The sequence below is a fragment of the Ornithorhynchus anatinus genome, chromosome 20 (genome assembly GCF_004115215.2).
Source record: "Ornithorhynchus anatinus isolate Pmale09 chromosome 20, mOrnAna1.pri.v4, whole genome shotgun sequence".
NCBI lineage: Eukaryota > Metazoa > Chordata > Mammalia > Monotremata > Ornithorhynchidae > Ornithorhynchus > Ornithorhynchus anatinus.
In genome coordinates this window covers 9,750,627-9,961,759 of record NC_041747.1, presented here as the reverse complement: position 1 = coordinate 9,961,759, position 211,133 = coordinate 9,750,627, and the positions used below count along the sequence as shown (strand labels likewise).

Here is a 211,133-nt window from a genome sequence, read left to right as displayed (position 1 = left end):
GGGCAGTGGTCCAAGAGCAGAGGGGACAGAGGCTGGAAAATGGCTGAGGGAGAGACAGATGCACATTCTGCACTTTCTCTGCCAGTAAAATTGGGGGGTGGGGGGGGGGTGAGGGGGAAAGGCATGCAGCTTGAGAGCTAATGGCCAGAGCTCCCTGTCCATGGGAAAGAGGTTGAGGGGCGGGAAAGCCAAAAGGGGAGGGAGAATGGGAAGGGAGAACCTGCCAGAAGCTGGCCAGGGGAGAAGGGCCGGAGGATTGAGGGAGCTTCTGGTGGGCAGGAAACGTTTCTGCCCACTGTTATAGTGAACTCTCCCACAAGCTCAGAACAGTGCTCTGCACACGATACCATGGATTGAGAGAGTACAGTTGGTGATTTTGGAAGGGGCTTTGGGGGGAAGCGAGGCTGTACAGAAGAGCAGATTGGTAAAAAGGGGGACGGCTGGTAGTCTGCTCTATTAAGGTTTTTGAAGAGTGGAGTTCCAGCAGGTATTTGAGAAAGTTGCTGGTAAGCTAGGCTTAGGAGGAACGAACCTGCATCCTTCAGGTCTCCGCCTCCCAGCAGCTCCCAAGTAACCTAGTGGAAAAAACACAACCCTGAAACCCTGGAGACTCGGGGTTTACTCCCAGATCTGCCATTTGGCTGCCGTATCAGTCAGCCGGTATCTGAGTACTTACTGTGGGCAAAGCACTGTATTAAGTACTTGGGAGAATACAATATAAGAGTTGGAAGATAAGTTCCCTGCTCACAATGACCTTGGGTAAGTCACTTAATTCTGTTGGGCCTATTTCCTTATTTGTGAAATGGGAACCGAACACCTGCTGTCCCTCTCCCTTAAACTGTGAGCTTCAAGCGGGACAGGGATTGTGCCCAAGCTGATCATATTGAATCTACCCCGGCACTTGCCACTTAGTAAATTCTTGTTAATAATAGTAGAGTTTAAGTGTGTGCCATGTGCCAGGCACTACATTAAGCACTGGGGAAGGTACAAGATCAAAAAACTCTCCACAGTTTGTCTTGAGGACTGCTCACAGGAAGAGTTTTTAGCTTGTCTTGGGTGCCCTTCTCGTGCCTGGCGACCCAACACCCCACAGGGTGAACGAGACAGCCAGTAATTGCAAGTAACAAAGATGTGCACTTCTAAGCAAAACTAAAGAATTGTTATCTTTAGTTCAAAGAACTCCAAACTGCAAGAGCATCAACTGGCAAGAAAGCACATGAACAAACAGGTAATAGCACCCAAAGCCATATATATACATATTGGGGGGGGGGGTATCACCCCTTCACCTATGAACTTATTTTCACTGTCCAGAGCATGTGTATATATACTATCAATTGGCTACTCTAAACCAAGCCCTTTTCTAAGCACTAGGGTAATGAGTCCCTTGGCCCAGATGGGACTCTCAGTAGGAGGCGTGTGTATATTTAACACTGCTCAATGCCACTCAAGTTACAATATCCATATTTGTCTCCCACAGTGTATTTTATTCTGTACTTCCCTAACACCTAGTACAGTGCACCACCCCAAGTAAGAGCTCAATAAACGTGCCACACCAACCACTAGAATGGAGAGAGGTGGAGGGAGGAAGCAGAATGCGGACAGGGCCCGTTGGCTCCTCTTTGTCACTCCTTACCCCCGTGGGGAAGTTAGTTCTGTCAAATGAAGACAAACTAAGGTTCATTTTAGACACAGACTTTTATTGCAGTTTCATTTGTGCTTAGGCTACTGAAGCAATCAAAAAGACTATCACAAAAAGAAGACTTGCAGGCATTCTTGGCCCTGCTGCCATTATGGAAGTGTCCAAGTCTTGCAAACCAGGAATAAATCTTTCGTTTCAAAGCCATACCCAACCCTGGCTATCCAAACAGGAGCTTTAAAAGATTGTTACCTCTCACCTTCAAATCACAAAACTTCGTGACCTACAATAGAAAACAGTGCAAAATGCTTTGGAAAGGGACTGTTTTATGAATGGGCTAAACCATTGGCTGGAGTCCAATGAACTCTTCAACCCATTCCCCTGACTCCAATCCTGAGAGTTTCAAGACAGAAGGCCCGTCTTGAATCCACCTTTCCTCTAAGGACTTGTCTTCCTCTATTCAATCTGGACTGCCACAGATCAAGCAGGCAGAAAGCGCGAGGAATTTTTTCTTGCATCTTAGTGGGAGCCACGAAAGCAGATGGAACTGCCCCAGGCCTGTCAAAGAGATGCAGTTAGAGGGGTTGGGAGGCTCAGAAGGTGTTAGTTGGTCAACCCACTTTTTTTGGTCAGTGGGTCGCCAGCCCCAGACGGCAGGTTCGGGGGACGGTAAGGGTGTCTGCCTGCTCACTACCCTTGGCCACCCTAATAAATAACCGGTGCCGGGATACTTGCCATCTTACCTTTTTCCATCGTACTTCTTTTTGGTGACCTCAGGCAGAGTTCCCAGGGCAGCTAGTTGTAGGCGCTGATGGAAGAGATGCTCCATCTGTCAGCTTTGGTGCCCGGGCCTCCTCTTGTCCCAGTGAGGTGGCCAAGCAGCAGGAAAGGTGCTCCCAAAGCTTCCTGCCTTGGCAGGCTGCCAGGGAACAACTGTAGACTGCAGGTGAATCAAGCACCAAAAAGCCAGCTAGGCCCCGGGTCAGCCTCAGGGCACACTGGTACCGGAATCTGGTGGCCTAGGTACACTAGATCAAGAGGCATTCTCTCCAATGGGTTTAAATGCATTTTTATTTTAGACAACCTACATGACATGGTTTTTTCTTTTTTTAAAACAATGCCTCCACTCCAAATAAATCAAGGTCAAAATAAATGAATAAAGCTCGAGATGACATCAGTCCGGTTTTGTCCAAGTCCTGGTTTTGTGTGGATGAAGAAAAGCAGCAGCCAGTGGATGACAGGTGACCGAGGGTAATCCGCCAGATTGGTTACTGAAAGGAAAGGGAGGCTCTTAAACATCGGGCAAGTAAACCGGACAGAGTCTCACAGTTCCGAATGGCAGCTGTACTCCCCGATTCAATCTGGGCGGCCACGCAAGGCAGGCAGAAAGTGCGAGGAAGTGTTCTTTCGCATCATTGTGCAAACCAGAAGAACAACGGAGAACTGTTCACGGTCTATCAGTAGATGCGGGCAACCCTAGCTACATATTCAGACAGTAGTTGGCATAGGGGTAATGCCATTTGAGTACCCACAGACCTTTTCCTTCTTGACACCGGGATTTCCCTGGGCACATCCGAACAATGTCGTAAGCCACAGAGTAGGATTTGGGATGCATGAAGCTAAGGAGATCAATTAAACAGGTTCTTGTAGTACAATGTCAGTGTTATATAACCGGGCCCTCCAAAACAGAGAGCAGTGGTGCTGTTCTCTCACTAAGATGACAATCTAGTGAGAAGGTGAGTGGTCAGTCCAGTAGGAAGCAGAAGTTTTAACCATTCGTCAACTTCCCTGGGTTTTTGTGCCTGCTGATGGCACTGAAATAAGTAGTCCCAAGTGACCTGCCCCCTCCCGCCATGGCTGCCACTCTGATATGCCACCAGAGGAGGAACAGAGCAAGCACTGAGATCAGGGAGGCAGGATGGTGGGGGCTCGGGGCCTCAGTCACCAGGCTGCCTGAAAGATTTGCACCTGAGTATGATCTCCGCCCCCTCCCAAGGATGGTCAGGAGTGCCACCACTTCAAATGCCCCAGGGGCACGCCCCACTTCATCCTGCCACCCTAAGACACCACATCCCCGAATACGGCCCATTCTCCGGCTCCTGGAGGAGTCTCTACAAGCAGAAAGATCTGATCCCTTTTCTCCTTTCAACCAGGGGGCACTGAGGGCAGGGCTGGGTTTGAGAGACAGCCTGCACACTTCATCTTTTCTACATCTCCTGGAACGCTATCACCTTCAAACACCCCCTCATTAAAGAGTGAAGAGGCACTGCATTCCTAGCAGGCCCAGTAAATGCAAATCTAAAAGCTGCTCACTTTTGGGTCTCAAAAGCTGGAGGACAGAAGTTCCTTAGCTCTACTTACACACTTCTCCATTTCTAAGCCATCTTTGAAGAAGATCATATAGGGGGTCACGCCGTCCTCACGGAAGTCCAGCAGGGCCACCATGCCATCGGGATTCATGTTCTCGCCTATAAAGAACTTGGAAACCCAACAGGTGTTACTGTGAAGTACCAAACTTTGCACCTAGGCTTCCAGTTCACCAGTCTGGGGAACAACCGAACGGTGAGAGCCTACCCAAAGGCAATTTGAACTTGTAACCTCAGCATTAAATGCCCTTAAATTCCAGGTGCCCTTTGCCCCCACCCCAATCAACATAAAACACTGGGTAACTGAAGAGCAAGTAACCCTCCTGTCTAAACTCTTTTACTGAATGCTTACGTTAAAATACTCACTTGATAGTTTTTGAAATTAGCAAGGATGTGTTTGATTTGTTCTGCGGCTCCTGTCATAAAAGGTTTTACTCTATCTGGCTTCTGTTCTTCAAGTCTGCCCTTGATTCTAAAACAAAAGACATTTTATTAGAAACATAAAGCCTCATCTCTAAATTCCATATTTTCATCTCAGTCAGAGAAAACAACATTTTTATCGTCACTGGCACCTGAGCGCTCTCTTTGTGCACAGCACTGTACAAAGGACTTCGGAGAGTACAACACCACATTCCGTGCCCACTTACAATCTTAAAATCACGGATTTTGTCACACCAGAAATCTAGCCATCAGTTACATGAAGCATAGCTAACTTTGCATCTCTAGAAAAGGCAATTTGCCAGCAAAAATCCTTTCCAGATTTTTTGGTTTTCAAAAGGGAAATGGGCAAGTATGACTTTTTTTTTATGGTGGTAAAACAGAGATGGTGACATTGCCATCAAACATTGAACATGCAAGTCATCTGGTCAAAAATGACCAAAACCCCCCTTCCACCCACCCAAAAAACTACCCCAACCCAAAAAACTCACATCACCACTCTTTCCAAAGCACAAGGGATGTCTCCCCACCTCTGGAATGGGAGATTGTGGGGGTAGGGACTGTGTCTGTTTATTGGAGTATTGTACTCTCCCAAGCACTTAGAACAGTGCTCCTACATAGTGAGTGCTCAAAAAACACAACTGAATGACTGGTCCTCAGAGCTGAGAAGCTCCTGGGTGGGAAAATGCCCCCTGCTCTACTCAGAAGGCTAAGTTACCTTCACTCTTACTCAGAACCAAAGACTCAGATCCAACAACTGGACCAAGTTTCTAGATTTCCTATATTAAGGTATATTAAGCCTTTACTATATGCCAGACACAGTACAAAGTGCTGGGGTAGATACAAACTAAATTTCGGGACGCAGTCCGTGTGGCATATGGGATTCAGAGTCTTAATCTCCATGAGAAGCAGCGTGGCTCAGCGGAAAGAGCCCGGGCTTGGGAATCGGAGGTCATGGGTTCGAATCCCAGCTCTGCCACTTGTCACCTGTGTGACTGTGGGCAAGTCACTTGACTTCTCTGTGACTCACCTCCCTCATCTGTCAAATGGGGATGAAGACTGTGAGCCTCACGTGGGACAACTTGATCACCCTGTATCTCCCCCAGCGCTTAGAATAGTGCTCTGCACATAGCGCTTAACAGATAACACTATTATTTTAGATGAGGCAGCTAAGGCAAGTGAAATGCTCTGTGTCAGACAGCAGGCCAGTGGCGGAGCCAGGATTAGAACCCAGGTCCTTCTGACTCCAGGCCCATGTTCTATCCACTCGGCCAAAGTGGGACGGTTCCCAATGAGTGCGGGTCACGACTTGGGTCGGGTAAGCGAGCCGCTCTCCGCCCCAACTTTGGAAACGGAGAGGTTTCGCCTCCCCCGACTGGTTCCTGGCACCACTCACGATTTCATGTAGTCTTTGATGTACTTTTTGTAGGATTCCTTGGTGAAGCTCGTCTCCTGCAGGTGATGGTTCATGACGATGTCCACGCCGGTGACGACGGTGGCATCGGTGCCCTCGCCCTCGGGGCCTTCGGCGGAGGCGTTGCCGCCGATGAGCGCGTCGTCGATGGTGCCTTCTGTCCTACTGACCATCTGCGGGCGAGGACGGACGGTGGACACCCAGCCCGGGCCGCTGGCCGTCCTCCCCCTCCCTTCTTTTTATTCATTCATTCAACAGTATTTATGGAGCGCTTACTATGTGCAGGGCACTGTACTACGCGCTTGGGATGGACAAATCGGTAACCGATAGGGACGGTCCCTGCCCTTTGACGGGCTGACAGTCTCATCGGGGAAGACAGGCAGACAAGAACAATGGCGATCAAGAGAATCCAGGGAATGAACAGCTCATTAAAACAATGGCACATAAATAGGATCACCTCATTAACAAAATGGGTGATGAAAATATATACAGTCGAGCGGACGAGTACAGTGCTGAGGGGAGCGGGGGGAAAGAGGGCTTAGCAGAGGTGAAGGGGGGGCAGAGCTCTGTCTGGGAAGGCCTCTTAGAGGAGGTGAGCTTTAGGTAGGGTTCTGTGGAGGGGAGAGGTCGAGGGGCAGGGTCGCTGTCGTCCCGCCGCCATGGCTCCCTCCCCACAGCGCTCTGCGCAGGGTGGGGAGGCTGCTCAACAGTCAGCACCAGGGGGAGGGAAGCGTGCCAAGGGGGCGGCCCGTCCCGGGCGGGTGGACGCTCACCTTCCCCTCCACCTCCAGGCACAGCCCGTTGGCGATCTCCCGGATCTTGTAGATGTCGGAGAACATCTCGTCGTCTGCTCGGGGCGGGGAAGGAAGGCCAAGAGCCGGGCCTCAGGCCTCATTTCCCGGCAGCCTCAGCGGCCTTGGCCTCTCTCTCCCGCCGGCGCCATTTCCCCCCCCCCACCCCCCCCGCCGGGCGCGTGGGGCCCCGCGCGCGCGCGCCCCCCCCCCATCCGGGTCCTCGCGGCCCCCGTCCGCGCGCCCCCCTCTCCCCCCCCCACCCCACCCCCGGCCGTAGCTCACGGCTGATGAGGTCCCGGTAGATGATCATGGCGGCGGCGTCTGCGGAGGTCGGTGCGGCCGGAGCGGCGCTCGGAGGGAGGGAGGGGGGGAAGGAGGGAGCGGGCGGAAAAGGCCGACGCAGCCGCTCCCCAACCTCATATAGAGGGCACGGCCCGCTGACGTCACCGCGCCGACGTCAGACACGCCCACGCCTGACGTGGCGCGCTCCCGCCGCCCCCTCATCCGGGCATTTCCTCCTGTCAGGACGGGCCGCCATTGAGGGCCCCCCCCCCCACTCAGACTCACAAGGGGCCCGTACTAAATAAGAATAATAATGTTGATATTTATTAAGCGCTTACTATGTCCAGAGCACTGTTCTAAGCGCTGGGGTACACACAGGGTAATTAGGTTATCCCCCCATGAGGCTCCCAGTCCTCATCCCCATCTGACAGATGAGGGAACTGAGGCCCAGTGAAGTGACTGGCCCCCAATCACCCAGCTGACAGGGGGCAGAGCGGGGATTCGAACCCGTGACCTCTGACTCCCTCTCTGAGCTTGGGGGCCCTCAGTCTCGCTCCCCATTTTCCAGATGAGGTGACTGAGGCACCGAGGAAGTTGAGGGACTTGTCCAAAGTCACAAGGCAGACAAGTGGTAGGGCCAGGATTCGAACCCAGGCCCGCCCTCTATCCGCTAGGCCGCTCTGCTTCTCTCCACTATTGCCAAGCACTGTTCTAAGCGCTGGGGTGGATGCCAACTTGTCCGGTTGGACACGGTCCCCGTCTCACATGGGGCTCACAGTCTAGGGAGGAGGATTTAATCTTTTTGGCCAGGGAAGTGAAGCTGCAACAGTAGCTGCTGTTCTTGGCTGGTCCTTGTGCAGTCCCCATTCCAACCTAGACCGCAGTTAGTTACTTTTAATAATGTTGGTATTTGTTAAGCGCTTACTATGTGCCGAGCCCTGTTCTAAGCGCTGGGGGAGATACAGGGTCATCAGGTTGTCCCACGTGAGGCTCACGGTTAATCCCCATTTTACAGATGAGGTCACTGAGGCCCAGAGAAGTAAAGTGCCTTGCCCACAGTCACACAGCTGGCTCTCGAAAACCTTGGAGACTCCTTCCAGAAGTCTAGGAGAGACCCTCCCCAGGCCCCTCGGGGATCTCCTGCTGACCCACAGCAGCGGTGGCCTTGCTAGCTTTTGTTTCCGAAAACTGTCCCCTTCCGAGGGTAGCCCGGCCTGCCGGAGCAATGAAAAGCCTGACAAGGCCATCCTTCCTCCTTGGGAGAGAACAGTTCAATAGTTAGTAGACACAATCCCTGCCCATAAGGAGTTTACAGATTAGAGGTTTCCATAGCTGTTCTCCTTCTAGGACAGAGTCTGTATCCGATCTGCTGATCTCCTATCTTAGCCAGCACTTAGTCCAGTGCTAGGCAGGTAATCAACAATCAGTAGCATTTACTGAGCGGTTACTGCCTGCAGAGCACTGTACCAAGCGCTTGGGAGAGTACAATGTACCAATATAACAGAGTTGAGAGACGTATTCCCTGCCCACATCAAACTTAGAGCCCAGAGGGGGAGACAGACTAATATACATAAATTATAGACATGTACATAAATGCTGTGAGGTTGATGGAGCGGTGACTAAATGGAGGGAGTGAGAAAAGAGGAAATGAGCACTTAAAGATTATGATTACTACTTTGTGGGTCTAATTCATCTCCCATTGTATTCCTCACCAGCTCTTAATATAGTGCTTTGCACCCAGAAGGCACTCAATAAATACCACAGAATGAAGGAAAAATGTAATCAACACTCACAAAACCAGAACAGAAGCCAGGCACCTCTTCACTTAATGTTACCCAGAAGTTTCCCCACTTACATCTTATCAAGGTATTTGATTTTATCATACTTGATTGTATCCCTTAATAATCCATAACATCTTAAATGAAAAAAGAAGACTGAGGCTTTGTTACCCCACTTCATTTTGAGATTGATCTAAAATGCTTACCCTTATCCCGAACTTCCTAAATCTCTTTATTTCTCCCTCTGCTTTATGCTCTAATTAACTCTTTTATCGTGTTATTTCCTCTGAAAAGTAGCTTGAGATTTAGCTGATTTGAAAGAGGCTATACTAAGTAAAATTGTGCTCTCTAATCAGAGAATTAATCGAATACTAAAGCCCCTGACGGAATTTGGCTGAAAGAAGTCCCCTTTATGAGATTACTCCTCCTAGTTCAATGCTGACAGATTGTCACAATAAATGGCCAGCTGCCTTGCAGAATAGAGCGGAGGAAATAGCTATCCCGCCATTTCTTAAGCGTTTAGTATCCAACTATCCTGCCCTTTCCTAAGCGTTTAGTAGAGTGTTCCGTACATAATAAGCATTCGATAAACACCACCGATTGATTGATAAGCAATTACAAATCAGGTTTGAGGAGGTTCTTTAAAAAGCCACAGACTGTGTTGGGGCCTTGGACCGTTACTAGTCAGAGCCCTGGAATGCAGCAGGCCTTGGCTTCATGCTTCAAGGGGCAGGAGAAGGCGTTAGAACAGTGCTTTGCACATAGTAAGCGCTTAGCAAATACCATCATTATCATTACGAAGGGGATTTGTGGGGAGTAGGGTTGGAAAGTCCCTTTCTGTCAGGGCACTGTTCCCCTACCTCTCAGCAAGTTCTTAGCCACTCGAAGCCAGGTTAGAGTAGTGGTCCTGACCCTCACTGGTCCCCAGTGCCCAACGCTGGCCCATTCTGGCCCACACTAGCCCGCGCCGGCTCATAATAGCTCATGCTGTTCCACACTAGCCCAGTCCGGCCCCCAGTAGCCCGAACCGGTCGGCACTGGCCCACAGTCGTCCAAGCTGTTGCTCACTGGGATTTGTGATACACAGTAAACGCTTAATACCATAATTATTATTTGTGGGGTTTCTTAAGCACTTAGTATATGCCAGGTACTGTCTAAGCACTGGGGAAGATACAAGCTAATGAGGTTGAACCTGGGTTCTAATCCTGGCTCTGCCACTTGCCTCCTGGGTCATGTTGGGCAAGTCGCTTCACTTCTCTGTGCTTCAGTTCCCTCATCTAAGCAGCGTGGCTCAGTGGAAAAGAGCACGGGCTTTGGAGTCAGAGGTCATGAGTTCGAATCCCAGCTCTGCCACTTGTCAGCTGTGTGACTGTGGGCAAGTCACTTAACTTCTCTGTGCCTCAGTTACCTCATCTGTAAAATGGGGATTAAGACTGTGAGCCCCACGTGGGACAACCTGATTCCCCTGTGTCTACCCCAGCGCTTAGAACAGTGCTTGGCACATAGTAAGCGCTTAACAAATACCAACATTATTAAAATGAGGAGTCGATCCTATTCCCTCCTATTTAGCTGGTGAGCCCCATGTGGAACAGGGACTGTGACCTACCTGATTATCTTGTATCTTCCCCAGTTCTTAGTACAGTGCTTGGCACAAAGTGAGTGCTTAATAAAATACCAGATTAAAATTACAATTATAATTTGACAACCCTGATCCAACTTCTATCTGCCCTGAGCTCTGCCTGGGGGCCTAGAACACTCTCTCCCCTTCCTTGATCGGAGGCACTGGGTCTCTCAATTTATGATAATTATTCATTTTTAATGGTATTTGTTAAGCGCTTACTCTGTGCCGGGCACTGTACTAAGTCTGGGGTAGATGACAGTTTATCAGGTGGGACACAGTCCCTTGTCCCACATGGGGCTCACGCCTTAATCTCCATTTGACAGATGAGGCAACTGAGGCCCTGAGAAGTGAACTGATCTAACCAAGATCACATAACAGACAAATGGAGGAGCCATGATTAAAACCCAAGTGCTTCTGACGTCCACATCCATGCTCTATCCACTAGATCACACTACTTCTCCATTCTTAGTGGGTGCTCACTGAACACTTACTGCTTGGGAGAATACAGAACAGACTTGGTAGACACATCCCCTGCCCACAGGGAGCTCCTAATCCAGCGCTTAGAACAGTGATTTGCACATAGCGCTTAACAAATGCCATCGTTATTAGAGGGAGTTTACATTCTAGAGGGATTCCGGATGGGATTCCAGTTCCTCCCTACCACGCTTGTTGAGGAATGCCTTTGCAGGAGTCCTCATGAGAGTGGGGAGATAATATCACACTCTGTGACCTCTCAGCATCCCCGGAAAGGCAGCTGTCATTATCCCCCTTTGGCTGATGAGGCAATTAAGTCCCAGAGAGGTCCACGGACTCACCCAACATTACACAGCCAGTTCAGAGATAAGCCTGAGCTGGGAGTTGCAAACACTATCCCCAGCACACAGGTTTTTTTTTTTCTCCCAGGAGTGTTTCCACTGAAATGACTCTTCATTCAAAAAAAGTAAAACACTTTTGGGAACTGAAACACACCATCCATCCAATCGTTTACCACTCAAACACTGCTCCTCTAAGACTGTGTAAGAAATGGATTGGAAACAAAATGGGAAGCACTATACACTGGATTGAAACCGAACACAAATCGGCAGAAATCGCAACAGTGACCTGGATGTAAAAATGTCCACTAGAAATTTGAATAATTAAAAAAAATGAGGTGTCAAACTGTAAATTGAAGGGACAGGTGTTTTTCTTTTTTGCACTGCATTTGCAGTGGGATTTAAACTCTGACATTTTTCTCTCAAATCACAAATTAAAGCACTTAGCAGCCGCTCCATTTAGAAGCCGGGCCCTGGGTGAACAAGAGGAAAACCCCCTGGGATTTACAAAGCAGGTTTTAAATTGGTCCCAATTAATCCTTGAAGTTTATCACTTTGTTATAAAATAGATGGGGAGAAAACAGAATACCCTTCTGAGCTTCTGCTGCTGTTGGTATGGTAACAGTTGCTTCTAAGGCTGCCTTAGCAGGGCAAGGGAATTTTAATGACCGAAAGAAAATTAATTATTTTCCCAACAGAGAGGACACATGAGGGCCTGGTCCTTTTCTAATTGCTTTTAGATGAAAGTTTGGGGGAAATCCTCAAAATTAAACATTTGGGGAGGGGCTCTAAATTCTTAGAAGTGATGACTTTGGGGTCAGATCAAAGCTTTGAGGGGTTTGGAGCATTTACAGCTGGGTGGGAGGGGGCTGGTAAGGAGGGAACAGGAAGAGGCAGCGAGAGGGGAAGGGGGAGAGCAAGGAAGAAACAAAAAAGGGGGAAGAGGGGGCGAGGAAAGATGGAGGTGAAAAGGGGAAAAAAAAGAGGGATGGAGGGAGTGTAGGGAAAGGGAGAGGAACCCCTTCTAGCCCCAAGTAGAGAGAGCCACTTCGGAGGGTTGGGGGGGCACAGCATTTTGGGCCAAGAGAGGGCTGGAGGAACCTCTCCACAACATTCAGGGCAGAGAGGGTTGACTACATCTTTAATTTATATTAATGTCTGCCTCCCCCTCTGGACTGTAAGCTCATTGTGGTCAGGGAATGTGTCTGTGATATTGTTCTATTGTACTCTCCCAAGCGCTTAGTACGGTGCTCTGCGCACAGTAAGTGTTCAATAATTGAGATTGACTGCCTAAGATACCTGCTTTGCCCCAAAGTCTCCCACCCTCAAGGGCGGGTGAGGCCTGAGACTGGGGGAGTTGGGGGGTGCCTTGTGAGAAGGGACCTGGGGCTTGCATCTCTTCCCCCTGCCCTTCCCCCGGCTTTAGATGCCCATTACTCTGGTCCCCACGTGCCTAGAGAGAAGAGGCACGGAGAAGCGGGAGCCAGCACTGGCACCGTGAGGCCTGCCCGCTACCAGCTCTCCCACTTGTCTGCTGTGTGACCTTGGGCAAGTCCCTCCACTTCTCTGGGCCTCAGTTTCCTCATCTGGAAAATGGATATTAAGACTTCAAGTCCCACGTGGGACAACCTGATTACCTTGTATCTACCCCTAAGCGCTTAGAATAGTGCTTGGCACATAGTAAGTGCTTAAATATCATAACTATTATTACTGGGGGGGGTCACCAAGAGAAGGGGGGGAGGAGGGCGGCCAGAGGAGCCTGGGAACTATGGAGTGGCTGGGGTGGGGGCTGCAGCCCACACAGGCCTTCGGGAGAGTGGGACCCGATGGAGCTCAGCACCCGGGTCAAGGGGGACGATCATCATGCCAAAAGAGAGCTGAGGCTACTGGTTGCTCGGCCCCTGGAATGATAATCATAATAATTGCAGTGTTTGTTAAGTGCCAGGTACTATACTAAGTGCAAGCTAATCAGGCCAGAGACTGTCCCTGTGCCTTGTCCCAAAATACAGAAAAAAAACTCCTCCTGAGGTACAAAATCTAATACAGAAGGAGCACGACTTAATGGATAGAGCACCGGCCTGGGAGGCAGAAGGACGTTGATTCTAATCCTGGCTCCACCACGTGCCTGCTGTGTGACCTTGGGCAAGCCACTTAACTTCTCTGGGCCTCAGTTACCTCATCTGTAAAATGAGGATTAAGAGTGTGAGCCCCATGAGGGACAGGAACTGTGTTCAACCTAATTAGCTTTTATCTACCCCAGTGCTCAGAACAGGGCTTGGCACAAAGGAAGTGCTTAATAAGTATTATAACCATCATCATATCCTTATTATGAATAGAAAAATCACCTTCTATATCAGGATGCTGAGCAGGAGCTGAGACAGAGGGTCTTCAAGCAGGGCAGGCAGGAGAAATGAGTTCAAGGCTCCAAGAAGCCCCACTTCAAAGCCTGTAGTTTGGCCATAGCCTGGGCCGGGCAGCAGAGCAAGTCACTTCCCTGGGCTTCGATTTCCTCATCTGTAAAATGGGGATTAATGGGGTTTAGGCTGTGAGCGGCAGGGGGCTGTGTCCGGTCTGCTGCTCTCGCAACTGCCCCAGAGCTTAGAACAGTGCTTTACACTTACTGAGCACTTAACAGAGGCCGCAGTTATTATTACTTTTATTTTCCCTCACAGGAGGTAGAGGGGATTAAGATTGTGAGCCTCACGTGGGGATGACCTGATTACCCTGTATCTACCCCAGCGCTTAGAACAGTGCTCGGCACGTAATAATAATGGCATTTGTTAAGCACTTATTATGTGCAAAACACTGTTCAAAGCACTGGGGCAAAGTAAGCGCTTAATAAATACCAACATTATTATTATTATTATTATAAAGCAGGAGCGGCCCCAGTGGTTCTGGGATGGAAATGCCACCACCTCGCGAACAGAAGGTGGCGCTGCTTGTGCATGGCTGAGGCTGGGGAAAGGTGGGTAAGAATAATAATAATAATAATAATATTACTTGTTAAGTACTTACTATGTACCAAGCACTGTTCTAAGCACTGGGGTAGATACAAGCTAATCAGATTGGACAAAGTCCCTGTCCCACATGGGGCTGCCTTTAAATCCCCATTTTACCGATGAGGTAACTGAGGCCCAGAGAAGTTAAATTTCTTGCCCAAGGTCACATAGCAGACTTGTGGCACATCCGGAATTCGAACCCAGTTCCTTCTGACTCCCAGGTCATGCTCTAACCACCAGGCCATGCTGCTTCCCTAATAACAACTGTGGTATTTAGCCCTTACTGTGTGCCGGGCAGTGTACTAAGCACTGGGGTGACCTTTGGACACACCCACCATCCCTTCAGAAAGATGAGTCGACAGTGCCAATTTAAATAATGATATTCAGAATCTATAACGTCTAATCCCAGGTCTGCTAAGGCTGGTTGGCCACGATAATACGAATAATCATACTAATGCTAGTTGAGGTATTTGCTAAGAACTTACTATGTACTGAGCACTGTACTAAGCCCTAGGGTAGACACAAGATAATCAGGTGGGACACAGCCATGAGCAAAGTTCTTCGCCATAAAGTGTAAAAGTCAGGACAGATCACTTCTCAAAATTCCTAAGAGCTGTTTAATGATGCTAGATATTTTCACCGTACGGCTTGGAAGTAGGTGGCCAAACCACCCTGAGCCCAGAATTATTAAAAATCTCATTTAAATGGCTGCAAAAAAACCTCTCCGTGCAAGCTCGGCACTAGTTTGGGACTCAGCTGGAACTCAATTAAGGTTTATTGACGTTCCAAACCTTAGCAGTAATTAGAAACCTAAAGGAGAGAATTGGACACTCTTTAGAAAAGACCCAAATATTCAGTTACTGCAGCATTTCTTGATGGGGTTGATATGCAAGTTAGGTATGTTAGAATTACAGCCACGAGGCATTCTGAGCAGAACCCTCAGAAACTGAAGACAGTATGCTACCATGTCACCTCAGAAGCAGAAGTTCTATGGCTGCAGTCCCAGTAGACAGAATTATGACTTTTCTCACTCCGGTTTAATGTCCAGGCTTTTGTAACAGTAAATGCTCACTAATATGCTCCAGAAACAACGTGGCCTAGGATAGACCACAGGCCTGGGAGTTAGAAGGACCTGGGTTCTAATTCCGGCTCCGCCACTCATCTGCTGAATGACCTTGGGGAAGTCACTTCCCTCGTCTGGGCCTCAGTTACCTCATCTGTAAAATGGGGATTAAGATCGCGAGTCCCACGTGGGACAGGGGCTGTGGTCAACCTCATTAGCCTGTATCTACCCCAGTGCTTAGTACAGTGTCTGCCATACTTAACGAACACTGCCCTTCCCTCCCACTCCCCCCATAAACACCATTAATTGATTGAAAGCAGAAATTCCCTTTTAGCAATCACATCTCCTCCAGGAAGCCTTCCTTGATTAGTCCTCATTCTTTCCCCACCTACTGCCATCCAGCACTCTGTCCCCTAACCTTAGAGAGGAGTTGAATACTCACACCCTCATAACACTTTAACACTGTCACTGCCCTCTACCTGTTCTTTATTTTACCATTTGCCTCCCCCCATAACCTGTAAGCTCCTTGAGGTCAGGGATCATGCCTCCTGACTTTACTGTACTCTCCCAAGTGCTTAGTACAGTGCTCTGCACACAGAAAGCACTCAGTCAATAACAATAATCGATTGCCTGATCGCTCTACACACAATAAGCGTTCGAAACATAGTATGGACTGAAGAGGGGGTAAAGAACCCTTCCTTTCTGAGTTATATCGGGGAGACGGGGGCTAAACTGGGTTTGCTCCTGGTTGAATCAATTAATTACAATATTGATTATGTGTGCACTCTGTGAAAAGCCCTGGGTGTGAACAAGGCCAGTCCTTGTGCAGTTCATACCTACATTACTCCAACACGGGTCCCTGCCTAGATTGGAAATCAGAGATCTTTCACACGTTCAAAATTCTGTCCACTTTACTGCCTGACCTGCTAGTTTATTCCCTCTGCTTGGTCCTGCAAGTGCTGCCTCTGTCCAGTTTGCTTGGGTGAGCTCGCCATGCTAATATTAGAACGAGATCAAGACCGAGGGTCTTGACTTCTGTTAATATTTGATTAAAACTGCACAGCTCGATAGATGTTAATTGAAAGTGCCCCGGGTGATGTCAAAGCCTCAGAGAGAAGCCCAAGTACTTGGCCTACAACAAGTGCTGAACAAATATCATCGCCATAAAGAAACCATCTGGAGAAATATACAAAAAAAAAAATTCCCTCCCTCAAACCATCCCTCCTTTTGTCTGAGATGTTGTTGGCCTGAGAGCTGATTTTAACGTAACTGTTGAACATCCATTATTCCTAACTACTTCTGCAGGCAAATCACGCTGAGCTTGCTGTGGTCAGTAGAACTAGACTCAGTGGTTCTGATCTAGTCAATGTATGTTTGCTAAATCTGGTGGATTTTCCCCTCAACTCCCTGGAGGAAGCGAGATGCAGGTTATATGACCTCCAGTGGTTCTTTCTAGGATTTTGGAAGTGGGTAAAATGCTAAATTATCTTTCCAGATGGTAGAAAACCAATATAAACTACGGGCGTAGGTTAGGAAGGATGAGAGAGAGAGGCAAAAGCCAAACTTTGTTGGCTACCGAAGTCCCCAGAATTCAAAATAGTGTTCTAGCCCTTAGCATATACACCGCCAAAGAATGCTGATAGATTTAATGTAGTGATATTCTGTCTCAATAAAACACAGTGAACATATTGGGGAGGGAGCCACGCGAAAAGAAAATGCAGAGTTGAGAGTGAAATGCGGGCATTTCAACACATCCCCAGGAAAACCAGTGACTTAATATTATCGGAACAGGCCTACTTACTTAATAAACACTGTCCTGAGGGGGTTTATAACAAGCATCATCAACAGAGTTGGTCTTTGCCCGGGATGAGCTGAAGACTTAAATTCATTGTACATCTATACGTAGCAGGGGAAAGGGAAAAAGGATAAAAGTTTCAGGAGCACAGAAATCCTAGCTCCAGAGCAGATGAAAGGAAGACAGTCATTCCCTTCCTGGCTGTGGTTGTGGCAGTGGCCAGAGTCCTGGAAATGAGTGACAATCAGGTGTGAGGGGATTGGAAGGACACTGTGTATTTCTAGACTCTAGATTCTCTTTTGGCAGGGGAAGTCTAAACATTCCTATACACAAGCTCCGTGGACAGTCTCCGATAAGGCCTCCTCCAGGCCTCCTCCGTTGGTCTTGTTTTCCCGGCAGGCAAATCACCCAAGGACAGAGGTCTTTCCCACACATTCCTAGAATAGTTGTATTTTTAAGGCTAAAGGTCCAGGCCGGGTCGCTAGAATGCTTCCATGGTAGCAATGCTAAAATGCCACCCTGGAAGTCGGGGACTGAATTAGCCGTTGAGACCTCAGATTTCCAGCTTCTTTGTCATCAGACATAGAGGAGCAGGGTGGCCTAGTGAAAAGCCCGGACTGGGGAGTCAGGAAACCCGAGTTCTGATCCTGGCCCCATCTCTTGTTCCATGGTATTTATAAAATGCTTACTATGTGCCAAGCACTGTTCTAAGCGCTGGGATAGATACAAGGTTATCAGGTTGTCCCACGTGGGGCTCACAGTCTTACTCCCTATTTTACAGATGAGGGAGCTGAGGCACGGAGAGGTTAAGTGACTTGCCCAGAGTCACACAGCTGACAAGTGGCCAAGGCAGAATTCGAACTCACAACCTGTGACTCCCAAGTCTGTGCTCTTTCCACTAAGCCACGCTGCTTCTCCTGATGACAGCAAAGGTGCAGGGAGACCAGGATGGATTAAGCGCCATGGCCTATTAGAAAGAGTCTGGACCTGGGAGTCAGAAGACCCGAGTTCTAATCCCGGCTCTCCCACCACTTGCCTGCTGGGTGATTTGGGGCAACTTCCTTACCTTGTCTGGGCCTCAGTTTCTCCTCTAGACTGTAAGCTCATTGTGGGTAGGGAACGTGTCTATTTATTGTTATATTGTACTCTCCCAAACGCTTAGTACAGTGCTCTGCACACAGTAAGTGCTCAATAAATACAACGGAATGATTCAACTGTAAAATGGAGATTCAATACCAGTTCTCCTTCCTACTTAGGACTGTGAGCCCCATGCGGGACCCGATTATCTTATATCTATGCAGTGCTTAGCACAGCGCTTGACACAAAGTAACCACTGAACAAATACCACAATTATTAGAAGAGGCACAGGGGTTGGAATAGCAGAACCTTGTCTTGCCAATATTTAATAAATACTGAGCCTGGGAGAAAGAGGGGCTGGGTTTTAAATCCCAACTCCACCACGTGCCAGCTGTGTGACCTTGGACGAAACACTTCACTTCTCTGGGCCTCGGTTACCTCTTCTGTAAAATGGGGATTAAGCCTGTGAGGCCCCTGTAGGACTGGGAATGTGTCCAACCCAATAATCCTCTATCTACCCCAGGTTTTAGTACAGTGCCTGGCATATAGTAAGCACTTAACAAATACCAAAGGGAAAAGACGACCGGATTCTAAATCCCAAGTCTGCTACTCGTCGGCTGTAAGACCTTGGGTAAGTCACTTTACTTCTCTGTGCCTTAGTTACCTCATCTGTAAAATGGGCATTAAGACTGTGAGCCCCACGTGGGGCCATCTGATCACCTTGTATCCCCCCCAGCGCTTAGAACAGAGCTTTGCACATAGTAAGCGCTTAACAAATGCCACCATTATTACTATTATTATTCTCTGGGCCTCAGTGACCTCTTCTGGAAAATGGGGATGGAGACTGTGAGCCCCACGTGGGACCACCTGATCACCTTGTATCCCCCTCAGCGCTTAGAACAGAGCTTTGCACATAGTAAGCGCTTAACAAATGCCACCATTATTACTATTATTATTCTCTAGGCCTCAGTGACCTCCTCTGGAAAATGGGGATGGAGACTGTGAGCCCCACCTGGGACTGCCTGATGACCTTGTATCTCCCCCAGCGCTTAGAACAGTGCTCGGCACCTAGTAAGCGCTTAACAAATGCCACCGTTATTATTATTATTCTCTGTGCCTCAGTGGCCTCCTCTGTAAAATGGGGATGGGGACTGTGAGCCCCACGTGGGACCACCCGATGTGCTTGGATCTCCCCCAGCGCTTAGAACAGTGCTCGGCACCTAGTAATCACTTAAGAAATGCCATCATTTTTCTCTGGGCCTCAGTGACCTCACCTGTGAAATGGGGATGGAGACTTGTGAGCCCCACGTGGGGCCACCCGATGTCCTTGGGTCTCCCCCAGCGCTTAGAACAGGGCTCGGCACCTAAGCAGGCGCTTCCCAGATTGGGCCATTATTATTATAATGCTAATTATTAATAAAAGGGGGGGGGGCAGCCCGTCGCCGCCCGTTGGGAAAGGGAAGGAGCAGACGCGGCGGCCGGTGCCCCCTGCAGTCCCGCCGGGAGTGGGGCGCATGCGCGGGGGGGGGGGGGGGGACGGGCACGAGCGCCCGCGCGCGCGAAAGGGGGGAGGGCACGAGCGCCCGCGCGCCCCGCCCCGGAGGGGGGAGGGAGGGGGTTGGCCCTGGGGCGGCGCGCATGCGCGCAGGGCCACGCGGCGGCGGCGGCGGCTGTTGTGGTTCGGCCTCCACTTTTCCCGTCCGTCCGTCCGTCCGCCCGCCCGCCTCCTCGCTCCCGCCGCCGGGATCCGCCGGCATCGGCCGCAGCGGGGCCGGGCCGGAGCCGGGGCTCCGTCTGTCGCTTGCCCCGCTGCAGCCGCCCGCCCGTCCTTCTGCAACCCGGTGAGTGCTCCCCCGACCCTCCTCTGCATCCTCCCCTGCACCCCCGGGACCCTCGTCTGCATCCTCCCTTGTACTCCCAGGACCTCCTGCACCCTCCGGACCCTCCTCTGCACCCTCCCCGCACCTCCGGGACCCTCCTCTGCACTCTCCCCCGCACCCCCAGGACCTCCTGCACCCTCCGGACCCTCTTCTGCACCCTTCCATCACCCCCAGGACCCTCCTCTGCATCCTCCCTTCACCCCCCAGAACCCTCTTCTGCAACCTCCCCGCACCCCCCCCCCGGACCGTCCTCTGCACTTTTCTCCGGACCCTCCGCACCTCCTGTACCCGGACCCTCCTCTGCACCCTCTGACCCTCTGAGAAGCAGCGCGGCTCAGTGGCAAGGGCCCGGGATGAGGGTCATGGGTTCTAATCCCGGCTCCGCCGCTTGTCACCTGGGTGACTTTGGGCAAGTCACTTCACTTCTCTGGGCCTCAGTGACCTCAACTGTAAAATGGGGATGAAGACTGCGAGCCCCACGTGGGACCACCTGATCACCTTGTGTCCCCCCCAACGCTTAGAACAGTGCTTTGCGCATAGGAAGCGCTTAACAAATGCCATCATCATCATCCTCCCCGCACCCCCAGGACCTCCTGGACCCCTCTCTCCTCCTCCAGGAAGCCTTCCCAGACTGAGCTTCCTTTCCCTCCATTGCCTCTCCTTCCCCCTGCACTGCCCCCTTCCCCTACCCGCACCACTTATCTATATTTCTAAAGATTACTGATTATTTTATTAATGTGTACATATCTATGATTTTATTTATCTATTTTGATGCTGTTGATGCCTGTTCACTGCTTTTGCTGCCTGTCTCCCCCTCCTTCTAGACTGTGAGCCCGTTGCTGGGCAGGGAAGGTCTCTATCTGTTGCCCAACTGAACTTTCCAAGCGCTTAGTCCAGTGCTCTGCGCACAGTAAGCGCTCAGTTAATGCAATTGAATAAATAGGAATAATGATGGCATTTGTTAAGCACTTACTATGTGCGAAGGAATGAATGCAGTGTTTAGCACATAGGAAGCACTTAACAAATACCATTTTTATTATTAGCAGAGTTGGTAGGCGTGTACCCTGCCCACCAGAAACTTACAGTCTAGAGGCCTGTAACCTAGAAAACTCCTCTCCTTCTCTCCTTCCCATTCTTTATCCTCTCCTCCTCATCACCCACCTTTTCTTACTCAATTCCCCACTTTTCCCTCCCAGTTCCCCAGAGCTGGGCATCCCACAGTGTCTGTAAAATGCCCGTCCAAAACGTGGTTTTTGTGGAAGCAATTTGAATTAAATACCCGGAAGGCCAGTTAGTTTAGAAGCTGTGCCTCATCATCGGGCAGAGAGCAAATGTCTCTCCTGCAACTCTTGCAGGGTCAAACTCTGTTGATTTTTGGTTTCTTTTCTGGGACTAAAAGGTGCAGGACAGGAGAATTGGAGAGGCTTGGGAAGCAAGGGTAAGGCTGCCCCAGAAGAGAAGTTGGAAGACAAAGATTAGGGCTGGAAAGGAGTGATGGCTGCAAAATACTGTAAATTTAAAATTGACAAAATAGACAATTTAATGGAATTTTAGTTGGCTGCCCCAAAAGAAGGCAGGAAAGGAAAAATGAGTCTAGGAGCTAAAAGGGGATGAAAATGAGAAAATAGGGCAAAACGAAATGGAGAAGCATTTTTTTCATTTCCATTTGTGCTGAAATGCTTACCAACAAAATCACCTCTTTGCCATCTGAGCCCTTAGACTGTGAACCCCATGTGGGTTTGGGGTTATATCCAAAGTGTATCTACCCCAGGGCTTAGTGCAGTGTTTGGCACAGGGTAAACGCTTCAATGTCACAGTTTTGGTTTTTTTTAAGCTAGGTGGTTGGCAGCTGCTTGGGAGCAGTGAGAAAGTGAGAACTTTTCACTACATGATAACTGGTTAGTTACTCATTTCTATTTCATATCTGTCTATGATATTCATTTATATCAGTCCTCGAGGCAAAGATGGTTTAAGTTTCCCCCTTTTAGACTGTAAACTTGTTACGGGCAGGGAACGGGCCTGCCAATTCTGTTGTATTGTACTCTCCCAAGTGCTTAATACAGAGTTCTGCACATAGTAAGTGCTCAGTAAATACCGTTGATCGATTCGTGCCAGTTTGTTTTGGACTTTGATTCACTGACAAGGAAATACTAGGACATTTTAGGGACAAATTCACAGGGTATATTGGACGGACACTCTAATCTAGGTCACCGAGAAGAGGAAAGTTTTGTTTTTTTAGAAAAGGTTGAGCCACAGTTGGGAGGTTCTGCCCTCCGGTGAGTTCATTAAATCAATAAAACAATTGAATCGGAATGACTTCGCTGCAGGGCGGTCCTCTGAAGCAGGGCAAGGCAATGGATTTCAGTAGAAATGAGTGGCTGATGTCGTCTAGAGGAAGAGGAGTGTGTGGCCCTGTATTTACATAGTGTGTGGAAAGAGGTAGCAGCTCCCGCAGCTTTGGACAGATTTCAGTATCTCAGCTTTGAGCTGTGGAGGTTTTAGAGGGATGGAATTAAAACATGGCAGATGGTAAAAGATTAAATGCCCGTTTGTGGCTTCACAGCAAGCAAGTCTAGTTTCTTTTAAAACAGGAAGCCCTAGAAAATAGGGAAAGTTCAAAGTGTTTCAGAGTTTCACCCATTACATTATCTTACCAATTCAGATCAGCGTTCCCCAGGCCGAAGACCCTAACTTTTTGATCCGAGGCCCTCTTTGTTGTAATGTTGTTAAAATTTCATAAGCTACAATCAGGAGGTGGCCCAGGGTGTTCAGTTTACAATGGCCTACTTTTTAAAACCCATTACGCAAGTGCCTAACTTCTGGCGTCACTGATTCCCTTTGGACACATAAGAAAAGTTTTAGGTTGCTTTACATTTCTTTTTGAATTGTGTTTATCTTGAGATTAGCTAAAAGGTAAGAATAGGCATTTCTGAACTGGTGAGAAACCAGTGGTGGCTTAATGCCAGCTGTATTGGGGTTGTAGTCCTGTTTTGGGCCATTTGGTAACAACATTCTGAGAGACACAGTGTCAGTCTTTCAGCAGTGTTGATTGAGCTCCTACTGTGTCCACCCATATCCTTTTCTTTTCCCTTCTTTATTTCTCCCACCCACCAAAATAAATATCTTGAAGGAAAGAGCGGAAACAGACCTGTCCTCCTCCAGGGCTTCTTTGGGAAACTGAGGCACAGAGAAGTTAAATGATTTGCCTGAGGTGTCAGCAGGCAAGTGGCAGAGCCAGAATTAGAACCCCGCTCCCCAGGCTCCCTGAACTCTGCTCTATCCACTAGGCCATGCTGCTTCCCTGAAATCAAGCCAGGAAGGACCTTCCAATTTAAGGTGAAGGCTACTGACATGATACAGGATAGATTTTTAAAGTTGCTTTTCATTGGTTAATCCTGGCTTTACATAAAACCGGGCATTTGAAGCAGAATTATTGTTGCCTATTTAGTGCTGTTGTGTGAATGAAAATTCAGATTTCTCAAGAATGTGGATGTCTGGATCTTTGAGATATTTTCAAACTGCTCCTAAAGGAGAGTGAATGCAAGTATTTGAAATGACAAAACTCATTGGACTAAATATGAATATTGTGGAAGTTTGGAAATTGGTATTTTATTGTTCACAGAGACAGTCTGTCAGAAGCGGATCTGATTCCATGAAGCTGGGAAAGGAGGAACAATAAGAATGTCGGCCCTCAGCTGGAAACCATTTGTTTATGGAGGCGTGGCTTCTATCACTGCAGAATGTGGTAAGTAGCCGTTGCTCATTTAATTCTCAAAAGAAGATGTTGGATGGCAAATCAAAAAAGTAGTTTGAGTGAAACATTAACTTGGGACCTTAAAAATGATGAGTTATTGGGAAGTTTTTTTTCCCCATTAATGTTGGAATTTGTTACAAAACCTGGTGCTGTTTTATCTGGAAATCTTTCTTCTTTTTGCACAGTGGTTTACACTGCCTGTTGCTCCATTCTCCAAGAAACACAAAGCATCTGTTGGTCATTTCTGTGAGGGGAGTTGGACAGGTGCCCTTGATATTTTATATTTGGAAAAACTTAGAGTTAAAAGTTTGCCTCCTTTTTCATGGTGAATGTGGCTGAGTGGCACAAGCATGTTTTGGAGAGGGACACTTTACTTTGACAATGTTATTTTGGCCACGTTTCTAGCCAGGCTAGTTGAGACAAAACAAACGTTAAGGAGGTGTATGGAAGTAGTCCAGCCTCTGCCCCATCCCCATCTGGAATGAGCCAGACTTTTCCCCACTGACCTTCTCTGATCCCCATCTTCCACTCTGCTTCTGACCAGCCGGTCTGGAGAGCTGACTTGGGGGGGGGGGCGGTCAAGTGATTAGTGGGCTATAGGCAAGGATTGGGAGAGGAAGGTGTCGAGGGAAGGATCATTAGTCTCTTGAGCAGTGGCTGCTATTATTGTTAATAATAATAGCTACAAGGGTGGGTGGGAGTAAACACTTATTCTGTGCTAAGCACTGGAATAAAAACAAGATAATAGGCTGCAAAAAGAATCCTGCCAGCCTGATTTGTTTATTTGTTTTACTGCCCCTTCTTATGCTTAGCAGTGTCCTACCCATGATCCACTTGAGGAAGTACAATGTTGGTTTTCATTCGAGTTAGCCTGCTATAACTTGAGTTCCTCTGAGCTCGAACTGTTCACTTTCAGACTCTAGTGGCTTTTCTTAAACTCCCAAGGGATGCAGTGCGCTCTACTAAGCACCCGGGAAAAGGCACAGACAGAGGTGATATGTTACTTACCCACTAGAAACTTCAACTCTAACCGGGGAGAAAGACATAAATAAAAATTATAGAATAATCAGAATAAAAATTTGCACACAACTTACATCCAGCACCGGAGTCCCCATAGCTCGGAATTTATTCCTTTGCCATAAGAAGTGCTTTCCCACCAGTCTGCAAGCTCCTTGTGGGCAGGGATCTTGTCTACCAAATCTACTGTATCCTGAGCGCTTAGTACAGTGCCCTGCACCTAGTAAGTGCTAATAAATAGCATTGATTGATAGGATTTGAAAGCAAAGCTTTAGTTATTAATAAACTTGGATGCTGGATGCTATTGTTTTTCTCCAAATTCTCACTGGGGTTTTAGTTTATTTTTAGGACACAGAAAAGTAACAGTTGAATATGGAATTAGGGTCTGTTCTTTCCTTGATGTGTGCCTTAAAATCCCAGTCATGATACTTCCCCGTGTTTTCCTTTTAAGGATAAAGTAGTAGCAGTAGCATTTATTGACCACCCTCTTGGAGCAGTGGACTGTACTAGGCACTTGGGAAGTGAATGCCTGTGATCCATTCTGCCCTTCTCCATTGGCTATAGGCGTAGCGCTTAGAAGGGAAAGCTCTGGAGAGCTAAAAAACCTCAGTGACTTTTCTTCTAAATCGGTGGAATTCACCAATGTTGGGTGCTTTGCTAGGCCTTCACCCTTCCCGTAGTCACACAGTGACCATTGAACCTTTTTCAGAAAAAGGACCTTTAGCCTGCTTCCATTCCCGCTGAAGCTGTTCAGATTTTCAATAGGTGAGGTCAAGGCTTCTCTCTTGGCTCATCTGATTGGTGTCAACAACTCAGTTTAGCACCATCCCCAGCTTCTTTGTTACCGTGTGGCAGTGCAGTTGTATGTATGTCTCCTACCTTTGTTCCTTAGGACTACACCACATAAAAGTGAAGGATTGGAACCTGTATTTGGATTTTTTTGTTTTGAGTATGGTCAGTTCTGTTTTTTCTGGATGGCGTGGGCTCTCTCTCTAAATCAGTTCAACTATTAATGTCGGTATTTTCAACCTCAAGGTACTTTTCCGATCGATTTGACCAAGACGCGTCTCCAGGTCCAGGGCCAGGTGAATGATGCAAACTTTAAAGAAATTCGGTATCGAGGAATGATGCACGCGTTAGTGAGGATATGCAGAGAAGAAGGGCTGAAAGCACTGTACTCTGGGTAAATTGCTGTTTGTCTTTTTTATTTAAAAGGGCGAAGGCATCGTATTTATTATATGTTGTTACATTTGCATGGTGTCATTTCTTTTACTCTATGCAGTTGGCCTTCATATTAACAGGTGATGCCATTAATGGTAAAGCTTATTTCTAGGTGCGAGCAGAGCCAGTCATTCCTGTCCCTGGGCCACTTACTTGGGCAAAACTCTTTTTTTAAATGATATTTGTTAAGCGTTTACTATGTGTCAGGCACTGATGCTCTAAAGATATCAGGGCGGTATGGTCTCCTTTGTGAGCTGCTGGATCCACAAAGCCTAAGAAATCCTAAGAGGTCCTTGACCATCATTCATTCAATCGTATTTATTAAGCTATCACTGTATACAAAGCACTCTCACAGGGGTGGTGAAAATTTTCAGTTTTTAAAGCATCCTCAGCCAGGCCTAAAGTCTTGAGGCCCCATTAGACTTGAATAGAAGGTTGTAAAGCCATCTCAATAGCTGGTGGTTCTCTGAGTAGCATTAGTGTGATAGATCTTCAGCGTATTAATAGAAGATGTTTTCTTGCTGAGTGGGAGATGAAAGGTAGATATTTACACATGTACACATTAATTATTAGTAATAATAGGAGGAGGAATTATGATACCAGTTAAGTACTTACTGTGTGGCAAGGAGAACACTAAGCGCTAAGTGCTGGGATAGAATTCCAGATAATCAAGTTGGACATAGTCCCTAGCCTACAATGGGTTCACAGTTTAAGTTGAACAGACTAGGATTTAATCCCCAGGAGTAAACTGAACCTCAGAGAAGTTAGATGGCTTGCCCAAGTGGCAGTGCTGAGAAGCAGTGTGGCTCAGTGCAAAGAGCCTGGGCTTTGGAGTTAGGGGTCATGGGTTCAAATGCCGGCTCTGCCACTTGTCAGCTGGGTGACTGTGGGCAAGTCACTTAACTTCTCGGTGGCTCAGTTACCTCATCTGTAAAATGGGGATTAAGACTGAGCCCCACGTGGGGCAACCTGATTCCCTTGTGTCTACCCAAGCGCTAAGAACAGTGCTGTGCACATAGTAAGCCCTTAACAAATACCAACATTATCATTATTATTATTATTAATTCCGGCTCTCCTACTTGTCTGCTATGTGACCTTGGGCAAGTCACTTCATTTCTCTATGCCTCAGTTACCTCATCTGTAAAATGGAGATTGACTGTGAGCTCCACATTGGACAACATGATTAGCATGTATCTACCCCAGTGCTTAGAACAGTGCTTGACACATAGTGCGCATTTAACAAATACCATCATCATTATTATTATTATTAGAGCCCAGGTCCTTAGACTCCCTGGACCATGCTTTTTCCACTAGGCCACGCTTCCCAATTCAAATTCTTTTATTAATGGTGCATATTAACTTTATTATTGGGCCATGCAACTAAGGCATGTTTTTTTAATCACATTTTAAATATTTTTTATTGGTTTCAGCCATTTTTTTCTCTCCGCAGTTTATAAATGCAGTTATATGATTCTTCTATGGGAAGTTTACGTTTCATTTGGCGGGCTTTCTCCCAGAACGATTTTCATTAAACCAATTAAGAACGCTACCCAGGGACCCACGGTAAATGGCAGAACAACTGGCCTGGCGGGCAGCAATCAGGCCTGGGTTATACTTCGTTGAGCAATAGCCTTGAGTAAAGAGTTAGTGAGACAGCGTTGAAAAACAGTGTGGCCTAATGGACAGAGCACTGGGAGTCAGAAGGACCTGGGTCCTAATTCCAGTTCCACCACTTGTCTGCTGTGTGCCCTTCTTGTTGTGGGCAGGGAATGTGTGTTCATTGCTACATTATACTTTCCCAAGCTCTTAGTACAGTGCTCTGCACACAGTAAGCGCTCTATAAATACGATTGACTGACCTTGGGCAAGTCACTTAACTTCTCTGTGCTTCAGTTATCTCTTCTGTAAAATGAACCCCATGTGGGACGGGACCCGCCTGATTAGCTTGTATCTACCCCAGCCCATAGTACAGTGCCTGACACATAGTAAATACTTATCAAATACCCAAAACAGGGCGGTTGATTCAAAAATTCAGAACCCTACTGATGGTGAAGACTGCCCTGTGTGCAATTAGAATACAAAGAACAGAGTGCTTTCTTCACAGATACACTTCCTACAGCCTTGGGTGGCCTAACTACATGTGTTACCGAGCTTTCCTGTGTAAATGCATTCTGTACCCTCAGGTTAAATTATTAGTGGAACCCTATCTACTGGGTTAGGTCAACCAGTGTAAAGTCTCAGATCTTTTTTTTTAATGGCATTTGCTGAGCGCTTACTATGTGCCAAGCATTGTTCTAAGCTCTGGGATAAGACACAAGTTAATTAAGCCAGATACAGATTGCAACCTTGTGGCCCACCCGGCATCCCTTTCCCAGGAAATCACCCTTGGAAATGGAGGAAAATAAATCTCCCATTCCCTCAATTCCCCCTTTGGGCCCGAGGCTTTCCTGGGGAAAGTTTGTGATCTGAGTCAGGTCCTTACTCTACTGCGCCCTGAGTTTTGTCGTGTCCTACTTTGCTTCTCACCAGGACCATGTATTCGGCACCCGCAGGGAGTAGAGAATCACATTAGGGGCTGGAGTAGTTTCAGGGAAGGCAAAAATCTCTGTCCCCGTCCTAGAGGAAGGAAAGCTGTCTCTTCTCCTTACGACCCTCTTCTCGAACCAGGCTGCGGGCAAGAATGACTGAAGTCTCCTGCCGCCTCCGCTTCCTGCCATAGCAGTTCTTTACGGCGAGGGCATCGGGGACTCACATGTTTGTGGAAGTCTCTTGATAAACTCATGGACGCCCATTCTCCCCTCCCCCCAACACAGGGGGCAGAGCCTAAATGTATACCATATAGCAGGAGAGCCCCCAAGTAGCCATAGGAGGATATTTGCCGTAATTTATTTTTCGTTCGTTTCCTGAACAGATTCTGAATAATTATTATTTTTTGTTGTTGTTGCCCCGTCCTCTGATTTCACAGAATTGCCCCTGCCATGTTGCGCCAGGCCTCGTACGGCACGATAAAAATAGGCACTTATCAGAGCCTAAAGAGACTGTTTGTTGAGCGGCCAGAAGGTGAGTGGAAGTCTTTTTCATTTCTTATTCCGAGTTCTAATTCTGGTTCCATCACTCCCTCTGGATGACTGTGGCTCACAGAGCTCGGCCTAGTGTTGTGCCAACGGAGGTAGTGCCTGGTCTCCAATGTCTTGACCTGACTAGTGAAGGATGTGGCAGAGGCCTCCGCCACTTGTCAGCTGTGTGGCTGTGGGCAAGTCACTTCACTTCTCTGGGCCTCAGTTACCTCATCTGTAAAATGGGGATGAAGACTGTGAGCCCCACGTGGGACAACCTGATTCCCCTGTGTCTACCCCAGCGCTTAGAACAGTGCTCTGCACATAGTAAGCGCTTAACAAATACCAACATTATTATTATTATTATTATTTGATGGTGTTTAAGCTCTTACTGTAATAATAATTATGGTATTTATTAAGTACTTATTGTATGCCAAGCACGGTTCTAAGCCCTGGGGTAGATACAAGGTAATCAGGTTGTCCCACTTGGGGCTCACAGTCTTAATCCCCATTTTACAGATGAGGTAAGTGAGGCACAAAGAAGTTAAATGGCTTGCCCAAGGTCACACCGCAGACAAATGGCGAAGCTGGGATTAGAATCCAGGTCCTCTGAATCCCAAGCCCGGGCTTTTGCCACTGAGCTACGCTGCTTCTCATAACTATTACTAGGTGCCAGGTGCTGTACTGAGCACTGAGGCCCAAGCGGATAAGGTTAAACACAGTCCATGTCCCACATAGGGCTCGCAGCCTTAATCCCATTTTTCAGATGAGATAACTGAGGCCTAGAGAATTGAAGTCACCTGTCCAAGGTACACAGCAGACAAGTAGTGGGGCTGGGATTAGAACCCAGGTCCTTCTGACTCCCAGGCCTGTGCTCTATCCACTGCATGTTGTGAATGTTAGATGCCCCATTTACAAGCCTTCATCATTGAAGGGTGTGCTGACTTCTTGGTGTTCAGGATAATGTCAACCAATCAGTGGTTTTTATTGAGCATTTCCTGGGTGCCAAACACTGGACTAAGTGCTTGGGAAAGTATAAAATAACAGACTTCTTAATGTGATCCCTCCCCACCATGAGTTTACAGTCCACAGGAGGAGATGGACATTAACATAGATTACAGTTAGGGGAAATAGAGTGGAAGAATATTTAAATATGCAAACAATTTTGAAACACTTTCTTCATCTGCTGTCTTTAAGAAGGATGTTGTGAAGACTGAGGGAGAGTGAAAGTTCCTTGGGTTCTAAATCCATTAACAATATGTTGATTTGTACTTTCCCAAGAGTTTAGCACATTGCTTCTCAAACAATAAGCGCTGGAGGGACTGTGAGCTAGTTGTGGGCAGGGAATCGGACAGTTTATTGTTGTACTCTTCCAAAGCTTAGTACAGTGCTTTGCATACAGCAAGCACTCAGTAAATACGTCTGAACGAATGAATGATGGATTGATAACATTCAGAATGTCAGAAAGACCAGGGAGGAGGAAGAGGAGGAGGAGGAGGATAACGAGTTTTTTTGTGGTTATTTATAGATGAAACTTTAATGATTAATGTAATATGTGGAATTCTCTCTGGGGTGATTTCATCATCCATCGCCAACCCGACAGACGTTTTGAAGGTAAGCAAGCAGTTGTGTCAAGTTTTATCTACGGGAAAAGCTTAATCTTGTACTTTACTAGCTGGAAAGTTCTAATAATTGACACAGTGGCTCCCCCTCAATACAGGGCCATCTTGGTCTGCTCCCTTGGGGAGAAGGAATTTAAAATGTCTGTGTCTCCCACAGGGGATCTGTAGCTTCCCTCAGGGAGACTGCTGGCATAAACCTGAGTATGTATCATCAATAAACTCTTTGAGCTCATGTTCCCTTTGTGAGCCCCCCCTTCTCCCTTTCTCAAGCATTAGATCTCTAAATGCAGTTTGAGTGGAGGTGTCAATCAGTGGTATTTATTGAGCACTTACTGTGTGCAGAGCACTATGCTAAGCACCTCGGGAGGGCACAGTACAGCAGAGTTGGTAGACTGGTTCCCTGCCCACAACGATCTTACAGTCTCGAGTTAATCCTCTCATCCGATCACCAGAGTCTTCTGAGTGTAAAGCAGCCAGAGTTGACTGAATCCCTCGTGTAATTGTGGAAAGCTCTGATGGGCAGCCTTTGCTTTTAAGTAGCTGGCATTTGACTTAACTGGTATCCCATTTCCCTCTGTTAATAGTACTGTCCTAGGCTTCTTCCATGAGCTCAGGGGGTGAGATCAGAATGCTAATTCTGTGTGTGCTCTCTGCAGGACTCAACAGATGTTGGTATAGTTCACCAGTCGAACAAAAATAGTGCTTCGCCAAGTGCTGAGGGTCTGGGAAAGTGGGGAGGAGACCGGAACAGTGTTTGCGGAGTTTGCAATCACTTGAGAGTAGGGAAGGCCCTTCGAATGGACCAAAACCAGCAAAACAGGGAGTCTAAGTGGGAGGGAATGGGGTTAGCATTACTATTTAATTGTTGTTTTTAGGTTTATTATTATTGTTGCTATATATTATGATAATAATAATCATGGTGTTTAGCATTTACTATGTGCCAAGCACTGTACTGAGCCCTGGGCTTGACACAATAACCAGATCAGGCAGAGTCCGTGTCCCACATGGTACTCACAGCCTAAGGAGGGAGAAGAGGTATTGAATCCCCATTTTACAGATGAGGAAAGTGAGGTACATATAAGTTAAGTGACTTAAGCAAGGTCACACAGCAGGCAAGTGGTGGACCTGGGATTAGAACCCAGGTCCTCCGACTCCCAGGCCCATGTCCTTTCCACTAGGTTGTGTTGTTTCCCTCCCTGCCTCCCAGATTGTAAGGTTCTTGTGAGCAAGGACTGTTTTCACTTTATCGGGGGATTTTTTTGTACATTTCCAAGCACCTAACCTATTGGTATTCACGGAGCAGGCACTCAGCAACTGTCAGTAATAAATAACACACAGTAAAATCCAGTTTAACAACTGATGAAGTCAAGCCCTGCCCCCCCGAATTAAGTTTTGTGCATTCTTTCACCATGGTTATAGCACGCCTTCACTATGTCAGTGTCACCTGTAACATTATGCTGCTGATGGAGTCAGCTGATCAAATGAGCACTTTTCTTCGGCCCCAACCCCCGGGTCAAAGGTGGATGAAAGCGTTAAAGTCATTTTTGTCTTTTAACTGGCCTTCAGATCAGAATGCAAGCCGAGCGGAACGTGACTCGGGGAGGGATGATCGGCAGCTTCTTGAGCATTTACCGGCAGGAGGGAACTAGAGGACTCTGGAAGGCAAGTTGGAAAATGGGGTCCCAGTGGTGCTCTTCTTGATAGCTCTCGGTCTTGGTTTGTTCCAGATTTTGTTCTTGCGTCTTAGCCCAAGTGAGAGAAGGGGCCGTGGTTAGACCTGGTTTCCCAGCCAGCGAAACTCCCTTTGTCTCCCTCTCCCCATTTTCTGTGTCCCTTGAAAAAGGTTCCACTTTCCCCTGAGGGGGGGCGGTCGGGGAGAGGGAGCAGGGCACGGAGGCCCCTCGTACGGCTGAGGGGAGGCTTGAGGCCGGAGAGGACAAGTTTGTTTCCCACGCTCCTCTCAGAATAATATTGACGGTGGAAAGTGGTGTCACCTAGTGGAAAGAGCATAGACCTGGGAGCTAGAGGACTCAAATTCTAATCCAGTTTCCATCACTTGTCCGCTGTGTGAACTTGGGCAAATCATTTAACTTCTCTGAGCCTCAGTTCCCTCATGTGCAAAATGGGGATTCAATACCTGTTCTCCCTGTGAGCTCCATGTGGGACCTGTTTATCTTGTATCTAACCCAGCACTTTGTACAGTGCTTGGCCCATAGTAAGTTCTTAAATACCACAGATCATTATTATATTATGTACTTAGGTGCTAATCACTGGGGTAAATAGAAAATAATCAGGTCGGACACCATCCGTGTTTTACGCGGGGCTCACAGTGTAAGGATGAAAAGGACGAGTATTGAATCCCCATTGAGAAAACTGAGGCAAAGAGAAATTAAGGGACTTGTGAAGGTCACCCAGCAGGGAAGTGGCAAAGTCAGGATTAGAACCAGGTCCCTGACCCTGAGGACCGTGCTCTTTCCACTAGGCCGCACTGCTTCCCAACCGAAGCTACAGAGTCACTGTGGAGACCTGGAGGCTGTTTGCTCCCCAGGAAGGAAATGGGAAAAACCAAAAAACCACCCTAAAACACTGTTCGTTTAATTATCCACCAGTAAATTCACATGGCCTTTTTGAGGAGTAATTCTAACATGATGTTATGAAATGTTATAACATAATATTATGAAATGTAGGGAACATAATGTTGTTGTTTTGTTTTTCCCCCCCTCAGGGAGTGTCCCTGACTGCTCAGAGGGCAGCAATTGTTGTCGGCGTGGAGCTGCCCGTCTACGACATCACCAAGAAACACCTCATCTTGTCTGGCCTCATGGGAGACACTGTTTATACTCACTTCCTGTAAGTCCACAAACACCTTCCTCTGCTACGAGTCTGTGTGACTGAGGATGAAATGGATGCCTTTTGGTGTTTTCTTACCGAGATTTTTAGGAAATTTAGTTTACCTCTCCAAGGATGTTTCTCTAGCTGAAAGATGAGGAAGCTGGCTCCTTCTCTTGCCCACTGGTCTGGCCCTACTTGGTCAAATGGGTACTTTTGGAGTCCTTTGTCCCCGGGTAGTCTAGACCACCAACCACCAGCTAAGCCAAGGACCAGCTTCTCGGAAGCCCCGGCCCCCTATTTGTCCAAACCACTCCAAGTTGGCAGTGCGGCCTCAAGAGGAAACAGAAGGTTGGCTTAGTTCACCAAGAAAAGGGTGGTGACTATCTTTTTAACCTTTGTTTTTAAGTTTACAGTGTAGCAGGAGAGATTTATGTTAAGCAGAAGAATGACTTTTTGACCTCAGTAGATAAACATTGCTGTGGGTTAGCAAGAGAAGTGGTAAATCCTTTTCCCTGAAATGTAGAGATTTAGCTGGTGCCTACATAGAGGCAGGGGGATGGGTTGGATGACCTTTGGAGGTCCCGTCTGATCGATTCCACTTTATTCCTGAGTTCTGTGACTGTCATTTTCAGCCAAGGTGGTAAAGCATTAATAGTACTTGTGGTATTGTTAAGTGTTTTCTATAAGCCAAGCACTGTACTAAGCGCTGGGGAGTTATAAGGTAATCAAGTACCACATGAGGCCCACAGTCTAAGGCGGGACCGATTACCCACTTCGTTCCTGCGACTCCTTTCCTCCTCCACCCCTTTCAGAAAAAGTTGAATCTAGTGGAGGAAAGACCTGTTCTGAGTTCAGAAACAATACCCTTTTGTTTTTCCTTCCAATTATAGCTCTAGCTTCACCTGTGGCTTAGCTGGAGCCATCGCTTCAAACCCCGTCGATGTGGTGAGGACCCGCCTGATGAATCAGAAAACCTTACGAGGCGGCACACGGTCAGGTTATCTGGGCACCCTGGATTGCCTGCTACAGGTGAGAATAATTTGGGAGCCTGTGGCCCGGGGCCAAGAATCGCCCCGTCGGACCCTTCAGAGGATCTCTGGCTACCCTCCGGCAAGTTGGAAATAATGGCATCCGACATTGTTCCACTGTTCCTGATGGCAGGGCTCCATCAGGGTGGTACCAGAAGAGCTTGCAGAACTTTTGTGTTGTCAGAGCTCCTCTCGATCGCACACCGTAGGAATCTAAGTTGGGGGGAACCAGGTGGGGCATCGCAGGGCATTGGATCCTGCCCCGACTTGCTGTGGGGCCTGGGATCAGTCAGTCAGTCAGCACTTACCGTGTGCAAGGCACTGTCCCAAGTTCTTGGGACAATACAGGAGAATAGAATAGGCAGACAGAATCCCTGCCCACAAGGAGTGAACCCAGAACAGAGTGGACTGATCCAGTTGCTGCCTGAAGTACCAACCTGCCCTGGCTCCATTCTCACTTCTGGGGACAGGGCAAATGGGCACCGTTGCCGCTGGGCTGTGAAGTCTCGGTAGTCCATAGAGAAACAGCTTGGGAACACGGGCACCAACACATCTGGGGAGGGGCTCAAACACTTCTGGGTGTGGCTGAACTTATTGGAAGAAGGTGGGGGGCCTTGGGGACATAGGGGGACCTCGATCGAGTCCTCGGAGATTTTGCCCAGGGGTGGAACCAACTGGGCTTAAGGAAGAACGTCTTATTCCTTTGAGAGAGTCATTCACAGGGACTTCTGTTTGCCTGGACAATGTCCCACAATGATGAGGTTTGCCCACCTAAAGCCAATCAATAATCCTGTCTTTTTTTCCTCCAACAGATGTGGAAGAATGAAGGGTTTTGGGCTTTATATAAAGGATTCTGGCCCAATTGGTTGAGGCTTGGCCCCTGGAATATTATCGTATCCTTTCTGGTCCGGTTGGGGCGTGGAATGGGAGGCTGGAATGTCCACAGCTCCCCTGGGAATGAGGGCTGTGGGGCCAGAGCATCAGTGTAATGGTGGCGCTCCCAGCGATAATGGCATAACCATGCTGGGCCTAAATTTATCCTGACTGGCTCTTTGGAAATTGAGAGCTTTAGAACCTCTGACATACGTAACGTCTAGGGAAGGAGGCGGAAGAATTTCATTCCACGTCCACAGCTGCCCATCTTTGACTCGGCCTGGAATGAGAATTGAGATTTGTGGGGAGGGCAGAGTCACTCTGTGGCCTTGGCAGAAGGTTCCTGCGGAGAGTCTGGGGTCTGTCCAGGTTATTCTAGGCAGGACTATTGCCCCGTGTGAAATCTGAATGTACGTGTGGGGCGGGCATCACATGCACTCAGGGAAGCAGCGTGACCTGGGGAAAGAAGAGCACAGGCCACGTTTTTTCTTTTAATGGTACTTGTGAAGCGCTTACTATATACCAGACACTATATTAAGTGTACCTGCTGGGCGGCCTTGGGCAAGTCACAAGTTTTCTGTGCCTGAATTTCCTCATGGATAATTAAATACCGTGTCTACTTTCCCCTTAGGCTGAAAGCCTCAAGCGGGACAGGGACCGTGTCTGACCTGATTCTCTTGGACCGATCCCAGTGCTTAGTACGGTGCTTGGCACAGAGCAAGTGCTTAACAGATACCACTCATCTAAGCCCACTGGCAAACACCTAAAGTGTGTTACTGATACGTACCCTTCAGCCCCATTGAGTGAGAATTCAAATTATGGAATTGTTGGCCTCAATTCATGATTTCAGTTCTTCGTGACATATGAGCAGCTGAAGAAATTGGATTCGTAATGGAAAACAGATTGCACGACTCCACCACGGTGAGGAAGCTGCTTTCAGAACTGGGGGTTTGAACATTTTAGCATCTTGAACTGCCCTGTCAGTGCTTGGCTCATTACCTATTCTGCGAGGCAGGCACGGGGTCCAGAACGCCACTGCAAGATTGCACAAATCCAGATCGTTAATTGTTTCGTTGGCTTTTTAAACCAAGCGTCACTTTGGAGGGTTTCTACTAATGTTTAGAAGGGCATCCTAAATGATACCTCACTTTAGCTTTTCAGAGCTCTTGAACCTATACTTGCATAAAAAGCATGCTTCAATTGCATCTGATAAGCCTGTACAGAAACATGGTGGAAGCCATCCCTGCGCTTAGTACATTAAGTGCTTAATGAATGCCACAGTGATTATTAATGCCACAGTGGCTATCCTGCAGAAATCTTTCTTAAATGGTCAGCATACCATAATCCAGTTCAACTGTTGACTGGATGGATGTGTTTTTTTTGTGTTTTTATACAAGTCATGTTGAGAAAGTTCTTGGAATTGTCCTTTTCAGACAGTTCAATCTGATATTAGGGACTCTCCTAAAGAGCGTCAGCTGTAAACACCATTCTTGAGACAGCGGTCCTGTTATCAACTGCCAGAAGGGGGAAAAGAAAGCTGTACTAGTAAGGTGAAATTAAATTTCGGTAATTGATTTTACGAAGGACTTCTGTTAACGTGAATGGCTGCACCCCATATCCGGGTTTGGTTCGGTCAGCAGCCTATCCTAGTGGAAGGGAACCCTGAAATAAATCAGGAGCCCCAAGATTTAATTTCCGGCTCTGTGACCAATGGCTGTGTGAAATCCTAACCTCCTCTGAGCAGGCGACCTCACTTAGTGACGCTGAGAGAATAAGTGAGGGAACACAAGGCACTCTGTCATCTACCTTAATGGAGACGAGCCGAGGCAAAGATCGTTGAAAAATGAGACAATCAAGAGAGAGAACTCGGGGGCAGGGGCTTATAATAGCTCAGTTGTTCTCCCCGGCTGTAGAATAGTTGGTTTGGCTATTGGAGAAATCTATCATGCTTCTGACGGGTTCCTGAATCCTGAACCTTGGAAATGGCTTAGGTTTCTGTAAGAGCAAAAGAAAGAGAAAATGAGAGTCCTGAGTAGCTTTAGCTGTCATTTGGAATCACGCCAGCTTAGGGACAGGAGAGGGGAAGGGAAAAAGGAGCTTTCTTTGTATGCAGAGTGTTCAAAAAGCACTTTGAACACTCTGGAGGGGAAAAAGGAACTTCTGGGGAGCCAAGGTGGTTACTACTTATTAACAATATTTCCTTGTAAAATTCATCCCAGAAATGACTAGCTTCACTTTCCACCCTCTCGGTTTTTACTGTAATTCATACTGTGTATTTATTAACGTGGGTTCAAGTATTTATTAACTCAGGGTCACAGCGGTGAGAGGGTTAGGTCGGGGGTCAAGGGAAGCTGATTTATTTCTCTGAATTAAGGATTTTGTCATATTTGAAAATGCCCTCTTCAAAAAACATGTATATTCTTTCCCAAGGTGTGAGGGTCCAGGAGGTTTGTTACAACCAATTTTTTAAATTAAAGTTATGGTGAAAGATGTTCTCACTGTCTAATTGGCAGAGGTTCAATTTCTCTGTAAAGTTGGGGTTGCCCCCTCACTCTCTAATCACTATGAGAAGGAATAGATGGCTCAGAGACCTAGAGAAGGCAACACCTGTGACCGTTTAACCCCAACTGACCCATCTCTGAGATCCGCATGTGCTTCTGGAAGCTTTTTCCCCAGAATACTGAGATTTTTCCTCTTGGAAGACTTTCTTTTCAGACCTATATACTAACCTGGAATTGCTTCAAAATAATACGGGGTTTTTGGGTTTTTTTTTCGGTCCAAACAAAAAGATGGAAAGAAAAAGTTTCAATTGTCTTTGGATCCCATTCTAGATGGCACCAATATTTGGATCCCATTCTAGATGGCACCAATAGAGGCTCGCTGAGTCTACCAGAAGCAAGGATATTCGGGTCAAACCCTCCCCTAGCTCTTTTCATAAACCTCACTTTGAAACATTCCACTGCTTCAGGTGCTTTGATACAGAACCTTTCACCCTTGGGTCTTTGTGGGGGTTTTTTGTTTGTTTTTTGAGAGGACTGTTTTCTTGGGTCACTGGTTTTATTTTTGGTAATGCACAAGACACTTTGCTTCCGAAGATATCTAGGTATGTTTCTGTAACTGCATAATATATGTTCATATCAAGAATGAGATGAGAATGTTCTAGGGGAGTTTGTTCTTCGAAGGCGAAGATGAAATGCGCTGGTTTTGAAGTCTCCGATGTAGGCATTAATCCATCTCCTTTCCTGATTTTTGTTGTTCTATCTGGTGCCGTACTATTTGTTCCCGAAAATAATTCCTAATGCATCCAAGCTGGATTTGGAATGGATATTTTTGACCAAGCAGAACGCATCTTTTCTCTCCTAAGGGCTTGAAAGTTAGTTGCCACGCTTCAATAGAACAAGTGAACATGCTGTACTAAATGCACTGTTTTGCCAAACTTCACCGTGTTTTGGAGAGAATGCTGCGGCAGAATTAGAGGGCCTTGTCCCTCTTCGAGATGTGGAGGTGGAAGAAGCGGTTGGGGGCGTGGGCGGGGTCAGTCATGGGGTGAGCACTGTGGGACGGGTTTTCCTTAAAGTGCACCATAGGGGACTTGGGTGCGTGAGCAAGCTGGGAAGGGGTCTGAGAACAAAGGCTGCCGGGGGCACAGAGGACCCCGACCTTTTGCTGGGCACAGTGGTGGTGTTGAGGGCACCAGGCGTTAGGTGCCCGGGGCGGAGAGAGGGGCAGCGGGGCTGGGAGCCGGTGTTCAGGCTGGGTCAGACCAGGCCGGGTAGGGCCCTGGGCTCAGACCATGCACCTCTAGAGGGTCAGTGGTGGCTGAGGGGACTCTGGTGTGGTGGCGGGACCTTTGGCGTTGTCCAGGGGATCTCGGGAGTGACCTCAGAGGACATAGTAATGCCTCGGTGCCCAAAAAGTACCCCCTGCCTGGGGAGGTCTTTTCCACCTCCGGGCAGCGACTTTTGACTACACTCCACCCGAGGCAGCGTGGAAACCTGTCGCCGCTGGTGTATTTATTTCTCTGGCTTTGGCTGCTGAGAAGTCTGTAAAAAAATTTTTAATGCTTCATCAGGTCCTTGCCTTTCTCAAGCCCCTAGTACAGTATTCTACACACAGTAATAGCTGAATAAATATCATTGATTGGAGCTTGCGGCAGGAGACTGCTCGCCTCTGGTTTACACACCAGCCAGCTGTTGCGTTGTTGATGGCTAGAAAAAGAATTCCAACCTTTACGAGAATGGGGTAAAAGAATTTTTTAAAGCTTTTAGCCTGAGATTTATATAATGGAAAGTATATTCTAAATGGACGCATATAGATTTGCATACCTCCCTGCTGTTGTATCTCTAGTCGTTCATGAGTTAAAATATGTGACCAATAAAACTTTTTGTTTTTGGCTCCTTAAACATTGTTGGGATATGTAGACGTGACTTTCGGTTGCATATTCTCTCATAAATAAATGGAAGCGTCGCAAAATACCACGCGGTGATCAGGTGTCTGTTTTTTCCCTAGAAAAATCTAGACGTCTAAAGCTGTCTCAAACAATGACCGTCTACTTTGAGCCTCCCATTGAAGCCAGTGGGGGGAATGAACAGGTCAGTGGGGGACTATTTTACCTTATTGAAAAGTTGTGAGAATCAGATGAGACGTGTTTGAATCAGTGGGGAAGCTGATTCAAATCCACTGTCCTCAGAAATTGACCTGAAGTCATCCTGGCAGCACCACCTTCCCCTCTTAATGTGGCTGTTATTGTTGTTGTTGTTGTATTTGTTAAGCACTTACTGCGTGTCCAGCCCTTTCCCAAGCAGTGAGGTAGATACACATTAATCAGGTTGGTCCCTGTCCCACATGGGACTCAGTCTAAGTAGAAGGGCAGCACTGAATTCTCATTTTACAGATGAAGAAACTGAGGCACATAAAAGTGACTTACCCGAGGTCGCACAGTAGGCAAGTGGCAAAGCCGGAATTAGAACTCAGGCCCTCTGACGCCCACTAGACCGGGCTGCTTATATCCCCTGCCCCTGCCTCTCCAGTACAGATAGCCCTGGCAGTGTTGTGGAGGGGAGGGGACTTTAACCCGAAACAGACGTCTTCTGTTATAGGGCTGTAACCTGGCTCCGAACAGGTGTTCAGCGCGGCGCTCCGGTGCTTAACACCAGAAAACGGCTCCCACGGGGCCCCACGGCTGCCTGACATGATTGGTCCGAAACCTGGGATGCTTATTTTTAAACCGACCTGTCAGATGATGCTGGGGGTGGTAAAAAGCTCACCGGGGTGAACCCAGGGTAGATTACAGTCGTCTATTCTTTCTCTCACCCGACAAGTAGCTAGTGAGGAGGTGAACAACCTGACATTTTAGAGAGGGCAGCGGGTCTGCGGTAGAATAAGGATTGGTTCTTTGAGAAGTTAAACCGTAAACTCCTTGAGAGAAGGGATACAAAAACTTTATTGTACTCTCCCCAAGCTCTTTAGTGCAGAGCTGGGAGCACAACGCTCAATAAATACCCATCATTTATTAAGATTATAAACTGCTTCGAAGGTAGAGAACATGTACCAACTCTGTTATATTGTATCTCCCAAGTGCTTTGCACACAGTAAGTACTCCTTAAATGCGACTGATTGATGTTTTATAAATACCATTGACTATCTGATCAGTTTCCTCACCTATAAAATGGGGAGTGAAAATCTGCTTTCCCTTCCACCTAGACTGCAAACCCTATGTGGGACAGGGACTCGGTCCCACCCGAGTCTTGAATCCATAGCACTTAATAAGCACATCGTTATTCTTATTGGCATTATTATGTGCCTAGAACGGGGCCCTATGTGCAGCAAGTGTTCAGGAAATGGCGCTGGGCATTTTCTTCACCCCGAATTAATGTTTTTATTACTGTCGCATTGGCTGCTTTAAACCGGATGACCGCATTCCATCTCAGTGGGGGCAGCTTTGGTAATAAACATTTTGACATGCTCATATGAAACGTTCCGGATGCTTGATGATGCAAGATGCCCTGTAAAATGTTAGTTTGTATCTAGCCAGTTTGTCTCGAAGGAAATTTTACAAGCATTTGACTGTAAAACATTCTGGGAGATTCTAAAGGACTAGGTGAAAATTGGAATTGTACATAAAATGGCTTGAAATGCTGTCTGATTTATTTGGGATTTCGGCACTGCCATCTGAATGGGAAAAATGCACTCCAATTTTCCGTGTCTCAGTCCAGTCACTGATCTATGACTGCTACTTTCCAGCATCCGCTAATGTTATTTGCAAGGCGTTTTTTATTGTAAATGGCTTTAGTCTCATTCTTATTCATTACCTATCTCCTGGTGAGATAGGCCAGTTTTATTAATTTGACCTAACTACGGAGATTTATACTGAAGCAATTGGAAGAGATGGATTCAATGCCACATCTCTTTAAAATGCTTGAACTTCGAGCTCTAAAACAAAGACAATTGCGAACTTTACAGATGCAAACTGGCACCCAGAGAAAGTTTTAGCAGTTTTCTCAGTCATGTAAAGGGTCGGTGATAGGAATGATTCCCTGAGTCACCAATTGTTGGCTCTCAATTGGAGTCTTTAAAAAACTCTGATTCTGGACTGTGCAGGTGGGGGTTCTTAACACGTAGTATGTGCCTATCAATCCATCTATCAGTGCTTTTCATAAATACCGCAATCATTATTATAAAGCTATTGTTTTCAGGGTTGAGTGGTTAAATAACTAGCCCTGGCTTTTCCCCCAGTTTCTGACCAATCCAAACGATTTACTCTGCGTGGCAAATCCTAATGTAAAATGCAGCTGCTAATGGATGATGAAAAGCAAGCAACCCTTTCTGTGAAAAATTAATTTGTGTAGAAAACGTACACACAGAGAGGCCAGTGCCCTTCTCACACATGCAAGCAAGGATGTTAAAAGGCTCAATTGATAGTGGGAGGTGGGATGGAACATGATGTTTTATCCTTTCTAAACAGGCAAGCAAATAAAGTTAAATGGATCTATTAAGGATTTGTGACAATGTAGTGGAGCTTTAGTTGCGGAGTAGGTGGTTACAACCTCACAGTTTAAGATGCACTGGGGCCATAGACTTACAGATCCCCTTTTTAGCGTTCGGTTGCTATGCTAATAAGGTGAGAGAGAACAGGAGAAATAAATGAAATAGAAAAGAGAAACGGGTCTCCGGTTCCCTGATGAAGCTCTAACCAAAGCAAGACACTGACGCAGTGCCTCCCCGTCCACTTCCATGGGTGATCTTGGTGATTTCGATGTTGGAAAAGTAACCAAAGGAGAGGTAGTGCCATTTTAACCTAGCTTTGCAGTCATAATAAATATTTTCATGGTTGGACTATTTCTTTTTATGTCACATATTGTAGAACCGCAGAATGTATGAGACATAACCAGGTTCACACGTAGGTATTTCTCATCGACACCTGACCCTGGCTAACTGCCTCCTTTATGTCTTTACTTTAACTTTATGCTCCTTTCATTTAGGGCTTCATTTAGGGCCTTGACCTCACCAGGCAGCAACAGTTTAGGGGCAGAGGGGTGAAAGAACACAGCACAGGCTAGGGCATGGGGAGATCCAGATTCTTATTCTGTCACTTGCCTGCTGTGTGCCCTTGAGAAAGTCACTTAACTTCTCTGGGCTTTGGTTTCCCTGTCTGTAAAATGGGGACACAATAGCCATTCATCCTTCCTCTTCCATTGTGAGCCTCTTGAGGAGCCTCAGTGCTTTGGATCTGATGATCTCGGATCCGGCCCAGCACTTAGTATAGTGTTTGGCACCCAGTAGGTGCTTAATATAGATCACTACTGTAACAGGAACCCAAGATCTCCGTCAGTCGGGCCTGTTGAGCAAATCCTGTACTACCACGACTGGAAGTCATAAGTTTAAGTTGCCTAACAAAAAGCCCAGTGTGGGCGTAGAAAACTTGTTACCACCTGAAGTGGTGGAGCAAATCGGTCAATCAGTGGATTGTATTTGAGAGCTTCCTGTGCGTGGAGCCCTGTAGTAAGCATCTGGGAGAGTACAGTATATCGATTAGACTGTAAACCCATCAGTGGGCAGAGATTGTCTCTCTCTGTTAACGAATTGTACATTCCAAGCGCTTAGTACAGTGCTCTGCACATAGTAAGTGCTCAATAAATACTATTGAATGAATATAACATATCGTCATTAGGTTAAAAGAGGGGTTGGCACTTGGCCCAAGCATCTCCATCAATGGTGTGTACTGAGCGCATACTATGTGCAGAGCACTGTACTAAGCGCTTGGGAGAGTACAGTCCAACAGAATGAGCGGACACGAGCCTGACATAGTGGACAGAGCCAGGGTTTGGGAGGTCATGGGTTCTAACCCCACCCTGCCACATGTCTGCTGTGGGACCTTGGGCAGGTCACTTAAGTTCTCTGGGCCTCAGTTATCTCATCTGTAAAATGGGGATTGAGACTGTGAACCCCAGGTGGGAGGGGGACTGTGTCCAACCTGACAGAGAAGCAGCGTGGCTCAGTGGCAAGAGCCCGGGCTTGGGAGTCAGAGGTCGTGGGTTCGAATCCCTGGCCTGCCACTGGTCAGCTGGGGGACTGGGCAAGTCACTTCACTGGGCCTCAGTGACCTCATCTGTCAAATGGGGATGAAGACTGGGGGACAACCGAATGACCCTGTATCTCCCCCAGCGCTTAGAACAAAGCTCTGCACATAGTAAGCGCTTCACCAATACCAACGTTAGTATGAGCATGTACCTTTGAACAGTGCTTGGCACCTAGTAAGCACTTAGGAGTGCCATAATTATCATTATTACTCATAATGAGTCCGCCTTTTCGCCCCTTGCTCTGCCACGGCCCTCTTCCCCCAGCCCCCCTCCCCCCGGTGTCCGCCTGCCCGGCCGCGTCGCTCAATAAAGTTATTGAAAACGAAAGGCGCGGCGCCTGGTCGGGGGCAGGCCGACTTCCGGTCGGGGCAGGCCGACTTCCGGTCCTGGGGGGGGCCGGCCAGCGGAAGCGGCCGCGCCCCTACCCCGTCGACATCCGGGGCCCCGGCCGGGGGAAGCGCTTCCGGGGTCATCCCGCGCCGGCCGGAAGTGCCGGAGGGGCGGCCATGGCGGAGCCGCCGGCGGAGGCGTCGGACGGGGCGACGCGGGAGAAGCCGTGGCTGTGGGAGCGGAGGCCCGGGGCGGCGGCGGCCGCGGCCCTCACCGACAGGCAGGCGGCCTCCGTGCTGGAGCTGAAGGCGGCCGCCGACAGCCTGCCCGTGCCCGCTGAGGTGAGGGGGGCGGGGACGCACCGCGGGGGGGAGGGGCGGCCTCCCCCGCCGTGACCCCGCCCCGACCCCGGGATCCCCCCCCCCCCCGCCCCCAACCCCGCCACGTCGGCAGGTCCCGGCCCCGCCCCCCGTGACCTTGGGCCTCCCGCTGCCGCCTCCGACAAGTGGGGACGCCTGATCAGAAGCAGGTTGGGATGTGCGAAGCGCTTACTCCGCGCAGAGCCCTGTTCTAAGCGCTGGGGGGAGAGACAGGGTCCTCGGGTGGGCCCACGTGAGGCTCCCCGTCTTCATCCCCATTTGACAGAGGAGGTCACTGAGGCCCAGAGAAGTGAATAATAATACCAATGTTGGTATTTGTTAAGCGCTTACTGTGTGCAGAGCACTGTCCTAAGCGCTGGGGGAGAGACAGGGTCCTCGGATGGACCCACAGTTCATCCCCCTTTTCCAGATGAGGGAACTGAGGCCCAGAGAAGTGAATAGTCATACTAATGGTGGTATTTGTTAAGCGCTTCCTATGTGCAGAGCACTGTTCTAAGCGCTGGGAGAGAGACAGGGTCCTGGGGTGGTCCCACGTGAGGCTCCCAGTCTTTGTCTCCATTTGACAGATGGGGTCACTGAGGCCCAGAGAAGCGAATAATAATAATGTTGGTGTTTGTTAAGCGCTTACTGTGTGCAGAGCCCTGTTCTAAGCGCCGGGGGAGACACAGGGTCCTCAGGTTGGCCCACGTGAGGCCCCCAGTCTTCATCCCCATTTGACAGAGGAGGTCACTGAGGCCCAGAGAAGCGAATAATAATACTAATGTTGGGATTTGTTAAGTGCTTACTGTGTGCAGAGCATTGCAGAGCAATGTTCTAAGCGCTGGGGGAGATACAGGGTCCTCAGGTGGTCCCACAGTTCATCCCCCTTTTACAGATGAGGGAACTGAGGCCCAGAGAAGTGAAGTAGTAATAGTAATGTTGGTATTTGTTAAGCGCTTCCTATGTGCAGAGCACTGTTCTAAGCACTGGGGGAGACACAGGGTCATCAGGTGGTCCCACGTGAGGCTCCCAGTCTTCATCCCCATGTGACAGAGGAGGTCACTGAGGCCCAGAGAAGTGAAGGGACTGGCTCACAGTCACACAGCTGACAGGTGGCAGAGCTGGGATTCGAACCCAAGCCCAGGCTCTTTCCACCGAGCCAGGCTGCTTCTCTGAAGGCCCACAGCCCCGCCTCACACCTCCTCCTCACCTCCGCACTCTGATGATGATGGCATTTCTTAAGCGCTTACTAGGTGCCAAGCCCTGTTCTGAGCACTGGGGAGAATGCAAGGTGATCAGGTGGCCACCTGTGGGGCTCCCAGGCTTCACCCCCATTTTAGAGTTGAGGTCACTGAGGCCCAGAGAAGTGAAGTGACTTGCCCAAAGTCACCCAGCTGACAAGCGACCGAGCCGGGATTTGAACCCATGACCTCGGACTCCCCAGCCTGGGCTCTTGCCACTGAGCCACGCTGCTTCTCACGTAGCAGCTCTGTCCCCCCACCCCCGGCGCTTATAACAGGGTCTGCCACGTAGTAAGCGCCCCATAGCTACCCCTGCTGCTGCTGGTGTTAAGTCCTCTCTTCTCTGGGCCTCAGTTCCCTCATCAGGAAAATGGGGATGAGGATTGTGATGACCTTTTTTCCACCCCAGCGCTTCGAACAGAGCCTGGAGTAAGTGTTTAACAAATACCATCATCATTATTATTATTAAAGTCCCTTCACTTCTCTGGGCTTCAGTTTCCTCAACTGGAAAATGGGAATGAGGATTGTGACGACCTCGTACCCACCCCAGCGCTTAGAACAGAGCCTGGCACATAGTAAGGGTTTTAACAAATACCGTTATTATTATGATTATTATGATTATTAAGTCCCTTCACTTCTCTGGGCCTCAGTTCCCTCATCTGGAAAATGGGGATGAGGACTGTGATTACCTTGTACCTACCCCAGCTACGGGGCCCGGCACGTAGTAAGCACCCCACTGCTACCACTGCTGTTGCTGGTATTAAGTCCCTTCTCTTCTCTGGGCCTCAGTTCCCTCACGTGGAAAATGGGCATGAGGTCTCTACTTACCTTGTATCCACCCCAGCGCTTTGAACAGCAAACTGGCACGTAGTAAGCGCTTAACAAATACCAACATTATTATTATTATTATCATTAAGTCCCTTCTCTTCTCTGGACCTCACTTCCCTCATCTGGAGCTGGGGGACGAGGGCTGGGAGCCCCACATGGGACAACCTGATTACCTTTGTCTACCCCAGCGCTTAGAACAGGGCTTGGCACATAACGCGTAACAAGAACCGCCGTCATTGTTATTATTAAGTCACTTCTCTGTGCCTCAGTTCCTTAATCAGTAAAATGGGGATTGAGACCCTGAGCCCCACTCGGGACAGGGACTGCGGCTGACTCAATTGGTTCGTCTCCATCCCGATGCTTAGTACGGGGCCTGGCACATAGTAAGCGCTTAACAAATGCCATTATTGTTATTATTCTCCAGCCGGTTGAGGCTGAGTGTCTCTGTTTCTCTCTGGCCTGGGATCTCTCTCTCTTTAAATAGTGTTAGAGCAGTGGCCTGGGAGTCAGACGACACGGGTTCCAAACCCTGTTCTGCCACATATCTGCTCTCTCTGATCTTAGGCAAGTCACTTCACATCTCTGTACCTCAATTACCTCATCTGTAAAATGGGGCTTAAGACTGTGAGCCCATGTGGAACAGAGACTGTGTCCATCCTGATCCTATTCTATCTACCCCAGTGCTTAGAACAGTGCTTGGAACATGGTAAGCACTTAACAGATGTCACAATTATCATTATGTCCTGATCCTATTCTGTCTACCCCAGTGCTTAGAACAGTGCTTGGAACATGGTAAGCACTTAACAGATGTCACAATTATCATTATGTGCTTGCTTCTTGTCAAGTGCAGCTCTGAGCTCTGGGGTAGAGACAAGTTAATCAGGTCAGGCAGAGCCCCCGTCCAACATGGGACTCACAGTCTGAGGGAGGGGGAACAGGAGTGTTGAATCCCCATTTTACAGTTGAGGAAATTGAGACACAGAAAAGTTAGGTGATAGGCCCAAGGACACACTGCAGGTAAGTGGTAAAGTCAGGATTGGAACTCAGGTCCGATGAGTCCCAGGCCCCTGTTCTTTCCACCGGGCCACACTTCTCCCTAGAGGGCTTGGACGACTAATGGAAGGTCTTTTCTGCCAGAAAACCTGGCGAATTAAATAATGCAGGAGTCAATTGCAGTTTCCTCTCAGGGTTCTGGAGGGCGAGGGAGAGAAAAGAGGAAAGCCTGAGCAATTTCAGTTAATCGGAAGGGTGAGCGGGCGGGCTGCTGCAGCCTATGAGCTCCTTGTCGGTAGTCTCCTTTCATTGTGTTAAAATCAAGTTTAAATTGTCTCTTATCACACAGCAATAAAAGATGATCCAGCCAGTAAACCATTAGATAACATTGTTTTCCCTTTTAGTGGTGCTGGGTAATAGCAAATTCATTTACTGCCCCTCATTTACCGGCTTGGTATGAACAGTGCCTTTCAGAGACCGTTTCCCCTGCTAAGTGTAAAGTACCGGAATACTGAGCACGTGCTAAGTGTAAAGTACTGGAATACCTTTTTTTTTTTCCACCCCAGATCCGAGGAAGGTGACTTTACCAATAAGATTCCTATCTGGTAAACTAGAAACATCATTTCTGGGTTGGGATCATTCTATTTTAGGGACTTGGGATTGAGGTCATTGGCTTCTTGACCTCAAATTTTACTCTGTTCATGTCGCCGGTGGCAGAGGAGTTTTAAAAACGCTCTCCTTCTCCTCCTCTGCTAAGGCAAGGTGTTCTGGGCTAAGCGGATGGCTTTTCTACCCACTGGCTTGAAGACTAAGAAAAGCAGGCAAACATTTGTTCTTCTTTGATTGCGTCCCGTGAGCTAGGGGTAAAAACATTGTGTCCTCACTTTCTTGTGTCCCACACCAACTCCGTGTCACCGCGACTTACGTTTATAGTAGCGTAAGCCCGGGTCTTGTTGCTACGGAACTGCCACTTTTACTGCTTCCAGCTTTTTTTCCTCGTGAGGTTGGGAGTGGGTATTCTCATTATTCTGCCCAGCTGGTTCTCTTGCCTTTTTCCCCCCTCCTGATTTGCCCAGTACAGAAAGCCACCCTGGAGCGAGGAGGTTGCAGAAGCTTGAGGAAATGTTAGGGAGACTGCGTATTACTGCCACTGCTAATAATAATGTCATTTGTTAAGTGCTTTCCTGGTGTCGAGCACTGGTCTAAGCGCCAGGGTAAATAAAAGAAAAGCAGGTCGGCCTCAGCCCATGTCCCGCACAGACATCGGGGAGAAGAGGAGGGAGTAGGAGGGAGAAGAGGTATTGAATCCTCATTTTACAGAGGAGGAAACCGAGGCCCAGAATAGGTAAACAGTTTGTCCATGGTCACACAGCAGAGAAGTGGCAGAAGCGTGAGTTAGAACCCAAGTTCCGTGACTCCCAGGCCCGGGCTCTTTCCACAAGGCCAGACTCCTTCTCTAGTGAGGTCAGCACTGACTCCTGTCCGTTTCCCATTTTAGCACTCTTATGACCTCTTAATATGATTATTAATGTTTTTTGGGGGCCCTACTTCCATAGTAATGGGTCACACCTGGTAAGACGCTTTGGAGTTGAATTTTGATTCCTGCTATCCCTTTAAAATCTGTGAGAAAAGTCTACACTTTAATCATGAGATTGCCATTTCTGTACAGAATCACTCTTCCCTTTCTCTTTGCTGAATTTCAGCCATAGCTATGGTTTAATGGGCTCTTTATTATTTTTTTCCCATGGCTTTCTTGGTGAATCTGCCTGATAAAGGTTTTTGTTTTTTATTTAAGCTACCTGTCAGCACTCTTGGGGAACAAGGAAATACTCCCCTGAAAACCTCGCAAAGCTTCCTGAAAACAAATTTTTAGATTTTTATTATACCGTACTTTCTCCTCTGGAATAGGGTTATTTATTTTTTTTCCTGAGTACACTTTGTATGCTCTGTTTTTGGTAACAGAATCAGAGGATGGATAACAGTGTCCATTACTGTCTTTGCCAAGTCCAGTTAATGCTGAAATTAATTTCTCCAGTTTAGGCATGTAAATTTGGGAAGATATTTCACTGACTCAGCCTGTGACCTGCCTATGCAAAATATGTGCCACGGTTCAAGGTTTATAGCAGCTCATTCATTCCCTTCCCCGTGACTAATGGTGGAACTTTTTTTTTTTTGGAGCCAATGAATACTTATACTCTTTGGTATGACTAAGTTAGTGGGGGAGTTTTCCATTTTTAGTAGAAAAGATGACATAAATACAAAGTACTTGAAGATGTTAGACTCGTCTGGTTATATAAATGATGGGCTTCTCATTCTTTCTTCCTTTCCAGCTTAGTGGTTTGCATTTCACTAGCATCTCCTCATCCTGATTGATCGGTCGGTCAATCTATCTGTGTCCAACCTGGTTCTATTGCATCAACCCAGCATTTAGTACAGTGTTTGGCATGTAGTAAACACTTAATGAATACTCATTTTTTAAGAATGAATGGTATTTATTGAGCACTTACTGTTTGCAGAACACCGTACGAAATGCTTGGGAGAGTACAGCATTACAGAGTCGGTAGGCACATTCCCTCCGCACAAGGAGCTTAAGGTGTAGAGGATGTTGTCTGAAGTCTGTTGAGGGTGTAAGTGTGTTCGCACATGCCTGTATCCCTGTTTGTGATGTCTCTGCATAAACATTTCTCTGTGTCTCTAAACCTGTGTGTGACACTCCATGTATGGGGGAAAGCCAGAGCCGTACACATATGTAACTGTGAGGCTGCATGGATAGTCGTTTGAAGCTGTAACTGAGTGTGTGTGTTGGAGGATTTGTGTGCATAACTATATTTAGAGGATGTGGGGAGCAGGACCGTATGAATGAGCATGCAGTTGAAGGATTTCAGGTGCCTAGTACAGTACTTCGCAAGTGCTTATTACAGTACTCTGAACACATTAAAGTGCTCAGTAAATATCATTGATGGGTTGATTGAGTGCCCATAAGTCTGTGTCAGAGGTGTAGGGATGAAGGTATATATGGAGTGTATAAGAAGGGTCCTTGTTGGGGGATAGAGAAAAAAGGGGGAATTAAGGGGCGGGTGTGTGGGTGAGACTGAGAGAGTGAGTTTGCAGGAGAAAAAGTCTGTGCACCGGGAGATGAGAGAAAAAGAAGAAAATCTGGTGCAAAGTCACAGTTGGGGTGTTTGGTTTTAATCATGAAGAAGCTTTTTTCTGTCCTGTAAAAATCAGATCATCCCAAAACATAATGACCAAAAAAAAGTTGGTGAAACTCCCATGTGGCTTCCCTGTTGCAGCTCCCTATTGAAGACCTGTGCAGTTTGACATCCCAGTCGCTTTCTGTTTCACTGACGTCGGTGGTGCCAGAGTCCACGGAGGACATCCTCCTGAAGGGGTTTACCTCCTTGGGCATGGAAGAAGAAAAAATAGAAACGGCACAGCAGGTACCACGGCCTGGAATCTCTTCTTGTTGTGTTCTGGGATGGATGGGTGGCTTCTCAAGTTGCAATTTGAATTGAATTGTACATTCCAAGCTCTTAGTACAGTGCTCTGCACCTAGTAAGCACTCAAATACAATTGAATGAATTTAGTGCTTTGCAACCATTCTGATGAAAGTCTTAAATACTCTCTGTGAACTCTTGGTTCTGAGCCTGGGGTAACTGTTCTTTCTAAATGTGTGAAAACTGCTTCTAAGCACGGAGTCCTAGTGTCCGGATTCTCTGTCCAAATTAATCACGACAGTATATGGGACCTAAACATATACCTCAATCAATCATTGGTATTTATTGAGTGTTTCCTGGGTGGAGGGCACTGTAATAAGCGCTTGGGAAAGTACAATTAAACAGAGTTGGTAGACTCATTCATTGCCCACAACGTCTTTACAGTCTAGAGGGTATTAAGACTAGTAAGGAATAATTTTAACTCTTCTTGGCTATCTTTCCAGGGATCATTTTAGCTCCACTTGGCTGTCATTCAAAAGCAATACCTTTTCCCTGGCCCTTTCTTTAATCCTATAATTATAATGATCCAGTGTAGTTTACTTACCTTCATCAGTCACTCTTGGGCTTTACATGATACTCTCCTGAACATAGCTTTAGATATAAGCCTTTGTTTTTGATTGACCATTAGGCGCTTTGGCCCTCATCATTTTTTTTCCCTCGGACAGGTTCTTGCTTTTTCTGATCTACTGACTAACCGTTTTGTTTCAGTTCTTCTCTTGGTTTGCCCAGCTGCAGACGCAGATGGATCAAGCTGAAGGAGTTAAGTACAGGTACGTGACCGTCTTCTCACTCGTTCTAAATTGTAGCCTATGAGACCTTTCCGTAAGGTAAGAGTTAATCTTGACTTGAAAATAACAAACTATATAGAATTTTTTTCATTAATGATTGTTGGGTTTTTCATCAGTTGAATCCCATATGTTTGCCAATTCTATTTTCACCATAAACCCTGAGAAATAAGATAGACTGACATTTTGGTTTACGTATTGAACAGCTGATGGTCACTGGTCTGATTGGAACCCAATAAATATGAATTTCCAGGGGGTTGGGAGAATTTCAAGAGAAACTGTTTTCATTCTGTTTTGATGAAGAGTGAATATTGAGCCATCTACTGTGTGCCGAGCTCTGTTGTAAGCAGTTGGGAGAGACAGTAGGCACGATCCCCACCCTCAAGGAGTTTATGCTCTTGTCCTGTTTTGTAAAGAATTCTCACAGCTCCTAGTGAAGTGTGGGTGCATAATAAATGGCTAAGCTTGGTTGGGCAAATGCACATTGGTCCTCTGCAGTGTGGAGGCTATTTTGTTAGGGCTTCAAAAATCAAATTTTTGTTTCTTTAAAGGCCCAAAAGCTGAAGTTATTAGGTTTAGACTTCCTAGGTAGATTGTATTTAAGTCCTGTGCTTTGAAGGCCCAAAAGCTAAAGTCTTTGGGTTTAGACTTCTTAGGTAGGTTGTATTTAAATCCCAGGCTCAGTTCTGTTTTCTACTAGGTGCTTTGCCCTAGTGTTTTAGACTAGAGTGTTTCAGACACTGTATGCCAAAGTCCCTGAGATTTTACAAATAAATGAACCTTAAGGAAAAGTCTCAGGGAAGGATAGAAGTTTTGCTACTTGTCGACGGTTGCAAGAAGATCATTTCCGGCCGTTCCCTGTGGGTTCTTTTCTCTAGACAGATGAGGGATTACTTGTCCGGATTTCAGGAGCAGTGTGACGCAATATTGAATGATGTGAACAGCGCTCTGCAGCATCTCGAGTCATTGCAGAAACAGTATCTCTTTGTGTCCATGAAGACGGGAACTTTGCACGAAGCCTGTGAGCAGCTCCTGAAAGAGCAGGTAATCGATCCGGACCTAGTTAGAGGCCAGAGGTTCAGTTGCCCACTGGCCTCATTCAAAGAGTAAATGAAATCTTTTAAATGAAATTGGCCAAGCCCCTTTAACTTCGGGACAGGTATCATGCAAAATGTCAGCCGACAGCTTTCCTTCGTACAGAGCTGGTGGGCTGAAATGCTTCCAGCGGGCCATTCTCTACTCTTTTTAGAGAGAAAGGAATGTGTTTAGTGTCCTTGATTGCCAGGAAGAATTGAGTTTAGGGTGATGACTTTGGTGAACTGAAATACTGGGAACACTTATCGGAAGGGCAATGCTTGTATCTCTCTAAGTTCCAGTCAAACAAGTATCTTAGAGATGAATTTTCCTTTTGTTAGAGAAATGTAGGATTTCTTGTGGGAAGACTAGAGGTAATTGGTTACATATCTTAGCCTACGATCCCAAGCTTTCTGTCTAGGATAAGTTGAGCTAACTCTAATAAATTCAGAGAGCACAAAGGGATTCAAATGTGGACATTCTGTATGTTCTTGTTAAATGGATGGACACTTAATGTGAATCGGGAGTGTCTGTAGGAAGTAACGTTTTTCTCAATTTTTTCCACAGTCAGAACTCGTTGACTTGGCTGAAAATATTCAACAGAAACTTTCATATTTTAATGAATTGGAAAGTATCAATACAGTACGTACTAAATACCTTAGTAAATTTCCCTCACTGTAAGCGCAATTGAATGATACTTTAATAAGCCATCTTCTTGACATTTCATAGCTGATGACTACTGTAAATCCCCTCTGTAACTACCAGAAAAGGGCAAGATTGGCGCCCCGTGAACAATAATGTAATTCCACTCCAAATGCAGTGTGTGTGTAACAGTTTCAGTTCTTCTGGGAGGGTCCGGTAAGAAAACCATGGCTGCTGCAGTTTTCATCTGTTTCTATGCATCCTCCCATGGGCGTGAGCCTTTTATTCTAGCAGTGTGGCCTGCTGAGCCCAAACGGGTACACGGCGTCAGAAAGACAGACGTTCCCCAATTCCCTGTTTGCCTCCTAGCCAAAATACAGACGAAAGCACACGCTATAGCAGAAGTGAGTTTTCTAGGTGGCCCAGTTTTTCGTGCAGTAAAAGGGAATGAAATCAGTCATCTCCACTCTGTTACGCTTACCCATTACTAGTCCTAGGTGAGCTATATTTTCAGTCCAGGTTTATGTTTTTATAGCTCATTCAAAGCAAGTAGCACAGTAGTAATTTTACCAATATGTTATTTAGCACTTTTTTCTATGTTATCATTCTCACGTAGCCCAGTGATGCATATCTGTTTCTCTTTAAAGAAACTGAATTCCCCTACATTGTCCGTGAACAGTGAAGGATTTATTCCCATGCTGGCTAAACTAGATGATTGTATCACATATATTTCATCTCATGTAAGTTTTTTTGTATGTATTTTAACAAAATTTTCCTTGGCATTATTTTGAAATTTCTTATTCTGTGAATATTTGTCATTTTATGTTATTGGAAAGAGAGAAAAATTAGTTTTTGTGGCCTAAAATCAGCACTGCATTTTTAAGAGCCTGTTTTTGGGTGAACTCAATAGCTGGGGAGAGGAGATAATAAAGTATATGGCTAATAAACTGAGCGTAAAGAGAAGTAGCCACACGGAATGTGTTCATTGGATACTCTGTTTTTTACATGTTACTGAAAATTTTCTTTGCTTAATTGTGTCTTCACTATCTCACCTCATTCTAAAAGCTTCTCCATTCTTTTCAGCCTAATTTTAAAGACTATCCCGTGTATTTACTGAAGTTTAAACAATGCCTGTCTAAAGCTATGCATCTTATGAAGACATACACTGTGAACACACTACAGAACCTCACAAGTCAGTTAATGAAAAGGGTGAGTAGTGACTTTTGCAGCCGGTTATGGTGTTTTAACTATAGCCCTAGCCTGAATTTAATATCCTGTAATGTCTTTTCATAGTTTAAGGGACTTTTTAACAGTGGTGGATAAGAGGCAAACATTTTGTCTGATACAGTTAGTTGGAAGTGCTCAGTTCCTTCATTTTGGGCAAGTGGCGTAATGGAAAGAGCACGGGCCTGGGAGCCAGAGGGCCTGGGTTCTAATCCTGGCTCTGCCCATTGCTCTGTGATCTTGGGCAATTTACTTCTCCGTGCTTCAGTTTCCTCAGCTGTAAAATGGGGATTAAATTCTATTCCTTCTTCCTAAAACTGTGAGCCCTATGTGGGACAGGGATTATATCCTGATAAACTTGTATCTACCCCAGCGCTTAGACCGGCGATTGACATATATATAAAAAAAGAAAAAGACAAGGTGGGAGAAGAGCCAGAAGAGGTAGTTTAGGTGGGTGTGTGGTGAATTCACTAAAATGGTTGGGGTCTTGGCACTGAAGCAGTTTTTTACTGACAAAGTGAATTCTATCATCCACAAAATCTCTGTATTAACATGAGGCTTTATATGAGCAAGGTGGATTGCTAATCAGCAGGGCTCCCATATCTTGGCAGCTCTTTTACAAATAACCCATTGTGATGATGTAGGAACACAATCTTTTTCTTGGTTTTTGAACTCTCCTGCTTTGCTTTAAAGCCTGTTAAAATTCCAGTTGGAGTCTGATAAGTTTTAGACAACTTCATCTGGCAGCACAATGGAACTAGCCCAGTGTGCCTTTTGATAGTCCAACATTGTCAGGTTATGAGAACGAACTTCCTTGGGTGATCTAGAGGTCAGTTTTGGCTGGAAGAGATCAGTACCTCCTGGAATAAGAAGGGAGGTTTAACTTTAGGCCATTTCCACAGTATCCTAGTGGTTTTTTGTTTCGTTTTGTGTATTTGTCTTTGCTTTTACGTTGTTTTAGTAGTTCTTGTTTCATTGGGTGTCTATCGTCAAGACCCCCACTGCATAGTCTTAGATTTGTGAGACCCTTAAAGGTCAGGGACCTTGTCCGATTCCCTCCCCCACCATGTCTTCTTTCCTAGCATTTAGTACAGTGCACTAGACACAGTAAGAGCTTCATTCAAATTCTACTGCAGGGATAAAAATAGCACGGTGAACTAGAACACCATCTTGGCTACGGGAGGCTTGAGTCTAATGAGAGAGGAAGAAAGATAATCGAAATCCTTGTTCATTAAAATTGAGATAAAATATAAGATCTGAGTCCACCTACACAGTTCCATTGAAAAGCAAATCGTCCCCTTAATCAACGCAGTCCACCTCACCTTCACTATATAAAACACTCTGTCATTAATGATCCTCCCTCTGTTCCTTCTCTTTTTCTCTCTTCAGGAACCTTCCTCTGTGCCGAATTCAGACAACGCCTTCACGCTCTTTTATGTAAAATTCCGAGCTGCCGCTCCCAAAGTCCGAGTAAGTCTGCCAACAACTGGAAAGTATTGGACTCTCATGGAATTCTTCCCAGATGTTTTGATAATATTCATTAGGAATACCACCAGAGTTATTTAATGGAATAGAGGCGATTCACTCATAAAGTAAAATGGTCCTCTTATAATTGGAATTTATATGGTCACAAGTGGCTCTGGCATATAATAATAATAGTAATAATAATAGCAATAATTATGGGGGCGGTTTAAACACTTACTGCATGCCAGGGACTGTACTAAGCACTGGGGGGAATACAAGCAAATTGGGTTGGACACAGTCCCTGTCCCACGTAGGGGTCAGTCTCAATGTTTATGTTTTACTCTTTTTCTCTCAACTCTAGGGTCTTATTGAACAAATCGAGCAGCGATCGGAGAAAATACCCGAGTGAGTAATCAAGTGCAATTTGAGAGTCAGATCACCTGCCCGGCATGAAATGTGACTTTTTCAAACCCAGATATTTTGGACGTATTTGAGGGGTTTGACGTGCTATTCCATTGTGGAGAATTCTCCCAATTGTTTACATTCTGTTCTGGTTCCCTTCCAGATACCAACAGGTGCTAAGTGAAATCCATCAATGTTACCTTGATCAAAGGGAACTTCTCCTGGGCCCTAGCATTGCTAGTACTGTAGCAGAGCTAACCAGCCAGAACAACAGAGATCATTGTGCATTGGTAAATTTCTGTATTTATGTACACCTCTAGACCTACTTCTGAGCTGTGGTACAGAAAGATATATCTAGGGAGGTCAGTTTGGACGTAAGTGAAGATATAGGGAAAAAAAGAACACTTTTTAACCAAGGAATGTTTCCCAGCTTCTCATTTAACTGTAAAAACTACTCTATGTGGTAATCATTTTTTTTCTCCAAAAAATAAACCCAAAGGAAGAAGTCCCATCACCCCTTCAGAGTAGATCAGAGTAAAAATTGCTGGCTAACAATGCCAAAAAGAGATTGTTTTGGGGTTTTTTTGTTGAGCTCTGCTGAGTTTTTCTGGCTTTTACTCTTTGGCTATTTCCAGTGAAGATGCTCTAAAAATTTTGTTTATGATTTTGGCCTTTTGTTGATTGCAGGTGCGCAGTGGCTGTGCCTTTATGGTTCACGTTTGCCAAGATGAACACCAACTTTACAACGAGTTTTTCACAAAACCAACTTCAAAACTGGAGTAGGTGATAATGGGCTAATAAGTTGATACCCACAACAGTGTTATTGTGGATATCCCGTGCGAACTCTACTTTGTTTTTACTTCCTGTTGTTGTTAAATTGTTTTAGGGAGATCTGAAACCCTTTTGCTATAGAGATTAGTAGCAGTATAATATGCTTAAAAAGTTGGATCTGTTGTGAATATTTTTTGATTCCGTACCTTAGGATGCCAGTACTAAGAGGTTAATTGTCGGTATTATGTCTTTGTAAAGGGGAAAAAGGAAAACTTTAGTAATTTGACCAATCTGTGTACCGTCAATAATGGAGAGTACCAATCAGTCTGTTTGTGACCATCTAGAAGAGTTTAAGGTGTTGGGAAGCAGCAGGCATGGCTTTAGGAAGAGCCAGTTGGACACGGTCACCTTGCTAACCCTTTGAAAGACAGAAATAGGATTCAGAGAAATTTGGACAAATAAGAAGGTTTTCTGCAAAAGCCGGGCCAGATGCAAAAGGAACAAGCGCGAAATGCTGCAATTAGGAATGAAAAACAAGGCAGAAGCAGGATGGGGCAGTGGGGAGGAGGGATGGTTTGCTAAGTACAAGTTCAGCAGAAAGACTTGGGAGACATTGATGACCAGAAGCTTCGTGAAATCCGTCCTGTTACGAAAAAGGACAGTGTGTATTAAGAGAAGTATGATGGGCAGATTTGGGGAAGCATTTTTTGTACTATAGTTTGCAGTGGTCAAACAGTTGGTCCCTGCACTTTTAAAAGGATTTGGAAAAGCTACCAAGAAAAATGTCGGAGGGATTAAAGGATTGGAAATAAATCCTCTGAGGAAAGTTAAAGGAACTGGGATTCTTTAACCCAGAGAAGGTTTATCTTAGTAGTGTCGCCTAGTCGATAGAACATGGGCTTGGAAGTCAGAAAGGCCTGGGTTCTAATCCTGCCTTCACCTCGTCTGCTCTATGACCTTGGACAAGTCACTTAACTTCCCTGTGCCTCAGTTATCTCGTTTGTAAAATGGGGCTCAAGACTGTGAGCCTCATGTGGGATATGGACTATGTCTACTTGATTACTTTGTCTATATCCCAGCACTTAGTACAGTGCCTGGCACATAATAATTGCTTAACAGATACTTTTTTTAAAAAAAGGTGTAGGTGATTATAGAAAATGAAGGATTTTAATGGAGTGGATGTTAAGTGATCTCCAAATCTGAGTGAACACAATAACTTAGATATAATGGAGAACTTCCTGACTAGTAGGGTGATAATATTTTGAAAAGGGCTTCTGAGGGAAGTTATGGAGTCTTTTTACTTGGATACATTTTAAAGAAAAAAATTAGACAACTCTGGCTCCGGAGAGTTTAGAAACTTACCCACACAGTTTAGGGAGGCTGGAAAAGCTACCAGTTCTCTCATCATTCCGAGATGATGTACCTCTTCCCTTATTTTTAACCGTCTTAAAAACCACCCTGAGTCACGTTTGAGTCCCTTGTGTTTGTGGCTTTGTGGACGTCCTCCAAAATTGAGATTGCTGGAAAGCAATTAAAGTCATTTGTGTCTGCGATTACTTTAGAACATCCTGCATATGGCTTATTAAAGAACTTTAGGGTAGGTGAAGACTGATAAATATCTGAATTGCTTCAGAGCATCTTCAGCTGCCTGATCAATCTCATATTCTTTTCTCTCCATCAGTGCATTTTTATTGTATAGCCCTACCGGCAAGTTTTCACGACAGTGGATTTTTTGAGGGAATAGATATTGTATGATTGCCAGTGTAGGGTATAAGTGTAGTTCCTTGCTAAATATTTACGTGGAGGCGGAAGAAATGTGGAAAATATTGATCAATTTACTTTTGAGCTGTGTTGACATCTCTCTGCGGATGAGCCTTTTCAAATAGTCTGATAACAAATTCTCCCTTCCCCTGGGGCAGAACTGACTCTTCCAGCCTTGCCCACTGGCTCTTGGAGCGTGGCTGGGCAATATATCTGAGTGCCCATTCTTACGATGGTCCCGGAGGGACCTGGGGATTGGGGTGAGGTAGTAGCTTTTTCTTGATGTTTCCCTGCCTCCCTGATCTGTCCCCACAGCCGGGCAGGTGAACCACCACCTGCCTTCCCTCTACTGCCTGCCCTTGGCAACTAGAGGGGAGTTTTAAGGAATCAGTTTCCCTTGCTTCCTTCCAAAGCCCTGCTTATTGGTGGACATTGGCCCCCAGACCTTCTAACAACCCAGACCACCTACTCAAAATGTCTTTTCGAAATGATTCAAAGAATATTAAAAGAACTGAGAGCACATGGTATATCAGGGGGTTAGTCGATCAGTTGCATTTATCGAGCGCTTACTGGGTGCGGATCCCTGTACCAAGTGCTTGGGAGAGTACAATATAACAGAATTGGTAGACATGTTCTCTGCCCAAAATGAGCTTACAGGGGTCAGGAGAATGGGCTCTATTAGACTGCTTGTGGGGTCCATTTTCCATTCTATTATGGAATTCTGAAAATGCTACTTCTAATAGCGTGTTTGTGTCTGTCTCCTCTCTTGTAGTGAACTTTTGGAGAAACTGTGTGTGTCATTATATGATGTCTTCAGGCCATTAATCATCCATGTTATTCACCTAGAGACTCTGTCTGAACTCTGTGGGATTCTTAAAAACGAGATTCTCGAAGACCATGTACGGAACAATGGTGAGTTGACCAAGAGAAATAAAATTCCCGTAGCTACATTAATCGGTGTGCGAAGCAGAACCTCCAAAAAGCAAGCTCTCATGGATCTTGGGGTGGCTTTACGGACATTTGGAGCACTTAAAAACGGATGACTGTCATCGTGTAAAATGACCAAAGGTGGGCTTGGAAGGTGCAGTCGTAGCATCCGAGTTATTGTCACTGGTTTGCTGTAGAAGTGATAAGCTTCAAAGACCGGAGAGGATGTGGGGTTGGGGTGCTCCCCTGAATGTCCTCCACCTGCAAGTTTGTGAGTGAAGGCCCGGAGGTGGGAAGGGGAGAAATGAAAGTTAGGCCCTTTGTTAACCTGCAGCAAAGTTAGCAGAAAAACATCAAGTCGCTTTTCCATTTTGGGTCAGTGGGCCATCGTTTCTCCCTATAATCAGCTGACCTGAGGTACCAGTTACCGTTGTCAGCTTGGGTGTGGAAAATCCTTTGAGAAAAAAGACATTAATTCAGGTTGGACTCTTCCAGTACCATATTTGCTCAGTTCCTATATAAAGCAATCCCTAACATGCCTACAAGTCATTAAAAGCTCAAAGAATCCAATTAGCGGAAGATCCATAGTCAAGGCTTTTTTGTCACATGGTGAACAAAGGAAAATTTAATGATCTGTGGGGCTGAAGTACTTATCTGTCTCTGAGCACTAGATTTCCCCGGTGCCCCAGAAGAGAAGATTTTGATTTTTTCACTTGACATGCTGCAACCTGGAAAGATCACATGACTCCAGGAGTGTGTTTTCCTTACTCAGGCTCCCCAAACATAGGATGAGGTATTGTCAACCAATCCATAAATGGTATTTATTGAGATTGCTCACTGTGTGCAGAGCACTGTACTGAGCACCTATTTCTTTGCATTTTGATCTCCAGAAGTGTCTCGTGACTTGTTTCTCGTGCTGATTTTGTATTTCTTTTAACCAGTTCGTCCTCGTGGGAAGACTGGGGTCCGGTAGTGTGATTTCTTCTTTGGTTGAGGAGATCCAGGGGTGGCTGAAGACCTGTTAAGCCTGGCTCTCTGGGTCCCCCACCCCTGCTCTCTGAAGAATGTATGTAGCCCTACAGCTCTTACTTAAGCAAGAGGTCTCTTAATCCGTTCCTAACAATTCTCTCACCAGCTGAGCAACTGGGGGCATTTGGTGCCGGAGTGAAGCAGATGTTGGAGGACGTGCAGGAGCGGCTTGTCTATCGAACACACATCTATATCCAGACGGACATTTTGGGGTACAAGCCCGCCCCGGGGGACCTGGCCTATCCCGATAAGTTGGTCATGATGGAGGTACAGGATCTGGGTTCCGTTGTCTGGTCACTTGTACAGATCGTGGTTTTTGTGGAAATGGTTCCTTGAGCTGTCACTCCCAGATGGCCTCGCAGCCCACGGGCGAGTGGCCTGAGATGAGATTGCCAGAAATGAGCCGCACGCTTCCTAAGCCGGATTGACCAGACATGGTAGACAGAGCTGTTTGGTCAATCCATCCACCGATGGTATTTATGGAACACTCACTGAGTGCTGAGCCCTGAACTTGTTGCCCTGACTGCGTCTCAGTCCGGGCAGGAACTCCGTGAGGCACTAGCAGGTGTTTTCGTCCCCAAGGGACATGGGGAGAGAGGGCAGCTCGGGGCAGGCGTGTCGGGTTAGCGATTGGCTGCTGCCTGGCGGGTGGCTTGCAGATTGACCGACTGCACAGCAGAGGAGCAGGAAGAGGAAGGTGCGGGTGGGCGGCTCATCTCCCAGGTCTGGCAGCTCAAGGAACTACTCTCTGCCTCGCCTCTCTCTTCCCGTCACTGGGTCTGTTCTGTCACTGTCTGAAGGAAAGATCTGGGGGACCAGGAGGGGGATGTTTCTCGAACCTCTGAACTTCCGTGTCTAATTCTACTCGTTTCTAAATCTCTGCATCTCTCATCTGTTCTCTGTTGCTCTCATTCTCTGCCCCTGAGCTTTGTCTCTGTTTTATATCTGTGTCTATTCTCTCTCTCTCCTCTGTGAGGGTCTGGGCCTGTGGCTCTAAGCCAGTATTGCATGCTTGATTTTTAAAGCCAAGAGCCTTAAAAAAAAAAAAAATTAGTGGTATTTGTTAAGTGCTTACTGTGTGTCAAGCACTGTTCTAAGTGCCAGGGTAGATACAGAATAATCAGGTTGGACACAGTCCCCGCTCCACCTCGGGCACACAGTCTGAGTAGAAGGGAGAACAGCTATTTTCTCCCCCATGTTACAGATGAAGAGATTGAGTCCCAGAGGAGTTAAGTGACTTGCCCGTGGCCACCCAGTAGGTAATTGGTGGAGCAGGGATTAGAAACCAGGTCCTCTGACTCCCAGGCCTATGCTCTTTCCACTAAGCCAGGCTGCTTTTCATAAGCTTTAAAATGGATTAGTCAGTGTAGTTAAATTTGCTGGCAGTTCTGGTCTTTTTAGTGATGTTCTCGCCTAATCCTTATCCTATTTCCCTAAACCCCCTGGACTCTGAAATTGGTTTACCGTGAACTGTTGCTCCAAGCAGCACCTCCATGACAGTGACCTTTTCCCTCCCCTTGGTCAGTTTTTGACACCTTTAGTCTGGCTTGAAGCTGATGGCACACCTCCCCCCGAGGCAGATAGATCTTGAGGTACTGAATCAAGTTGGCCCATCATTAGCTGGAGCTGCTGCTTTGACAGAGGCTGGCACTGGGGCGGCAGTCCTCCGAGTCCTGGCAGGCAGGGTGCCTCCATCCGGACCAGCTGGGACACTCTGGTCCTTGGGTTTGGGAGAGCCCTGCTCTCCTCCCCAGGACCTTATTGCCACTGTAGTGGCGTGAGAAAGCGTGTGGATGGCAAGTCCGTGTCATGTAGTTGGAGGTTCCGTACACAGAGTCACAGGAAAAGCTTAACCATACGGTGGAAGGTGGACTGTTTCGGGGAGTGCCTCTGGTAGGCAGGCAGGCAGAGAGGGTCAAAAATACTGTTCTGGTGACACCTCTGACGGTGAGGAAAAAGTATGCCATACCAAGTGCCTTACTAATTGAGCACTTAGTGTGTGCAGAGCACTGTGCTAACTGCTAAGGGAGTACAGCAAAATTACTGTCTCCCTCGTCGTCAAGGAGCTTATCATCAAAGAAGGGGTGACCAATCCTAAAACACATTTTCGGTAAAGGAAAGACGGCACAGGGGAAGTGTACAGGAGCTAGCGTACGGGAGCACTGTTCACAAATGCAAAGGAGGTGGTGAGTACATATGCGATTGGGTGGCTCAGAAGGGCTAAGGAGGGGTTAGAATTCAATCAGGGAAGACCTCTTGAAGGAGATGTGATTTCAGAAGGGCTGTGAAGATGCGGAGAGCTGTGGTCTGTTGGAGGGGGCAGTGGGATCCACTAGACAGTAAGCTCTTCGAGCACAAGGAACATGTCTACCAACTCCGTTGATTTGCGTTGTCCCGAGCGCTTAGAGTAAGCGCTCAATAAATTGAATTGTTGGATCGATCAAGGACGCCTCCCGGGGAGCGAGCCTCTGCCCGAACCAAGACAACCAGGGAGGGGGCTGAGGGACCCCAGACCGCACCGGTCTCGGTCTCCTCGGCGGGTCGAATGTTTTAGCTTTAAGCCCGCTAATGTCACTTAATGAAGGATGTTTGGTTAGGGCGGATACGCGTGACCAATTTTGCCCTCAGAGTAAAAACCGCCATTCGGCCGGGCACTTTGAAATTAAGACTGTGGAGTTCGGAGCTTCCAATTGGAACACGGTACTCGGCCAGAGGTACAGCGGATGGGTGGAATATAGCAACCTTGACATTAGATTACACAAACATGAAGGTCCCTGGGAGAAGAGTAAAAACCACCACCAGTGGACTTTTTCTTTTTCTTCCTCCCCACCACCAGCTGGGTTGGACACATGAAGTTCTCTTAATGAGTACATTTGGTACATTAATTAGAACTTTTTTTTTAATAGAGAAGAAAGAACTTGTGTCCTCATATGCCCTGCCTAAAAAAAATAAAAAATCCTGATTTAATGTAATGTTCTTTCTGTTTTCTTCATGCAGCAAATTGCCCAGAGTTTAAAAGATGAACAAAAGAAGCTTTCCTCTGAGGCCTCATTTTCAGATGTTCGGCTAGAAGATTCAGAATCCAACAACGTAATTAGATCTGGTATGTTTGGAACACGTAATTTGGCTAGTTACGTGGACACATTTGAGACATTCACTTCTATAACCGTAACTTTCACCACCACTACCACCACCCCCACCCCCACCCCCACCCCCGCCCCGGTTCATGCATCAGAATGATGAAAACGGAAAATACTATATCTGCTGAACATCTACAGCTATTATAGCCTACGTATCTCTGAGCTCCTAAATCTCTTTATAAGCCTTAGCCGGCTGGAACTTTTTTTTTCAGTTGGCTCTTTTGCAACATACAAATGAGCTAACTTAGAGCACCAAATTTCCATCACTTTGGGGTTGTCGAATGGGGCCAGAGAGAACCTTGTCCCGTGGCAGATATTGGGGCAGGAATATTTCAGACCCCCGGGACCTCCAGGACTGCCTCAGATCTGAACTGTGAACCCCTGACGCAAAGGGCAGACCCCGGGACCCTGAGCAAGCGGGGAGAGGCCGGTGACGCTCCGACACTGGCCACCGTGGGCGCCGGCGATTCTGCTGGCTCCGAATCTGCAACCCGAGGCAGATGGCTGCCCAGCAGAAGATTTAGGTAGGAAGGTTGGGGGTCAGCCCTGGAGTCTCCAGTCAACCAGCGGGGCCACCCACAAGGGAGATGTAGGGAACGAAGGAGCCGAGGGGCGGCTGAGCGGAGATGAGGTGAGGGACCGTGGCATTGACGCGGCGGGTCTTCTTCTTGGATTTCAGGCACAGCAGAGCCCCTCAATCCCAGACCACAAACCACCATTTCACCAGCTGACCTCCATGGGATGTGGTACCCTACTGTCCGGAGGGCTCTCGTTTGCCTTTCCAAACTGTACCGCTGCATAGATGTAAGTATGTCGACACCTTCCTTCCCTCCACCCCTGCCCCGGGCCATCCTTGAATTGCGCTTACTATGGGCCGGGCACTGTTCCGAGCGCTAGGATAGATGCACGCAGATTGGGTTGGATTCAGTCCCTGTCCCATGTGGGGCTCACATTCTTCATCCCCATTTTATGGATGAGGTCACTGGGGTGCAGAGAAGGGAAGTGACTCGCCCAGGGTCACACAACAGACAAGTGATCTCTGAAATGGCTTGGTTTCTTGGGGTGCCTCAGGCACTTAGGGGTTGGCAGTGCCCTGATGGGGTCCTGCGTTTTTATTTCAAGAGTCTGACCCAAGGCCAGTGGCATGCATCAAGAGCCCCTCGCCTTCGTGGTTTTTGGTGTGCAGATACCCAGAGAGTGAATTTTGTTTTCTCCCCGCAGAAGGCAGTGTTCCAAGGATTAGCACAGGAAGCTTTGTCGGCCTGCATTCAATCCTTACTGGGAGCGGCGGATTCCATTGCCAAAAACAAGGTCAGACAAAGCGGTCCGGGCCTGAACCTTTCAAGGCACTTTGGCGGGGGCGAAAGCAGTTGGAAGCTGCTTTCCCGCAAAACCCAGCCGCCTCGATGACGAGGAAGCTGTCGGCGCCCATGAGCCCGGTTCACGTTCCATCGCGGCGACGGCACAGGGGAGACACACGAGGGAAGCCGCCGTAATGAACGTGGTGACCCCTTAGATTCACCCGGCCCCGTTGGAGCAGTTGGGCTTTAGTGAGGCCTGAGCTCCATTGCTTACCAGAGGCGAAGCGTGAGCGGCAGGAGGAGGAGGAGGAGGGAGGGGCCCCTTCTGCTCTGCTTTCCTCCTCCTGCCAGCCTGGGCAGCTCCCTTCTCCTCGCCCACCGTGGCTAAGAGTGGGAAGAGGGGAGGGAGCACCCTTTCATTTCTATTCGAAATAAACAGCCATAATCGGCCGGGATTTTAGAACTCGCTTAATGCTCTTGCAAGTGGGTTCTTTTTTCCACTTCGTAGTAATGATGATAGTAATCTTACTAAACGTTTACTATGTGCCAGGCACTGTTCTTAACCACAGCGGTAGATACAAGCCAATCAGTTTGGACACAGTCCCTGTGCCACCTAGGGCTCACAATCTTTATCCCCATTTTACAGATTAGGGAACTGAGGCCCAGAGAAGTGACTTGCCCGTGGTCACAGAGTAGAAAAGTGGTGGAGCTTGGATTAGAGCCCAGGTCCTTCTGACTCCCAGGTCCATGCTGTCTCCACTAGGCCATACTGCTTCCAGACCCACACCCTCTGCTCTTCTTGCCGTCTTGTGAGCTCCCCTCCTCAGACCGTTCATTTCTCTCAGGGAACTAATTTCTTTGTGGGCAAAATAAGGGGATTTTATACTTATTTTTCAATCTCAAAGTAGTCCTAAGATTCTGCTTCAAGGTCCCACTCCAAATTTGGCTTCGTGCTGTTAATCCTCAGTGATCAACAAGATCATTTCTGTGCTTCGGGATTTTTGCCCAGCCTGTAACCGTGATGCCTTTTTCTTTCACGATTTAGACGCAGATTGACGGACAGCTTTTCTTAATTAAGCACCTCTTGATTCTTCGAGAACAAATTGCTCCGTTCCACACAGAATTCACCATTAAGGAGATTTCCCTGGACCTTAAGAAAACTAGAGGTACTTGACTGCCCTGGCTGGCACAGCTGGTTGGGCTTGGCCTTCCCAGGTGTGGCAGCAGAGGCTGTAGGTTTCTGTTATGTTCATCTGCAATGTGTTTCCATGCTTGCCTCTGCGCGTCGGGGATCTCACTGTGCTAATCTCACCCTAACAAACGATCACATTTCCTCTCACATCTTCCTCTTCTCCCCCCGGTAAATGACAGGCTTTTTTTTTTTCGCTTCACCTCTCTTGAAGTGAATTTTAGACCAAGAATCTCCATGTGCACCTCCTCCTGCCTCTTGCTAAACCAGGGACCTGCTGCCCAACTGTGGCTTCCGCATCCTGTCCCCTTAATCGTTTCCGAAGGCTGAGAGCCAATCAGACTAAAACCCTCTCTGAATTTTGGCCAGGTTTGGCTTGAAGCATGTTGGGCCCGAGGTAGCCGCTGAGTATAGTTCCATTTGGATCTTTCCCGGACCCTAAAAATACCTCGGAAAGGGGAGAAGGGTGAGCCAAGGAGCCGGTGTACTTTGCTGTCGGTGCTGTCTGAAGTAGAGCGTTCTGGTGCGTTATGAGACGTCTAAGACGCCTAACTGCGACTGATCTGTCTGACATACCGCAGTTGGAAGCGTTTCCAGATACTGCTCTTTTCGATTCTGGCAAAGCTGAACTAAAAACAGGCTTTTCTTACTTTCCCTAAACCGGCTTTAGTTTTCAGCCTCTAACCTCTCATTAACAGTTCACTATTGCATTTGAACATGAAGGAGACCTCGATTCTTTGAGTCGATTCTAGTCTGGAGGTTATAGGGTGAATATGTCCTTATGGTGTTTCGCCCGGCTGACGTACAAGTTTTTTTCATTCGAAATTAGAGAGAAAAAAACTTTTGTGCCAGCCAGGGTCATTTAGAAACAAAAGCCGGGTAAGTATAGATTAAAATTTGAAAAGACACCTTCTTTTTAAAGGCAATTCTCCATAAAGTTAACCCACAACCAGTAGCAGTGTATTTGTATCTGTAAGGTGACATTAATCAAGATATCGAGGACTAGGATCCTCTTCCTTGTGCATTTTTGCCAATTTGTAGATGAGAGGACTGACTTAAAATCTTGGGTTTTGAATTTATTTGTAATTGAGGAGACCCTAATCTCGCCCTTGGCTCACCTGATCCCTCAGCAGTTCCTTCAGTAGAGGTGGCTAAGTTGAGTTGCCCCGGGGCAGATTGGTAAAGTGAGAATTTGCTGCCTGCTGAAAAAAAATGCATCTGTTGAAAGTAAATTTCCTGGCTGAATCTTAAACATTCACAGCGTAATTTTCATTTCACAGATGCGGCGTTTAAAATCCTGAATCCTATGACTGTTCCAAGATTTTTTAGGCTGAACAGCAACAATGCCTTGATAGAGTTCTTATTGGAGGTGAGAAGGCATCTTTCCTTGGGGGGGGGGGCACGGGAAAATCACTTTGATTTATATGTGCATGTGGGAGGGATTTAGACTCATGAAAATGGGAAGTAAATGGTTATCTTCCATTTAAGGGTACTCCAGAGATAAGAGAACATTATCTCGACTCCAAAAAAGACGTAGACCGCCACCTGAAATCAGCTTGTGAGCAGTTTATTCAGCAGCAGACCAAACTGTTTATAGAGCAGCTGGAGGAATTCATGACAAAGGTAGGAGAAAGGCTGCCTCTTCGGGTTGTTCTGCCTCTCAGGTTGTAAAGCCCCAGGGGCAGCAGCTGGGAAGAATGGGGCTCTAACTTCTTCAACCCCCACAGCCTCTTGTGCCTGCTGTGAAAACATTGTAGGCTGAGGAGTTTCTGATAACTGTGTAGAAAAGGTTTTTGAGAGTTTCAAATTCTGAATGTCTGTATTGTTTTTTTAATGGTATTTGTTAAGCGCTTCCTATATACCAGGCACTGTACTGAGCACTGGGAGAGATATAAACCTATTAGGTTGGTCACAGTCTGTGCCCAACATGAGGCTCACGGGCTTAATCCCCATTTGACAGATGGGGGAACTGAGGCCCAGAGAAGTTAAGTGACTCACCCAAGGTCACACAGCAGATAAATGGTGGAGTCCTTCTAACTGCTAGACCACTCTGCTTCTCAACAGCACCGCTTAGTACAGTGCCTGGCGTATAGTGGGCGCTTAACAAATACCACAGTTATTAATAACACTAATCATGGGCCTAATAGTGGTGTTTGTTAATTGTGTACTGTGTGCAGAGGGCTGGGATAGATGCAAGCTAAGCAATTCAGAGCACATGGAAGCTGAATCCGACTCCACTCAACCCCTGTCCTAAATGCTCCCCCCATCCCGACACCCCGTGGCATGGGGAGCCCTAGCTGGGAGTTCAGGACAGCCCTGCCTGCCCTAAAGAGGTGCGATGAGGAAGGGGGGTCGGGGAGGGACTGGGAAAGCCAAACCTCTCCCCAGCCAGGTTTCTCTGTGGCCTCCTACCTCTTTTCTTCTCCCCACCCACCTCTTGAGGGCTGGTTCTGTGCCCGCCTCTCCCCTCACTGTTTTCAGGGGAGCCTGAGCCCGCTGTAAAACTTAAGCTCTTAAATTGAGAGTGTCACCTTTCAGATTCCAATGTGAAGGGAGGAGTCAGCGGTAAGGTGTCAGCAGCAGCGTCCCCTAAAGTTGACTAAAGTCCCCTAAAGTCCCCTAAAGCTCTTGAATCGGCTTCTGGAAAGAGCATCTGCGTCGGTCCCCGCGCCAGTCTCCAAGCCTCATCGACCGGTGTTCCACAACCCTCGTGTTAGCGTCAGCCCTGGCAGCCAGGGGTTGGCCGGAGGAGGTGCCGGTTCTCTTAGACTAGTGGGCAGATGGATCCTGACATCCAAGCAGGCATGCATCGATCCAGTTCCAGCACTAGAAAAGATAATTGTGGTATTTAAGTGCATACTGTGTGCCAAGCACTGTACTAAGCCCTGGGGTAGATACAAGCTAATCAGATTGGTTGCAGTCCGTGTCCCACATGGGGCTCACAGTCTCAGTAGCAGGTAGAATTGAATCCCCATTCTGCGGATGAGGGGACTGAGGCATAGAGAAGTGAAGTGACTTATCCGGGCTCACACAGCAGACAGGTGGCGGAGCCGGGATTAGAACCCAAGTCCTCTGACTCCCAGGCCCGTGCTCTATCCACAAGGCCACACCAGTTCCCAACGAATCGGGTCTGTCTGGGAGGGACCTGGCCTGGTTCAAGGTGCATTTGAGGTTTGGGAGGCTCAGCTTTAGTCCCAATTAAGGGAACCCTTTGTCCGAAGTAAGGCTGGAGCTGGGCTTTTCTAAGGCCGGGGCGTCTCCTCCCCACCCCCCCACTGACCTGGGGCCTTCTTCATCCCAAGCTATAGGAGAAGGATGCAGCCATCCCTCGTCACATGGCTTTTATCAAATTCCTTTTCTGGCCCCTTCTACCTTCCCCCTCCCCCAGCTCTCCTTCCCTCCCACCCTCAGCTAAGTACTTACTTCGAAATAGACATCCAGAGGAATACATCTCAGTAAATAAGTACACTGCCAGGCTTCCTCTGTTCCGGGCGCACAGTTATTTCACTGTTCATTCTTGGCCGGGAGAGACGGACAAATGCATTTTGATAAAGCAGGCCTCGCTCGGTTGTAAATCACACTAAGAGCTCCTGCCGCATTTCTCTGCCACTGAAGGTGTTATTCCCCTCGAGTTGTTTTGCTCACAAATTTTATTTCAGCACCGAGAACATTAAGATAGTTCACGGTACAAAAAGGGAAGATTAAAAGATTATAAATCAACTCCCACCTCTTCCCGACAGCTCCGGCATCAGGCCCCCAAAGTCATAGAGCCTGGCTGCTTTTTCGGAAGTTTCCTTAAAGGGGAACTGAAAAGCTTTTTATATCTACCAGGGCCAAAGTTCGGGCTTATGTTTCTTTTGCCACTATTGATGTCTTTTGAAATTAACTGGGAAACGCTGTACCTTTTGATGTTATCAGTTGTGCCAGGAGAAATGTGGCCTTTGGTAAAGTGGGTGACAAGGCGGTCTTCATCTCTCACTCTGTAAGGTGATGTGGCCCGTCGTCACTCAACCCTCTGATGCTGATAGCACTGGCTCTCTCTGCCGGGTGGATTTGCCAGGCAAAGCTCCATGGTTTAGTGGATAGGGCCCTGGTCTGAGACACTGGATGTCTGCTGTGGGACAGAGGACTTTCCCCGCAATTCCCAACTTACCTCTTCCTTAAACTAGGCCAGAGACACCTTCATTTCCAGAGGGACCCCCGTCCTTCTCCCTGGATTTCTGTGTGGGAGTGTCCCACCTCCTCAACTGCTCCTCTCAGCTGAGGGAATTCTCCTAGGGGCAGATCCGTTTCTGGAAGATAAAGAAATTTGGGATAATTGCTCTGTCACCTTCGTGTTAAATAGCCTACTCCAACTCCTTGTTGAATTGAAACTTCTTGTTTTTCTTGTCTCCTTGCCTAGGTGACAGCATTGAAAACCATGGCCAACCAAGGAGGCCCCAAGTATAATCTCTCCCAGCAGCCTTGGGCCCAACCAGGTAGGTAATCAAGTTTTACCAATCCGGGTTTCTTTTTAGCATCTGATCACTGGGCTTTTGGTTGGAGCCTAACACGGGGAAAGACAGGACAGTTGGAGAGGAGAGGAGGGAGGTGCAGGGGAGATTTTAGGGAGCTGCCACCATTAACAGCTTCAGTTTACAAAGCATGTGGTAAGGTCATTGGGGCAAGAGATGGAGGGGGCCGGGGACAGAGGGTTTGAGGTGGGAGTTAAAAGTTTGAAACAGCCGGCGGGGGCAATAGGCTTGGGAGCCCATAAAGAGGGAGTAGTGTTGCCAGACAGAAGAGGGAGCAGAGTTAAAGCAAGTAAGAGCAGGAGGATGAACAAGGCTATAGCTAGTAAACAAAAGAGGCTGGTTGGATAAGTAAGTAACATGCTGGGTACTGTATGAAAATTGATGTTGCGATTTTAACATAATTTGTCCTGTTTGGACCTATGGTTTAAAGTGATATCCATAAGGCCAAAGAGCGCTATTTTAGCCTTCAGCCTCCCTCCTCTTGCTTACTCGGGGGACTGTCAGGGTGGCATCAAAGAGCAGAAGAAAAACATTTCAAAACCCCGAAAAATAAAGCCCGGAGCCCAGGTTTCCTCTGCCTTGCGGCTGAGCCTGCCTCCCAGTGTGGAGAGCGGCGTGAAGTGTGTCATGCCCACCTCCCCTGCCACCCACCCACAGCCCAAGCTGGGAAGATTCCCACTACCGAGTAGTGTCCAGATGTGGCCAAAAACCCTGACCGGGCCCACACCGGGGAATCCAAAGAAAATTGGCTCAGCTTTGAGCCAGCCCTGAATCATGTATAAGCGGAACGCGGCCTTGGTTCCAGGGAGTTAGAGCAGCGAAACTTTTAACCTTCTAGTGCCTGCTGGCTGGAGGAGGGCCGGCCTTACCCCAGACACCCAGCTTACCTTTCCGGCCACCGCTGCTCTCGGGGAAAGGAGGCTGCTACCCTTAGCTCGGTCACTGCTCGAAAGGTCTTCCCGGGCACCTCCTTTGAATTAAAAAGGCCACTCTTCCGTTCCTAAAGAGGTTACTTTACTTTCAGCCAAGGTGAACGATCTAGTGTCGAGTGCCTACAAAAGGATAAAAACCAAGCTTCCGTCGACGTTACGAAGCATGGCATTATACTTATCCAATAAAGACACCGAATTCATCTTGTTTAAGCCCGTTAGGGTGAGTATAAGGGGAAATCTCGATTGGAGGGCCCTTTTAATCGATTGCGTTTGAGTCCCTACTGGGTGGAGGACACTGTGGGAGACCCCTGGGAGAGGATAACAGGTAGAGGGACACAAACCCACAGACCCCCCTTGTTGCCCTGGAAGAGTTCCTCTCTAAATTCATATCTGTTAATGAGACCTTTGTGAAGTAGATTGGTAGCAAGGCTACGGTTAATAATCACAAGAGTCTGGATGGAGTAAGTGACAAAGCAGGTATTGTATAAAAACTGATGACGTGATTTTTACATCATAGGTCCTGTTTGGCCCTATTGTTCAAAGTGATAGCGAGAAAGCCAAAGAGCTCTATGTGGGGAAGCAAGGCCTGGGATTGTTAGGTGGCCTTCCTCGCTGAGTTTTTCCATTTACCTCATTCCCCATGGCTGTTCACTGCATTCCCTGAACACTTGCCTACTGTTTAAATGCTTGCCACTTAGAAAGGAAAGTAGCTAAAACAAACCATCGGATTTCTTTATAATAATAATGTTGGTATTTGTTAAGCGCTTACTATGTGCAGAGCACTGTTCTAAGCGCTGGGGAAGATACAGGGTAATCAGGTTGTCCCACATGAGACTCACAGTTAATCCCCATTTTACAGATGAGGTAACTGAGGCACAGAGAAATTAAACCATTTGCCCATGGTCACACAGCTGACAAGTGGCATAGCTGGGATTCGAACCCATGACTTCTGACTCCCAAGCCTGGGCTCTTTCCCCTGAGCCATGCTGTTTGAGTGACCTTCCTGAAGGGGCTAAATTTAAAACAAACTTGGGACCTGGGTATCCTGTCTGTCCTATGTCTGGCTCCCCTTATTTCCCATGGGTTCTGGCAGACTTCTGAAATATACTTGCGCTGCCCAGGAAATAGATGTATTCCCTTGTCCATTAAAAAAAAAAAGTGGAGCTTTCTACTAATCTGAGACCACAGGGGCTGTTCTCAGTTAGTTTAGTTTTTGGAATAAATATGACCTGGCCAGCTCTACTCACATCATATGAAACAGTGAGTGGCCATTAGCAGTCTCTGGTGATGGTCCCCTGTGGCTGACATGCCTCCCACACTAGTTACAGCAAATTTCATTAAGGTTTGACAGCCTAAGTGCTTCGTATGGAAGGTGATATCTCAGCCCTGCATTTAATGGGTCTCCTCCTCTCTAAGAACAACATCCAGCAAGTGTTCCAGAAGCTCCATGCTCTGTTGAAGGAGGAATTCAGCAGTGAAGACATCCAGATCATAGCTTGCCCTTCTATGGAGCAGGTAAGGAACAGGGTTTTGGCCCCTGGATTGGGCATGGGACTAGTTTGGTTTTCTCTTTCCACCCCCAGGCGTCCCTTTTTTTTTTTTTTTAATGGTATTTGTTTAGCACTTCCTATGTTCCAGGTACTGTACTAAGCACTAGGATAGATCCAAACTAATCTGGTTGGACATGGTCCATGTCCCACATGGGGCTCACAGTCTGAATCCCATCTGACAGATGAGGTATCACAGACAGGTGGTGTTGCTGGAATTAGAACCCAGGCCTGTGGTCTATCCTCTAGGCCACGCTGCTTCTTTCACAGATAAGTGCCAAAATGAGAGTGCATTTCAGAAGAGTTCAAAACATTTTCTGGCCCTAGAGCAACTGACTGCTGAACTCCCGGTGTCTTACCTTAAAAGGGTACCCAGCTGCCTGTGAAAGTCCCACCCACACTTACCAGACAGCCAAATACCTTAACAGGTGGCGGGGTCCAAAGGGGATCCGGGGCCCTTGTCTTTGGAGGAGCCCTCAAAAACGGTGCCGAGTTACTTGGGGTCCAGAGGTATGCCGGAAGCTTCCCATATCCCTCGCCTTTCAATGCTGCGTTGCGGGAGCTGAACAAATAGAACCATTTATCAGATGGGCTACAGCTCTTACCGCAGTGCACTCAAGGCATGCCGGTATCATGGTCCCCTGAGTACAGTAGTCAAACTGGACCCTGATACGATAAGTATTTGGAATTTGTTTTTTACTTACTGGTTTTAGAAAAAACCCCTCCCTCCATAGACACTTTTTATTCTCCTTACATTTGGAGGTGCAAAGTTTTCTGCTGAACTTTCAGCTCGAGTGAAACTTTTCGAGCAGAGCTAACGTGTAACTTTGCCTTTCAGGTGAACCTGCTGCTGTCGGTGTCCAAATAACCAGGCCAGTGAGGCGGTGGGAAGCAGATTTCAACGGATTGCCAGGCAAAGAGTCTCACAGCTCCAAGGAAACAGCGGAAAGGCCTACGCCACCATCCCGTCTGCTTTAAAGTCCCCCGTGCGGCTCAGCGTCTGTTACAGAATGACGGTAGTGTAAAAGAGTGTTCAAAACTAGTGTACCCTTCCTAGCACGCTTGAAAAGCCAAAGATTCATTCGCCAGTGAACGTCCATTACTGCCTCTCGTCATCTGATTTAAAATGGCTATAAGAAATGTAAATCTTGAGATTTAAACTCTTGTGACCTGCAGCGGGATGGATCTCGGAGAAAAAAAGGGCAATGAAAACAGGGTTACAAGTGTCAGCGGGGTTGGGGGAGGAACTTCAAAGGGCTGAGGGGAATCGTTTTTTATAATGGTGGTTGCTGCTGCTCCTTTTGGAATTTAGCACTTCAAGTGAGTAATCCCAGAAATGCTACCTTGTCCCCATTATTTAACACTGCCTCGAGACTTCAGAGTGCATTCTTTTGGGGTGAAGATGGGGTGTTTTTCAGAACAGGTTTTAATTTTCTTTGAATTTTCAGGGTGGGGGTGGTTACCTCCTGCATCAATGTTTGATGTAAAAGATTTTGAGAGAGCAGGCCTGGAACAAGGCTGTGATTCGAAAGAAAAATGGCTACTGCCCCCTTGGAACAGATCGGCTGGTAAACCTACCTGGGCGTGGCGGCCGGGACCGGGGAAGGAAGAGCCCAGATGAAGGCTGCCAGTTTCTAAAAGAAACACAAATGGGAGCATGTTAATGGAGGAATAGAGCAGGCCGAATCCGCGGATTGGGGTGACCGCTCTCAGTGGCTCGCAGGGGCGACGGGTCAGGCTTTGTGACGGCACTTTGACGCGGGGTGTGTTGAGCGAGGGTGCTGGGATCACCCCACTTGACTCTGCAGGATGGAGAAATTTAGGTGAAAGGGATGAGGATGATGGCGGTGAGAAGGCACGAGGGCTAGCACCCTAAAACCCACTTCTGTAAATCAGGGATCACGAGAGAAATTTGGCCGGTAGGGCTGACTTGACAACTGAGAGCAGGGGAGTGAAGACAGTGTGATTGAGGTCCAAAAAAGATAAAAGTTTTAGGTGAATGTTCAGCTGCACGTCTAGCACTGAAGCAAATAAAAGGTCTGGAACCACCCGCGCCAACCTACAAACCATAGCTCAGTAATATATTGACTTTTTAGGTCAGGTCTCTGCGTCTCTTCATGTAGCAATGTTGTGGATCTTCTAGTTGAAGGGTCACCTATTTTCAAGTGATTTTTTTTGATTGGTGGTAGATTATTTTTTTAAAAAAAGGTCCTCAGTTTTGGAGGAGGTGTCGGTGGTGGCAGGGAAGGAAGGGGAGGAGCGAGGCCTCGATGCAGCATTGGAAAAGTCAACTACCGAAGAATGTTGTATGCCTCCTCCCGTCTCTTGTTGTGATAACTTAGAACGTAGACTGTATATTATCCAAATCTGTGTAATATATGTACATTTGGTCCTACTTTTAGTCTTTTACAAGAGAAATGAGGGCATGATTATTGTACAGAGCTATGACCGATTTAATATGATGTATAGAGGAGGGGGCACTCAGAAGGGTAAAGCTATTTCATGGCACTCACTTTTGTGTCTGGAATCTTTCACTTCCTAAAAACTCCGAAACACTGCTCAGTGCTCATGGAGAATAGCGATCGTACCTGTTTCGCTAAAGGGAGATTTGTTTAAAAATTGTACAGTTTCAACTATTTACTTATACAAATAGTGTATATAATTTCAAGAGATTAATTTAAGATGCTTTATATTATCTCGCTAGAAATTTGCAATTTTTAATAAATGTGGATTTTTTAAAATAAAAAATGTTGCTTCCTAGTGTGCCTGGTAATGGAGCTTTTATATTTGTAGAGCCAGATCTTTCTGACGTGTCGGGTGAACGTACAGGAAAGAGAACTATTCTGGAGGTAGCCATGGTTAGTTTAAAGGTAAGTTAATTTTTCTGTCAGCAGAAACGACAGCAGTATAGACCTCCTACCCCCTTGGTCGCACAGTTAGTTATATTAAAAATGCAATCACTCAATGGCATATATTAACTTTATGCAGAGCACTGTACTAAGTGCTTGGGAGAGTACAGTAGAGTTAAATAGACCTGAGTCCTGGCCTCAACAGGACTCGTCAGTTCTTTGATAGTGGCAATGAAAGGCAACTCACCTCTTTCTTCACTGACGGAAAACCCGATCAGTGTTTGGTTTGTTGTGGGTGAGGGAGTGGCTACGAGATCTACTGTACTCTCCCACACACTTAGTGCAGTGCTCCACCCAGCGTAAGCGCTGAAATCCTTCAGCTTGATTGGTTAGCGCTGTGGGTTGGTCACTCGTAAAACGGAATGGGGATGCCGACGACAGTGGAGAGATGGGCGACGTTAGTCCCGCTTCTCTCCGAGGACTTACCTGGCTTCTTGCACGATTCTCCACGGTGCCTTCTCTCTGTCTCCACCCCTGCACTGCTTCCTTCCTTCACGGGCCAAAACCAGCAGAAGCTTGATTGAGCAAGTCTTCATTTCACCGTTTTCCAAGTGGGTGGCAGTCAAACCCTTTCTGAAGGCCGGGTGCTAGCTCACACTCCAAGGAGCTCTTTCCAGCCGTTCCTGGATCGGGGAGGGGGGGATTTGGTAAACACAGAGGGAAGAAATGATTATTTGAAGATTGAACAGCTTCCGCGTTGCCCCCAGCAGTGACCCTGAACAGTGAGGACCCGGTCCTCTCTCTCACAAGCCTCGAGGACGGTTCACGGCAGGCACTGGCAGGCTCCCGGCACCAAGACCAAAGACTAGCACACTACGCCTAGCAGAGTATGGTACTGGGAGGCGGATGCTTTTGGGTCTCATCCCGACTCCACTCCCTGCCTACTGCGGGACCTTGGGCAAGTCATTTAACTTGTCTGGGCCTCAGGTTCCACAGTTCTGAAATGGGGATTCGATAGGTGTACTCTCTACCTCTTAGATGGAGTGCCCTCTGGGACAGGGTTCACTCATTACTCTGTATCTACCCCAACATTTAGCACAATGAGCACTTAACAGAATACCATTGTTGTTATTAAAAATAAAAAAGTGCTTTCAACAAGGTTACTCAGGAAGGACTGAATTCAAGTTGGCTAAGTTCAGCTCAGTCAGCTGTTTTGCTTCTGACAAAGTAGTAACCTAAATTAGTGGCTCTGCCACTTACCTGCTGTTTGACCCTGGACAGGTCATTTAACCTCTCTGGGCCTCCGTTTCCTCGTCTGTAAAATGGGGATTAAAAACCTGCTCTCTCTCCCCCTTGCCTCTATGAGCCTCGGGACTTTTGTCTGCTCTCCTCTACTTGTAGCTATCCTACTGCTTAGTAATTAGTGAGCACTTAAGTTACCACAATTATAATTAACATGTCAAAAGCCTTTTGTTTTAAAACCAATAAGACAGAACACAGATGTTAATCTCCATCCAAGCAGTGAATGTAATTTACCTTCCATCACAGGAGTAAGGGCGGGTAAGGGAGGACCAGCACCCCAAAGCCTCTTTGTGGGACGGAGGCGGCACAACCCGGATGGCATCACCGAATACCCAAATGGCTCACGACATCCCTGAGTAGATCCATTCTGAGTTCAATTTCAACACCTAGGGAGAGAAATGAATAAGAGGTGAGAGGACAGGAAGCAGAATGGTCATAAGGGCAGCGATCTTGTATACTCACTCCAAGCACTCCCCCACGTACAGAGCAGAGTGCTCTGCACAGACCTAGTGTTCAGTAAATACCGGTGAAGGCAAGGTAAGGATGGGGTGGTGGCCAGTCGGGGCCCCAAGATGAGGGTCACCGTGGCTTCCCTGAGCCACTCGCAGACTCCGTGCTGGTTCTGCTCTCCTGGAGCCCTCCCCTCGCAGCCCGCCTGGGCCAAACTGGCGTGGCTGCTTACCGGGCAGAAAGGAGGTTTGCCCTGAGCCCTGTGCGGAGAGGAGAATAAGGAAGAAAGTGGGAGAGACAGATCTGTAACGAGCCAGCCTGGATAGGAAAAGGAGAGCAGAGGAGGCTGAAGAGAATTCTGCAGAATAAATGACCACCAGGCGGGCAAGGAAGATGGGAATTCGTATGTTGCAGCCCTCCAAACTCAGGTTCGGCAAAGCCCGCCCGGTCTCCGGTCTCCACAGGCCCGGGCGGGCAGAGCTGGGCGAGCCCCGAGTGGCTCTTTCCACACAGTCTGCCGCCCCCGGCTTTGCGCCAGCCCGAGCGGATCCTAAACCCAGAGTCCGTCTTCAAAGAGCCGGGGGGTTTTGGGGGCTCCCCCCGCTAGCAGAAGGTGCTGAGCTTCCCACGGCGGAGGAACTGCTCCACCAAGGGCACCGGGGGCAAGGGGTTCAGGAAGCTGTCCAGCTCGGCGCACGACAGGCCCTTGAGGACCCGCTGCATCTGGTCCACGAGGCCCTGGATCTTCTGGGCTCTGGAGCCAAGGAGGAAAGGGTCCAGCCTGTCCTGCAGCTTCAGCAGGGGCAGCTTCTCGGGGTCCTTCAGCTGCAGTGCACAGAAATAGTAATAACAATGGTTCATTCATTCACTCAGTCGGATTTATTAAGCGCTTACCGTGTGCACAGCACTGTACTAAGCGCTTAGCTTGGTATTTATGTTGGTATTTGTTAAGCGCTTACTATGTGCAGAGCACTGTTCTAAGCGCTGGGGGAGATACAGGGTAATCAGGTCGTCCCACGTGAGGCTCACAGTTAATCCCCATTTTACAGATGAGGTAACTGAGGCACAGAGAAGTTAAATGACTTGCCCACAGTCACACAGCAGGCAAGTGGCAGAGCCGGGAGTCGAACTCATGACCTCTGACTCCAAAGCCCAGGCTCTTTTCCACTGAGATTTATTAAGTGCTTACTATGTGTCAAGCACTGTTCTAAAAGCTGGGGTAGATACAAGATAATCAGGGTAGACACAGTCCCTATCCTACTGTGTCCAACCTGATTGGTGTGTACTTCAGTGATTAGAACAGTGCTTGGCGCACAGTAAGTGCTTAACAAATTCCCTATTTAAAAAAATAAAAATGCTTCTTTGGGTCTCAAGTTTCCTCTACTGTAAAATGGAGCTTCAACGGCCTGCTCTCTCTCCAGCTTTACACCAAGAGCCCCTCAAGGGCCCGGGAACTGACCATATTGTATAGACCCCATGGCTTACTACAGTACTTGGCTCGCGGTAAGCATTTAACCAATACCACAATTATTATTATTGCTATTATTTTCTCTTTTCTCTTCCCCCGAGCACTAACGATCAACCCTTGGCTGGTTCTGGACACACAGCCCTGCACACCACTGATTCTGCCCCCTCATCCACCCTCTCAGCTCAGGCCACCGCCCAATTAATCAATCGAGAGACCAGCATGGCCCCTCCTCTCGCACCATTCTGGGGTCGGGGCAAGCCCGTAGTGAACCCCTCCCCTCCCTCTCCATTTCCCCAACCCCCTGTCCCATCTCACTCTGGAACTGCTCCAAGCAGGAAGCAGGGGCGAGAGAGACTGTCTGATCTTATTAACAGAGAGCAGCATGGCTTAGTGGAAAGAGCCCGGGCTGGGGGAGTCAGAGGTCGTGGGCTGTAATCCCGCCTCCACCTCTTGTCTGCTGTGTGACTCTGGGCAAATCACTTAACCTCTCTGCGCCTCAGTTACCTCATCTTTAAAATGGGAATTAAGACTGAGAGCCCCACGTGGGACAACCTGAATACTTTATATCAACCCCAACTCTTAGAACAGTGCTTGGTACATAGTAAGCGCTTAACAAATGCCATTATTATTATCCCTGTATCATCTACTCCACCACGTGGTACAGTGCGTGGCACATAGTAATTCAATTCAATCACATTTCTTGAGCGCTCACTGTGTGCAGAGCACGGCACTAAGCTGTTGGGAAAGTACAGTATGACAATAAACAGTGACATTCCTTGCCCACCACAAGCATTTAAGTGACCCTGGGCAAGTCACGTAGCTTCTCTGTGCCTCAGTTTCCTCATCTGTAAAATGGGGATTAAATCCTTCTCCTTCCTACTTAGACTGCGAGCCCCAGGTGGGACAGGGGCTGTGTCCAATCTGATTATCTTGTATCTACCCGTCTTAGTACAGTCATGGTACATAGGTGCTTAACAAGTATCCTCATAATTATTACTATTAAATCCACAATTATTAATTATCACAAAGTCCACATCTGGAGATTCAGAAGCTGAAGCAGAGAGAGGCAGGGAGGCCGGGAAGGAGGGAGGATAACAACATACCCTGAGTTTGGTGCCCGCATTGAAATGGAGTTTGTGGAGGTGGTGGGTGAAGGTGATGAACACTCGATCCTGGGCCTGGATGCGAATCTCCAAGTTGTTGTTGAGTTTCAGATAAATAGGCTGAAAGGGTGGGGCGTGGACATGGTGGCTGGGATCCCACCAGTTCCATGTTTTTGGCGCGAAGCCCTCCTCACTGAAGTAGAAACCCAAACTGGGACTGATATTCACCCTAGATCAAGAAATCCACAGTCAATCATCCATCAATAGTATTTTCTGAGCGTGGTCTGTGGACTGAGCACTGTACTAACCGCTTGGGAGAGGTCGACAGAGTAAATATCGTCCTCAAGCACAGAATAAGTTTCCCTCCCAGGATGACACAAAAGCCTCCCTTAGTAATGATTCCCAGCTGGCTTCTTCCCCGACTTGATCTTCCCACCCTTCTGGGCCAGGCGACAGAGAGGTAGCACTTTGATACGCCCCTGAATCCCACTGCACTTTGATACATATCCTATATGCTATTTCCCTTATCTGTAATTTATTTTTATTTTCAGGCCTGTCTCCCCCTGGAGACCATTAGCAGGGTAGGGATCGCGTCTCCCAAGCACTTAGTACAGTGCTCCACACACAGTAAGCACCACCATTGACTGACTGGGGTGCCCTGCCGAGGCTTTAATTAATTAAAGGCGCTTTGAGCTAGTCAAGCCTCCATCCCGTGGAGGGAGCTTGTCCTGAAATCAAGGCAGCCCGGAGCTGTTTTTGTTTTCCAAACCCATTGCCTTTGGGGGAGTCCGTTAGCTGACTCCCCCCACCCCCCCACCCCCCGTCTTACCCGAGGGGGAGAAAAAATGCATCTACTAAAAACCCCCACCTCCCTCAGAAGCCACAAGTCCGGCAGCTGAAGAGCCAAGGGTACAATGAGAAGAGGCAGCCAGCAGGAGGTTTATGACTTAGCTTTCCAGATTCCAAGAAGCAGGGAAAGTCCACAAGTTCCTCCGCACAGGAAAATGGAGCTGGATCCCTGAAGCTTAACTCCCTTGGGATTTTTTTTAACAGTATCTATTAAGCACTTACTATGTGCCAAGCACTGTACTAAGAGCTGGAGTAATTACTACCTAATCCAGATTGGACACAGTCCCTACCCACATGGCACCCACAGTCAATCATTTTACAGATGAGGGAATGACTGAAAGGGTTTGGAGATGCTATCCTATTTTCCTCTGAGCCACAAGTCCTGGTGTCGCCCAGTTGCTTCAGGAAAATCTGTGTGGGGTGGTAGGGGCAAGCCCGAGGTCACTCTGGGAAACCCAGACCAGGAGCCTGTACTGGTAGGGCTAGTGGAAGGCAAAAATTGACCCAGTAGCTGCCACGGGCCAGGATGGGCCTGTAGCCTAGAGAGTAAAAGGGAGGCATTTAGTACAGTGCTCTGCTCACAGTAAGCGCTCAATACCACTGTTTGCTCGAGGGGCACTCTAGGCAGAAGGGGTCAGTCAGAGAGGTGTTTTACAACACTGTTCGGGGTCAGAGCAGGACACAGAGGCAGCTGATGGATGGGAAAACTCGGGGCCTGCAAGCCAAATTCCTGTGACTGCAGAAGCCTTGGTGGACGGGTTATCGTGAAGGCTATTTGCAGTGATTTGTAATCGCCAGCCTAACACTTAATGCGATCATTGATTAACTGTAAGCGCCAGGGGGCACTTGTAAATCAGAAGATCCCCGCCTCCTCTTTCAGTTTCTGGAACGGGGAAAGCAAAAGAGGGTATTTTCTGGGCTGACTCGACTCTCTTGCTCATCCCCAAATGGCAAGTTCTTTCCTGGACCCGGCCCGGCCCGCCTTACCAGATGGTGCCATTCGGGCGGTAGCAGGTGACGTGTCCCCTGTGGCCGAGGACGGCACGCACCATTCCCCGGATGTTGTCTTCCAGGAGGATGTACGTGAACTGCTCCGGTGGCCCCGAGATCACCAGCACAGCCAAGTTCCCCGAAGGGTAGCTGGTGGATGGTTAAGGGTCAAGCAACCAGTCTGGCGGTGCCCTCGGATGGCACGGAGCAGGGAGGGGTCCCGGGGCCCTTAGGGTACACCCAACCCCCACTACAGGCTACAGGTGAGGACCCTCCTAACTAGACCGGTCAACCGAGGCTACTGACACTGGCCTCAAGGTTCTTTTGGCCTGTTAAGATGACCGCTGTTTCTGGATACTAAACCTGGCCTGACCCGTCTTGAAAGAAAATGAAGAATTTCTTCCCACTGGGGTATTTTCTGATGGTGTCAGTACCTCGCTGCTTCTGGAGAGACACATAAAAATCAACCTGCTAAGAGCCAGGCCTCCTGATCCGAGCACCCGGCACCCTGAGCTTTGGCCGCCCAGCCCAGTTCGACCCACGACCGCCCCTCCAGAGCATCCATTTCCCCTCGGATGGCGTTCACCTGACCTCACACATAATGCCAATCATAAGAATAGCAGTACCTATTGTTTTGTATTTTAACGGTATTTGTTAAGTGCTTACTCGGTTAAGTGCCAGTTACTGTACTAAGCGCTGGAATAGATACAAGCTAATCAGGTTGGACATAATCCAGACTGTTCTCCCAGGGCTGTGCTCCATCTACTAAACCATGCTGCTTCAACTGTGTCCAACCTGATTAGCTTGTACCTACCCCAGCACTTAGAAGAGTGCCTGGCACATAGTAAGCGCTTAAGAACTAGAATAAAAAAAAAACCAACAATAGCATTTGTCCCTGTTCCACATCAAGCTTACAGTAATTACGAGAGAAAACAGGGAACATTTTGCAGACAAGAAAACTGAGGCTGCGGGGGGGACAAAAATAAGTGGGCCGTTTGACTTGGTGGAAAAAAACTCCCAATGCCAGTTCGCTTTGGGTAACGGCCAGCTGAGCTGCAGGGGGTCGGGGGGGGGGGGGGGGGGATGGAGCTGTGGAGGTAAGAAAGGAAGAGAGACTATCTCTAGCCCCCTTTAACATCTCTAAGTGAACAGCTAATTGCAGACGGTTCGTCTGCCTTCCCAGCTGCCCTGGGACGGGGCCACTATGGTATTAAACTGAATGTGATTGATTCTGGACACGGCAGCAGCATGCCTTAATATCCCGGGGCTATTTGGCTCTGCAAAAATACTTCAAAATTATTGGCAGTTTACGCAGCAAACAGACATTCTGCCTTCCATCATATCTCCTGGTCCTTTGGTGAAGTCTGGAATAATAATAATAATAATTCTGGTATTTAAGTGCTTACTGTGTGCCAGGCATTGTACTAAGTGCCGGGGTGGATACAAGCAAATCGGGTTGGACACAGTCCCTGTTCCACATGAGACCCACAGTGCTAATCCCCATTTCACACATAAGGTTACCGAGGCACAGAATAATCAAGATCATACAGCAGACGTGGTGGAGGGGGGATTAGAACCCAGGTCCTCTGACTCCCAGGCCTGGGGGGCGGGGGGAGGGCTCTTTCCACTAAGCCAGGCCGCTTGCCATATAGTTGGTATTCACTCCCATTTATCTCCTCTGCCTTTTCACACATAACTATTTGATTGAGGGAGGTGCCTTTTGATTGAGGAAGGCAACCATCTACTACAGGGCAGTGCCTTTTCTCAAACAAATTCCTTTTGGATCTTCTAAACTGATAGCTCCAGCCCCCAAGAGCTTTTCTTAGTCCCAATAAGGCCCTGAAGGAAAGTTGGTTAGATTCCCTACCCCCATGCCTCAGTTGCAGATTTCAGGCAACTGACTGGGTGGCTTCAAGATAACAGAGAGGAGTTTAAAGGATTTAAAAACACCAGACCAATGAAATGACTCTCAACCCCTGGAGCTATCCAAACCAAATTAAGTTAGGGATTTGTCTTCACAGTGCACAATACACATTTCACAACGCTGACCGGTTAATTTGAACATACCTCATTCTACATACTTTCACAGAGACCAATCCTCAAGTGAGGTATCAGCTTCCACTCCCCAAGACAAATGCCTAAATCTTTCATCCACATTCTCATTCCTTCCTGAGCAGAAAGGGTCCACTCTCATCTATCTTCACCCTTTCATTATCATTCATTCAATTATTCATTATTCGTTCAATAAATACCATTGAATGAATTCCCCCCCCCACTCTCATCATATACATAATCTTTCTATAGGCATCGCCTCAAATCTCAACTCCATTCTACCAACACAATGATGAGATGGTCCGCAATCCCAACATATTCACACAATCTTTTCAATTCTTAAAGCAGACCACTTTACAGGGATCGCTTCCACTCTATTGTACTCTCCCAAAGCTTAGTACGGCGCTCTGCATACAGTAAGCATTCAATAATTGAATGGCAGAGGAAGCTTTCCTCCTTGAGGGATGTTGGCAAGGAACTCTCCTAGGGTTTTCGGTTCCGCCCTTGGGGAAGGACCTGTCTGCCTTCTAGGAGTCTTCCTGTTTTATCCCGTGGGCTTCCCTTGCCAAGCTCTCCTGCCTTCTGAAAGTGTCCCAGTGCAGGCCACAAATGTGGCAGCTAAGAGAACGGAGGCTCTCCAGCTCCCAGAATAATTAATAACAATAACATCAACAGCAAGCAGCTTGGCATAGTGGACTGAACACGGGCCTGGGAGTCAGAAGGACCTGGGTTCCAATTCTGCCTCTACCACTTGTCTGCTGCGTGACCCTGGACAACTCATTTCACTGCTTTGTATCTCAGATCCCTCATCTTTAAATTGGGGATTAAGACTGTTAGCCCATGTAGGACATGAACTGTGTCCAAACTGATTAGCTTGCATCTGGCCCAGCACTTTAACAGAGTGCCTGGCACGTAGTAAGGACTTAATAAGTAGCGTTAAAAAATAAAAATAATAATAACAATAGCGGTATCGGTCCCTGTCCCTCATCAGGCTTACAGTAATTACGAGGGAGAAGAGCACAGGTACCGTTTGGCAGACGAGGAAACTGAGGCACTGAAACTTGAGGGGCTTGCCCTAGGTCATAAGGCTGACAAGTAGCAGAGCCTAGATTTGAACCCAGTTCCTCGATCTTTCCAATAGACTGTGAGCCTCAGGTGGGACACGAACTGTGTCTGACCTGATTATCTTGTATCTACTTCGGTGCTTAGCACAATACTGGGCACACAGTAAGTACTAAACAAGTACACCATTATTATCATCATTATTATTATTTTTGTTTTTAGGCTCAGGCAGATGAGCAATGGGAAAACCCATGCAGTTGTCTGCTCACTGCAGCTTACCTGGAAGTACTGTTTCTCCCACATGGGCTCTACTTCAAGCAGATCTTCAGTGGTGGGGGGAGAAGGAAGAGGGAGACTAGGAGAGGCAGCATGGGAAATGACATAGGTGGGATCCGCTAGACCTTTCGATAGCTTAAATGAGATAATGGTCTCTGCAACAGATAAAAAGGAAGAGTTTTAGGGGAATGTGGGGAGCTTCAGGAGATGATGCTACATTATTCCCAGCTGAGTGGGCTTTCTCAAACCCCTCCCCACTTCTCAAACATGCCCCTCATTTCTTTCGTTTTTTAAATGTTTTTTATTAAGCACTTATTACACCGCAGGCATTGTACTAAACCCTGGGGTAGATAATCAGGTCGAACACAGTCCCTGTCCCACATGGGCTCCCAGTCTTAATCCTCATTTTACAAATGAGGCAACTGAGGGCCACAGAAGTGAAGTCATTTGCCCCAGGTCACACACAGACAACTGGCAGATCCAGAATTAGAATCCAGGTCCTCTGACTCCCGGGCCCTTGCTCCTTCCACTACACCATGCTGCTTCTCTTACATGACCTAGAACGATTGCCCCCGGCTACCCCCTTGCACCCAACATCCCTGAATTCTAACAGTTCGGACCACCAATGGTGTTACACCTTGCCCTCCACCTTCATCACAGCTGATGCTGGATTAGGGAGAGCAAAGGAAGATTTCTGGGCCTGCAGCTCACCCTGACCCTACTCACTCTCTTGGGGAGAAGCTAGTAAGAAGTGAAATGATGGAGGCAGGCAGCAGCAGAAGGGAGGGTTGGAAATAAATGTGGCGGATGGCCGGCCTCTGAATAATTCAGAATTGGTCATCTTTCCATCTGTTCGGCCTGGCTTTCCACGGATTCTAGGCCCAGACGATCTGCAACCCTACACTTTGAGTTTAAAACTTGACCAGATTTTTTCAGAGGCCTGCTATTTGCTGTAAAATATGACTGCCCTGAAATCAGGTGGTCTGATTGAGGATTCAGAGTGGTGAGGTGGGATATTTCAACTCTAACACAAATCCTCCCTGACCACTCCTGTGTCGAGGATACTGACTCAAGGCAGGGAATCTGGTCAATCAAAGGTGTTCACTGAGTGCCTACTGTATGCAGAGCACTGTATTAAGTACTTGGGAGAGTACAATAGAATAACAGAGTAAATGGACCTGATCTTTGCCCTAAGGAGTTTATAGCAGTTCCCTTGCTTTCCCAGTCTCCACCAATGCCTCCCCCCATCCCAGCAGCACAGGATTCGGGGTGGAGCACTGATTTTTAAAATAATCAAACCCTGTCTGAGCCCTGGAGTGCAGTCTGGGTGTCAGGAAACCTGAGTTCTAAACCCTGTGTGGGACAGAGACGGTGTCTGATCTGACTGTATTGTAATAATCCCAGGGCTTAGCCCATTATAAGTGCTCAACACATACCACTGGTTTTTTTAACTGCTTCATACCTAGTATATACTGTTTGACCAATCTCAGGACCTAGAAATGGATCCAACTGAGAGGAAGAGTACATTGTCCCCTATTGATACTGCGATTCCTGTCTTCCCTCCTGATCAGTGCCGCTATCTGGGCCACGAAACAGAAGGAAAGATAAATAGGCCATATTGAGCCCCACTGATTCAATAGTGAAGATGTTACCAATACTCACTGCCACGATACTTCAACAGCCGATCAAAAACTATACGGTACTCATCAAAATTCTCTTTTAACCTAAAAGAAACATACTTTGGTTGGCACAAGAAAAATTTAATCGGGGCCTCCCCTCTCCTCAGACTTTGAGCCCCATGTGAGAAAGCGAGTGGGTTCGATTTGACTACCTTGTGTCTGCCCCAGCGCTTGGCACACAGCAAACCCTTAAATACCACAATTATTATTATTATTTTACTTGGGTGTGGTCAGCTTTCGGGGGTCAGGGACAAGACATAATTCAAGAGGTCAGTCTGAATCACTTTAATAAACCACACTAATTTCATACAGAATACTAGGAAGCGCATATCATTTTGCTAGAAAGCAGCTTCATGATTTCTGCATCAAGGATATTTTTATTTCACTGGACAGATGGAAATTAATTGGTTCCTGGCACTTTGCAGGCAAAGGAGGGTGTTTGCCTCCCCCTTTTAGTCTGCCCCTCTTCACCATTCACGTGATCATTTTTCAGGACACCAAGGCCACTTACCCAGGTATGAGTACACAACAACATCATGAGGAGAGCGAGGAGGAAGCAGACTAAGGGAGGGCTAACTTTCAGTTCTCTGGGAAGGAGGAAACCAAGGATGATTGAAATCCACAGAAGAGGACTTCATTTCAACTATTTCTCCCAAAAGAGACACCAACAGCAGCAAAATGGGAGGTAGGGAAATAACCAGAAGGCCCATGGAGGAAGTAGGGAGCAGTGTGGCCTAGTTAAAACAATCAGAAGTCCTGGGTTCTAAATTTGGCTCTTCATTTGCCTGCTGTGAGACATTGAGCAAGTCACTTCACTTCTCTGTGCCTCATTTTCTCATCTGTAAAATGGAAATTCAATACCTGTTCTCTCTCCTTCTTACATTCTGAGCCCCATGTGGGACAGGAAATGCATCCCAACTGATTAACTTGTATCTACCCCAGTGCTTAGAAGAGTGCTTAGTAAGCACTTAACAAGTACCACAACAACACAGAGAGAAACCTGGCCAGTGACCCAATCTGGCTGGACACTTACAAGTGATTCAGCTTCAGGCTGGTTTCGGTCTTCAACAAGTCTTGCGAGAGGGGAACTTGAGGGGCGATATTGATGGTCTCTCTGGATGTCTGGGACAGCATTAGTTCTCGCACCAGGCCCTTGAACACCTCCTGGTAGGTTCTGCAACACACAAACTGCCCCAGGCCACACCTCCTCAGAGATCCACAGGCGGGGAACACAACACTGCTTCTCTCAAGGCCCTCATTCCCAGAGAAGCAAGTAGGGGGCATGCCGGCAGTGTGGGAACCAAGCAGTACAGAGATCTTTATTTTTAGCCAAGTGTGTGGCTCTTGGCTCCCTTAAAACGATTCACCTTCCCTGCCCTTAAAGGTTTAGATCGAATGTGTTCGGAAATCTTATAGCTTGGCCTCTTTCACCTGCTAGTTGACCAAATCCAGATACTCTGTCTTGTCGAGACTGTTCACCACAGAGACCGGGCCTGTCTTTACGCTCTGGGAACATTTATCTACTTGTTCTGTTTATAAAATGCTCCCCTTGTCCAAGGGTCTCAGGTCACCAGAACCATCAATTCTGAGGAATTATCACATAAACATTTGCCTGGCCTAAATAACAATAATAGCAATTGCGGTAATAGTGACAATAGTAATAATAATAGTTCCAATTTACAAATAAGGGAACTGAAGCACAGAGAAGTGACTTGCCCGAAGTCACACAGCAAGTGGTGGACACGGGATCAGAATCCAGGCCTCACTCCCAGGCCTGTTTCCTTTCCACTAGGCCATGCTGCTTCTTAGCAGCATTCTGTGTGAACACCGTGGACGAACCCCGCCCTCAGTTCCTGAGCAGGATCTCACACATCCTCAGGACCACAACTTTCCCCCACTTAAGCCCCCACACCCTTTTGGGGTCAGAGAAGGGACGAGGCACTGGGAGACATGCTGGTGGCCGGTACACACAGGGGTGGGATGCACTTGGATTTGTACACTCTAAGCACTTGGCATTCAGCCAGGACTTGATATTCACAAACTGGGCTCGTTTATGACTGGCTCTGCCCCCTGGACCCCCTTCGGAATCAGAATCAGGGCCCAGAACTCTGGGCTTGCCGCTTACGTTCTCCAGGGGGGCTGTTTCCAGGTCATGAACAGACGGGAAAGGCTTGATGGTCTGTTGACAGAACTCGCAGCTGCTATAAAACTCGTCGTCATCAAGGAATTGATCCTCAAAAGAGAGGGGGAAAAAAGGCACTTTAGTTTCTGTCACTCATTCATTGAATTGTATTTAATATTGAGCTCTTACTGTGTGCAGAACCCTGTACTAAGCGCTTGGGAGAACATAAAGTATTACCGGGATGCCGGGGAGAGGAAGCCAGACAATTAACAGGAATCGGCACATTTAAGGATATTTGGATTTTAATGATAGTCTATCCCTTTCTGTAAAATCCCCCCGTCCCCCATCCAAAAAAAAAAAAAAAAAGCTTTTTTTAAAAAAAATGGTCTTTGTTAAGCGCTTACTTTGAGCAGGGCATTGTATCAACCACTGGGGTAGATACAAGACAATCGTATTGGACCCAATCCATGTCCCACATAGGCCTCACAGTCTCAATCCCCATTTTACAGATGAGGTAACTGAGGCACAGAGGAGTTACGTGACTTGCCCAAGGTCATACAGCAGACACCTGCTGGCCTTTCTGGGAGGTGAACTGCTGAGTGGAGTTCTAGTCCCCTCATGTCTACAGAACATGCTGTGGGACTCGGAATCCGGCTCCCTCTTATAATAACAGTAACTATAATAATGTTGGTATTTGGTAAGTGCTTACTATGTGCCAAGCATACTATGCGCCGGGGGAGATAGAGGATAATCAGGTCAGATGCGACCTCTGTCCCACATGAGGCTCACAGTCTAGGTAGGAGGGAGAACAGGTAGTTTTTCAGATGAGAAAACTGAGGCCCAAAGGACCAAGGTAACACCTCCCCTTCCCTCAGTCATGAGGCAATCCAGACTTCACCCTAGGGCCCACTCTGCTTCATCTAATCACTCCAAGAGCAATGCGGAGGAGAACAGAATTTTGGTCACTGGATCATTTGACGTCGAAACTGGCAGACTAAAGAAACAGCATGGCCTAGTGGATAGAGCACAGGCCTGGGAGTCAGAAGGACCTGGGTTCTAATCTCAGCTCCGCCACCCGTCTGCTGTGTGACCCTGGGCAAGTGACTTCACTTTTCTGGGCCTCAGTTACTTCACCTGTAAAATGGGGATTAAGACTGGGAGCCCTATGTGGGACATGGACTGTGTCCAACCTGATTATCTTGTAGCTATCCCAGTGCTTAGTAGAGGGCCTGGCACATAGTAAGAGCCTAACAAATACCTTAAAAAAAAAAACCCAACAACAAAAAAACCCTTTTTGCCATCTGGTCTCAGGACAAGACCTCCCTGGAGGCAGCCTGGCCAACCCTTGGTGATAGATCCTGCAGTTTTCCCGGGCCTCACCTCATTGGTTGGTACATGAACCTGGAAAATGCTGCTGCTCACCAGATCCAAATTAGAATCCCATATTTCCGATCTAGAAAAGGTATCGATGACTTGTGTTTGGGGAAGGCAGTTGAAGGCAGATGGTAAGGAAAAAAAAAGCAAATACATATAGAATGAAAAACTTTTAACCATTATTGTATATCATCTTTTATACCCTATTTTATATGGTCTCTATCCCCAGCTCCTAGTACAAAGCTTGACTCATGGAAAGCATATAATAAATACCACTCAAAAAAGCACAACATGACACTCTGGAAACACAAATCTGCACTGTTGATACTTTCCCCGAACCATAAATTCCTCCCCAACAGAGCTGAGATTAAACAACACGGGTTGTATGGGAAGCTCTGCCTACAGCTTGTGTCAGATCTCCAAGGTGTCGAAGAGACGCCTGTGCAGATCACTAAAGGAGCTTTTATATTTAAAAAAATGGTATGTGCCAGGCACTGTACTAAGTGCTGGGATAGATACAAACTAAGCCGGTTGGATGCAATCAATAAATACGATTGAATGAATGACACAGCGCCTATCCCACATAGGGCTCACAATCTTAATCTCCATTTTACAGGTGAGGCAACTGAGGCCCAGAGAAGTGAAGTGATTTGCCCAAGGTCACACAGCAGACAAGTGGTAGATCCGGATTAGAACCCAGGTCTTTCTGACTGCCTGCCCCATGGAGAAGCAGCGTGGCTCACTGGAAAGAGCTCGGGCTTGGAAGTCAGAGGTCAGGGGTTTGAATCCCGGCCCCGCCACTTGTCAGCTGTGTGACTGTAGGCAAGTCACTTAACTTCTCTAAGCCTCAGTTCCCTCATCTGTAAAATGGGGATTAAAACTATGAGCCCCAGGTGGGACACTCTGATCACCCTGTATCTACCCCAGCGCTTAGAACAGTGCTCTGCACATAGTAAGCGCTTAACAAATACCAACATTATTATTATTTATCCACTAGGCCATGCTGCTTCTCCCATGTAAACACCTAATAAATACACCACAATTATTATAATGAGTTTATCTACAGCCCTCATTTTCCTTCTCAGGGGAGGGTTTTCCATGCCAACTGAGAGATTGGGGGGGTCTCTTTCTAAGCCTTTTTCCCCCCTAAACAATCAGTGTTTTTGAATGCCCCTTTTAAAATCCTTCTACTGACATCTTTGAGAGGAGGAGAACTTTGCCACTTAAGGTGAGACTCCTGGAAAGTGGCACGAAGGTGAGAGGAGGTCATGGAGTGGGGCCTGGTGTGGGGGTACAAAATTCCCCAAGACCAAGAGAGGGAGGTGCTGCCTTCTAGTTTGCTCCCTTTGGTTTGCCAATGAATTGCTGGTTTCAGCTTTAATCACCTCAGCAAATTCCCCACCCTCGATTACCTTATTTTAAAAGGATTCCATTGAGTAATGCATATTTATCGGGAAGAAACAGGAGGGGTTGGAGCGGGAAGAAGCTGAAGTTGGCAGGTCCGAGTCCAGATCAGCAAATTCCAAAGATTCATTGGGAATCAACCCAATAATTAACCTCATTAACATCAACAGGAACTGTCTAAACATCAAGTCAAGCTCAATAAATAAGCAGTAACAAATTTAGAACTGGTCAAGGACCCAGAATTAAAAGTTTCGCAGCTAATTATCCTTCCTTTCTTAGATTTGTTGGCTTTAACTTCTGTTCGAGAAGGAATTACCAACTTCCTAAAGTTACCCAACTTGAAGTTGGATGGGCTGAAATAATAATAATAATTTGAGAAACAGTGTGACCTAGTGGAAAGAGCACGGGTCTGGGAGTGAGAGGACCTGGGTTCTAATCCACTTGTCTGGGGTGAGAGCCTGGGCACGTCACTTCACTTCTCTGGGCCTCAGTTCCCTCATCTGTAAAATGGGGATTAAGACTATGAACCCCACGTGGGACATGGGCTGTGTCCAATCTATCTCAGTGCTTAGTATAGTGCCTGCCACATAATAAGTGCTTAACAAATACTATAATAATGATAATAATAATATTTGTTAAGCATTACATCCAATGAGCGTTGGGGTAGGTGCCAGATAATCAAGTCAAACACAGTCCCTGGCCGCCATGAAACTTCCAGTCTACAGGAAAGAAAGGACAGGAATTCCATCCCCATTTTATCTGAGGAATCTGAGAATACTAAAGCTTAGTGAATCCCATCGAGGATTCATGCGGCTGTGCCCCCTAGGCCCGACTGGGTGAGTTCCAGAGTTCCAACTCCCTCAACCCCACCCACCCACCAGCCAGGTTTTAGGGCTCGAGGGGGAGGAGGGCAAGCTCGGCTCCAGATCTCGGGCCTCCCCAACACGACCACTCCCAAGCCTCCTTTACCGTCTGTGTCATCGTCCCACAACGTGCTTTCTTCTCTGTCAATGTCCTCAGGCCCGCAGACATTCAGGACCTCTGAAAAGGCAAAAGGCAGGTGTCTTTAGGGGTCCCTGTCCAGGATTGGAGGCACATGGTGTGTCTGCCCTTCCGGATGCAGGGGGATACTACCAGCTGACCGGGAGTCCCACGTGGGACAACTTGACCACCTTGTATCCTCCCCAGTGCTTAGAACAGTGCTTTGCACATAGTAAGCGCTTAACAAATGCCATCATCATTATTATTATTAATAATCCTGGTGAGATCACCAATCCTGGAAGGCAGGATCTTGGTCCTGTGACTTTGAGAGACTGTCTGTGTTCAGCTTGCCCCAGAGTGTTCTCTCCAATGGGGACTTCTATCGGGGGGGGGGGGGGGCAGGAATGTGTCAATCATTCACTCATTAGATCAAATTTACTGAGCACTTACTTTGTGCAGAGCACCGTACTAAGCACTTGGGAGAGTACAATGGAACAAGAAACAGACATATCTGCCTTAGGGACTGTCTTAAATGACTCCATCTGAATTCCCAAGCCCCAATGTGGCCCTGCCACTTCCTCCCCTGACCACTTCCTCCCCTCTCATGCTCCAAAATATGAATCACTATATTTCCAGGACCCAGCAGTGCTCCAGTCTACTCAGAGCTGACCTGCCTGACCCTCGCCACTACATGCAGAGGAGTGGAAGAGTGGCAGGCCTCTGGGTTACTGGAATTTGGCTCCCTGGTCTGGACCAGTAGGCAGGAGTTGCCAAGGGAGTCCATTGTGAAAGCGAGGCAGGTAAATGCAAGGGTTACAAGTCCCAGCAACCTCCAGGGACAACTGCGATTGGTTCTTGCCATCTAGCGACTCCCCCAGGAGTGAGGGGCAGCACTCTCAGCCAAGCACAGATTCCAGGTCCAAGGCTCAGCTCAGGTTGGCCCTGGCCTCCACTCAACTGCCTCCATACACTTTGGCCTTGGCTGGTGGCTCTCTCCCAGAGTCAAAAAGTTGACCTATTTTGTTTGATCGACTCGGCTCAGAAACGAAGCCCTCTGGGTCTTTCCTGTAAAGAGAGAAACCAGGTCCCTCTGAATGGACATTTCTGATTTCCACAGCTCTGAAAGGGGACTCATACCTTCACTTACACTCCCTTTTTCTTCTCTGGCCCATGAGGTTGTGGCTGTTCAGGATAGACAGAAATGGTGTGGGAGAGGGGTGGAGAAAACAGGGGAAAGAGATGTCACTGATTTTAAACAGAGCAATTGCAATTTCAGAACAAGTTCACGGAGGCAGGGGTTTCGGGACAAGCCTGCCAGCACCAGGGCTTGGGATGGACACTCAGGGACGGGTTGGGCCCAGCTGAGCACTCCTCTTTCTTCTTCAGGCAGGTGGACAGAGCCTGGACTTTGGCGGGGAGATGGGGGGAGGTGAGGAGGGGAGACTCCAGGGACTGGCCACTGCATCACCGGCAAGTCATCCTCAGGCCGTGTTTACATTGAAAATCCATGCAGAATCTACACAAGCATTGCAATGCCCTGAGCCTGAGTGAGCGGCTGAAGGCCCCTGGAAGCTTCAGGTCCCTTCCCCTACCTAAGACCAGCCCGGCTTAGGTCTAATTACGATAATGATCATTGTGCTACTTGATAAGCCCTTAGCAGTGCTCGACCAAGTGCTAGGGTAGATACATTATAAGCAGATTGGACACAGTCCCAATCCCCCACGGGGCTCACAGTCTAAGGAGGAGGGAGTACTGAATCCCCATTTTGCGGATGAGGAAACTGAGGCCAAGAGAAGTGAAGTGACTTGCTCAGGGTCACACGAAAGTCAAGTGGTGGAGCTGGGACCTGATGTTTGGAAGGTCACAGCTGGTATATTTTAAGCTATTATTCAACAGATGATGTTTTCAACGGTACATAAGAACTTTTAGATTGATCACTTGGATTTATAAAAGGTTAAAACTGGTTACAGGGGACTATCTTGGGGTTTGAACTGGCAACATAAGCCAAAAAGAGCCAGCTGAGACAGCAAACACCCTCCCTGAATTCTTTGTCGCTCTCCTCTTTTTTCATTTCCTTTCCTCGGCTTCCTGAAAGCCCGAGACCATTTCATCAAGTGGAGAATTTCAGGGTTTAGCAGGTGGGTGGGGGAAAAAAAATCTAATTTAATGCTGCTGTGACTACAGATACGAAATAAATCTCTGATTCAATGATGGATCGATAACACTAAGGCTGGATTTAAATTATTAATAACGATGAGAAGTGTGGCTCGGTGGTCCATGAATCACTATATTTCCAATGTGCGAGGCCCCTGGGGCTAGAGTCGCGAAGAGGATTAAGATGCTCAAAGCCAACCGGGTTTAGTGCCAAGGAGGCGCCCTCAAAATTAATACCATGGCTGCTTCTAGGTTGGCTCTGACCAGATGTTGGGGCTGATGTGCTGGTCCAGGCTGGTGTCTGCTCAGTTTTTTTAAATCATGCCTGTTGCCATGGGAGATAAGGCTTTCGGAGACAGAACCCAGGAAGGAGCCAAGGAAAAGTGCTTCGGACTGGAAGAGAGGGGATGTGGAGATGGGGGGAGCCTGGAGAGGGACAGGCGTGAGGGATGGAGGGGGCCTCCTATCCCTGAAACCCTCTGGCGTGGCCTCTTCCAGTAGGAGCAGAGGCCAAGGCTTCGCTCAGTGGAGAAGTGTGGCCCAGTGAAAAGAGCCCAGGCCTGGGAGTCAGAGACCAAGTGTTCTCCAATCCTGGCTCTGCCATTTGACTGCTGTGTGACCTAGGGCAAGTCATTTTCTGGGCCTCAGTTCCTACTCTGCAAAATGAGAACAAAAGATCTGTATTGACCCCAGCACTCAGTTATAATAATGATGGCATTTGTTAAGTGCTTATTATGTGCGAAGCACTGTTCTAACCACTGGGAACAATGTTGGCACAATTATTATTATTCAGGAAGAGATGGGATGAAGTGATGGGGGAGTGGCTTGGACTTAAAATACTTGGAGAGCAAGTGTTTAATTATTCTTTTTGAGAGGGAATCATATAACCGATGAAGATCATAATAATATTACTAATAACTGATAATAATACCACCCCATGTATAGTAGATGTGAGTCAATTTGGAAGGTGCATTGGAGACTTCTGAATTCTGGGCGTGAAGATGTAGAATAAGTGAGTAGTGCCACCAAATTGGCTTTGGTCATCTGTGGGTGGACCGCTTTACGCCTGGCTCTACTTCCATCTACGCTGACTTTAAATGGGTCCTTTGCCCCTAGAGCAGGGGTAGGTTCAGTTTTTATGGCCCAGAATGCTTCCTAGTTGCCGGGAAATATTCAGAGAAGCAATGAGGTCATACCCGAGGAGGTCTCTCCTCAGACCCTAAATCTTAGTCAAAAGGATAGAGGCTGTCAGATTTTCCAAATTAGCCTTAAAAAAGAAGCTCTGAATTTCCATCTCCTTTTTCATCCAGCCGTCACAGAGCTTTTGAGAGACATTGGGCCTGATTTCTCCTGCTCCCTTTAGGAGGTGTGTGCAATCTTTCAGAACACATCCCACAAAATAAGTACCCTCCTCCTCAGCATGGCTTCCTCCCACCGTGCCCTCCCCTAAAGCCTAAAACTGTTCCTTTCTCAATGGCAGGGTGAGACCCGAACTATGAGGGAATTAATGCTATTCCCAGTCTTCTGATGGGAAAACTGAGGCACAGCAGCCCACCTGGGTGAGCATGGCCTAGCAGGATGGCCCTAGGTAACAAGAACTAGTTTCTGGTTTGGGGCTTTGACCAATTCTGCCTACTACGGTCACTAGTTCTCAGAAAGCACTGTAGTGCCTTCTCTCCCATGACCACTCTTGATTTGGTGCCCCATAGAGAAGGTTGAATGTTTAGGGGTAACGGGGTGAGGAGGGAAGGGGGGTGACACTGGAAATCTCCTCTGCAAGCCATGGAGAACCCCATGTTAGACCCTGGACCGAGAACAACAGAAGGATTTAAGGCCCATCTTGACACCGATAAAAAAAGCTTCTCGGAAGGGAGTCGAGCGGGGTGAGACACCAACCGCCTACACACCGTGCTACGAGAACCCTTTGGCTCCGTGAAGAGAGCGTTTCCCACAAAGCCACGCTAGTTAGGACACCGGTGATGAGAGGCGTTCAGCCTGTCACAATATTTCAACACGCTTAAAATAGCTTCCCGTCCTCATTGATGACTTGAAGCCATTTTTCACCACTAAACTACAGGCTGGTTTTTGAGCCTGCCATTTGGACGGCTAATAAAGTGCAGTTTGGCTTACGCTGCTCACTGAAAGATGGATAACTCCAATCTGTCTGGGTCGCTAAATCCTCCACTTGGTATTTTCTGCCATCTAAGGATTGGCGGATAAAATGCTGATGGGAACTGGAAGTGTCGGTCTCGGATTCCCTGTGAATGGGCCATATGAGATTGTTAGTGCCAAAGACTCGGCCATCTTCAGCTACTACCACCAAATAATATTATTATGTGCTTATTATCAGCCAAGTAGTGTACCAAGAACTGGGGTATGTGATAATAATCAATGATTGTGGTATTTGATAAGTGCTTGCTCTATGCCAAGCACTGAACTAAGCGTTGGGATAGATCCAAGATAATCAGGTCCTAAATGGAACTGAGAGAGTAAGTGAGTAAGTAGGAAGGAGAACAGGTTTTGAATCCCCATTTGGCAGATGACAGAACTGAGGCACACAAAAGTTAAGTGATTTGCTCAAGATCACATGGCAGACAAGTGGAGGAGCTGGGATCAGAACCCAGGGTCTCTGGCTCAAGATATAATTTGATCAGATCGGACACAGGCAATGCTCGCCCCGGGGCTCAAAGTCTAGTGGGAAGGGGATGGGGAAACTGAGGCCCACAGAAGCGAAGGAACTTGTCCAAGGTGACATAGCAGGTAAGTGGCAGAGCAAAGCACAGATGCCCCTCACCCACACATAGGGGAGATTCGAGTCAGAGACGTTGTGAGCATCTTCAGGGTGATTCACTGAAAACAGGTTCCAGTTAGCGACTAAATGGGTCTCCCCTTTCAGCACCACGCCGGCTCTGAAATTCTTCCTGGGAAGTCCTGCTATGAATGGGAGAACTGGGAAGAAGGGAGAGTTTGAGAAGCAGCGTGGCCTACTGGCAAGAGTACAGCCTGGGAATCAGAGGACCTGGCTTCTCATCCCAGCTCCTCCTGGGACCTGCTGTGAGACCTGGGGCAAATCACTTCACTTCTCTGTGCCTGTTTCCTTGCCTGTAAAATGGAATGAAAAAACTTAATGGGTGCTTATTCTGGGCAGAGCACAGTACTGAGTGCTTAAAAATAAAACCTTGATTGCATATGGCATTTCCCTTTCCAAAGTGTTTTCACATGGGTTCTAATCCCAGCTCCACCACTTGTCAGCTGTGTGACCTTGGGCAAGCCATGTAACTTCTCTGTGCCTTAGTTACATCATCTGGAAAATGGGGATCAAGACTGTGAGCCCCACATGGAACAACCTGATTAACTTGTAGCTACCCAGCGTTTAGAACAGCGCTTGGCACTTAATAAGCGTTTAACAAATACCATAATTATTATGATTATTATTACTTGTCATTTCTGCCGTCACAACATCCCTCTAAGGTAGAAAAAGGCAGGCAATACTCTCTTCATTTTGCAGATGGGGTAACTGAGGCCCGAAGAGGTCAGGTGACTTGCTCAAAGTCACAAGGCAGGCAGGAAACTTCGGGGTCCCTATGTGCCTTACGCAAAGTAGTCGGAAATGGCAGAGGTCTGCCATTATCTTAACCTGTCAGATTCCCACAGCCCCATCATTAAATTAGATATATAGCATTACCTTGATTTCTTGAGAAGTTGCGGTGCCCATGACAGAGTTTTTGGCACAGTTACTATAAAGCAAAAAAAAAAGATGTCTCTTTAAAAACACATAAGTAAATGTTTATATTCCCCCCATCATCTAGAGTGTACATACTCTTTGTTTCCCCTAAAGGTAATTTTAATGTCTGTCTCCCCACTAGGTGTATAATATCCTGGAGAGTAAGGAATGTGTCTACTTACTCTGGTGTACTCTCCCAAGTCCTTAGTACAGTGCTCTGCCCATGGTAACTGCTCAACAAATATCAATTTTTTTTCCCTAGACTGGCTCTGGGAACAAGTTAGAGACATTACTAATTCCAGCAGCTTCTTGCTCTTTAATTTCCATACCGCAGACGAAATGGTGTCATGGTACCAAGACTCACCTCGAGTCTTTTTAATGATTCCCTTTTTACATTTTAAAGGACAAAATATTCGAAAGAAAAATTAGGGCTGAGAAGATGCTTTTCAAGTACAAAGGATTCTCACAGCTGGGGATGTTTCTGGACGCTTTTGATATCAGACAGACGCGGTTATAACACTGGCGGTTTAGTTTCCACTTTACAGCAGAGGTAGGGGTTCTTTTGGGACTCCATGCTAGGATGAGGAGCCAGAGGGGGAGAGAAGTTAAGGGACTTGCCCCAAGTTCTAGAGCAGGCCAAGTGACAGAGCTGCAATTAGACCCTAAGTCCTGACTCTCAGGCTTGAGCTCTTCCCACTAGGCCAAACTGCCTCTCTCTGCCTCTACCCTTCTCCCCCCATCCAGGACCTCTAGCAGAGAAGATCTTGGTTCTCCTGTCTATGGCATCAGGCTCGGAGAGCGGTGCCTGGCCCTGAACCCTTCTGACCGTGCCAAGATAGTGGAAGACTTTGAGACCGGTATTTCTGTGGTCTTGAGCAGGGAGAGCTGAACAAGGGGCTGTGGTTTCCCACTACCCTCTTTTGGGTCCGATTTTCCTGCTGCCTCACTGCACCTGGGACAACCGCAGTGGCTGGATGGGTTTAGAGTAGTCTCCCGGATGTGCAGAGAATCTATTCTCCCATTATGAATGGCTCCTCCCTACAGCTGGCAGAGCTCCCACTTCCCTCCTTCCTGCCCCAGTGCCACGGCGTTTGCTGGCTTGGAGCCAGCTGGTATTTCGGCCTTGTGGGCAGGAAATGTGACTGTTGTACTGTACTCTCCCAAGTGTTTAGTACAGTGCTCTGCATGCATTAAGCACTCAATAAATATGATTGACTGAAATGGACTATGTCCAGCATGATTAGCTTGTATGTACCCTAGAGCTTAGTTCAGGGCCCAGCACATAGTAAGCGCTTAACAATTAACATTAAAAAAACAGGAAAGCCAGTTGACCACCTTGAAGAGGCAATTTACCTCAAACAGGTGAGTACTTCCAAGAAGAACCACCTGTTACCCCTCTCCCGGGCCTCGATTTTTTCTAAGTGTTCTGGTTATTGTGCCACCATTTGCAAAATGCTACAACAATCACCATTTTTTGTACCTTTCTTAGACGTTTCTGGACCCAGCTCTATTTCAGACTTTTCTGGTTGAGTCTGAGCTCCTTCAACATCCTCCTTGTCATCAAGCGGTTTGGGTGTCAGAAAGAGATCCTCATTTACAACTTCACCCTCTTCTGGAATTTCCGACTGGTTCAAGGTGTCTAAGTCTGCTGGAGTTTCTTCCTCCCAGAGCGTTTCGGGGACGGAGCTCTGGTTTTGCAGAAGTGAGAGGTTAGCCTGCTCGATGTACTCTTCTACCGTGCTAGTGGAAGGAAGCTGCTGAGTTGCCAAATATTCTTGCTCCAGTTTCTTAACATTTTCGACAGTGAGAGGCAATGCTGAGGGCTTGGAGTCGGCTGGAGAAAGTGACGTTTCTGATGAGGAACTGTTTCCCCCAGATGGTGACAATTTGCAATCATTGAACATGTTGGCGGCGCATTAGACTGATGAAAATCTTCAGCGTCAGGCAAAGTCAATGCATCATCCTGGGACCAAAATAAAAAAAGGGAAGAAATATCGTTGGTCATTAAAAAACAAGTGACATATTGATTTTTTAGTTATTTAAAGATTTTGCTCCTATTAGGTTCAGAATAACTTATTTTGAAGAGGATTCTGAAGGACAGAACCAAAAGATAGAGCCCACACTTGATTCCTCACAAAATGTACCCCTAGTAATCATCAAAATAATCATTATAGTAGTATTAAGTGCTTACAGTGTGTCAATTACCTTCCTTGCCTGGAGACATTATAAGCAGATGGGATACAGTCTCTATCCCATGTGGGGGTTCATGGTCTATCGGGGAGGGAAAAGAGGTATTTCACCCCTGTTTTACAGATGAGGAAACTGAGGCACAGAGAGGTGACTTGTCCAAGATCACACAGCAGGCAAGAGGTGAAGATTAAAACCCAGATTTCCTGACTGCCAGGCTCATGCTATTTCATCAATCAATCAGTAGTATTTATTGAGTATTTACTGAGTGCAGAGCACTCTACTAAGCATTCGGGAGAGTACAGTACAATAGAGTTGTAGACAAAACCCTCCTCACAGGGAGCTTACAGGGAGAGAGACATTAAAATAAATTACAGGTAGGGGAAATTGTACATAATTTACATAATGTACATAAGGACATGTACATTAGGGCTGTACGGTTGGGGTGAGTATCAAAGTGCTAAAGGAGGATGTAGCCAAGTGCACAGGTGAGAGGAGAGTGGAAATGAAGGCTTAGAAGAGAAGGTCTCTTGGAGGAGATAAGATTTTAGTAGGGCTTTGAAGATGGAGAGAGTGGTAGTTTGTCCCACCGTTTAATATACTGCCTGGCACATGGCACACAATTACATTATTAGATATGAGGGGGGAGGGAGGCATATAGTAAAATTAAATACCATAATTATTTGAACCCTTCAAAACGGATCTCAAAACCCCCTGAAAACTTCACCCACCCAGGACTCACTCTGAATCTGTTTTTTAAATATAAAAAAGGGGGGCTATAAAAAAAAGTCTTTAAAATTGGGCCACACTTTTTAGATCATTTGAAGATAGGGATAATGCATCTTTTACAGCACTACATTTTTATATGCCATAATTAACATTTTGGGTTATTTTTATTTCAAAGGGGTTGCTATTTGCCATTTGAGTACATTGGGGTAGGTATATTACTCACCTATAACTTTTCACAATTCTGGGTAATTTGGTAAAAATAGCACTAACCAACCTCAGCTCAGGAACTAATCCCCCACCTATTACATTGTTCGTATTTGCAAATTGGTTCTGACTTGACCCAGTTTTCAGGGATCAAAGGTCCTAGGTTCAAGGCCCCTCTGAATTGAATGAGGGAGAAAGGTTCATTACAAATCCTTATTTAATGATATGTGGTAGATAATAGAGTTCCTTATTTTTAAAACTTTCTCCTATCTTAAATCCCCAAATAAGTTCAGTACTATTGCTTCCCTACTCACGGAAGGTGAAGGATAAATGAGATCAAACTGAAGGATAAATGAGATCACACATATGCTGATCTTCAAAGAAAAGAGAGCTAAAGAAGTCTTTTTAAATGGTATCTGTTAAGTGCTTACTATGTTCCAGGCACTGAACTAAGCTCTGGGATAGATACAAGCTAATCACATTGGACACAGGTCATGTCCCGCATAGGGCAACATTCTTAATCCCCATTTTACGGATGAGGTAACCGTGACCTAGAGAAGTTAAGTGACTTGCCCAAAGTCACACAGCAGACAAGTGGCAAATGCAGGATTAGAACCCAGGTCCTTCAGATTCTCGGGTCTGGGCTCTATTCACTAGGCCATGTTGCTTCTCTATTACAATGATAATAATGATAATAATTGTATGTTTGTGCCTAATTAAGCACAGTGGTAAACACAACTTTATCAGGCTGGAGAAGCAGCGTGGCTCAGTGGAAAGAGCATGGGCTTTGGAGTCAGGGCTCATGAGTTCGAATCCCAGCTCTGCCACTTGTCGGCTGTGTGACTGTGGGCAAGTCACTTAACTTCTCTGTGCCTCAGTTCCCTCATCTGTAAAATGGGGATTACGACTGTGAGCCCCATGTGGGACAACCTGATTCCCCTATGTCTACCCCAGCACTTAGAACAGTGCTCGGCACACAGTAAGCGCTTAACAAATACCAACATTATTATTATTATTATTAGGTTGGGCACAATTCCATCCACAGCTCAAATAGAAGGGAGAAAAGGTATTTAATCCTCATTTTACAGATGAGAAAACTGAAACACAGAGAAGTAACTTGCCCGAAGTCACTCCAGAGGCAAATGGCAGAGTCGGATTAGAACCTAGGTCCTCTGACTCCCAGGCCCAATACTCTTTCCACTAGACCACACTCCTCAAATTACAAAAGTCACATTATTGAAGTCATATTATATTATCATATTATTAAAGTCACACTTTTGAGCTGTCAGTACTGACTCAACTGTGATTTCTCCAACTAAAGGTGTCTGAAATCCAGAATTGCAGAGATTATCAACGGTCACTTCAGGAAACAGCAGCTCTTGACCGGAGCTGGTCCATCAGTAATACCCTCGTTCCTATCGAGGTTCATGCTACAGTTTAAGATTATAAACTCTCACGGCCACCCCTTCCAGCCAAGATCTCGCAATTCCTAGTAAACCAAATCCTACAGTTCTCTTCAAGTTTCTAGAGTCCGTTATTCCATCTAAAGTTGGATAAAGAAGACATGCTGAGTTTTATCCTGGGGTTCTAAAGAAGGAAAATAGAGGACATCTAAGGTGGTTGTTCGGCATCATGTGGTGCCAAAAATAATCACTCATTAATCCTTCCTCTTCCCAGAAATCACTCATTTCACAGTTAGAAGCGCGGAGGTTAATGGGCTCGCCTTCTTAGGCTTCACAAGCAAATCCGTGGCAAAGCAGAGATTTAACCTTGACGCTCTCGGCTCCCGCTCTCCTCCCCGGTTCGCTGGGCCATGCTGTCTGTCTTGGAGTCTATTTCCATTTCTAAATCAGTTATTTCTAAATGCAAGGCCATCTGAGGAAAGGATTGTCCCTAAGATTTTGACTCCAAGTAGCAGCTCCCGGCCTGGGACAACATCCATTATTCTGCCCAACCTAGACCTGAATCTTGGGATCTCCAATTTCCCAAGGGCCAGACCCAGACTCCTGGGCATATTCCTGCTGCCTAGTGAGAAGCAGCAAAGCAAGTCTGTTGTGGGCAGGGAATATGTCGGTTTATTGTTATATTGTAACCTCCCAAGCATTTAGTACAGTGCCTTGCAAACAGTAAGCGCTCAATAAGTACAACTGAATGAATAGTGGATAGAACCCTGGGTGTCAGAAGAACCTGGGTTCTAATCTTGGCTCCACCAATAGTTTGCTGGGTGACCCTTGGGCAAATCACTTCACTTCTCTGCTCCTCGGTTACCTCATCTGTAAAATATGGATTAGGACCATGTCCAACCTGATTAAGCTTGTGTCAGTTTGTTTTTTTGTACTCTCCCAAGTGCTTAGTACAGTGCCCTGCACACAGTAAATGTTCAATAAATACAATTCATTCAATCGTATTTGAGTGCTTACTATGTGCAGTGCACTGTACTAAGCGCTTATTCTAATAATAATTAATGACATTTAAGTGCTTAATACGTGCCAAGCACTGTTCTAAGCATGGGGGGGGATACAAGATAATCAGGTTGTCCCACGTGGGGCTCACAGTTTTCATCCCCATTTTACAGATAAGGCACTGAGGCCCAGTGAAGTGACTTGTCCAAAGTCACACAGCTGACAAGTGGCAGAGCCAGCATTAGAACCCATGTCCTCTGACTTCCAAGCCCAGGCTCTTTCCACTGAGCAACACCGCTTGAATGGAATACCCCAGCGTTTAGTGCCGGGCCTGCCACACAGTAGGAGCTTGAGGGAACTTGGCCACTAATTTTGTTGTATTGTAATAATAATTATGGTATTTATTCAGCACTTACGATGTGCCTGGCACAGCACTAAGCGCTGGGGTGGATACAGGCAAATTGGGTTGGACACAGTCCCTGTCCCACGGGGGCCTCCCAGTCTCAATCCCCATTTTAAGGATAATAATAATAATGTTGGTATTTGTTAAGCGTTTACTAGGTGCCAAGCACTGTTCTAAGCGCTGGGGTAGATACAAAGTCATCAGGTTGTCCCCCACGGGGCTCATAGTCTTCACCCCCATTTTACGGATGAGGGGATTGAGGCCCAGAGAGGTGAAGTGACTTACCCAAGGTCACCCAGCAGACAGGTGGCAGAGGCAGGATTGGAACCCAGGACCTTCTGACTCCCAGGCCCCTGCTCTATCCACCTCTCCACGCTCCTTCATATTGTACTCTCCTAAGCGCTCAGGAGAGTGTTCTGCACCTAGGACGTGCTCAATAAATGCATCAGCAAGGACCAAAAAAAAACCAAAGTGCACTGGGCTTCCAAGCGCTTAGCACAGTGCTCTGCACATAGTAAGCGCTCAATAAATACTACGGAATGAATGAATGAATGAATGAATGAAGGGCTGGGGAGCCTCGTGATGGTCCCGCCGCGCATGCGCACACACGGGCACCGCCCCGACTGCCCGAACGAAGGCGGCGGAGTAACTCACCTGTGCAGCGTCTCAAAGGGAAGGCCACGTGACTCGCAAGGCGAACGTCACTCTCCGCCTCCTCACACCCCTGCCCTCAAGGAGGAGCCTGAAGAAAATAGTCCCCGGCGCCGGCCAGGCTCGGCCTGGCGCCCCCTGTCGGCGACGTCCGGCCTGCCCCCTTGCCGGCCCCCGCCCGAAGCCCGCGGGGGCGCCCGGCGAATTATGACGTCAGCGCGCCCGCCCCTGATTGGCTGAACGCGTCCTCGCGCCCCTGGGCCTCTCCCGCCATTAACCCGCTTCGGCGTTCCCGTTTCCATAGCAACCGCCCCCCCTCCCTTGACAGTCCTCCTCCTCCTTTTCATTCCCCTCCCACCTATCGCCTCTTTCTAATAATAATAATGTTGGTATTTGTTAAGCGCTTACTATGTGCAGAGCACTGCTCTAAGCGCTGGGGTAAATACAAGGTAATTAGGTTGTCCCACTTGGGCCTCACAGTCTTAATCCCCATTTTACAGATGAGGTAACTGAGGCCCAGAGAAGTGAAGTGACTCGCCCACAGTCACACAGCTGACAAGTGGCAGAGCCAGGATTTGAACTCATGACCTCTGACTCCCAAGCCCAGGTTCTTTCCACTGAGACACGCTGCTTCTCTTTCTCCTGAGAAGACTCTTCAGGAGGCAGTCACCTTCGCTAGAAGGGTTCAAAAATAAAGGAAAATAAAATAATAATTGAACCAGTAGCCGGAAATGGGGAAGAGCCTGGAGCCGGTTGCCTCTTACCTTCTTATTCTGGGTCAATACCACTTTGGCCTGCTGTTCCAGCAAATCGATTTATCTAATAATAGTAGTGAAAAAGGCATTGATTCTCAAAATGTGCTCGCTAGGAAATTCTAGGAGGGGGAAGCAGATAGGGAGGAAAGAGAGGGAAGAGAAGATAGGGAAGAGAAGAAGAAGGGAAGATAGGGAAGGAGGAAAAAGGGTGAAAAGAAAGGCAACTACTATCAAGAACTAGTCCACTGGCAGGATCTTTCCTATCTCCCAACACAGAGTGATGTGGACTTAGGCTTTGCAAGCAAACATTAATTAATGCTGTTTCAGCTGTCTGCATTTTAGAAAAAAACAACCAGATTGCCTTTAAGAAGGTATTCATAATTTTAGTTAATATGGAAGTATGAAGTTCAATCGCTCATCTCATGGGTGTTTCAGATATGCCCAGAAGGATAGAGTTGACCTTCAGGAAGATTAATCAAGAGCATTTGAAAACCCTGTTCTTCTGGATGAGGTGGCACCTGCTTGAATTTTGCTCAGTTCCTATGGTTCAATATTTCAGAAGAGATGTCAGTTGTTTCCAACAGGTCATCTGATCAAATATTGGCCAATTAATGTGCTTCTCTCTCACAAAATGGTGCAGCAGAAAAACTTCCCTTAAGGGATGCTGAAATTTTTCACTGCAACATCACTGTTACAAAAAGGATCCAGAGTACCATACAAAGCCAGATTAAAATTTTCTAAGTTTCCCTTTCTCACTTCAACCCAATCCCTATGCTGGGGGAATGACCAAGAGTTGGTGGTGCTGTCCTCTAGACTGCAAACTCATGAGGAGGAAACTTGTCCATCTCTGTTAGATTGTACTCTTCCAAGTGCTTAATACAGGGTTCTGAACACATTAAACCATCAATAAATATGATTGATTTGTCCTACGGGGCTGCAGGTGGATCCTTCCTAGACTCTAAGCTCATTGTGAGCAGGAAAAATGTCTTCTAATTCTGTTGTACTGTACTCTCTCAAATACTTAGTACAGTGTTCTGCAACGAATAAGCATTCAAAATACAACTGATTGTCTGATCTGCTTTAATAACTTTGCAGGAATCAGGCAAATTGACTTGGGTAGAAAAGTCATCTGTTTTCCTCTTTTTAAATATGGGTCTCTTTCTGAGCTCCTGAGCATGTCTGTTGTTTTTTAAGAGAAGAAAATGGCTAATGGTTCTGACAAACATTCCTTAAATACCCCAGGGAGCACATCATTAGGCCCTGCTGCTTTGAATATGTACAGCTTTTTTCAAGTAATCTTCCATGAATTCCTTCCCCCATTGTAGTTCAGAAAGCAAGAAAGGCTTGCATTTATTATCCACCAAAATTCAGCCTGCTGTTACCACTGAGAAGCTGCTTCTTTTCAGTGACAAAGTTCTTGGCAATAAGGTCAGAGTGTGTGTGGGGGGAGTGGGGGAAAGGCGGATTATTAAAACAAGGGCATGATTATGAAGGTTATAGTCTAAAGATGGAAGTTCATAAGAGAGACAATTCCATTGCCTGGCTCCTGCTCTCCACTCACCTCAACTTCCAACTGCTCATAGCTTTTTAAGAGCAGTTATTGAAATGTTATTTTACAAACTCGGTCACTTTTTATAACCTGTCCTAACGAGCTCATGAACACATCAACCGAGAGAGCTCCGTGGCTGCAGAAAAGCTAGCTTGTTATTGGTTACTCACATCCCAGTGATTTATAGTTGTGTTGAAGACAGTTGGGATTGGGAGCGAAGGTCAGAGGGAGTATTTTAGCAGATGTATGGGAGGGAATTTTCGATATAAATTATGCAACACTTTGAGTTCAACACAGATACAGGTTAAGCAGCCATTCCACAGTGTTTGGGATCTCTGGACTGATTTGCTGCCTCCTCTTTTCCTGGGAGTGAGGATAGGTCATTTCTAACTGATAAAAATATTTTTCACAGTCAGCCGCCTATAATGAATAATTGTCGCCGGTGGTAAGGTCACGAATGGGAAGCCTCAGTGTTTTGATCCTTTAAATTTGAGTTATGATGAACCTACTCCCCCAGAAGCCTCCAAGAGAGATTTTGTTTTTAACCCTCAAAGAGATGATTATGTTCTCTCCCCAGGTCCAGCGACAATAGAAAGATTCATTCTCCGTGTTCGAGTGGGGCCTGGAACTCACTGGGCTCCTGATGCTGACTTGTTATGCTTTTGATAAAACTGATTCCATTTTCTTATTAGGGAGAAAAAAAAAATTGACTCCAGTGCTAATCAACAGGATTAGTCAGGGCCGGGCAGTAGGCGGGAATCATTTCCTGCCACATTTATGGATCTGAGTCTCTACTGGTGGAAACGTGGAAAGACCCTGAAGCTTTGGCTTGAGGATTTTGTGAAATAGCCAAGAAAAGCTACAGGAGACAAAGTCATTATTTTTGCCTACGCCCTTTATGCTACCCATAAATATGGAACTGAAGGGCCCTAGGGCACCCAGACATTCCTGAAACTTGTCTCTTACATCCAATTAGTTAGAGTGCAAGCTTAAATGGATCAAAAGTTGATTAAAATCCTCCCTAAGAAGGATGCTTTCATGGTCCTTATTTCCTGGCTACAGAAAAGTAGGATTTAGGAATTGTTCATTCCAGATACCCCTCGCCCACATCCTGCTTGTAGACTGCCTTGCCCTTCATATCCAACAGACAATGCTCTCCCCACCTACAAAACCTTATTAAATAATAATGTTGGTATTTGTTAAGCGCTTACTATGTGCCGAGCACTGTTCTAAGCGCTGGGGTAGACACAGGGGAATCAGGTTGTCCCACGTGGGGCTCACAGTCTTCATCCTCATTTTACAGATGAGGTAACTGAGGCACCGAGAAGTTAAGTGACTTGCCCAAAGTCACACAGCTGACAAGTGGCCAAGAGGGGATTCGAACCCATGATCTCTGACTCCAAAGCCCGTGCTCTTTCCACTGAGCCACGCTGCTTCTCTAAATCACATCTCCTCCAAGAGGCCTTCGCCAATTTAGCCCTCATTTTCCCTACTTCCTCTCCCTTTCTGTATCACCCTTGAACAAGTATTTGCACCCTTTATTCACCCCACCTCAGTCCCACGGCATATATATACCTATCTGTAATTTATTTATATATATATTAATGTCTGTCTTCACCATTAGAATGTAATTCCTTGGGGGAAGGTAACATGACTACCAACTGTTATACTGTACTCTCCCAAGTGCTTAGTCCAGTGCTCTGCACACAGTAAGCACTCAAAAAATGTGATTGATTTCCACAAGCCATGCCTGCCCTTGCGAGATTATCAGTTATTAGCGTGGCGCAGTGGAAAGAGCATGGGCTTTGGAGTCAGGGCTCATGAGTTCGAATCCCAGCTCTGCCACTTGTCAGCTGTGTGACTGTGGGCAAGTCACTTAACTTCTCTGTGCCTCACTTCCCTCATCTGTAAAATGGGGATTAAGACTGTGAGCCCCACGTGGGACAACCTGATTCCCCTGTGTCTACCCCAGTGCTTAGAACAGTGCTCTGCACATAGTAAGCGCTTAACAAATACCAACATTATTATTATTACTCACCCTCTCTTTCATTCATTCATTCATTCAATAGTATTTATTGAGCGCTTACTATGTGCAGAGCACTGTACTAAGCGCTTGGGATGAACAAGTCGGCAACAGATAGAGACAGTCCCTGCCGTTTGACGGGCTTACAGTCTAATCGGGGGAGACGGACAGACAAGAACAATGGCACTAAACAGCGTCAAGGGGAAGAACATCTCGTAAAAACAATGGCAACTAAATAGAATCAAGGCGATGTACAATTCATTAACAAAATAAATAGGGTAACGAAAATATATACAGTTGAGCGGACGGGTACAGTGCTGTGGGGATGGGAAGGGAGAGGTGGAGGAGCAGAGGGAAAAGGGGAAAATGAGGCTTTAGCTTTCCTTAACCAGTTTCTCTTCCTATCCCACTCCACCTCTTTCTCTTCTCCCATGGTCTCCCAAATGTCCATGTTTCCTTTCAAATTATAACGAATAACAACAATCTTCCAACACTACACCTTCCCAGGAAATCCTGAGGTGGAAGCAAGAGAGCTCGATAAACCAGACACACTTGCTTGGGTGTGAGTAGGTTGCTCTGAGAAAGGACCAGAAACTGTCCCCAGACATTGCTACTTCTGTCACCATGATGGTAATAGTTATTAAGCACAAAAGTACTAAGCCTTGGGATAGAAACCAGATAAACACTTAAAGATGCTATTCCTGTCCCACAAGGGGGGTGACAATATATAGAGCAGGGGATGACAGACACACAGAAAATAGAAATAAATTATCAACAGCAATAGATCGTCAACAATAAGAGAATACTTAAGATTGGGCAACCCCAAAAAACAACAGTTAAATGAAGTAACAGAAAAAGTACTTAGAGGGAGCAATCCTCAAGCCCTGGGCAACAGTTTTGAAGAGTCACAATCCTCCTAGCACTCTGAAGGTTGTGATTACTGACAATTCCGGTGCTAAGTGCTTACAATGTCCTAAATGCTAGAGTAAAGATAATATAAGCAGATCAGATCCAATCTCTGTCCCACATGGGGCTCACAGTTTAGGAGGGAGGGAGAACAGGTATCTAATCCACATTTTATAGATGAGGAAACCGAGGCCCAGAGAAGTGAAGTTACTTGCCCAAGGTCATGCAGCAGACAAGTGGCGGAGCCAGAATTTGAACCCAGGTCTTCTGACTTCCTTGCTGGAGATAGATTCCACAGTACCAGGGTTTCTCCCACAATCGTCACTATGCCATCAGGGGCTGGTGAGACTCACATCTGAGCTGTGGAAATCCAGCCTAAAATCTAGCGTGATTAGAATTTGAAATTTCTCCTTTGATTTACTGAAAACTGCTCTTGACTGATCTGTTCTCTTGCTGTGAGAGGAGAAAGGAAATCACTGAAAAGCAGAATCTGTGAATTGGCACAACGATTTCAACCATCAGAGCTGGGCAACCTCCCAACAAGTTTTGAGAGCCACTTAATGGAACTCGGGGTTGAAATAGAGATTATCAGGCATTCCTCACTGGCCTGGGTTCTAATCTTGGCTCAACTACTTGCCTGCTGTGTGACCTTGGACAAGTCACTTTACTTCTCTGTCCCTCAGTTCCTCATCTGTAAAATGGGAATTAAATATTTGTTCTCACTCCTCCTTAGACTGTGAGCCCCATGTGGTACAGGGACTGAATTCAAACTGATTGAAGGTCTATCTACCCCAGTGCTTGCCACATAGTAAGCCCTTAAATATCACAACTATTGTTATTATTATCATTAGGCCAAATGGTTATTAATCAATCATTTTTACTTATGTCATAGCAGGGGCTCAGAGAAATAGAGCTGAATGGAATCAAACTGGTCCCAAAAGAAATCAAGCCATGGGCAAATAAGAAGCAGAGAAGGAACGTGGCCTAGTGGAGAGAAAACGGGCCTGGGAATCAGATGGACCTGCTTTCTAATCCCGGCTCCACCACTCGTCTGTTGTATGACCTTGGGCAAGTCACTTTATTTCTCGTGCCTCAGTTCCCTCATCTATAAAACAGGGATTAGGACTGTTGAACCCCATGTGGGACAGGGACTGTATCCAACCTTGTGTCCACCCCAGCGCTTAGTACAGTGCCTGGCACATAGTGAGTGCCTAACAAATACCATAAAGAAAAGTAATCCTTTGAATGAAAGTTGGAAGTAACTACACAAAGTCCCAGCATGGAGTTCATTGTTTTCTTTGCTTTGCTCCATTACAGGGACTAGAACCAGGGTGTGGGGCAGTTAAAGTTTTGCCTCCTGATAGGTTCTAACCAGTCCCCTTCTCAGGATCTCACCTGGTGAGTTTCCAGTACTCTGCCACTCTCAACTACGGTAGAGAGAGTCAAGCAGAGGCCTACGCATTTCATTTCCAGCTTGGGCAGTGGCTAGTGAGTGGCAGGCAATCTGCTATAAGTCAAATTTCACCTGTGCTGGGCAGCAGTGGCATGGAAGAGAGTCGAGGGTGGACACTCAAGTTTACTCCGCAGAAAGAAGGCAGTTGTAAAACACTTCCGTATTTTTACCAAGAAAACTCCATGGCTACACTACCGGAACATTTGCAGATGGAGGTGGGGTGTTCTGGGAGAGATGTGTTTATGGTGTTGCTGCGGGAAAGAGACAACTCGACAACAAAAGACAAGACAAGGTTCTCATCAGTCTGCAAGACTTAGTCAACTATTAAATTGCTTCTCAGGCAATTTAAAAAATAGATGGGGCCAAACACCTTTCAGTTCTGGAGACAGGATTAAATACCACCAGATTCTTCCAATCCTGAATTTCATTTTGGTTTAACATATTTGTTTACAATGTGTCAAGATGTTCTATGGCATGGAGTTTAGTCACACAGCTTCAATTGTTGCTTGTGGACTGTTTTGGTGAATTAAAGACAAAAATGATGGAGGAAGTGAAATTGTCCAATGCCAGGATAGTTTATTTAGGGAGGCTGTGCAGTGAGTGATTTTTGAGATGGTTTTTTGGGGGAAAGAAACCTCCCAAAAACTGATCTTCTAAGTTGTAAGCTCCTTGAAGTCAGGGATCATGTCTGTTAATTTTATTGGGCTCTCCCAGGGCTTCACAGAGAGTAAGGAGGTCAATAAGTACAATCGAATGACAATATCACAAATATGATCAATTGACAACAGCACTATGCTTCTATAATCCTGTGCTTTGGGCTGGATCAAACCAAATTTAGTGCAGTCAGAATTAGTGGGTTGGGAGTAAGTTATCTTGAGATATCTTCCAATTCAATTTCCTACATTTCTTTGATTCCAAGTTCACATCCCATCGTGTCAAAAAAAAGCATACTGTACCAGAGGAATCAATGGTATTTACTGAGTACTTACTGTGTGCATAGACCTGCACTAAGCACTTAGGAGAGTAGAAAATAGCAGGCATGTTCCCTTCCCACAACAAGCTTATCGTCTAGAGAGGGAGACCGACATTAATATAAATAGTTAATTCTTGATATATAAAAAACAACTGCCAACCCATAAAAACAAAGCAAAAAGAACTGATGAACTACCCAGTTTAAGGACATCCTTTATTTCCTAGTCAGGATTAGGCTGAAGCTTTGCAAAAAGATTAATGCTGGGTAATAAACTGAACTGTGTATTTCCATGTAGGCTAAGAAATATCCCCCCCAGGCCAACAACATTCTGCCATTTTTATAAGGGCTTACTATGTGCCAAGCACTAGTGCTCAGATAGTTACAAATCAATCAGGTGGAGCACAGTCCCTGTCCCACATGGGGCTCATGGACTGAGTATGAGGGAGCACAGGCATTAAATCCCCATTTTATATAGTTGAGGAAACCGATGCCCAAAGAAGATGAGTGCCAAGGTCTCTCAGCAGGTAAGTGGTGGAGCCAGAATTAGAACCCAGGTCTTCTGACTCCCAGACTCCTTCCACAAGGCCACTCTGCTTTCCTAGAGCCTACCAACTTAACTTTCCAGATCCTATTAGTTTAGGACAAGCAAGGAGCAACTGATGCAGAACTCTGAGTCTGCACCTCCTGCTGGAGATGGATTCAGTCTGGCAGACAAATGAATTGGATCATTTTGGTAGCACACCTCATATTTTACAAATTAAGGCCCCACATTTCCCTAATGACATTTATTCCACCATTTACCAATCATTTTTGGCCAGTACCACTCCTTCAGTAGGCTCGAGTGGCTTTTTCTTTCTTTGCACCACTCTAGTAAGGAAGAGGGAATGGTGCCGGCTGATTGTGCAGCACAGATACATAATTACTGAGCTTATATTAAGCCAGCGAGTGGAAAGTGACAAGTCTGCAGTTCATATTGTTCTAAAGATGATGAAGCATCTCAAACCAGTAATTTGGCTAAAAAAGGGCCTTCAAGAATCCAAAATTCATGTCTAAATCCTATCCCTTCCCTCCTCCCCCCAGTTTCCATCCCTTCCCTCCCCAAAGAATTTTAATGAGGGCTCGAGTTTGCAGAGGAATTCTGAAGATGCCAAAAACCAATTTCCTGGTTGATGCTGAAACGAAACTAAAAGGAAAATGTTGGTGTTTCCTTAGACCTCCTCTACTTTCCAAATCACCCAGAGACTCCATTCATTCTATTACTTTTCCGAGCTTTCCTTTCGGCATCAGCTGTGGTACCCCAAGTTCTGCCAGGTTTAGGACCCCACCAATCATTTGACGGGATTGTCATGACTTTGGGGTTGCATTGTCGGCAGTAGCTTGTGCAGGCGGGGGGCAGGGCCTTCATTTGTGGGGTGTTCATTACGATCCCTTACACCCAGGGCCTATGGGCTTCAGCTCCATGAGCCCCTGCAGTACTCCAAACCTCGTTAGAGACCTGGTATAGTTCTAATTTTATGTTTGCCTCTTCCCTTAGAGTGTAAGTGGCTATTATTTCGTACTTCCAAAGTGCCTAGGACAGCGCATCCATCTTTCACCAAGTGGGTACTCAATAAATGCTATTACTCCTAGCCCAAAGAAGTCTCTTTCTATAAAGTTTGCCTTGGACTTTTCTAGGGTCAGAAGAGAGGAGAAACCCAGAACAGAGGGATCCTTCTCATTTCAAAAAAGCCTTCCTCTAGGAGATGAGATAAATGGAAGAATCAGCTCTTGGTAATTTGGGAGATCTTGAAAAAGGAAGCGGATATGGAAGTGGAAGTGGATATGCGGACTCTTCCTCTAAGAGGATGTTGTAAGAAAGCTGAAGACAAGTTCAAATACAGCCTTTAATTCCACATAAAATGAATGGTGAATTCTCCGGACTGGAAAACGAGAATCTCAGCAGTGTTAACTTGGGTAGAATTCTGAACAATTGGAAAATGGAGGGAGAGAGATAGAGAGAGAGAAGTACAGACAGAGAGAAAGAGAGAGAGAAATACAGAGAGAGAGAGAGAGCAGCCTGATCGGGACAGAAAAAGAGTGATGGCCAAAATGCAGGGTGACTATACTATATGCTGAAGACCAAGCTTCCCCTTATGATGATAGAAATTCCTAAATAGGAAGAGTCCTAGCAGGGCAATAAAACCTGGTGACAACCTGATGGATGTGAACATTAAAAATGTTTCTGACAAAGGATGGGATCCCGTAAAAGCAGCTCCTAACTAGGAAGATGATCATAGCAATGCCGGCAGGCTGAATGTGTTTGTGCCATTTGGGATAGATTGCATCTGTGCTACAATATGTGGGTTTGCATTAAAATATTCCGTGTATTTTCCAAGCCTTTCTTTAGGGAGAGTTGTTTTTCTCCCTTTCCTTTACATATAAGGGCACTGAGTATCTTTTCATTTTTGAGCTTTTATTCTTATTACTGATAATAATAACAATAATTTGTTCTAAGCACTGGAGTAGGTAACAAGTCAATCAGATTGGACACAGTCCCCGTCACGCATGGGGCTCACAGTCTAAGTAGGAGGGAGAACAGGTATTTAATCCCCATTTTCCAGTTGAGGGAACTGAGGCAAGGAGAAGTTAAGTGACTTGCCCAACATTACAAAGCAAGCAACTAGCTGAATCGAGATTAGAACCCAGGTCAACTGACTCCCAGGCCCATGCCTTTTCCACTGCGCCACACTGCTTCTCTAGTTCCCCATCTTCAAAGTCCTCCTGAAATCATATCTCCTCCAGGAAGCCTCCCCTTATTAATTTCTCATCTCTCCACATCACGTCTCGTAGTAGATAGAGCACAGGCCTGGGAACCAGGGACGCTGGGCTCTAATCCCGGCTGTGCCACTTGTCTGCTGTGTGACCTCGGGAAAGTCACTTGGCTTCTCTGTGGCTCAGTTCCCTCAACTGCAAAATGGGATTTATTATCGGTTCTCCCTTCAATTTAGAATGTGAGTCCCATGTGGGACCTGATTTTCCTGTATCTACCCCAGGTATAGTGCTTGGCCCATAGTAAGGGTTTAGCAAATACCACAACTATTATTAGGGTGGCTTCCTCCCTCCCCCCTCCATCCACTCTAGAATCTCTTTGTCTCCACTGGGCAGGTCACCACCCTTTGGGCCTATCTCACTTTGTTTAACCATCTGAAAGAAGTTTATCGGCTCTGCTACTGTTGCCCAGAGCAAAAAGGTGGGATGGAAACCAATGGATATGTTTGACGGCCTGGTCAAACATGTCAGCCATGAGAGGGACTCGATCCAATCTATAGATGGCAGCAAAACCTATCTCCAACACCCCTCTGTCCTGTACACTCTTAATTGTTTTCATGGCATTTGTTAAGCGCTTAGTAAGTGCCAGGTACTGTACTAAGCACTGGGGTAGATACAAGCTAATCGGGTCGGATCCAGTCCATGTCCCAAATGGGGCTCATGGTCAGAATCCCCAATTTACAGATAAGGGACTGAGGCACAGAGAAGTGAAGTGACTTGCCCAAGGTCCTAAAGCAGGCAAATGGAAGAGCCAGGATTAGAACCCAGGTCCTTCTGACTCCTAGTCCCGTGCTCTATCCACTAAGCCAAGCTGCTTCTCCTCTTTCAATACTACTTGAACTTCTTTGTGGAAAATTTTGTGTGTGGAACACAACTCAAATGGAGCCTTGGGAAAACAATACCTTCTAAAAAGCCTATTGAATGTTCACCACACCGCCTCTCCTTTCTATATTCTTCCAAAAATGTCTGACAAAATCCTGGCATACAAAGAGAGAAGAAAATTATTTGACTTCTGGAATTTGCCCCAAACTTTCATCTCCTCTGGGAAGAGAAATGTTCTCTTTTAATGTAGTTATTCAGGTCCTTGGGATCCAGACATCATTTAAGCCATCCACTATTTTTGTCTACCACTAATGAATATTCCAACCATTGAAGGGAAAGCTACAAGGAGGAGACGCTTTAGGATGAAAGACGAGGAGTTCATTTTTTGTCACTTTGAGCTCAGGGCACCAGTGGGACTGCCTTCTGAAGTTAGCCTGCAGGCAAGGAGGAAAGTTAAGCTTGTGAGGCGAGGGAGAGGTCAGGGCTGGAGAGATAGTTTTGGGGATCATCCATAAAGAGGTGGGAGCTGAAGACACGTGAATGAATGAGTCTAGCCTGAGATGTGTAAGATGCCCACAGTTGACAAGGAGGGGAGGACAGAGATTTGGCAAAGAAAACTGAGAAGGAATTTGAAAGGAATTGGAGAGGTAGGAAGAGAACCAAGAGAGTCTCAAGGCCAAAGAGTGTCTGGAAGAAGGGAAAGGTCACAGACGTCAAGGAAGATTAGAACTAAACAGAGTCCATGTACTTGGCCAAAGGAGGCTTGTCCTATTCAGACACCACGGTCTTGCTAATCCTCAAGACAACTTCTATCTACTTTACTGCATTGTACTTTCCTAGTATCCTATCCTGCTCCCTCTTGAGTTCCTCCGAGCGTCCCTGGCATTTTTAAAAAAGCTTCTCCAATCTAACCACAGCCACTGCAAACAAACTACAGCTGCCCGGTACAAACCACCATCACCAAAGTGGACCACAGTCGCCATGACCAGATCACGGCTACCCCGATCAGTCCACAGCCTCCACAACCAGACAATAGTCAGCAAAACCAAAGAGCAGCCACCTCGACCAAACCACATTCACTATGAGTGGACCACAGCTGCCATAACCAGACCACGTCCACCAAAAACAGACAGTTTCCCCGAACCAGACCACAGCTGCCGCAACCAGACCGCAGCCCCTACAACCAGAGAGCAGCCACTTCAGACACTGACACTGACGAGAGTCACCTCTGCCACCCAGAGATACTCCTCTGCCAGCCCCCTGAGGCCCACCCCCTCGGTCACCCTGCCTCTGGACTCTCTTGCTGCCTTTTTACTGTAGCTAAAAGGCCACTTGATTTACATAACCGCTGGAATCATTTCTGGCTGTTATGATCTATGAAATGAAAAGTCAGCCCTGAAAGCTTTAGAGTTAATTGCTGCTGAGTTAAGTGTTTTTTTAAACACCTTCATGCTGACACAATTTAAGAAATCAATCTGGGAGATGCGGAGGAAAAAGCGTGCTCCTCCATTCCGTTGGGCTAATTCCTGGGGGGCAGGGAGGGGAGGCAGGGGGAGGACGGCCAACAGGAGGGAGGAGGGGACAAGGGAACCGGGGAGAAAGCCAAGTTAAGCGTCCGTGTCCGGTTGGGCTGGCGGGTGGGGGAGTCCTCGACCAAGGAGGGCGACGGGAGCTGCGGAGACGCCTCATTGATTTTGATAAAGGTGCTTCGTGTAATCTTTCTCAATAGAGACATAGAAACACTTTCTCCAAAGGTTGTTTGTGACAAGTGATGAATAGCTGATGCAGGAGCTTAGCAAACAGGAGCCCAGCTAACATCTCCTGAATTTCCCTCTGGAACTAAGTCTGTTCAACAATAACCCTAATATTCATTAAGTGCTTACTGTGTGCCAGGCACCGTACTGAACACTGAGCTAGATAGCACATAAACTGGTTGGACACAGTCCCTGTCCCATATGGAGCTCACAGTCTAAGGGGGAAGGAGAACAGGCATCTTACCCCCATTTCTTTACAGAAAACTGATGTACAGAGCAAGTAAAGAACTTGTTCCAAGTCACAGCGTGGTGTGCATATACTCACTCCATCATCTGCTTAATCATTGGTGGAGGGCCCTTAAAATGTTCAAAAATTTCTTGTGGAGAGGGTACCTGCTAATATTTTGGGGCCATGCATTAGCCAGGACCTCTCAGGAAGTTCTAGTTCTAGCTTTGCCCATGGTCACCTGCATAAGTTGGATGCACTTTTTGTTTCCTGCTGGTGACTCAGTTTCCCAATTAAAAAAAAAATCTTTCAGCATTCTAAAGGATTATGAGTCTAATCAGCCTCCCATAACGATAACCTATGAAATGCAGGGCTCTGTTCTAAGTGCTTTTAGTTCATATTCCCATGAACCTTAGCTAAAAAATATCTATGCCAAAGATAATTATGTTTTCTGTTAAGTGTTTACTGTTTGTCAGCACTGTTTTAAGCACTGGGGTAGGCACAGGTTAATCAGGCTGGAGGCAGTCCCTGTCCCACATGGGGCTCACGGTCTCAGCAAAAGGGAGAACAGATATCTAACCCCTATTTTACAGATGAGGAAACTGAGGCACAGAGAAATGAAGTGACTTGCCCAAGGAGATTTAAGAGACCCACGTAAGGGTCAGGGCAAAAAGATTAGGGTCATGAGTCTTACGATACCTCTTCAATTTGCCAAAGCTGAAAATCACATTTCTTCAGTTCTAGTAGGTGAAAACTTCTTTGAACAAATAAAAATGGCTGTACTGTAGGCCCCTTATATGAGGTGGCACCTGAGGTAAAACTATTATTTGCAGAAAACAGGTTTGCAATTAGAGTGTGATGTTTGTCTTGGGGATTCTGAAATCCATTTACCATTTAACTCTCCAGCAGTTGGTAAACTCAGATTCTGAGGCCACCTGATCCACAACAGGGGGTTAAACTGTGCCCTTAGCAAAATTCACACCAGCCCGAGTTCGTAATAGCAAGCATTCAGTTTCATAACTTTCCGCTCGATATCCAATACACTGGTATCACTGGACCTTACGCTGTTCTCCTAAACCTCCACGTTAAGGGTTAAAAAGTGATTTTTCTTAATGATGGTAGATGAAAGCAATTTCACAGAATCAATTTCAATTTTAAGAGTACCTTGAGAGTCACCAATAGTTTGTGTTTTATGGTGTTGCATTAATAGACATTTCTAAAGTCAAGATTCTAGAACCCAGGCCATCAATTTATTTTCTTGGCTTCACTTCAATGGCCATAACCGAAAGAGGGTCTTAGATGAAATTTCTGAGCCAAGCAATGCCCACTGATGTCCTCCAGGGAGTCAATGACCTCCCGGAAAGCTGGCTACCTTAAGCCACTCGGATTACGGTGCAGCCTCCATCTTGTTTCTGTCTCTAGGGCCCTGGGGGCTGTGACTTCTCCTAATCCCCAGGCAGTGGGTGAAAGGACGACGGTGGCCAAGAGAGAAAGTGCTGGAGAAGAAGTGTTTTTACAGGCCAGGAGTGCTTTGGATGAGCTTCACCTCTAACCAGGCATGCTGGGGGAATCAACCAATCAATCAATCATTTTTATCAAACGCTTATTGTGGGCAAAGCACTGTACTAAGAGCCTGGGACAGCACAACATAACAGAGTTGGTAGACACATTCCCTGCCCACAAGGAGCTTAGAGTCTAGATGGGATCCTGCCAGTGACGACCGTCTCCCATAGTCACCACAGGAACACTAGTGGCAACATGGCTAAGTAGAAAGAGCCTGGGCCTGGAGGCAACTGGAGGCCCGTGTTCTAAACCCAGTTCTGCCACTGACCTGCTGTGGGAACTGCTGCAAGCCATTTAACCTCTCTGTGCCTAGGTTTCCTCAACTACAAAATGAAGAAACTGTACATTGTAAGTTCATCCCTCTAGACTGTACGCTTGCTGTGGGCAGAGAATGTGTCTGTTTATTGTAGTACTCTGAAGAGTGCTTAGTATAGTTCTCTGCGCACAGCAAGGGCTCAACACAGATGATTGAATGAATGAATGAGGATGGACCTACTTTCCCTATCCCTTAGAGTGCATTCAACCCTATTATTTATTTCTAACTATCCCAGCACTGAACACCATACTCAGCATATAGTTCTTGAAGGATTCAAATTTTGGATGAGGGGCAAGAAATCGTGAGCTCCTCCTATTGCCTAGTGGAGCTGCTGAACTGGGACATTTGTGAGAAGGGACAGGAGTTTGAGGAGGAGGAGAAAGTTGTTCTCTTCCCGATCCTACTGAAGCCTGGACAGAGGCTGGCCACAAGTCTGCCAGTGCTCTGCACATAGTAAGGGCTCAATAAATACTATTGAATGAATGATGTCTGGTCAACAGAAGACTCTCTGAAGGGCTCTTAGAAGAAGCAGTGTGGCTTAGTGGATACAGCACGGGCCTGGGAGTCAGAAGGACCTGGCTTCGAATCCCGGCTCTGCCATGTGTCTGCTGTGTGACCTTGGGCAAGTCTCTTCACTTTTCTGTGCCTCAGTTACCTCATCTGTAAAACAGGGATTAAGAGCATGAGCCCCATGTGGGACAGGGGCTCCGTCCAACCTGATTAACTCATATCTACTCCTAGTGCTTAGAACAGTGCTTGGCACATAGTAAGCAGTTAACAAGTACCATAATTCTTATCATTAATAGGCCAGGGCTTTCCCCTCAGGTATAGGATGCCAACATGAGTCCTGATATGGATCGAGCCCTGGATAAAACAGCTAAAACCTCATGCCACTCACTAACTCCCAAGTGTCCAATCAGCTAGTTCCAAGTTATACACAAAAGCCAGGGAGAGATGCATGATGACTTCTTGGTTGTCATCAGAGCCTGCGCTGTATCATTCCTGGTCAGGAGGAAGGTCCATCGAGCCAAGAATTCTGACTCCAGCAAGGACCACAGGATGATTGGAGGAATCATGGGATAGTTGCTCTCCTTGACATCCATCCTCATGACCAGGGATAGACCATCCAACATGCCTAACTTTCCCATCTTTACGGATTATCCCTCTGGTAGTCCATTAAGGACCAGTTACCCATGAATTGATCCAAAATGTTCTTCTATCTGCTGATTATTTTTGGCCTGTGCCGTTTCCTGGGGGAACGAATGAATTCCACAGGCTTCCCACACCCTCAGAGATAGTTTCTTTTTAGCTTCAGATGAATTCAGTGAGAGTATTGTAGGGTGTTTTCAAAATGATGGTGCGTTTAGCTGTTTTGGGGGAGGAAGGGATCAAAGAATCTTGAAGAGCCCATTGAGGGTGGAGAAAAAGGAATCTGTCTTCAGAGAAATCTCTCCATCAACTCTCAGGCAAATGGCTTGGCAGGAGGCAAGCAGCGAGACATACTCACTGTGGGATGCACACCTCAAATTTGATTCGGGAGATGTTGTTGCTCTGAAGTGAGGGTGATCAGGTCCTACCCTGTACTATCTTCTTAGCTTCCCTGATGAGGCATATTTGCTAATTTTGTTGTTGAGCAAAATTTGATGGATTTTCTAATGGGGATTGTCAGTTAGGGTTGGAATCATTTCTGATTGCACATTATTATATGTGAGTAGCTTCCCGAAAGGTGAGAGATTCAGGCTTTAATGAACTACAACCCAGCAGAAATAACTGAGTCGCGGGAACTACAGTTGTGCAGAAATTAGCCAAATTTCTTTTTCAATGAGATTTTACTCCATTTCAAGCTGTTTATCGACTCCATTATTTTTTAAAATTAATTTCTACCCGAGTTAACGAGATGTCGAGATTCTTCTAGGAGTCATTTGACTGCTCATTTTAAGGAAGAGAATTCAGAGTTCAAATTGTTAACTCAATCAAGAGGAATGTTTCAGCATGACCCACTCAGACTCTGTGGATGTTTTCTTGCCTTTAGATAGGAAGCATATTCAATCTCGCTTCGTCTGATCTAACACCTTTTTCCATCTATTAACATCAAGGAGCAACATAGAATTGTAAAGAATGAATTTCAGGACCACAGTCCAACCACTGAAGTCACTACACCTTCATTGGGCAGGCCATAAGAGGAGAAGGGACCACAGCAGGATACCCAAATAGCTATTCTGAGGAGGAGCTAAAACCCTAACTCTGTCAAAAATAAATGGGTAACTGAGAACACTTCTAATTCCTGAACACAGACAGATGAGTTTTTCTTCTGTTACCCCTCAACTGTCTACTGTTGTGCTGCAACTTATGAGGTTGTGCTTCAGTCATTCAAAATGGAAAATGGAAAAATTTTATTAGGTCCAGGAATAGGACTGAGACTCTAGATTAGACTTAGTGTAAAAGTAGGAAGTTAGGATTAAGAATAGAGGCTCATGACTGGCTTTGTTGATACCTGACCTGTAGGAAACTGAACAATAAGTAATGATTGGTGGAGGCTGGCCTTATGGTGTTTGCTGTGTGGTCTTGAAGATGCTAAATTGAAGATATTTTAAGGCATGTTTATCAATAATATCATTAATAATAATATTGCAAATAATAAGTGGTATTTGTGAAGCCCTTACTTCATGTTCAGCACTGTGCTATCGCTGGGGTAAATACAAGATTGTCAGTTCATCCCTGTCCTACGCTGGGACAGTCTAAGTCTAATGTCTGATCATCCCCATCAACTTAGGATCCTCTTGCAGGTTTGCATTCCCAGATTCTGTCTCAAGTCCGACCTCTCTTTGGGGCTGGAAATCGTGGTTTGCCCTGGAGACCCAACAATCAGGCTGGCAATCTAGATTGGGTTTATTTGGGGAGGGGGAGGGTGGTCAAAGGACCCAAGCCCCAATTCCTCTTGGGATGTAGATTTGGATGCTCTTGTTCTTATCAGAAGTGGGAGGTTCTTAACATCACAGAGATCTGCAGAGGATAATTAACCCACCCCCAACCTGCCCTCAGTTTGAGCACTCTGACAGATCATCTGCCCTATTCCCAAAGACCTTGGGGAACCCAATTCCTAATGTGGCACTACCTTTATAAGCAGGAAATTCTTTCCTCTGTCTAACCTGATCCTCTCCTGCTGCAATTCTAAGTCCAATCAATCAATCAATGTATTTACTGAGCGCTTACTGTGTGCACAGCACTATACTATGTGCTTGGGAGAGTATAATAAAACAAAATATTATATATTGGTAGTTAGTAGACACATTCCCTGACCACAGTGAGCTTACAGTCTAGAATGGGAGATAGACATTAATATAAATAAATTACAAATATGTACATAAGTGCTGCAGGGCTGACAGAGGGGTGAATACAGGGAAGAAATCCAAGTGTAAGGGCGATGCAGAAGACAGCGGGAGAAGAGGAAACAATGGTTTAGTCAGGGAAGGCCTGTTGCAGGACATGGGCCTTCAATAAGGCTTTGAAGGTGGGGAGAGTAATTTGTACATCAGATATAAAGAGTGAGGGCGTTCCAGTCCAGAGGCAGGATGTGGGCGAGAGGTGAGCAGTGAGACAGAGGTCGGCAGTGAGTAGGTTGGCATTAGAGGAGGGAAGTGTGCAGCCTGCTGGGTCATAGTAGGAGAGCAGCGAGGTGGGGTGGGAGGGGGCAAGGTGACTGAGTGCTTTAAAGCTAATAGTAAGGAGTTTCTGTTCCTCTCATTCTGTCCCCAATAGAAATAAAGCAGAATTTATTTGAATTTGATTCTAGAACGCTGGAAGAACCTTTGAAACCTTAGCTTGGGAAGCTTTTGGCAGCTACCACATCCCTTTGCTAAGAATGTTGATCATCTTGGGATCTCTGGGGATGAAACCCAGACAAATGACTCCTTAGAGGAGAACAAGCAGTTTGCCAAGTTGGATACCATGCCTACTAAATTCAATTGAGACAGCTAAAATACTCAGGATGTTTGCAACACAATTGATTTACAACCTTGGTAGAACTTAAATGGCTCATTTGAAGAAGTTAGGTCCTTGTTGCTCCTTGAAGCAGTACTTTAATGAATTCATCTGGCACTATCTGGATATCACATGTTATTTGATAAACAGTCCATTATCATTAGAAAGTAACTAATGAACAATTAATATAAGGGATTACACACTTAGCTAATTTGATAATTTTTAATTTTGCTGAGATTAAAATGTACAAGATCTCATGAATCATGATTAGGCTTGCTCTAATAAAAGAAAACTTTATTTTTTTGCTGTCAGTCAGGACCGGAAGAGAAACTTTCTCATTTACAGATATCCGGTTCTGACAATCTTTCTAGAGGCCCAGATCATACAAAGGTTCCCTGTCTTCATCACTCTACTGACAGTTCCTTTTAGGTGTGGTTTACAGAGTTAATAACAATGGAGGTAGTTGTTAAGTGCTTACTACACAGCAAGCATTGTAGTAAAGGCTGGGGGTAGATACAATGCAATCAGAACAAAGTCCCTGTTCCACACAGCGACAGTCTAAAGGGGAGGGAGAACAGGTATTGAATTCTCATTTTACAGATGAGGGAACGGAAGCAGAGAGAGGTTAAGTGACTTACCCAAGGTCACTCAGCAGGCAAGTGGTGGAGCCGACATTAGATTCCAGGATTCCCGATTCCTGATCCTGTGCTTTTTCCACTGTCCTGGTGACCCTGGTTGTCTCCCTGTGAGGCTGAAGAGAACAGCAGTTGAATTCCATTTAACTGTGGGAACTGATGAGTCTGGCCAAGTAAACTGGAACATCCCAAGGGTCTCTCCTGGCAGGGCCAGGAGGGCGGGTACCCCCGACCCTTTCTTTCTGACCATAAAAATAAAAATCATAATAATTACTCTAACACCTGAGGTATTTGCTAAACTTTACTGTGTGCCAAGCACCATACTAAGCATTGGGGCAAAAATAAGATAATCAGATCAGATCTATGTCAGCCTAGAGGAAAGCAAGAACAGGTCTTTAATCCCCATTGTGCAGGTGAGGAAACTGAGACAGAGGACCTGTGACTTGACCAAGGTCCCACTCCCTGCCTGTTTCTGCTTGTCGTGCTCGTCTATCAATCAATCAATTGTATCTTTTGAGTGCTTGCTCTGTGCAGAGCATCGTAATAAGTGACTGGGAGAGTACAGTACCGTACAATACAACAGATTTAGAAGACATGTTCCCTGTCCACAGAGAGTTTACAGTGTACAGTCTGTCCTTCCCTCAGGGAACGGTGGTGCTCTGGGGCTGAGAGAGAGGGTTTGGGGGAGGGCAGAGTCAGGAAGGGGAGGGAAAAGGATCAGGAAGGAGGAGGAGGGTGGGTTGGTCTCAGGCTAGCGGAATCCTGGACCATATTGAATCCCAAACACTTTGACTCAGGGTGGAGAGTGAAGCAACGGGGCAGGGGGAGGTGTTTCCCTCAGGGCAGTTGAGCCCACCTGGTGATCTGAGCCCTCCTCCAACTCTGCAGAAAGTACTCATGGATCAGGTCAAGTAGTATGTGGGTGGGTGAAATTTAATTTGCGTAGACTCTTCATCCACTGATTTGGACCCTACCTTGAGCCCCTGAGAAGAAAGGTGGCTCCCATCCTAGTGTCCTATAGCCTGGATCTGATCTGCTTACCTTATATCTAGCCCAGTCCAGCGCTAATCATAGTCCTTGGCACATAAGCACTGAATATCACAATTACTACAATAATAATAATTATTATTATTATTATGGTCAGAGGGAATGAGTCAGGGGTACCTGGATTTATCTGGGACTCTCAGGCCCATCTTCCACTGTAAAGGCTGGACAATAAATCCTGTGAGGCCAGAGGCGATGAATATATCTCTCACTGTCATTTCCCCCTATCCTTACTCACTCATTCTCTTTCTTCCTTAATACCCCCTACCTCACTCAACTCATTAAGAGCCCAGAACAGGTTGCCATGGTGACCAGTCCCAGCTCTTGGAAATAATCCCCGAGGAAAGGACCGAGAGCAGTCTTCCCTGATGCCTGCCCACCTCATACTTAAGTCCTCGGGCCAAGAGTCTCCATTGGTTGCATCTGGAAGTTCCAGGAGGAGCAGAAGACTCTTGTTTTCCGACCACCTCGCTGCCCTTTGATCCGTTTGGATCCTAAAGCCACTGGACTTTTCCGATTCTGCTCCCTGCAGTGTCAGGGCTCGCTAAATGGGGACGATCGTGATTGATGGGATCATTAATAATAAAACACTATAACAACTGGACTCCGTGGGGAGGAAGGAGAGACAGTCTCTGAGCACAGCTTCATCCTCCACTGGTGACCTGTACAGGAGGGAAGAACTAAGGAAATGGATAATTAGAAACACCTGTCTCTCCGGAGACCCCTCCACCAACAGGCTCCTCAGAGCCGCACATCAAGACACATCACGACCAGCTCTAATTTTATGTAAGCCCTGATCTGTCCAGGATTTTATTTTACATTTCTCTAGGGAGCAAGGTAATTCGTTGAGTCGAGACACTGGGAATCTCATTTATCCTCATCAGACTCCATTTTGGAACAGGTAACAGAAGGTTCCTGACAGTAAAAAATAGGACTTAAAATAGGATGGTGTGTTTCTTGCCGAAACTAGGAGGAATCCTTGGGACTTTACCGGAGCAGAGTTCAATGTCAGGGTGTCAGCTGACCTGAACCTTGAGAGAAGCAGAGGAATTTGAACAGGGCACTTCGGCAATGCTGGCGGGATAATCTGTTGCTGAACTGTACTTCCCAAGTGCTCACTTCCCCTTCCAGTTATTGTCCTATCTCCCTCCTACCCTTCCTTTTCAAACTCCTAGAACAAGTTGTCTACACTCGCTGCCTTGAATTCCTCAACTCCAACTCTCTCCTGGACTCCCTCCAATCCGGCTTCCATCCCCCTCCATTCCACCAAGACTGCTCTCTCAAAGGTCAAAGGTCACCCATGACCTCCTTCTTGCCAAATCCAATGGCTCCTACTCTATCCTAATCCTCCTCGACCTCTCAGCTGCCTTTGACACTATCGACCATCCCCTTCTCCTCCACACTCCTGGTTCTCCTCTCATCTTTCTGGCTGTTCGTTCTCGGTCTCCTTCGCGGGCTCCTCCTCCCCTTCCCATCCACTACCTGTAGAGGTTCCTCAAGGGTCAATTCTTGGCCCTCTTCTGTTCTCCATCTATACTCATTCCCTTGGTGAACTCATTCTCCCCCACAGGTTCAACTATCATCTCTATGCGGATGACACCCAAATCTACATCTCCTCCCCTCTTCTCTCCCCTTCCCTCAGGCTTGTATCTCCTCCTGCCTCCAGGATGTCTCCACCTGGATGAATGCCCACCACCTAAAACTCAACATGTCTAAAACTGAGCTCCTTATCTTCTCTCCCAAACCCTGTCCTTTCCCTGACTTCCCTGTCACTGTGGACAGCACGACCATCCTTCCCATCTCACAGGCCTACAACCTTGGTGTTGTCCTGGACTCAGCTCTCTCATTCACTCCACACATCCAATCCGTCACCAACACCTGCCGCTCTCACCTTCACATTATTGCCAAGATCTGCTCTTTCCTCTCCATCCAAACTGCTATCGTGCTGGTACAAGTCTCATAATATCCTGACTGGATTATTGTGTCAGCCTCCTCTCGGATCTCCCTTCCTCCTCTCTCCCCACTCTAGTCTATTCTTCATTCCGCTACCCGGCTCATCTTCCTACAGAAACTCTCTGGGCATGTCACTCCCCTCCTCAAAAACCTCCAGTGGTTGCCTATCAACCTTCGCATGAAACAAAAACTCCTCACTCTAGGCTTTAAAGCTCTCCATCCCCTTGCCCCCTACCTCACCTCCCTTAACTCTTTCTTCTGCCCACCCCCTACACTCCGCTCCTCTGTCACTCACCTCCTCACGGTCCCCCATTCACACCTATCCCGCCGTCGACCCCTGGCCCACATCCTACCGCTGTCCTGGAATGCCCTCCCTCCTCACATCCGCCAAACTCTCTTCCCCTCTTCAAAGCCTGAGAGCTCACCTCCTCCAGGAGGCCTTCCCAGACTGAGCCCCCCTTTCCCTCTGCTCCCCCTCCTCTTCCCTCCCCCCTGCTCTTCCCCCTTCCCCCTCAGCACTGTGCTCATTTGTTTATATTATTTATTGCTCTATTTATTTTGTTAATGAGGTGTATATCTCCTTGATTCTATTTATCTTGATGATGTTGTTTTGTTTTGTTCTGTTTTGCTTTGCTGTCTCCCCCGTTTAGACTGTCAGCCCGTCAATTGGCAGGGATTGTCTCCATCTGTTGCCGTACTGTACATTCCAAGCGCTTAGTACTGTGCTCTGCATATAGTAAGCCCTCAATAAATACTATTGAATGAATGGTCTGCACACAGTAAGCACTCAATAAATACAACTGATTGACTGATCACTACTACTACGATGGGACTCCTAATTACAATCCTCTCATGAGCATGCTACATATTTCCTCTTCTCCTTGCTGATGACCCTCTGGTAAAACCACCAACTCTTTGTTGAGTTTGGATGGGTCTCTCTCCAATAGCTAGTTAGCTGGCCTACATACATTTCTTTCCTGAAATAATTTTTCACAAGGTAAATCCCTCTGCTCACTGCCCTTCTCACCGCTCTGCTTCGGGCTCCTCGTCCAGTGGGTCTGCTTAATGTGGTCTATTCCAGAAGGACAGGCTCAGATTTGCAGAAAGGAACTACTACTGATCTTTTTTATGATGTAATGCCTCTGGGTTTGCAACCTCAAATCCCACTGGACTTTTTCTTCTTCTCTATCCCATTGCAAATTCATACAGTTTGCTATTTGTTATCACCCCTAGGTCTTTCCAGGTTTTATTGATTTCCCATTTTTCTCCCTCGCATTAAATATTTGCTTTTCTGATTTATTTTTCCCTAGTGCATTAGCTTGCATTTTTTCCAAGCTGCCGTTACTTCCTGCTCAGAGAGCTGACCTCTCTAGTTCCTCATTGGTGTTGGGGACATTTCCCAACCGAGCACATTGGTGCCTTTCATTTAAAGAATTATTCCTACATTAATGATGATGTTTCTAAGTAAGATGTGTTGATAACAGCAATTCCCTCTTGTACATTACTCTTTACTCTGATACATTTTCATTTTTCAGGACCCTTTATTTCTGCCTCCCCTTAGCCACTGTTGAATCCTTGGGAAACTATTCCTAGTCCTGTTACCATGAATAAACGTTTGGAGTGAGATTTTGAGTTTTGTTTCAGATATTCTTAGCGTCTATTTTCATTACAAAATTTGGAGGTAACACAATGGAAGAATTAGGGAATGTTCTCACAAAATGAGTCTCAGGCATATCATAATGAACAAGAAATAATATTTGCGGTTTTTGTTAAAGCGCTTATTCTATACTAATTGTTGTGGTAGATAACAATGCATTCAGATCACAGAGTCCCTGTTCCATGTGGGGTGCACAATCTAAGAGGGAGTGAGAATGGTATTTCATTCCCAGTTTACAGACGATGAAACTGTGGCACAGAAGAGATAACAAAACTGGAAAATAGTGGAGCTGGGATTAGAACCTGGGTCTTGTGACTTCCCAACTTCTGTTCTTTCCGTTGGACTATGGCTGCTTCTCTTTTTTTAATGGGAGAAGAAATGGTTTTGTGAATGGTATCAGTCAAGGCGTGATGCTATTATACTTCCCAAACTCTACTTCAGACTTATTATACTGAACTGAATAGTTCGGCAAGAGTGCAAAGTAAGCTGCTGGAGGTGGACATAATAATATAGGAATTTGTATAGAAAAATGAAGATCTTCTAACACTTACCCACTAATCGAAGGTGACTATAATACACAATCTTCCCATAAGTAGTAATAGCAGCAGCAGTAATATTTATTGAGTTCCCACTTGGAACAGTGTGCTATACCAGCCACTTGGGAAGTACAGAATAAAGAAGCAACTCCTTCCCATAGGGAGTTTATACCTCTAACAAGGGAGATGAACATAAAAATTTTGTTTTTATAACACGACGCAAGGTTCTTGTCCCCACATTATAATGGTAACTCCTTTATTCTCCTATTCTGCTATTGTAATCCCATCAAAAGATGATTCAAATTAGTCTTTGATTTATACACCAGGCTGTTTGTTACCTATAATTCTAATGCTCCATACATATTTGCAAGTTTTTTGTCTCCTAATATTAATTTCAATATTGCAGCAGGGAACACCTATTGGCGAACTGAAGGGGGAGGCTCCCTTTTGATGTCTTCTTTGAAAATTGCTATTTCATGGGGGTTTTCCTCTCATACCTCCAGGATTTAATAACTATTTCTCCCCATCCTGAAAAATGTAGGTGGGCAAACACTCTTTTTCACTCACAATACAAGGTACTCAAGTTATATGTCAATTACCCCTCTGCTCTGAGCATTTTCCTCATTAATAGCAGTAAAGTGCAGTTCAAGGGTATCTGTTAGCCAACCATTGTGGAGTTACAATGGACAGCCAATTTCCCATTCTAATAATAAGGTACATTTCTTTGGAAGCTTCTGTTTCCATGTGACAAATGACTGTTTGAATGTCCCATATGGTTGGCAAGGTATAAAGTCATAGAGCCAGGGTTCTAACCCTTCCTCTTCCACTTGCCTGCTGTGTGACTTTAGGCACCTCACTTAACTTCTCTGTGTTTCAGTTTTCTTATCTGTAACATGAGGATTAGAGACCTGTTCTCCCTCCTACTTAGACTGTGAGGCTCATGTTGGACAGTGACTGTGCCTGACCTGATTATCTTGTATCTGTACCAGTGCTTCATACAGAGGGTGGATCATAGTATATGCTTAACAGATATCTCTATTATTACTACTAAGAGGTGGTCACTACTTTCTGGGACCACATCTCCCTAACCCTGATTCTCGAATCCCTTCACAGTTGTTATATTTGTCCTCTTCCTCCCTGGTTGCTTGATTTCCTGAGGCACTGTTAAGGTCAGTCATTCCATCAAGAGCATTCACTCTGGGTTTGCCCAGTGCCATTTTTTTGACAGGATTCTTTTTTCCAGAGCTGGTAGCTAATTCCATGTTTACCAGGACAGCAGCGGAACCAACAAAGGGAATAGTTCTGGGGCCTGGTAGACCCTCAGAGTCACCCCAAAGTCTACCCCAGGACCCTAGACAGAGTAAGATAATGGAGAGGGAGAATGGGGTGGACATGTCTTATCTAAAGCTTTCACCCAGATTTTCCTTTGACCTTTCTCACTCTGCAGTATTCAGATGTCTGGGTTTGCCCCAAATAGGGTGCGTGTGTTTTCCCCTACTTCCCAGAGAGACCGAGGGACACCTCTCCTTGCTGTCTCCCCTATTTTATCTTATTGAGTAGTGTTGCATCACCCTTTCCACTCCTCTCTTCCATCGGTACTGGAATCGAGAATCCACTCAGAAGATCTCATTTGATATATCTACAGGGACCTGCATTTATCCAGTTTGGAACTTTCTGATTTCACTAGATCAAACCATCTGACCTTTGCACCTTTTGAGAGTACTGGATTCGTATCCTAAACAGAGGTCTTTTGGGTGGCAACTGTCTGAATCAGGAGGGGAATCTTGAGGGCACAGTTTCCTGCACCCCGATATTTCTATTAATATAAGCATAGAATGCAGCTGCCCTAGTGGAAAGACCACAGTCGATAAATACGATTAATTGACTGAGAGTCAGAGGATTGGAGTTCTGATCCTGTCTCCACCACTTGCCCACTGTGATCTTGGCAAGACACTTAGCTTCTCTGTGCCTCAGTTTCCTCACCTGTGAAATGGAGATAATATAACTGTTCTCCCTCCCTCTTAGACAGTGAGCCTGTGTGGGTCAGGGATGGTGTTTGATCTGATTACCTTGTTATCTACCCTCAGCGCTTGGCACATAGTAAGCACTTAAATACCACGATTATTCTTAGAATGCATTTTTCTGCAATAGAACAACAAGGCTTCCTATTTTACATCTCGGATGAGTGATTCTCAGGTTGTTTTCTCATTTCTGGCTTCTGCAAAGGGAACACGTCTACCACCTCTGTTGTATTTACAAGCACTTAGTTCAGTGTTTTGCACACAGTAAGCTCTCAATACACACCATTGACTGATTTATTGAACTCAATTAGGATGGAACAATTTTGTGGCTAGGACAGACTGGGCTCTTTGGGATTGGCTTCTTTGCTTGCCTAGCAGGGAAGCAGCATGGCTTAGCGGAAAGAGCACGGGCTTGAAAGTCAGGGGACATGGATTCTAATCCTGACTCTGCCATTTGTCTGCTGTGTGCCCTTGGGCAAGCCATTTCACTTCTCTCTGCCTCAGTTACCTCATCTGTAAAATGGGGATTAAGACTGGGAGCCCCACATGGGACAACCCGATTACCTCCTATCTAACCCAGTGCTCAGAACAGTGCTTGGCATATAGTAAGCACTTAAACACCATTATTATTCCTCCCAGAAAACCTGAGGGCATGTGGTAACCTCAAATCAAGGAGGTAAAGGCTTTCTGAAAAGCCACTGAGAGGTTCATGAGGACCACATATTCGAATCTTACCCTATCTAATAAGTTTTACTGAATGTGTAATCTGAACAGCAAAAAACATTGAATTTACTTAAAGGAAATAATATGCTGATTGCCCAATGCCCTCCCTAACCTTGCTATCCAGGAGATTAAGCATATCATTGAAAAGTTAATGGCACACTCTTATTGCAAAGTTAATGGCGTAGACAGCAATCCCGCTTTCTATTTATCTAGCCCCTTAGGTCTTGAAAAATCACAAAGCCTTTTATATGCCTTGCAAATTATATATGCACCACAACAAAGCACCTTCCCTATCTGTAAAATTGTGACTATAAGAAATAACCCGATGTTGTAAAAATTAGGATTTGGATGGAAGACAGTGTAGAGAAATAAAGAGAGCACAATCTCAATTGACTTAAATATATGAATTCATTTGCTTTCCACTCTCCTTTTGAAGCTCATTCCACCTGTTCATCCTATTTGAATGCTTCCAAGAATCCTTCTTTCATTTAAATCTACAGCTCCTTATTTGATCTTGATTCTTGAATACCCTTTAGCTGATTTTAAAACTGCAATCAGATCACCATCTTCCAGTCATTTCAAAAGGCTAAATGGTTCTGATTTTGCCTCTCTTTCAGTGTGAAAGTCTTGGTTTCACTTAACACTTTCATTGCAAAACACATTATGCCTCTTCTGTAATGAGTTTACAGTCAATCTCCCCAGCTAGATTGTAAACTCCTTGAAGGCAGATGTCATATCTACTGACTCTTTCGTGCTCTCCCAAGTACTTAATACACTGCTCTGCACAGAGTAAGTGCTCAATCAATGGATAGTACTAAGTCATGCACACTACGCAAATATAGAAAGGTTATTCATTCATTTAATCACATTTATTGAACACTTACTGTGTGCAAAGCACTGTACTAAGTATGGGAGAGTATACTATAACAATAAACGGACACATTCCCTTCCCACAATGAGCTTAGGGACAAGTCAGCTGATTAGTTTATTTCAGAAATGCACTACTTGAATCTTCTAGAGCCAATATTTATTTAATTCTAAAATTTCTTCCATCAAAGCATCCCATTTCCCTGACCTATTTAATATTTAGTTATCCCTCCTTAAATACTGCATCAGCCTCCTCACTGACCTCCCTGCCTTCTGTCTTTCCACTCTCCAGTTCACATTTAACTCTACTGCATCAGCCTCCTCACTGACCTCTCTGCCTCCTGTCTCTCCCTACTCCAGTCTATACTTGACTGTACTGCATCAGCCTCCTCGCTGATCTCCCTGCCTCTCCTCACTCCAGTTGGTCATAGGGAGAGGGGCCGAGAGAGAGCAGGGAGGTGAGGTTACAAATGTCAGATGTCTCAGTTCTGCTCCAGAGGTGAAGAAAGGCCAAGAAGACAGAGCAGATGACTTTTATATGTGGCTCAATGTGCACAGGGTATACCGGGGTTGGGCAGAGGTGGGAAAGATGAGGACCTCCATTTCGCTCAGCATTACTTCCTGGCAGCTGTAACCCATCTCCCTTCAAGTCACACCATCCCACTGGACAGATTTTTTGAGAATTGTTACTTGCACCGGTAATCAAATGCTCTTCAGCCACCAAATTTCAAGAAAACCTCAGCTCCTTTGACTCTCCAATGGTAACAGGCATACATTTATATAATGATAATTATGATAATTATGGTATTTGTTAAGTGCTTACTATGTGTCAGGCACTGTACTGAGCGCTGGGGCAGATATAAGCAAATTATGTTGGACGCAGGCCCTGTCCCATGTGGGGCTTAACGTCTCAAACCCCGTTTTTCAGTAGAGGTAACAGGCCCAGAGAAGTGAAGTGACTTGCCCGAGGTCACACAGCTGACAAGTGGCAGAGTGTGTATTATTTTCTAACCAGGTAACCATTTTCTCCCCATTCCCTTTCGTCAGGGACATTGGTAAAACACACACATATACATGCGATCGAATTCTCCTCCTTTACCAGCTGGCCACGGAGTGCAAGCTCTGAGCTAGTTAAAGCAGGGACAGGGATGAACCAATGCCATGCCTTAGGTTTTCTGGGAGGGTTTAACCACACAGCATGACGATCCCCTTAATTCCCCTGCTTCCACGCCCCCTCTTCCCATCACAAACCTTCCCCTCCTTTTAACCCTCAGGGCTGAATTTCAAATGCAAAACTACCCCGGGGGGGTGGGGGGCAAAAGAAATGGGGTATTTTCCGAAGAGGAACAGTGAGGATGAATGCGCATGGGCGCAGTTCTGATCCTTTGTCTTTCAATTTGGCATCTCTGGGTTTGCCTTCCTGCACCCTCCACCCCAAACTCTAACTTTTGGGCTGGGAAGAAGCCAACCCCCTCCTTATTAGCATGCGCCTGGCTCCATCTGAGCTCTTATCACTCACACTGTGTAAACAGCCCCTTCCAGCAGCTTTCCTTCTTTGTTCCAACAAACAATGGTTTTTATATCACAGAACAAAGTTAGGAGCTGGGGACAAATTATTCCTCAAACTGTCAGAACAAATCACTGTTTAATTTAAAATATGACACTGTCTCTCTCCCAATCCCCCTTTATTTCTTCCAGAGAGCAGAATTGTTCTGAGCTCCCCCTCTTCGGCAATCCTTCGTCTTTGGAAAGAGTTCAAGACCAAACCCACTGATTTTCTCAGACCAAATTCCCTGGCTTGTGAGAGAGTGTGGAATAGATTAGAAGGCAGAAGGCTTGAGTTTTGTTCCTGTTGTGCCAACGACTCCTTTAGCCTGCCTTCGCCTCAGTTTGCCCATTATAAAATGGGAAGTCAATTCTAAGGTAATGAACCTCATCTGTAAAACGGGAATTAAGACTGGGAGCCCAATATGGGACAGGGACTGTGCCCAACCCGATTTGCTTGTAATCCCCCAGCACTTAGTACAGTGCCTGCCACATAGTAAGCACTTAACAAATACCATAATTATTATTATTATTACTGACTTTTCACAAAGCCTCTTGTGGTGTCCACTGTACCTCTGGGAAGCACCGAGTCATTGGCATAGAATGGTTTCTGAATGACTCTCATTACCTAATCATAACACTCAGAGTTTCCCAATCATTTGGAAGTGCAGAATGTTTGCAGCTTCCAGAGTTTTTAACTGTATTTCCATCCTGGTGCATGGGATATAATAATAAGACCCATTCCACAGTCCTGCTTTGCTCCATTGGTTATGGGTGATGACCTCAACACGATGCTATCAATGCAGCAGTAAATGATTTCCTGGGTGAATACAGCTCTTGGAGGTCCTACAAGCAAGCTTGAGAAGTAGCATGGTCTAGTGGGAAGAGCACACACTTGGGAATCAGAGGACCTGGGTTCTAATCCCAGCACCATTACTTGTCTGCCGTGTTACCTTGGGTGAGTCACTTTACTTCTCTAGGCCTCAGTTATCTCTTCTATAAAATGGGGATTAAGACTGTGAGCCCCACGTGGGACAGGGACTGTGTCCAACCGGATGAGCGTGTATCTACTGCAGCAATTTGGATGGTGCCGGCTACATAACAGGCGCTTAAATTCCGTTTAAAAAAAGGTTCTGGTTGGTAGTACTAAAACCTCTGCAAGAGGTACCAATTGATCAATCAATAGTATTTATTGTGCACTTACTGTATGCAGAGCACTGTACTAAGTGCTTGGGACGGTACAATCCCGGTCAAATCAAGAGATTTCTATTTTGACTTTCCCTCCACACTGTAAGTTCCTTGTGGGCAGAGACTGTATCTACCAACTCTGATGTATTGTCCTCTCCCAAGTGCTTACTGCAGTGTTCTGCACACTTTAAGCACTCAATAAATACAAGTGATTGATTCTGCGCCCACATTAACTAAGGATCTTCCTAGCCCAGAATCAACCCAATTGAGGAGTTGAAACCCAGAGACAACTATAAAGCTGAGATGAATATTACCAACCAATCCGGGTGGGGTTTTACAAAGAGTTTAAGGTATTTTAGAAATTCAATTTGCCAAAGGCATTCTAAATATAAGGAGGCCCATTTAATCCTTTAAAGGGAGCCTGTGGGCAACGGGACACCCATTATAATGTCATTCCAGGATTAAGTCCAGGATACTTGAATGCCAAGGGCAATATTGCGTCTAAAAATCATTTAGTTGAATACTCTTCTACAACGTCACATAGACTTCATTCTCCTTTAGAGTAACAGCAGTTAAGGAAAGCGTGGATGTGATCACTAACTTTGAGATGGATAAGTGAGGAGAGCTCCAAGACAAGAACAGATAAATGCTATTACTATAATGGACCACCTTTAGCTCATCTATCCCCCCACTTAATAGGATTTAGTGCCCATATTCTGTTTGCTAGAATTTATAGTCAGAGAAAGCCCAGAAAATCCAACTGGTAGAAAATGGTTGTTTCCAAGAAAACCCAATAGGGGAAAAAGCCACTCCAAACTAAAGACTGATGTTACCTTTTAAAAGGACCCAAAGTTCAGTAAATATATATATAAAAAATTGATCTTGGAAAATTAAAAGACTTTTTGAGATGGTGGCATGCCCATGCCTTCTATTCAGAAGAATATTGGAAAACTACAGATGAGATAAAATTGAGATTTCAAGATTGCAGCTTAGTAACACTGAGCAATATTTGACCTTCAGGTTGAGTCAATTCTCCTATAATGAGGCAGACAGGTTATTGAAGAATCCTGGATTAAAGAAATCTGGCATTATATTACATACACCTCATGACCTTGGGCAAATCATTTAACTTCTCTGAACCTCAGTTACATCATCTAAAAAATAGGGATTAAGACTGTGACTATGAGGAACAGGGACTGTGTCAAAACCTGATTAGTTTGCATCAACTCCAGCCCTAGAGCTTAGTACAGGGCCTGGTGCATGGTAAATGTTTAAGACATACCATTAAGTTGAATAAATAAATATTTTGTATTGAGGATGGCTGTTTTGATTTTTTTTTTTAAGGCAAGGAAAACCAGGTCATCCAGGGAGTTGGAAGTAGCTCTTGGGAAATGATTCAAGCCCCTGCATTTCCGGGCCTCTGGGCCAGCATTTCTATTTCCCAGTCTGCCCTTCTTTTACTAATCGGAAGAAGTGACACACATTGAAACCCATATTAAAGGGCATCTAGGCCCCTGTTACTTATTATGTCTCCTGAGAGACTGATATGGCAAGTTTCCAAGCCAGGACAGTCAATTATGCATATCCACATTTCTGGCCATTTCACAAAGTGGATACTTGACAGATGAGCCTTTAGGAGCTCGTCCCAGTCTCTGCAGACAGACATTTCGGCAGATAGGGAGGTGCTTTTCATTACCATCCAGCCTGTTATCTCACCGGTCAGTTGCTCCTGTCCCTCACAAAGGCATTTCAAAAACAATACCAAAAATCTTAGAATGACAGGGAATACAGTTAGTGTTCATTGTAGCAGTAGATAGAATGCTTCGCACACATCTAGGCTACAAAACAACTCAAACGTTAAATAAACAATTGTTAAACTACCACAGTTATTATTATTTGGGGCAGTATCCCTGTGCTCTTAATTTGAAAGACTCAGGAGAACCTCTTCCCTTCCTGTTCCATCGCCACTTTGAGGAAAATCATCAAGTGGTTTCTTTTTACACATATTTGTCAGTGTGAGACACAGTAATCAATAGTATAGTAGAAAGAGCAGAAGACTAAGGGTCAGGAATATCAGGTTTGCAATATCACGTTTGCATCCAAGCTCTGCCACTGGACCCGTGAGTGACTTTAAGCAAGTCACTTAAACTCTCTGGGCCTCAGTTTCCTCATCTACTGAATGGGAATAAGATAGAGTGTGGGTCCCATGAAGGGATTAGACTGTGTCTAATCTCAGAACCTTGCCCTACCTCATCATTTAGCCTACAACAGATGCTTAATAAAATCCCTTATTTCTACTAGATTCATCATAATCATCATGCCAAGGTAAAGCCCAGCAGAGCTAGCAAAGATTAGCACTCACTAGACACAATTTTTAGAAATAAATCACTGCTGGACAAAAGGACTTGGTGCTAATTTAATGTTCAACTGAATTTTTTTTGAAGTGAATTCATAGTCTATAATTATTATTGATCGCTATGAAAGCAATCAGAGAAAGCATTAGAGTGGACTCTAAATAGCAGGACCAGAAATAGGCTTAGGACTTATCTCAGCCAATCAGAATTGCTCTCTAAACTGATTTTATAGCCAAGCTGCCATTTTAGAATATCTCTACGAACTCCCTGCTTTGGTGTCCTAATCCCACCCCTGTCAGCATTTATGGGGCATTTCCTTGGTCGACCACAATATAGGCTAAGACAATGTCTTACCTGACTTTTAGCAGATGGTTGTTAATGGGATATTTATTTACAGAATAAAATTAAATTGGAGCTGAATTTTAATGTGCAATTTACATAATCAGCTTTGTTCTAAGCTGATGAGCTGTTTTGAGCAGCACTGGGGACCTTTCAGTCATTGCCGCCTCAAAGAAACAGCCATTGAGAATTGAGATTAAGCTGTTTCCTAAAGCTGGAAGTCTTGATGAGAATCTATTATCCCAATTTAGAGGCCTTATAATTTCTCTAGTCAGAGTCATAGGATCAAAGATGCATGTAGTTTCTGACATAGCCCAGCATCAAAAGAAAGACTGCTTTTGGCAAGAATTTTTCTCGTGAATAAATTTCCCCCCAAGAGAGAAAGCTGAGGGCATGTGGAGAACTCGTGTGGCCTAGCGGAGGGAGCACAGGAGCAGGAAGCCAGCCTTATGGCTTACCTGCTGTGTGACCTTGGGCAAGTCATTTAACTTCTCTGTACCCCGTTTTCTTATCTGTAAAATGAAGATTTCTGTAAAATGAGGATTCAATATCTGCCCTCCCTCCTCTTTAAACCGTGAGCCCACTGTGGGACAGAGGCTGTTCTGATTTGATGATCTTGTTATCTACCACAGCTTGGCACCTAGTGAGTGCTTAACAAATACTATTATTATTACTACTATTAATTATTATTAATCAGGGATATTAGTTGAGCACTTACTGAATTCGGAGGCCTGGGGCGAGAGCTTGGGAAAGGACTGGTTCCCTACTTTCTCCATCAGCAGCCACCTGTTCCCCACTCAATCCTTCCTCAGTAGGGTCAGATTACAGAGCAGAAGTTCAAACAGAGGTAATAGGTCCCACTTAATTAACTCCCCACCTCCGCCAGAACAAGTTTTCGGAGACATTAGTTCCGGAGTTACTTTGTTCCTACTACAGGGGGAGAAGAAGGGAGGGAATAAAGGGGGCGGATCCTCTCTAAGAGTGGGAGGGTTTTCTTGAGTCCAGAGCTTGAGGTAACCATTTCAATCCTTTTCACCTCAGGGACGTCTCTGTAGCCACTTTTCCGACCCATGATTTGGGATGGTATTTCACTATTTACATTAACAAGTCAGTTGGCAAGCTCTCAGCATCGTTAGCTTTGATATTGGCCTCTTGGAACTAAAACTGTAATATTGTTGCAGCCAATTTAATACTCCCCTCAAAGCCTCCAGGCCCAGCGGCCTGACACTGACAGATCCGAGGAGAATTTTTAGATCCCATCGCACTCCGAATGTATTTATCTTCCATGGGTGTTTGCTCTTGTTATGCAAAGAGCTTTCCCTTTCTCTGGTTCATTAGTCACTCACAAATAACACTCCAGGGGGTAACTCTTTCAAGCTCCTTATTTGGATTTGAGGATGGGGAGGAGGGCTGTGCAGTTTGACTAGGGTCCATCTGCATAGGGACATTGGAGAATCAGAGGGAGATATTCAGTTGGGGTTCACCTCTGGGGTCCCTCGTCAGAGGGCCCCCATCCAGTTTGGATCCCTCTGTGTGGTGGTAGACAATCGGAGGGGGCCTTAGCTATCTGTGTCTGAGGGGTCAGAGGACATTTTAGCCATTTGTTTCTGCTTTCCCACCTCCTGGGAAAGTCATCAAAGTAGGATGTAAAGGCCGGATTAACTTCTAGCCGGTAAGGTCTTAGTCGTAGTGTTTTTGCCACAGATTTACATTTCTTGTTGGTCTTGCCCTGCACACTTCTGCATCCACTTGGCAAATCTAAAGAAATTGGGAGGAAAAGTAGAAGTTGGCCAGAGTTTGTAATCCATTGTTAAAAATGACTGCTATTGGAAGGACTTTCACCTGGCTGTTTAACCCCCCGCCCCTTATTCATTCATTAAATCAAATCTATTGAGCACTTACTGTGTGCAGAGTACTGTACTAAGCCCCGGAAAGTACAATTCGGCAATAGAGACAATTTCTTATAAGGAAGGTTCCAGGGATGACCCAGTGAAGATTAACTTGAAGACAGAAGCGATGTGGCCCAGTGGCTAAAACACGGGCCTGGGAGTCAGAAGGACCTGGATTCTAATCTCTTCTCTGCCACTTGTCTGCTGTGCAACCTTGGGTAAGTCGCTTAATTTCTCTGTGCCTCAGTTACCTCATCTATAAAATAAGGATTAAGACTGTGAGCCCTATGTGGGATATGGACTGTGTCCAACCTCATTAGTTTGTATCTATCCCAGTGCTTAGTACAGTGGCTGGCACATAAATTTTATTTTGATTCCTAGCCAACTGAGGTAATCTATGCTTACAGGTAAATTCATTCAATATTTATTGAGCGCTTATTGTGTGCAGAGCACTGTACTAAGTGCTTGGAAAGAAAAATTCAGCAATAAAGAGAGACAATCCCTGCCCACACCTGGTTTACAGTCTAGAATTCTAGACTAACTTGGATAAACCTGTGAGAGAATGTGGAATTGTGTTTTATGTTGACTAGTCTACAAAAGATCATAGAGAGGACAGGTCTGACAATCAAGAAGATTCCTTCTGTGATCTGTGACTGCAGTGTGCTTTTTAATATGCAATTTGCTTTTTAGCTAGATATTGCTGAGGAAATTAAGTTGGAAGCAACCATGCTTGAAGCAATCTTGCAAATGGCAAAAGGGCAGAGGTTATTTCACAACACTCTACCCCTTTTGTCGCAATACAGTTTAGATTAAAGGGAGGTAGGTAGGCAAAGCAAACAAAAACAGCAGTATTGTCTTCTCTGCATGTTCCCACCCTCAGCAAAGTAATTGTATTACACTCTTCTTCCAGGTGAATACTTAACTTCATTTTTTTGCTTCTTTATTTCCAAAATACGAGAAATACTTTAGAGAAAAGTAGAAAAGGGAAAGAAAAAGGAGAGAAGCAGGGAGGGGAAAGAAAGTGCAAAGGAGATGCAGAGATATCTGAAATGAAGGGGTGGGGAGGGAGTGTTTCTTTGATTGTCTGAATATTACAGGAGTGGTTTGATGCATTCCTATCAATATATTTCAGGTGTGAAATTCTGGTTTCCTACTTTCACCTTCTCCTTTGAAATATGAAAAAGAAAATATTTCCCAAACATCTGAGGCAAGATTTTTATTTGTGCATTTAAAGAGCAGTATACAAGCCTCTTTCTTTTACCTTTTCTCTTAGGGCCTATTTTCCATCCCTTTCCATTATTCTAGCCATCTTTGCTGAACCCACTCTACTTTCTGTGCACCCTTTTCTAAAGTGCCAGTGCCCCTGACTGCACACGATGCTCAAATAGACATCTGACCGGGGTGGGGGAGGGAAGGGGGGTAAAGATGACTTACTAACTTTGGCATGCTAGACTGCTATGAATGCACCTTTGTTGCCGGCTCTTAAGAAATGGCTCTATTTTGCTTCCTATTCATCTTTAGGTCAACCAGGGTTTCCAGATCACGTAGCTTCTCTGTGACTCAGTTTCCTCCTCTGAAAAATGGGGATTAAATACCTGTTCTCTCTCCTACTTAGACTGGGAGCCCATTGCGGGACAGTGACTGTGCCCAACCTGATTAACTTGTATCTACTCCAGGAAAGAAAAAGCACCTCACAAATATCACAGTTATTCCCACTGGATTGTAAACTTCTTGAGGGCAAGGAACATGTTACAGACTATGTGAATCGTACTCTCCCAAGATCTTAATAGAGTGCTCAGCACACAGTAAGTGCTCAGTAAATACCACTGATTGTTCTTTACTGCTGTACTTGGACCCAGGTAATCTTTCCTCACCCTGGATTTATGGTCCCTATTTTTTGGTTTCTGAGTGTGCTTCCGGGCTCTTCCCCTAATGAAAATTCCTTCAGTCTCTTCATTTGTAGTGGAAATAGCATTTACTGAGTGCCTCTTCTGTAATGCACTGCACTGAGTTGGCTACCAAAGCTATTGGAATTCAGCTAGTGGTTATTAATTTGATAGAATGACAGCTTTTAGGTGAACTGCATACAGAGCCTAATTCAGTGCCAAATACACCCTGGAGTTCATCATTAAAATTGGATGATGGTGGTGGCGATGAGATAGTACAGCTTAGCATGACTGGAACATTTGGGAGAAGAGAATAAATGCAATGGCTGTTTTTTCCCCATCTGTCTTTCCCTTGAATTTTTTCTCCTTCCCAAGGGCAATATTCTCATAATGGTTGCATTGTGGGTTTGGAACTAGGTGGTAATCTCCTTGAGAGTAGAGATCATCTCTACTTTATTTTTTATGGTATTTGTTAAGCACTTACTATGTGTCAAGCACTCTTCTAAACATTGGGACAGATATAAATCTCATGTCAGACACAGTCGCTGCCCTACATGGGGCTCACAGTCTAAAATGGAGGAAGGGGCATTTAATCTCCATTTTATAAATATGGTAACTGAGCCACAGAGAAGTTAAGTGATTTGCCCAAGCAATTGGCAGAGCTGGGATGAGAACCAGAGTCCTCTGATTCCCAGGCCTGTACTGTTTCCACTAGGCCATGCTGCTTCTCCGTTATGCTCTCCCAAGTGCTTAATATAGTGTGCTGCACACAATTCGTGATCAATAACTACCACTGATTGATTATATGAGACACAATCAAAAAACATCTCAAACACAGAAATGCATTTCTGCCGCTGAATCTTATTGCTGGTTTAAGACTTGGGCAATGGCAAATTCTTGCTCTCCAATTCTCTTCTCAACACCACAGGACTTATGTAAGTATCTGTAATTTATTTATTTATATTCTTGTCTGTCTGCCCCTCTAGACTGTATAGGCAGGGAATGGCCACCCACTCTGTTATAGTCTACTCTCCCAAATGTTTAGTCCGGTGCTCTGCCCACAGTAAGTGGTCAATACATGCAGTTGATTGATGGATGGATTGAATGCTGTAGGCAATGGTGCTTTAATTAACTGTTATTACTTGATTCTTTCTGAGAATTAATTGACTCTCTCTGACTTTCTAGACTATGAAAACCCCCTGTGATGGTCCTCAGCCTCTCCTTTGTCATAATACTAGGGGAAATTCTGAAAATTGAGAATAATGGGGAAAAAAATCCAGTTTTTCTTTAAAAATCGGGATTAAAAGTGTGAGCCCCAAGTGGGACAACCTGATTACCTTGTATCCACCCCAGCGCTTAGAACAATGCTCGGCACATAGTAAGTGCTTAACAAGTTAATCATCAGTATTATTATGAAATTCACCCATGAGTGCATGTGTTGCTCTAAAGGCCAAAGTGGGATTCACAGTACCAGACACATTAGACGCACAAACAGGTGGTCCTTTCAATCAGTGTATTTATCGAGTGCCTACTGTATGCAGAGCACTGTACTAAGCACTTGGGAGAGTACAACAGAGTTGGTAGACAGTTCCCTGTCCATAATGAGCTTGCAGTCCAGAGGGTGGTGGTATATTTGGAGGACCTAGGGCAACAATAAGCCCTCTGATAGCTCGTTTTTTATTCCTCCCTACTCTTCCTAAAATAAACTCAGAGTTATAAAGTACCTCCTTTTGGAAAACAAAACCGCATTGTTAGCATTCCTTCGGTCTCACGGTGATTGGCAGCTGAAATAGACTCTTCTAAGTTGTTTCAGCATCAAATCTTGTCCCATTTCCCACTAACCCACCCCTTCATCACCCTCGGCTACCCCCGGCCAAACTTGTGCCCTGGGAAAATGGCAGGCCACTGGTAAAGTGACTCAGTATCTGGACCATGGGATCTTGAATGTATGTCACTTTTTTTGGTACAGTGCTCGGCACACAGTAAGTGTTTAACAAGTATTATATTATTTCCCATGCACTTAGTACAGTGCGTTGCCCCCAGTGGGCCCACAATAAATACCTGTTACAACACATAGTAAGCACTTAATAAATGCCATAGCTATAATTATTATTATTATTACAACTATTACCCTTTCAGACACTGCAAGCAGTGAACTGGAAATAGTTGGAACAAGAGAATGGCCAACCACCAGAATTATGGCTGCACCTGTATACTTCCTTGTTCCCAGTCAGGGATTTAATTATTCAACTGGTTGCCTTTACTGAGTGGATTTCTTTAGACACCCACAGGACCACACCCATCGTCCAGCAGCCAGTCTCCTGAAGGATTGAAGGCTTTGTGGCCACAAAATCTTATAGAAATGCAGGGTTGATTTATTTTACTGTAATGAATAATGCAGCGACATCAAGGATTTGCTATAGCCCGTCATTCATCCTATCAAACTGTGCCAGGATATTTAGCCAACTAATAGAGTAATCAGGGGCAAACAGGCAGACTGCTCTATTATCCAGGTTATTATGGAATCGGCAATGTTGACTTTCTTATTATAGTTTTCCAATTAGTGAGAGCGAGTGAGCGCACGAGAGAAGGCTATTGCTTCGCTCCTGGGTCTCCAGGGAGAAGCCTGGAATTTTACATGTAACATGAGAGATGGATAGAGTTATCTGGATTTAGACTGGCTCTAATCTTCGCTTTTCACAGAGGGATTAAGCAAAGGCTTGTGGATTTGCAGTTTTAATCAGAGGAGCCGCTGGAACTTCCTTCGCTGCCGCTGAATTATTCCGGTGGCTTCATCTCACTCGGACTTCCGACCTTGTATGGCTTGTGGATGATTTTGACGGTTTTCTTCCGTAGCTTAGTATGCACACACTATGCATTCAATCCCTACCACTGTGTGTATACTAAACTATGGAGAGAATACAATAAGGTTGGTAGAGACACACCTGCCTTCAGAGAGTTTACAGACTAGTGGACTGTTGATACAAGAATACTTTGCATTTGTATAGCACCCCTTATTTTTTTAGAGCCCTTCCAGAGATTTAATTTGGTTCTCCCAGCATCCTAGTGATCCCCCCCCCCCCCGCCCCACTCCCCCCGCCGCAAGCAGCATGGTTCTTTGGAAAGAGTATGGGTTTGGGAGTCAGAGGATATAGGTTCTAATCCCAACTCTGCCACTTGTCTGCTGTGTGACCTTGGGCAAGCCGTTTCACTTCTCTGTGCCTAAATTACCTCATCTGTAAAATGGGGATTAAGACCGCGAGCCCCACGTAGGACAACCTGATTACCTTGTATCTACCCCAGCGCTTAGAACAGTGCTTGGCACATAGTAAGCACTTAACAAATACCATTATTATTTTACAGATGAACAAAGTGAGGCAGAGAGAGGTTCATTGACTTTCCCTAGGACACTCAGCAGGCAGGTGGCAGACCTAGGCAAGGACCCAGACTTCTGACTTCAAGCCCCAGACTCTTTCCACGAGACCATGCAGGATAACCTTTGATTCTGACTTCAAGCCCCAGACCCTTTCCATGAGACCATGCAGGATAACCTTTGAGGTGAAGCCCTTTCTAAACTATAAACTCCTCCCTCTAGACTGCAAGCTCTTTGTGGCAGGGAACGTGTCTAACAGCTCTATTGTATTGTACTCTCCCAAGCGTTCAGTACAGCGCTTTGTACACAGAAAGTGCTCAAGAGATACCACTGATGGATTGATTCTCTAAGACTAGAAGCAACTGTTGCTACGTGTCTATTACTCTTCCAGTAGTAGAAGAGTAATGCTACTCTTATTTGGCAATTCTGCCAAAGCTAGCTGTTTGCGCTTCAAGAATTCTAACCCCATTTCCCTACTCCCAGAGGCCACCGGACGTACCGCTTCTTTCCCGTCTTTGAAAGCTTCGGACGAATCAATTCCAATTTTATCCTTTACAGCTGAGCATTCATCGGCCGGCAAGGGAGAGGGGTGAGCACAATATCAGTTCTGGGCGTCGGCATTCAGAAAATGACATTGGATGCATGCAACTAAATGAGGGTTATTAGCTGCATTCGCAGAAGCCATGTTCCGCTTCCTTGCAATCAATCATATCTTGCAAATTCCAGGTATTTCCTCGAATTCTATCAGGATTTGGCCTTTCTTGTCTTTAGTGGAATATATTATTTTGGAATTTATGTTTAATGAAGACCAAAAAATATGTAGCACAAATTATTCTATTTTAGGTAATGAGAGAACACAAATACCCTCCTAACATTAGCAAATTAAATTTATTTTCTATTTTGACTATTTTCTCTGTAATAATAATAACTGTGGTATGTGTTGAGTGTTTGCTATGTGCCAAGCACTATATTAAGCACCAGGGTTAATACGAGATAATCGGGTTGGACACAGTCCCTATCCCACACAGGGCTTGCAGTTTAAGGATTGGGAACAGGTACTTAAACTTGGTTTTACTGATGAGAAGACTGAAGCACAAAGTCAAGTGAATTGTCCAAGGTCACACAGCAGGCCAGTGATGGAGCTGGGATTAACACCCAGTACTCTGGATTCACAGTCTCATCCTCTTTCCCCTGGGCCATGCTGCTTCTCTCTTTTGCTCTTCTGTGGATTTGTATGTGGCTGGTGTGGCTTCCTTGGACTGAACTCTCCAGGGCCCTTAGGAAAGTGATGTACAAGAGCTCAGGACGGGCCTGCGGGAAGTGTTCCCTCTGACCCACTTCCTAGCTGCCGGACATCTATGGATATCTATGCTGTGTTTTGAGAGATTAGCATCCCTGTAAATTCATGTGGACCATCCCACTTATTGAACATCCATTTTCACCATGGGCCGATGGTACTGCCACTGAGCAGTCATTTTATGGGTGGCCATTTATGTTTTTGACCTGAGAAGGACCATTCCTTTCTCTTTTTTTCCATTTCCCCAATGGTTTACCACAACAGAACCAAGCTGACATTAGTATAATAAGCTCTGGGACAGACTGAGTTTTCTAATTTGGTGTCTTTTCCCCTAATAAGATTTTCATTGATTCAATAAATTGCTCAACTAGCTGTAATGCACATAGTCTTTCTGAATCCCATCGAGGGGATTAAGCGCCTTCAAACCAGATGCCCTGGGCACATTTTTATCAAGATGTTGGGCATTTTTTCATGGTTCCCATCAGGACAACAGGTTTTGGACCAAATAAAAGAGATGGGAGGGGAGAAAGATCAGCAGTGTAAGAAAAACCATCCTCTAAGACCCAGCCACCCCATCTTGTTGACTGAAGGTGTTTTCCTTCCTGTGGGCAATGTTGAAGCGTGTCTGTAAAATCCACATCCTTTACAGGCATCTGTAGCCACCCGCATTACCTTATCACTACCAGAAAATAGGACGGCTCACCTCCAGATGGTGAGGAGAGAAGAGGATAGCTGTGAACGTAAGGTTGAAATTACTTGTCAAGTTTGATCAATTTAGAGAAAACCCAAATCCCTTTTGAAAAGGCACCTTTGATTTTTGAAGACTAGTAAGGATGTCCTTATAGCTCCATTGTTTGGCTAACTTGTACACAGATGCCGTGTGTTTGCTAAATGAAAGACACATTTGCATCTAAATGATCTATAAATAATTTTATTCTGCCCCAGACAGCGTAATAAACATTTTTTTCCTATTTAGACTTATGAGATGTGTGTGCGTGTGTGTGTGTGTATGTTATATTTTCCTCCTTATTGCTTTGTATATGTTATTATTTGACAAGGCACTGGGGATGGAGTACATGAATCCATTAAAGATAACCAATCTCCATTATGACCCAAGACTCAGGGAAGGCAGGCAGACAAATCTTTCATAATGTGTCGATCCTTGGTCTTCAGTTCTCCAGGAATAAGAACAACTAAAAAAAGCCCCCAAAACAAAGAGAACCAGCATGGATCCAGAACTCATCACCCTTCTGATCCCGGCGGATGCTGCAGTGATTTCTTTTCGTGCTCCAGTAATGTTGCGATGCGTTAATTACCATCTGCAGGCGGTTTTTTATGATAGCATTAAATACCTGATTCCTTCCACCTCGAATGGGTATTTATAGCGCACAAGTGGGTGTGAGAACCGTGATCTATGTTCTGTTTTAAACTTTATGGTCCCTAGCTGCAAAGTCCTGCTAGCAGGTACCGGGATCTCATTTAAACCTCTGTTCTCATGAGCCTGATGGGATAGGTTTCCATTTTTAAGGCAAGAAGAAGAGGCTTTATGGATGGCTATTGAAAGAGTCCAGTTTCCATTTGCAACTCTGTCGTGTCCATTCCCTTCCCACCCATGGTATTCCTAAGATTTGTCTTTTTACTTCCCTGGCCTCCTCGGTGGAGTGGTGGGGAGGAAGGGAGAAGGGAGTGGAATTCGAAGAAGACATTCAGAGCCTCACATTATTTTCCCTTTTATTTGTGAAGACCTCTAAGTATTCTTGAAGGGGAATGAGACCTCTCAGAAGTTAATCAGCTATTTCTAAAGCTCACAAAAATGGTACCGGCCCTAGTGTGGACCTTGGAGAGACCTAGGAATGCTGACTGCCCCAGCCCTGTTCATAGGAGGAATAGTTGCGAGTTTGTGTGAGCTGTGGCGCTGAGCTCAGCCGTGCCTCTGTGATGGGTGGTCAACTGAGAAATGGCTCCTGGTGGGAAGGGGGTTGAAGGGGAGATCGGAGGATGATCTGGCTCACCTAAATTTGTTTTTTAAAAATAATGGTATTTGTTGAGTTCATACTGTGTGTCAAGCACTATTCTAAGTGCTGGGGTAAATGCAAGTTAATCAGATGATGGGGCTCACAGTCATGTAGAAGGGAGGACAGTTATTGAATCCCCATTTTACGGTGGAGGAAACTGAGGCACAGAGAATCGAAGTGACTTGAACAATGTCACACAGTAGGCAAGTGGCAGAGCCACTCGTTTTGGGCAGGAATGTGTCTGTTATACTCTTATATTGTTCTCTCCCAAGCATGTAGTACAGTGCTCTACATACAGTAAGAGATCGATAAAAATGACTGACTGACTGACAGGGCTGGAAGAGGACTTGGAAAGGCACAAGGCCTGGCAACGGGGACTTGTGCCATAGCCTCAGGAGAGATTTGATCGAGGAAGGATCTGACAGTGTATCTGAGGAGATCTAGATATGACTTGTCAGTCACATCAGCCAGGGCTTTGGCATTCGAGGCTCTACTCCTGTCTCCCAGGGATTTTTGGAATTGCTCCCATCAATATCACACTCAGGATTTAATCATTATAATAATCGTGACATTTATGAAGTACTTATTAAATGCCAAGCTCTGGGGAAGACAAGATGTGAGACGGGACATGGTCCCTATCCCTCATGAGGGTCACAATCTTATTTCCATTGTACAGTTGAGGAAGCTGAGGCCCAGAGCGGTGAAGTGACTTACTCCAGGTCTCACAACAGGCCAGAGGCAGAGCTGGGACTCAAATCGGAGTCTCCTGACTCCCAGGCCTGGGGTCTTTCCACTAGCCCATGAGATTCTCTAGGTATCCCCCAACAATACTCCCCAGGGGGGTTCTCCAGGGGTCTCCATCGTGGTGGCTTTGGCTGGGGAGGGAATCTCAGCACAAATAGTCAGGGCTGTCTCTCTTGATCACTCAGCCTGCCATCACCCTGGCCTGCCCTGACAGGAGAAAAGAGTCTCTCTAATGCCTGGGGACAGGGGAGCACTTACTTAATTACTTCTCTGCCTGGCCTTTCTTTGGCTAAATTGAAGCTTCTGGCCTCTGCCTCCCTGTCAGACTCCCGCCACGCACCGTCACTCTCTCCCTCAACATCAGGGGTGGAAGGAGAAATGTTTTGGGCTCAGCAGGTCCAGGGATTTAAATGTCATCATCCTAGCGCCTAGCACTTAGTAGAACCCTCTGTAGGTGGAAGGCGTAAGCGCATGGCGACTAAAGAGCTCACCCAGCCTGTGGTGCGGCCCCTGTCTCGGCCTCACCTTCGCCCTCAGGCCCTGCAGCCTGGGGGCGGCTTGCCTTATCGCCACTGCCACCGTCCGTGCCCTTGGGGCCTGGCACCTAGGCTGCTATTGCCCCACGCTCCCCTGGCAGGCATCGAAGCAGCAAGAGGCCCAGAGTAGTCCCCTGGATCCTGCCCGGGCCCAGAGCCGGGCACGGCTGGCCGCGGGAGCAGACGGTGCCCCTGACGGGTTGCAGCCTTGGCCCGCGCAGCCCCGCGGATGATGGGGGATCCCTACCCTGTGGCCGGACCGCCGCCCCCTCCTTTGGGGGTTCACTTCTGAGCCAGCGGGAAGCCAAGGAAACAGTGGTACCCCGTGGCAGGGGCCGGGCAAGGAGGGAGGCATCACGTTTCCCGACAACTCCAGAACGCCATTCTGGGACCCGTCGTGTTACTGGAACCGGCCTTATCAGCGGCCTGCTTCCAACCATCCCAGAGCCCAGACTTGCTCCTGAACCATTTCCACCTGCCTGTGTCTGAGCTAAGGAGGGCCCCATGGGTGACATGGCAGGCCGAGGGGAACTGGAGAGGCCTCTGGACCACCCGGGGATTGATTCTGTCAGGGGAATCTGGAGGTACACGGGAGATGGAATTTCAGTCAGACTCGGTCCACACGCACCCAGACCCCATGTCTTATGCTGGTGCCTTAAAGTCTAAGGGATAATGAGGGTTGGGAGATGGAAATGGTGTTTGGGGCCAGCCTTCCCTGGCCCTGCCGTGCAGCGGAAAGGCTCGGGGAGGAGAGTGGCAGGAAAAGCAAACTATCTCGTGTGGATTCACTTGAATCACTAAGGGCCATTTGAGTCACTTTCCATCAGGCTTCCCCGGGCACAGGAAGCAGCTTCAGGGAATAAGGAAGCAAAAAGAAGAGATTGAAGTTAAAATGAATTGACAGGCAATAGGATTAGAACTCCTGCTCAATTCTGATCTTACGAGTAACTAACAGTGGCCTGAAATTAAAGAATTAAACCGTGAAGGCCTTCTTGACATCTGATCTGATAGCTGCTGAAGTCTACTCCAGGGCTGTTCTGCTGTCAGTCAGGAGATGGGAGAAGAATAAGATAAGACAAATCAGGTCTGGGGAGTGTCTTCCGCACCCAGATAGCTGGGTGGGAGAAAGAGCTTTGGTGTTAAGGAACTTGGTTTCTTATCCCTATGGTTAGCTAGTTAAGGTCGTATGTGCTTACTCTATGCAAGCATCGATCAATGTCGTATTTATTGAGCACTTAGTGTATGCAGAGTTGCTAGACACATTCCCTGCCCTCCGTGAGGTTACAGGCTAGAAGGGTCTAGTGTGGTGCTAAGGACGGGGATAGATGCAAGATAATCAGGTCAAACATAATCCCTGTTCCACATGGGCCTCACAGTCTGAGGAGGAGGAAGAATAGGTATTCATTCTCCATTTGGCATATGAGGAAACAGAGGTAAAGAGAGGTTAAGCAATTTATCCAAATCACCCAGCAGGCCAGGGGCCAAAGTCTCCTGACTGTGGGTCCCATTTTCATTCTAGTAAGCCTCACTGTCACCTGACATTGAAATAAGTGTTATCGGGATGTGGGGGCTATTTAATGTCTGTTCTACCCCTAGATTGTAAACTCTTTTTGGGATCATGTCAGTTTACTCTATTTACTCTCCCAAGCACTTAGTTTACACTTAGTAAACACTCAGTAAATAGCACTGTTTGAATGATTGATTGACCCGATAAGAGCTAAGAGTGGCCAACAGAATCGGGGGTCCAGAGACCAATTAATGGAATGAGGGATTCAGGGAGTGTTTATGCATCTCATAGCAGTGACAGTGAGGTTTGCATACAAGAAACTGCAAGGACACGGTTGCCTTCAGACTGCTTTGGGAGGGAATTAGAGAAGCAGGGTGGCCTAATGGAAAGAGCACAGGTCTGGAAATCAGAGGACTTGGGTTTTAATTCTGCCTCCGCCGCTTACCCGCTGTGTGATCTTGGACAAGTCACTTAACTTCTCTGTGCCTCAGTTTCCACATCGATCAATCAGTTATACTTATTAAGTGCTTATTGTGTGAAAAGCACTGTACTAAGTGCTTGGGATAGTACAAAACAACAGAGTTGGTAGACATGCTCCATGCCCACAATGAACTTACAGTCCAGAGCTAGAGACAGATATTAATATACCTAAATTTATGGTAGGTACAAAAATACTGTGGGGTTGAAGGGAGTGAATAATAAAGTGCAACAATGACACAGACGGGAGTGGGAGAAGAGGAAATTGGGGCTAAAAATATGAAAAGCTTCACGACTTTGTGTGTCACACTTGTGCAGGGACCATGCTAATCTTCTCTGGGTCGTTCCAATTTTAATACATGTGCTGCCTCAGTTTCCTCACCTGTAAAATGGGATTAACACTGACAGCCCAATGTGGGATAGGGACTGTGTCTAATCCAATTATCTTGTATCTACCCCAGAGCTTACTTAGTACAGTGTCTGGCACATAGTAAGCACTTAACAAATACCATAAAAAACAAACAAAAAAAACAGAACTAGAAGAGTTCCCCGGGTCCAGTAAGTAGAGAGATTAATTCTCTTGAATTGAAGGTTCCAAAATGCCATTCTCTGGCAATAATACAGTACACGGATATCAAAGGGGCATTTGCCCTTTTATAAAAACATAAGTTTATTTCAAACTCTAGACTGTTTATCTTCACTCCAAGGACATTTCCACACCATTTAGGTAGAGTCTGTGGCCCTGGGCATTGCACCAAAGTGGTAGGATTATGGTTTTCGGGGCTTTTTTTTTGAAAAGTCAGATCTTGATTCCACATTGATGTCATTGAGTCCAAACCTTTTTATTTTTTTTCTGATACGTTTACAGCTTCCACATTATCTTTTAATTTGCATATGACGGGTCTTCTCAGGATCTGGATTCCTGTGAGTTCGGTGCTTCAGACAGTTTCAAGATAGTTCAATCAGCTTATCAGGGTGAAGTCTTGTTGAGCTGGGTGATGGAACAAATTCTGCAGAATATCACTCCGGGAAAGCCTACAACCCACCGTTCTGGTCCTTGCCACCTTCTCACCTTCAACTTCCTTGCAGAGCTGGTCCTCTCAATGTTCCTTTGCACCCTGCCACCCCAGATCCGGGCATCAAGGGATTTCAATAAACGGTTCAAGTATCGAACCCTCTCTGGGCTAGTGTAGGTGGCAGAAGGAGGCACAGAGGAGACAAGCAGCAGAGACAGGATCAGAACCCAGGTCTTCTGACTCCCAAGCCTCGGCTCTTTACTTTAGGACATTGTTGTTCTTTCCTGGGATTTCTTCCCTACCTGTTGAAGCCAGGAGCCTGAGGTTCAGCCCATCACAAAGTAGACAAGAAGAGTAAGGAAGGAATGAGCTCACCGGGCTTTGAAAGTCGCTCTGCCCCTCGTTCCGGCCAGAGAAACTTTAGTCCCATAGGCTTTGTGGCTTTCTGCTCTACCGTTTTGGATGCAAAGAACAATCTAACCGTATACATATCTTTAAAACGCTTCATAAAATTGTATCGACAAAACAGGGAACACGTGACACCGAGACTTTAAATCACAGGCTGTTTTACATAATACAGTGCCCACGCAGGGCGAGTACTAAATACCCCAAAAGACCTGAGACCCATCGAAAGAAGTCCGAGCCCCGTCGCTCAACGGCCCAGCCGAGGGCTCGCGTCGCTACATCTCGGCTTCGGCGGCGTGGACCCGGCTGGCGGTCACCGCGATCCCGATGGCCAGGCTGCCGTTGTCGGAGAAGAGCTGGACCAGGGAAGTGTTGAGGACCAGACAGTCGCCGTCCTTGATGACCGAGTCCACGCATTCCAGGACGGACCGCGGCGTGGCCTCCCACTTGAGGCGCCTCTTGTTCCTGCTGAGCTCCAGCCGGTAGGTGAAGCGGTCGGCTTGCGTGGGGGTCCCGATCAGCACCATGGTGACGAAGAACTGGGGGTGGCCCTCGTGTCTCTCCTGCTTCCTGAGCACCAGCAAAAAATGGTGGCCCAGGCAAGAGTGCATGATGATCCAGTCGGCCGGAGCCGGGAGGTGCGTGTCCGTGGCCAGAAACACGATCTCCGCGCCCTGGAGGATGTTGACCCTGTGGTTCTGCCGCAGGTGGGGGACCACCACCTCCAAGTGGCCCTCCCACTGGCAGGAGAAGAGGGGGCACGGAGTCAGCGGGGGGCCACCTGGCCGCGTGGGCTCTTGGCGGCGGAGGCTGGGGTGGTGGCGACGGTGGTGGTGGTGGTGATGAGGATGGAAGCCATCTTGATCCGGGGAGTCTTGGGCGACGGGGCGTCTGGCGGGTACAGGCTGCAGGGAGAAGAGAAGAGGATTAGGGTCCAGGATAGCCACAGGAAACCCTCGGAGACGCCCCCCAACCGCCGGCCCCCAAACCACCGGACCGCCTCCACGCTGCCTCCCTGGGATCCGGCAATTGCTCTTCTCTGTGCTGTCCTGGAGCCTCCAACCCCACCTGCCTCATCTTGGTGGGAGAGGGAACTTGGCCCCAGCAGGTGGCTCCCACAATGTCTCAGGAAGGCCATGAGCGAGGTGGGAGCAGTCACTGTGGAATCTGGACTCTGAGCAGTAACAGAAGAAATGGTGCTAGTAATAGTAGTAGGAATAGTAATCAATCAATCGATGGTATTTATGGTGTGCTTACCTTGCCCAGAGCACCGGACTAAGCACTTGGGAGAGTACAATACAATTGAGTTGGTAGACACAATCTCTGCCCACAAGGAGATTAGAGTTCACGGAGGGAGATGGACATTAAAACAGATTATGGCCAGGGGGAATAAAGTATATTACATTAGTAGGGTGGGGCTGGGTGGGAATCAAAGTCATTAAAGGATCAAAATGTTTAATAGCAATACTGGTAGCAATAGTTATTAAGAATTTACTAGGTGCAAAGCACGGAACTAAGCACAGGGAAAGAAAATACCATAAGTAATAAGTCCACAGATGGGCAACAGACATGGTCTCTGATCCCCAGGGGACTCACAGTCTAAGAATGAGGAGAAGGAAGGAGAGGTTTGTTTTACAGGCTCATGAGGCAAGAAACGTTGAGAGTGAAATTCTGCTCCTCTGGCTACAGTATTCTATTGATTTTTATTTTCATTTTGTACATTTGCCCCAATATTTATGTTGTTTTCATGTTTTATTGCTTCTTCGCGCCTTATGTGTCTTAGATTGGGAAGCCCTGAGGGCCAGGAACCGTGCCTAATTTCCACTTATGGGTTCTGAATTCAGTACAGCGCTCAGTTGCATAGGACAGTGCTCTGCATACAGTTAGCATTCAATAAATACTCTTGATTGACTGCTCTGCACCTCTTCTTCAGATGCCATCGAATGATTTCCAACTCAGCGACTCCACGGACACACTCTCTCTTCAGAACTTCCCATATGCTCTGTACATGGTAAGTGCTAAATAAGTCCTACTGCTGATAAGCCTAATGATAAGCACAGTGCCTTGCAGAAAGTAAATGCTTATCAAGAAGCAATGTGGCCTAGTGGAAAGATCATGGGCCTGGGAGTCAGAGGACCTGGGATCTATTTCCGGCTCCACCATTTACCTGCTGTGTAAACTTGGGCAACTCACTTGGTTGCTCTGTTCCTCAGTTCCCTCAACTGCACAGTGGAGACTCAATACCTGTTTTTCTTCCTACTTAGACTTTAGTCCCATTTGGGACCTGATTGTCTTGTATCTATGTGCTCAGCACATAGTAAGCACTTAACAAATACCACTGTTATTATTATCAAATCCCAGTATTTTTCAGTACAGATAGTCACCCTCCCCTGGACTGATGTACAGGACAGAGGAAAATAACCCAGGAGCATGTCCTCAAGCATGTAGCCAAGAGAAAAAACCCAGCACAAGGACCACGAATCCCAGTTCGTGCTGGCGGGTTTGACATCAAGAGGCTCTCCTATGCTGTGAATATTCAGTGGGGAAAGATCTGCATTTTAAACACCAACAAACCTGAAGAGGGCTTTGGGCAGTTATGAATCCGAGAACTTTAGTAGTAGAAAATGTACTATTTATGGGTTTCTGACTCTTTAATGAGATAGTCTCCAGTAACTACAGCCAATTTCCCCTACTCAAATAACAGTTTTGGAACGGTCATCATTTCTGAAGAAAAATCCATTTCCTTAGTTTCTGACATCCCCAATATTTTCCTGGGTGAGCCAGATGCAGGAAGAACTTTTTGCAAAATCAGACTAGTGGCAGCTCATTCTTCAAGGGCTCAAGGGGGCTTCGCTATACACCTGGAAACACAATGAGCTCTGCCCTCATAATGACTGTATTCCATCTCAAGCTTGGGGCTACCGTTCCTTCTGCAGCACCCCAAGAGATACAGCTTACTGAGTAAACTTCTGTGGCCTGGTGGAAAGAGCACGGGCTCAAGAGTCAGAGGACCTGGGTTCTAAACCTGTCCCTGCCACTTGTCTGCTGTGTGACCTTGGGCCAATCAGTTCACTTCTCTGTGCCTCAGTCACCTCATCTGCGAAATGGGGATTAAGATTGTGAGTCCTGTGTGGGACATGGATTGGGTCCAACCAGATTAGCTTTTATCTACTTCAGGGCAGTGTATGGTGCTTGGCACATAGTAAGTGCTTAACAAATACCACATTATCATTATTATGGGGAAGAAAGACTAAAATGGTTTAGTATAGTGTTGTGAGTGCTGAGCCCTGGGGTTGTTAGAAGGTAATCAAATTGGACAAGGTCCCTGTCCCACATGGTGCTGTAGTGGAGGCTGGAGGATGAACGAGGACTTAACAGACTCTAGTATCAAGAGTATAGGATGTGTTTGCGAGTACAAGTAATGAGAAGCAGAATGGCCCAGTGGAAAGAGGGGTGGGTGGTCAGAGAACCTGGGTTCTAATTCCAGCTCTACCGCTTGCCTGATGTGTGACCTTGGGCAAGTCAATTAACTTCTTTGTGCCTCAGTTTCCTCATACATAAAATGGGTCTGAAATGTCTATTCTCCCCTACGCTTACATAGTGAGCCCCACGTGGAAAAGGAACTGTGCCTGACCTATCTTGTAGCTATCACTGTGCTTGGCACAAGGTAAGCACTTAACAAATACCATTACTGTTCTCAAATATTTAAGATCAGCAGTAGCTGCGTCCACATCCTTCCCACAGACAATTTTTCCACCACCGCACCTCTAAGGATTCATTTTGTGAATTGGAAAATGTGGGCATCTCCAAACCCTTTGGTGCATGACGATAATAGACAATCATTTTAATAGAAAGTAGGCTAGGCATTCATGCGATTTCTCCTGAAATTTAATCTGTGGGCTTCTGATCCATTTACATTTAATTCGTTGCCAGGATGCTTAGTCTCTCCAGAATGAGGTGGAAAGGAGTCCTGGTGATTTAGTCCTTTATCTGCTGGAATTCAAGGAAGAGAGGCTCTTTTTGGGGTTGAAGCTCAGGACTGGTTCTATTCTATCACTCCCTGGTCTCCTAGCCCTTTTCCCCAGGGAAAGGGCAACTCAGGCTCCCTCTTTGGTTTCATTTCTCCTCCTGGCTCTTTGTCCTGTTTTTCAGGTCCACATCTCCCCTCCCCTTTCCGCCCCCACCACGTTGGGTATATACCTTATCTCCGATCTGCTCGTGGCCCTGACCCCCAACATCACTGCACACTACCTCGTGTGCAGACCAGTTCCCCGCTTTATTTGTTCAGCGCTTACTACGTTCTGGGCACCGTACCAAGCGCTGGGGTAGACAGGAGATAATCAGGTCAGCCCCAGTCCCTGTCCCACGTGGGGTTCATGGTGTCTGGAGGGCTTCAGCCCCCTAGCCCAGGGTCCAGTTTCTTGGCAGCTGCTAGCCTGGCCTAGCTGGGCCTCCCCTGAGATCCCAGACCAAAGCCAATGCTGGGCTTCTTGAGGTTGTTCCTGGATCCCGGGGCGCTCAGGAGCCCATATCTACATCCTGCTGGCCATACCCCTCGTCCCCAGGTCTGGACTCTGGGGCCCTCAGGAACCCATACCTGCATGCTGCGGGGGGCACCTCCAGCTCCAGCCCCGCTGCTCTAAAGCCACCTCCCTGATTTCCCACACCTCTGGTCCTCCCTCCTCCAGCTGCCTCTGACTTGCCTGTTGCCATTGAGACCGGGGGTGGCTTCCGGAAGAGAGAACCCAGGGGGTGGGTTGGGGGTGGCAGGAGAGGACAGCCTATTTATCCCAGCCCCTAGCACAGTGTTTAGTACAGGCCTTTACTACTACTGCACCGGATCTAAGAACAACACTGGATAAAATGAATGTACTTTAATGAGAAGGGGACGCTGGGCCAGCAATACAATCAAGCCAGAACCAGTCAGTACCAACTCTAAAAAAAAAACCTACTTCCTCCTTCTTGAGAGCTACAGTGATGTGCCTTATCAGCATGACCTAGTGGACAGAGCACAGGCCTGGGAGTCAGAAGAACCTGGGTTCTAATCCTGATACGTTATAGTTGGTAGGCAGGATCCCTGCTCTCAAGGCACATGTAATCTAGCGGAGGAGACGGACATTAATATAAATTACAGGTTCGGGAAGCAACTGAGTATAAAGAGATGTACGAAAGCACCTAACTGCAGGTGAGAGCACCTAACTGATTAGGTGGTATGGACTCAAGCACCTGGGTGACAGAAAGGAAAAAGAGGTGGGGAGATGAGAAGAGTCAAGGAAGGCTTTCTGAAGGAGATGTCATTTTAGTAGGGTTTGGTATCCCTCATGGTGAAAATAATCCACTGCAACAGGTAACAGCAAACCCTTCCAATCCAGTCCAAACCCAGTCCAGAAGATGTATTTTTCATGTTATCTGTCAAGCTCTTACTAAGTGCCAGGCCCTGTATTAATGCTGAGGTAGATAGAACTAATCAGGTTGGACATAGTCCAAGTCTCACCCTGGGGCTCACAATCTAAGTAGGAGGGAGTAGGATCAAATCCCCATTTTACAGGCAAAGAAACTGAGGCCAAGAAAAGTTAAGTGACTAACTTAAAGTCACCCAGCCGGCAAGTGGCAGAACCAGGATTAGAACCCAGGCTCTTTCCATTAGACCATGCTGCTTCCTCTCCATCTCTACTCACGTTTCTTTTGTCTCTCTTTTTCCACTGGGTCTAGGGGGCTGTTCAGTAAGAATGCAGCTGAGTCTAATCGAGACCAAACAGAATGGCTATGCAAATTATAAACTAATCAAGACTCAGGCTTTCTCTACACATGGACTAGTAAAACGAAAAACACATTCAATTCTACAATTCACCCTGCTCCCTCCTCCGATGAAGGATATGGATAATTTAAGCCACCTCTGGGTAACCTTTACGTGCCTGTGAATGGGAGAAGGCATGTTTTAATCTCCAAAATGCTAATAGTTTCATATGCTGAATCTTATTCTTTCCATCTAATCCAGTGGCTTTGTAATTACTTTCCCTCACTGAACTGTTAATGCAATATTAGTGATTAGACTAATTCAACCTAATGAACTCTTCCTGTCTGCTAAACCCCCACCGTCGGTCAGCGGATGCCACCCTACAATCCGTTTTATCTAACTTCCCTTTTGGAAGACAGATCTTAAATTAACATTGGGAATAAACATTCAAAATTAGACTCCAAAAGCACCAGTTTTATAGACTGCGTATAAGTCTCTCGCAGAGATTACCAGCATCGGTGGGGCCATTTCCACTGACAATGTAATTGAATTTAAAAATGCATTCCCTAATTTGATAAGCTCCACGAGCAGAGTGTGTAATGGCCAATCATCTCTCTGGAGCCCAGGAAAAACTCATCTGAGGGTAGACATTGAGGGAAACTCTCTCTGGCTGCCTTCCTTTTCATTGTCAGTCATTAGGGCTCCGATTTACAGGATTATACTTCTGTAACAGACACCTCCTCCCCCAGAACTTCACCATCTCAGCTTCATTTCTTCTGGAGGAGGATTCTTGTAACAAACTCTTAAGTGATCGGGCCTGATGCTCATTTTTTCGGTTTAGGTTTTTCTCTGCCGATTTCCTATCCATTGGGGAGAATGTGCTGTTGGGCCATATCAAATAGCTTTTACTGAGCACTCACTGTGTGCAGAGGACTGTATTAAGTGGTTGGTGATCTCCTCCTGTCATTTGGTGTTGAGCATGGCTTTCAGTTCAGGGGGAAGCACCGCAAAGTCTAAAGCTGCATTCGTAGATTTTACAAAAGGTTCAGACATCATCGACAGGCCTGGACTCTGGAAAAACTAAGCAAATTTAGCAGAAGTCCATCAAAATTCTAAGGCTATTGTGAATAGGGCAATGAAGTTACATAGATCATTTGAATTTTGTTTGTGAGGTGTTTGTGTGCATGCACGAAAGTGACAGTTTTTCATTTTGAGAGTGAGAGCATTAGGGGGATGGGGATCGAGACAGGGAAGGTGACAGGCTTCAAAGAATAAGACCTCCATTTTAGGTCTTTTCAGTTCCAACGGGAAACTCTAAGGTATTGTCAGAGATTTGGGATGAGGCATTCGGGAAGTCCAGGGCACAGAGTTAAGGGGTCCAATGCCCCCACTGCCTCTGTAAAGTGTGTGCGGTTGAATGACTGTATGTGTTTGTGTCTGTGAGGGCCCTTTGACCAACACAGTCTTGAAGCGGTCACCCACTTTGCGCCTCAGAATAGGGGAGATTCAAGCTCATCCTTGTGACTGTGCTCCTCCAAGTATGGCTTTTTTCCACAGACTTCTACCAAAGTCTCCCTCTCCTTAGACCGAGTTCCTCCCTTCGCTTTTACGGCTGCCAGATTTGGCTCCTTCGAATGTGCGCTTATCTCTGCCGACCCAGGGGGCCTCGTGGAGACTCGCAAACCAGTCTCCTTGGAAGCCGGCTGACCTTTATGTTTTATTTCTGTTATTAACCCACCCGCTGGGTGATTCCAATAGAGGTTCTGGAGGCCTTCCCACTATTGATTGAAAATGGATACGAGGGCTCCATTGAGGAAATGAAAAGTGGCCCCCCTTTTCCCTCCCACCTCCTGTCACAGCTCCATTTGTCAAGAGGCCACAACTCCAGACAATAGGGGAGATGTGGACAATCTGCATGAGCCTCAGTTGATAGTAATTAGATAGGGCATAGATAATTCAAAGGCTTAGGCCCAAGCGAATTCCTGAGGTGTTAAAATATGGCTCACAAACCAATGGAAGCCATGTGGCCTGGCAGAAAGGGCATAGACCGGGCCTCTAATCCCAGTTCTGCCACTTGTTTTCTCTGTGACTTTGGGCATGTCACAACTTTTCTGCACCTCAGTCCCTTCATTTGCACAAAGGGGATTCAATACCGGTTCTCCCTCCTACTTAGAATGTGAGCTCATGTGGAACCTGAGTAGCTTGTATCTACACCAGCATTTAGTACAGTGCCTGGCACATAGTAAGTATTTAAATACCATTATTATTATTAGTGCATGATGGCAATTCAGGGGTTGTTGAGTCGTCATCACTAAAGAGCAATACTTTGCAGGTGGACCCTTTCCCTAAAGAACTCAAATCCAGTTTTAAGCAGTCTCCCATCGGCGTGGCTTAGTGGCAAGAGCACAGGCTTGGGAGTCAAAAGTCATGGGTTCTATTCCCGGCTCTGCCAACTATCAGCTGTGTGACTTTGGGCAAGTCACTTCACTTCTCTGTGCCTCAGTTACCTCATCTGTTAAATGGGGATTTAGACTGAGCCCCACATAGGACAACCTGATAACCTCAGTGTAGTTGTAGTTGTATCTACCTCAGTGCTTAGAACAGTCCTTGGCACATGGTAAGTGCTTATTATTATTATTATTATTATTATCATCATCAATCTTCCCAAACCAAGGAGAAAACTACAAAATAGCAGTGCTTGATGACTGCCTTGGTATACTGGTGATTAAGATAATATGCTTGCTACCAATGTTACCTGCAAATAGGATATTTGTGGAAAGTGGTGCTGCTGGGGAGAATCTCTCTGTTTTGGTGGCTATCTAGGGGGAAGGGAGGGCAGGCAATGGGGAGGGGGGAGCGAGAGGGAGCAGGGAGGAAAGTGATCGGACAATATTTGTTGACCACACTGGTGGGGAGGAAGCAGACAACACTTTTTCACTGGAAAGCGATTTTATTGTTCGAAACTTGAAGGTTCTTTTTCTCAGCAAAGCTGAGAGAACCAGTGGCTACCTTCCCATGTATGATTTATGAGAACAATCAGCAGCGGGTACAGTGAATTAATCAATCTCACTGCTTCATCCTGGTCCAGTCAACATGACTTCTTAAGCCCCGGGATGCTTTGAAGCAGGGAGGGGGCCTGATTTCCAGGAATTTTATGTTCCAGCTGGGACTATGACCCAGCCAGGAAGGTTTCAATTCAGCTGAAGAAAAATATCAGATGAGGAAAGGGGCTTGCCCAAGGTCACACAGCCGGCAAGTGGCAGAGGCAGGATTAGAACCTATACCTCTTGACTCCCAGTCCTCTGCTCTTCCTGTAGGCCATGCTGCTAATTCTTTTCTCTGGAATATATTCTCCTTTTCCTCAGCTTTTCCATCCTACTGAAGCCCCAAGTCTAATCCCGTGCTCCTACACAAAGGCCCTTTTCACAGGTTTAGTGTGGGAGCTGGGAGCCTGGGATGAGTAGAGAGAACACGGAGAACGCTGGGAAGCAGCATGGTCTAGTGAATAGAGCACAGTCCTGGGAGTCAGAAGATCCTGGGTTCTAATCCCTGCTCCACCACTTGCCTCTATGTGACCATGGGTAAGTCACAGAACTTCTTTGTGCCTCAGGTACCTCATCTGTAGTATGGGGATTAAGACTGTGAACCCCAAGTGGGACTTAGACTGAGTTCAACCTGATTAACTTGTATCTACCCTAGCAATTAGTAAAGTGCCTGGCACATAGTAAGAGCTTAACAGATACAAAAAAAAAATTGACTCCAAGAGAACCATCAGCGCTCTAATCCAGAGAGCTAAGAATTTCTCACAGGGCTCAATGAGTTCCCCAAATGCTCCCAAAATCTCTTTGTGGGGATAGGAGCAGCCAGGATGGCCGTTTCATGGACTAGTTTAAGGGACACAGATGAAGGTTTGAGTGTTGCCAAAGCAGAGAATTTTTACTAAAAAAAAATAGTAACTGTTGTAAAAGAATAAAGAAGTGTTTGTAAATTCTATTTTCCTCACTAGAAGTACAAACATATAAAGGAAAGCAAAATGACCTCCCCATCCCTCCTTTCCGCTCCAAAGGCTTTGATGATGCCTGACAGAGTCCTGGAATTCCAATTGGAAATATTCTCTTGGAGACTGCTTTCTGTTCTCATTAATTTGGATTGCAGCAGCCATTACATCCTAAACAATTAATCCCCAAATGCCAATTTCTCACTAGAATTACTCTGGACTCAACCGCCAGTTTTCTTAATAGAGAGGCCACAGCAATTATTTTTGGCTTTTGTAACTAAACCTGCTGGGTCTGGCAGTTTACAAGGCTTTCATCATCACTGAGTTAACATTTAGCCGTGTCCGGGGTAAGGGGAAGAACGGGCCGATCCGCTTGGCTGTGAAATCCTCCACTTCGACGGGCTCTCGGGCGTCACCCGGACTAATCTGAGCTCTGAAATCCTGGTGGAACAAAGGTACCCAGAAAAAACTATGCGGCCTCAGTAAACAGGCCACTGCTTTAGATTCGTATTGTACTCTCCCTAGCCCTTAGGACAGTGTTCTGCACACAGTAGGTGCTTAATAAAAAACACTGATTGATCAAGACCACAGGGTGGCAATCCTGAGTAACAGAAAGACACTGCCAAACCACGTTTCTGGTGGTTGACGGAGCTGGGGGGTGGCTATAGACGAGGTCACAGAGTCTTAAGTCAATATGTTTGGAGGAACAAAATGGTGACTAAAGCAGTCCTTCAACTTAGTTCTCAAACTAAATTATTTTGTAAATCACTTCATGCTGCTCGACTTTAAAAATAATGATGATGGTATTTGTTAAGCGCTTACTATGTGCCAAGCACTGTTCTAGGCACTGAAGCCCCTTGAGGGCAGGGACTGTGTCTTGTAAATCTACTGAACTATCCCAAGTGCTTAGTATATTGGTCCTTACCCAGGAGGTGCTCAACAAATGCTATCGATCCATCTGTTGGTAGGCGGTAACATGGATATGCTGGAGATTGCCTCTCAGTTTTACACAGGAGGGTCTTGGCAGGTGGAGATGGATCCCAGTGGGGGAATTTGGGGAGCTCATCTTTTCCGGGCTTAAGTTCCTTTGGGTGGCGGGGGGGATCATATCTACTAACTCTATTGTGCTTTCCCAAGGGATATATATATGTGGTATTTGTTGAACACTTACTATATGCCAGGCTCTGTATGTGCTGGGGTAGATACAAGCTAATTAGGTTGGACACAAACCATGTCCCACACAGGGCTCACAGTCTTAATCCCCATTTTTTAGATGAGGTAATTGAGGCCCAGAGAAGTGAAGCAACTTGCCCAAGGTCACACAGCAGACTTGTGGCATAGTCAGGATTGGAACCGAGGTCCTTCTGACTTCCAGGTCTGTGTTCTATCCACTAATGGAGTCATGCTCCAATCGGGGAGTGCCACTCTGCTTAAAACCAAGTCCAATCTTGAACAGATTCCAGTTACACACATTTCCAGAAAGAAAAAGCAATCCTTCTCCTTCTTCAATGGCTGAAAAATATCATGACGTTAAAGGTGATTCTAGGACTTGCGCTAAGTTTTGGACTTGAGATGAAGGATTAGCTTTTGGTTTTAGCCAAAGACTTAGGGTGGAGAGCTGGAGTTTAAGAATAAGTATCAGTGGAGTTTACTAATGGACATTAGAAAATGTTTCTTGGTAATTAATCTTTAAGAGTTGTCTTTTGATGATACACTATTCTACCCTCCAAATGGATAGAGACTGCCTATTGTTTCTGCTTGGAAAAGTTGTGATTCCATCCCAGTAATGTTTATCTCCAGTCCAAGCGAGGACAGTCTTCAAAATCATAATAGTAGCAGCAGCATTTACTGAGCACTCCCTTCTTATTCTTAACAATCGTAATAATTGTTATAATAATAATAAAAAAGCATCATTACCAAACCAATGAAAAAATCTTTCAGATGGAGTCTCCTTCGTGATTTGGCTTGCCATGACCCAGTCTCTCTTATATAATCCTTAAACTACCAGAAAGGATCACCAGCCTGACAGGTCCTTTATGAAGAGTGAACATTGTGGCAGCCAAAATCTAGAGAGTGGCTGGCTCTTGGGGTCTGAGGCAGTTTCTCAGAAGGGAATCTCCCGTGATGCACTAGGAGTCGTTAATGAATTTTCCAAGGGAAAAGCTGTTTCTCCGTCTTTTTGTGGTGATTTATCCCCCATATGGCTTTTAGCTGCAGGCCAATTTTTTAAACTCGTCTGAAGTCAATGAAAATGCCTTCCTTCCTTTCTCCGGTCCTCGACCTGGTCCCTAGGGGTTGGAACAATCCATGGATACAGAGTAGTGCCTCATAACAATGGACTTTGCTGTTGGCCTGGAGTAAGCAACAGCCGTCACTTTTCCTGACCAGTTTTCAGACTGAATTTAAGAAAAAATGCTTGAAGTTTCTTGGATAGAATCAGCAAGACATCATTTCTCCCTTAAGGCTGCTGCCATCCATCAATCAATGGTGTTTGAGTGCTGTATGCAGAGCACTGTACTAAGCGCTTGGGAGATTACAATACAACAGAATTAGTACACGTTTCCTGCCCATAATGAGCTTAGTTGAGAGGCTTTCCTTTTGGGCAAACTGAGGAAAAGGCTCGGGAAGATCTGGCTACCTGGAGTATATTTTCCTTAGCGATATCACCTCCGTTTTTGGATGGGCCAATTCCTTTTCATTCAATTGATTTCATTTCTACTTGGAGTTGAAAAAAATAGATTGCCGCAATGTAGTGTGAATACTAATTAGATGCAAGATTTCAAAGGCTAATGGTAGTTATAGAAAATAGGTGTCCTGCGGATAAGACTAAAAATGAACGACAAATTCCTCTTCAGATGGTTTTCCCTGTGGATTCAAAAAGTGATACTCCCCCCGCCCCCAACCCGACACTCCCCCATTCCCAAATCCTCCTGTTTTTCCTGTACCACATGGGTATGGTCTTAAGTCAGGGCACAACCAGTCGCCTTCCAGTTCCACTGGGGATAGAAGAAGAAACAAACTATGCAAGAGGGATTTGAGTTAGAGATTTAATTTCAGTTAGAGAAGATCCTTCCTTGAAGGTCATTAGAGATTCAGGGTGGTGTAAATTCAAGGAGATAATGATAATGATCACAGTATTTGTTCAACATTTACTACTACTTTAAACAATAGGAACATCATTATTATTATTATTATTATTATTATTAGGAACGTTGGTATTTGTTAAGCAGTTACTATGTGCCAACCCCCCAATAAGCCCTGGAGAATATACAGGATAATTAGGTCAGGCACAGTTCCTGCCCCATATGGAGCTCCCAGTTTAATGGCATGACAGAATAGACATTTAGTCCCCATTTTACAGATGAAGAAATGGGCAGAGAGACATAGAAGGAGCACCACTCTTTGCAACCTTGGCCCTGGCCGGAGGTTTGGCAGCTCCCTGTCTGGTTCAGGGAGAAAACAAATGCATTTTGCTCCCCATGAGCAGCAGCCTTCTGAATTTAGGCCACAGTTTATGATTGGGTAGCATTTAGGTTGAGGAAATTAAAGGAGAGGACCAGGTCACTCAGCTGTCACTAATGCATAGGCCACATCAGCACTTGAGAATTTTTGGGATAGTTCAGGAAAGAAACTATGGCAGCAAAACACTCCTTTACCTGAATCACCCAGATCACCTTAACCAAAGTTGATTTTTGCCCCCGAGCCACATCTCCTAAAATGAGGCAACTGCCTGCTTATAAAGCTAACTATTAAGAAAGATTTGCATTACAGAACTCTTCTATGACTGATGCCATCTGCCCCCACAAATGCCCACATGCACCCGCAATCATTGTCTCTTCTGACCCTGCCTTCCGCTGCGTCCAGACAGACCGGCCCTGCCAGAAGAATGTCCCCTAATTCCCTGAGTCCTAGCCAAAATGTGGATTGAAAACACACTATCACAGAACCAAATTCATCCAGATCATTTGCTAGCAGAGATTAGACAGTGAGTCCTATGTTGGACCAGGCCTGGGTCTGACCTAATTATCTTGAATCTAGCCCAGCACCAGGCACATATTGGACCCTTAAATATCACAGTTTTTATTAGAAACATTGTTGAGAAGAACTCTGACCAGGGATGCAGGCATTAGAAAGTTGAGAGGAGGAGGGGCCGGAGAGCGCCCGGTAGAAGGAGTGGTGGGAGGACTTTGGGAGAGGTCTTAGTACAGTGTTTGGCACAGGGTAAGGCCTTAACACATACTACTATTACTATTGTTATTAGAAGAGGCAAGAGAGACACCTCGCCCACCCCACCTCCACCCCCCCACCCCCTCGACCCTGGTGGGGAGAAGACTGACTGCCCAGCTCATAATCCCCTGCTATTCCCTGAATCACCCTCAGGCTCCTTTCTCACCCTTCTGCTGCTCCTTCTGGGACCAGAAGGGTGACTGCAGAGAGTCAATAAATCCATCAATCAATGGTATTTATTGTATGCTTGGGAGACTAAAACAGAGTTGGCAGAAATGTTCCTTGCCAACAAGGAGAAGCAGTGTGGCTTAGTAGAGAACAGACCTGGGAGTCAGAAGGAGCTGGGTCCTAATTCCAGTTTTGCCACTTGTCTGCTATGTGACTTTGGTCAATTCACTTAACTCTGCCTCAGTTACCTCATTTATAAAGTGGGGATTAAGACTGTGACCCTCATGTGGGACATAACTGTGTTCAATCTAATTAGCTTGTATGTACTCCAGTGCTTAGTACAGTGCCTGGTATATTTACTGAATGTCAACCAATCATTTATTAAGCATTATGTGCAGAGCACTGTACTAAGCACCTGGGAGAGCACAATACAACAGAATTAACAGGCATGTTCCTTGACCACAATGAGTTTACACTTGAGGGGGGAGACAGGCATTAATATGAATAAATAAGTAATCTATAATATATAATTGAAAGATATGTCCAAAGTGTTGTGTATTTGTTAAACACTTACGGTGTGCCCAGCACTGTACTAAGTGCTGGGGTAGATATGTGATAATTGGGATGGTCACAGTCCCTGTCCTACATGGGCCTCACAGTCTAATCCCCATTTTACAGATGAAGAAAGTGAGGCACGAAAAAGTTGAGTCACTTGCCCAAGGTCACACAGTAGACATGTGGTGGAGGCAGGATTAAAACCCGGGTCCTCTGACTCCCGGGACTGTGCTCTTTCTACTAGGACACACTTCCCCTTCTTCTGTCTTTTTTGAAGTGAAGATATTTGCTTGTTTCAAGCAATGCCCAGTAGGTAAGCACAGTTTGATCATTTGTAGTTTGTAGCTCTGTTAAAAGCAAAGCCCTTGCTGTTCCATGTACTCTGGGCTAAGCCTCTGTGGGGGGGTGGGGGGGAGGGCAGGGAGGCGGAGTGTATGTGTGCATGTGTGTGTGCTCATGCGCACACATGCAAACTCAAGGTTAATGGGTTACCATAGAGAACTCTGGGGATTAGCTGAAGAGGCATCACTAGACTGGCTCCTCCAGGGAGAGCTGGCGAACCATGCTCTAACCTGCCTTTGATGCGGGGAACGGATTCCCAGGAATCATTAGAGCTGCTCTGGCAGAGGGACAGAGGCATCACCCCTAAGAGGCTCACCTGCTCGCCCTAAAGCTGCCCTGTGCTTTACCACCTGGAGCCTGTTAAATGCTGAGCCTACACGGAGCCGCTTCAACCTGGCCTTCAGCCAACCTCTCCTGGCTGCCGGGATCTGGGGCCGGGCCTCGGTGCCAAAGGAGGAGATTAGAAGGGAAAGCAGAGTGGAAGCATTCTGAAGTGCCAGGGAGGGTGGACTGAGACAAAGTGACAGTTCCCTAGATGACTACTGTGGTACTTATTAAGCCAATTTACCAATTTCTACCAAGTACTGGGGAAGAGAAGCAGCATGGCTCTAATAGATAGAGCATGGGTCTGGGAATCTGAAGGACCTGAATTCTAATTCCATCTCCACCACTTGTCTGCTGTGCAGTCTTGGGCAAGTCACTTCACATCTCTGTGCCTCAGTTACCTCATCTGTAAAATGGGGATTAAGACTGGGAGCCCCATATGGAACATGGACTGTGTCCAGCTGATTAGCGTGGGTCTACCCTAGTGCTCAGTACAGTGTCTGGCACATGGCAGACACTTTAACAAATACCATTTCAAACAACAACAAAAAAGACAATCAGATAAAGTTCCTGGCCCAAATGGGGCTCATCATCTAAGAGGACTAAGGGTAAGGGAGAAAAAGTATTGAATCTCTATTTTACCGATGAAGAATCCGAGGTACAGAGCAGTTGTGACTTTCCTAAGGACACCCAGCAGACAAGTCAGAGCCAGAATTAGGGAATCCAGGTCTTCTGACTCCCAGCCCTGTGCACTTTCCACTAGGCAATGCTGCCTCTTTTAGAGAGAGTGGAGAAGACCATTTGGAGTTCACCAAAGCAGACCCCTGGGGCAGCAACGGGGCAATGGGTACGAGGAGCCAGGAAAGGTTTGGGCATTTTTTGATAAGAAACACCTGGAAGGCTGGGAAGCAAGTCAGGCAAGAGCTGACTTGGGATCAGGAGCAGACTCGGCTGCCCTTTGCCTGCTTTTTTCCCCCATTCTCCATACCTCTCTGAAAATGGAGATGTTTAGGAGAGTGAGTGGAGGCAAGAGTGATGGGCTCTTTTCACTGGGTCCTGGGCCTGGATATGAGCTCCAGAATCTGCCCAGGAAGGAGAGAACAAGTAAGCCAGGAATATACTTTTGCTTCCAAGCGGCCAGGACCTGGTTTACTGATTCATTCCATGTCCAGGGGGCATGTGAAAACTCCCACAGAACCTGCAGTCCCCCTAGCCAGAATAACGTACATAATTACCCTAAGCAATCCTCCTAAGTTAGGACAGATCGACCAAGTATAATTGTCCAGTCAGAATTCCTGCTAAAACCAGAGAGCTTTTGCTTGATTTCAAAAGGGAAGGCGGCAGCTTGTGCCTCTGCTTGAAGGAATTCTAGGTTACCAAGTAATGGATCTAATAAGATTGAGAATAGAGGTGACTTACAGAAGAATGATAAGTACACGATTTTCTCTGCTCAGCAAGGGAATTTGGATTTGCCTCCAGTCCTAATATGCCGTTAGCATTCTCAAGAAAGCTTCAGAAAGGGCAGGACACAAAATGCTCCTTGAAAGAAATTCACAGACTTCCCAATCTTATTTGAGCCTGCATCTGATTCAGACAGGGAACGTGAGGTTGGACTCTATTTCTTAGCTTCAATTGTGCTTATTAACCTGTCCTACCCAGCGGAGGAGCGGGGGGAGAGAGATAGGAGAGAAAACAGTAACCAGCTCCTGCTATTTCTTTTCCTCTTTTAAAAACATTCTGTGGGGATTACAAGCTGCCTCCCATTTAGTTTTGTGTCACGAAGGTCTGCATTGGGACCCTCTCTTCTCCCAGCATATGGAAATGGTCCTCCCCTTCATAATGAAAGACAGAGAGATCTGAGCTCTGTGTGGGGCTGAAGACCAGTGGTGACCAAAAATCCAGTCCCCAGTGGGTGTCTATTAAGGCAGCTCTTTGCCATGGTAATTAATCAATCAAAGGTATTTATTGAGCACTTACTCTGTGCAAAGCACTGTACTAACTACTTGGGGAAATACAATAGCGCTGGTAATAATGGTAATGATGGTATTTGTTAAGTGCTTACTCTGTGCCAAGCCCTGTTCTAAGTGCTGGGTAGATACAAGGCTATCAGGTTGTCCTACCTGGGACTCACAGTCTTAATCCCCATTTTACATATGAGGGAACTGAAGCACAGAGAAGTGAAGTGACCTGCCCAAAGTCACACAGGTGACAAGTGGTGAATCCAGGATTCAAACCCACAACCTCGGACTACCAAGCCCGTGCTCTTTCCATTAAGCCACGCTGCTTCTCTACCATCCCTCTACCATTCTCTACCATCCCTGCTTTCACAGAGCTTCAAATGAACTATATGCAGAACACAGCATTAAGCATTTGGGAGAGTGCAAGAGTTAGTAGTAATAATAATAATGATAATAATTATGGTATTTGTTAAGCACTTACTTATGTGCCAGGCACTCTACTAAGTGCTGGGGTAGGTACAAGCAAACCGGGTTGGAAACAGTCCCTGTCCCATGTGGGGCTCACAGTGTCAATCTCCATTTTACAGCTGAAGTAACAGTGACTGAGGCACAGAGAAGGAAAGTGATTTGCCCGAGGTCACATAGCAGACAAATGGCAGAGAAGGGATTAGAACCCAGGCCCTTCTGACTCCCAGGCCCACACTCTATCCAATAGGTAATGCATGACCCCTGCCCTCAAGGGAGTTTACAATCTAGTGGTATGTCTGTTACCGATTTGTACATTCCAGGCGCTTAGTACAGTGCTCTGCACATAGTAAGCGCTCAATAAATACTATTGAATGAATGAATGGCTTCTTGCTGCTCCTGTCGCTGACTTCAGAGTTGGGGCATCTTGGCTGGTCAACACCAGGGCCTTTATACTCCTCAGCCAGGACGCCGGCAGCAACTGAAGAACTAGAGGGAACCCTAGCACTGTATAAGCTCCATGAGGGCAAGGAGCATATCGACTGCTTCTGTGGTGCTCTCTCCAGTGCCTAGTGCAGTGCTCAGTACATAGTAGGCACTCAGTGGATACCACGACTGGGCTAAATTGCTGCCCAGCATGCTATAGGGACCACTCACAGGGAATGTGTCTGTTATATTGCTATAATGTTCTCTCCCAAGCACTCAGTACAGTACTCTGCACAGTGAGCACTCAGTAAATATGATTGACTGACTATTAACAAGGAGTGAGTTTGTGAATAACGAATCCCGTGAAGCCAGTTCCTAAAATAAAAAAGTCAGGGTTATGTAAACATGCTTAGAACATTTGGTGCTGCAGTTAAATTAAGGCAGCTGATTAATTGACTGGTTCCGTTTCCATATTCAGCCAACCACTATTTTTTTGGAAAACCTTTGGGAAAATTTCTCCATGCCCAGATCTTAGATCTCTTGTCTCCTTTAGGTCATCAAACTCAGCCCCTGGCTCTGTTAATCACAAAGATAATAATAATAATGTTGGTATTTGTTAAGCACTTACTATGTGCAGAGCACTGTTCTAAGCGCTGGGGTAAACACAGGGGAATCAGGTTGTCCCACGTGGGGCTCACAGTCTTAATCCCCATTTTACAGATGAGGGAACTGAGGCACAGAGAAGTTAAGTGACTTGCCCACAGTCACACAGCTGACAAGTGGCAGAGCTGGGATTCGAACTCATGAGCCCTGACTCCAAAGCCCGTGCTCTTTCCACTGCACCACGCTGCTTCTCATGAAGATGCCTTCATGAAACTGCGAGATATCGTGGTTTCAAAAATCCTTAGGAATCCAAGATCCAGAATGGTAAATTGAGGTATTCACACATGAATACTTGGGTTAAAGTGGTAATAGGCTTATGAATATAGAAGCGTATGTGCTAAATAGACACCAGGAGACTGTGGATATAAAAAATAATCTATTATAAAAAAAGATTATTGAGAGGGATAGGCTGGACATTCCAGGAATGGAAAGGAATCGAGTTACAGTAGACACGAGCCCCAAATTAAATATTCAGCCTCTAGGACTCTTGTCGGACAGTGGGTGAGCGCCCACTATATACAGAGCTCTGTAAGAGATTCCACGAGAAACTACCAAGAAAGCACAGGGCATAGTCTCTGCCTTTGAAGAGCCTCCAATTGAAAGGGGGAGGCAGGACGAACCAAACCCACAGAGAAGAACATAAACCCCGGGCACCTGAAACACAAAAGGCCCGCAAGAACACAAGTGTCAGCAACTCAGAAAGGAGCGTTTAGCGAGAGGCGCCCTGCTGCCAACAGTTTCCCAGCTCCATCTGAGGGACAACCAGGCTGACTGACGTTTCCACCCCCTCAGTGAGAACCTTCCCACCCCCCGTTTCTGAGTCTGGGGTCAAAGGGGCTACGGGGCACTGCAGGAATGGGCCCCGGCAGTCCTTGGCACTGCTCACCTGGCTTCCTGCCAGTGTGAGTTTGTTGGAAGGAAGGGCCGCTCTGGGGTTTGCAGAGACCCTACACTTGGGAAGTTTGGTGCTCGGACAACTTGAGCCTCCTCTCCTCTGCCCCCTCCCCCGGCCAGGCACATACCCAGGCTGGGCCATTCAGCAACCACCCCGTTATTCTGCCTGTTTGATCAAAGAGGCGTTAACCCTTCAAGAGCGAGTGCAGACTCAATGGCAGAACCCTCATCCTGGGTCAGGGGCAAAGGCAAACATGGGCGGCTGGGGAATGCTTTCGTCTAATCCAGCAAATTGAAATGACTTGGCTAGGATGGAGCGAATCTCGGCTCCTCTCTGTCCCTGTGCCTGGAACGCAGCCAATTTGCCGAAGAGAAAGAAGCAGGAGGCTCGGCGTGACAGATGACTGAGTCAAATCCCCCTCTGGAGCCACAGGCAATTAAAATTAAACTCCCCCCCTCGGGCTTTCCACCACCACCCTCGCCCCTCTTTCCCTGCTCGGTTTCGTCCTCCTTTCCTCGGAGCTGCAGCCGGGGACTGGCGCAGGTGTTTCTTGTTGCAAACGAGGACCTAACTTTCCAAATCTCTCCTTCTTCCTCAGCGTTTGCTGGGCGAACGTTTGTAATCGGGCAGCAAGCCGGGGGGATGGGGACACCCCAAAGCCCTCACCCCGGCCCAGGTCTCCCCCAACCCCGGCGCAGGGCAGAAAGCCAACCACAAGTGCCTCTACCCCGTTTTTCTTGCGGTGTAACGGTGGGAGGAAAGGAGGCACCCCCCAAATCCCCATCCCTCCCCGACAAGCGGGCCGGGGTTTTGTTCCCCATCCCTCCGCTCCTCCTGGACCGGCGTGGGATTTCCCCGAGGCTCCTCGGGGAGCAGCGCTGGAGCAGAAACGTCGACGGAAAACCCCGGAGAGAGATCGACTCACCTTACGGTTGCGGGTTGGGTTGACAACACAGACGAGTTGCCCGGCAGCCGAGAAGACCCTCTTCGCCTCGTAGTGCTGAAACCGGAGGTGGATGAGATCTAATACAGCCCCAAAGCACTGGGTGAAGAAAAGCATCACAACTTTCTTTTTTTGGGGGGAGAGGGGTGGGAGTTTGTTGACGAAGGGGAGCAACAGAGGAGCCGGCTAGTCCTGGGCCCCGCCGAGTACTCCACTCCGGCCCGGCTTAGCGTGCCTTCATATTCCTCATCAAAATAAGACGGTTAGAATCTTGCAGCAGTGAGTCGACCAATCGAAAGGACAGAAATGTTATCCTTGAGGTGCAGAGACAGCCAATAACGAATGTCTCCCCTACAGAAACTCCCTGATGAATTGAGCCTGGTGGAGAATGTATTATTGAACATTACCATACATCAGCACATTGCATTTATCTTGTGACTACAGCCGACCGTACGCAGAAACGGAGAACTCGGGCTGCCAAAATTGATTGCTTAATGTCTCCATTTATTAATTGACTTAATTTAACATGAGAGGCCCTCTTAATGCTCGGGCCAAAAAAAAAAAATGTAAAACATTTTAACCACAGAGCCGCCAAACGTGCTGCTATAGGAAGTAGGCAGCAGATGGATTAGGGGAGCCCGATTTGACTCCTAAGCGCTGGCTTGGGAGAAAACCTAATATTACCGGAGCTGCTCGGTCCTCGAAAGGAATCGGGCGGTAATGGAGATGGGGGTGCCTCTGTCTTCCCCCGCGCGCTGCAATTAGGGGGAAATCAAGCAACTCCCGTGCCCAGATCATCCCCGAACCCACTCCTTGGGAGCCATGCGATTCCTAGCAAACGCATCTTTTGGAAATACACTGGCGGGTGCCCCAAGACTGTGTAGTGACTGGAGGGTGGAACTATGAAACCACAAAAATGCACGGGGCACGCTCCTAAAAATAATGAAACCCAGGATGCATGAATACACACACACACAGAGAAAGCAGCACTGAAGGGAAAAGTGGTTTGTAAATCAACAGAATAATTACAGATGCAGAAGGCCCGCTCTTGTCACTCATTTGCATACTGGTGGGCAGCAAATTGCTAATTAACCACGAGATTGTTGGAGACATAAAAACAGAGATTAAAAGCCCAGGCACGGAATCATTGGCTTTTCCCTGCGATGTGCAAGACATTTCTTCACTTGGGCTCGTATTCTATCCTCTTTTGCAAAAACCCCCCAAAACTCAAAACAAAACAACCAGGGGCTGGAGCGTCGTATATCTGTTAGATGGAGAAGCTGACTGGTTGTGAGGGCTGGTCCCAAGCGATGGCCTGTTCTGCTTGTTACTGAATCGAAGGGGACTAATTGAATTAGCCCCCTCCCCGACAACATCCTGAGGGGCCGCTACTCAGAACTTCTAGCCAAATGCTTTGATGGCTTATTTAGTCTTTGTTATTCCTCTCTGGAAAGTCAAAATGCTTTGCCTCTTTGGGCGTTTTCCCCGCCTCCCTCCTAATGAGGTAATTTCTGAGGAGCAGCCTGGCCTAATGGAATGACAGGGCCAGACGTCAGGAGATCTAGGTTCCAATCCCGGCTCTACCACTTTAATTCATTCAATAGTATTTATTGAGCGCTTACTATATGCAGAGCACTGTACTAGGCGCTTGGAATGTACAATTCGGCAACAGATAGAGACAATCCCTGCCCATTGACGGGTTTTACTGTCTAATCGAGGGAGACAGACAGTCAAAAACAAGCCAACTTAATCACAATAAATAGAATCAAGGGGATGTAATAATAATAATGTTGGTATTTGTTAAGCGCTTACTATGTGCCGAGCACTGTTCTAAGCGCTGGGGTAGACACAGGGGGAATCAGGTTGTCCCTCGTGGGGCTCACAGTCTTAATCCCCATTTTACAGATGAGGTAACTGAGGCCCCGAGAAGTTTAGTGACTTGCCCAAAGTCACACAGCTGACAAGTGGCCGAGCTGGGATTCGAACCCATAACCTCTGACTCCAAAGCCCATGCTCTTTCCACTGAGCCACGTTGCTTCTCTAAGGATGTACCACTTGCCTGCTATGTGACTTTTATGTCACTTCATTTCTCATCTCTTGGTTTCCTCATCTGTAAAATGGGGATTAAATGCCTGTTCTCCCTGCCGATTAGACTGTGAGTCCCACCTGTATCAGGGACGCGGTCTGATCTGACTGTATAGTATCTAGCACAGTGCTTGGCACATTCCAAGTGCTTAACAAAAATCATAATTATTACAGTACCAGAATTCAAACTCCTGCTCAGAGTTGGCTGCTACTGAGGTGTTTCCACTCCTTTCAAAAGCATGGCAATATTGTGGTGCCTAGTCTAGGCTGGAGGTAGCCGTGGTAAATGGCTTGCCTCGTCTGTGGGTTAACTTGAGTGCTATGTGTGTGCATATTTTCAGTGGAAAGAGCTCGGGCTTGGGAGTCAGAGGTAATGGGTTCTAATGCAGGCTCCACCGCTTGTCAGCTGTGTTACCTTGGACAAGTCACTCTCTTCCTCTCTTCAATGCCCTACTGAGAGCTCACCTCCTCCAGGAGGCCTTCCCAGACTGAGCCCTCCCTTTCCCTCTGCCCCTCCTCCCCTCCCCGCCCCCCGCCCTTCCTCCGTCCCCTCCCCACAGCACTTGTGCATATTTATATTTATTATTTATTACTCTATTTTATTAATGATGTGTATATATTTGAATATTATTACTCTATTTTATTAATGCTGTGTTAAAATTACCCTTAATTTATTACTCTATTTTATTAATGATGTGTATATTTCAATGATTCTATTTATATTGATGGTACTGACGCCTGACTACTTGTTTTATCTGTCTCTCCCATTTAGGCTGTGAGCCCGTTATTGGGCAGGGATTGTCTCTATATGTTGCCGAATTGTACATTCCAAGCGCTTAGTACAGTGCTCTGCACACGATTGAATTAACTTCTCTGTGCCTCAGTTCCCTCATCTGTAAAATGGGGATTAAGACTGTGAGCCCCAAATGGGATAACCTGATCACCTTGTAATAATAATAATAATGTTGGTATTTGTTAAGCGCTTACTATGTGCAGAGCACTGTTCTAAGCACTGGGGTAGATACAGGGTAATCAGGTTGTCCCACGTGAGGCTCACAGTTAATCCCCATTTTACAGATGAGGTAACTGAGGCACAGAGAAGTGAAGTGACTTGCCCACAGTCACACAGCTGACAAGTGGCAGAGCTGGGATTTGAACCCATGACCTCTGACTCCCAAGCCCGTGCTCTTTCCACTGAGCCATGCTGCTTCTCTACCCGGCCCCCCAGCGATTAGAATACTGCTTTGCACATAGTAAGCACTTCACAAATACCATTATTATTAATAATGTTGGTATTTGTTAAGCGCTTACTATGTGCCGAGCACTGTTCTAAGCGCTGGGGTAGACACAGGGGAATCAGGTTGTCCCACGTGGGGCTCACAGTCTTAATCCCCATTTTACAGATGAGGGAACTGAGGCGCAGAGAAGTGAAGTGACTTGCCCACAGTCACACAGCCGACAAGTGGCAGAGCTGGGATTCAAACTCATGAGCCCTGATTCCAAAGCCCGTGCTCTTTCCACTGAGCCATGCTGCTTCTCCATATTATTACTATTATGTATGCATAAATTCATGGTTATGGATATGTATGTGTATGTACAAGTACAGTGCTTTGAAGATGAAAAGCAATGTGGTCTAATGGAAAGAACATTGGGTCTGGGAGTCACAAGTCCTGAGTTCTACTGTTGACTCGGCCACTTTCGGCGACATTAACTTCTCTGTGCCTCTGTTTCCTAAGGGGGTACGTCTCTCCTTTCCTCTGTCACCTCCCTGGCTGTCAGATGTGTGTACATCCAGCTGACCTGTTTTTCTTTACGTTTTGGGGGCATCAGGGTATTGTAAAGATCTTAGAGAAGGCTGGGGGAGGGTCACCCCTGTTGTACCCCCACCCATCGAGTAAGTCATTAATGGTGGGCAAGGTCAGATCCCGGGTACAGCCCAGAGATGACCAAAACATAAATTGCTCTCATGCTCTCCCCACCATAAACACACACACACACACACACACACACACACACACTCTCTCTCTCTCTCTCTCTTTCTGTCTCTCTCTCTCTCCCCATCTGGCAGAGTGAGCCCCTGGAGAGAAGACAGCTGCAGGGGGAGCAAAAACACATAGAGTCAGGGAGAGGAGCAGGAGCACTGATAGATAGGGAGAGGGGCAGGAGCAGGATTAGTGACCATGCAGGAGCTTTGACAAAGGAAAGGGTAGAAGGCAGGGACAGGATACAGATCAGATACTTATCCAAGACAGGTTCTCTCTGGATGACAATCAGGAAAAAGATCCAAAGAGCCCCCAACTGCCCATGTCGGATAGATGCCCCAAAAGCAATAAGTTTATTCTGTAACGTTGCCAAGGAAACGGCTGTTGCTTATGGCAGCATTCCTGGAGAGAACTCACAGAAATACATACTGACTAGGTGGTTCATAACCCATTCCCCAGGAAATTGGGAATTATCAAATGAAAAATAAAGCACTTTAGCTCAAAGACTCTTTGGAGAAAGATATGCCACAGGACACTCATTTTTCCTACGGCATCAGTCTGAATTGACAACTTACTCTGCATCCCCAAATGGGACACTAGCCAATGGTCAATTTCACCTCTACAATTCCAAGAAGTTAAATGCGGTGAATTGGGCTTCCTTGTTACTTTCTCCTTTTAGCCAATAAAACTCTTGGGATTTGATGGGTATTTTACTTGGCTGTAAATGAGTCCTGCATTTAAAAAGGCTTTGTCTGAATTTGACTACTTGTTACCATCCATGAACAGACAGAATATGTCTGGCGGGGATGAGGGAGTCCAAGTGGCACTGCTTAAACCACTCATTAGTAATCACGGCATTTACTGAGCTTCCCCAGGGCACAATGCACTATACTAAACTGTAAGCTCCTTGTGGACAGGGAATGTGTCGTTTTTATTGTTACATTGTTACATTGTACTCTCCCAAGCGCTTGGAACAGTGTTCTGCACACAGGAAGCCCTCAATAAATATGACTGAATACCAATCAATGATTTTTATCAAGCATTTTGTGCAGACCACATTCCAAGCGCTTAGCACAGTGCTCTGCACATAGTAAGCACTCAATAAACATGAATACTAGGTCCGTCCTTGGGATAAAATAATTCAACAAAATTGGTAGATGTGATCCCTGCCCACAAGAAACTTATTAAGTGCTTGGGAACTACAAAGTAAACTGCCCATACTACTCCCTGCCCATGGAGCCAACTCTCTGATGAGGGAAGACAAATAAAAGTTGTAACCGACAGAGTAAGGAAAATAATCACAATGGTATTTGTTAAGTCCTTACTATGTGCCAGGCACTGCCCTAAGTGCCAGGGTGGATACAAGCAAATCCAGTTGGACAGCCCCTGTGGGCTCACAGTTTCAGGCCCCATCTGACAGAAAGTGAAGTGAAAGTGAAGTGACTCACCCAAGGTTACAAAGCAGACAAGTGGCAGAGCTGGGATTAGAACCCAGGTCTTTCTGACTCCCAGGCCCGTGCTCTATCTACTGAGTCATACTGCTGTGTCTTTCTCATTGCCTTTGCTCCCTCGCTCTCCCCATAGCTTTCTGTGGACCTCTGTTTCTCTCTATTCAGGCACTGAGCTGAAGATAAGGGATCCCTTTTGTCATCCCTCTCTTGTCCCTCTGTTTTCTTGCCCGGCTGTGTGCCTGGGTTTCTAGGTCTTCCTGAGTATCTGTTTGTGCTCTCTGAATCCATCTGCACAACCACATGAAGCGTGGCAGAGGGCAGTGGGGGTGGGGGGAGTCGCTGGTATCTTCAATTACCGTGCACTGCTTGTTGGGGAAACCTCGTGGTGTTTAATTGATGTAATTAACCTGATCTGTGTTACAACAGAGACAGCCAGGAAGATCATCTATAAGGTCGATGGACAAGATGAAGTAGGGAGAGGAGCCTACCACCCTTGCCGGAGAATAAATACAATTAAAGAAACACAGCCAATTGCAGGGGGGAAAGGGAGGCACGGGGCAGCTCAAAATACACCCATTTGGAGCTTGGGAGGGGGAGGAGAAGGAGGAGGAAAACTATGGAGAAGAAAAAGGAGGAAGAGAATGGAGGCAGAGGAGGAGAAGGAAGGGAAAATGTGGAGAAAAAGGAGGAAGAGAAAGAGGAAGGAGGAAGAGGAAAATGTGAGGAAGAAGGAAAAGAGGGAGAAGAGGAGGAAAAGGTGAAGATAAAAGAGGGAGAGAAAGAGGTGGAGGGGAACAACTATAGAGAAGAAGAGGGGAGGGAGAGGAGGAGGTAGTTAAGAAAGGAAGGGGAGGAAGAATGAGGCAAAGGCGGTTGTTCAGCCTCTTCCCTGTCACGGCCACTGCTGCCATCACCGCAGTCACACTGGCCCATGCTGGGGCCATGGGAAATGGGGATTTCCTGTGCGCCCACCCGGCCAGCTCAGTGAGAGGGGGTCGCTGAGCTCTGCTTCTGCCACCCGGGCAGAGCCACCATCTTCTGGTGGCTCAACCCGAGGGACCAGCTGAGCAGAGACAACTGCCACCACTGCCATCACCTGAGGGGAGCCACAACGTCAACCAGCCCTTCCTGGGACGGGCCACCGGAGGATGGGGACTGCAACTCCCGAGAAGCCGCGAGGCCTAGCCGACAGAGACCGGGCCTGGGAGTCAGAAGGATCTGGGTTCTCATCCCGGCTCCGCCGCTTGTCTGCTGCATGACCTCTGGCAAGTTACTTTACTTCTCTGGGCTACGGTTACCTCATCTATAAAATGGGGAGAAAGTCTGCGAGCCCCATTTTGGAACTGTGTCCAACCTGATTAGCTTGTATCTCCTCCAGGACTTAGTACAGTGCCTGGCACATAGTAGGCACTTAACACGACCCATTAAAAAAAGACAGCAGAGGGGATTGTAATCCACTAGATTGTAAACTCCCTGATGGTGAGAATCACGTCTACCAACTCTATTGTATCGTGCTACCCCAAGTGCGAAGTACAGTGCTCTGCACACAGTAAGAGCTCAGTAAATACAACTGATTGATAGGGGATACCCTCTCCCTCTTGCTCCCCCTCTTTTCTCTTCTCCTTTTTCCTTGTCTCCTCCTCCCCTCCACCCCCATCCCAACCAAGGGCGACAAGGCTCCCAATTCCCTTATCCGATGGGGTCTCTCCTTCAGTTTTCAGCTCCTGTGTGCCTGTAGATGGCTTTTGTGCCATCTTCCTGAAACTTTCTTTTTTTCTGAACACACACAGGCAGGGAATGTGTCTGTTTACTGTTGTGATGGACTCTCCTGGGCGCTTAGTATAGGGCTCTGCACATAGTAAGCACTCAAATACACCTGAATTTGGTAAAGCCCCAAAGCACTCACTAATTGCCAGAATTTGCCATTTAAAGTGGCTGTCACACAACATAATCTTTTGGGGAAATCTTGAATGCACATATTCTGGGTTAGTTTGAAGAATCGGGCACTTCTGACTTGGGAGGGGTCCGGGATGTGCCAAGCTGTGTAAGGCTAGACTTAGACTGCGAGCCCCATGAGGGACAGGGAGTGTGTACAACCTAACTCACTTGTATCTATCCCAGGGCTTAGAACAGTGTTTGACACATAGTGGGCTCTTAACACTTCTCATCAAAAGCTGGCCCAAGAGGCCTTCTGCTAGCTTGCTCTCTCTCATCAATGGGGAACCTTATTACCCACATTATGGATTACTTTGATCACAGTTCCTCCTTTCACAAGGGGTCACTGAGCTGCAGGCTAAGTCTTCCTTCTCTGGCTCAAATCAAGCTGCCAGCTATTTGTCCAAAAGGATTAAGATTAAGCATGCTCTCTCTCTCTCCTGCACTCGGAAGGCTCCTGGGAGTTCCCAAAGCAAATCTGGTGGGGCCTCCCAAATACATCTAGGCCAGCACCTCAAAAGGTGACTTCCACAAGAGTGGGTCTGGGTTCAGGCAGATATCTTTAGCTTTCCATTCAATTACCCACCGATTGGTATTCATTTGCTTTGGTGCCAATATTGTTTGGGCCTTGTTTTCACGGTGCATGTTTATTCAACTCCTGGGGAACTAAGGGAGCAAAAAAGGGACCGAAAGAACTGGCATCGGTTTCACGCCGCCTCAGGAGTGCCCAGCTTTGCTAAGTGAACTTGATGGCTGAGGGAACAACTGGAAAGAGATGAGGGGAGTTAATCGACAATGAATCGATCAATAGTATTTATGGAGTGGTCACTCTATAATAATAGTAACAGGGCTATATGTTAAATGTTTACTATGTGACCAGTACTGTACCTAAGCACTGGGGAAGTTACAAGGTAATCAGATCAAACAAATTCCCTGTCATACATGGGACTCACATCCTACTTAGTCTGTGAGCCCCACGTGGGACAGGGACTGTGTCCAAACTGATTAACGTCTGCCTACCCCAGCGCTCAGGACACACTCCTTGACACATGGTAAGCACTTAACAAAAAACAAAATAGGAATAGGAATAAAGAGAAGGAGATCAGGTATTCAATATCAAGTATTCAATCCCTATTCAGCTTGCCCACAGCCCATTCCAATTTCTTCTGTCCTGTCAACTGATGCATGGACAGATAAAGTCACAGGACTTGCAAAGGGCGGAGTACAAATCAATGCTGCCAGAGATGCCTCAAAGCAGAATAAAAATGATAACAGTAATAATGGTGGTGTTGTAAAGTGTTTATGTGCCAAGCACTGTGGTGGATACAAGACAATCAGGTTGGACTGAATCCCTATCTCACGTGGGATTCATCATTTAAGAAAGGGGAGTAACAGGTATCTCATCTCTATTTTACGGATGAAGACCGAGGCAAGGAAAAGTGAGATGACTTGCCCAAAGTCACACAGCAGGCAAGTGGCAGAGCTATGATTAGAACCCAGGTCCCCTGACTCCCAGCCCCATGCTCTTTCCACGAGGCCACGCTCCTTCTGAAGTGAACGGGAGCCATTGCCGAGGGCCTGCATCCTCAGCGGCCCTGCTATTTAGGAAGTGCCTGGGAGGAGTTTGGCCGAGCAATCAGACCGAGCAATCAGAATGAGGGCAAGAAACGCTATTAATAATACTTGGGCAGCCGGCCCAAAGTGCTGTCACAGCACTTCTTCCGCCTACTGCTACTTGTGTTTTGGTGACTTTTAATGATAGACTGCTGCATGTGTGTGTCTGTGTTCCTGTCCTGGGTGGAGGAATATTATTTGCAGCCAAGTGGAAAGAGAACAGGACTGAAAGTCAGGAGACAGGCGTTCTAATCTTGACCTGCTGAATGACCTTGGGCAAGTCCTTGTGCTTCCTTTTCATCTGTAAAGTGGGGATAAGATACCGGGACTCCTTCCTCTTCAGACTGAGCTCTGCGTAGAACAGAGCCAGAGGACTTGGTTTCTAATCCTTGCTCTGCCACTTGCCTGCTGTGTGACCTCGTGTGAGTCACTTAACTTCTCATGGGGATTCAATATCTGTTCTCCCTCCTATTAGAGTGTGAGCTCCACGTAGGACAGGGACTGGAAGCGGCCTGATTAACTTGTATCTACCCAGCGCCTGGAACAGCGTTTGACACATAGTAAGCACTTAACAGATACCATTTAAAAAATCACAAAGTAAAGGATTAGCAAATACCAAAGTTATTATTCTGCCAGTCTCCCACATTAGTGTAGTAACTCTCTAAGGACAGGGACCAGCTCTTGAACTTCCTGAGGAACAGCAGGATCCAGTATAGAACTTGCTACACAATGAGTGCTCAGTATATAGTATTGATTGATTGACTGCTGGCTCTCACTGAGCTTGGGGACACAATCCCTAAGACACTGACTAACGGGCATAGGACTCATGAGGCTGGGGAAAATATTTTGGAGGGCAGATCAAAATGAACAAGTCCCTAACCACTTTGTAGATTCACACAGTTCTCCTACACCACGAGGGCTGTAATCTTGCAGAAGTTCATATTAAGGAAAAATCATGTTGCCTTGACTGAGCCTTGACCATCGTGAACCCTTGACCAGTGCTTGGCTCATATGCACACACCACATCACACTCTATTGAGAGAGATGCATGGTGCCGGAAGTTCCCTAATTCCTCACCAGGGTCCTAGGAAAAACAGATAATGACAAGATGCATTACAGGTGAAGTGACTGTACCCCCCCAATTGGATCTGTGTCCCTGACTTGATTGTAAACTCCTTGAGGGCAGGGATCAGAAGCTCTAACTCTATGGCAATAATAATAATAATAATGATAATGGTATTTGTTAAGCACTTACTAAGTGTCAAGCACTGTTCTAAGCACTGGGGTAAATACAAGGTAATCAGGGTTATCCCACTTGAGGCTCACTGTCTTAAATCTCCATTTTACAGATGAGGGAACTGAGGTTTGCCCAAGGTCACGCAGCAGACAAATGAGGGAGCCGGGGTTGGAACCCACGTCCTCTGACTCCCAAGTCCGTGCTCTTTCTGCTAAGCCACTCTCCCAAGTATTTAATATAGCATTCTGCACACAGTATGTACTTAATAAATACTGTTGAGTAACTGATTGACAGGGGTGTGTTCTCTAATGCAGCAGATCCCAAAGGGGTAAATTTGCATGCCAACAAGAGTCAGACCGGATGGTGATGAATAAGTCAGATTTGGAGGCTTTTAAAAATTCATCCTTATACGATAATGATAATATTCGGTATTTACACTGCCCTTTCCTTCCAAGAAGTTCCTAGCCTTGGGCAAACATCATTTTATTAATGCTCTCAACAGTCCTTTTGTGAATTAGGAAGGATACCTTGTGATCTCCATTTTAAAGGGGAAAATGCAGGTCTTGAGACTGAAGGGACATGAGGAAATCCATTTAGAAAGTAACCAGGGGGCAGAACGGTAACTCAGCTCCTCCGACTCCTGTCCCGTGTTCTCTCATGCCGCTTCCTGTGAAAGGGGCACAAACTCGTCTAAGAAGGTAGCCGTCGGGCAGGCCAATGGCCAGAAGACCCGACCCACTCTGGACCTCACTTCCTCTGAAAGAGATCGGATGTGAACTGCTCCGGTTGCTTAAGTCTGAAAGGTCAGGGATTGGTCAAATGTGTACCTTGCCTAAGTGAAATATTTATGAATTTCAAAAATTGATTAGAGAAGCTCAGGGCTCGGTGATATGTCCAGGGAGGAATGGCCATCTTTCCAAGCAGGAAGACAGATGGAAGCAAGGTGGCTTAGTGGGAAAAGTACACATCTAGGAGCCAGGCAGCCTAGGTTCTAATTCCAGCTCCACCACTTGCTTGTGGTGTGACTTAGGCAAATTCATTTAATGTCTCCGTGCCTCAGTTTCCTCCCTCTTAGGCTCTGAGACTCGGGTGGGACAAGGACTGTATTTGATCTGCTTATACTATACCTACTCCAACACAGAGTAAGCACTTGGAGTAAGCATTTAAATACCACAATTATTGTTATTATTCACCTGGTTTTTCAGAGCTGCAGTTCAAATGAACTCTGACCTGACCTCCAAGCCCGAGGAACCCAACTTTCCTCTGCTCCCTTCTAAAGAACGGAAAGTTATCAACTTGACCAAGATCAGCCGTTTAAGCCGGCTGCCTAGAGGTGAGAAATCCCTAGGCAGACTTTAGCTGAGGATGGGGAAATCAGGTGTGAATTTGAGTGCTGCCCACAGAAAGGTGATAATTGAGCCTGTGGTACTTAATCAGAGCCCCAAGAGGTGACAAAGTGAAAATATGCTAAAAAAAATGAAAAGTGGAAATAATCAAGGGGCCTTGTTAGCGATCTTGAGGCAGAAACCCTAGCGAAGAAAGAGCAGTAATGGCATTTGGCTGAGAGAGAACGAAAAAGAAAAGACTCAAAGGATAAAGAAGTGCCTTGCCATGATGATAGAGTGTCTTTGGAGAGGTCAACTCATCTCCGTCCAAGTGCTGAACAAACATTGACTCATTAATCCTACCTGCCAGGAAGATGATTTGTTATTCTCCGTGGAGCATTAAAATATCATGCCCCAAAGGGGTCTCAAATATCTGGCTGCTGTGGCCCGCGTGGTCGTCCCTAGGCAGAGTGCAGAATGTGGACATCCTCTCCCTGCCCTGGCACGAATTCTGATTGAAGTTGCAGACTGCCTGGTCCCCATTCTGCCCACTCTGGGGATCTGGGGCTTGCCCAAAAACAGCTGGAAGGCCTTCAGCTTTCCCCAACAGGGAAGAGGGTAAGAATCCTAGTAACTATAAATAACAAAGAATGATTATGATTCAGTCAATGGTATTTGCTGAACGCTTACTGTATGCAGAGCACTGTACTAAGCACTTGGGAAAGTACAATCTCTAGAAGAGGTAGTCCTCTCTTTTGAGAATTTTCATGTCCTTTCTCCTTAGTGCTTGTGGACAGGAACTGCATCCAACTGATTAACTTGTTATCTACCCTAGTGCTCAGAAAAGTGCCCGACACACACTTACTATATATTAAACACTAAACTAAGCACTGGGGTAGGTACAAGAGAATCAGCTCAAACACAGTCCTTGTCCCTCATGGGACTCACGGTCTTAGAGGAAGGGAGAATGGGTATCTTGACCCCATTTTATAGATGAGAAGCAGCGTGCCTAATGGATAGGGCATGGGCTTGAGAGTCAGAGGACCTGAGTTCTAATTCCCGCTCTGCCACTTGTCTGTGGGGTGACCTTGGGCAAGTCATTTCACTTCCTCTGTGTCTCAGTTACCTCATCTGTAAAGTGGGAATTAAGACTGTAAACTCCATGTGGGACAAGGTCTGGGTCCAACCTGATCAGTTTGTATCTGCCCCAGCGCTTAGTACAGTGCCTGGCACAGAGTGTTTAACAAATACTACTGAAAAAAAAAAAGCTGAGGTCCAGAGAAGGGAAATGAAGTGACTTGACCAACGTCACACAAGAGGCAAGTGGAAGAATCAGGACTAAAGTCCAGATCACCTGACTCCCGAGCCCGTGTTCTTTCTACCAAGCCTCACTCACTGGCTCCTGACCTGCTCAACTCTACAAAATCTGCATCAAAAGTCCAAAAATTACAGAAGCAGTCAAATTAGCATTAGGCATTTCCCAACCTGCCAACAGGCCACAAATTTAGGGACCTGCACTACATCAGGCTGATTAGGGGATGGCTTTCCCCTTTTCAAATCTGAAAGGATGAACTCATTACCTAAAAGAGGTAGACAGTTCTGAATGTAAAAAAATCACAGAGCTCAATTAGGTTGAGGAGGAAAGGTCAGCCTTAAAGATCCAGTTTTCTTCAAGGTCTTTTAAGGTGTCAATTCAAACCAAGGAAAGAGGATCCAAACTGAAGAAATCCATAGACAAAGTTATGACTTGGCTCAGAAGCCCTTCCTTGAGTGAGTTTCTAAGGGCGAGGAGATGAATTGAGAGGTGAAGTGACAAAATCAATCAATGCTATTTACTGAGCGCTTACTGTGTACAAAACACTGTACTGAGTACTTGCGAGAGTACAACAGTTGGAAGACATGTTCACAGTCTTAATCTCCACTTTAAAGAAATGGTAACTGAGACACAGAGAAGTGAAATGACTTGCCCAAGGTCACACACAGACAAGTGGTGGAGCTGGAATTACAACTCAGGTCCTCTGACTCTCAAGCCCGTGCTCTATCCATTAGGCATGCTGCTTCTCATCTGGGTCCCTACCTTGTTCCAGAGCTAATTCTCTAGATCCATCACTCTGTCACATTAGAAAATATCACTATGACTCAGTTATGTGTCGATTACATTGGGATATTGCACTCTCCCAAGCGCTTAGTAGCAGCGTGGCTCAGTGGAAAGAGCATGGGCTTTGGAGTCAGAGGTCATGGGTTCAAATCCCGGCTCGGCCACTTGTCAGCTGTGTGACTTTGGGCAAGTCACTTAACTTCTCGGTGCCTTAGTTACCTCATCTGTAAAATGGGGATTAAGACTGTGAGCCCCACGTGGGACAACCTGATTCCCCTGTGTCTACCCCAGAGCTTAGAACAGTGCTCGGCACATAGTAAGCGCTTAACAAATACCAACATTTTTTATTTTTTTAGTACAGTGCTCTGCACACAGTAAGTGCTCAATACCTATGATTGACTGACCTATTTTTGAAAATATTCAGATCCCTTCTACCGCTTCTAGACATTTTATCTCTGCAGACAAAAGGCATATGGCTAGAGTACAGGCCTAAGGAATGGTTTCTGAACAAATCTGATCATTACCACTGGAGCCAAGAAAGTTGAAAAATGTTTTGGAAGGAGCACAAGCCTTCATTTCATGGGCAAATCAAGAATTCAATAGCAAGGAAATTGATGACATGCTTTAAAGTTCCCTCCACGAAACACACAATTTTAGGGAAGAAAATTGCTGCCTAAAATATGGGGCCAATTTATGAAATGAAAAGCTCAACAATAGTGCCTGGATATAGTTGCTTGAGACCTCAAAGATGGATTTAAAATATATTTCAATTTTGTTGCAGTCAGGGCTTACCTACACCCAAGCCATTTTAGTCTTATCAAAGCTAACATGTCTAACTTTGAATTAATTATAATCCACTAGACTATAAGGTCCATGAGGGCAGGGAACATATCTATTTTAATGTACTTTTCTAATGGAGTAAGCATTCAATTAATATTATTGATGAGCTGAATGTATAATGTGATGAGGTCTGTTTTCTCTTTTGACCTCCTCAAAGCATAACCACACAATTCTCCCTCCACCCCATACTAATCCACTCTTTGGACCAGATGCATCCCCAATTTGAGTGAAAAATACCAGTTCACAGTTAAAGAGATAAGGTCTGGAGTGGGGGGTGGGTGAAGAGAGGTCAGCAAGGGAAGCGTTCATGCCAACAATATTATAGTTGCTGCTGAGTATTGGTCAGAAGGGCCAATACTTTTAAAATGCTTTTATCCTGACCTGCTTCGTCTGTCATTCTGACTTCAACTCCCTTTCGGTCTGTCTCTGTGTCTGACTTTAGCTGTTTCCCTTTCCTTCCTTTAATTCCCTGCTAATTGACCTTGGGCAAATGGCTCAACTTCACTGTGCCTCAGTTTCCTCATCTGTAAAATAGGGATTCAGTACCAGTTGCCCTTCCTACTTGTCCCGTGATCCCTATGTGGGACAAGGGTCGGGTCTGATGTCTGACCCAATTTAATCTACCTCAACGCATAGGGCATTGTAAGTACTTAAATACCACTATTATTATTATTCTTTGTCTCTCTCTCCTCTGAGTCTACGGAAGGGATGTCTCTCTAGGAGGGACTATCTGGAGAAAGCCTGGGTCAGGTCTGTGGATGAAATTTTCCAAGATCCCTTTCAAAGGCAGCTTTCCTAAGCTTCTCATCCAGACTTCATAAAGGCCTTCCCTCCCTCCCGTTCTCCAACCACAATTATCTGAAACCAAACCCTCCCTATCCTGGTTCAGTTTTCTATCGGGAAAAATAAAAATAGTCAAGCCACTGGCTGATATTCCTGGAAACTCTCGGGTTCTTCAGGGTTCATTCCTATTAAGGCATTAAGAAGGGGTGATCATGACAATGACTGAATAAATAGAAAGGGTTTGGGTGAGGCCTAGAGGGGATGGAACTTTTCTTTTTTCCCCTTCTTGCCATTACCTTCAATGTTTTATACAAGAAGAGACCACTACTTAGAAAACCATCTGTGTCAATCTTGGAACATCTGAAAGGCTTAAACATCTTAATGGAAAGAAAATTATTGGTCCTTTCATAGAGACTTTTGAATTCTGATGGAAATCTTAACCATTTGATTTCATCTGGATCTTGGAGGTGCATAAATATTTTCAAAGATAATTTACTGTTGATCCAGTGGGCTAGACCGCTATTCTCCAAACCAGAGTGGGTGAACTAATCATGAACAATGGTATTTATTGAGCGCCTCCTGTGTGCAGAGGACTGTACTAAGTACTTGGTACTGAGCACATGAGAAACAGCATGGTGTAGTGGATAGTACACGGGCCTGAAAGTCAGAAGGTAATGAGTTCTAATTCCTACTCTGCCACTTGTCTGCTGTGAGACTTTGGGCAAGTCTCTTCACTTCTCTGTGCCTCTGTTACCTCAGCTGTAAAATGGGGATTGGGACTGAGAGTCCCATGTGGGACAGTGACTGTGTCCAACTCTATTTGCTTGTATCCACTCCAGCACTTAGTACAGTGCCTGGCACATAGTAAATGCTTAACGAATACCACCATTATTACTACTACTTGGGGGAGTACACTCATCATCAATAGTATTTACTGAGAGCTTACTATGTGAAAGCACTGGACTAATCGCTTGGGGGAGTACAATCATCAACAGTGATATTTATTGAGCAGTTACTATGTGCAGAGCACTGTCGTAAGAGCTTGGGAGAGTACAACAGAGTTGGCAAACACTTAGACCATCAGTCTCTAAACTGGGCCACTCTCCTCTCCCTTTGACACTCTTTCTGGTGCATTTCTGGAGTGAAGATTTGGATCTCTGCTAGTGGGTGGGTGAAAAATCCTCAAGAATGACACCGCTAAGAGTGGTGATGACAAAATGTGGACAGAGATCAGACAGTGGCCTATGAGAATAGTAACAAATGATACACAGGTCCCCAAGAGGCTGTGCTTGTTTCATTCACCTGCCTGTGCCCTTGGGGAAAATCCTGGTAGAGAACACAGGGTGGGATAAGGGGGCATCTTTGACCCACTTTAGGGCAGGTGGGGCTTAACATAGCAGGGGATGTAATAAGAATCTACATAGCTCAGAGCCTCTTCAGTCACTGGACCGAAAGGGCAGGCATTATATCCCATGGCTATCAGGGCTCCATCAGAATTAAACACAGTCCCTGTCCCACACAGGGCTCATTGTCTAAGGAGGAGGGAGGTAGAAGAGGGAGGAACCCCATTTTCAGGGTGAGGAAATTGAGGCACTGAAAAGTGACTTGCCCAACTCAGCAGGCAATTGGAAGAGCCAAAATTAAAACTCAGGACTCCCAACTCTCACTCCCAAGTGCTTTCTACTAGAAGAGGGGAGAGAGGTGTTTTCAACAGCTCTTAGGTAAGGAGGCACAAGCAGAAGCTTGAGAGATGCGATAAGAGGATTTGCTTGGAGGAAGTGAAAAGCATAAGGAGAAGTGTAGCAGAAGAAGAGAGCAGCTAGATAAGGGAGTTTTTGTGTGCTTGCTCACTGCATAAATTGAAAAAGAACCCCGGGGTCCTTTGGGATTAAAGCGGCTATAAAACATTCAGATTTTTGAATTCCTGAATCTCTTTTGCTGAAGGTGCTGTTTGAGCTGGGCTAAAGGAGATTATTCTCTTTGCCTCTTGTCTGGTGGGAGGCTTATAGGAAGAAATTGGAGCAATGACCATTCTTCCACCTATCTGCAATTTGATTTAGGGGTGGCCAGGCCACAGCACTGCAAAATTATTCCAGACTGCTTTCTCACCCAAAGAAAGTCTTTGTGGCTCCAGAGTCTTTGAGCCTCAGAAATCCTGCAGCTGGAGGTGCCAGGGTGTCAGAGAAAATGACTAATTTCACTTGGGGTTCTCTGTCAGATTCCAGGGGAGGTAAGTTAGGTAGCAAGGCAATTGCTTTAATCTACTAAACTACTTTAACTCCCTGCCTTTATCTGAAACTTGCAGGCAGGAAGTGTCACTGGAAATGGGATCAACTTAAATACCTAGTGAAATTCTAGTTTGGCAGGTGTAAATTCCGTTTTCAGTGAACTCTGGGTTTCCTAAGGAAGGAGTCGGGGGGGATGGGGAGCAGATGACACTCACAAGAAGGTTCTTGGGGGCTGGGGCCATGGGGTGAAGGAGAGAGTTTGACAGTTGCCTAAGTGAGTAAGGTGGAGCGGTGGTGATGCTGCCAACCTGCAAAAAGAACCATTTTCTAGGGTTTGCTAAAGGATGAAGACTAAGTCATTAAAAGCAGAGGGTGAACAAGCCAGAGTTATTTCTGTGAGGAGCAGTGCTGCCTAATGGAAAGCGCATGAGCCTAGCTGGGAGTCAGAGGACCTGGATTCTAATTCTGACTCTGCCACTTGCCCCTTTGGTGACTGTGGGCAAGTCAATTAACTTCTCTGTGCCTCAGTTTCCTCATCTGCAAAATGGAGATTCAACAATAATAACTCTTTGACATTTGCCATAATTTTACTAACCGGTATGAGATGTGCAGCATCGTTATATTGTAACCTACTCCCCAAGAGCTGAAGTAGACAGTGTTCCTTGGAATCAATCGAACAATGGTATTTACTGAGCACTTACTGGGTGCAAAAAACTGTACTAAGCACTTGGGAGATTACACGTAAGAGTTGGTAATCACGTTCCCTGACCAAGAGGCACTTACAGTCTGGGAACTGCACTTCGGGTGGAACAGAGACATAATGACGGCCTTCCGGGCTTCGGACATTCCAACTTTTAATTTCCTTAAAGTCTGCCTGAAATTGGTTCAAGTGGAGAACATCTTAGTTTTCAAGGCACTTAAAAAAGAGCATCATTGGAAAACGCTGATAGAAAAGGAAAATCCAGGGCTGGCATCGCAATCTTGGGCAGCCTGCCCGCTTGCACCTAATGGGGTGGAAGAAGCCCCAGCGGCGCCAGTTACCTGGGCCTTAAACAGGCAGCATTGGAGACCCTGGACCCCTTTGACCCCATCAGGCAAAATAGCTCTTAAAACCTTTATGGGAGTCTGACTCCTAGTTAAACTCTCGCTCATCAATAATGCAGCAGTAGCAGGAGAACTGAGCAGGAGAAAGCGGGGTCCTGGAAGGACAAGGGTTGTATTAACTGATCACACGGACCCTTCCTCCACATCCAAGACTTCCAAATAATAATACTAATAACAATTCTGGTATTTGTTAAAAACTTACTGTGTGCCAGACACCATACTAAGCCCAGTGTTCTCTCCTTCTACAGCTCACCCCGCACACTCCACTCCTCTGCCGCTAACCTGTGCCTCGTTCCCGCCTGTCCCGCCGTCAACCCCCGGCCCACGTCCTACCGTTGGTCTGGAATGCCCTCCCTCCTCACATCTGCCAAACTAGCTTTCTTCCCCCCTTCAAAGCCCTACTGAGAGTCCACCTCTTCCAGGAGGCCTTCCCAGACCTAGCACCCTTTTCCTCTGCTCCTCCTCCCCATTGCCCCATCTCCTCCCTCTACCCCCTTCCCTGTCCCATAGCACTTTTGTATATTTGTACATTATTCTATTTAATAATGTGTACATATTTGGAAGCCGCATGGCTCAGTGGAAAGAGCCTGGGCTTCGGAGTCATAGGGCATGGGTTCGACTCCTGGCTCTGCCACTTGTCAGCAGACTGTGACAGTTAAGTGACTGTGACAGTTAGGTGCGTCAGCAAACAGTTAAGTGACTGTGGGCAAGTCATTTAACTTCTTTGTGCCTCAGTTCCCTCATCTGTAAAATGGGATTAACTGTGAGCCTCACGTGGGACAACCTGATTACCCTGTATCCCCCCCAGAACTTAGAACAGTGCTCGGCACATAGTAAGTGCTTAACAAATACAAATACCAACCAATTTTATTTTATCTATTTTGATGCCCATCTACTTCTTTTGTTTCGCTATCTGTCTTCCCCTTCTAGACTGTGAGCCCACTGTTGAGTAGGGACTGTCTGTATCTGTTGCTGAATTGGTACTTTCCAAGCGCTTAGTACAGTGCTCTGCACACAGTAAGTGCTCAATAAATACTCATGAATAATTAATTTTATTTGTTAAGCGCTTACTAAGGAGCTTATAGACTTGAGAGATAAATTATCTTCTCTTTCCTTCTTAGACTGAGCCCCTTGTGTCCAATATACCTATATTTTATCTATCCCTGAGCTTAGTCCAGCGTTTGGCACAGAGTCAGCACTTATATCCCACAACTATTACAAGGCCTAACCTTCTCGATCAGTGTTTATGCCTAGACCACACTTTACCCCCTCTAATATTCCTCCACTGCTCTCCCCCTTTCTTCTATACTCTTAACCGCATCTTTCAGTTCCACAAGAAGCCAAAGATTTATCCAGGGGCCTTGTTATCATGATTTAGAAACTCCCAAAGCATAGACACGGACTGGAGTGTGTCACATTCTCTGCTTTTCCAGTATTGAGCTCAGTTTTAACTTCAGGTCTGAGACTTCTAGAAGTCACAACTACTAATACCCCGCTAGCTGAGAACAAGAAAGCTCCTTGAAAATATTGGCAACAGATGTTCACAAGACTCAGACCGCCCATCATTAATTTTAGAATCGAAATGCCTGTTAATTTCTCCCTTTTATTGCTGAGCTCCATGCTACACCCTGCTCGGTGTCAAAGAGAAATATCCTTTAGGGACATCCTATAATTCAAACTTGAAGGTCATTCAAAATCTGGGCACTTAGGCAAGAAGAACAGGAAAGCACACAATAACAGGGCTGCATCATCATTGTGGGGGTGGCAGTGGAAGACTATCTTTGGGTTAATAATAATATTTGTTAAGCTCTATGTGCCAAGCACTGTTCTAAGTGCTGGGGTTGAAACAAGGTAATCAGTTGTCCCACGTGGGGCTCACAGTCTTAACCCCCATTTTACAGATGAGGGAACTGAGGCCCAGATAAGTTAAGTGACTTACCCAACGCCTAACAGCAGACAAGTGGCAGAGCCACGTGGATTAGAACCCATGACCTCTGACTCCCAAGCCCATCCTCTTTCCACTGAGCCACATTGATTCAGAAACCAGAGGAATAGTCACAAAATCCTGATCAACTGACTTCCTTCTCCATTCCAAGGGAAAGAAAAAAACCTGGGAATCTGGGAAGAGGGAATGCGTGTGTTTGGGGGTGAGGGGAAGAGACCAAAAGCGGGGTAGAGGGAACCTGCACCTTTGGTTTTATTTCCATATAACACTAACATTTTCAATTACATAATCGAATGCTCAATGTGTACAGATCACTGTATTAACTGCATGGGAGAGTACACTATACCAGTAAGCAGAATGGCACTGCAAACTCACCTCATTTAGCCTGGCATCCATCATAGTTAATATTTCTTCAAGTTATTTTCGGGTATTTGAACGTTGTAATTGGGTAATTCGGTAACACTGAGCCCACTGGCAACTGTCCCCCTTCTCCTCCTGGGGTTGCCTGGTTTATAACCCAGAATCCCATGCAGGGGAGCCTTGGCAGCTTCGGGGCTTCTAGCCTCTCTAAAGTTGGTTTTTCTTCATTGTTCCTTCCCCTCCCTGGCTCCAAATGGCGGTTTGGATTGAGCTTCTCCAAGGGGTGAGGGAGAGATGCAAGCCGCCTTGTTCCCGCAGGCTATAGCGCAATAAAGGCCCATCCACCCCCCACCAGGCCACAGGGCTCCAAGATGGCGGACCTGGCCAGGCGGAGATCAACGGACCGTTAGAGGCGGGACTACAAAGGCCGTCTTGGCTCCGTCCACCAATGAGAGGCCTCGGAGCCTGACGGACGGCGCGGCGGACCAATGAGAGCTCGCTCCTGTGGGAGCGGCTTCGGGAGGGTCAAGGGCAGCTGCTCGGGTCAGCCAGGGGTGGGCCTAATGGACGTCTTAACACCCCGGGGAAGCAACCTGTGCTCAGTACATAGTTCTGTAGCGCTTTGCACAGTGCTTGGAGCGGCGGTCCTGTGCTGAGCCCTCTCAGGAGGGGAGTGGGATTAAAGGTGCCTGATTTAGAACAAGGTGGGGGGCTCGTCTCTAATAATAATGTTGGTATTTGGTAAGTGCTTACTATGTGCAGAGCACTGTTTTAAGCGCTGGGGTAGATACAGGGTCATCAGGTTGTCCCACGTGGGGCTCACTGTCTTAATCTCCATTTTACAGATGAGGTGACTGAGGCACAGAGAAGTGACTTGCCCACAGCCACACAGCTGACGGGGGCAGAGCCGGGATTCGAACCCATGACCTCTGGCTCATGTTCATGTTCACTGAGCCATGCTGCTTCTACATTACCCCTCACAGGGAGTGGTAACATCAACATGCCTGGAATCCTGGAACTGTGTGATACCAAAGGCTGAGGGACTTCCAAGGCTGGTGGCAAAAGGGGCAGGGGACTGGACCTTTTTTTTTTTTTTGGATCTGAATCCCATCCAGGAAACAGAAGACAAGCCTCGCTTGTGATGCAACTCTTGGGAGTTGTCCCACAGCCATCACTTCTTTCCAGCAGTGAATCACTTCACACTGAAGCACTTCTCCTCTGATTCCTTTTCGTCAAAGGATTTGCTGAAATGGTTTAATTTGGACTTGAGATATCACTCCATTTGGGAGAAGGGAGGATACCTTGTTTGTACCTGGCACATAGAACTTTCCCACATAATGTGTTCAGCAGTGCTTTGTCACTTTCCTTGCTTTGGACAGGAGGAAAACTCCCCAAATCTGGAACCTGAGTTCTTGAGGGTTGTTTGCATGTTTAGCTGTCAATGCCAGTTGTTCTTTTTGCTCAACCTAATTTGGGGAGCTAAGAGAGTGTGGCAAACCCAATAAGATACACTGTAATACTGAGAATTGAAAACAGCTCAGAAAACTTTGTGGATAATAAAGAATTCCCCCTTGCACTTTAAGCTCTTGTAAATATGGAAGAAAATGACCTCTGTGCTTACAGTGTGATCTTCTCAAAGTCATCCACATGGTGGAAAAGCTTTCTTTTAGGACAACTAATAAGAAATAATATTCAAATGGAGACTTTATTCATCTATTTATATAACAATAATGATAATTATTACTCTGGCATTTAAACACAACACCCAAAACAATGTACTTGGAGTTAGTGTGGCCCAGTGGAAAAAAACTGGGAATCAAGAGACCTCTGTTCTAGTTCCAGCTCTGCCACTAGCTTGGTGTATGGCCTTGGGTAAGTCACATAACCTCCCTCCCTGCTACCTCATCTGTAAAATGGAGCTGTAATTTAGTAGATATCTGTATTTTATTTATATTCATATTTGTCCCTCCTCTAGACTTGTGGGCAGGGCATGTATCTGTTGATCGTTATAGTCCTCTCCCAAGTGTTTTGTGCAGTGCTCTGCACACAGCACCCAGTAAACACTGTTGAATGAATGAATATTATTCCACCTGTTGCATTCAGGAGGCTGGGCTTCTTTCAGGGGCTTTAAAGATAATTTTTCTAAAGAAGAAATCTGAAAGAGCTGGAGAAGGGCCCAAATCACTACAAGGAGCCAGGGGTCCGATATGCATGAATTGGGGCATGTGATTCCCTAAATAACTTGGTCAAAGCTAGTGATTCAGAAAAAGGCCAGAGACACTCCTTGGCATTTCGGAATGCAAAACGGGAAAGGGCTTTGATTAGGGAGAGTATTAGAGCATTGGTTCTCAATGTCAACAATGATTTACCATCCATTAGGGTGATGATGTATCCGTTGCCATAATGCCGAGAGCCCTATTTGGCAAGCAAGGTAAACAGGCAGATTTCTCTTTAACCTTTAACTGGTCAAACAAAGCATGGGGCAAAAACGTCTATTTGTCAAAAGTGCTGTGGGCCCCAGGGTCGCACTTGGGGTAATGCAAAAATATAAGGCAACATATTTTGTTCAACCTATCTATACCCATATTTAAAAAGCTGGATATTTACGGGTTAAATATCTCTGCAGTCATGGAAATTGATAACTGAGGGAATCAGCAATTAGTGTAATATTAACTACCTGAAACCAAGCCTTGAGTCAGTGGATTGCATGTATTCAAGATTAGCTTCAGCAAGCACACTGCGAGGTCAGTCAAAAATAAAAAGAGAAAAATCGAAGTGAGAGAGGTCCTACTGACTTCCATCCAAAAAGAAATCTTTTCTCCTAAATCCATCCATTTTCAATGAGTATGAAATCCATTCCCAATTAGCAGGAATGACTCCTTTTCCTCACTCTGCCATACTCCAGGGCCGATGGATTTGCCTTTCTCCACATAAAGTTTAAGGAGAAAGCAACTCCTGCTCTAGCAGTTCTCCCCCACAATCCTTGGCTTGCTTCCTGAGCCAAATAATAATAATAATGGCATTTGTTAAGCACTATTTGCCAAGCACTGTTCTAAGCGCTGAGCCAAAGCCACAGCCATTCCAAGTAGAATTTTCACAAAGCAGAGAGCTGGATCGCTGAACTCAAGGGCTTCTCTTAAATGATGACACTTGGTAAATTCTGTGTGCCGAACACTCTTCTAAGCACTAGGTTAGATGATAATAATGATGGTATTTGTTAAGCCCTTACTATTTACCAAGCACTCTAAGTGCTGGGGTAGATACAAGGTAGTCAGGTTGTCCCACTTGGGGCTCACAGTCATAATCCCCATTTTACAGATGAGGTAATTGAGGCACAGAGAAGTGAATTGACTTGACCAAAGTCACACAGCCAATAAGTGGCAGAGTGGGAATTAGAAACCACTACCTCTGACTCCCAAGCCTGGGCTTTTTCTACTAAGCCACGCTGCTTCTCTACAAGATAATCAGTTTGGACACCTGTCCCTATGGGGTTCATTGTCTCAGTGAGAACATCATCAGGTATTGAATCCCCTTTTTACATATCTTTTCCTTTTGGAAAGTATCTCAGATTCTGGGAGGACTCTAACCGTGGCATTAGAGTTGACTTTTGCTGCTGTTCCTCCCCACTCCCCTAGAGCCTGCTTATTAAAGACAAGTGTGACAGCATATTTAATTTATGCTGTCCACTAAGTAAATTGATTGAGAAAATAGGGCTTTTATTTGAGACTTTTCACATAAGCTTTCTTTCTAAAGAAGCTGGCAGAGTGTCATGAGAAACTATGGCAATAATTCATGAAGCCACCAGAACTCATCAAATTATTAATGCAATTACCTATTACCCTTTTAACTTTAAAATGGCTGAAATGGAAGCTTTGTTAGCTGGGTTAACTTTAATAGCAAATCTTTTTTAACATTTCTCCCCCAGGGAATTCATATTCTCCATTAACAATCAAATATGGGGTTGAACTCATTTAATATCCTTATTAGCACAATACAAAGATTAATTAAGCAGCAATCCCTTCAAAACCGCCCCACTTCAGTGGATAACAGCTCTGTTGGTTAACTTCTTGTGGCGAAATCCACAATTGTTAATGTCCTAGAGTACAGGTTAGCTGGAGGGACAATTTTGCCAAGGCTATTGCTGTCTTAAATTGCACTTCAGAATCTGTACCAGTCATAATGAATTCATAAATAATTATCCCCAAAGAGCAGGGTGACAGCAGTGCAGATGGGAAAAAAACCTCTCAGCTGTAAGGGTCAGGAAGTGTGACTGCCATCTACAATTAAGAACAGCTTGCTTTATTATATTCTTAAAATTTAGCAACGTTTTGATTTAAAATGTTTTTATTATTGCAAAATCACCAGTTGGGCTTTTTTTTCCTTTACCTTTATAGAGGAAGGCCATAATTTCCAAGGAAAAATAATGCGTGGGAGCGAGGGCTTTGAAGAGGTGAAAATTAATGAGCTTTAAGAAATAGTTAAGACCTATAAATACATCTTTGCTGTCAAAACAACCTGCAGCTCCATTAGGTTTGCTTCTGTTAAAGGTGGGCACTGGAGTTAGACTGACAACTAGGACCTGATCAATTGCAATTCATCTATTTCAAGGCTCCTGCTATTTCACTTAAAGGATCATCTCAGATAAAACGAGTCCCCAATTGTCTAGTGGCACAGATGGACTCCATTTATATCTTCCTCCTCTGGGTAGTTTCACGAAGAATAAGCTGAAAGAAATGGTGAGTGGTACAATGGCAGCTGTGGGCAATTTGCTTGAGTTCAGTTTTTTGGGGTACAAAATCTCTCGTTTGCAGCTGCAAAACATGTGGAATGATCCTTTTATAGATTATTCATGTAATGGCAATTTGGGTTCATAAGAGAAATGAGATTTTTTTTAAAATATCGTTTTAGCCCTTAGCTTTAATCTCCTTCCCTCACCAAGATCTTGACCAGAATTATCAGCAAGCAGCTACATTGATTTAATCCTCATTGTTCTCTGTCCCTGCCCCCCATGTGATGGAAGTCTCATGTGGGATAGGGACTGCATCTGACCTGATTATCATGTACCTACCCCTGTGGTTAGTGCAGCATTTAAATCAATCAATCCTATTTATTGAGCCCTTACTGTGTGCAGAACACTGAACTAAGCACTTGGGAGAGTACAGTATAAGACAGTTGGTAGACACGTTTCTTGCCACAGTGAGGTTAGTCTACAGTCTTGGTGTTTGGTGCATACTAAGTGCTTAGCAAATACTCTCCCCAATTATGTTCAAGGTCCTTAACTAGGAATGGAAGCAGAGAGTGGGTGACGTCCGGAAGGGGCTGGAGAGAATACTATTTTCCCAGAGTGGCAGCAACTCGGTTTCCTCATCTGTAAAATGGGGATTAAATCCTACTCCTTCCTAGTTAGATTGTGTGCCCCATGTGGGAGGGACAGGGCTCTGCCTTTTTATGGTATTTGAGTGCTATGTGCCAGGCATTGTAGATACCATATAATCAGGTGGGACCCAGTCCCTGTCCCACACGTGGCTCACAGTCTTCACCCCTATTTTACAGATGAGGTAACTGAGGCCTGGAAAAGCGAAGTGTCTTGTCCAAGGTCACCCGATAGACAAATGGAGCCTGGATTGGAACCCAGGTCCCTGACTTCCAGGCCCGGGCTCTATCCACTAGGCCATATTGCTCCTCAATGTGTCCAACCTGATTATCTTGAACCTATCCTAGCTCTTTGTACCGTGCTTGGCACATAGAAAGTAATTAAGTCCCATTATAAAAAACAAACAAACCTTGAACATATTTGAAAGCAGAAAGAAGAGAACCACAGCAGCGTGATTGGGGAGGATGGGAGCAAGTGGTTTTAAGAGGTGAAAGGGGACACAGCCAGAAAACCAGAGGCAGCAGAGTGGGTTGGGGTATTCCCACCAGGTCTGCCCCTTCCCACCTGTAAATTGCTTTCAGGTTCATCTCTTTGCCTCCCTAGACAGAGTTCCCTTGGGGACAGGTTCAGTCTCATTTTTCCTCCGCTGGAGGAAGAGTATCCAGCAGAAGTAAGAGAGGTGCTAGCTGAATCTGATTTCTCTTTGAGCCAGATACTGTAATACAGCACTGGGTCATTCTCCGTAATCACTTGGTTGAGGTTACCTGAGACCCCCAAATTCCGTGATTCAAATCAAAACGAACTCACCACAGCTGTTTCTTGGCTTTTCCATTAGCGAGCAGGTCCCGCTAGATACTTACCCTTCAGAAATCTTTACCACCCAACAAAAGAAAAATACATCTCAGTCGTAATCACCACCCCATAATGAAAGTCAAAAGATGCTGCCGTTTACTGCACTTGCTTCTCTTGTGACATACAAATCAATACAAACAGTGATCAGTTGCTTTTATAAGTCTTTTTACAGCCAACACAAAATACTTGTGACAAGAAACAGATAAAGCCTGCCCCCTTATCTTTAAAGGCTAAAATACTGAAATCCAATTTCTAGAATTCAAAAGCAAGCACAGGAGAAAACATCTTTCCAGATATTAGATTTATCACTCCAGGAGTATATCAATTTAATCATGTCATTCTCTTCACAGTTCACTCTGTTTCATACAAGTGAAAATTAGAATTGAATCTCCCATACGTAAATGTGATCATTCCTCTTCATCTGGAAGTGCAGGGTCATTCTAGCAAGAGAGAACGAGAGACACCCTCCGCTAGAAAATCAAAACCCAACCAAAATTGTTTCGTCCAACTGTCTGATTCATTAACTCACCTGTACGTGTTATTGCAAGCTTCAGCAATTTGGTGTGAATTTGACACATTTCCGCTACCACGGCATATGAACAATGTTAAATTGCTTTTTTGGTATTTCCTTTACAAGGCTCAAGAGCAGTTCTAAATGGAGTGTTTTCCTCTGAGTGAGCACAGAGGCAAGGCAGTTTTCTAGCTTGACATTTACCCTTGCATCAAGCACCTCTTGCTCCAGTGCTCTGTGGAGTGGAGTCCCCATGCAAACAAATGAATTTCAGAGCAGACCCTTTCCCCAAGTAATCAATTGGTTAGTGGTATTTGAGCATTCACTGTACTAAGCACTTGAGAAAGTGTAACAGAGTTATCCTAATACCTAGGAGACAGAAGCATTTACCTACAGTTCTATGGGATTGAATCGAGTTTCCAAAACATCAAATTAACTTCACCCTTGTTTCCAGGGTCATCAGGAGACAGTTATTTGACCTAAAATGATTTAAAATAGAGATCTTTGCTAATTATGAGTTAATCAAAAACAAACCGGGGTCGAGTACTGTTGTAATTCTATAGTTTAACCCCAAAGCCTGGTAAATAAGAGAATCCTAACCCATTACTAAATTTCTAACTAGAAACCATGCTTAACAAGTTAGTAACTGGTTAATAGCCTCTCACAAGACATGGCATTTATTAAGTGCTTACTGAGTGCAGCACACTGTACTGAGTGCTTGGGAGAGTAAAATATAAGAGTTGGCAGACCTGTTCCCTGACTAAAGGTGCTTCCCTATAGCTATAGGTATTGGGCGAGGGCTGAGTCAGTAATTCAATATGTAGAACTTAAAAATTGTTTTCCCATTTTACACAAGGTGATCCATGAAGGTTCTTTGCCTTTGGCCACTAAAGCCAGATTTATAAACCCAAAAAGGGGAAATTGGATAGCCTTTCACCAGGTGAAAGACCAGCAGTTGCTATAGAGCAAAAAAAAAGCTGTGTTTGAGACAGTCCTGTAAATTATAGCTGCTTCCTCAAAGATGCACACCAAATGAGATGACATTTTATAGATTTCAATGTATAGCAGGAAAAAAGGGTTGCTCCTTCATTTTGCAAAGGAGAGTTGGTGTCGGCAAGTCAGTTTCTTTTAGGAAGCCAGAGGTTTGGAAAGCTTTGTGGGTGGGGAGGGGTTACCTGAGACCTGTTCAGATGGGATTTTAGGGAACAGGAGCAGAGTGGTTTAGTAGATCAGGGTGATTTTGTGTCCTCCAGAGGGAAGGTAGCCATTCCAACCCAGGACAAAAGGGGAGGTTGGGATGAGGCCCCTTGAATCAGTTTTGCCAGATTTTGAGAAAAGGACAGGCTGGGAGTCAGAAAACTTGGGTAGTAGTCTTGGCTTGGCCACATGCTTGCCGAGGGGCTTTGGGTAAGTCCCTTAATTTCCCTGTCTTTGATTTCTCAGTTGTAAAATGGGGAATAAATATCTGTTTTTCCTTCCCTTTAGACTCTGAGTGGCATGTAGGACAGGGATTGTGTCCGGTCTGATTATCTTGCGCATCAGCACTTAGCACATAGTAAACCCTTAATACCCTTTAAAAAAAGGGGGGGGGGGAGATTAGGAAAACATAGAGGAACCCTTATTCCAGGGGTCAGTCAAAAGTGTTTGCTGTCTGGGCTTAGACAAAGCAGCATAGCGAGATCTTTTGGTTTTCTTCTGGGATGAATAGGTCTACTTCCAGAGGCTCTGTCTTGTCAACAGGCTGTCCGTTGTCCACTTGCTTAATGCCATCCGGTGGGGCAGTTCACTGTTGGTGTGTTTGGTATGCCTAAAACTATTGGGTTCATGCTAGGTAGGAGGCCGATGGTCAAGCTGTTTTCAGTTCTCACTGCCACGCCTCCGGCTTGTCTGCTGCCTAACCTGGCAGGGAGATTCCCCTAGAGAAAGGAAGTCTGGAGGGAAAGGCATAGGAAACCTGGTGATGGGGGTGGGCCTGGAGCTACCTGGTAGGAGGGGAAGATTTCAGCTCTCTCCTATCCTGCCAGCTTCTCAGATGGGATAAGCCTGTCCGGCATCCCGTTCATTCATTCAGTCATATTTATGGAGCACTGCTTACAGCACACTGCTCTAAGCGCTTGGGAGAGCACAATACAACAATAAACAGACGCATTCCCTGCCCACATGAGCTTACAGTCTAGAGGGGGTGGGGAGATAGACATTAATATAAATAAATTACAGATATGTACATGAATGCTGTGGGGCTGGGAACAGGGGAGAAAAAAGGGAGCAGTTAGGACTGACACAAAAGGGAGTGGGAGAAGAAGAAAGTGGGGGATAGTCCTGTTGAATTGGCAAGACCTCTACCCTTCTTTGATAGGAATTGGGAATCCCTGGCATTGCAATGAGATGTCTGCATGATGAATGTCTCCGAGGTACAAAAGGGTGAGAATAACAAAGGGTTAGTTATGCCTCACTGTGTGGAAAGGCAGGTCAGGCCGGTCTCGGCTAAGAAGCACTCCAATCAGATGAAAGTCTTTTGGCTACGGGTTTTGTGGCCAAGGTAATCACTTCACACAAATGCACAAAATCGTAATATGGGAAAATCACTTCCACATCAAGGTGTTCAATTTTAAACACTCAGGGATGCAGAGAAACTTGGGAAACATCAGAACAGGAGCCTAATAAGGTGTTTGGCTGCCCAGATGAACTGGCTGAATGGGTACACAATTATTTGGAGAAATTTCTCTCAAGATGAATGTGTCTCCCACCTAAGGATGAGTCTCGGTTCCAGTGCTTCTGGTGGGATGTGAGATGCACTTGGAGGTGAAGGCGAGCAGCATAGGGTCGACCCTGGATTGTGGCCATGAAGGCCACCACTTGTTCCTGTGCAGAGCTTACAAAAATATACAAATCACCTTTTGCCCAACACATTCCTCCTTGGCTGGGGCAATGTGTCTGTTCTCAACAGACTGAATGGCAGAAATGATCCCAGAAGGCTCTGCTTGTGCTCTAAGTTCCCAAGCGCTAGTGCCAAGAGAAGCGACTTTTAGAGGCTGACCTTCGGGATGTCCTCATACAAAGATTTCCTCGGGTCACCTATAATAATAATGATTTTGGTATTTAAGCTCCTATGTGTCAGGCACAGTACTAAGCACTGGGGTAGATACAAGCAAATTGAGTTGGACAAAGTCCCTGTCCCACATGGGGCTTATGGTCTTAATCCCTATTTTACAAATGATGTAATTGAGGCCCAGAGAAGTTAAGTGACTTGCCCAAGGTCACACAGCAGACGAGGCTGAGCAGGAATTAGAACCCAGGTCCTTCAGACTCCCAGGCCTGTGCTCTATCCACTAAGCACCAGAGAGCAGCATGGCCATTTCCATAAAATACAGCCTGGACATCATTTTATCATTCCTCCATACCAAATGACCGCTCTGATCGTCTTCGCTTTGGGGTCTGCAGTCCTGCCATTGTACAGGACCTCGGTATCAAGGATGACCTCTCTCTATAAATGTCGATCAACAGGATCGGGGTGGGAGAGGGGTCTGCTGTTTGTATTAGACCTAACTAGGGAGTGTTTAGCTGGGAGAGTAGGGACCGGGGTCCATTAGTACCTGACTCTCCCTGTGGGCTGCCCCTCCCGTGCCTGCCTCCATGCCCTGCCTGGAGGGCAAGCCTTTCCACCCCTTTCTTGACAGGGGGAGGTGACTCAGGTCCAGTTGTGGCACAGTCCCATCCCTCAATTACCTCAGGATCCTGGCAACTCAACCACTCTCATTCAGTGTAGGACCGGGATGCAACCTATACCTGCCTCCTAACAAAAAACCCAACCCAACCCATGACTGCCGCAGGTGACTCGGGTGGACTAAAGTGCCGGGAAGTGGGTACCCTGAAGGAGCGAGTCACCGTTTCCTTACAACTGCAAAGCTGGGTCTCCCCCTCTTCCCATCTTTCCACCATCTCCTGAAAGCCATCTCCTCCTCCTGTGTGTCTCCAAGAGAGGTGTGTGGCTCTGGAAGAGGCAGACTCAGCTTTGCTAGTAATCTTGATGCGGCCAACAACTGCACTTTTAAAAACAGGCCATTCAAGAAAGAAAAAAAAACCCAAACAACTCCCAACAGTGAAACTGATTAAATAAATGGCATTAAATTAAAATTCAGAAAATAATGATGGTTACAATTAAAACACCAATCTAAAATTGAAGAAAAGATCAAGACTGATAGGAGTTTAGAAATCAACTGGAAAAAAAAAATGGAAGTAAAAAATAGAACCTGCTAAAAAAGTCAGACAGTAAACCTCGCTAAAGTATTCTGCATATCCTGACCCTGGAAAATCACTCACTGGATGCCTGTTAAGAAATATTAATCATCTTTGCACATTGGCTCTAGCATCTATTATTTCTCGGTCTCTTAAATGTCATTATAAGGAGGCTGTACTGAATTTTAAAAATTGGCATGAAGCATGCAATATCCTAGACTGATACATAATACTTACACCTGCAATAGTGCTTTGCATCGTTGAGCTCGATCGTCCCACATGCTGGATTTTTTTTAAATGGTATTTAAGGGTTTACTATATTTCAAATACTGTTCTAATTCCTGGGATAGATAGAAGTTAAGAGAGTCCCTGTCCCACGAGGCTTATTCGAGTAGGAGGGAGAAGAGGTATTGAATCTCGGTACTGAAGTTGGGGAAAGTGAGGCAAAGAGAAGTTAAATGACTTGCCCAAGGTCACACAGCAGGAAGAGGTCCTCTGGCTCCCAGGCCTGAGCTTCATCCACTAGGCCCTGCTGCTTTTGGTTCAGAGGGATTTCAGCAGGCAGTGATGCAAACACACAGATCCCTGTGATCTTAAAATATTTTTACCTCATCCAAGTCCTGCTTCTTGGCCTTGTCCTGTCTCTGAGTCGTCTCTTGACCCATAGCGATGCCATGGACACATCTTTCCCAGAACACCGTAACTCCATCTGCAGTCATTCTGGTAGTGAATCCATGGAGTTTTCTTGGTAAAAATACACAAGTGGTTTACCATTGCCTCCTTCCGTGCAGTAAACCTGAGTATCCACCCCTGACTCCCATGCCACTGCTGCCCAGTGCAGGTGAGTTTTGACTTGTAGCAGATTGCCTACCACTCTCTAGCCACTGCCCAAGCTAGGAATGAACGGGTAGGCCTCCGCTTGACTCTCCCTCCCATAGTCGAGACTGGTAGAGTACTGGAAACTCTCCAGGTGCAACCCTGAGAGGGTTCTTGGCCTTAATCAGGCTTAAAATTTGAGAGTTGAAGTCCACCAGCAGCAGTGAGCACCTACTGCTTGTAGGGCCCTGAAAGAAGCAAATTGGGAATGAAAATAGAAGCAGACAATAACACTCATCACCATCCCTAGGAAGCCGCAACCTCAGCACTGTCCTTGCTGATGCCTCCCTGCCCTTTAACTCTCACATTCAATCTCGTCAAATCATGCTGGTTCTTCCTTCACATCTCCCAGATCCACCCCTTCCTCACCATCCAACCAACCACGTCTCTGGTCAGATCATGGTAAGACCCCAGTAGGTACCAGCCTCCTCACTGTTTTCCCCATCTGCAGCTTTTCCCTCTCCAATTCATATTACACACTGCAGCACAGATCATCCCTTGGAAGGTCACTCGGTGGATCTCTCCGCTCCTTGAAAACCTCCACTGGCTCCCTGGGTCCAACCAAAACCACTGTTTTTGCAGGTCCCTACCATAAATATCTGCTTTCTGCACAGACCACCCACCAATTCACTTTCGTCATTCCCCACGCACTGACTTTACCGTACCTCGCTCAACCCATTTTTCTGGTGTTACTCCTTCCCTCCCCAGATTGGACAGGCCAGTGCCCTCCCCTTATTCTAAATTCTCTTCAAAGCCCACCTCTGACATGATTTCCCCAATCAATTCCCAGCATCTTAAGTCATATAAACTCATCAACCATCTCTAGAACTTCACATTTATGCCCAACCTCAGTACTTCTGTACATACAACTATTCAAGTGTACATTGTTATTTTGATTCTTCCATAAAAAACTTTATCATCTGTCTCCTCCAATAGATTATTAGTTCCCTGTGGGCAGGGAATATATCACTTGCTTTCCATAAACTTCCCAATCATTTAGTACAGTCATCACACCCAGTGGGTGATCAATACATGCTATTACTACTTGAAGTCAATTCAAGAACGATGAACAAAGAGGTATTTTAAAGTGCTTAATCTGAGACTACTAAGGTACTTGGTACTGACGTATAGGGTGGGTTTAATGCACATAGAGTAAAGGAAGGAGAGAATGAATTGTTTTCAAAATCAAGTGGCTCAGAGTGCCTCCAGGGAATAAACCTTCCAGTATTGCAGGTCAGGGGTTGTGTCTACTTTATTGGGTTAGCTCCAGTGCTCCGTATAGTGCTCTGCAGAGTAAGCACTTAATACATTAATGGACTGAGCATTACCGGAAGGACAGAGTGGGAGAACACGGCCCAAACCACTACCCTTGTAGCCGATTCTTCCCAACAGGTTCTCGGTCCTCAGGTTTCAGGACCAATGCTTGTTCCATTTTTCCTGAGGGAGGACATCATCATCATCTAGCAGTCCTACTAAAAATACACAGTGGACATAAGTAAGGTACAGAACATCTGACTCGCACTATGGAATCTGTTGTACGTTAACGTAAATCTTAAGGCTGAACAAGGGACAAAATCCCTTGGCTTTTCTTGAAAATACATCAAATGAGACAAAGGAACGCAGTCTATGGTGGGAATTTAGGCTCTCTGGAACCCACATTAACTCTTTCAGCTGCTCTGGTATTGGAATAAGCTAATGTATACTCGGATACTGGCGTCAAAAGGAGATTGCTCGGGAGTACATCCCGCCCCAACACACGCTTGTCAAAAACAAAACTCATCAATCATCTTCATCACAAGTGGAATTGCTAAATTAAAACTGCTCATCATAGAGATGCTGCAGCAAGAATGGAAAAAGTCTTGGGACTTGCCCCGCTCGGGTGTAAGTGCATTCAGGAGTGTGGCCACACATGCTTAAATATGTTTGGGCCCAGGTTTGCATGGGCTCACCTGGTAGGTTGCTAAGTAACACCAATGTGCCACAGTTAGCAAGTTTGGTAAACCTTGGGCAACGACTGATTTAGGAACCTGGAGCAATAATGTATTGAAAAATCCTACCAGGGAATAATTTTAAATATATAAAATACCTACTCCCACACCTGCACTTCTGGTAAGGATTTTTTTTTCTTAGTTTATTCCACTCCCTGTACTGCCAAACACC

General features: G+C 46.2%; 5 protein-coding genes, 1 long non-coding RNA gene and 4 other non-coding genes across 21 annotated transcripts; 2 read left to right on the top strand and 8 right to left on the bottom strand.

Moving 5' to 3' along the window:
- Positions 1-1,676: 1,676 nt before the first annotated feature.
- TPT1 (tumor protein, translationally-controlled 1) lies at positions 1,677-7,126 on the bottom strand. 2 transcript variants are annotated; one of them, XM_029048344.2, is made up of 6 exons: positions 6,931-7,126; positions 6,628-6,701; positions 5,837-6,027; positions 4,369-4,474; positions 3,998-4,114; positions 1,677-2,154 (listed from the first exon to the last, which is right to left on the bottom strand). In XM_029048344.2, the coding sequence occupies exons 1-6, from the start codon at positions 6,956-6,958 to the stop codon at positions 2,005-2,007; spliced, it is 666 nt and encodes a 221-aa protein (XP_028904177.1). In that variant the 5' UTR covers positions 6,959-7,126; the 3' UTR covers positions 1,677-2,004. The 2 variants fall into 2 exon arrangements, with proteins under 2 accessions (XP_028904177.1, XP_028904176.1); XM_029048343.2 differs by lacking the exon at positions 1,677-2,154 and adding an exon at positions 2,689-2,907 and having other exon boundaries at positions 6,931-7,125.
- Positions 2,081-2,211, bottom strand: LOC114805953. The gene has a single exon (XR_003754084.1). It is a non-coding gene; the product is annotated as a small nucleolar RNA SNORA31 (small nucleolar RNA).
- On the bottom strand, positions 2,977-3,106 carry LOC114805943. Its single transcript, XR_003754075.1, has one exon. It is a non-coding gene; the product is annotated as a small nucleolar RNA SNORA31 (small nucleolar RNA).
- A 12,681-nt stretch (positions 7,127-19,807) lies between the features above and the next one.
- SLC25A30 (solute carrier family 25 member 30) lies at positions 19,808-39,832 on the top strand. Of its 2 annotated transcripts, none has more exons than XM_029048156.2 (10): positions 19,808-19,916; positions 23,578-23,700; positions 25,762-25,909; positions 28,912-29,006; positions 30,531-30,616; positions 32,191-32,286; positions 33,350-33,474; positions 34,347-34,485; positions 35,297-35,377; positions 36,208-39,832. In XM_029048156.2, exons 2-10 carry the CDS (start codon positions 23,637-23,639, stop codon positions 36,247-36,249), a joined length of 876 nt encoding a protein of 291 aa, XP_028903989.1. In that variant the 5' UTR covers positions 19,808-19,916; positions 23,578-23,636; the 3' UTR covers positions 36,250-39,832. The 2 variants fall into 2 exon arrangements, with proteins under 2 accessions (XP_028903989.1, XP_007666838.1); XM_007668648.4 differs by lacking the exon at positions 19,808-19,916 and adding an exon at positions 21,832-21,853.
- COG3 (component of oligomeric golgi complex 3) lies at positions 36,208-76,646 on the top strand. 2 transcript variants are annotated; one of them, XM_029048139.1, is made up of 24 exons: positions 36,208-36,278; positions 39,867-39,949; positions 50,981-51,127; positions 51,893-51,954; positions 52,848-53,013; positions 53,611-53,685; positions 54,333-54,425; positions 54,769-54,894; positions 56,299-56,379; positions 56,735-56,778; positions 56,939-57,065; positions 57,463-57,554; positions 60,080-60,219; positions 61,370-61,530; positions 64,261-64,366; positions 65,083-65,207; positions 65,625-65,714; positions 66,750-66,870; positions 68,174-68,262; positions 68,382-68,516; positions 71,296-71,371; positions 72,432-72,559; positions 73,756-73,854; positions 74,725-76,646. In XM_029048139.1, exons 2-24 carry the CDS (start codon positions 39,899-39,901, stop codon positions 74,752-74,754), a joined length of 2,364 nt encoding a protein of 787 aa, XP_028903972.1. In that variant the 5' UTR covers positions 36,208-36,278; positions 39,867-39,898; the 3' UTR covers positions 74,755-76,646. The 2 variants fall into 2 exon arrangements, with proteins under 2 accessions (XP_028903972.1, XP_028903971.1); XM_029048138.2 differs by lacking the exons at positions 36,208-36,278; positions 39,867-39,949 and adding an exon at positions 44,431-44,607.
- Positions 76,647-78,872: 2,226 nt separating this feature from the next.
- Positions 78,873-141,127, bottom strand: ERICH6B (glutamate rich 6B). Of its 6 annotated transcripts, XM_029048142.2 has the most exons (16): positions 141,011-141,127; positions 126,069-126,181; positions 101,206-101,688; positions 99,687-99,738; positions 98,132-98,259; positions 94,985-95,029; positions 93,836-93,907; positions 91,469-91,560; positions 90,092-90,199; positions 89,000-89,154; positions 87,950-88,011; positions 86,291-86,442; positions 83,256-83,341; positions 82,895-83,047; positions 81,059-81,287; positions 78,873-79,312 (listed from the first exon to the last, which is right to left on the bottom strand). In XM_029048142.2, exons 3-16 carry the CDS (start codon positions 101,627-101,629, stop codon positions 79,091-79,093), a joined length of 1,980 nt encoding a protein of 659 aa, XP_028903975.1. In that variant the 5' UTR covers positions 101,630-101,688; positions 126,069-126,181; positions 141,011-141,127; the 3' UTR covers positions 78,873-79,090. The 6 variants fall into 6 exon arrangements, with proteins under 6 accessions (XP_028903975.1, XP_028903986.1, XP_028903984.1 ...); XM_029048153.2 differs by lacking the exons at positions 126,069-126,181; positions 141,011-141,127 and adding an exon at positions 106,305-106,464 and having other exon boundaries at positions 98,141-98,259; XM_029048151.2 differs by lacking the exons at positions 126,069-126,181; positions 141,011-141,127 and adding an exon at positions 106,305-106,463.
- Positions 141,128-154,289: 13,162 nt separating this feature from the next.
- Positions 154,290-154,398, bottom strand: LOC114805973. The gene has a single exon (XR_003754104.1). It is a non-coding gene; the product is annotated as a U6 spliceosomal RNA (small nuclear RNA).
- Positions 154,399-154,650: 252 nt separating this feature from the next.
- On the bottom strand, positions 154,651-197,514 carry SIAH3 (siah E3 ubiquitin protein ligase family member 3). 4 transcript variants are annotated; one of them, XM_007668643.3, is made up of 3 exons: positions 197,140-197,514; positions 176,120-176,236; positions 154,651-156,342 (listed from the first exon to the last, which is right to left on the bottom strand). In XM_007668643.3, exons 1-3 carry the CDS (start codon positions 197,161-197,163, stop codon positions 155,713-155,715), a joined length of 771 nt encoding a protein of 256 aa, XP_007666833.2. In that variant the 5' UTR covers positions 197,164-197,514; the 3' UTR covers positions 154,651-155,712. The 4 variants fall into 4 exon arrangements, with proteins under 4 accessions (XP_007666833.2, XP_007666835.2, XP_028904250.1 ...); XM_007668645.3 differs by having other exon boundaries at positions 176,120-176,194; XM_029048417.2 differs by lacking the exon at positions 176,120-176,236.
- Positions 197,515-203,423: 5,909 nt separating this feature from the next.
- LOC114805934 lies at positions 203,424-208,829 on the bottom strand. Its single transcript, XR_005661225.1, has 2 exons — positions 208,706-208,829; positions 203,424-203,790 (listed from the first exon to the last, which is right to left on the bottom strand). It is a non-coding gene; the product is annotated as an uncharacterized LOC114805934 (long non-coding RNA).
- Positions 208,830-208,948: 119 nt separating this feature from the next.
- On the bottom strand, positions 208,949-209,085 carry LOC114805979. The gene has a single exon (XR_003754110.1). It is a non-coding gene; the product is annotated as a small nucleolar RNA SNORA7 (small nucleolar RNA).
- Between the last annotated feature and the right edge of the window lie 2,048 nt (positions 209,086-211,133).

Bases quoted from the DNA above. Each gene is read 5' to 3' on its own strand.
- TPT1 (XM_029048344.2), bottom strand. From the start codon at position 6,958: ATGATCATCTACCGGGACCTCATCAGCC. The intron at 4,115-4,368 runs GTGAGTATTTTA...TGGGTTTCCAAG, and splicing joins CTAATTTCAAAAACTATCAA to TTCTTTATAGGCGAGAACAT. The intron at 2,155-3,997 runs GTAAGTAGAGCT...GCTCCCACTAAG, and splicing joins GCTTAGAAATGGAGAAGTGT to ATGCAAGAAAAAATTCCTCG.
- SLC25A30 (XM_029048156.2), top strand. From the start codon at position 23,637: ATGTCGGCCCTCAGCTGGAAACCATTTGTTTATGGAGGCGTGGCTTCT. The intron at 32,287-33,349 runs GCAAGTTGGAAA...TCCCCCCCTCAG, and splicing joins GAACTAGAGGACTCTGGAAG to GGAGTGTCCCTGACTGCTCA. The intron at 34,486-35,296 runs GTGAGAATAATT...TTCCTCCAACAG, and splicing joins CCCTGGATTGCCTGCTACAG to ATGTGGAAGAATGAAGGGTT.
- COG3 (XM_029048138.2), top strand. From the start codon at position 44,443: ATGGCGGAGCCGCCGGCGGAGGCGTCGGACGGGGCGACGCGGGAGAAG. The intron at 51,128-51,892 runs GTACCACGGCCT...GTTTTGTTTCAG, and splicing joins AAATAGAAACGGCACAGCAG to TTCTTCTCTTGGTTTGCCCA. The intron at 64,367-65,082 runs GTATGTTTGGAA...CTTGGATTTCAG, and splicing joins CAACAACGTAATTAGATCTG to GCACAGCAGAGCCCCTCAAT.
- ERICH6B (XM_029048142.2), bottom strand. From the start codon at position 101,629: ATGTTCAATGATTGCAAATTGTCACCATCTGGGGGAAACAGTTCCTCA. The intron at 88,012-88,999 runs GTAAGTGTCCAG...TGTTTCTTTTAG, and splicing joins AGCCTGAAGCTGAATCACTT to GTTAAAAGAGAATTTTGATG. The intron at 83,048-83,255 runs GTATCCAGAAAC...ACCATCCACCAG, and splicing joins GACGGGTCAGGCCAGGTTTA to CTACCCTTCGGGGAACTTGG.
- SIAH3 (XM_007668643.3), bottom strand. From the start codon at position 197,163: ATGATGGATGCCAGGCTAAATGAG. The intron at 176,237-197,139 runs GTGAGTTTGCAG...TTCTTCACCCAG, and splicing joins TGGATGCCAGGCTAAATGAG to TGCTTTGGGGCTGTATTAGA. The intron at 156,343-176,119 runs GTGAGTCGATCT...TTCTCCCTGCAG, and splicing joins ACCCAACCCGCAACCGTAAG to CCTGTACCCGCCAGACGCCC.